Here is a 250,434-nt window from a genome sequence, read left to right on the forward strand (position 1 = left end):
CTATAGAGGTTTATGGTGTTAGTTTAGTAATGCGAGGAACCTTCAACTGTTATTGCACGACTATAGAGGTTTATGGTGTTAGTTTAGTAATGCGAGGAACCTTCAACTGTTATTGCACGACTATAGAGGTTTATGGTGTTAGTTTAGTAATGCGAGGAACCTTCAACTGTCATTGCACGACTATAGAGGTTTATGGTGTTAGTTTAGTAGTGAGAGGAACCTTCAACTGTCATTGCACGACTATAGAGGTTTATGGTGTTAGTTTAGTAATGCGAGGAACCTTCAACTGTCATTGCACGACTATAGAGGTTTATGGTGTTAGTTTAGTAATGCGAGGAACCTTCAACTGTCATTGCACGACTATAGAGGTTTATGGTGTTAGTTTAGTAATGCGAGGAACCTTCAACTGTTATTGCACGACTATAGAGGTTTATGGTGTTAGTTTAGTAGTGAGAGGAACCTTCAACTGTCATTGCACGACTATAGAGGTTTATGGTGTTAGTTTAGTAATGCGAGGAACCTTCAACTGTTATTGCACGACTATAGAGGTTTATGGTGTTAGTTTAGTAATGCGAGGAACCTTCAACTGTTATTGCACGACTATAGAGGTTTATGGTGTTAGTTTAGTAATGCGAGGAACCTTCAACTGTTATTGCACGACTATAGAGGTTTATGGTGTTAGTTTAGTAATGCGAGGAACCTTCAACTGTTATTGCACGACTATAGAGGTTTATGGTGTTAGTTTAGTAATGCGAGGAACCTTCAACTGTCATTGCACGACTATAGAGGTTTATGGTGTTAGTTTAGTAATGCGAGGAACCTTCAACTGTTATTGCACGACTATAGAGGTTTATGGTGTTAGTTTAGTAATGCGAGGAACCTTCAACTGTTATTGCACGACTATAGAGGTTTATGGTGTTAGTTTAGTAATGCGAGGAACCTTCAACTGTTATTGCACGACTATAGAGGTTTATGGTGTTAGTTTAGTAATGCGAGGAACCTTCAACTGTTATTGCACGACTATAGAGTTTTATGGTGCTAGTTTAGTAATGCGAGGAACCTTCAACTGTTATTGCACGACTATAGAGGTTTATGGTGTTAGTTTAGTAATGCGAGGAACCTTCAACTGTTATTGCACGACTATAGAGGTTTATGGTGTTAGTTTAGTAATGCGAGGAACCTTCAACTGTCATTGCACGACTATAGAGGTTTATGGTGTTAGTTTAGTAATGCGAGGAACCTTCAACTGTCATTGCACGACTATAGAGGTTTATGGTGTTAGTTTAGTAATGCGAGGAACCTTCAACTGTTATTGCACGACTATAGAGGTTTATGGTGTTAGTTTAGTAATGCGAGGAACCTTCAACTGTCATTGCTGCACGACTATAGAGGTTTATGGTGTTAGTTTAGTAAACCTGCGAGGAACCTTCAACTGTCATTGCACGACTATAGAGGTTTATGGTGTTAGTTTAGTAATGCGAGGAAGCTTCAACTGTCATTGCACGACTATAGAGGTTTATGGTGTTAGTTTAGTAATGCGAGGAACCTTCAACTGTTATTGCACGACTATAGAGGTTTATGGTGTTAGTTTAGTAATGCGAGGAACCTTCAACTGTTATTGCACGACTATAGAGTTTTATGGTGCTAGTTTAGTAATGCGAGGAACCTTCAACTGTTATTGCACGACTATAGAGGTTTATGGTGTTAGTTTAGTTTATGCGAGGAACCTTCAACTGTTACTGCACGACTATAGAGGTTTATGGTGTTAGTTTAGTAATGCGAGGAACCTTCAACTGTTATTGCACGACTATAGAGGTTTATGGTGTTAGTTTAGTAATGCGAGGAACCTTCAACTGTTATTGCACGACTATAGAGGTTTATGGTGTTAGTTTAGTAATGCGAGGAACCTTCAACTGTTATTGCACGACTATAGAGGTTTATGGTGTTAGTTTAGTAATGCGAGGAACCTTCAACTGTTATTGCACGACTATAGAGGTTTATGGTGTTAGTTTAGTAATGCGAGGAACCTTCAACTGTTATTGCACGACTATAGAGGTTTATGGTGCTAGTTTAGTAATGCGAGGAACCTTCAACTGTTATTGCACGACTATAGAGGTTTATGGTGTTAGTTTAGTAATGCGAGGAACCTTCAACTGTTATTGCACGACTATAGAGGTTTATGGTGTTAGTTTAGTAGTGCGAGGAACCTTCAACTGTTACTGCACGACTATAGAGGTTTATGGTGTTAGTTTAGTAATGCGAGGAACCTTCAACTGTTATTGCACGACTATAGAGGTTTATGGTGTTAGTTTAGTAATGCGAGGAACCTTCAACTGTTATTGCACGACTATAGAGGTTTATGGTGTTAGTTTAGTAATGCGAGGAACCTTCAACTGTTACTGCACGACTATAGAGGTTTATGGTGTTAGTTTAGTAATGCGAGGAACCTTCAACTGTTATTGCACGACTATAGAGGTTTATGGTGTTAGTTTAGTAATGCGAGGAACCTTCAACTGTCATTGCGCGACTATAGTTATTGCACGACTATAGAGTTTTATGGTGTTAGTTTAGTAATGCGAGGAACCTTCAACTGTTATTGCACGACTATAGAGGTTTATGGTGTTAGTTTAGTAATGCGAGGAACCTTCAACTGTTATTGCACGACTATAGAGGTTTATGGTGTTAGTTTAGTAATGCGAGGAACCTTCAACTGTTATTGCACGACTATAGAGGTTTATGGTGTTAGTTTAGTAATGCGAGGAACCTTCAACTGTTATTGCACGACTATAGAGGTTTATGGTGTTAGTTTAGTAATGCTAGGAACCTTCAACTGTTACTGCACGACTATAGAGGTTTATGGTGTTAGTTTAGTAATGCGAGGAACCTTCAACTGTTATTGCACGACTATAGAGGTTTAGTCATGCGAGGAACGGAAAACGGGACAGTTCGAAAATACGATGTGGGTGAGTGAGTGTGCTTTCCTAGTAACGGTGGGACGGTCAACCGTTACCCAGGCATCTACAAACAGTAATATCATAGTCCGTTCTGATGAACCGATTCCCGAAAACATGTGCCGATCGCAAAACCGTTGTGGAGTAGAAGTACCATGCCACAGCCATAGGGGCGGTGGGGTAAAATAGAGGCTAAAGCGTTCTCTCGTCACGCCTAAGACCTGGGTTCGATTCCCCACATGGGTACAATATGTGATGCCCATTTCCGGTGTCCCTGCTGAGATAATGCTGGTATACTTGCTAAAAGCGGCGTAAAACTCAAGCCACGCTGAACGGGTCGTTGTCGGCACGGGTACTCAGATGTGTACCCCAGATGGAAATGTACCATAGCCACAATCAGAATACAGAAACGTACCCTAGGACGCATTCGCATTGTGCCGTTTTCTTGATCGGAACTGTCATAATGTTGTATTATATACATTTTATTGCATTATGTAAGAAACCAGCATACACTGTAACTAAGATTTGGTGATACTAAATACCACAAGAAATCAGCTGGACGGGAACCACATACGGTTTCGGTTTGGGGGTTGCGGAACATGGACTTGTCCCCTCGTTTAGGATACCGGGTACGTTTCTGCACTTTGACTTTGTTTAGGGGACATTTCTGAAAACAGAAACGTACCTGAGGTACATATCTGTAGTACGACCCCTTCAGCCCAAGTCACTCTCTCGAATAGGTGAGTGAATGAGTGAGTTTAGTTTTACGCCGCACTCAGAAATATTCAAGCTATATGGCGGCGGTCTGTAAATAATCGAGTCTGGACCAGACACCCCAGTGATCAACAGCATGATCATCGATCTGCGCAAATGGGAACCGATGACATGTGTTAACCAAGCCAGCGAGCCTGACCACCCGATCCCGTTAGTCGCCTCTTACGACAAGCATGGGTTACTGAAGATCAATTCTAACCCGGATCTTCACGGGTCCCCTCGTGATGACGGGAAACTAGTGGTAGAATGCGGATTCCTATAAAAATTATTAATATAGCCATTTCGGATGTATCAAAACATAACAAGATAGGGCTGTTTGAGAATGATATTTTTCTATTTGTTTCTTTCGTAGGTTTTACAGGCGCTTAGACCGCCTCCGTGGTATAGTGGTTAGAGCGTCCGCCCGGAGAGCGGAAGGTCGCGGGTTCGATCCCCGACCGCGTCATACCAAAAGACGTTAAAATATGGTACTTGTTGGTCCCTGCCTGGCGCTCGGCATTAATGGGTACAACAAGGACTGGTCGGCTCGGAGTCAGTATATGTGTCTGAGTGGGGTATTCATGCTTCACTGCGACATGGTATCTCAGTGGGCTAGCACTATAAAACCAGCTTCAGTCTGGGCTAGTACAAGCAGCCGCACATACACATACACACACGCATGCACGTCGTCATATGAGTGAAATATTCTCAAGCACGACGTTAAACCCATTTTCACCTCACCTTACAGGCACTTAGAAATCTCGTAGCTATACGACCACCAGAGGTTGCGGGGATCCATTTAAGAAAGAAATGACACACCTTTTGCCCTTAAACTATACGCAGAGACAAAGTGTGCCATGGAGTCCTGACATGTGTTTGATTGACGAGACCCGGAAGTACTTCAAACCCACGACTACACCTGGGCATGTTGTATCGTTCAGAACTTGTCAGGACAGCTGTTGTCTCTTCGATTTGACGCTCAAAGAATATTCGTTACAGTGTATGCTCGTTTATAACGTAACGCCATCAGATGTATCTTTGATTAACACCCAACAGTAGTTGGCGTACGTCAGTTGTATACCAGCTGTATGACCTGTACATTATTGAGTTCTGGGCAGAAAACATGCTCATAGTGCGCGATGACTTGATATCAGCCAAATCACAGCTCATGACAATCTGATCTCTTTTATACTGGTTTCGAGGTTGGCTGGCACAACAAGACTAGCGCGTGTACTCGTATAGGTCGACTCATACAGTTAAACATACCACCAGATTTGGGATTCTTGGGACATACTGCAACCCAGACTCCGCCGGTGCTTTTGATGTAGGTGGATAGATTTCGCAACATTCGAAATCTATTTTAACTGCGAACTGCTTCAGATTAATGTGTGTCAAGGTCATATGACATTGACGATAATCAAATCTATTTAAAGCCGGCAACCATGAAGGAACTGCATCAAATTTGATATAGGAAATGTGTGGTCAAGGTCATTGACAGTAACGATAAATCAAATCCCAAAGTTGCATTTTGTGCCTCGTGCCTGTTTGGGCTGCAAGGGTCAATGACCTTCACCTCCCTTACTTAAATCATAAGACCCGCTCAACATCTGCCACCCCGAGACATCCTGGAACATTCTGGAGTGTGAGATATGTGCATCCTTTGTCGAAGCTCGACTCTAGTTAGGCCTCGCGGAGTAGCACCATCACGAAGCTGAAGTGGATATGGATAAATTACGTCCAGAACCGAGGACTACCATTGTTGATTCACACTGACAATCCCGCCTACTTCAGCGTCAACTTAACTACGGTGGAGCCTCTATCCTCACAGGCTTTGCTCTGCTTAGGAAGAGATCTCTCGCGGCTCAAGATCTCTCGACGCAATTTCACGAGGCAGAGGACGATCTGCAGCTATCACACACTCAGCGCGTGATCACTGCATGATGACCTTCACCCTTGTTTGATATTCAATGAGAGCGGCGCGTCCTTTACCTTCTGCAGCGCGTGATCAGCGCATGGTGTTACATTTCCGCGCCATGTGGCCTTGTAGCCTAGAACAGCTGTGCGTGTTCGATATTCAGCTGAGTCACAACGGGCGGAAAGTGTGGGAAGATTGAGTGCTAAGTGAGAGTTCAGTATGACTCATTCGCCATCTGTCTAAGGCTAAATGGCTAGTGCCAGACAAGGCTAGCAAACTGATAACTGAAAAATAGCACACAAGGCCAGAGGTACTTCCTAAAACTCAAGGATTACAAAAGTGAATATCTTTCACTTGTTACGGCTTATACATGTGTTGTGGAAGGTTATTGTTTTGGGGCGACGTCGTTACCGAGTGTCTGGGAATGTGACACATTGCTGTGCACGTCAAGTAAGCGCATACTTGAGATGCAGCAATTGTTTTCAGCTTAATGCTTACCTTAAATATTTCTGACACTTGATCTTCACCATACTCTCACTGACAGGAAGACATATGCACAAACATAGTGTAGTGTACGCGCGTACGTCCCTGCATACACCAACACAAACATAGTGTAGTGTACGCACGTACGTCCTTGCATGCACCAACACAAACATAGTGTAGTTTACGCACGTACGTCCCTCCATACACCAACACAAACATAGTGTAGTGTACGCACGTACGTCCCTGCATACACCAACACTAACGGCAACACTGTGGTGTACGCACGTACGTCCCTGCATGCACCAACACAAACAAAGTGTAGTGTACGCACGTACGTCCCTGCATACACCAAACACTAACGACAACACTGTGGTGTACGCACTTACGTCCCTGCATACACCAACACTAACGGCAACACTGTGGTGTACGCACGTACGTCCCTGCATACACCAACACAAACAAAGTGTAGTGTACGCACGTACGTCCCTGCATACATGAACACTAACGACAACACTGTGGTGTACGCACTTACGTCCCTGCATACACCAACACTAACGGCAACACTGTGGTGTACGCACGTACGTCCCTGCATACACCAACACTAACGGCAACACTGTAGTGTACGCGCTTACGTCCCTGCTAACAGCAACATTAAGGACAACACTGTAGTGTACGCACGTACGTCCCTGCTTACACCAACATTAACAGCAACACTGTAGTGTACGCACTTACGTCCCTGCTAACATCAACACTAGCAGCAACACTATAGTGTACGCACTTACGTCCCTGCTTATATCAACACTAACGGCAACACTGTAGTGTACGCACTTACGTCCCTGCTTACACCAACACTAATGGCAACACTGTAGTGTACGCATTTCCGTCCCTGCTTACATGAACACTAAGAGCAACACTCTAGTGTACGCACTCACGTCCCTGCTTACATCAACACTAACGGTAACACTGTAGTGTACACAATTACGTCCTTGCTTACATGAACACTAACAGAAACACTGTAGTGTACGCACTTACGTCCCTCCTTACACCAACACTAACGGCAACACTGTAGTGTACGCAATTACCTCCCTTCTTACTCCAACACAAACGGCAACACTGTAGTGTACGCACTTACGTCCCTACTTACACCAACACTAATGGCAACACTGTAGTGTACGCACTTACGTCCCTTGTTCCTCCAACACAAACGGCAACACTGTAGTGTACGCACTTACGTCCCTGCTAACATCAACATTAACGACAACACTGTAGTGTACGCATTTCCGTCCCTGCTTACATGAACACTAACAGCAACACTCTAGTGTACGCACTCACGTCCCTGCTTACATCAACACTAACGGTACCACTGTAGTGTACACAATTACGTCCTTGCTTACATCAACACTAACAGCAACACTGTAGTGTACGCACTTACGTCCCTCCTTACATCAACACTAACGGCAACACTGTAGAGTACGCACTTACCTCCCTTCTTACTCCAACACAAACGGCAACACTGTAGTGTGCGCACTTACGTCCCTTCTTACTCCAACACAAACGGCAACACTGTAGTGTGCGCACTTACGTCCCTGCTAACATCAACATTAACGACAACACTGTAGTGTACACACTTACGTCCCTTCTTACACTAACACTAACAGCAACACTGTAGTGTACGCACTTACGTCCCTGCTCACACCAACACTAACGACAACACTGTAGTGTATGCACTTACGTCCCTGCTTACACCAACACTAACAGCAACACTGTAGTGTACGCACTTACGCCCCTTCTTACTCCAACACAAACGACAACACTGTAGTGTACGCGCTTACGTCCCTGCTAACATCAACATTAACGACAACACTGTAGTGCACTCGCTTACGTCCCTGCTTACTCCAACACTAACAGCAACACTGTAGTGCACGCACTTACGTCCCTGCTTACACCAACACTAACGGGAACACTGTATTGCACTCGCTTACGTCCCTGCTTACACCAACACTAACAGCAACACTGTAGTGTACGCACTTACGTCCCTGCTTACACCAACACTAACAGCAACACTGTAGTGTACGCACTTACGTCCCTGCTTACACCAACACTAACGGGAACACTGTATTGCACTCGCTTACATCCCTGCTTACACCAACACTAACAGCAACACTGTAGTGTACGCACTTACGTCCCTGCTTACACAAACACTAACGGGAACACTGTAGTGTACGCACTTACGTCCCTGCTCACACCAACACTAACGACAACACTGTAGTGTATGCACTTACGTCCCTGCTTACACCAACACTAACAGCAACACTGTAGTGTACGCACTAACGTCCCTGCTAGCATCAACATTAACGACAACACTGTAGTGTATTCGCTTACGTCCCTGCTTACACCAACATTAACAGCAACACTGTAGTGTACGCACTTACGTCCCTGCTCACACCAACACTAACGGGAACACTGTAGTGTATGCACTTACGTCCCTGCTTACACCAACACTAACGGCAACACTGTAGAGTACGCACTTACCTCCCTTCTTACTCCAACACAAACGGCAACACTGTAGTGTGCGCACTTACGTCCCTTCTTACTCCAACACAAACGGCAACACTGTAGTGTGCGCACTTACGTCCCTGCTAACATCAACATTAACGACAACACTGTAGTGTACACACTTACGTCCCTTCTTACACTAACACTAACAGCAACACTGTAGTGTACGCACTTACGTCCCTGCTCACACCAACACTAACGACAACACTGTAGTGTATGCACTTACGTCCCTGCTTACACCAACACTAACAGCAACACTGTAGTGTACGCACTTACGCCCCTTCTTACTCCAACACAAACGACAACACTGTAGTGTACGCGCTTACGTCCCTGCTAACATCAACATTAACGACAACACTGTAGTGCACTCGCTTACGTCCCTGCTTACTCCAACACTAACAGCAACACTGTAGTGCACGCACTTACGTCCCTGCTTACACCAACACTAACGGGAACACTGTATTGCACTCGCTTACGTCCCTGCTTACACCAACACTAACAGCAACACTGTAGTGCACGCACTTACGTCCCTGCTTACACCAACACTAACGGGAACACTGTATTGCACTCGCTTACGTCCCTGCTTACACCAACACTAACAGCAACACTGTAGTGTACGCACTTACGTCCCTGCTTACACCAACACTAACGGGAACACTGTAGTGTACGCAGTTACGTCCCTGCTTACACCAACACTAACGGGAACACTGTAGTGTACGCAGTTACGTCCCTGCTTACACCAACACTAACAGCAACACTGTAGTGTACGCACTTACGTCCCTGCTCACGCCTACATCAACAGGAATATTTGTGACAACACACAAGCGCCTTCACTGACATCAAATATTGTGTGACACACACGCAGGCACGCAGGCACGCACACACGCACACACTTACGCAAACGCACCCCGCACCGCAATACTACCGGCACTCTCATGCACACATATAAAGATTATCACACAAAAAACACTGGTACTAATACAGAGTATTAGATACTCATACAAACAACACCAATGGTACTCAAACACAAACATAGATAATCACACAAACTATACTACCTGCACTCGTATACGTAGATACTCAAACACAGCAATTTCACTGGCACTTATACACAAACATTCATGTTCACACAAGTAACACATACACATATAGAAACATATATTGGATTATGGTCAGTAACACAAACAATGTCACTGACATACCACTGGCGGTCCCGTACACACATATACAAATACGGACACAGAAATTACACTATGTAAATGTCAAAACGACAGTTGTCATTTATAACTCATTTGGTCCAGAAAACAGTAAAACAGTTAACAGAGTCGCTTGCTTTGTGTGACGATATTTTACGACCCTTCGTTCACTTCGTCAGCTTGTGTTGGTTTGATGTTTAACGCCGCACTCTGCAATATTCCAGCAATAGCGGCGCTCTGTAAATAATCGTGTGTGGATCAGACAATGCAGTGATCAACAGCATGAGCATTGATCTACGCAACTGGGATACGATGACGCGTGTCAACCAAGTCAGCGAGTCTGACCACCCGATCCCGTTAGTCGCGTCTTACGACAAGCATGGGTTACTGTAGACCAATTCTAACCCGCGTCTTCACGGGTAGCATTGAGTGCTTTATACAATGATAACACAGCCCGATTTGACAGCAAGATGTAGAGCATACAATAAGCCAATAACACTCTAAGACCAAAAGACACCAAGGTTAGATTGTAAATAACTGTAAATTTAAAACCAAAACACAGCAAGATCTCAGAACGAAATACAGCAAGATGACAATACAAACTAATGCAATACCACAGCTACATCAGCAAGATTAGGGCCCGAAATAAACGGATTTCGTCAGCTTGTAAGATCATCTCTCGAGGGTGGATTGTAAATTTGTGACGAATTCTTGATATTTCATGGCTTTTTATTAGTCGTCAAAGTACAAGTGCTAGTACTAATTCTAGTACTATTACATAGACAATTCGTAGATCGCCCAGTTTGCAACATATGTTTGGTTAATACACCATTATGAACAACCACTGTGGTACGTAGGTGACCGTGTGGCTTTTCACAAACTTCTTTGTTTCGCATATCTGACGGTCCTTGCTGTTCCACTCACGCCAGACAGTGAAGATCCTAATGTGTCATTCATGACCGCTGATTTGGAAGCGAGTGTCCCGTGCCATTGACACATATAATACCCATCAAAGGTTTAGACTCACTAGTGTAAATGTAACCACGTGCACTTACTTCTGTCAACTGTTCTAAACTAGATTTGCAAAATATTCCATACTAGTCAAGGTACTGTTTACACATGAACTGATGTATTGTAACACAAATTCGTAACGTTGAAAAGATTATTGTCATTAGTTCAATAAAGGATGAAACTCAGTGAAAATTTGCGAATTCTTAACAAAACTTTACACCAAAATGCAGCTGTTCACATGCGCGATATTTTTGCACATGCTTTTCAGCAATTTGATACATAAACCTTGTGCAATCCATCTGCATAGCACCACACCCAAATGAAGATAACATGGGCTACCTCCCATGATTGTCTACTCAGTATTTATCGATTTGGATGGACATTGTCTCTTCAACCGATATATGTGGAGAAAAGAGTTATTTTTGTGAAAAAAGAGAAGTTCAAACTCACACGATAGATCCAACTGGTTGCCACAGTTCTAATGAAAGGCAACCAAGAAAAGGGAAATAACGATTGAAGCGTTCATAAATTATCCCGAGCTTCCGCGATCATGAGCTATAGAAGCAAATAGAAAATAAACTTATGACCACGAAAAGCGAGTGAGTGAGTATAGTTTTACGCCGCTCTAAGCAATATTCCAGCAATATCACGGCGGGGCACACCAGCAATGGGCTTCACACATTGTACCCATGTGGGGAATCGAAAAGGGGTCTGCAGCGTAACGAGCGGGCGCTTAAACCACTAGGCCTCACCACCACCCCCATCATGAAAAGGACAGTCGTAGATCTGGATGAATTATTTCACAAACACCATGAATAACTTTTTTAAATGTCGATACGAATTGTGAGTCGGGATAGTTTCTATACAGTAAACTAGGTTCAATGAACTAAAGAATAAAACCTGCCAAGCAAACGGAAGTGTCGTCTGCCTCACAATCCCTGAAGCACATTATTATCCCTTCTGCCTTGCCTTCCCTGCAATGCTCAAGCCCTAAATGAAGCAAGTCGAGATTTTCCTGAATCTCCCAACTTACTGGGGCTCTTTTTCAATTGAAATGTGTTTGTTTGTTACTGTCAAAATCATAGAAATTCAGGGACTAACGAAAGTGGAGTTCACCCATTTTTTTATGGTAGTTGAAAATGACACAAACAAAAGGTTATTCGATGGTGACTTACTTGATACGGGTATCAGAGTTTTGTTTTTATCCCCCGCCGCGCGTTTAGCGCGGAGCGGGGCATATAGTATAAGGCTCCGTCCGTACGTACGTACGTACGAATTGGAATATCAAAAGAACCGTTGACTGGATTCTTTTCATATTTGTACCTAGGTTCATCACAGTAAAAGAAAGGTCCCAGTCAGGTTTGGTGACCTTGACCTTCATTTCAAGGTCACAAGGGGACTTGTTAACATTTTACCCTTGTCAGCAAGATATCTCACTGGACTTTCTCCATATTCAACGCCATGCTTTATTTAGGGAAGGCGCAGGGCTCAGTCGATTTTGGTGACCTTCACTTAATTTTCAAGTTTACGGCGACACTTTTTAAGACTTCAGCATGTCAAACTGCATGTTAAGATTGTCAACGAGATATCTCAAGAACAGTTCACTGGATTTTCTTCATAGACTTTTAAGACTTCCCTTGAATGTTTTTCAATAAGCAATTTCTTTATTACTATTTTTGCATATTTCATACACTAAGACATTCATGTCAAGGTCAAAGTGAGTCTTATATATTTGTGTGTTTGAACAACTACAGTGCAAGATATCAAGAGATTTAACTCCATCTTAAATTGCGACCCTCGCTTTCATTACTTTTTAAGTTTGATTTGATAATTTGCGGCGGGGGATTATGTCACCTTAGTGACAATGCTTGTTGACCATTAGTTTGCAGTGTTTAGGCGACTGTTCCAGCCTTGTAACGCTTTGGTAAGTCAAGGTTTCAAGTGTACATGCATTTTTTATGTCCGTCAGTTTACACCCAACTCATACTTCTGAAGAACAGCAGATGACAGCATCGGACCGGGGTTCTCATTTTTCGTAGACGTACCGTGTCAGTTGTATGTTACACTTTTAAACAACGTAGTAGCGATTGGGACTTAACATAGTCGTAGCGCAAAGATGAAAACGCTTTGTGAAAGAGGGCTCAGATTTTGAAGTCGTGTTTTACCTGAAAAACACAACTGGTGTGGAATCAACAGTGTATTAAATACAGATATTGTATGTTATTTAGCAGGGTTTTTTTCTGCCTTTTTAGAATTGAAATAAAGGAGATAACTCTGGTCAATTCAGATATCCAGAAACTCGTATCTGAAAGCTGCATGCCATGATAACATGGTCAAAGGTTGTTGTTTTTCATATGATGAGTACAAAGGCATTTACACCCTTTTGAAGAATTCATTTCAAACCTGACACGTGATATTTGTTGAGTGAGTGAGTACATTAGACTTGATCTTCAGTGAGTGAGTGAGTGAGTGAGTAGCTTTACGCCGCAGTCAGCAATATTCCAGCTATATGGCGGCGGTCTGTTAATAATCGAGTCTGGACCAGACAATCCAGTGATCAACAGCATGAGCATCGATCTGCGCAATTTGGAACCGTTGATCTTCAGTAACCCATGCTTGTCGTAAGAGGCGACTTACGGGATCGGGTGGTCAGGCTCGCTGACTTAGTTGACACATGTCATCGTATCCCAATTGCGCAGATCAATGCTCATGCTGTTGATCACTATATTGTCTGGTCCAGACTCGACTATTTACAGAGCGCCGCCATATAGCTGGGCTATTCAAAGTCAATTTATTCACGTCAATTATGTTTATGTAAATCAGTATCATGTATAAAACTATACTGGGAGGAGAAGCCGACGGCCGGAGTGGTCGAGACGCACGGGGCTCTGGACGCCGGACACTGTCCGCAAATACAGGTTCCACTTATATTGAATGTCATGTCTTATATTCGATCTCAAACAACCTATAAGTAGCAATACCCCAGTGGTATATATAGTGAGCAACATCCACGTCGCTGGTGCGATCACCCGCAACCGCGTCACGGGGGCGGCTATTTAGTCGCCTCTTACGACAACCGGGGCGTGGGGTAGCCTAGTGGTTAAAGCGTTGGCTTGTCACGACGAAGACCCGGGTTCGAATCTCCACATAGGTACGATGTGTGAAGCCCATTTCTGGTGTCCCCGGCCGTGATGTTGCTGGAATATTGCTAAAAGCGGCGTAAAACCAAACTCAGTCAGTCAGTCAGTCCTAACCAACTATCCATAGAGGGTCTGACCAGAGTAGCTGGTGAAGACTGACCTAGTTTAACCGGGTCAGTGCCACTGGCATAATAGAACGTCATCTGTGTTATAAGTATTTTTATCATAATCTAACTACGGTTTCCCCCTAAAATTCCCCTGATATTTGCCGAAGTTGAAAACAAGATTTCCATTTGTTTCATTTTTTTATGCGACAGTGTAATTCGTGTCAAATATATACTATTACCCACAAAATCTATATATTTTCTTCCTGTATCTGAGAACACTTTTGCTGAAGGTATCTATTAATCCAGATTAATCTATTAATAACATAAAGGTATTTCGTTTATGCGGTAGGGTAGCCTAGTGGTTAAAGCGTTCGTTCGTCACGACAAAGACTTCTGGGTACAATGTGTGAAGCCCATTTCAGGTGTCCCCTGTCGTGATATTACTGGAATATTGCTCAAAGCAGCGTAAAACTAAACTCACTCACTCAATCACTCACTCATGACCAACCAAGGGCGCTTTTGGGCTAGGCTGCTAGGTATACGTTGCTGTACACTGACAACTAAACTTACTCACTAACCTGCCCAAGTCGACATGGAAACTGAAAAAATTTAGAACTTCCATAAAATCACTCAAACAGCGCCAAACCCATAGTCGAAGGGGGGTAACTCTAATTCAAACTCGTCCCGTGAAAAGTAAAATGGCCTCCGCAGTGTATAGAATTCGAGCCGAGTGACGCCAGGCAACAGTGAACAGAACGTGCATTTAACCGTATTCACGTCATTATGTCTCCGTGAACTCGGTATAACACGAGCATTCTATCCAGGATTGACAGAAGCGTGTTGTGATTGCAACAGGAGAACGGCCCATGAAAATGTCCACATGCAATAACTTACGGATGAAATATTAATTTGTTTTGCCGATTGTGCATTGTGCATGAGCAAAGGGAAGCAAGTTGGGATGACCAGAGCAGCAGACGACACTCTGACAACGCACCACAGAGCTGTGCATATAGTGAAGTACACGGATTCATTCTCACTACTGATCGATCTCCACACTGTCTAGAAGCGCTCTCGTACACCTGATTGTAGTGGGAAGTGGGATGATGATTTTAATATGATTCCCACCGCTAAACGCCTGGAGCAGGCCAGTGTTTCACTCTAACCGATGTCCAGTATGGGTCAAGTGAAGAAGATGCATCGACTTGTGTTGAGGTCAGTACACAGTAATGAGATACTTATTTATCGGCCAGGCTTGTCATGATTGTTGATGTCCGGCACAATCGGGACATTGGGTGTCCCGCTAGACGAGGCCAGGGTGCTGTTGTACAAAGCGATCTTAGCACAAAGGTGATCGTAATTTCGATACCTTAACATAGACTTACGATAGCCTCAGCACTAAAGTTGTTTTGTACAACGGCACCCATGTGCTCAGACTTGTTCTGTTTTAAACCTGTCTGAAAATACAGTTATGCTTTTTTTTTAAATGTTGCTTTAATTTCAATTGCTGTCAGTAATTTTTTTATGTTACTGTTATTCTGCAATACATGGGACCGCAGACGCAGGAATATGAGAGAAGGTTTTTGTTGCCAGAAAAGAGTCTCCTGCCACGTGCCCATTGAGATTTTTGTTTTTGTGTGTTTTACATTTATATTTTATTGTTATGCATTTTGTTATATTTCTGTTGTTGTTGCTGTGTAGGATCTTATTAATATGACATAATGTCAGAGTTCGCGCTAATAGTTTTCACATGGCCGTCATTCCATCTGCATCCCTTGGCCAACGTAAATAGGTAGAGGTCTAACCTCTAAGTAAATTCCTAAGTCGAAATCTACATACGTCTTATATATACGTCTTCTATGCATTTTGACAATCCCATTAAAAAAATTCCAATCTTGATCAGGGCTCAAGATAATTTTTCAACATCAGGAGAACATACTCCTTCTTGTTTCAATATAGGAGTACTGGAAAAACTTAGAGTACATTTAGAGTACTGAATGGAATTTAATGGCGGATCAGTAATCTTGTGCTTCGTTTCATATATGCACCACAACATTGCTACTCTTGTGTAAACAGATCTATAAACAATAAAACAATACTTTTTTCAGATAAAAACGTCTGAAAATAACTCTAAGACCGTACAGCACTGATGTGGTGCGTATGTGCTACGTTTTCTAAATTATTTCCTACCGTATCATGCATATTTTCTATCAGTACATACGCCGATACGGCCCTTATCTGGAGCCCTGTTAATGAAAAAATGAATAGTAATCATTGTAATAGTTCTCGTTTCAGCATGTATATCAGTAATATTACATATAGGTATTTACCTGGTCAGGATTGTGATGCAGTTGCAATCTTAACAAAAGTCATCATAAGATGACAAATCCAGGCCAGTAAAAATTTGAAAGAACTGTCAAAATCGTTTCCATGGAAATCATGAAAAATATAAATGCCAAAAATCCGCAAATATGTCTGCTAAGTTTTGTTTAAAGACATTGAACGGTTTTCGAGTTGGGGTCCGGAAACGAAGCCGACCCCTCCCTTTTGAGGAAATCGAGAAACAAAATTACGACATAAATCTGTAAATAGCATAAGGCACCACTTCTGGGTATATTTGATATATTTGCTAAGTTTTGTTCAAAGATACTGAACGGTTTTGGAGGTATACTCCGGATATAAAATGATAACGGATATAGAGAATACTACACGAGGTCTCATTACATACGAATTATATGAAACGAATGTCCTTCCTATGGTATCTGACTGAGCGAAAGCGAGGTCAGAAACCATAGGAAGGTCACGAGGTCATGCGCCGAGAGTCTAGCTGTATAGGGCCCGTAAGTAGGTCACTACCCGTGACAAACAACGTTTCATACCTTGTCGAATGTTCTCATGGTTGTCAGTTGACAGTAAGAAACCATTAATCTTTGCAGGAATAACATATTTCCGATCTAACCATCCCGAAATTAGCCGACCCCGCCTCCGTGGTGTAGTGGTTAGAGCGTCCGCCCGGAGAGCGGAAGGTCGCGGGATCGATCCCCGACCGCGTCATACCAAAAGACGTTAAAATATGGTACTTGTTGGTCTCTGCCTGGCTCTCGGCATTAATGGGTACAACAAGGACTGGTCGGCTCGGAGTCAGTATAATGTGTCTGAGTGGGGTATTCATGCTTCACTGCGGCATGATATCTCAGTGGGCTAGCACTATAAAACCAGCTTAAGTCTGGGTTAGTACAAGCAGCCGCACATACACATACACCCGCATACACGTCGTCATATGAGCGAAATATTCTCAAGCACGACGTTAAACCCAATTTCACCTCACCTCACCCCAAATTAGCCAACTCTTCAGACTGTCAACAGCTGTGACAGCCAGGCATGGTTGTACACTTGGTCCGGTCTAGTAAAGTCATATTTGGCGGTCGCGTGTTTTTGGAACCAGAACTGGCTCATAAGTATACACTTGTCACCGGAAATGGGGTACTGGAAGTAGCGCCTTGCGTGACTTACAGGTCCTATTATATAATGGAAACGAGAACACTGTGATGACTCCCTGTGTGATGCAGCTCCCATCACCCTCATCGGGGATTAGCTTCAGCATTCATTAGAGTGTGACAGTCATGGCGAGTGACACAACACAAAGTGGCGCTTGGTAACACAATGCAACATGGGCGACGCGGGACTGAGTTTTAAATACGTGGTACATTCTCTGTAGTGACACCTAGCTTTAAAACATCCGCGGGCCTGTTGGATAGCCTAGTGGTAAATCGTCCGCTCGTCACACCGAAGGCCCGGGTTTGATTCCCACGTGTCCCCGACCATGATATTGCTGGAATATTGCTACATCCACTCACCCAAACACCCGGTGTTCAACAGAACAATGTTTTGTCTGGTCATTGGCAGCATGGCTAGTGAGCCTTGACGGGTGCTACAGATATGTACCTAAAAGGAAGTCAAAATACAACAGAAACGTACACGTTGAAACGGCGGACGATTCCACATTCCTCAACCCAAAACCGTATGAAGTTGTTCCCGTTCGCCTGATTGTGAGTAGTATTGTGCCTATTCGAAAATATTTGTCTCTGCCTATGCTCGTGTGTTGTTGAGTTTTTGTTGTTATATAAAATGCCTCGCAACAACAGTATGGCAGTTCCGATCAAAATACAGCAACACGCCGAATGGACTCATCCTTGGGTACGTTTCTGTATTCAGATTTTGGTTGGGTATGTATTTGTACACGGAAAGTGGCAGTGTTCCTTGGACTGAACACTGAAGGTACCTGGGTTATATACCTGCAGAACCCGTGCCGACAACGACCCCCTCAGCGCCAGTGAAACTGTAATAGGCTCTCATTGGGTGCGGAGGGTGGGGTAGCCTAGTGGTTAAAGCTTTGGCTCGTCACGCCGAAGACCCGGGTTCGATCCCCCACATGGGTACAATGTGTGAAGCCCATTTCTGGTGTCCCCCGCTGTGATATTGCTGGAAAATTGCTAAATCCACTAAAATCCACTCACTCACTCTCATTGAGTGCGAGAGACATACCCAGTGTCCGAAATAGTTTCCAAATTTTGGTAGCCAGTCGGGCTAACTATGCCTGAAAGTTAAATATGCCTGAAAGGTAGCTAAAGCCCACAAAATAATTCACTAGTCCGAAATATGAATGTAGACACGGGTTTCATCATTAAGCTGCTAATATGATGAACATTTTTCTCAGGCCAGAATCTTGCATGATTTAGAAGTGTATTGTAACTTAACAAGTCGGAGAGATTGATATATTTACAAAATAACCCCGTGAAAGTTCACTAGCCACTCGGGCCCCACTGGATTTTTACTAGCCACGGGCTAGCGGGCCAATGGCTATTTCGCCTGCACATACCTCTGCCTACAGGCACTAGTTGTCGTCAAAGTAACGTAACGCCATGTAAAGAATGACCGATTTTATCGAGATCATTTTTATGATTGAAGAAAGAATACATGATGAAGGCATGTTTGGTTGATTGTTTCAGTTCTGTGAATTTAGGTACAAGACTGGCAGTTACATGTGACCAGTCATGTAGGAAACGGCCCAGATAGTTTATTCAGACCACGGATAGTGACAAAAAAAATACAGAACTCAAGTAACGCGTCTTGTACGATTACGTATTTTTTTGGTCACAACTTAAATGTATGGGTCATAAAAATGGGGATTTCACCCATCATTCAACATTTATATTGTTCCTGGAATGGACCAAATATCGTTCCTGGAATGGAAATGGGTCGTTATTCCTTGAGTGAGTGAGTTTAATTTTACGCCGCACTCAGCAATATTCCTGATATATGGCGGCGGTTTGTAAAAGATCGAGTCTGGAACAGACAACCCAGTGATCAGCAGCATGAGCATCGATCTACGCAATTGGGATACAATGACATGTGCCAACCAAGTCAGCGAACCTGACCTCCCGATCCCGTTAGTCGCCTGTTACGACAAGCGTGGGTTACTGAAGGTTCATTCTAACCCGGACCTTCACGGGTTCAAGCAGCGACTGAGTAGGGTGCGGTGGTCAACCCTTGTGAACCCCGTTGGTACTGGGATCGGAACATTGATTGGAATATTCGGTACAGGAATACTGGTTGCGTCATGGTGTTTAGAGTACATGGAGTGTTGTGATATCAAAGGTTGTTTGTCTCGTCCAGAGTTTTATGGATAGCTGATATACGGGAATGTTGATGAATGCGGCGTTAAACAGTATTCACTCAGTCGGTCATCAGGTCAGCGACTCCACCAGGATTCAGGTCAGCTATGTGAACGACCCTGTTCCAATACGTTCGCCTGACATTTGGTTCAATCTCACTGAAATCAGATCCCCGTGGTCGCTTACACCACATCAAAGACAGAAGGACATCTTTTTAAAAGGTCACGTCTGATCGACCTTCTGCGGACACTGGCCAACCAATGAAATGACAGACAGGAAGCTCAGAAGAACCTTGTCTGAAAGCAGCTTTGTTGGTTTTACGGCATAAATTTCAAATATTTTGATGAAGCTGTTCAAACTGGAAAACTAAACAGAAGGTTGGTTGGTTAAGTTGTTGTTTTACGCCACACTCAGCAATATTATTCCAGCTATATGGCGGAGGTCTATAAATAATCGATTATGGACCAGACAATCCAGTGATGAACAGCGTGAGCATCGATCTTCACAATTTAAACAGAAAGACATTCTCCATTGTCTAATACATTGCTCGGGAATGTATGACAGAACTTTTCCTTGTTCATCCCAACGAATCAAAAGATAGACGATGTCCAGCATACTGAATCAGTCGTACAACCCATAACTATCGTTCGGAATACCCAGTGTTGACCTTTTCGAGGTTGCGTGAATTGAAAAACATATTCCTACTGTCACTTTCTCGAACTTGCAAACGACACACTGTCTGTTAGATAGTTGGCCTATCTGTAAGAGAAGCTATAGGCACAATGCAGGATGGCGAAAGATCTGTGATGCTTTTGTCGGCAACATACCCAGACCATGTCAGACGGATGGAACCCGCATCACGTCTGCGCTCACTCCCAAACCAAACGGGCTCACCATGATTCCAGTAGTGTACTGTTCAGGTGGGCGTTAAACCCAACTCAATCACCAAGCCAGTTTCATGCCTTGATTTGGTCTTCAGTAACATGTGCTTGTCGTAAGAGGCGACTAACGGGGTCGGGTGGTCTGGGTTGCTGCAGACCAATTCCTGACCGGATTTTCACGTCTAGTCTCATTAAGGTGTGCCCATGATTTTGATGAAGCGTTCACCTCATATTTGAAATTTTGGTGTGAGAAATACACCCGTTTCCAATCCTTCCGATGAAATTCATATGCTACCCTGATATCTGAATAAGAACGTTTGGAATAGAATATTTCTTTCTTCAAGAAATATTCGTTTTCAAGATACAACATTCAGAGGTGGGACGCATCTGCTTTTCTGCTTCAACAGTGCTTGAGTTGTGCATATTTGCTTCAACAGTGCTTAAGGGATACTTGCTTGATTCGAAAGTGCTTGAGTGGTGCTTGTCATTTTTAGTAGTGCATGAGTGGTGTTATATCGATCTCATGGAGTGTAATTGCTGATCTGTCTGTGAATTCATTAATTGACCAGTGACGACTGACCGTCTGAAACGCTAAAGCTAAGACCATGGCCACGGCACGCATCTCAGTTTCCCAGCAAGATCGTTTTACGTACTTGATGGAATCCAGCCGAATAGCAGCGTTAATGCTGATACGCCTATATATTTACTTACTTTGGGGAATCCTGGGATACGGGCTTGCCAAGTTGAAGAGAACTGGTCAGCAAAGGTGGAGATGCGTCGTTTAATGAGCTGTATCTTTTTTTAAAATACTTTGATTGAAATCTGTCGGCTGATCATCTTCTGTATGAGGGCAATTATGATCCGTCCGGATGTGAGGTAGGAAACGTGTGTCTAGTTAGTGAACATCTTCGAGACAGAGGTCCCTGAAACGTGCAAGATCGCTGTATACCTTCTACACCACACTCAGCAATATTCCATAGGTGCCAATAAATACTTCTTGACCTGGGTGAAAGGAAGCCCTTTTCATTCAATGAAAGGCAGCCTAAATTTACTACGAATCATCACCAACCAGGGGCGGTGAGGTAGCCTAATGGTTAAATCGTCCGCAAGTCACGCTGAAGACCCGGGTTCGATTCCCAACATGGGTACAATGTGTGAAGCCCATTTCTGGTGTCCCCTCGCCGTGATATTGCTGGAACTTTGCCAACAGTGGCGTAAAACCATACTCACTCAAACACTCACACTCACTCTGCTAGGCTGCTAGGGATACATTGGTGTACACTGATAAACCATGTGAATCCTGTATATTTTGGCAGGGAATTTTGATATTCCAAAAACAAATATGAAATTTTAATGCCTTCCGTCCACATAAATAAACAGTTGGGTTATCAATCAAACAAAATGATATTTTGAAATTTGTACTGTTTCAAATTTAGCGGTAGTAAAACACAATTAGATCTACAGAATCTGCAAACCGTTCTGTTTAGCCCAACATATTTTTTTCTAAATGTATAATATCGTTGAAAAGTTATTTAGCTTAGTCATGATCCCTCTTATCCATTACACTGCTTGATCTAATGTAGTCTATTAAAGTATAATTAATTACCTTACCGTGTTTATGCCAGAGGCACACCCTCGTGTCCTGATCCATCCTTTCGAAATATCACCACAAATCTGGCTCTTTGTCAACAGACTCGCGAACATGCCAGCGATTCCGATTCAATTTGAATTCACTACACTTTGAAGCCACTAGGTCACAAAACACTTTCCAAAATGTAGAAAATAATATCCGTAGAATCGAATTTGAGCACAAAGTACACACATGAGTGTGTAAGAGTCACCAAAAATGTACATTTCCAATGGCATAATGTGAGAATTGCTTTGAAAATTGGAAATACAATGGTGTCTGAGACTCTCTTCAGTGTGCTTTAACGGCGATTGTTAAAGGCCAATGACGGCAATTGTGAATCCCTTTGAAGGTGATTGTACGGTCCCACGACGGTGAGTGTAAAGGCCATTGACGGCTCTTGTGAAGGCCTATGAAGGGGCTTGTGAAGGCTCAAGGCGATGTTAGTGATGGCAAATGACGGCGTTTGTGGAGGCCGATGACGTTGCATGTGACGGCGATGACAATGCTTGTCAAGACCGATGAAAGGCCGATGACGATGACAGTACTTGTGAAGGTCAATGGCGATGACATTGCGTGTGAAGGTCAATGGCGTGTGAAGGACTTGTGAAGGCCGATGGTGACGCTGGTGGTTGTGAAGAACGATGACAGTGCCGATCGTGACGCTGGTGGTTGTGAAGAACGATGGCAGTGCTTGTAAAGGCCGATGACAGTACATGTGAAGGCTGATGGTGACGCTGGTGGTTGTGAAGAACGATGGCAGTGCTTGTAAAGGCCGATGACAGTACTTGTGAAGGACGATGGTGACGCCGGTGGTTGTGAAGAACGATGACGGTGCTTGGGAAGGTTGATGACGATGACATTACATGTGAAGAACGTTGACAGTACCTGTGAAGGACGATGACGGTGCTCGTGAAGTCCTGTGACGGCCAATAACTTTATTTGGGGTAGTTGAGTAAAGGTGTAGTGGAGTAAAGTCGTGGTTTTAGAGAAAACTTTATGATTATGGTACTATGAGACAGTCTAAAGCGATAACGAAGTGTGTTGTATAAAAAGCAAAGATACATATTTCGACTTCGCATTTAACATCAAAACAACACACTCACACAAACACGCGCGCGCGCACACACACACACACAAACACACTCCTACACACCTCCCCAACGGAGGAAATTATATCGAAAATCTGTATTCGAAAATAATATTAAATTTATATTTAACAGAAAAAACGGTTCTTAGATTGTGTTCATAAAATATAAAAGAAAGGAGCCCAGAGACGTTATTAATATCAGACTTGCATGGGCTATATTGGGTGTATTTGTTTCAGGGTCTGTATGACAGATACCCTGTGCATGGTCCTCGTTGTGATAGGGTGTCCTGTATTCCCATTATAGCATGCATCTGACTAGACTGTACTGCAGCAGTAAAACAAATACGCCCCGGCTACACACATCATTCTAGCACGACATATTGCTGCCTTCAATACCGTTTCCAATCACTAAAAGGCGGGTCTTAACACATTGCCACGATTACGACTCCGCAACAAAGACATGTATCCTGTCCAAATTCACCGCCCATGTCAGTTCACAATCCATCACTTGTAAGAAAACCCAGTCTTCTTTTGATTTCTATAAGGCCAAGACCCAGGTGCGATTTCCAGCTTGGAAACGTTAATTTTACTTAGCGCGTTGAGACGTGCCCGACCTAGTTGTGAACGACTGGGCTCGTTGTTTCCCGTCAATAGCAAACGCCATTGGAGACAAATTACGCAAGCTACGTTCAATCGGATGTGATTTATATGATACATCGGACATATGCTTTGCGGTCTTTTTGCTTTACAGCCTAAACCAGACAGTCCTATTGATTACTCGAGATTGCTATCTGTTGTGGTGCTGTTTTGACAGGTAAACGGTTTATTATTACAACTTTTTTCACGTTTATCGATCATGTGGGATGTAGTAGTGAAGTGATGTGTAACGGTTTAACATTACACCTTTGTTCCTAGTTACCGTACATGTTGTGGGGTGAAGCCTTGAAGTGCTGTGTAACGGTTTAATATTACAGCGTTGTTAAAAGTTATCGTTCTTGTGGTATGACTAACTGACTGACTGAGTTTGGTTTTACGCCGCTTTTAGCAATATTCCAGCAACATTACGGCGGGGGACACCAGAAATGGGCTTCACACATTGTACCCATGTGGGGATTCGAACCCGGGTCTTCGTCGTGACGAGCCAACGCTTTAACCATTAGGCTACCCCACCGCCCCCTTGTGGGAAGAAGTACAGAGTAACAGTTTAACATTACACTGTTGTTCACAGTTATCGTTCATGTTTTAGAGCGAAGCATTGAAGTACTGCATAACGGTTTAACATTACGGCATTGTTCAGTTATTGTTCATGGTTTTTGGGTGAAGCATTGAAGTGTTGTTAACGGTTGAATATTACAGCATTGTTCACAGTCATCGTTCATATTTTGGGGTGAAGCATTGAAGTGTTGTTAATGGTTTAACATTACACCTATATTCACAGTTATCGTTCATGTTTTGGGGCGAAGCATTGAAGTGTTGTTAACGGTTTAACATTACGCCGTTGTTCACAGTTTTCGTTCATGTTTGTTTTGGGGTGAATTATTGAAGTACTGTATATCGGTGTAATGTTTGGCGCTGAAAACATTGGAGGAGATAGTTTTGTCTTGTGTTAAGTTCCTTATTATCACGACAGCACTACAGTAGGGAGTGACAGGGTATAGTTGGATATTTCATAAAAAGTTGGCGGGTATTCTGTCACAATTGATAATGACTACCTTACCACAATTTGTGGGTAACGATTAATCTACATTTAGCCCCTCTTTGACGTTAAACTTCATGAACGGTTGAGGCGCTCGTGAAGTGTGAAAGAAATGCAAGATATCAATATCCTTCAGTAAACTTTAGGTTTGATGAAAAAGTATGAGTCATTATACACGGAACGTTAAGAAAAACGCAAATATTTTCACGAGAGCGTGTATAATCACATTTTCTCCAAATACATCTGCATGATAACCCTTATCAACGCCGCGGAACGTGATATCAATTACTTCTTCAAACTGACCATGCATCACAAACATGGGACTCTCCTGGCCATTAACAGATTCAATGTTGAACCAATTTCCACCTCATTACAAGCAGTCAGAGCGTTGTCACAATCATTTTTGTGGAATAAAAACTCCTCTATTGAATCTATGACATAAAATCCATTTCCTATTACCGTGAATCGATTCAGGCTATTTTAAGGTAATTGTTTTATTTGCCCAGTAGCGAGTCGGTTTCTTTCATCTTCAGCCTAACAAAATAACGCTTTCGGTGCTTTTTGCGCCGAAATGAAACTGTAAATGTTATGATATAAACTGTTAGCAAGCACTTCATATCTCTTGGTTCATAGGATACAAGCGCCTGGATTCTGTTTCTATGATCAAACACTCTGGAAGTTGAAACATGTACTTTCTAAGACGAGCAAATCAAACAGCCAAAATCTTCCATGGACTATGGATTTCAGCTACCACTGTATGTCAAAGGAGAAACTCGTAATGGAAAGTACTTTTGGGAAAAGTAAATGGAAAACGTCTCCCAGTCTTGATCGTGTGGATGTGATTTGGAGGGGGAGAACATCGGGTAACTGTAATTGAATAAGTGAAATATGACGTACGAGCATGAGTGAGTGAGTTTAGTTTAATGCCGCACTCAGCAATAATGGCGGCGGTCTGTAAGTCATCGATCCTGGACCAGACTATCCAGTGATCAACAGCATGAGCATCGATCTACACAATTGGGATTCGATGACGTGTCAACCAAGTCAGCGAGCCTGGCCACCCAATCCGGGTAGTCGCTTCTTACGATAAGCATGGGTTACTGAAGATCAATTCTCACCCGGATCTTCACTGGTCTCGTACGAGAATGACAACGGTGAGCTTTTGCAATATACTAAGGTAGACTGCCCTTTAAAAGTTGGTATTGAACTGTATGAAAGAAACTGATTGCCAAAGAAGAGAGGGGAATTGTTTAAAAAGGATAACTACCACAGAAGGAAATATAGATACGGCTCTGCCAAATTAGAAATACGATGTTTGATTTGAAACAGCTTTGAATTTTTCAGTATAATCTGTTTATGAAACTTTTAAAATAGCTGGAGCTTTTAGACGGAACTGGATGCTGCTTTCAAACATAATCGGAAAGACATGCTCTTACGATTGTTGTACAGAGCAAACAGGAGTATCTTCTCTGAAGCTAGTCTACACTGGGAAGGAAATTGAATTGCGTATCGACAACCATTGTGTACAAATGCCTTGATCTTGACGGAGAACAAGTAGGCTTTATAAATACAAACATGCGCTACTTTCATATTAACCCATTCAACACCGCAGGCCGAATAATCGGCCACAACGTTATGAGTCCCCAGACACTAGACGCCGATTAATCGGCCAGGCAGTAATCACGTCAAAGCGAGACATAATTTTAGGAGCCTACCTGATTTATGATTCTTATAGTAAATCTATCACATTTCACAATGTCTGAAAACACTTATTAAATTTCAATTGATCATAGATTTTCGGCAGAATTAAAATTATAAACTATTTTTCGCAATGTTATTGAAAACAACGATTCTCGGACACATCAGAGGTACAGATAAGCTGCGTATCTGCGTAAATTACGCAAATATTTATGTGAAAACTCAATTCCTATTACGTCTGTTGCGTACAAGGACGCTTGTATTTTTGTAAATACTCAATATATTTGATTGTAGATGCGTACACAGAAAACTGTCAAATCTTAGCTTGCGTACCAGTGGATAGATAAAGCAACTGAGGTATATTGAGAGGTTCTATTTTGGCACATGAACACTCAACTAGCAGTCTTTCATATCGTTTCTCATATTACAGATCAAATATAAATAACAAACACTAACATTTAAACTTTATTATATTTTAACAATTAATGGAAAAAGGCAAAATACCCAATTGATTTTGAGTGAGGTGAGTACAATTTGTTTGGTTACTCAGAGGAAAATTGGGATACCCAATTGAGATGAAGAGAAGCGGGTACATAACTCAATGACCCAAAAAGTTATCTGTAGCTCTGGACACATGCTTCGCTAGCGGTCCACAACAAAATTGCCAAAGAGCACAATAACGATGTTTCGAGGAAATCATTAAATAAATTGAATAAACTAATGAATAAAATCAACAATAGTATTCATAAAAGTTGTCAAACGTACACATAAAATTACTATTTCCATCTTTTTGTACGATCATGTAATGCAAGTCAAGTCATTGACATCTCGGCTTTCGCCGCCTCAATCTTCACGCTCGGACACGATGTTTAATGCGAAAATATATGCATTAATCATTTTTGTCACAGGTCATAACCTAGCACGATACGTCCAATAAGTTCCATAATTTACGTATAGGTAGCGATTTCTCGCTTAATATGTTCAGAATAGCATTATTTTACCCAAAACTTTCGTCTAAATCTAAAAAATTTCGTTTACGAGGACGGTATCCATTGCTGTAATATGTTTGGCTGCCTTAGGTCACGTGTCTGATTTTGACCAATCACGACCCTTATAGCAGACTGTGGCGAAAGAGCGTCACTAGAAACCAGTCTTTATCCAATAAAATCGCTTCTTACAACTGTGAAAATACTCTCGGCAAGGGTACAGTGATATTTATGATGTTCAGAGCTTTCGAACGATACCCGACATCAAACGATTGGCCTGGCATGTTACTCATACGAAGCTTCGAAAACGGAGGTATTTTCCGTTGTTGTGTCATGTTACCGAGCGGAAAGCCACTGATATCGGGAAATAGGCAACCATACATATTATGTAAGAAATCTTTTTATAATAATTTTCTAATTACGTAAAAATGAAAATATAAAAGAAAAACGCACGGGGATGTTATGACAATTTATTTAAGTTGTAGTTGAATTATTTGAATAACATGATAAAAATAAATTTCATATTTATCAACAGTAGGATTAGATCTTTTTGGTGTATGAGATGTAGTAGCAATAACGTTTTACAAGCTCATATTTTCCTTTATAAACATAGGCTTCATCTATGACCTTAGAGCCTCTGGGAACTCGGTGTCATGGCAGTAAAAGCTTCTGGTTGACTGGTGTTGAAAGAGTTGAGGTTCCTGAGATGAAACCGAATGGAAGCTACCTGTTCCAAGGAGAAACTATGTTTTTGTTTGGGCAAATTAAGAACATCTAAGTAAATAAGTGGTCCTGTTGTGTTCAAGTCATGAAGTCATGACATATTGAGAAGCCTATTGTATGATGTGTTAAGAATCTCGGTATTACTCATCGAATGAGGTATGGCAACGTGGACTTATTTAAACGCCAATTTACCTTCAGTCGTAATATTTTTTTATGAGCCTTAATAAAAAAAAGGTCACTTTCTCTGAAATGAAAAGCTCAGTGTCTCTGTCTTGACGCTGTGGTTTTTAGTCCTAGGCTAAGAAAAGTCCCTATCTTTTAGGATCTTTCCGCAGCATCAAAAGTGTTATCCAGTAATTAGTATGACATCCCCCACCCTCCAGAAATTCTTGTTGATATTGAACTAGCCACATAATGTATCAGGTTACTAAAGACAAACAAGGTTGAAATAGTGTCCACGTGTTCATAGACCAATTGCATGAGTATTAAGCACTGGTGTTCAACATGGCAAGATATGCAGTATAAGGCCGGGTGTATCATATTACCTGATTTTGATACTATCTCTACATTTTGCCTAGGAGTATTTTCTGATGTCCGTGATCTAGTCTTGCTGTAATCAATGCTGGGATGTGTATTTCGTGCTCTAATCTTGTTTTTGTAGCGGTGATATGGCTCTACTTCGTACTCTAATAATGCTGTATATCATACTGTAATGTTGCTGTCGTTTGTATTCGAAATGTGCTGTTTTCATCATCTAAGCTTGCTGTACATTGGAATGTGATTTGTCGCATATTATGTTCTACTTTTACTGTATTTCGCACTTCAACCGTGGTGTATTTCGTGCTCTAATCTTGCTGTATTTCGTTCTCTAACCTTGCTGTGATGTTGCTGTATCTAGTGCTCTTAGTACAAGCTGGTTGTTGCGGCAGCACTTAAGCTTTAACAAGAGGCCTAATGTTACAAGACCAAGTGTGCGCAATACATCCATATAGGCAATTAATTCATTGTAACGTTTCATTTCTACATGCTCTGCTATACCATCCAGTAGATCCGGGAGAAATGTCATCGTAAACTCTCCCATTTCAATTTTAGCATGGGGTTAAAAAGAAACATTTCTTGTGAAACATGTTGTTCACTTCTTCAGAGAATAAAACCCAAATGGTCTTCAAATTACAAGTTCGAAACGTAGAAACACGCTGGAGTGACATTGTGCATTTATAGTGCTCTGGGCTCAATACTGTATACAAGCTCACTTCAATACTAAGACCAACGTACAGTGATCGACAACCATTTGGATTACTATTTAGCCCATTCTGATGTGCCGTCAATTTAGGATTGGCAGCCAACATGGATTGGAATTAAACTCACTTCGCTGTCAGTCACGACTGATTCACCAGCACGTTTGCGTCCATAGTTGTCCTCTACTCTCGCCGTGATATTGCTGGAATATTGCTAAAAGCGGCATAAAACTAAACTCGCGCACTCACTCCAAACAAGGATGATTATGCGTTTCATTCTAATGACCTTGACTTTATGTTTCAGGCGCATGGGCGTGACCTCCACCTACAACTTCCTGGTCATGTGTATCTGCGTGTGCCTAACAGTGTATGCCGTGTGCTACTTCCGGGTAGATAAATCTAAACACCCGTCACCGGAAGTCGTCCTTAGGACAAACAGGACCTACAAAATGATTCACCTTCATTCCTTCCCGTGGTATTACGAGCTACAAATGGGAGAGAAACATTTCGAGGGATGTCCAGTCAGCAATTGTGTGTACGTGGACAAACCAGAAACAATTCCCGAAAGCGACGCGATCATGTTTTACACCGACCACCAAGCCGGGAACGCTCCGCCGGCGAAGTCCCCTGGACAAATCTGGATCTTTTTCTCTGTAGAGAGCCCAGTTCATTCCGGTAACACTGGTTTTGGTGGTCCATCGTGGGAGGGGAAGTTCAACTGGACAATGAGCTACCGCCTAGATTCGGACATTAAATTTGGCTACGGGGACGTGGTGCCTGGTGGGATCAATGGAACCAAAGATTATGTTGCCATAGCTTCGAGAAAGAAGAAACACGTAGCATGGTTCGTCAGCAACTGCAATACCCAAAGCCAAAGGATGAAATATGTGAAGTTGCTACAAAATTACATCCCAGTCGACATATACGGTCATTGTGGAAAGTTAAAATGTGAGCGTGGGAGATCTGGAGAGTGTATGAAGATGCTAGAGCAAGATTATAAGTTTTATTTATCTTTCGAAAATTCTTTATGCCAAGACTATGTCACTGAAAAATTATTAAAAACGTTGAAAACCGACATTGTGCCTGTCGCAAGAGGTCTGGCCGACTACTCTGCCTTGTTGCCTTCATCAATGATGGCCATTGTCACGGAGGACTTCGCATCGGTGAGCGATTTAGCAGAACGCCTGAATTATCTGGCTGATAATGTGGGCGAATATGTGTCCTATCTCAAGTGGAAGGATTCGTATCATATTGTCGAGCCACAACCCTTTCCCCACTGTTTGTTATGCGAACGAGTTCATCAACCATCGCAGTGGTCCAATGTCTACCAGAACGTTGCTGACTGGTGGGGAAGGGGCCGATGCAGCGAAGCTAAGGACATCAGTGCTTGATGCAGACACAAAAAAGTTTAGCCCCATCACTTCTCTCTGGGACATGTTCAATAGAAAATGTGATCAGAAGCTTCTGAGTGCTACCCATTATGATATATCTAATCCAGAAGCACCAATGTCAAAAGATAATTCTACCCGGAGGGATCTGGTAATGACACCTTTGGTTCTTTTTTAAGGGAATCGAGTCGCCACAGGTCCAAGATGATCCTTTTAGTGTCAGGTGCGTGTGGCTTTGCGTGGAGACGGGAACTTGGATAGATGTCACACAGAATCCACAATTTGTTAATGAAAGCGCTTGTAGGACTAGAAATCGGTTTATTCTCATGTATGCTGATTTGAATAATATAATCAAAGTTTGCCCTAATATAATCAAAGTTTGCCCTATTAAGCCATAAATGTCATGTGGTCATCCCAAGGGAGACTCCATGGCAATCCCAATCCTTCTTATTTTTATCTCAAATCTCAAATCCTATATTTCTTTCAGAAATGCTCCTCGTCAGTTCTGTCAGAAGTTAACACTGCCATCGAATTTCATTTTTTAAATGAAAAGTTGTGTAAGTGCACTGGACTACTTCTTTAAACTCTTGTTTTTCGTTCCCCTAAAATATTGCTTGACTCATTTGTCAGTAAAGAGATGTGTTTCTTAAAGGAATGACCAACACTTAGCTCAGTCCCGAGTCTCCCATGTTGAACACATATTGCAGTCGTTAATGTTGTAATGACAGTTGGTAAATTCATTATCAGAGTATGGAAATAAACATGGCAGACCATATTAAAGGTATCCATCAAGCACTACATCCATGCGCTGCTTAATTTCCAAACGATTCTTTCAATTATTGTGCAACTCTCAAAGTCAGTGTTTTGCTCGAGTTTGGGCTTTAACCCAGATGTATTTTACAGAAAAGGAATTTCGTAGTGGCGTGCTGAGGTTTAGGTTTTAATTCAGGTCTTCCAGAGTTTTGATATCGCTTGATTCCTCCTATAAAAGAAACAGACCATAAAGACGGAATGTGTAAAAGTTCGCAGTATATAATGCAATTTTGCCAAGCAACTTCTCCAAAGCATTTCGTGCAGCCAAAAGTGTTGAAGAAGCTTCCACGGTATATAATTATATATTATTGTAACACTTTGTCAACATGTGAATTTATGGAGATGTCACAGAAATCAAAGCTCATGTACCTACCCATAATGCACCCGATGTATAGCATTGTTTGTTTGTTGTTTTACGCCGCACACAGCAATATTCAGAATGTGTGGTTGTAGTCCATGATGTTCTAGTCGGTCTAAGCAATACAGTGATTGCAGCTTAACAACGACCAACATGGAACGCCTTCTTACGACCTTTAAAGATTGCTTGGGGCCTGTTCCAACCTGGAATCTCCCCATGGCGCACAAGGTTGTAGCCACACATATAGTCCATCAAGATTTTGTATGCCCCAATATACTTTTTGAATGTTTAAGTCAGTGATGTACACATTTGTATTACCTGTTTTATTTATATTCTTTTATGTTGCTGTTACATGGGATGATATTTTTTAAAAAGCATTTATTTTATGGTTGTCAACTCGATGTAAAAATCAAAATTGTCGTCATATTCATTAGCACTGGTCATTCCGTAACACTCCGATTCGGAGGTCAATAAAAGGGACGAGATTTAGCGAACACACCTTTGCCATTACAAGGGGAAAATTTCGTTCCAGGATAGAAAATGAAAACATGTTTGTGGACAGTTTGGTTACTGCAACTTGTTATTCACCTGTCTCTTGTAGTTGTCCATTCCCCCTATCACTTGACCACATATACGACCCACTTGATGCCAACCTCCTTCCCCTTTCTACTCGAACACACCGGACCTCCTCTTCCTGGGACGGTGGGGAAGTCAAGTGGTTAAAGCGTTCGCTCGTCACGCCGAAAACCCGGGTTCGATTTCCCACATGGGTACAATGTGTGAAGCCCGTTTCTAGTGTCCCTTGCCGTGATATTGTTGGAATATTGCTAAAAGCGGCGTAAAACTAAACTCACTGATACAACAGCCACACAAACACACCTAGAATTCGTGTAAGGGACCATTTCACCACGACCAACGGTACCACCCTAACCCCCATCCCGCTCAAAGACCAGAGTTCAGCATGGAGTTGTCTTGTATTTCTCGGGCACATATAGATAAACAGGAACCCGTTTTATGTGGGTTTTTTCATCTGTAATTATGATTTCCGATTAATCTAACGCAACACATGCGCCCTGTTATGTGGTTGTGGCTTGTATACACGAAAGAATATCAAACGTAAAGACTGGCTCCATGCTGTCTGTGCGCGTGGTAATCGTTTTAGTGACTGATTCATCTTGGAACTGATGTGATTAATGTATAATTGTGCGGGAAATGTGAGAAACAATGCCTGATCTGTTCATACAGTGTTGAAAATTATATTCATATATGTTATTTGAAACAAGGGAACAATTACCATTACCCTTATGAAGCTTGAGGTTCCGTGACCCGTGAAGATCCGGGTTAGAATTGATCTTCAGTACCCCATGCTTGTCGTAAGTGGCGACTAAGGGGATCGGATGGTCAGGCTCGCTGGCTTGGTTGACACATGTTATCGTATCCCAGTTGCGTAGATCGATGCTCTTGATGTTGATCACTGGATTGTCTGGTCTAGACCTATTTACAGACCGCTACCATATAGCTGGAATATTGCTGAGTGCGGCGTAAAACTAAAGTCACTACTACCACTAACCAATGAGGTTCCATGAATGCTGGAGACACAGAAATGCCTTGATACCGCTAGTCACCTTGTTAGCCTGTGCAATACGTTCTACATATTGTTGATGCTATGGTATCTTCCTAAATACCCTGTGTCATTCTTACAAGACATTTTCGTTTTCACAGTTCTTTCATGATCACCACGTCTGATACTATATAATGTTATTTTGTGGAAGTAGAATCACATATTCTATGCAAGAGATATTTCTGAATAAAGAGCACAATATTCATGAATCTTCAGTTTTTTTATGTTTTTGGAGTAAGAAATTGAGAGCATGGATTTAACATATTCATACAAACTTCAGTTAGAACATTTTGTGTCATTCCAATAAATGTTGGTGGAAAGCATAAAGTCACGCAAACCTCACAACCTGGTTATAACGAGTGAGTGAATGATTTTGACGCCGATTTGAACAGTGTTCCGTGTCTATAATCATAATAAGTGCATTTATAATGCGCCAAACTCCATTCACTAGGTGAATGCTCATATCGCTATCATACTGTTATTACCCCGGATAACCCAGCTTCACTTTGAGGCGCTAGACGGTTATTAGTCACTTGACTTATCCCACCGGGTACCCATTTATACTTCTGGGTGAACTGAGGCAATTTTGAACATACTTACTTTCCTAATGTGAGACCACATGTATCACATGTGCTTCGTTGTGGGGCAGGACTGAAGTTCTAAAAACTCTCAGGAGTCACGTTGCCAAACACGATCACCCCACCAAGAACTCTCCGCGCTCGACGTTGCATAACTTCAATATATTTGTGACCTGAGCTCTATGCAGAGTCGAGCCAACTTCATATGGACTGACCTTTTACAGTGTTATTGTGCAACACCTGAGCATCGTACCGGTCATAAAACATAAAATAAAATTTCCAAAATAATATTTTTGATATACCGATTTTTGAACCCGAGAACATTATCATGGCTGTGATTCTTTTAAATGCACCCTACCAGTGCGTGTGAAGGCCTATGAAGGGGCTTGTAAAGGCCCATGATGGTTCTCGTGGCGGCCGATGATGATTTTTGTGAAAACCCGTGACGATACTTGTGGAGGCAGATGATGATGCTTCTCAGGTCAGTGATAGTGATGGGCGTTGGTCTAAGCGTTCACTCGTCACGCTTCGATTCCCCACATGGGTACAATGTGTGAAACACATTTCTGGTGTCCCCCGCCGTGATATTGCTGGGGTATTGCTAAAATCGGCGTAAAACCCAACTCACTCACTCGATGATGATGCTCCTGAATACCTATGATGGGCTTATGAAGGCAGATGGCGGTGCTGTTAAAGGTCGATTGAATACTCTGCAAAACACGATTCAGAACCCGATGCTGTACAAAGTCTGGTTTGTATTTAGGTTTACAGTGGTACAGGTGCTGGACGGAAGGAACATGCCATTATTCAGGGTTTGTGAGACAGGCTAAAGCGATCACGAAATGTGTTACAGCGTCAGCAGAAATATATATTTCTATGACATTGCATTTAAAAACATCACAACCCGCCCTGATGGAGGAGACGGACATTTGCTCTTTATCTCTTTGCAGACTCGCGGAACTGTGGGATAGCCTAGTGGTTAGAGCGTTCGCTCGTCACGCCGAAAGCCCGGTTTCGATTCCCTTCATGGGTACAAGTTGTGAAGCCAATGTCTGGTGTCCCCCGAGGAATATTGCTAAAAGCGGCGTAAAACCCAACTTACTCACTCTTTGTAGACTCCTCCTGGAGGTGGCCTTGATGCCTACCTAGTGGTCGGACGAACTGTACTGCAGCACAGTAAATATTCGCGCTTCACACATCGATCTAGTGCGACACATTGCTGCCTTCAATACCAATCCCAATCACAAGCAAACAGCTAAACACATTACCACGATTATGAAACCCCACCAACGACATGTAACCTGTCTTCATTCACCGCCCATGAAGTTCAATAAATACATTCGAGCTTCACACATCGATCTAGTACGGCACATTGCTGCCTGCAATACCGTTCCAAGTCACAAACAAACAGTCTAAACACATTACCACGACTATGAAACCGCACCAATGACATGAAACCTGTCTGTATTCTCCGCCCATGTCAGTTCACAATGCATCACTTGTGCGAGAATCCAATCACTCTTCTTTTGATTTCTATAAGCTACGGAATCCAGGCCAAGACTTGTGGGATCTCCAACTCGGAACAGTAATTTGACTGAGTGCCTCTGAAAAAATTGCTCGACCTTGCTGTGTTCTACTGGGTTCGTTGTATCCCATCAATATCAAATATATATAAATAAAATGTTACACAAGCTCCGTTCAAAGAAATATGATTTATATATATTGGACATACACCATGTGTTTTTATATTTTACTGACTAATCCAGAGAGGAAAACCAAGTTCTATGGACAGTCAACTTCTTTATTGCACTGGAAGCGGCGTTTTCGGTGTAGATACTAACACCGTTATCAAGTGAGTGATGTATCTACACCGAAACGTCACATTCATTGCAATAAAGTTAGAACTTGGTTTTCCTTCATCTTTACAACTTCTAAAATGCCTCTCAAATAAGTTAAACCAGAGAGTCCTGTTCACGTGGTTGCTTATTTGTAACTGTGGTGGTGTATTGGGAGGAAAAGGTTTCAGGTTTCAAATGTTTTCATGGTCATCGATCTTCAGGGATGAAGCAGTGAAATGCTGTGCAACAGTTTAACATAAGGGCATTGTACACAGTTATCGTTTCTGTTGTGGAGTGAGGGAGTGAAGTGATGTGCAACATGTTAACATTACAGCATTGTTCATAGCTATTGCTCCTATTGTGGGTTGTGGCAACTAAGTGTTGTGTAAAACTAATATTACACCATTGTTCACAGTTATCGCTTATGTTGTGGGGTGAAGTAGTGAAGTCCTCTGTAACGGCTAAATAATTAAAACAGAGTTCAGAGTTATCGCTCATGTTGTGGGGTGAAGCAGTGAAGAGCCGTATCAGGTGACAGTTGAAAAAGGTAACTGTGCTGCCCAGCAAATCCATTGTCAATGGTTGAGAGGGTAAGTGTGAGAACATCGCTGAATTTCAATATTCTTCAGTAAGCTTGCAGTTTGATGGAACATATTAGTCTTTAAACACGCAAGGAAAAAGTAGACTAAAGGAAATATTTTCACTTCAGCACGTATGATCATATTTTCTTCAAATACATCTGCATGGTATCCTATATCAACGCCGCGAAACGAAATATCAATTACTTCTTAAAACCGACCATGCATCACCAATATTCAACTCTCCTAGCCATTAACAGAAGCAATGTTGAACCAATTTCCACCTCATTACAACCAGCCTGGACATTTCCACTATCATTTATATGGAACATAAACTGTTCAGTCATAAAATCCATTTCCTATTACCGTGAATCGATTCAGGCTATTTTAAGGTAATTGTTTTATTTGCCCAGTGGCGAGCTGGCTTCTTTCAACGTCAGCTAAGCAAAATGAATCCTCCGAAGTTTATTGCGCCGAAATGAAACTAAAAGTGTTATGATATAAGCACTTTATTTCTCTTGGGTTCATTGAATACAAGCGGCTTCATTCAGCTCCTCCTGATCAAACACTGCGCTCGTTTCTGGAAGTTGAATCGTGTACTTTCTAAGACGAGCCAATCAAACAGCCAAAATCCTCCAAAGACTATGGATTTCAGCTACCACTGTATGTGAGAGGAGAAACTCGTAAAGGAATGTCCTTAAGATTGATAAGTACAAAACACCTTCCTGATTTAGTGGATGTGAATTGTAAAGGAACACAATCGGTTAAAGACGGAATTGATAGAGTGAAATGTGACGAGCATGAAAACGGTGAGGATTTGCAATACATTAAGGTAAACCGCCTTATCAAATTTGATACTGAACTGTGTGAAAGGAAGTTATTCCTGATGAAGTGAAGGGAACGTGATTAAAACAGATAAGTACTGCAAGGGGAAATAAAGATATGTCACTGTAACAAACTGGAACTAACACTGTTTGATTTGAAATAGCTCTGAAATTTCCTGTATATTATTATTTATGAAACTTTGAGAATAACTAGAGCTTGCAGACGGAATTTGACTCAAATGGTAGTCCAAAGTACATAGTATTTTCAATTACGTTCAAGTCTGGAAGCTACTGAATGGACAATATTGAAAAGCCTTTTGCACATTGGGTGTTAAAATATGGGTATTACTCACTACCGTAGGTATGGCGACAGGGTGCTGTTGAACCACCAATATAAATTGGTTGTTTTGAAACAAAATGTTAATACCTCTGTAATGAATGGCCATAATGCAGTGCTCTAGTCTTGCTGTACAATACTTTTACCTTGCAGGGATGTTGATTTCGTGCCCTAATCTTGCTTAGGTAGATGTGGTATTGCATTATTTTGTACTATCATCTTGCTGTATTTCGTTTAATTTTCATTCATAATCTAACCTTGGTATATTTTGGTCTTACAGTGGTATTGCTTTATTTTATGCTCCACATGTTGATGTGTTGTTACTGTATTAAGCGTTTAAAGTACTTGCGACCCGTGAAGATCCGGGATAGAATTAGTCTTCAGTAACCCATGATTGTCGTAAGAGGCGACTAACGGGAACTTGTGGTCAGGCACGTTGATTTGGTTGACACATGTCATCGTATCCCAAATACATAGAACGATGTTCATGCTGTTGATCACTGGATTGTCAGGTCCAATCTCGATTATTTACAGTCCTCCGCCATATAGCTGGGATATTGCTCAGTGCGGTCAAGTCAACCAACCAAAGTACTTGCTGTGTGTTGCAAGCACATAAGCTTGGATATTTCACTAATTCTGCAGAAGATGTTCTTATGTAACAAGGCCTTGTGTGCACAAAACATCCAAATAGGCAATTCATTCCGTCTCACATTTAAAGTCTCAGCTCCGGGATACAGTCGCTCTACCACCCCGGAGATCTGGGAAATGTTTCATTGTAATTTACTGGATTTCAATTTGAGCATGCCGGTAATATTAAACTTTTTTTGCGTATTTCTTCAGAAAATGCAACCGTTATCATCTTTGAATTGCAAAGTTCAGAAAGACAAAAGGGGATTGGGCAATCAACCCAAAGATTGAAATTGGACTTCCTTCTCTTCCCCGTCCATCCATCGCTTCTGCATCCATAGGTTTCCGTCCCCAAATGATGAGTGTTCGTCAGACATGTCAGGTGACCGGGTCATATTTTTTCCATCAGACAGTCGTGATAGGTCCTGGTCACATGTTCGATAATGCCCAGGTTAAAGTGGTCAGAATCAAGTGTTTGGCGACGTTTTAGTCGTTTAACTAAAATTAATCTCCCCTACCTATTAGTGCATCGCCATTACTGAGTTGAAATATTGATTCGAGCTAACATTCTGCATTGAGAATGTCTCAATCAACAGGCTGTGTCTTCTGATAGATTTGGATGAAAACCGAAAGTGTTTGACATTCTCGGGAGCATCGTTATGGCTTCCTTGCCTGCTCTGTAATCAGTCTTGATGTTATTGTTTGTCTGGTAATTACAGGCAAATTTAAAGTCTTTGATATGAAATTCATATATTTCTTTTGGTATAATTAATATCAAAAGAAACAGCGTGAAAGCTTTGTATTGTCCAAAATCATTTTGGCATCATTCCCTGCTCTGTAACCATTCTTGATGTTATTGTTTATCTTGTGATTTGCAAACAAAAATACATTTAGAGTCATTGATATGAATCATGTTAATAAGTGCATGTTTGTTATCAAAAGACTGATTGTGAAAGATTTTCACTGTCCAATGTCATTTTGATTAAACAGTTTAGATTCGAAGTAACATTTACAGGATGAGACAATATTTGATGTACATCAAATCGAAAAAAACCTATAGAATGAGTCTATTTCATGGACAAGGGCTATTTCAAATCGATACGACTCGTTTTATACACTGTGTTTGCGTGTGGACAATCATCCAATGATCTTCCATGACAAACCGCACAATTAGGGAAGTTTACTGAGAATCATAAGTATGTGAGAAGTTCGGTGTTTTGAAGGTCATTTAAAGATGTGCGAATTAACGACATTCGCCACAAACAAGACTCCATGTATGTTTTTTTAATGTCTGCCATCACTTTCTAAATATCTGATGTGTGATTTTTTCGACAAGATAGAGACGAAGGGGTGTCCTAGTGGTGTATGCGTTTAGCTGCCACGCAAGACCAGGGTTCGAATCTCAACACTGGTAACGTTGGGAGGGTAAGTTCAAGTACATAGGATTACAGCTTTTGCCTATTTTTTTGATATTCGCCACAGGCACATTTTTAACAACATTGAACACCGACATTGTGATTGTTGCAAGAAGTGGGAGCCATCTACTCTGCCTTGTTGATGTCAAAGATAGCCATCGTCACGGATACGACGGGAGAGTACTGTCAATTATGATTTATCTAACCACGAAGCACCCATGTCAATCGGTAATTGGGCCCACAGAGATATGATGATTGCACCCTTTGGTCATTTATGAAGAGATTTGAGGCGTAAATGGAAAATTGAGCCAAATTGGTTGCCACAGATCCAAGATGATACTTTGAGGGTCAGGCAAGACGAGGAGGTTTATGGATATCACTCAGACTCCAGTAAGTGATAATGAAGAAGCTTGTAGGGCCAGAGGATGGGTTCATTGTCAAGTGTACTGACTGGAATAATACAATCAACACTTGCCCTGTATGACAAGCTATATAAACCTAGCATGTGTGACGGACAGTGGATGGTGTTCAGTGGTACTATACATGATGCTTACAGCTATGAGTCAGAGTAATAAGAGTTTGAAATATAAATACTATTTTACTGATCACTTTCAATAAATATTGATTAAAATTCAAAAGCGTATCAGCTATCTATGACTAATACACTTTTTGAAGTGTAATTATTTCGATGTTTATGTTGTTTATGCTTTTGTTGATTAAGCCATTGTATGAACTGTAATTAATTCGATGTTTATGTTGTTTATGCTTTTGTTGATTAAGCCATTGTATGAATTGTAATTATTTCGATGTTTATGTTGTTTATGCTTCTGCTGATTAAGCCATTGTATGAACTGTAATTATTTCGATGTTTATGTTGTTTATGCTTTGTAAGGGTTAAGTCATTGTAAGGGTTGGAAATTAATGACAGTGGTTCGAATTTCCAGCGTCGTCCTGTCAATGCTGGTTTCGACAAAGTGGTAAACATCTAGCATGACTACGGACTCCGCCCACGTCAAGCTGACACTGCTGGGTATAACTGAAGTACTGAAAAAAAGGCAGTTCAACCCATCCCACTCTTTCAAGGGTTCGATTCTTACCCATCGCTTCACGCTCCTCTCCAACATTGCCGTGGAATAGTATTGAAAGTGGCTTCAACCCCTATCATTTTGGCTTGATTGTGTGTCGAACAGCATCTTTGTAGCCTGTTTCTCAGGTTCAAAGGATGCAAGCATATCAGTTCAGTTCTAGTGATCAAACACTACATTCCTCTCTGAAAGCTGAATAATGTACTTTCTTAGACAAGCAAATCAAACCAATGCCATTATCTTCTAGGACTACGGATTTTCAGTTACCACTGTGTATCAAAGGACAAAAAGTATAATGGAAAATACTTTAGGGACTGGTAAATAAAAAGTGTCTCCAAATCTTGACTGAGGGATCTGAAATGAAAAAGGCAAAACAATCCGGTAAAGCCGTAATTGATAGAGTGAAACATGGCGAGGATAACAACGGCGAGTTTTTCTAATACTTATGGCTGGTCTGTCCTTTAAAAGTTGATATTGAACTGCACGGGAGTTATTGATTTCCAAAGAAGAGAAGGGAACGTATTTAAAGAGGAGAACTAATGGGAGAAATAAAATAAAGAAACAGCGCTGTCACATATTGGAAATATCAATGTTTGATTTGAAACAGCTTTGAACTTCCCTGCATATTCTGTTTATAAAACTTTGAGAATAGATGGAGAGAACAGACGGAATTGGATGCCGCTTTCAAACATAATCGGACACAAATGGTAGTCCAGAGTAAACACGATTACCTTCTCTGAAGCTAGTCTTCATTTGAAAGGAAATTGAATTGAGTATCGATATCCATTGGGTACATGTATATATACTTTTATCTTGAAGGAGAGCAAATGGGCTTCATGAATACAAACAGACGTTACTTTCACATTTGTGTTCTGAGTACTCTCTCAGGAGACCCCGCTCTTTTGTTGAGGTAAATTAATTCTGTTTTACCAAAACCAACATTCCCTCAGCATAACATCATGACCAATTATTGTGTTTTGTGCGTAACCCGAGGCAAACTATTTAACTTCAGTTTCAGTTTTTACATTGATACACATTTGCAGAATCATGTCTTTCACTTTTTTCACAGAATAACACCAAAATCTCTGAAAATAATCATTAACTCAAACAAAGGATGACACGCAGAAAGATGTTTAGTTGACATTGTGTCTGTTCCATGCATTAAAACTACATTTTGTTGGATTCTCCATACAAGCCAATACCCAGACTAGTATTACGTGATCAACAACCTAGAGGTTTACTATTTAGCCGGTTTGGATGTGCCGTCAATGTGGGATTGGGCAATCAATCTTGATTGGAATTTAACTCCCCTCCCTATCAGTCTGCATCGCTTCTGCATGCGTAATTTTCTTTTACTGTCCCCAAATGATCAGTGTTCACCAGACATCTCAGGTCACCAGGTCATTGTCTCCATCAGACGGTCGTGACAGGTCCTGGACACGATCAGAGGAACATGTTTGATGAGGCAATGACCAGGTTAAATTGGTGGCTACTGTCAGGATCAAGTGTTTGACGACGTTTTAGTAGTTTAACTTCCCTTACTTTTCAGCTCGTGTCATTGCTGAGTTGACTTATTGATTCGGGTGAACTTTCTGCATTCAGATGCCTCAATCATTGGAACTTGACTCCCGCTCGACTTTGATCAAAATTGAAAGTGTTTGACATTACCGACAGCATCGTTATGGCTTCATTGCCTGCTCTGTAATCAGTCTTGAATATGTGTTTGTCTGGGGATTACAGGCAAAGTTACAGTCTTTGATATGAAATTTTGTATATTTCGTTTGGTATAATTAATATTAAAATACTCAGTGTGAAAGCTATGTATTGTCCAAAATCTGTTGGACTGTTAACATTGGGAGAAACAGTTAGCAGGTAAGGCATCTATGGTGTAAAAGTGCATCAATTCCCAAGAAAACCTATCTATTTCATGTATAGGAACTATTTGAAATCACGCACATACATTGTATTCTGCATGGTCAGTCAATCAATACTTTCCCTGTATAAAACAGAAATTAGGTAAGAGTTAATGAGAAGTATTTATAATTGAGCTATTCGGTGTTCTCAAGGTTATTTCAAAATGTCCATATCAGAAAATATGTCACAAATAAGACTCTGTTTCATATATGATTTCTCGATGTGTCAGCTGTATATAATGCTGGATAACACCTAAAACTTTGTTAAAATATTATCGCTGACCAACGTATCTGATACTATTTTACCGGGGTATTACGAGCTACAAAATATCCAGAGCTACAAAATATCCACACAAGACTGTTCATGACCATAAAAGACCGTTTTTACGTTGCTGGGCCTCATTTAGAGCTATTCCAATACAGGCTGCACAAAAGGGAACGTGTTAAGTAGTTCTTCTACTGTGAAACTGTAAGGTGTAGAGTATAAGCAGATATATATATATATATATATATATATATATATATATATATATATATATATATATATATATATATATAGACGTCCTACCCATATATATATTGTGACACAAACCACCTCAATTGATGAGAAAATCAGAATCGAAAATTAGGAAAAACACTGCAGCTCCATAATATGTACATCCGAGCTACACACATCATCTGGTGTGACACATTGATGCCTTGAATACCGTTCCCAATCACGAAAAGCACACATTAACGATGACATCGGAACAAAGACAAGTAACCTGACCAAACTGACCACTCATGTAACTTGACAATGCGTTACTTGTAAGAAAGCCAGTCACTCTCCTTTTATTTTCTATAAGCTGTGGGTTCCAGGTGAGGAATCAGGTGGTATTTCCAAATAGAAACACATTGATCAGATTAACTGCCGTTGAAAATGTGCGCAACTGGGCTCGTTCTATTACATCAATAGCACACGCCATTGGAAACAAATTACGCCAGCTCCGTTCAAACGAACGTGATATTTATGATAGATTAGACATAGGCCGGGCGTTATAAAACTTTATAGCCTATCCCAGACAGTCCTGTAGATTACTCGTTTATATTGTGGTGCTGTATTGATAGGTACACGGTTTAACATTACATGTACACTGTTGTTTTCAGTCATCCTTACAAAAGCTTCATGTTGTGACAAGCAGTGAAGAGCTGTGTCAGATAAACGTTAGTGGAAATGATCATTAAATGTTCTGTCTGGAATGTCCAAGTTTAATGGCTACAATCAGTAGCTTGTGAATATTGTAGAGAGATGGGCTTTTAGGACATTTCCACGAATAGTACTAATGTGATTGCAGTATAGTCATTTAACACGCTAGGCAACATGTGAAGCCCATGAAATGCAGCTAAGGCCCGTTGACCTGTGGTTCCTGTATATCCTTAGAAACCAAATATTTGATATTCGTGAGGTAATATTGGCTGGATGTATTTCGAAAACTACTTTATCTCAAATCAGAGAAACCATAGTAGTGTAGTTCAAAAGCATATTATATTGTTTGTCAAAACAGGTAGGTAGGGGCGGCCCTGTCTCAGCGTCAAAGGAACTCTGTCTGTTGTACTACAAGATTATGTTGCAACTGATACACTGAGCAACATTTATGATGTACACTTCACAATATGAAATTTACCATTTCACAAAACTCGTCTGTAAATTGCTGTTCATGATAACTCTTATGTTTTACACGTTACCTCTTAAATATTTTGTATATGCTTTCACATCCCATGGGGGATTTACGCGGTGTACAAATGAAATTCTCCTGGAAAAGAAATGAAGAAAGCGAAAGGTTAACATAAACAATGGTGACGAGAACGGTTACGATAGCAAGGCGTTGGCGGATGGTAGGGCTGAAAATATATTTTGTCAATATTCATCATTTGTCTGATGTTTTTTTTAAAAATTCCCCCAAACCCCACCCTATTGAAATAATGTATTTATCCTCAAAGACAAGTACCTTTTACCCATAATTATTCCCCCCTTCCCCCGGGATATCAAAGGTTCGATCTGCATCACATGCAAGGTTGAGTGGGTAAGTGTGAGAGGGAGGCTAAATTTCAATACCCTTCGGTAAGCATTCAGTTTGATGAAAATATAACTGTTTTTATTTCACGCAACGTTAGGAAAAGAGGATCATCTCGCCGCAGGAGCATGTCTAATCACATTTTCCCCAAATACATCTGCATTATAACCCTTATTAATGTCATGAAATGTGATATCAATTACTTCTTCAAATAGACCATGCATCATAATGATGGGACTCTCCTGGCCAGTAACAGATTCAGTGTTGAACGCATTTCCACCTCATTACAACCAGGCAAAACTTTCCTACAATGAGATATGTATATTGGAATCTACACTTCCCGATTCAAGCTATGAAAGAAAGTTCATTTAGTATTAGCGAGATTCAATTTGGACTATTTTGAGATAATTGGGCTATTTGTCCAGAAGTGGGTCGGTTTATTTCATCTTCAGCTAAACAAAATAATCCTTTCAAGGGTTTTTGCTCCGAAATGAAAATAAAATGTTTTTTTCTGTTTCAAATGATACAATTCGACTCGATTCATTTCCAATGACCAAACACTGCCCTCTTTGCTGAAAGTTGAAACATGTACTTTCTTAGAAGAGTAAATCAAATACATTTTCAAGGACTACGGATTTTCAGTTACTGCTAAAATACTATGTCAAGGAAAAAACAACGATAATTGAAAATACTTTAGGGACTTGTAAATAAAACGTGTCCCCAAGTCTTGACTGAGTGGATCTGAATTCGAAAGGCAAACAATCTGGTGATGCCAAGGATATCAGAGAAGACCATGTCCGATAGGTTGCCCAAAAAGGCGAGGGAAAAGTCAACTTGACCGACCATTTGACATCCTGTGGTGGTCATATAGTAGGGGTGAGAATTTGTACGGAGAACAGAGATTTCGTCAATATCAACTTCTTTTAAAAAGACCCTACCTATTGCCACAATCTATTTTCATGATGCCGATATCTTTTTAACAAAAGGTGTGAAACATGGTTAATCCCCCTTTTCCCTGCCCGAATATCAAATGAAGTAATATCACATGCAAGGGTGAGTTCCGAGAAACGCTCAAGTTCAATATCCTTCTGCTAGCATTTAGTTTGATAAGAAACGTAACGGTCTTCATATCACACGACGTCAAGAAAAACGCAAACATCTCTGCTAGAGCGTGTATTATTCTATTTTCGCCGGATACATCAGCAAGACAACCCTAATCAATGCCACGAATTGTGATATCAATTACTTCCTCAACTGACCAAGCATCATAAATTGGAATTCCCCTGACCATTAACAGATTCAATGTTGAAACAAATTCCACCTCATTACTACCAGTCACAGAGTTTGTCACAATTATGTATGTAGAATCAAACTTCCCGATTCATGCTATGACATAAAATCCATTTCCTGTTACATGAATCAATTTAGGCTATTTTGAGATAATTGTTTTATTTGTCCAATAGGGGTCGGCTTCTTTCATCTTCGGCTACACAAAATTATCCTTTTGATTTCTTTTCACATCGAAATGAAAGAAAAATGCTGTGTAATATACTGAGCTATTTCTCAGGATACAAGCGACTCGACTTAGTTCCTTGCTGAAAGTTGAATCATGTTAGTTTTTAGACCAGCAGTATTATCTTCTACGGATTTCAGTTATCACTGTATATCAGTGGCCAAACGCTATTAGATTGGGGATTGGTAAATAAAAAACGCCCCCAAGTCTTGAAGAGGCAAAACATCCAGTGAAACTGTAACTGAGAATTCCAAATTACGAGCATAAAAAACAATGTGTTCTTTCCAATACATTGGGCGGACTGCTTTCTAAAAGTCCATACCGAACTGCATGAAAGTTATTGATTCCTAAAGAAGTGGAAAGTTAGAAAGGATAACTACTGCAGAGACAAATAAAGATATGGTGCAGTCACAAATTGGAAATATCAATGTTTCATTCGAAACAGCTTTGAAAATTCCTGTATAATCCGTTAATAAAACTTTGGCATAGTTGGAGCTTTCAGACGAAATTGGAAGCCGCTTTCAAATATAATTGGACATAAATGGTTGTACAGAGTAAACACGAGAACCTTCTCTGATGCTGGTCAGAACTGGAAAGGAAATCGAATTGCTTATCAGCATCCATTGTGCAGAAATACCTTGCTCTTAAATGAGAGCAAAAGGGCTTCATGAATACAAACAGACGCTACTTTATCATCATCCATTTTTTAAAAATGCCTCGCTCTTAAAGGAGAGCAAAAGGGCTTCATGAATACAAACAGAAGCTACTTTATCAGCATCCATTGTGTACAAATACCTTGCTTTTACAAGAGAGTAAAAGGGCTTCATGAATACAAACAGACGCTACTTTATCAGCATCCATCGTGAAGAAATACCTTGCTCTTAAAGGAGAGCAAAAGGGCTTCACGAATACAAACAGACGCTACTTTATCATCATCCATTTTTAAAAAATGCCTTGCTCTTAAAGGAGAGCAAAAGGGCTTCATGAATAGAAACAGAAGCTACTTATCAGCATCCATTGTGTAGAGATACCTTGATCTTAAAGGAGAGCAAAAGGGCTTCATGAATACAAACAGACGCTACTTTATCATCATCCATTTTGTAAAAATGCCTTGATATTAAAGGAGAGCAAAAGGGCTTCATGAATACAAACAGACGCTACTTTATCAGCATCCATTTTGTAAAAATGCCTTGATATTAAAGGAGAGCAAAAGGGCTTCATGAATACAAACAGACGCTACTTTATCATCATCCGTTTTGTAAAAATGCCTTGATATTAAAGGAGAGCAAAAGGGCTTCATGAATACAAACAGACGCTACTTATCAGCATCCATTGTGTAGAGATACCTTGCTTTTATAAGAGAGCAAAAGGGCTTCATGAATACAAACAGACGCTACTGTCCTATTTTGGTTCGTAAACAGAAACTGTACACAAACTTGTTCTCAGGGAAAACTTGTTTAGGCAAATTAGGAACATGTAAGTAAATGAGTGATGTAAAAAGAATGATAATTCGTCTCGTGCGGATTTGTTGTGATTGGAGTTCGGTCTTGGGGCATTTTGGTTTTAATTTTGCTTTAATAATGTTCCAATCTCGTTGTATTGCGTTCTGTGATCTGACTATATTTTGGATGTTTAATCATGCTGTAATTCATTTTCATTTGTTGTAATGTATGTTGAGATATTGCAGCATTTCGTGCTCCTGCTGTAATCATGCACTTATCATGCTGCTGTGAATATCTTATTCCAGTCTTGCTGTAATGTTGATAATTGTGTGCTCTTATCTTTAAATTTATTCCATTTAATATTTCAAGTCTTCTAAGCTCTGCGATACATTTGCCTTGCCTCTGCGAAACATTTGGTTCTTAAAGAGAAACTGTACACAAACTTCTCTGGGAAAACTTGTTTAGGCAAATTAGGAAGATCTAAGTGTGTGAGCGATGTCCAAATAATGATTACAAGTCTCTTGCAAAGTTGCTGTGATTGCAGTTTGTTCTCTGGTCTTACTGTATTCGGCTCTAATTTTCCTTTACTAATGTTCTAATCTCATATTTCATTCTGTGATTAGACTATAGATTAGACTGGTTCAATCTTGCTGTAATTCATTTGCATGTGTTGTAGTTTGTGCTGTAATGTTACTGGGATGTTGCAGTATTCTGCGCTGTTGCTGTAATCATGCACTTGGTATCCTGCTGCGATAAATATCATTCCTATACAGGTCTTGCTGTAATGTTAAAAATGATGCGTTGTGCTTTGTGTTCTAATCCTGCTAAATTAATTCAATGTAATATTTCAAGCTGGTCACCTGTGCGATACAATCACCATACAAATAGAACCGGTAATAGTAATTTACTCGACTTCAGTTTCATTAAGTTTTGGACAAACATGTCTTCACATTTTTCACTTTGATTACATCCGAAATCATTAAAAATTAAAGAGTATTTACATTATAGGATGTACGAAACGCTGCTAGACACGGGAATGACAATGTTTCTCTCTAATGTATTTATAGTGTGGGAATACTGTGTAAAGCACACTTCAATAACCAATATTTGGGACCAATCTTATTACAGCATTTTCATTTGTAACAGCACCGCTGTTTATAGTGAAAGAGTGAGTTCAGTTTTATGCCGCTTCAGCAAAATTTCAGCAATGTCACGGCGGGGGACACCAGAAATGGGCTTCACCCATGGGAATGGAGAGGGGCAAGTGAAGGGTCGGCGTACGCAGTGGAGGGCAGTGGGGTGAAGGATGTATGTTTACTCAGCTCAAATTCGCTGAGTGAGGAGGAGGAGTGAGTGAGTGAGGTGGTTTAGTTTTACTCCGCTTTTTTGCAATATTCCAGTAATATCACGGCGGGGGTCACCAGAAATGGGCTTCACACGTTGTACCCATGTGGGGAATCGAACCCAGGTCTTCAGCGTGACAAGCGAACGCTTTAACCACTAGGCTAACCCTGCGCCCTCACTGTTTATAATGTAAGTGGTGTTTGTCATAAAGTTTCTGTCTATAGAGGAGTATATATAGAAAATACCTAAACGAGGGTCCGAAAGGCAGCCAAAAACGAGAGATGGCTTAAGCGATCAACCATTTTATATTCTTGGATGGGCGGATAGTGGGGCTGAGGATTTGTATGGAGAACACATAATTTGATATAAAAAACTATTGCAGCTGCTATTTCTCGTGAAAGACAATTACTTTGTACTCAACAGTAACCTATAATTATCCCATAATCACTACGAAAGCATGTATAATAGCATTTTCTCCAAATACCCCCTCTATGATTACCCTTATTAATATCATGAAAAATAACATCAGTTACATCTTCAAATTGATCTTGCATGCTTAAGATGGGTCTCCTCTGGCCAGAAACAGATTTAATGTTGAACCAATTTCCACCTCGTTACAATAAGCTAGGATTTTCTCATCTATGACCTGAAATCCATTTCTTACCCCGTCAATCGAGTTTGGGCTATTTTCAGGTTATTATTCTATTTGTCCAGTAAGGTCGGCTTCTTTTATCTTCAGATATATAAACTCTTACTTTCAAATTTTTTTGCTCCAAAATGAGCATGCTGTGATATAAACTGGTAGCCTGTAGACTGTTTCCCAGGTTCATAGGATACTGTAAGCGTCTCAATTCAGTTTCAGTGATCAAACACTACATTCCCCTCTGAAAGCTGAATCATGTACTTTCTTAGATAAGCAAATCAAACTGCCAATATCTTCTAGGACTACGGATTCTAACTTACCACTGCATATCAAAGGACAAGAAGTATAATGGAAAATACTTTAGGGACTGGTAAATATAAAGCTTTTCCAAGTCTTGACTCAGGGATCTGAAATGAAAAAGGAAAAAAAATCCGGTAAAGCCGTAATTGATAGAGTGAAACATGACAAGCATAACAACGCGAGTTTTCCCAATACTTAAGGCTAGTCTGTCCTTTAAAAGTTGATATTGAACTGCATGGGAGTTATTGATTTCCAAAGAAGAGAAGGGAACTTGTTCAAAAAGGAGAACTACTGGAAGAAATAAAGACACGGTGTTGTTACAAATTGGAAATGTCATGTTTCAGTTGAAACAGATTTTAAATTTCTTGCATATTCTGTTTATGAAACTTTGAGAATAGCTGGAGATTGCACACGGAATTGGCTGCCGCCTTCAAACATAATCGGACACAAATGGTAGTCCAGAGTAAACATGATTATCTTTTCTTCTCTGAAGCTAGTCTTCATTTGAAAGGAAACTGAATCGATATCCACTGTGTACATGTATACATACTTTGATCAAGCAAATGGTTTTCATGAATATAAACAGACGTTATTTTCATATCTGTGTTCTGAAAAGGAAACAGTACACAAAGTACTCTTTTAGGAGTAACCGCTATTTTGTTGAGGTAAATTAAGATATAGATTAAATCAGTTATTCCAAAACCAACATCCCCTCATCATAACATCATGACCAATGATTGTGTTTTGTGCATAGCCCAAGGCAAACTATTTAACTTAAGTTTCAGTTTATAAAATGATACAAATTTTAGTTTAGAATCATGCCTTTCACTTCTTCAGAGAATACCATCTAAATCATTAAAAATAATCTTGAACTCACACAAGGTGTGACACGGAGAACGATGCTTGGTTGATATTGTGTCTGTTCCTTGCATTAAAACTTACTCTGGTTGGATTCTCTATACAAGCCAATACTGAAACCAGTATGTGATTAACAACCTGGAGGTTTACTATTAGCCCATTTGGATGTGTCGTCAATGTGGGACTGAGCAATCAACCTGGATTGGAATTTAACTCCCCTTCCTGTCAGTGACGATTTATTCTGCATCACTTCTGCATGCGTAATTTTCTTTTTACTGTCCCCAAATGATCAGTGTTCGCCAGACATCTCAGGTCACTAGGTCATTGTCTTCATTAGACGGCCGTGACAGGTCCTGGACACGATCAGAGGAACATGTTTGATGAGGCAATGACCAGGTTAAATTGGTGGCTACTGTCAGGATCAAGTGTTTGACGACGTTTTAGTAGTTTAACTTCCCTTACTTTTCAGCGAGTTGTCATTGCTGGGTTGACTTATTGATTTGGGTGAGCATTCTGCATTGGGAATGCCTCAATCAACGGGACTTGTCTACCACTAGACTTTGATCAAAATTGAAAGTGTTTGACATTACCGACAGCATCGTTATGGCTTCATTGCCTGCTCTGTAATCAGTCTTGATGTTATTGTTTGTCTGGTAATTACAGGCAAAGTTTGATATGAATCTTTTATATTTCTTTGGCTATAATTTATATCAAAATACACAGTGTGAAAGCTACATCCAAAATCTTTTTTGAATTATGATAACTGTTAACACTGGGAAAAACAGTTAGCAGGTGGGACATCTTTGATGTAAAAGTGCATCAATTGCAAAGATAGCCTATCTATTTCAAGGACAGGGACTGTCTGAACTCGCTAATATACATTGTATTCTACGTGGTCAGTCAGTCAGTCAGTCAGTACTTTCCCTGTATAAAACGGAAATTAGGCAAGTGTTACTGGAATTATTTATAACTGAGCAATTCGGTGTTTTCCAGGTAATTTACAGAATGTCCCAATGAGGAAAATAAGTCACAAATAAGACTTACGTTCCATATATGATTTCTTGATTTGTCAGCTGTTCAGGCACAATACTGGATTATAGCCAACACAAATGTGACAAGAGTGGCGAGGCGGTCTTCGATTTCAACATAGGTACCGTTGGAAGAGCCAATTGTTGTTGTCTTTCGACGTGATATGGATAGAATGTTCGCAAAACAAGCATGAAGCCATGCTCAGTTAATGCTGAATGTACTTCATTATTCGTCGATACCATATATCAGTTGGAACCAAGGATGTTTACCCATTTCTTTCAAATGACGAAGTGTTTTTACAATACATCAGTTCATGTGTGAACAGCACCTTTAAACAGTATTGAATATTTTGCAAAATCTAGTTTAGATCAGTTGACTGAAGTCAAGGCTACATTTACACTAGTGAGTCTAAACTTTTGGTGGGTAGAATATGTACGCTTTGTGCTGCTTTCAGGTCGACATACCCAAACCGGGGTATTACGAGCTACAAATTGTCCATACAAGACCTTTACTGATTATTATGTTTTTCGTTGCTTGGCTTCATTTAGAGCTATAGCAATACAGCAAGGGCTGCACAAAGGGAACATGTTATGTGGTTCTTGTACTGTAAAACTTACGAAAGCGATTACGAAAACTGTATAAACAGAAATATATATTTCTGACATAATATTGACACAAACCACTTCTCAACTGAGGAGACTGAATCGAAAATCAGGAAACCACTCCAGCTCGATAATATGTACATCCGAGCTACACACATCATTCTGTTGTGACAGATTGATGCCTTAAATACCGTTCCCAGTCACGAAAAGCACACATTAACGATGACATCGGAACAAAGACATGTGACCTGACCAAACTGACCACTCATGTCACCTGACAAAGCATCACTTGTAAGAAAGCCAGTCACTCTCCTTTTACTTTCAATAAGTTGTTGGTTCCAGGTGACAAATCAGGTGCGATTTCCAGATAGAAACACATTGATCAAATTAACTGCCGTTGAAACATGTGCCAGACTGAGCTCGTTCTATTACATCAATAGCACACGCCATTGGAAACAAATTACGCAAGCTCCGTTCAAACGGACGTGATATTTATGATAGAATAGACATACGCTGGGCGTTATAAAACTTTATAGCCTATCCCAGACAGACCTATTGATTGCTCGTTTATATTGTGGTGCTGTATTGATAGGTAAACGGTTTAACATTACATGTGCAATGTTGTTTGCGGTCATCCTTCATTTTGTGACACAAAGCAGTGAAGAGCTGTGTCAGATAAAAGTTAGTGGAAATGACCATTAAATGTTCTGTCTGGAATGTCCAAGTTTAATGGCTACAATCAGTAGCTTGTGAATATTGTAGAGAGATGGGCTTTTAGGATATGTCCACGAATGGTACTAATGTGATTGCAGTATAGTCATTCAACACGCTGGACAATGTGTGAAGCCCATAATTATCCCCCCTTCCGCCAGGATATCAAATGTTCGATCTGCATCACATGCAAGGTTGAGTGGGTAAAAGCGTGAGAGGGAGGGTAAATTTCAATATCCTTCGGTAAGCTTTCAGTTTGATGAAAATATAACTGTTTTTATTTCACGCAACGTTAGGAAAAGAGGAACATCTCGCCGCAAGAGCATCTATAATCACATATTCTCCAAATACATCTGATAACCGTTATTAACGTCATGAAATGTGATATCAATTACTTCTTCAAATAGACCATGCATCATAAACATGGGACTCCCATGGCCAATGACAGATTCAATGTTGAACCCATTTCCACCTCATTACAGCCAGCCAAAACTTCATGACAATGAGATATTTATATTGGAATCTACATTTCCCGATTCAAGCTATGAAAGAAAATTCATTTAGTATTAGCGAGATTCTATTTTGACTATTTTGAGATAATTGGGCTATTTGTCCAGAAGTGGGTCGGCTTATTTTATCTTAAGCTAAACCAAATAATCCTTTCAAGGCTTTTTGCTCCGACATGAAAATATAGTGCAATGATATAAACCTATAGCCACCATTGTGTTTTTGTTTTTCGTACGATACAGTTCGACTCATTCATTTCCAATGACCAAACAGGACTACGGATTTTCAAAGGAAAAAACAACTATAATTGAAAATACTTTGCTGGTAAAGATGAATCATGAAAAGGCCTGGCGATGCCATAATAAAAGATAACAACGTTATCCTTAGAGGACCTCGTTTCAAAAGTTTGCCAAGGAAAGCTATATATAAAAATAGGGCTCATGTCTGATTGCCAAAAACGCGAGAGAAAAGTCAAGGACCGCCATTTGATATCGATGGGCAGATGTAGGGCTATGTACAGCTCGAGATGATATGTCAATGACAACTTCTTTTAAAAGGACATTAGGTATTGCAGCAATGTATTTTCATGACACAAATACGTTTGACCTAAAGGCCTGCAGCATAGTTATTTTCTCTTTTCCCTGCACGAATATCAAATGAAGTTTTATCACATAGAAGGGTGAGTGTCCGATGATCGCTGACGTTTAATATCCTTCCATTGGTATTTAGATGGATAAGAAACGTAACGGTCTTCATAACATGGGACGTCAGGAAAAACGCAAATGTCTCTGTGAGAGCGCGTATAATCGTATTTTCGCCAAATACATCTGCATGACAACCCTAATCAAAGCCACAAAAACTGATAGCAATTACTTTTCAACTGACCAAGCATCATAAATATGGAATTCCCCTGACCATTAACAGATTCAATGTTGAAACAAATTCCACAATCATTTATGTAAAATCAAAACTTCCCGATTCACGCTATGACATAAAATCCACGTCTATATACGTCAATCGATTTGGGCTATTTTGAGATAATTGGGTTTTTTTGTCAAATAGGGGTTGGCTTCTTCCATCTTTAGCTAACACAAAATGATCCTTTCGAATTCTTTTCACACCGAAATGAAACTAAAATTTTGTGTTATAAACTGGTACCGAGCAAGTTATTTCTCAGGATACAAGCAACTCAACTTAGTTCCTATGACCAAACACTGTCATCTTTGCTGAAAGGTAAATCATGGAAGTTTTTAGACCCGCAGATCAGCTGAAGTTTGGGGATTGGTAGGTGAAAAAACGACCCCAAATCTTGACTTGCTTGTTTGTAAACATTTACCACGTGACACCAAAACGCAAATTTGATTGGCCGTGCCTAATCACAACTTGCCGATTAAATAGAACAAAATGACGAGCATGAAAACTGTGGGTTCTTTCTAATACATTTGGGTAGACTGCTGTCTAAAGGACGATACTGGGCTGCATGAATGTTATTGATTCCTAAAGAAGTGGAAAGTTAGAAAGGAGAACTACTGCAGAGACAAATATAGATATGGTGTAGTCACAAATTGGAAATATCTATGTTTCATTCGAAACAGCTTTGAAAAATCCTGTATAATCTGTTAATGAAACTTTGTGAATAGCTGCAGCTGTCAGACGAAATTAGAAGCCGCTTTCAAATATAATTGGACATAAATGGTTGTACAGAGTAAACACGAGAACCTTCTCTGAAGCTGCTCAGAACTGGAAAGGAAATCGAATTGCTTATCAGCATCCATTGTGCAGAAATACCTTGCTCTTAAAGGAGAGCAAAAGGGCTTCATGAATACAAACAGACGCTATTTTATCAGCATCCATTGTGCAGAAATACCTTGATCTTAAAGGAGAGCAAAAGGGCTTCATGAATACAAACAGACGCTACTGTCCTATTTTGGTTCGTAAACAGAAACTGTACGCAAACTTAATCTCAGGGAAAACTTGTTTAGGCATATCAGGGACATATAAGTAAATGAGTGATGTAAAAAGAATGATAATTCGTCTCTTACGAATTGCTGTGATCGCGGCTGGTTCTCCTGCCTTCCTGCGTTTCGGCTCTAATTTGATTTTAATTAATGTTCTAATCTCGTACAGACATATCTTTCACTTTTTTTCACTTTGATTAAAACCCAAATCGTTGTTTTTATATTATACGATGTACAAAACGCAGATAGACACGCATTTATAGTGCTTTTGGCTGAATACTGCGTACAAGCCCACTTCAATACTTAGACCAACGTAATGTGATCGACAGTCATGGGGATTAGTGTTTAGCCCATTCTGATGTGTCGTCAACTGGGGACAGGGTAGTCAACATGGACTGCAGCTGAACTCCCCTTGATGTCAGTCACGATTGTTTAACCTTCGCTTCTGCGCCCAAAGTTGACTTTTACTCTCCCTCAGTGATCACCGTTGATCGGACAGCATTTTGCCAGCAGGTCACCAGGTCATTGCTTCCATCCGACAGCCGTGAAGTGCTCTGCCACTATCAGGTTCAATTAAGCAAAGGCTGGAGTGAGTGTGCTGCATTGAGAGTGCCTTAATCGACGGACCTTGTCTTCTAATAGACTTGGATGAACATGTTTGACATTAACGAGAGCACCGTTATGTCTTCATTGCCGCTCGTTAATGCGTCTCAGTGTTATTGTTTGTCTGGTGCTTACAAACAAAACTACATGTCGGGTTATTCACATAACTATTTTGTGTTACTTTCCGTATAATTGATGCCAAAAGATACGAATTTGAAAAATTATTGTTCAATTATTATTTTGAATTATGATAACATTTTAGATTTGGGATACAGTTGGCATATAAGACATCCTTTAAATGTCAAGACGCATCTAATCTTGTAATCAGTATGTTCTAAATTTAAACATTCTAAGCTAACACTGTACGAAGTGTGTAAATTTGTCAAGATTTATTTAGAATTACTGACAGTAGAAAGGTGTTGACATGTCTGTGTTTGGCGATACGATGTTGCTATGACGTCACATAAATGCACAAACTTCAATGTTAAGAAGCTAACTATTTTGAAGGTTGTGTTTCAGAATGTCAGAAATGACAGTATCGTAACATATTCTTGGGTTCGATTAATGAATTCATGGTGTTTCTTTGTCAATTATTTATGTTCCCAGGTCAAATACGTTCTGGAGGAAAGAATATTTATGTGAGAAAATATTTCAAGAATTTCTTGGGAAAATAGTATCCTTGAAAAACGCTACCCAACTACCTCTACGGCATATTTCTGGATTATTACTAAGTGAGTGAGTGAGTGAGTTATTATTTAACGTCACATCGGCAATATTTCAGCCATATCGTGACGAGAACATTTGACATTGAAATAGAATATATATAGATATTATAAAAACCTGCCGACGAAGGACAGTAAAACAACTAGAATATCACAGATATACATGTAAAACTAGTAATTGAATCTAAAACATTTTAACTATAGGGGACAACACAATATAAAAATAGGCAATAGATCACCAACAACTGAACAACAAGATCACCATACTAGGGTCCATGGGGACTTACAGTACCTTTGCTACCTGCATGGACCCTAGCTGGATTTTCATCATCCCTTCAGCTGCTGGGGATTGTAGGAAATGTTAGCCAAGGTTAAAATTACAAGAATACTACGTTAAAAAATCCTGGTAAGTTTAAATTGACAATTGAAAATTTTGGGACTTACATACCCTCTCAGGAGGACAATAATTTTACAGTACTTTAACCCCCGTTGAGGGTACAGCCACTAACAATCTCAGGTACTAATCTAAACTACCAATAATAAAATATGTATCTATTTACAAATCATTTAACAAATTTAATTCTTTTAAAAATGCAATAATTAAATGAGAACTGACATTATTAAAAAGATCCTTCATAGTTTTTACTTTGAAATAGTTATCCCTTGTGATGGAATATTCAATGCAGTCAAGCAAGACATGCTTGACTGTGATCCTTTCATCACAAGGGATACAAAACGGAGGATCTTCGCCTTTCAATAAATATTCATGAGTATATCTTGTATGGCCAATGCGACATCGTCGCATAATGACCTCTTCAAATCTGGACTGACAACCCAAGTAGGTGTAACCAATATAAGGTTTTATTGCATGTAATTTATTGATACCTACCTGGGAAAGGGCAAGTGTACACGAAAATTAACCTTTTTGTCTTGCACGTTTTCTTCATAAAAAGTGTTTATCAAGTCGTTTTATATCCAAACCCGTACATAAATCAGAAGTAACTAATTTATTATTTGCGTTATATCAATTCATATTTTCAACATTTACCAAGAGTTCTATGTCCACAATAAACACACCATGGCTTATGTCCCTTGGAAATGACGTCATTGGTGCCCAAACGATAAACGAATGACGTCGTCAGACCTTATTAGACCCATTTCACGTGGTGCAGGTATAGGTGTGGTTCTTGTGTCTCGATGCGCAGGCTACTGTTTTAATCCACCTGTTGCTTGGCCGTCAGCTGGCTATGTGGTCAGTTCTACACTGTAATGACGTTGCAGTTTGAAAAAACGTATACATTGTACTAAGAGTGTTACCACGTAACCAAATTGTATAACATATACAACCTGAGTCGGTCGTCTTTCCAACAGTACCTTTTTTCATGAAACCTATAAAACGTATATGCACTACATCTTGCTTGCCATCGGTGAATGTGCCGGCATTCTACGTTTGTTACTAAAGTTCTTACATAAATCGTACGATATGTCACTCCTCTTCCACCTAATTCACTTTTATATCGATAGTACTCTACATCACGCAGATAAATGCAATTTGCAGTTTTGAACACTGTTTGAAATTCGTTTTTCTATGATAGCATCCGCTGATTGTAGATAAAATTTACTGAAAATTACATGCATCGTAAATCTCGCCAGTTTTGACACATTACTAAATCACCATTCACTGCGTTTTGCGTAATTTATGGTAAAATGTCAAATTTTACTGGGAGAATTGAATTTAAAAGAAAAAGATGTATCATTGTGATCAGCAGTAGTTTTGTTGTTGTATGATCGAATCACCAATGCTCGTTCTGAAACATTATCAATGAACCGAGAATCGCTGAGAATGTTTTGGAAAATACGCAAACGTCAAAGTGAAGTTTCAGCCATATTACATAGTGTTTATAAAATCACGTCACATGTATGTCGGTTATGTTTCGTCCATAAAATTCAACACCATCTTCCTTACATGAATCCCTGAATTCCTCATACAGTTCAAAATAAACTGACAAATGGACTTTGTCACCAATACGAAGTGTTTCAGTGAAATCTAACGAAATATATCGAAGATATGAGTTGCCGCGCTGTGAAAGAATACTTGTTTGAAATGTATACAAAGCCAATCTCAGATTTTACACTGTGTATCCGTTCGCCTACTTGTTGCATACAATTGCTCATTAGTTTTAGAACATGCATGGGAAAGGTATCGTAGCAAGCGATAGTTAAATAAAACAGGTGTATGCCAATGATTTTCTAGATTCATCACAACATATTATAGTTTTTGAAAGCATGACGCCATAACTGACGCAAACTCACGCACAACGATGACGGTACTTCTCTTAATTTCTGACTATTTCCCTTGGTCACAATGAAAACAAAAAAGAAAATAACAACCAGCAGACTGTCAGAAGTTTCGGACTACTTACATGTCACATTTATGCATATACGTTGCTTGAAACAACGAAAATGTCCTTCGAAAACTCGTGTCAGTGAACACGCCATTTTGAAAAAGTCGCTTCCCGATAGTGATGTCATACGGACGTCAACATTGTTATACATATTTGGTATTTTCATTGAGGCGAGGTTATGAATGAAAATACACACGACCAATCCGTCCTGCTGCTTACATTTTCTGTTCTTATGCTTCTTCGTATTTTCACGAACTTTTTTTTCACGTGATTAATATCAGTATTATTATCTTTTGATTTGGGACTAGACAGGAGACCAGTTTAAATTCAAGTGGCACCAATTACGTCATAATCAAAGGGCGGTAACTCTGGCCTGTTTAGCTCGGCAAAAAATACCTCATATTGGCATAACATTTCAGCACTTATTTTGAGGGTTATACTTACGTTGTAAGAAAAATGAGTGTATATTTTCAAACATTGGTATTAACTAATTAAAACAGTTCACTTTGATTCACATAAGAATAAATGTGATTTATTCGTGTACACTTGCCCTTTAACCTGCCTTGAGGGACACCCTGATCCTGATTGTAATGGTCAGACAGGGTTGAACCCACTCGTACTTGAAATTGCCTGTTTCTTAAAAACTGTGATATAAAAAGAGGTAAATGACCCCTCAAACCAATGTCATGTAAATCCTTCAAAATGCCATGCTTCCAGGTCGTGTCATAAGCTTTCTCGAGATCAAAGAAAATTGATACAACATATTGTTTATTTACTATAGCATTTTGGACAAAGGATTCTAAACCTACCAAATGATCAATGGTACTGCGATTTTTCCTGAAACCACATTGAATATTTGTAATAAGATTATTGGTTTCAAGATACCATATTAATCTATTGTTTACCATTCGTTCCATGGTTTTACAAACACAACTCGTTAAAGAGATTGGTCTGTAGTTGGATGGATCATTATGATCCCGACCAGGCTTTGGAATAGGTACAACAATGGCATTACGCCACGAAGTTGGGAAATTCCCTGAAGTCCATATTTGATCAGAAAATTCCTAAAAGGATTTCTAAACATGATTCAGGCAAATGTTTCAAGACCTGATAGTGGATATTATCAGCTCCTATTACTGTATCATGAGCTTGCTCAAGGGCAGTGTGGAGCTCATGTAATGAAAATAATTCATTGTGGTCTTCGCCATTGTCTGAGTTAAAAATATTCCTTCTTCTCTTGTTGTTTCTTCTCTTGTTGTTTCACCAAGCTTATTTTCAATGTCAGACTTACCAGTTAATAAATTGTCACCATCCTTCAAATGGTTAACAGTAGATTTGGAACCTTTGCCCTTTATTCTTTGAATCATGTTCCACACCTTTGAAATAGGTGTGCGTGAAGTAATTTTGGAAACATAGTTCCTCCAAGACTGACGCTTAGTCTGTTTAAAGGTGCGTCGAGCCTTGGCATTTAAAATTTTAACTTTATCTAAGTTATGGACTGTAGGATGTTTGAGAAAAAAATTAAAAGTGTCTGTAGATTTTATGTAAGTCTCCTGAAGACATAAAGCTGATGGTCGAAAATCCTGTATCAGTAATTGTATTTCATTGAAATTATTTTTCAGACCTCTGCAATTCCTCTGAAGTATGGTACTTGAGCTCATGGAGGCTCAATCCGAGTTCTAGATTGGGATTGGGATCGACTCCCGTGGTTTTGGAGAGGAGGACCGACCTCCATCACCAAAGATTCAAACTGATTGTGAACCTTTACAGGGACTGACTGAGAAGAAGGTACCTCAACGTGTTGGAGGGCCCTGGTCTTTTTCATTTTCTTCTTTTCGCTGTTGGATAAGCGTTTTACAATTTTGGATTCATCCTTATCTTTTTGTAATTCTGGCTCAGATTGGACGACATTGAATTGTGACAATTCCTGCGTCTGAGAGGAAGACACAGATGTTGTCACCTGTTCTTGGGACATCTTGGTAACTTCGTTAAGCATCAGTTGATCTCTAACCCAAGAAATTGATGTTTGGCACATGATAGAGGTTTTGGCAACTTTAGCTACTGGAGTTGGTGCAGAAACCACAGTTGAGTATGTTATGGCAGAAGTTTCAGATGGAGTAGGAACGAGTTTTTTGGCCTCAAAAAAAGAAATATTTTGTGTATAGTAGATTTTAAGAATCTGGGATTCTCGTTCAAACCATGGACATTTTTTCGATGAAGCCAAATGTTCTCCCGTGCAGTTAGCGCACTTGATGACATTTGTGCACTCAGTGTTTTCATGATCACCACTGCAACGGGAGCAGACAGTTTTATTTCGGCAAGTTTTAGTGCCATGTCCAAACTTCTGGCATTTAAAGCACCGAAGTGGAGTTGGAACATAGACAGTAACACCAATATTGAAATATCCAGATTTGATAGAGGTTGGTAGGACTGCAAGACTAAAGGTTAAGAGGTAGGTGTTTGTGTTGACAATTTCATTATTTTCTTTATGGGTAAAACGTTTGACTGCCGTGACTCCTTGACATTTTAGTTCCGCTGTGATGTCATCTTCGCTCATATCTGACAGACAACGAGCTCGATCTCTGATGATTCCTCGACATGAATTCAGTGTCTTGTGCACCGAGACAACAACTTGTGTGTTAACAAAATGTTTCAAAGACAGTAGGTTAACGGATTGTTGCCTCCGTGCACATTCCACAAGGATAGAGCCATTTCGGAGACTTGTGACATTTTTAACATCACCACAGACACCTTTGATGCCCTTAGCAATGACAAATGGATTAAGCTTTAAAGGTCTTTCATCTTCAGAAGCAATGCCGATAAATCTCGGCCAAGAATCAGAGACAGTTGTAGGGATTTCTTCGTCAGATGATGAACCATCAATATGACGACGTTTGTTCTTGGATGAACCAGAAGAAGTATTGAGAGCCATGGTGGAAGTAATATCCTTCAACACCTCTGATCCCCACCCACCATGGAGTGTCAACATGGACGATGTTGTAGCGGGAACCAATCAACAACACCAGGGCTACAGGGGTGTTATACTCCAGATATAAAAACATGAAAAGCTGTAATGACTAAAAGAATAAATGCCAGGCTGGTTCGGCCCATGACACTTTTCCCAAGTAATACAGAATTCAGAGGTCCGTATATCCAGATTGGCCCATGAGCCACCGCCTTCTGGCATAGGACTCTAGGCAATATAATATCATGAATAAGTTGAAAATGGAATAGCCAAGACCAAAATATTTTATCAAATATGTGCAATAATACTCACTATGCACAGGGCCTGGCGTGACCAGCCGATTGATAGAACCGGGCCAGTTCTACCACCCGTCTAAGTGAAGTAAGGGTCGAAGTGGTGTGTTGGGCAAAGGAACGCTATTCCTGGAACCAGTGCCCTCAACCACCAGCATCCCGTCCTCCACCGACACAGGGGCGCAACCCACGGCCAACAGGTTGGTGGACCAAATATACCCCCGGGTCAACAACGGGGGGTCGAAGAGCGCTTAGCGTTACCCAGCACCCACCACGAGGAGGTGGCTCTTCACGGCTGCCGGATTATTACTAAGAAGCCACAGGGTGCCAAAGTAGTTAAAGCGTTCCCTTGTCAAGTCCAACACCTGGGTTCGATTCTCCACAATGGTGCACTTGGAAGAGACCATTCTTAGTGACCCTGTAGGTAATATCATTAGAACAATGCTAAAAGTAGCTTTAGGTAATATTCATTGAATTTACTTCTCATTACTCGTGTGCACCATATATCAGTTTCATTCAAATGACCTTATCTTGATGTTTCAGGCGCATGTGCATCCTCCAACTGCAATTTCCTGGTCATGTGATCTGCATGTGCAACCACATATACCTTTGTTGCCTTCAAAGATGGCTTTCGTCAGTGGAGACTACACAACGAAGACGTATTCAGCAAAACACCTTCAATATCTGGATATCAATGTGAACGAATATGTATCCTATCTCAAGAGGAAGGATTCTTATCATATTGTCGGACCACAACCCTAATTCCCTACTGTTTGTTATGCGAAAGAGTTCATCAACCATTGCAGTGGTCCAGTGTCTACCAGAACGTTGCTGACTGGTAAGGAAGGAGTCGATGCAGTGAAGCTAAGGACATCAGTGCTTGATGCAGACACAAAAACGTTTAGCCTCAGTCACTCCTCTCTGGGACATGTTCAATAGAAAATGTGATCAGAAGCTTCTGAGTACTATCCATTATGATATATCTAATCCAGAAGCCCAATATAATTGCGCCCAGAGAGATCTGTTAATTGCACACTTTGGTCATTTCTGAAGGGATTTCAGTAGTAAATGGAAAATTGAGTCAAATTGGGTCCAAGACCCAGGTCCAAGATCATACTCTGAGGGTCAAGTGCGTGTGATGTAAGGATGATAAGAAATGAAGGTGCTTGTTGGACTAGAAAGTGAACTTATTATCAAGAGTGACAACTGGGTGAAAAGCCGTAAGTGTCTAGCGTGTGGTCATCCCAGGGGAGACTCAACGACACTTGATGGTCAGAGAATGATGCCTTGTGGTCTCGTATCCCTTCTCTACCGTTATGTGCCTATACGAAGCATTATTTTAGTGATGTTTATTTTTATTTATTTTTACTTAGTTATTATTTATTTCATATTTTTTAAAACATACTATGGAGGGGGTTGCTTTGTTTTTTCAACATTTATGGACATTACAAAAGTATTTTATTTGTTTTGTAACAGATTTAATATTGAACTCATTTCATTACAACCAGCTAGGACTTTCTCACAATCATTTATGTGGATTAAATAATATCTATGACATGAAATCCATTTCTTACCACCGTCAATCAAGTTGGGCTATCTTGAGGTAATTATTTGACTTGCCCAGTAGCTTGTCGACTTCTTGGATCATCAACAGTCATAAACAAACTATTCCTTTCAAAGTTTTTTGGCTCCCAAGTTAACATAATAAAACATTATGCTATGATGTAAACTGGTAGCCTGTGGACTGTTTCCCAGGTTCATAGGAAACAAGCGTCTCAATTCAATTCCAGTGATCAAACAGTACATTCCTCTCTGAAAGCTGAATCGTGTACTTTCTTAGACAAGCAAATAAAACTGCCAATTACTTCTAGGACTAAGGATTTCCAGTTACCACTGTGTATCAAAGGACAAAAAGTGTAACGGAAAATACTTTTGAGTTCCCAAGTCTTGACTGAGGGATCTGAAATGAAAATGTCAAAAAAATCCGGTAAAGACGTAACTGAAAGAGTGAAACTTGACGAACATAAGAACGGACAGTTTTTCCAGTACATCAGGCAAGTCTGTCCTTTCAAAGTTGGTATTGATTTCAAAAAAAGAGAAGGGAACGGTTAACTTGTTTAAAAAGGAGAACTACTGGGAGAAATAAAGAAACAGCGCTGTCACAAATTGGAATATCAATGTAAAACTTTGACATTTCCTGCATATTCTGTTTATGAAACTTTGAGAATAGATGGAATTGGGTGCTGCTTTCAAACATAACTGGACACAAATGGTAGTCCAGAGTAAACACGATTATCTTCTCTGAAGCTAGTTTTCATTTGAAAGGAAATTGAATTGCCTATCGATACTCATTGTGTACATGTATATATGCTTGGATCTTGAAAGAGAGCAAAAAGACTTTATGAATACAAACAGACGTTACTTTCATATTTGGTTCTGAAAAAGAAACAGTACACAAAATACTCCCTTACGAGTAACCGCTCTTTTGTTGAAGTGAATTAAGAAATAAATTACAGCACCCTTGTTATAATGCCATCGTTTGTCCAGGAGAAAATATGGCATTATATCCAGGGTGGCATTATAACCAGGCAGGACAGTTAGAGGCCCTGTGCCATAAACAAGGTGATTGATCTGATGTCTCCTGTAATGAACCTTGAATGAAAAGATAATCCCAGCGTTTCGGGGCTGCAGGTGACTTCTTGTTGTAGGTGGCAGGAAGTGTATTGTCACATGTGTTATCCTATCTCGGATTACATGACTACCTTAAGCATTAATGAGTTTAGTCAATTAATTTGAGTCATGTCAATTAACCAATATAGGTATGAATAATGCATGCAGCCAGTGTAATTGGCATTATAACCAGATAGGGAAATGACGTTTTGTTAAAAAATGGCATTATACCCAGTTTGACATTATAACCAGGGTATTATATAGGCAGGAAATCCGTTCTGGCAAAAACACGGCCTTATATCCAGGGCGGCATTATAACCAGGGGCAGTATAACCAGGGTGCACTGTAAATCAGTTCTGCCAAAACCAACATTCCCTCAACATATAATGTCATGACCAATGATTGTTTTTTGTGCGTAACCTGAGGCTAACTATTCACCTTCAGTTTTAGTATTTAAAGTGATACACATTTTCAGAATCATGTCTTTCATTTCTTTAGAGAATACCACCTAAATCGTTAAAAATAATCACGCAGAAAGATACTTGATTGACATGTCTGTTCCATGCATTCTAACTGCCTCTGGTTGGATTCTCTATACAAACCAGTTACGTGTTCAACAACCTGGAGGTTTACTATTTATCCCATTCCGATGTGCCATCCATTTGGGCAATCAACCTGGATTGGAATTGAACTCCCCTCCCTGTCAGTGACGATTGTTTCTGCATCGCTTCTGCATGCGTAATTTTCTTTTACTGTCCCCAAATGATCAGTGTTCGCCAGACATCTCAGGTCACCAGGTCATTGTCTTCATTAGACGGTCGTGACAGGTCCTGGACACGATCAGAGGAACATGTTTGATGAGGCAATGACCAGGTTAAATTGGTGGCTACTTGAGGATCAAGTGTTTTAGTTGTTTAACTTCCCTTAGTTTTCAGCGCGTTGTCATTGCTGAGTTGACTTATTGATTTGGGTGAGCATTCTGCATTGGGAATGCCTCAATCAACGGGACCTGTCTCCCGCTAGACTTTGATGAAAATCGAAAGTGTTTGACATTACTGACAGCATCGTTAAGTCTTTATTGTCTGCTCTATAATCAGTTTGGATGTTATTGTTTGATGGTGATTACATGCAAAGTTACAGTCTTTGATATGAATCGTTTTTATTTCGTTTGGTATAATTAATATTAAATGACTGATTGTCAAAGCTATGTACTTGTCCATAATACTTTTGAATTATGATACCAGTTAACATTATGAGAAACAGTTAACAGGTAAGACATCTTTGATGTAAAAGTGCATTAATTCCAAAGAAAACCTATCTATTTCATGGACAGGGACTGTTTGAAATAATAATAATAATAATGTGTCCATTTTTATAGCGCCAAACTCCACACTAGGTAATCATTAATATACATTGTATTCTGTGTGGTCAGTCGATCAATACTTTGCCTGTATAGAACAGAAATTACGCTCGAGTTACTGGGAATTAGTTACCACTGAGCAGTGCGGTGTTTTCAAGGTTACATCAGAATGTCCCATAAATACGACTCGCATTCCATATATGTTTTCTTGACGTGTCAGCTGTTACGGTACAATACTAGATTATAGCCAACCCCTTCTTAAAATACCGTTGCTAACTCACGTGTCTGTAATGATCTTGACAAGAGTGACGAGGGGTGTCCTAATGGTTGAAACTTTCGCCTGGCACATGCAAGACCAGTGTCCGATTCTCGTCGTAGGTACCGTTAGAAGAACCCAATCTGGTTATCTTTCGACATGATATGGATAAAATGTTTGCAAAATTAGTACTAAGCCTTGTACAATTAATGCTGAATGTACTTCATCATTCGTCGGTACCAGTTGGAACCAAGGATGTTTACCCATTTCTTTCAAATGAACGTGATTTAATGTTTCTGGACATCTGGGTAAATATGCATGCCGTGTGCTGCTTCCAGGTGAACAAAACCAAACGCGCTTCACCAGAAGTCTTCTGAATACAAACATGACCCACAGAGTGATTCACCTCCATACTTTTCCGGGATATTACGAGCTACAGATTGTCCATACAAGACCTTAAATAACCATACAAGATCGTTAATGACCATACAAGACCGGGTTTTTTCTTTGCTTGGCCTCAACTAGAGCTATGGCAAAACAATAAGGGCTGTACAAAATGGAACAGATTGTGTGGTTCTTGTACTGTGAAAATACAAAAGCGAATACGAAAGGTGTATAGTATAAGCGGAAATGTATATTTCTGACACAATTGTGACACAAACCACCTCAATTGGGGAGACTGACTCGAAAATCAGGAAAAACACTGCAGCTCGATAATATTTATGTACATCCGAGGTACACACATCATTCTGGTATGATACGTTGATGCCTTGAATACAGTTCCCAGTCACGAAAAGCACACATTAACGATGACATCGGAACAAAAACATGTAACCTGACCAAACTGTCACTTGACAATGCACCACTTGTAAGAAAGCCAGTCACTTTCATTTTGATTTCTGTAAGCTGTTGGTTCCAGGTGACGAATCAGGTGCGATTTCAAGATGAAAAACATTTATCAAATTTATCAAAAATGTTCTCGACTGAGCTCGTCCTATTACATCAATAGCACGCGCCATTGGAAACAAATTACGCAAGCTCCGTTCAAACGGACGTGATATTAATTATATATTAGACATACGCTGGGGGTTATAAAACTTTATAGCCTATCCCAGACAGTCCTATTGATTGCTCGTATATATTGTGGTGCTGTATTGATAGGTAAACGGTTTAACATTACATGTACAATGTTGTTTTCAGTCATCCTTCATGTTGTGACACGAAGCAGTGAAGAGCTGTGTCAGGTAACAGTCAATAGCCATTAAATGTTCTGCCTGGAATATCCAATATTAATCAGTAGCTTGTGAATATTGTAGAGAGATGGGCTTTTAGGATATGTCCACGAATGGTACTAATGTGATTGCAGTATAGTCATTCAACACGCTAGGCAACATGTGAAGCCCATGAAATGCAGCTAAGGCCCTTTGACCTGTGGTTCCTGTATATCCTTAGAAACCAAAAGTATATTATATTGTTTGTCAGAACAAGTAGCTAGAGGCGGCTCTGTCTCAGCGTAAAACGAACTCTGTATGTTGTACTACAGGTTTATGTTGCAACTGATACACAGAGCAACAGTTTCAGGATTCTAATGACGCCATTTATGATGTACACTTCACAATATGAAATTTACCATTTCACAAAATTCGTCTTTAACTTGCTGTTCCTGATTTTACATGTTACCTCTTATATATTTTGTATATGCTTTCACATCTTATGGGGGATTTACGCGATGTACAAATGACATCCTCCTGGAAAAGAAATAAAGAAAGCAAAAGCTTAACAAAAACATTGGGGACGAGAACGGTTACGATAGCAAGGCGTGGGCGGATGGTAGGGCTGAAAATATATTTTATATATTTTCATCGTTTTTCTGATCTCTTTTCTTTGAAAGATCCCCCAAACTCCACCCTATTGCAATAATGTATTTATCCTCAACAATTACCTTTAACCTATAATTATTCCCCCTTCACCAAGCAGAATGTCAAATATTCGATCTGCATCACATGTAAGTTTGAGCGGGTAAGTGTGAGAGGGAGGCTACAGTTCAATATTCTTCAGTAAACATTTAGTTTGATGAAAATATTACAGTCTGTATTTCACACAGCGTTAGGAAAAGAGGACGTGGTGTAGTGGTTAGAGCGTCCGCCCGGAGAGCGGAAGGTCACAGGTTCGATCCCCGGCCGCGTCATACCAAAAGACGTTAAAATATGGTACTTGTTGGTCTCTGCCTGGCGCTGGGTATTAATGGGTACAACAAGGATTGGTCGGTTCGGATTCAGTATAATGTGTCTGATTGGGGTATTCATACTAACTGGGACATAGCGGCCACACATACGCACACATGCACGTCGTGGTGTGAGCGAAATATGTTAAGCCCCATTTCACCTCACCTCACCTAGGAAAAGAGGCAAATCTCGCCGCGAGAACTTGTATAATCACATATTCTCCAAATACATCTGCATCATAATCTTTATTGTCACAAAATGTGATATCAATTACTTCTTCAAATAGACCATGCATCATAAAGATGGGACTCCCCTGGCCAGTAACAGATTCAGTGTTGAACCCATTTCCACCTCATTACAACCAGCCAAAATTTTGTTACAATCAGACATATATATTGGAATATATATTTCCCGATTCAAGCTTTAACATGAAATTCATTTAGTATTAGCGAGATTCGATTTGGACTATTTTGAGATAATGGGGCTATTTGTCCAGATGTGGGTTGTCTTCCTTCACCTTCAGCTTAACTAAATAATCCTTTCAAGGTGTGTTTTTATCCGAAATGAAACTAGAATGCTATGATATATAGACTGGTTCATTGGATATAATTCGACTCGATTTAGTTACAATGATGAAACACTGCCCTCTTCGCTGAAACTGGAACAAAATCTGAGACGAGCAAATCAAACTGCCATTTTCTTGGGCTACGGATGTTTAGTTACCATTGTATGTCAAAGGGAAAGAGTTAAAATGGAAAATACTACATGGACTCGTAAATAAAAGCGTCCCCAAGTCTTGATTATCTCGATCTGAATTGAAAAGGGCAAAAAATCCGGTGATGCCATAATTGAAAGAGTGAAATATGACGTGCAAAACAACCGTCAGTTTTTGCAATACATTTTGAAAGTTTGCCAAGGAAAGCTATATGTGCGTACACATAGAAATTAACGACGACCATAACTGATAGACTGCCAAAACACGTCAGAGAAAAGTCAAGTGACCGACCATTTCATATCCTCGGTTGGGCAGATAGTAGGGCTCAGTATTTGTAAGGAGAACGGATATATTAGGCCAATATCAACTTCTTTAAAAATAACCTACATATGTATTTTCATGACACAAATAGGTTTTACTTAAATGTCTGAAACATAGTTGTTCCCCTTTTTCCCTGCTCGAATATCAAATGAAGTTTGATAATGGAATAACGGAAAATACTTCCGTGACTGGTAAATAAGAAGCGTCTTGACAGACTGACTTTCAGACAGACCTCCTTTCGAAACCAAAAATGTCTAGAGATCGACCATTTGATATCCTTGACTGGGCAGATAGTGTGTCTGAGAATTTGTACGGAGAACAGAGATTTTGAAAAAGACCCTACGTATGGCAAAAATGTATTTTCATGACACAAATACGTTTTACCTAAAGGTCTGCAATACAGTTATTCCCATTTCCCCTGCCCGAATATCAGATGAAGTTTTATCACATGCAACGGTGACTGTCAGAGAAACGCTTAAGTTCAATATCCTTCCGTTGGTATTTAGCTTGATAAAAAACTTCAAGACGCCAAGAAAAACGCAATGATCTCTGTGAGAGCGTGTATAATCGTATTTTCGCCAAATACATCTGCATGACAACCCTAATCAATGCCACAAAATGTGATATCAGTTACTTCTTCAACTGACCAAGCATCATGAAAATGGAATTCCCCTGACAGATTCAATGTTGAAACAAATTCCACCTCATTACAACCAGTCACAGAGTTTGTCACAATCATTTATGTAGAATCAGAACTTCCCGATTCATGCTATGACATATAGTATGACCAGAAATTATTGAGAATTTTAGGAATATGTTTAATTGGATTTCTAGTATAAACAACCTTGACCAGCTATCAAGTGCTTGGTTTTATTCATGAGAGACAACTCCGTTAATCCTTTTTCATTAGTTTGTGAAGAGTTATCCCCCTTTGTTTACTTGCTAGCAGACGACATTTTCAGTGATCCTCAGTATGGATGATTTAGAGAAGGGGAAGTTGATTTTAGAGTATTATAACAAGGACATCAGATCAGCTAAAGTGATTTCAAGTAAAACAGGCATTCCTTTGTCCACTGTTTATCGTGTTTTGAAAAATATTGCAAATGGATATGGCATTGAGCACCAGGGAGGCGCAGGTAGGCCTAGAAAATTAACTGTCGGTGACAGGAGGCGCCTTGGTATTCTTGTTTTCTAAAAACAAACGAAAGAGTTTAGAAAACGTAACGCTGGATATGATTGATAGAGGAACTGTGGTTGTCTGTAAGGAGACAATTAGAACTGATCTGTATGCAATGGGTTGGCAGAAAAGTCGAGGAATTCCATTACCGATCATGAAACCTGAACAAAAAGGAGCGAAGGTTGAACTGGTGCTTACAGCATAGAAATTTTAACTGGGACAATGTGATTTTCTCAGATGAAAGTTCTGTGTGGCTGTTTCCTAATACACTGAAATTCTGGACCAAACAAACTGAAAAACTATTGTATCAGCACCCAAAGTACAGTCCGAAATTTAACGTGTGGGGTGGAATATCTGTGTTAGGGGCAACGTCCCTCTGTGTATTTGAAGGGAATATGAACAGTGAGCGGTACACAGATATTCTCGGGGGACATTTACTTCCATCTGCTCACGTTTTTTATGGAAATGTTTGGATTTTCCAGCTGGACAACGACCCAAAACAGCGTTCAAAGCATTCACAGGCCTGGTTTCGGACCCAAAAAATGACATTATTAGATTGGCCAAGCTATAGCTCTGACCTAAATCCAATAGAAAATGTTTGGGGACTTATGAAGGAAAGTTTCAATAAGAAAAATCTGACAAATATTGCTGAAATGAAAGAAGAGGTGGTCCGATATTGGGACAGCATGGACCACGACTTTCTAACTTCTTTGATCAGTAGTATGCCCCGCCACATTGAAGCCTGCATTGCTGCCCATGGTGCCTTGACAAAATACTAACTGTTCACCTGTCTTTGAATCTGGAGTTATGTTCTACTAATATTCATGTTTAATACGTGAGTAATGAGTGAAATGTTTTTTAAAAATTACAATCTTAAATTCTCGTTAATTTCTGGTTGTACCGTAAAATCCATTTCCTGTTACGTGAATCGACTTAGGCTATTTTGAAATAATTGTTTTATTTGTCCAATAGGGGATCATCTTCTTTCATCTTTAGCTAAACAAAACGATCCTTTCAAATTCTTTTCACTCTGAAATATAAAGTGCTGTGTTATAAACTGGTACCGAGCAAGATATTTCTCAGGATACAAGCGACTCGATTAGTTCCTATTATCAGTCACTGCCCTCCTTGCTGAAAGTTGAATCATGTAGGTTTTTAGACAAGCAGTAATATCTTCTAAGAATTACGGATTTCAGTTATCACGGTATGTCAGTGGCCAAGAATTATTTTAGAAAGTAGTTTGGGCATTGGTAAAATAATCGCCCCCAAGTCTTGACTGAGTAGCTGTGAAATGCCAAAAAGAGGCAAAACATCCAGTGAAGCCGCAACCACAGAATTCGAAATTTTGAGCGTGAAAACAGTGGGTTCTTTCTGATACATTGGGTAGACTGCTATCTCAAAGTCGATACTGGACTGCATGAATGTTATTGATTCATAAAAGACTGGAAAGTTAGAAAGGATAACTACTGCAGAGACAAATAAAGATGTGGTGCAGTCACAAATTGAAAATATCAAGGTTTCATTCCAAACAGCTTTGAAAAGTCCTGTATAATCTGTTAATGAAAATTTGAGAATAGCTGGAGCTTTCAGACGAAATTGGAAGCCGCTTTCAAATATAATTGGACATAAATGGTTGTACAGAGTAAACACGAGAACCTTCTCTGAAGCTGGTCAGAACTGGAAAGGAAATCGAACTGCTTATCAGCATCCATTGTGCAGAAATACGTTGATCTTAAAGGAGAGCAAATGGGCTTCTTGAATACAAACAGACGCTGCTGTCCTATTTTTGTTCTTAAACAGAAACTGTACGCAATCTTGTTCTCAGGGAAAACGTGTTTAGGCAAATTAGGAAGATGTAAGTAAATGAGTGATGTAAAAAGAATGATAATTCGTCTCTTACGAATTGTTGTGATCGCGGTTGGTTCTCTTGTCTTCCTGCGTTTCGGCTCTAATTTGATTTTAATTAATGTTCTAATCTCGTATTTCGTTCTGTGATCTGACCAAATCTTTGGGTTTAATGATATTGTAATTCATCTGCATTTGTTGTAATTTATGTTGTAATCTTGCTGATACATTGCAGTATTTCGTGCTCTTGCTGTAATCATGCGCTTATCATGCTGCTGTGAATATTCCTCAATCTTATCCCAGTCTTGCTGTAATTGTGTGTTCGTATCCTTATCAATTTATTGCATGTCAAGTCTTCTAAACTCTGCGATACATTCACCATGCTATCCAGTAGATCCGGGGGAATAGCAATTAATTCGACTTCGATTTCAGTTTGTCATTAAATCTTTGCCAGACAAATGTTTCACTTTTTTTCACTTTGATTACAGCCCAAATCGTTAAGGATTACAGAGTTTTTATATAATACGATGTACAAAACGCAGATAGACACGAGAATTGCATTGTTTCTATTCCATGCATTTATAGTGTTTCTGGTTGAATACTGCGTACAAGCCCACTTCAAAACTTAGACCAACGTAATGTGATCGACAATCATGGGGATTAGTGTTTAGCCCATTCTGATGTGTCGTCAACTGGGGACAGGGTAGTCAACATGGATTGCAGCTGAACTCCCCTTGATGTCAGTCACGATTGTTTAACCATCGCTTCTGCGCCCATAGTTGACTTTTACTCTCCCCTCAGTGATCACCGTTGTTCAGACACCATTGTGCCAGCAGGTCACCAGGTCATTGCTTCCATCTGACAGCCGTGAAATGCCCTTCCACTATCAGAGGAACAGGTTCAATTAAGCAAAGGCTGGAGTGAGTGTGCTGCATTGAGAATGCCTTAATCGACGGACCTTGTCTTCTAATAGACTTGGATGAACATGTTTGACATTAACGAGAGCATCGTTATGTCTTCATTGCCGCTCGTTAATCAGTCTCCATGTTATTGTTTGTCTGGTGCTTACAAACAAAACAACATGCCGGTTTTCAAAGATGGCTTTTGTCGATGAAGACTATGTACACATCGATGAGGTATTCAGCGAAACTGCTTCAATATCTGGATATCAATGTGGACGAATATGTGTCCTATCGCAAGTGGAACGATTCTTATCATATTATCGAACCACAACCCTTTCCCCCACTGTTTGTTATGCGAACGAGTTCATCAACCATTGCAGTGGTCCAGTGTCTACCAGAACGTTGCTGACTGGTGGGAAAGGGGTCGATGCAACGAAGCTAAGGACATCAATGCTTGATGCAGACACAAAAACGTTTAGCCTCAGTCACTCCTCTCTGGGACATGTTCAATAGAAAATGTGATCAGAAGCTTCTGTGTACTATCCATTATGATATATCTAATCCAGAAGCACCAATGTCAATTGGTAATTGCTCCCAGAGGGATCTGGTAATTGCACACTTTGGTCATTTCTGAAGGGATTTCAGTAGTAAATGGAAAATTGAGCCAAATTGCTTGCCACAGGTCCAAGACGATACATTGAGGGTCAAGTGTAAGACGAGAAAGTTAGTGGATATCACTCAGAATTCACGATGTGATAATGAAGGTGCCTGTTAGACTACAAAGTGAACTTATTATCAAAGGTTACGACTGGAATAGCCTACGTTAATCGAGACTTTCCTGTATGAAAAGCCGTAAAAAGTCTAGCGTGTGGTGATCCCAGGGGAGACTCCACGACACTTGATGGTCAGAGAATGATGCTTTGTGATCTTGTATCCCTTCTCTACCGTTATATGAATATAGAACATTATTTTAGAGATGTTTCTAAATATATATTTATTTATTTAGTTGTGTATTGTTAAAAAAATTATTATTTTAATAATAGACCCGGGTTCGATTCCCAAATTGGAACATTGTGTGAAGCCAATTTCTGGTAAAACTACACTCACTCATTCACTCACTCACTCACTCATCACCATCATTGCAATCATCATCACAAATATCATCATCTATGACCTTATCACCTTGTATATACCGCTGGATGTGTCGTGATCCACATGTACCATTCTTCCCCCATAAGTAATATCTACATTTCCGGGGTCTCGGCTTGTCCAGATGTCAAAGACGTCACATTTCACAATGCAGGGTTAGGTTGTTTGGGCTTGCTAGAAACCAAAACCGCGGGTTTAATTCCAGTGTCATCCTGTTGCTGTTTCCTGGTGTGTCAGTCCAACCCACGGGTGTCAACATAGTGGTAAACGTCAAAGACCAACTAACTCACTCACTCACTCACTCTTAAGGAACGATTATTAACATGCTTAAAACATCAGCACTTTGTTTTATAACAATCCTTCATTATTTAAACTCCGAACCTCAGATGTTTTTGTGGTTTACAGAGTTTTAACTTTAGCTTAACAAATGCTCATCTTCAGTCACGTCATCAACAGAGTAAATGGCAACTTTTAATTAAATTGTCATGGAAGTTTTGCAAAAGTCGCAAAAAGGTATTTGTTTCGACGCTTTCACTTGTCTGTTTCGTGTTAATTTTGTTTATGACCAGGTGCCTTTGTCAACTTTGTTTTTTACAGTTGTATGTTTTTCTGTACACATACGCATATATCTTACACGCAAAGTCAGACATGCAGTAAGTCGATGTGTAACGTGTAAGGAATGAATAGATTTTAGGAGAAAACAACTAGTCCGTTTACATTGTAACATGCCTAGGACTAACAGACCAGTTGTGTCGAATCCTGATAAATTAGCGTCTAGTCCCTCATCTCTGCGCCCAAATCTAAAATAATTTTTATCAAATAAACGTGAAAAATGGTTTATGCTAAGTGGGAATGAATAAAATGACGTTTCTGATTTATTACGATACCATCACATCTTCATTGACAGTAAACTTGGATCATGTCGCTCGAAAGATACAGCTCAGCGGAATCGTCATGAATATTCATATTGTATGATCATTTGTTTTGTTACTTTGTTTGTAGTTTAATTCAGCTGTATGGCGATGGTCTGTAAATAATAGAGACTGGACCAGACAGTCCAGTGATTGACTTGAGTATCGATCTACACTGTTGGTCAATGGTCTTCTCCATACCAGGTGCTCATGTCCTTTAATCTTTTGACCAATTCTAGGGAGCAATCAAATAGGAGCAACGGTTTTTAAAAGTAATCAAGAATATATTTTCGAAATAGTTTTGCCTCCCGTTTTATAATAGTAATAATTGTGCATTATACGTACTGTATATCTTGAAACTGTGTTAAGTTGCCCTCCAAATCATTAGATACTTTCCCTGTAGACAGAGTCATTTCTTTAAGCGATTACCGGAAACTAACATGTCACCCACTCCATAATCTTCCTCGTACATACTGTAGTTTTGTTAATGATGCAGACCCGTGAAGGTCGGGGTTAGACTTGATCTTCAGTAACCCAATGCTTGTCGTAAGAGGCGACTAACGGGGTCGGTGGTCAGGCTCGATGACTTGGTTGACGCATGTCATCGGTTCCCAATTGCGCAGATTGATGCTCATGCTGTTGATCACTGGATTGTCTGATTCAGACTCTATTATTTACAGACCGCCGCCATATAGCTGGAATATTGCTGAGTGCGGCGTAAAACTAAACTCACTCATCGTTAATGATGCAATGAAGGGTGGTAACTTGATCATCAGGATGTAGTAGCTTCACATGGCAGACGGAATCAAGGGTGACACTAATTCTTCGCTCTTCTTAATCTTGAAATGATGCTTGCATAATGATGCTCATGCTGTTCGTCACTGGATTGTCTGGTCCAAACTCCATTATTTTGAGACCGCTTGAATACTGCTGATTGCGGGTTAAACAACAAACAAACTGAAAAAAGCATTATTTGTCCATTTTTAGCGTCACTGACATCTCTACAATAAGTACAAGGACAGATCACCCCTCTCTCCCGAAAAAGATTTCCCTGAGGATCATTTCCCCCTAGCCTTTGGACTTCATGATTGATGTGCACACACCCTTCTCCAAAATCCTGGATGCGCCCTGAAGTACCTTGTGTACTTAACCCTAACATATCGTGCTGAAAGGCTATACGCACGCACAGACATACAACAAATTCCGGTCACCGATTCATCGATGATTGGTTTGAATTTCCTAACACGGCAGTCGAATGATGTTCCAACGTATTTTCCAAAGCTCTAATCTTCGACTGCTACAAATGAAACACCCAGGTGCATCCAGCGATAACGACTGCTCCCAGTTATCTTCCCATAGTAATACCTTCCTACTGTGATAGCATAGATACCAGTCACTCAGCAGAATATTGATCGGCCATTGATTAAGTGCCATTGCCGCTTTAGAACAAGTCCCAGGAAGCTCTTTGGTCAAGGGCTTTAACCCTGCACTCAGTAGAACATTCCGCTGACGGAGAATATGAATATTCCATACTTGTTTGATGAATGGTAAGATGGAAAGTCATTCATCTAAATTGCAAAACGTTTGTTTCTAAAATATTCTGTATGCTTATGTACATTCTATTTGCCATTTTGAAATTCACGAGGCTACAATACAGATATACGAGTCCCAAATTTACCCTAATAGTAATTCATACGGAGTAAGGTAAAACCGAGAAATAATCGAGTCACCAACCGATGAAGGGTAACTGTTCATGGCATAATCAGCTACGTGAAAAGAAAGGGCGTGTTTTGGAAGTTAAGAACCAAGAAAGAAAAGTATCGATATTAGCTCGGTTGAGTTCGGTAACTCAATTTGTGAATGGCGAAAACATCGAAGTACAAAAATGAAGATTGGAGTAATCAAATTGATATCTATTGGTAGGGGAAAAGAAGCTGAGGAGACCGATTGATCGGAGGGTTCCAGAACATCGTTTGTTGGGGTCAGAGTTTATTGAGTAAAATGTGGGTACCGGTACGTTTGTTGCGTTGATTTTCTGGCGTATATGAGACTGAAGATGCAGTAATAACGGGCAAAATTTGCTCTATGCCCCAGCTCTTGAAGGCCAGTTGAATGTTTTGAACCACATTCACACCAAACCACACAAGGATCAACCAGAGCCAATGGATATGTATATAGATATTTTCCATATGGTTGGTGTGAAGAATGGGGCTGAGGTCCTATGTTGTAGGCAACCGATCCTCAGCCTCTTCTGTCCATAATCCCCCAGTTTCAGGATACCAGGAATCTTTTCTTTCCAGGGATACCAACATAACAAGAGGCATCGGGTACAGGAGTTCATTCATGACCAGGGATACCAAATGAAAATAATCATAAGGTACCAGAGTTTTGTCCTGTCTTGGGATACCCTCATAGAGAGAGGCATCGGATATCAGGCTTCTCTTATGCACAGGGATACCAAATGAAAATAATCATAAGGTACCAGGGTTTTGTCCTGTCTTGGGATACCCTCATAGAGAGAGGCATCGGATATCAGGCTTCTCTTATGCACAGGGATACCAAATGAAAATAATCATAAGGTACCAGGGTTTTGTCCTGTCTTGGGATACCCTCATAGAGAGAGGCATCGGATATCAGGCTTCTCTTATGCACAGGGATACCAAATGAAAATAATCATAAGGTACCAGGGTTTTGTCCTGTCTTGGGATACCCTCATAGAGAGGCATCGGATATCAGGCTTCTCTTATGCACAGGGATACCAAATGAAAATAATCATAAGGTACCAGGGTTTTGTCCTGTCTTGGGATACCCTCATAGAGAGAGGCATCGGATATCAGGCTTCTCTTATGCACAGGGATACCAAATGAAAATAATCATAAGGTACCAGGGTTTTGTCCTGTCTTGGGATACCCTCATAGAGAGAGGCATCGGATATCAGGCTTCTCTTATGCACAGGGATACCAAATGAAAATAATCATAAGGTACCAGGGTTTTGTCCTGTCTTGGGATACCCTCATAGAGAGAGGCATCGGATATCAGGCTTCTCTTATGCACAGGGATACCAAATGAAAATAATCATAAGGTACCAGGGTTTTGTCCTGTCTTGGGATACCCTCATAGAGAGAGGCATCGGATATCAGGCTTCTCCCTATGCACAGGGATACCAAATGAAAATAATCATAAGGTACCAGGGTTTTGTCCTGTCTTGGGATACCCTCATAGAGAGAGGCATCGGATATCAGGCTTCTCTTATGCACAGGGATACCAAATGAAAATAATCATAAGGTACCAGGGTTTTGTCCTGTCTTGGGATACCCTCATAGAGAGAGGCATCGGATATCAGGGATCTCTTATGCACAGGGATACCAAATGAAAATAATCATAAGGTACCAGGGTTTTGTCCTGTCTTGGGATACCCTCATAGAGAGAGGCATCGGATATCAGGGATCTCTTATGCCTAGGGATAGCACATGTAAAGAATCATAAGGTAAAAAGGATACCCAATGGAGAGAGGTATCGGATACCATGGTTCTGTACCGGATTCCTTCACAAAGAGAGAATTATAGAGAACCAATGGAGGCAAACACTGGGTACTGAGAATCTGTAATGCCCCAGGGCCCCCACGGGGACAAGATCATTTGGTACTGGCTACCTTCAACGCTCTGGGAAACGTCTATAGCAAGTATCACGCCAGTTTCCTGCAGCATCAGGCAGATACTCCACGACATGACGGAGTTACCGTTCAAAGTAGCACTGAATCTCTCACTCCCATACAGAGACAGTTTCAAGGCAATATATGGGGACTTTTACACTTGTGAAGAAAGTATTAATCCGTCTGAAGCGTCCATGACATAAAAAAATTGTCTGTTGACATGGCTTCAAAGCCTACAAATTGACAAGGATAAAAGCGCCAATATGGCGAACATAAGCTCCTGGGCTGATCATAGGCTGAAGGCATTACTGCTAATCTTTGTTCTTTTTATTGAAAACTTCAGTGGCAAGTGGAGCTCGGTGATCACTGAATGTCTCTTTTGAAAGCCATTTGCTGAGCCTTCCTCACTTGACACGGTTTAAGATGAATGAGTGAGTAAATAGTGTTTTGACCGAGCTTGGAGAATGAACCAGTGCCTGCTATCGGTAAATACCATGAGATGAAGCGCAAATCCATAATTATAAGAACCTTATCAGATATGTCCACTGACCAATAGTGACTGCATCATGAGCAGTTCAATTAATGGTGATAATAGGTGTTCACGAAAACATGTCAGTTACACTATCCTGATCCAGTGGGCATGGTGATGCTTATGGAAATGCCACGATCATCACTTTGTTCAGAGGGCATCAAATCTAAATTCTCCTCCCCATGTCTTTCCTGACAATATGTAAAATATGAATTCTTGTATCCTTGATACTGTACCGAGTCCGGACGATGTTACCAAAGACGAGTGAGTGAGTGAGTGAGTGAGTGAGTGAGTGAGTGAGTGAGTGAGTGAGTGAGTGAGTGAGTGAGTGAGTGAGTGAGTGAGTGAGTGAGTGAGTGAGTGAGTGAGTGAGTGAGTGAGTGAGTGAGTGAGTGAGTGAGTGAGTGAGTGAGTGAGTGAGTGAGTGAGTACACTGTCGCATAAAAAAATGAAACAAATGGAAATCTTGTTTTCAACTTCGGCAAATATCAGGGGAATTTTAGGGGGAAATCGTAGTTAGATTATGATACAAATACCTATGACACAGATGACGTTCTATTATGCCAGTGGCACTGACCCGGTTAAACTAGGTCAGTCTTCACCAGCTACTCTGGTCAGACCCTCTATGGATAGCTGGTTAGAACTGACTGACTGACTGAGTTTGGTTTTACGCCGCTTTTAGCAATATTCCAGCAATATCACTGCGGGAGACACCAGAAATGGGCTTCACATATTGTACCCATATTGGGGATGGAACCCGGATGCTGGGTTAGACGAGCGAATGCTTTAACCACCAAATGAACACGATATGTTAAGGGCCCTTCTTAGAAAAAACATAAAAAGAATTTAAAGGAAATTAAACGAAATATAAAGCAACATTAAAATAGGTATCTTGAAGAAAACAATATAATAGCAAAGAAAACAAACAGAACTCATCCAGTGTGTTCAAATAATCGAGACTGAGAACTCTTGCATGTTCTTTACACTTACATCACCAAATGGAAATACAACAAAGGTGTCAGAGCTGCTGGTTTGAAGGCTTTAGTGAAGCACCTGCTCAATATTGTAACATGAGCAAGTTTTACATCCAACTTGAATCTTTTCCGGGGATATAGGTAAAAACCAACCCAAGCATGTGGCAAAAGCATGTATCTTCAACAACCCGTTCTGCTCGTAGATTTCGACTTATGGGATTGGGTGGACAGGTTCGCTATCCTTTTGGATCAATGTCATAGTATCATAATTGCCGAGGTCGATGTGCATGATGTCAATCACTGGATCTTCTGGTCCATACTTCTCTATTTGACAGTCGTCATATGGGTTTAAAGTTGCTGAGTGTGGCATTAAACAACTATGTATAACGTTGAGCCTGGTGTCGACGGTGATCACAGATGTCCGGATACTCTGTGGTATAAAATGGGCGCCAGCAACATGTAATCTTTTAATTTCTTTATTAAGCAATCTTTTTTTCCAGTGCTGGTGTCATATTATAGAATAGCCAGTTTTATAATCAGGTTTATCAAATTAACTACAGATATTGCACAGTGTTGATGCAAGCATGCAAGGGAAGTCACCAAGAGTTTTATCAGGCGACATCTGAGAGCCACGTGTAAGGGAGCGTGAATCTAAACATAATGACCATGGTAAAATTTTCCAACTTGATGGCTTTTCTATTCCCAAGTCTTGTCTTTATTTCAGTAATTAAGTGTTCAGCCAAAACATGCTTTCAATATTCCATAAAATCCGCGGTGGATCTGGTGCTTTTAGCACATTACGTTTGATTACCCAGTAAAACATTGCATTCTCCATCAAATTAACCAACATCGGCATCAATCATAGAAGACAAACCTTCTGGTAATTGCACTGTTACGAACAATTAATTTAGTATGGTAATAAATAAAGACAAAGACAACATACACGTGACATAAATGGCTTGATTCATTGATAACTCGACCACAGCTGTGTATGCAACTAAAGCCCTGAGAAGAGGTGGGCTCGGAGTAGACTGCAGCAAATAGAAGCGACAAAACCCTTTCCACATCCATAAGTGAGTGAATGAGTTTAGTTTTACGCCGCTTTTAGCAATATTCCAGCAATATCACGGCGAGGGACACCAGAAATGGGCTTCACATATAGTACCTATGTGGGGAACCGAACCCGGGTCTTCCGTGTAACGGGCGAACGCTTTAACCACAAGGCTACCCAACTGCCCCTCCACATCCATAAGAAATCTATCCTAAAAGCAGAGTCGATTGTACAATTGTGATTATATCATGAGTACATATTTGTTTCAGCAGTATTACAGCTTTATGATGTTGTTTGTAAACAAATCGAATCTGGACCAGACAATCCAGTGATTGTCGAACTCCTCCGTGTTGTAGTGGTTAGAGCGTCCGCCCGGAGAGCGGAAGGTCGCGGGTTCGATCCCCGACTGCGTCATACCAAAAGACGTGAAAATATGGTACTTGTTGGTCCCTGCCTGGCGCTCAGCATTAATGGGTACAACAAGGACTGGTCGGCTCGGAGTCAGTATAATGTGTCTGAGTGGGGTATTCATGCTTCACTGCGGCATGGTATCTCAGTGGGCTAGCACTATAAAACCAGCTTAAGTCTGGGCTAGTACAAGCAGCGGCACATACACATATACACCCACATGCACGTCGTCATATGAGCGAAATATTCTCAAGCACGACGTTAAACCCAATTTCACCTCACCTCACTTCAGTGATTGTCACCATACGATACGATGACAGAGCATGTGTTTATGAATCACTATCAAATAGTGATGATACCAGGTGTTCGCGAAAAGGTGAGCGTATCCTGCCCAACGAGTGGCACCCGTCATAAACATATGCTACGTACAGTCAATTGTTCACCTGAAATAATTCGGGAACGTATGGTATAAGTCAAAATAAGGAATTGCAACTAGTGGCGAGACGATTCTTCGATACGCATCGATGCATCGATTCATGAGCCGCCGATACAGTGAATCGATACAAAGTTTTACATTGTCGTATATCCCGATACGATACTACTAATGGGCCACAATACATCAATGTTTAACTTTGAAGATTGCCGAATCGCGATATCAGTCAAGAAAAAAGGCTTACTTTTGTTTGACGATTAAAATATATGCTTACTTATTTTCCCTTCGTAGGTAAACGTTTTCTCAGAAATTCTTGTGTCAAAAACTGTGTCATACATAGCGCTCGCACGATATCAACATTCACAAAGTCCGTGTATAAACTTAATTATCTCGCTTCCGAATGAACATTGAAACAACGCGGAATTTGACGAAATACTTTAAACTTGGTTTTGTGTTAATCTTAAGGTATTGTATAGTTGGTGTTAGAATTAAAGATTTTAGTATCGTGATACGTATCGTATCGCTACCCTTATATCGGGATTTGTATCGTATCGCAGCTTCAGTGCACAATACTTTGGCAATATATCGTCGTGACTAAAGTTTTAGTATCGTAATGTATCGTATCGCATGTTGTATACCAATACCGGCACTAATTGCAACCCATGCTTGTTGTAAGAGGCGACTAACGGGATCGGGTGGTCAGGCTCGCTGAGTTGGTTGACACATGTCATCGGTTCCCAATTGCGCAGATCGATTCTCATGATATAGGACGATGCTTACGATATCTATCACTGGACTGACTCGATTTTATCCACACGCAATTTTATTCGCCGTCGTGTAGCTGGAATATTGCTAAGTGCGGCAAACAAAACACCAAAAGCATTTCACACTTCTCGTTAAGGCAGACCAGGGTAGCTGGTAGCCATTCTTATGATGCAACAGCATCCTACACTTAACCTTTCATTCCGATGTTCATATCTATTAAAAAGTCTTGGAATTAAAGCAATGCGCCATAGCACAGAAATCTATTGCCATAATTCGAATTAATTTGAACCTATTCACTGGTCAAATTTAAGGACTGCTAACGACACACCATACATTAACGATTAACGCTAACTCCCCTACGGGGTTTAAGTTGATAAAGCTATAAGTTTCCATGGAGCCTTTGGTCATCGTCTTCAACCCACCAACAACACGGGGTATTTTACATCTTATAATGAAAGGATAGTAATCTTGGTTGTTTCTAGAATGATCACATAACCGGTGTGGCATCTTCAGTGAATTCCCTGTGCTGTATATACCTGGGAAATAATTAAATATTACGTATTAATATACATGTCTGTATAAAATAACCATTTCTTAAAAAAAGCGTAACCTGTATGTATTTTCTGAGGAAACACATTCACAGTGTTTGTCATGTTGAGATACTAAAACCAGTTTACCATGGTTTATGACTAATCCATGGCGCTCGTTATTTAGGCAGCATCATTGTCCTTCTTTTCTTGGTTTTCTCGCAAATATGAGATAACCCATCCGCCCGTCATATAACCCATGGGACATTCTAAAACATTACCTGATACTATTTTTCCGTGTATGGAGTTATAAACGTGAAAATCGGTATGCGTATCGGATTGACGTAAAACTTACGCATCGATTTTTGCGTTTATGATTCTATAAACGCCCAAAACGCTGAAGTCAATTCTCATAAATAAATACCCCTACGACAATAACTTCAAAGACCGCTTATTTAATAATCATAAACAGCTATACGAAACATCGCCCAGAGCAATAATACTAGTACACAGAAAACAGTCCATTCTTATATTAACCAATCAAGTAACACTAGAGGTCGTGACCTAGTTATTTTTTGGTTTAAGGAAACAAAACGCAAAATAAGTTGCTTGGTAATCCAAACAAATGTTGCAACTAATTTTTCTGGCAGACAATGATTTTATTACAGTCTCACTTGTGTACATACATTTGAATGATACATATATAAAAAATAATACACAAAGGGTAAAAGTACACAACCAATCACTTAGTGACTTATGAGAGACTAAAAACTAGTAAATACATAGATATATATAGAAATATGAATATATGTACATATGTAAACAGGCTGCTAACAGGCATAAAAGTAAAACAGTATAATTAGGGATATAAAAGGTGAATAAAAGATAAGATTGCAGGTTCTGGCAGTGTGTAAGACAAGATTACAATCACTAAAAAGTACATAAAACTTTAAATCATCATTAAGGTCTGACGGTGACTTGTCAATAACCAAGCCTTGCCTAGACAGGTCAGTGATATATTAAGTGTGCAAAGACCCTCCCCATGTATTTTTGAAAAATCATATAAAATTACATGTTATGATATTTATATGTCAATAAACAGTTCATCGTGCACCTATTATCTCTTGTACTTTTATTCAACTTGATCTTAAGCCTAATTAAGCCTAACTAGTCGGACTAGTCCATCCAGTGCACTTGAGGTACGGCAAAGGGGATTAGCTGTGCACTGGACCATGTATTTTGTTGCTTTAGTCTGTAGAAGTTTTGGAATGTAGAAGTTTTGGCAGGACACCATGACATCCATTCAACCAAGCGGCAAGGTCGACCACCCTAACCAATTCTAACTCGGTATCTTCTACGGAGAGTTTTGAAAAATGGTATGCTGTCATTTAGACAGCGTTCTGGACGGTACCTTAGAGTACAGCAACTCTGTGGACCTTAATACAATATTAGGAGTTGGAGAATCTTTTGGAGTCTTTTTTATGTATGTAAAGGGAGCTAATTCTTGCCTAGCACCTCACATTACATCTCAAGTTACAGGAAGACCAGTTGTTGTGGGGAGATCATTCTTACCCAGGACACTCATCCCAGGTCTGTCTTCCTTGTTATGATCACTGCTTTTGTATTATCCTCTGCCGCTCTACTTTGTACTTGAAGATGCCACACCGTTTAGATGATAATTTCAGAAACGGCCGAGACTACTGTCCTTTGCTTTAAAGATGTAATACCTTTGTAGTGATTTGTATTAATTTGTAAACTAGGTTAATCTTAGGATACAATTATTAATTATATCACATTGTTTTGTTATTTGTTGACTTCACACCGACTATTTAAGAAATACAGTTCGCTCTACCACCATGTATAGTGTAATAAAACACACTTTCGCCCTGAACTATTATAGTTAAAGTACGAGGACGCTTGGCGGGATGCAACGGAGTAGTTTACTGTAGGAGGCCGTACGAGGCGTGACGTCGCTTACATTGTGACGTAATGTAAAATGGTTCGATTACGAGGGGGCACACTAGAATGGCGCAGTGACGGGATAACGTCATTCAATTGTTACGTCATCAATAAACCATACCTTTATTGTCTGATAATGTTTGGGTTTTGATCTAAGCGCTAGGCATCTTAGAAATTCGGTTAACTACCGCATTAGTTTCAACTTTGGAATCAACACGTAACAATATGTATACAGATAGTTTAGTAACAGACCCGTAAACCATATCCACCGAACAATAGCACGTGACCCTCAGTACCCAGATCTGTTGTATTTCATGTTATCGAAGCAAGTGCACGTACACAGGCATGGTCCTGACATACCAATGATCATAATCCAAGGGGATCTTGAATACGAACCACGATAAGCGGATCGCAGCACGAGAAAGGGAGGTAACTCAACATCACACTCCAAATGTCATGAGGTCATCCGCGCGTATTTAACGAACTATACACCTCAGTACTTGTGTTTGTTTATCACAGAGATAACAACAGTGACATCTACGTTATCCGTGATATCTCCTGGCTGTGTGATATCACCACGTTGTATCTGGTTATCAGTCGGGTCACAGAGACAGTACAGTAAGATACACTGTACACAGTCAGTTTGTTCCTATCGGTACCAGACCTCACACAGACTGACCGACACGAGGAACGCTCCTACGTCCCAGGCAAAAACACGCCAGTGACGCCAGCCCGAAAAAGTCCTCGATTCGTCTGCACAGTGAAACGCAACATCCGTTTATCTTCGGTCGGTGACAGTTGTGATTGTTAAATCACGTGAGTGGTGAGTCATTGCACAGGGTATCAGTTACATACTGTCTTGGTAACATTTCAAAGCCAACTTCCTACCCGACGCAACAGTCAACTGACGATGAAGCTTTTGATATTGTGTATCAGTTTGGCCGTTCTGAGGTCCTCCCTCGGTATTAACCCAGCCACCGAAGAGGAAGAATGGCAGGAGTGGAAGGCTAGGTATGGGAAGGGCTACCCCACGGATGAGGAGGATGAAGACAGGCGGAATGTGTGGCTGGAGAACTACGACTACGTGGCCGCTCACAACGCCCTCAACGACGTTACCTACAAGCTGGAACTCAACAAGTTCGCGGACGAGGTGAGGTGGTTGTGGTGTTACCTCTAGTTGATATCAACAGTCATTGTTAACGTACAATTTAGGAAGAAGTTAATTGGAGCAATTGAATGTTTCCACCATACCTATATTAAAAGCCCGGATAGGGAAAGTTTTGCAAGACTTATGTCATGTAAGGATGAAAATGTTTTGACAAGTATTGCTAAGTTTCTGATGAAGGCTCGTAAAATTAGAAATGCATAAATTTCAGTCAATATTCTACACATTAAGATCTATATGTTATTTCTTAGATATGTTATGCCTATACACTGTGCAAATATGTCAGACACTTTATAAACCAAAATACAACATACTGTCACTTTATGACACTTGTGCAAATTGAAAGATATATTTCCTTAGATATATTCTACAGTATTATAAACATGTTTTAAGCTAGTCCAGATATAATAGCTTCCAACCTCCAACTGTAACAGGGGGGCATAATACACTGTACTGTAATAGACTCTGTTTATATTGCTATACCAGTAGTTGAAGAGGAATACCATTTAAATTGTCAATGTTTAAAAAATGCATAAGATAGAATGTTTTCCACCTTACCTATATATTGGTAACCCGTGTAAAGATAGTCTTGTTAGACTTGTGTCATCTAAGGATGATGTTTTGATAAGTATTGCTACTTTTTCTTTAGAAGGGTATATTATGCCTGTACATTGTGCAAAAATTGTTTCCATAGCTTTCAGAGGCAATAATGTATGACTATTACTGGTTTTACCAGCATCAAACCAAATGTAAAATTATTCTGTAATGTGGGCCATGGCCTTGTATACTGAAATAAAACTGTCTGTCTGTCTGTCTGCATCTCAATCATACAACAAAATACTGATACTGATAAATTCGAGTACAAGGCGACTAACGGAATACGGTGGTCAAGCTCGCTGACTTGGTTGACACATGTCATCTTATCCCAAGATCGATGTTCTTGCTGTTGATCACTTGGTTGTCTGGTCCATATTCGATTATTAACAGACCGCTGTCATATAGCTGGAATATTGCTGAGTGCGGCGTTAAACAACAAACAAACTGATAAGATCGAGATAGTGGGTAGCATAGGATATAGGATTCAGCTCCTGGTTACCCAGGACCAATGTTAATGACTGGCCTCCATGGTAAAGTTGAAAGTTGTCCGGAATAAATAAGCCACTCATTTACCTCAGACGGTAGTCTACATTAATACCTGTATCTTATACTCATTAACCCCGCCCATGCTACAGGCGTATTCACACGCCCACGTCTCTATCTGCAGCTGTCGCCAGCGATCTCATACCCAGACCACGAGAAGGTCCATGAGGAGATTCTGGTGAAGGATAAGTCCGCCCCCAAACAATTCGACTGGAGGAAGAAGGGCGTGGTCGGCGCTGTCAAAAAACCAGGGTCAGATGGGATATGTGGAGGCCTTTGTTGCTGCAGGCAAGTGCTCACACCCTATCTCCAGGGTCTTTCCGAAGTTCTGTGTTTGACGTCCAGTAACGTTGTACTTGATATTGTGTATGAGTTTGGCCGTTCTGAGGTCCTCCCTTGGTATTAACCCAGCCACCGAAGAGGAAGAATGGCAGGAGTGGAAGGCTAGGTATAGGAAATGATTGTTTTCGAGTTTTGTTTCAAACAGTAAGGGCTCAAGCAGCCAATAAGAGCTGCAATTAGTTGTGCACAGTTCCTGCAAACCTGGAACCTATGATTTGGAGTCCAATCGCCCGGCATTGTGTTTCTAGGTTTCCCCTTACCCGTGGTCATGAGTTCCACCTGAGTGGACAGTGCCTGAGACGTGCATCATTTCGGGTTTTCAAATAATCTTTATCATCTCAGAGTTACAGCTTTCGTTCGCGACTGGATTGTCTGGTCCGGTTTCATCATATATTTTTTTCATCGTTCCTTCCTTTATTTACTCCTTCATTCGCTTATTTATTCATCGGGTTATTCCATCACCCCATCCATCTATCCACCCATCCATGTTACCAACCAGCAAGACCAGCCAAACAGGTCACCAACCAAACTGCTAATACCCAACGCCCAACGCCAATCAACCAGCCAACCAAACAATCAGCCAGTCAGCCAACCAACCAGCAAACCAGCCAACAACAAACCAGCAAACCAGCTCACCAACCAACCTGCAAACACCAAACACCCCAACACCCCAACACCCCAACACCAATCAACCATCTATCAATCTATCCACTCATGTATCATGTACCCTTTCCAACACAAGCGATATACACTATGTAAATGTCTGGGGTTATAGGGGTAGCCTAGTGGTTAAAGCGTTCGCTGCTCACGCCGAAGACCCGGGTTCGATTCCCTAACCATATTTACGTGTCATGCTTTGCAGAGTGTGTGGAGAGTCTCCACGCTATCCAGACAGGTCGGCTGTATGACCTCAGCGCACAGGAAGTTGAAGCTTGCTGCAGGGAATTTCTGCAGCTGCCCATCGAGAATGATGTGTTTGGCTGCATCCACAAAATTGGGGGCCTCTGCACAGCGGCTACATACAAACCATCATCCCAATGTTCCAATACGTCATGCGAACCCGTGGCACAAGTAAGTACTTTAATCCACATCCACACTCTCCGTCACGTTTGATTAGACAGACAGTTTTGGTCCCAAGTTAAACAAACTTGTCCCAACAGACCACCCAAATGGAGAACCGGTGTCAACGGGAACGTTAAGTCCACAACGGGAAATCATCTTCTCACTTGGCCGATTTCCTTTCTCATCGTTTCCCGATAGCGTAGAATGATGGGTTCATTATCGAACAAAATCCTGATGGCCGAGCTCCGTCGTGTAATATCGGTTTCGATCTTGTAAAGTAAACGTATTTGTTTCATGACATAACATGACTTGCTAGTTGTCATGACTCGCTACAGTAAAGACCGTTTATAACAAACTGAAGGATAGACGATCTCTTGTTATACTTTAGTCGCAATGCGCATAAAAGACTACGGTCACAACGAACTAAAAGTGGTCCCTTTGAGTTCGTTATAACCGTAGTAAGCTGTATATGTCTATGGTCTGGGGCGATGGGGTAGCCTAGTGGTTAAAGCGTTCGCTACTCACGCCGAAGACCTGGGTTTGATTCCCCACATTGGTACAATGTGTGAAGGCCATTTCTAGTGTCCCCCGCCGTGGTATTGCTGGAATATTGCTGAAAGTGGCGTATCACAACACTCTGCTATACGAATGTGGAACAATGTTCCCATAGAAATAAGAAACATAGACTCGTTAGCAGGTTTTAAATTGAAAATTCAAAGAAAAATATATGCAGCCCCGTCTTTCTTTCGGTCTGGTACAAGAAAACTTAATATGTTTCACACAAAACTGAGGTACATTTCAAGTCCGCTTAATTACGATTTATTTAGAATTAATTTAAGATCAGATGCTTCTTGTAAATTACTTGTGGTTGTCCCCTGTGAAAATTCATGGCATTATGTTTTAGAATGTCGTTAAGCATCGCATACCTACTAATCTAGATTTATTGTTATTTGGTCATGTTACACTATCACTATATGAAAATGAATAATTAATTAAACATGTACATACATATAATAAGCTCACTGAAAGATTTTTGTAGTTTATTCTTGTATATTATGCTATAATTCTTGTAATGTGGGCCATGGCCTTGTATACTGAAATAAAACTGTCTGTCTGTCTGTCTGCATCTCAATCATACAACAAAATACTGATACTGATAAATTCGAGTACAAGGCGACTAACGGAATACGGTGGTCAAGCTCGCTGACTTGGTTGACACATGTCATCTTATCCCAAGATCGATGTTCTTGCTGTTGATCACTTGGTTGTCTGGTCCATATTCGATTATTAACAGACCGCTGTCATATAGCTGGAATATTGCTGAGTGCGGCGTTAAACAACAAACAAACTGATAAGATCGAGATAGTGGGTAGCATAGGATATAGGATTCAGCTCCTGGTTACCCAGGACCAATGTTAATGACTGGCCTCCATGGTAAAGTTGAAAGTTGTCCGGAATAAATAAGCCACTCATTTACCTCAGACGGTAGTCTACATTAATACCTGTATCTTATACTCATTAACCCCGCCCATGCTACAGGCGTATTCACACGCCCACGTCTCTATCTGCAGCTGTCGCCAGCGATCTCATACCCAGACCACGAGAAGGTCCATGAGGAGATTCTGGTGAAGGATAAGTCCGCCCCCAAACAATTCGACTGGAGGAAGAAGGGCGTGGTCGGCGCTGTCAAAAACCAGGGTCAGATGGGATATGTGGAGGCCTTTGTTGCTGCAGGCAAGTGCTCACACCCTATCTCCAGGGTCTTTCCGAAGTTCTGTGTTTGACGTCCAGTAACGTTGTACTTGATATTGTGTATGAGTTTGGCCGTTCTGAGAGTCCTCCCTTGGTATTAACCCAGCCACCGAAGAGGAAGAATGGCAGGAGGGAAGGCTAGGTATAGGAAATGATTGTTTTCGAGTTTTGTTTCAAACAGTAAGGGCTCAAGCAGCCAATAAGAGCTGCAATTAGTTGTGCACAGTTCCTGCAAACCTGGAACCTATGATTTGGAGTCCAATCGCCCGGCATTGTGTTTCTAGGTTTCCCTTACCCGTGGTCATGAGTTCCACTGGAGTGGACAGTGCCTGAGACGTGCATCATTTCGGGTTTTCAAATAATCTTTATCATCTCAGAGTTACAGCTTTCGTTCGCGACTGGATTGTCTGGTCCGGTTTCATCATATATTTTTCATCGTTCCTTCCTTTATTTACTCCTTCATTCGCTTATTTATTCATCGGGTTATTCCATCACCCCATCCATCTATCCACCCATCCATGTTACCAACCAGCAAGACCAGCCAAACAGGTCACCAACCAAACTGCTAATACCCAACGCCCAACGCCAATCAACCAGCCAACCAAACAATCAGCCAGTCAGCCAACCAACCAGCAAACCAGCCAACAACAAACCAGCAAACCAGCTCACCAACCAACCTGCAAACACCAAACACCCCGCAACACCCCAACACCCCAACACCAATCAACCATCTATCAATCTATCCACTCATGTATCATGTACCCTTATACAAGCGATATACACTATGTAAATGTCTGGGGTTATAGGGGTAGCCTAGTGGTTAAAGCGTTCGCTGCTCACGCCGAAGACCCGGGTTCGATTCCCTAACCATATTTACGTGTCATGCTTTGCAGAGTGTGTGGAGAGTCTCCACGCTATCCAGACAGGTCGGCTGTATGACCTCAGCGCACAGGAAGTTGAAGCTTGTTGCAGGGAATTCCTGCAGCTGCCCATCGAGAATGATGTGTTTGGCTGCATCCACAAAATTGGGGGCCTCTGCACAGCGGCTACATACAAACCATCATCCCAATGTTCCAATACGTCATGCGAACCCGTGGCACAAGTAAGTACTTTAATCCACATCCACACTCTCCGTCACGTTTGATTAGACAGACAGTTTTGGTCCCAAGTTAAACAAACTTGTCCCAACAGACCACCCAAATGGAGAACCGGTGTCAACGGGAACGTTAAGTCCACAACGGAAATCATCTTCTCACTTGGCTGATTTCCTTTCTCATCGTTTCCCGATAGCGTAGAATGATGGGTTCATTATCGAACAAAATCCTGATGGCCGAGCTCCGTCGTGTAATATCGGTTTCGATCTTGTAAAGTAAACGTATTTGTTTCATGACATAACATGACTTGCTAGTTGTCATGACTCGCTACAGTAAAGACCGTTTATAACAAACTGAAGGATAGACGATCTCTTGTTATACTTTTAGTCGCAATGCGCATAAAGACTATTGGTCACAACGAACTAAAAGTGGTCCCTTTGAGTTCGTTATAACCGTAGTAAGCTGTATATGTCTATGGTCTGGGGCGATGGGGTAGCCTAGTGGTTAAAGCGTTCGCTACTCACGCCGAAGACCTGGGTTTGATTCCCCACATTGGTACAATGTGTGAAGGCCATTTCTAGTGTCCCCCGCCGTGGTATTGCTGGAATATTGCTGAAAGTGGCGTATCACAACACTCTGCTATACGAATGTGGAACAATGTTCCCATAGAAATAAGAAACATAGACTCGTTAGCAGGTTTTAAATTGAAAATTCAAAGAAAAATATATGCAGCCCCGTCTTCTCTTTCGGTCTGGTACAAGAAAACTTAATATGTTTCACACAAAACTGAGGTACATTTCAAGTCCGCTTAATTACGATTTATTTAGAATTAATTTAAGATCAGATGCTTCTTGTAAATTACTTGTGGTTGTCCCCTGTGAAAATTCATGGCATTATGTTTTAGAATGTCGTTAAGCATCGCATACCTACTAATCTAGATTTATTGTTATTTGGTCATGTTACACTATCACTATATGAAAATGAATAATTAATTAAACATGTACATACATATAATAAGCTCACTGAAAGATTTTTGTAGTTTATTCTTGTATATTATGCTATAAACATCATCTTTAAAGATCTTGTAAATTCATTCAACAAATCCCTGTTTTCAATGTTTTTATACTTTAAATATGAAATATGTAACTTCTGGGAGAGGGCGTTCCTAAGTTGGATAACTTGTGCCGATTCTATTTCATTTTTGAATAAATTATGTACAAACAAAAAACAAAACAATTAATCAATCGTCATGTCTTCAGTCACTGGTTTGTGCGGCCCATTCTGTAAAATAGGAATACTGCGTCGTTGAACAAATTAATTCAAATGTACCAGCTCCGGTTAGAAATGTTCTTCAGTAACCTGTAAGGTAGGCCCCTGTTTGTCGTAAGAGGCTGCGAATGGGATAGGAGGTCAGAATCGTTGATTTGGTTTGTGCATGTCACTGTATCCCGTCTGCATAGATAGATGCTCTTGATGTGAACCACTGGATTGTCTGTGTCAGACTCGATTATTTATACACCGTCTTATCGCTGAAACACTGTTATGTGTGCCTCTTACGACAAACAAAAATCCCAATATTTACATTTTTAACTTTCAGGTTACTATCGGATGCTTAAGACTGTTGCGATGATAACTATAACTATATCGAGGCATTGTATTGATTGCTAGTATTTTACTATGCTACTGACTGTTGGGTGTGACGCAGGGGTCCCTTGGATCTGACACAGTCTCATTTTATGGCAACTAAAATCAAACCTTCTGCGTCACATATTACGAAAACACATTTTGTTATCGATTATTTTGGTGCCCTTTCATTAATATAGTGTGTGCATAGCCATGTACTGTGGAATCCTAGAAGGGACATTGTCGCATTCTCGCCGTTATTCAAACAAACTAAAATGTCAAAATTAATCAAAGCGCGACAATGTCATTTCTCGGATTCGGTAATGCATGAGCATAGCGACTAAACACCATCCATGTGGACCTCGGACTCCGTTGCCTTGTTGACAGTGCGATTTCCCCTGTCGGCGGTTCCGTCCCTGGCTGCTCATTCCAAATGACGTTAACAGTTAAACTTCAGCATTGTATTGCAGGGCGGGGACTATAAAACTGATATCAATACAAGTAGAATTGTACAAGCTGCCCCACACCCGCAGACGTACACACACGCATATGCATGCACGTCAATATCGAATGGCAATACTTTCGAACGCAACAATTTATACCACGTTCACCCATTATAGGTAAACAAGATCACATATCTCTCATCTTCGTCTTCAAATACCTGGACCTATTGTTCAGCGAATTCCTAGCATCATCCCAGTGATATTCGAGGGTTAAAATGTTTTGAGCGGTAAAAAACAATATGACTCTTTTTCTTCAGACACAGGGTACCAAGTATGTCCCGGCTAACAACGAGGGGGCTCTTCTCGAAGCCCTCCTGACCGTCCCGGTGTTTGTAACGGTCAACGCCAGTCCACAGTCCTTTCTAATGTACAAGTCTGGAGTATACTCGGACCCACAATGCACCGGTGGCAACCTGGACCACGTACTGCAGCTTGTTGGGTACGGCACTGACGAGGAGGGTAACGCCTACTGGATCTGCAAGAACAGCTGGGGTGAGTTGGATGCATACTGTTTTTTTCAGTATTGTTTTTACGTTAAAGAGGGACGCATGTCCCCACTACGGAGATGTGACGTACTTTGTATTGAAGGTGATTCACAGTGTATGTACGGTGGCGCGGTGGGCGAGCTGGCTAAGATGCCACGCTAATGATCCAGCGAGGTTGAGGTTTCGGGATCGAGCCCACCTGTGACCGGGTGTAAAACCTTGGAGTCAACTTTGTGTGCAGACTCGTTCAGTGTTGTCACAACCCTAGTGTACAGTACACAACCCTGTGCACTTAAAAGAACCCTCGAATCCGTTGGTAAATGACCAGATGGTGGCCACATGGATACGTGCAAACTCCTAGTTGTGGGTACAGCAACATTCAGTGAACTTGGACAAAGTGCTGTGACTATGTGTCCCAGTCCATCCAGCTGTGAATGGGTGCATCCTTAGGATGAGAAAGCCACAATAACTCGATGCGCCTAGTGTCTGCAAGAGTTGGATACTCCCCAGGGAGTTGATAATACGATGTGCCGTTTAGATTAACATCCAATGATCGAGACTAGTTGCCTGGATTTGTGCACTTTATAAATGTCCTATAAAAAAAAAGTATTTAGTGTATATGTATTTAAAATGTGATACAAAATCCTTATCAAGGAGACTGATCGTGTAATATTTTGAGCAGCTTTGGCCAAGAAGAAGTTGGCCCTTTGGTTTAAAAATGGGTAAAATGTTCGGGGGGACTGATACTTTGAAATAATGATATGTTGGTCAATAAAAGAAAGCTCAAACAAAAATTGCCGATCACCTACTGTTTTATGATGCGTTTCGTGACATACGAGGCTGTTAACAGAGTTACCTCCCTTCATATTTAATCCTCATCTGCAATACCGATGATCGCTTTCGGCTATTTTCATTAATCCGGAAAATTGGGAAACATACATCCTGGCTGAATAAATGCTAGTTATAAAACTTTAAATTCTTTAAACGGATGGTAATTCAGGACCAATGAGGGGTGAGAAACACGGAAGGCACTGACTGATTTGTTTTGTTGCAGGGGAGGACTGGGGGATGGAAGGTTACGTCTACATCCAGCGAGGGGTCAACAGATGTGGCATTGCGGAAGATGCCAAGTACCCTTACTGAAATTAAAGTTACTTCATATCATTTACACAGACGTTGCTGTTGTTGTTTGATGTGTGTCCGAATCTGACCACAAGATACAATCTTAGAGACATACATCATTGTGGACTACAGAATTCTCGTGATTCTGCGAATCATTTTTAAACATTTAGTTCGGACGATGTAAAGTAACGTAGACTGTATACAGGATACAATTACAATTTAATGTGAGATCCTTGAAGACATTATTGTCCGGATTTTAACGACGGGGTTTTCGTTCCTGGTCTAAGCTCTGGTGTTGGTAACTGCTTTTCAAAGACCGCCATATAGCTGCAATATTGCTGAGTGCGGCGTAAAACTAAACTCACTCACTTCAAAGACTTTGTGCCAAATGAGAGAATACGAGATGATGAAAAAGCGTTTTGAGCATTGGACGTTTCGGAAATATACTTCTGGTGTGAAACATTTATGGCATTTGAACGTTTCACATGTAAGTCATTAGTACTAACTAACAAAGTCACAAACACTGCGCGTGGAGTTTCTATTTGCTTTGTTCTTCCGATCTAAGGATATTTCTTTCCACAATTTAAGTACTACCAACTCCATTTTGACCAACCGATCTTCATCTTATCGGATGTTCAAATTCAAATTGAAATTCAAATGTTTATTTTTTTACATGGTATAGTAGGATCAATTAAACAAAAGATTCACATTTAATTTCTACTTTTGAAGGCATATTTGAAGCATAACATTACAGATTTTAAATTTGTATAGCGCAGCCAAGGTCTGGGGAAACAAGTTTCCGATCTGTTGAAAAAAACTAACGCCAGAAAAGATGCATTTTCTATGTAAACTTTTAGTATGATATGGCTGAACGCGGAACCGCCAGTGATCTCCAATTCTAGGCTCCTGGACGCTGTGAGAGAACACTCATCACTCAAGACTGGCGATATGATCCCGGGAGATGGGTTTATACGGCTGGGTTATGATGCGACCACTTGATGTAGTGCCCGCCTCGGGGCAAATGTCTTGAGCCAGACAAATATATGGAGTTTGGAATTCTGTGAAATGTTAATTCGGTATACTTCAGTGCTTATACGACCCTGCAGACGCATTTGGCAGAATGTGATATTTCTCGCGCTCTTGAAGGCATGGTGTTTAGGAGACAGGGTAATATCACCAGGGGCTGGTTGAATATTGATACTTCTGACGAGGATGGCAGGAGGCAGAGGTGGAGCATATTTCGGCCTTCTTCTCCAGAGGTCTCTACATAATGTCCTCGCAATAAATCAGAAGATGGGGATTAATCAGCGTTTTATTTGTTGCTGATGTCGTTAGGTGGGGATTTCTGACTACGAACTTCATGCTGTATAGCTATTAAATAGGTACATCGCCCACGACAGACCTATACATGGTGGTTCGCTCACTGAAGATCTATAAGTGGTGGCCCTCGCACTGCAGTACTATACAGGTGGCCTTCTCGCTGCGGATCTATACATAGTGCCCCCCTCAGTGCAGATCTATACAGGTGGCCCTCTCACTGCAGATCTATACAGGTGGCCCTCTCACTGCAGATCTATACAGGTGGCCTTCTCACTGCAGATCTATACAGGTGGCCCTCTCAATGCAGATCTATACATAGTGCCCTCCTCGGTGCAGATCTATACAGGTGGCCCTCTCACTGCAGATCTGTACAGGTGGCCCTCTCAATGCAGATCTATACAGGTGGCCCTCTCACTCTCACAGGTGCAGATCTATACAGGTGGCCCTCTCACTGCAGATCTATACAGGTGGCCCTCTCACTGCAGATCTATACAGGTGGCCCTCTCACTGCAGATCTATACAGGTGGCCCTCTCACTGCAGATCTATACAGGTGGCCCTCTCACTGCAGATCTATACATGGTGGCCCTGGCCCCTCACTGCAGATGCAGATCTATAGACATGGTGGCCCCTCTCACTGCAGATCTATACAGGTGGCCCTCTCACTGCAGATCTATACATGGTGGCCCTCTCACTGCAGATCTATACAGGTGGCCCTCTCACTGCAGATCTATACAGGTGGCCCTCTCACTGCAGATCTATACAGGTGGCCCTCTCAATGCCATCCTCTCACTGAACTGCAGGTGGCCTCTCACTGCAGATCTATACAGGTGGCCATCTCACTGCAGATCTATACATGGTGGCCCTCTCACTGCAGATCTATACAGGTGGCCCTCTCACTGCAGATTTATACATGGTGGCCCTCTCGCTGCAGATCTATACATGGTGGCCCTCTCACTGCAGATCTATACATGTGGCCCTCTTAATTCAGATCTGTATATGGTGGCCCACTCAATGCAGATCTGTACATGGTGGCCCTCTCACTGCAGATCTATACATGTGGCCCTCTCAATGCAGATCTATACATGTGGCCCTCTCAATGCAGATCTATACATGTGACCCTCTTACTGCAGATCTGTACATGGTGGCCCACTCAATGCAGACCCATACATGGTGGCCCTCTTACTGCAGATCTATACATGGTGGCCCTCTCACTGCAGATCTATACATGGTGGCCCTCTCAATGCAGATCTGTACATGGTGTCCCTCTTACTGCATATCTGTACAATGTGGCCCACTCAATGCAGATCTATACATGGTGGCCCACTCAATGCAGATCTATACATGGTGGCCCACTCAATGCAGATCTATACATGGTGGCCCACTGAATGCAGATCTATACATGGTGGCCCACTCAATGCAGATCTATACAGGTGGCCCTCTCACTGCAGACCTATACATGGTAGCCCTCTTACTGCAGATCTGTACATGGTGGCCCACTCAATGCAGATCTATACATGGTGGCCCTCTTACTGCAGATCTGTACATGGTGGCCCACTCAATGCAGATCTATACATGGTGGCCCACTCAATGCAGATCTATACATGGTGGCCCTCTTACTGCAGATCTGTACATGGTGGCCCTCTCAATGCAGATCTATACATGGTGGCCCTCTCACTGCAGATCCATACATGTGGCCCTTTCACTGCAGATCTATACATGGTGGCCCTCTCGCTGCAGATCTATACATGGTGGCCCTCTCAATGCAGATCTGTTCATGGTGGCCCTCTCAATGCAGATCTGTACATGGTGACCCTCTCACTGCAGATCTACACATGTGGCCCTCTCACTGCAGATCTATACAAGTGGCCCGCTTGCTGCATATCTATATAGGTGGCCCGCTTGCTGCAGATCTATACAGGTGGCCCTCTCACTGCAGATCTATACAGGTGGCCCGCTCTTGCTGCAGATCTATACATGGTGGACTCAACACCACAGATCTCCACAAGGTGAACATTTCACAACACCGATCTGTACAAGGCGAACTTCACACCACACGTATTCATTCTGTTGACGTCAAGATCATTATTTTGATGTCTAAGTAAGGATTTACCATCTAAACATGTCTATGACCTAAATATGCCTAAAATCATTACGAGACGATTAAGTCTACTGCTTAGTGAACCTTAACACACAAAACTCTGATGCATTCTATTGAGGGAAAAATATCCTCTCCCTAAGGTCCTAAATCCTCCATAACCTCCCATGAAGAACACAGACACTGTGACATAGATATGTCGGGTTATAGATATCAATATAATGTGCGCCAAACTCAACAGAAGCGTAAGATTTCGCGAACCCAACAGGATCTGATTCAGACAGTGTTCTGTTGCTAAAGTTACAGTACTTTTAATTGGATATATTCATGAAAAACGAGAATGCTCGTACAGTATCTGACACCATACTTGGCACTCATAGAATAACTATCGAGCTACGACGAAATGTGGTTTATTTTTCCCAGGGGAATTAAAGTCATAGATTCTGAGTGAGAAACAGAAAAAAAACGAAAAGTAATTCCGAGTTTCGACGTATTTTCTTTCTTATCTATAATCAAATTTGCTGCAAATGTCTCTAGATCCGATCCCCTACAACCGTCGAAACGTTCAACGGTTCTGACCCAAGCCATCTTTTCATGACACATCTGATATCATAAAATAGCTGGCTGGTACCATCAAAAGTCAATATTTTTGCATCATTCATACTTTTACAAAAACAACACTTTTGCTGAAGTACAGAACTTCCAATAATTATATATCACCTGAAACAGACAAATACCATCAACTGAAAATGAGTGAGTGAGTGAGTTAAGTTTTACGCCGCTTTAAGCAATATTCCATCGATATCACGGCGGGGGCACCAGAAATGGGCTTCATACATTGTACCCATGCGGGTCTTTGGCGTGAAGAGAGGACGCTTTAACCACTTGGCTACCCCACCGCCCCCATTAACTGAAAGAAATTTCCAACTTTGTCAGTTATGTGATACTGGTGAATCAGATGAATTTCACCATCTGCTGTAGTGCCCATCACTTGTAACAGGAAACAACTCACTCATAACTATTATAACATTAACCCAGACATGTATAAAAATAAATATAATTTTTGTAACCACGGTTTAGGAACATTAAAAATTAAAGTTATGTAAATTAATCATGATAAAGTTATTATGATAAAGAATATTTCAGTGTCCTGTGCCTGACCCGACTACTCGGAAAGGATCCCAACAATTCTGTAATGCATGATGGGGGAAGCGAAGGTGCTCTACAGTGAGCGATAACAAGGCTCTACAGTGAGCGATAACAAGGCTCTACAGTGAGCGATAACAAGGCTCTACAGTGAGCGATAACAAGGCTCTACAAGGCTGAGCGATAACAAGGCTCTACAGTGAGCGATAACAAGGCTCTACAGTGAGCGATAACAAGGCTCTACAGTGAGCGATAACAAGGCTCTACAGTGAGCGATAACAAGGCTCTACAGTGAGCGATAACAAGGCTCTGCAGTGAGCGATAACAAGGCTCTACAGTGAGCGATAACAAAGGCTCTACAGTGAGCGATAACAAGGCTCTACAGTGAGCGATAACAAGGCTCTACAGGCTGAGCGATAACAAGGCTCTACAGTGTGAGCGATAACAAGGCTCTACAGTGAGCGATAACAAGGCTCTACAGTGAGCGATAACAAGGCTCTACAGTGAGCGATAACAAGGCTCTACAGTGAGCGATAACAAGGCTCTACAGTGAGCGATAACAAGGCTCTACAAGGCTCTACAGTGAGCGATAACAAGGCTCTACAGTGAGCGATAACAAGGCTCTACAGTGAGCGATAACAAGGCTCTACAGTGAGCGATAACAAGGCTCTACAGTGAGCGATAACAAGGCTCTACAGTGAGCGATAACAAGGCTCTACAGTGAGCGATAACAAGGCTCTACAGTGAGCGATAACAAGGCTCTACAGTGAGCGATAACAAGGCTCTACAGTGAGCGATAACAAGGCTCTACAGTGAGCGATAACAAGGCTCTACAGTGAGCGATAACAAGGCACTACAAGGCTCTACAGTGAGCGATAACAAGGCTCTACAGTGAGCGATAACAAGGCTCTACAGTGAGCGATAACAAGGCTCTACAGTGAGCGATAACAAGGCTCTACAGTGAGCGATAACAAGGCTCTACAGTGAACGATAACGAGGCTCTACAGTGGATGATAACAAAGCTCTACAGGGGGCGATAACAAAGCTCTACAGCGGACGATAACAAGGCTCTACAGTGGGCGATAACAAGAATGTACAGTTAGCAATAACAAGGCTCTACAGTGGATGATAACAAAGCTCTACAGCGGACGATAACAAGGCTCTACATTGAACGATAACAAGGCTGTACAGTGGACGATAACAAGGGTCCACAGAGAACGATAACATGGCTACACAATGGTACTGATACGAAGTCCACCTCTTGCAGAGACAACTAATTGAACGAATATATCCGTGCTCATTTGTTTCTCTTTACAGACAAAGTTCTTCAGCCTTCAAAGAGATATAAATAATTAATGAGTGCGTGCTTCGTATCTCTTTAGCCTTAGTCATGTGTTAGCCTCGCTTCCGTTGATGCTTTCTTTCCACCAAAGACGAAGGTGAATATGCCATATGCAATTAGTGAGTTCAAAGCTGAGTCTACGGTAGAATGATCACCTGCCCACCTCACGACACTGACTTGTAGACTAGGTTATAGTTGTCTATGAATGGTGAGGCGTGCTCTCATTTCATGAAGTGAGTGAGGCTGTCCTTTAAAACCGCTTTGGACAATATTTCAAATACATCACGGCTTGCTAGCTTAATGTCGTACTCAGCAGATCACAGATTCCGGTCTTGGACGTCCATTGAGATGAAACACGCAAACACTGGAAATGTGAATACTGTATTTGAACTAGCGATATACGGATCATGTCTCAGCAAAGGGGCACAGCTCTGGGCCTAGATTTTCGAAGCTCTCTTAGCGCTAAGATAGTCGTAAGTTAATGTTAATGTATGGCACTTACGACTATCTTAGCGCTAAGAGAGCTTCGAAAATCTAGGCCCTAAACACCATGCAACAGCAATACAATTGTCAAAGGAAACGACAGAACAATATATTCTGTATTCACATTTGATTTTGCTATAATAGTGATAGAGAATCATAGTAAATAGTAACAGGTTGTGCAGTTAATGTACAGTTAATGTATATTATTTACAAAGTAGTAGATGTTCAATAAAAATGTGTCACAACAACTGATACCGTACCTCTTTAATGAGATAACTAATTTAACAGAGTAACGGGGACATCTGACTGAGATTTGCATTAGTCATGGAATGTCAGATGACCATAGATTTTGTTAGATGATTGGACAAAGCGCCATACTGTTCATCACGTCATTTTCCATGAAATGTCAAACTCATTAATATCGCGTGAATCTGCCTCTATTCTCAAGAAAATTCCGAATTCGACGAGGTGATCAAACATCCTATGTTAACTGTTCATTCCATCCAACTCTTCCTGCAGAGTAGCGCCAAGTTCGAAGTGAGTGGCCAGTGCCTGCTGACGCCGTCCAAGAATATCCCAGATGTTTTCAATGGGTGACATATCTGGACTGAGTGCAAGCCATGGGGAAGGTGGCAACTTTCTTCTATTACTAGGTACTCGGTAACAAAACCACCCCTGTGTTGTCATCCTGAAACACAAAATGACGTCCATGCCGGCGTCACCCTCGCCGATAGTACTACCCATTCTGCCAGTCACAGTGAGTTCATTCCTGGGCCATCCCTAAAATGACCGTCCTGTCTGATGTTAACGGCATGAAAACGCTCATTTCGTCTACTCCAAGTCACCACACTGAAACGTTTCACTGACAATTTCGAAAGTTACCCCGATCATATTTGATGAGTGGTTTGTGTTTGTCTCTGCTTGTCTCGACCTACGAATAGCTTGATATATACTGAGGGAAACAAATAAAGGAACACCACTTCATGGCATTGTTCCTATATTTATCCTCAGATTTCCTCCCACAGCGCTTTTCAAGCTTCTGAAGGAAACTGGAAAATATTAAGGGAACACTTGAATTTTCCTGTTTCCTTAATTGTTACCCTCAGTATATTTCCGATGATTCCATGGGTTTCAGTTTTACGAGGTTTTATTGTATTCCTTTGCTTGTCAGCAATATTCCAGCTACATGTGTATGTGTTATGCGAATAACCGCTTCTGGGCCAGTCAGTTCGATGATTGGCATCACGAAAACGTCAATCTACCAACTGCGAAACGATGACGTCCATCGACCAAGTTAGCCAGTCTGACCACACAGATCCCGTCAGCCGTTTTTTACAATAAGCATGGGTTGCTGCAGACCAATTCCAACCCGTGCGTGAGACAGATACCCCAAGAAATAGCCGAATAGCAAAATACAACCCATAGTAAACGACCTAAATCATTTCAGCTCATGAAGTAATTGCTTCCATACTTCCCGAGGGCTTAGTATCGCGACTGGGTCGAAAATTACGGAAATTTGACTGAAATACTATAAGCCTACGGTCGACCCTGTATTAACCAATATAATTATTAAATTCAAAGCAAAGTATTATATTACGTTTATAAAACTAAGTACGTGGTGCTCAAGAGACATGCGAGAGGGATCAATCCCAAAACTACTTAGAATCCAAATGGAACAACAATATATCGACCATGGTTTTCCGTCTCTATTGATTATCATATTTCATGAGTGATATGATTATTACGTCTGTCGGAATGGTTGTGTGAGATAAAATACAGTTCCATTCAAAAGTAATTATGGAATTGAAAGAGCACATCAGTCTCATATTGCCGGCGCCCGTTGTAACATGCCCGTTTGAGATTTATGTTAACTGCATGGGAAGAAAAACACTTCTTTCTAGATTCTGTAGAAATCAAAGGGCTGCGATTGTATCTGGGTGAAATATTTCTTTGGTTAAGTAACTACAAAGGGCTACACACAGAGAAGTCTGTACTTAGAAACACAGCGAGTCGGTTGATTGAGTTTGACACAGTCGTAAGTTTTCCTTCTACACAACCTTGAGTGTTGGTTGGTTGGTTGGTTGTTTAACGCCGCACTCGGCAACATTCCAGGCGGACCTTGAGTGAGTGAGTGAATAACTTTGGTTTAAGGTAGCTGAATAGAATTCACTTTTATTTCGATCTGGGAGGACATCCCGAAGTGAGGCAAGACATAGGCGTTTAACATTGTAATGAAAGCCCAGTTTGTATGTCCATGTTTGTTTTGGGGTTGTTCTTGTTTGTTTATTTGGTTTGGTTGTTTGTTTGGTTGTTTGTTTGTTTTTGTTTGTCACGCCTTCATGAGCGGACGCTTTAACCATTAGGCGAGCCAACCACCCACACAAAGATCACGGACGATTGTTATGTCAACAGATAGTATATTGCAAATAAATCGGGTATTTATACATGTGTATTGTACTTAGTATTACATTAGCCACTTCTTCGATAAATCCAGAATCAAAGATTTAGTCTGATATATGACGAGATATTTTACATATGCATGTCTAGAAAGTATACATAACTCGAAGTGAATCATTGCATACCTACAAATTCGAGACGTCCAGAATCCTCTTTTCGCTAGCAATCTGTTGATTCAAAAGTGCATCTGATATTTCGAATGGGCCTCAATCTCGAACTATTACAACAAAGCCCTACCACATCCCATTTAACTTATATTGGTTGTTTCCTTTTTAGACGCATGTGTCAACGGTAGCTAATATTTCGAATGCACCAATATCTCGAAATAGTAAAATGAACCCATCTAAATTCGAGACATGGAGATTCGACGGATAACAAAATGGACTGCTTCATATGATTACAGATTTTTAAATATTTGACATATCTCGAACGTGCTTCAACTCGAGTTGTTGAAATGTGATAACATACTTCGAGATAATCATGTGTACGCTTTTTCAGTGTGACTGAGCATTCATTGTCTGCATACATCGAGATATAAACGTTATTGATAATATAAATCACATTGAAATGACGCTACATTTCCTGTTGGGATCAACAGGCTCAACCCTGTGAGGAGCACGTGCTTTACCCCACGCCAAGCGGCCCTCAGACCGATACGTTATTTGATAATGCCTTCCACAACAGATAATTATTCTCAATACAATAGTTGATGTCCCCCCAGCGCGGCGGTATATCGAGGTCAGTGGTTTGTTTACAGCGCGCTATGGCAATGTAACCGAGCGTTCGTACCGGGTGTATATCCTCCAATGATTACCGTCATTCTATCGTGTGCCCTGGGATAGACTGGTCAGTCGGACAGACTCGTGGATTATCTCACCCCCAAAGTCGTCAAGTCAAACCAATTACCCGGACTGCCGTTATGTCATTGCTCAGGTAAGATATATCGCCCTGTCGTGTAGATAACTGTCAGCGATGTCAGTCAGTCATGTTTTCATATTACAATGGTATCATGTATCGAACACCTGTTGGTCGAAGTCAAACAGCGGAATGCACAGCTAATACTTATTTGAGCTTTGGGTAATGCTTCTTTGGTTGCATAGTGTATATTACACAAATAAAGTTAAGCATAACCGATTGTTTCATGTCACATCGGTGTATAATGGTCTGACAGATTCTCTGGTGCAATGTAAAACAATCGGGTGGTCTACGCTCCTTTCGATAAGCATGACTAGTTGTATGCCTGCCAGCTTGTGTCTAAAATGTCAGTCATGTCTGTCATTTCTCTGCGACTCTGCACATCAACCTATTTTTACATTCGTTCTGCTGTCTACTCTGGGTATATATATGCGTCCATTCTTAGATGTATTTACCATGTACCATTGTCTGGCTGTCCTCTCACAATCATATCTGGTTATCTGTCTGTGCTGTGATCTCCCTGTCTATACACTGATCACTCTGTTTGAGTATCTGCCCGACTGGCTTCAAATCTGCCTGTCTATCTGTCTATCTGTTTTGCCATTATTGTATACTCTCTCTCCATGTCTAACTTCCTGCCCTGTCTCTCTCCCTTTCTGTCTCTCGCCCCTCTCTGCCTCCCTGTCTCTACTTTTCACTCCCTTTCTCTCCCCTATTTCTCTCTTCCTCTTTCCTTTTCTCTTTATCTTCTTTTCTCTCTAACCCTGTCTCTCTTTTACCTCTATCTCTCCCTGTCTCTCTCCAACACCGGAATCTCTCTCCTCTCTCTCTCATTTTCTGTCCCCTCTCTCTCCCTCTCCCTTTATGTCTCTCTCTCACTCCATCTCTCGCCTTCTCTCTCTCCGTCCGTCTGCCTGTCAGTCCGTCTGCCCGTCTGTCTGTCGGTGTGCTGGTCAATCTACACGATCAACACGCATTCCAAGCTACCGGTCACCCAGACCATTATTGACAACAAGCCATTACATCTCCACCAGACGTATTCATGCGCACGGCTTTACATGGCAGCCCGGCTAACTACGAGTCCAGCTCACACACCGCCGGCGTAAGACGATAACTCCGCAATGAGACACGTATGTTTTATAGAACAAGCAAAGTCGATCGCCCGATGTGTTGACCGAACATATTACGGAACTAGCAATGGCCGGTCTCCTACACATTAGAAAACCTCAATGATAAAACGATTTCTGTGCTAAGTAAATACTATAATGCACAGTATGGCAGGCTGATTATTATTCGGGTGTTTACATAAGCCAGGTTCACGGTGACACGACATGCACGAGGACAGGTTCCGGAATATTCCTGGAACTATCCTGGAAACAATGTTTGTACTTAAGGGGCGCCTGGCTTGGGGATAGCCTAGTGGATAAAACGTCCGCTCGTCGCGCCGATTACTGAGGTTCGATCCCCAAAATGGGTACAATTCTTGGTTTTTTCCCCCTTCCCCGTGACATGAAATATTCCTGGAACAGTTCTGGAAACTTCAACAATGTTTGTATATAAGGGGTGCCGGCTAGAGGTTGCTTAGTGGTTAAAGCGCTCGTTCGTCGCACCGAAGACTGAGGTTCGATTCCCACATGGGTAGTATTGGGCACAGTTCTTGTGCCCCTTCCCCCAAGGGACCAAGGACGTTGTCCATCTGACCGTGAAATCTTTACATGAAGTCCTTGTTCTTCCTGTAGACTCGTAAAGGACGTTGTCCATCTGACGGGGGAACTCTTTACATGAGGTCCTTGTTCTTCCTGTAGACTCTTAAAGGACGTTGTCCATCTGACGGGGAACTCTTTACATGAGGTCCATGTTCTTCCTGTAGACTCGTAAAGGACGTTGTCCATCTGACCGGGAATTCTTTACAGGAGGTCCTTGTTCTTCTTGTTGACTCGTAAAGGACGTTGTCCATCTGACGGGAAACGCTTTACAGGAGGTTCAGCTATTCCAGTGATACAATATAACTCAAATTTAACCAAAAACATAAGAGAGTTGGTTCAAGTATAATGAGTTGAATGTTGCATATTAAAATTTGTGAAGTGCTTCAATACACAAGGTCGATATACTTAGCGACCCATTAAGCCATAGGGTTCGCGGTCAGGTAAACAATGACACCGTACACCGTACAAGTACACCGAATTCAATACAAGTGTATTGAAGCACATATCTTCATGGGTCGTATAGGCTATATATATAAAAGACTAAAGAGTTCCCGGTCAGATGGACAACGTCCTTTAAGAGGTCTACAGGAAGAACATGGACCTCCTGTAAAGAGTTCCCCGTCAGATAGACAACGTCCTTTAAGAGGTCTACAGGAAGAACATGGACCTCCTGTAAAGTGTTTAGGATCAGATAGACACGGTCTACGTGTAGGAGAGCTCGGCGATAGCTGAATATGTTTATTTTAATTGTCCCTTTATGATGACATTACGCACGCAAGCATGTCTCGGTATCTGTTTCTTATAAAGTACCTCCATTCAGTAGAAGGGGTGTAGACGTGTTAGCGATAAGGGTAGAATTAGCCGAAAGAGTAGACATGATACTTATGTGGTAGCAACATTAGTAGTAGTAGTAGTAGTAGTAGTAGTAGTAGTAGTAGTAGTAGTAGTAGTTGTTGTGCTTTACAAGGTTTTGTACAGTCTGACGTGGTGTCGACACCACATGGCTCAGTATAGCTTCACCACTCGGTTCCATAGAGCTTCACCATTTGGTTCCATAGAGCGTCACCACATGGTTCCACAGAGCTTCACCTCTTGGTTCCATAGAGCGTCACCACATAGTTCCATATAGCTTCACCTCTCGGTTCCATAGAGCTTCACCTCTTGGTTCCATAGAGCTTCACCACATGGTTAGAGCTTCACCACATGGTTCCATAGAGCTTCACCACATGGTTCCATAGAACTTCATCTCTTGGTTCCATAGAGCTTCACCACATGGTTCCATAGAGCTTCACCACATGGTTCCATAGAGCTTCACCTCATTGTTCCATAGAGCTTCACCTCTTGGTTCCATAGAGCTTCACCTCTCGGTTCCATAGAGCTTCACCTCTTGGTTCAATAGAGCTTCACCTCTCGGTTCCATAGAGCTTCACCACATGGTTCCATAGAGCTTCACCTCTCGGTTCTATAGAGCTTCACCTCTTGGTTCTATAGAGCTTCACCCCCTGGCTCCATACAGATTCATCAAATGTTTTCGTACAGCTTCGCCACATGGCGTCATAATCTCTCCAAGCGGCTCCGTACAGCCTCATATGGCTCCATACAGCTTCACCACACGGCTCCGCACAGCCTCATATGGCTCCATACAGCTTCACATGGCACCACACATCTGCAACATTGACCTTCACGTACACCTCTGCCCTTGTCACTTCAACAAAATATGCCATGTCTCAGTTTCATTACGAGAATGAAAACCAACACCCACTTGAATAAGCACGCAAACTTAATAAAACAAAAATCAATACCTCGAATATTAAGAAAACACAAGTTACTCAAAATCTTTATAGTAACACTCAATGACCCCGACAGCTTAGCCACTGATGGATAGTCCATGATTTAAGGTGACACTTAGAGTTTATCTCGCCAGGCCTTCAAGAACCATTTCTTCACATTTATGGAGCCAAGGAAGCGTGCGCGACCAAGGACCTACAGTGTTAATGGACCAAGTAGATGCTTTATTTCCTATGATGAATGGTCCAAATGTTTTCAGCGCCATCGACCATAATGTAGTTTCCCGTTTCTGATATTCATGACTGAGCCTGAAAAAAAATCTCATTTTCGCAAAAATAATTTTCTCGCCAAAGCGTAATCTCCGGTCTGATATTTGAGAGGTCTGTGATCAGACAGGATTGCCCCGCGCCAACTGACATCACCATCCAGCTTAGAGCGTGCCCCCTCTTCAGACAAACGAGTTAAAAATTCAAATAACGAAATCGATTTTTGGTGGACCCCACTCCTAATGAAGACATCATGCAATCTAACCTGTTTTAAATGAGTTTTGGAAACCGATTCTTGAAACTAAGCACCTTGTGTTTCACTTGACCCATTAGTCATATTTCAAGATAATTTGCTACCTCGGAATGAAGTTAATAAGAACCGTGGAATATTAAGACTACAGATGGCCTGATTTATAAGCCGGTGATTTACAGTATGATCCCTTAAAGCGAAACCCCAGTTATCTGGACTTTAACACTGGAAGCAGGGCGCCTCGGTCATATTGTTTTTTGGGTAGACCTGTCCGCAGTGGTGGAATTCGGATAGTCTGGAGGTTAAAGCTCGTCACGCTTAAAGCCCGGGTTCGATTCCCTACACTGGTGTTCCCCGCCGTGATGTTGCTTGAATATACATTTTGCTAAAAGATACATAAAAGTGTCATCACTCACTGTCCGGATTAAGAAGGTTAAACAATATAAAGGATACAAATGCTGTGACTGTGTTGAGACAAGCAGGCAGATGCTATGTCAGACATGGTGGCTCGGTGCTATGTTTGTGTGTTGTTTTATGCCGCATTACTCCAGCTGTATATTAACCTACGGCGGTCTATATGTAACTGAATCTGGACCGGACAATCCAGTGATTGATACGCTGTTACTCTGACACACAATAAACAAAGTAACCCAACTTGGCCACAAGATTATCTGAGTGGCTTCGTAGGCCAGGTGTAGGCGGCTTGGCATCAGTTCACAACCGGGAACCGAAGAGGTGTTGCTATGGCTGAGAAGAGCTTCTGGTACAAGAATAGCATTAAGGACTGGCAAAATAACACCGTCCTCAACAGATAATTACCAGAAACCGGGCAAAAGATGTTCACTTGAAAGCTGAATTTGATCAAACAATTACAATCGTTACCAAAACGATGCTTGGCAGAAGATTGTCGCGGATACACTGGAAGCTTGAGGTGCAGAACACAACCATGATAGTTACCAATACATGGCCTTCGATTAACTACCTTTTGTTTGTTTTATTTCCATCCATCATCAAAACTGGTCTACTCTTTGTTTTAATTAGTACAACAAGGACTGGTCGGCTCGGAGTCAGTATTATGTGTCTGAGTGGGGTATTCATGCTTAAATGTGGCATGATATCTCAGTGAGCTAGCACTATAAAACCAGCTTAAGTCTGGGCTGGTACAAGGCAGCCACACAAGCACACGCATGCACGTTGTCATATGAGCGAAATATTCTTAAGTACGACGTTAAACCCAATTTCACCTCACCTTGTCTTATCAAGCAGTTTATTTTCTGGTAAAGAGAGATTTATGTTGAGAAGAAACATTTGCTAAAATTGGTCATTGCTATGATCATGAAGCTTTGCTTCTACTATACAATCTGTCTAGATTCACTCAGGTAATGTGCAAAGGACCTAAAGCCCATGGTGTGTTGATTTGCTATATGTACAATCCGAAGAGTTTGGGCTGAAAAGTGTTTGCTGTACTCAATATATAATAATTGTCATGGCAACGTTTAGACCTACTTTAACTTGGGGTGAGTGAGTGAGTGAGTTTAGTTATACGCCGCTGTTAGCAATACTCCAGCAATATCACGAAGGAGGACACCAGAATTGGGCTTCACACAATGTACCCTTGTGAGGAATCGAACCCGGAAATTTCAAAGTTAAATGTTGGCAGCGGTTATCAGATAAAATGTCATGGCATCCAGAGCACTGCACTGAGGCGTCCATGAAACCACTTACACTGCATGGCATTGGCGTAACATAAGGGAGTTCATTATTGCTCACTATGGCTTTAGCTATGTGTCGCTCACTGCTCTTAAAAAACAACGCCTCCAAAACATAACTACCTCAGCAAGGCACCTTCTCTGAACATAGCCTTTTTATGACCTTTACAAGTTTACAAGCCAGTGATGAATTGGTAAATTCTTTTGGATGTTTTTTTTGTTTGGTGCGAGCTTAACGACGCTAACTACCGGCTGAAGTTTACATCAGTTTTCGACCGGATTCCCGGTGGAGGGTGAAAAACGCAAACAGTTTGCATGTCACCACATTTCTTATGGAAGAACAAACCACTTTGTCAGGAATGACATTCTTGTGTTATTGATTTCCATGGCCCAACAAGACTCGATAATGGAAAGTGGGTTCTACAGGGTCCATTACGAGATAATGAATTCATGGCCTTTTTCATGACATTTCATCATGAATGTCAGAGAGAATCCACTTTTCCTGCAGCTCTGTCTTTCTTGATGCCTTTTGTCATAACTTCACATGCCAGACGTGTTCGAAGTTTTGAAAAACTAGGATGGGTTTTTTTTCTTTAGCTTTTTTAAACAAAAGTTAACAAAACTTTATTTCGCTCAGGCCACGATCCTCGGTCTATTAACTGGTGCGTTTGTTTGCTTGTTGTTTAATACTGCACTAGCGATATTTTTACGATATTTCGGAACAGACAATCCAGGGGGTGACATCATGAACATCGATCCACGCAAGTAAGATACGGTAAATGCATCAACCAAGTCAGCGAGACTGAGCACCATTTACAACGTTGTTAAATATCAGATCTTCCGGGATCTTTATATGTTCTGTCTGTAAAGTACAACTGACAATTGATATGTGCATGACTAACAAAAACTGGTTCTTTGGAAGATTTTAATGTTTCCATAATACTTGAACAGAACTGAAGTAGGTTCTGATATAACATGTTCCGGGAACATAGATCCGATTTATACGAACGTATGTTGCTTGGCAAATAACGTAGAGCAATGACAGTTTGTATGTATCTGGGTCTCTCGATACTAAATCAAAGCAGAAAAGATTTATAGGAACAAATGCCACTTATCAAATAACAGTAAACAAATAAAGCTTACAATCGGTATCTAACGGTAGTCAGGGCTAGGTCTGTCGTGACAATGGATGTTTTACGACCCTGTTAATAATGCATCCATTCAAGTGGTGTCGAATTAGCCCGACACGATGACCTTCCGTTTGACTGCTATTACCATATATGTGTCAGGTCTAACGGGTCACAAAGCCGTTATTTATTATTCATAGAGAAGTGTAGGGGATTTGCAATAAAGGGGGGTCTAGGCGAGTCACCCTGACGTACCCCCAAAATCTGTTACTGGACAATCTCAAACGTGTCATTTCGTTGTGCAATAAAGATCTCGAAATATCCTTTTTTATTATTCAAAACAAAGTGTTGAGGATTTGCATTAAAGGGGAGGTCTAGGCGAGATACCCTGACGTACCCCCCAATACCTGTTACTGGACAATCTCATACTTGATATTTCGTTGGGTGACAAATATCTTGAAAACTTTTAATTACGTATATTTAAGAAATTATTATACTTCCTTTTATAACTGATTAAGTAGGGGGATTACATTTTTCTTATTTCTAAAGCAGGTTACAAATGTGTTCAAAAACATAATTTAGCTGCACCAAATGTGTCAGGAAAAAGGATAAAAACAATTTTGATATACAATTGTACCAACAACATTAAAACGTGCACTTATGAGTTTGTATGCGTATCAAATGCAATCATATTATTTTGAATCCATGGGCGGTTGGGTAGCCTTGTGGTTAAAGCGTTCGCTCGTCACGCCGAAGGCCCCGGTTCGATTCCCCACATGGGTACAATGTGTGAAGCCTATTTCTGGTGTCCTTCGCCGTGATATTGCTGGAATATTGCTAAAAGCGGCGTAAAACCATACTCACTCACTATTCTAAATCCATGAAATCATGGACACATGTGGACACGAATGTCTGACGTAACATATCCTTATAACCATTGTAAAGGTCCAAAACTGAACAGAGTTTATGAAATATAAATAAGGTATTATACACGTACGTACGTACGTCCATCATGAATTGAATAAATCATAGACCGTATTTGCATTTCTACTTATGTCCTGGAACAAGTCTTATGCAAGTGCTAATTTTCCAGCTCCTTTTTGAGTTAGGTTATTTTCTTTTGATATAAAGTACATTGAAGATAGCATATGCCCGACAGCTTGCACATAATACGTATGATCCATGTATAATTATGTCAGCCCGACGTGCTCAGCTCTGTGTGAGCTCATTGTAATCCCCTCCTGTCCTCTCCTTATTTCTATAGGAGCGAGACTATGTCGTGAGTTGTAAACATTGATTAAAACCATTTGAATTATCGATTTATGCCCTTCAACAAGAGCAGTGTGTATTTGGTAGTTAGATTACGTAGCGCCCAGACAGATACGGTGTGTGGACATTGAATAGTAATGTCCCTTCCATTTGTCGTGTTTCCTATAACACAGTGTTGATGTGTAAACTTTGGATTAAAAACCTACTGGTGTATTGATTTCAACAGTATATCAAACCGAATGGTTAAATCTGGGTTAATACTTTATTCATAGAGAGATTGCCCGTTCAATACAGTCAGATTCACGTGCGGCGAATACCGAAGTAGATAGGTGAGGTTTCTTTTAGGGGAAGCCAACCCTAAGTTCTTATATTTCGAGACGGCCGGTGCGAAGGATATTTGATCCGGTGTGAAGTAATAATACTGGGAAATTTGAAATATGTCCGATTAAGGCTACGTTTGTCTACCTTGTCAAGGACGTGAGGGTGGTGTTTTAGTGAAAGTGTTTGCTCGTCACAACACAGTCATGGGTTCGAATCTTTACATTGGTACATGTACAGTCAAGTCCGTTTCTCTTGTTCCAGTCGTGGTGGTTGTTTACCCGTGAAGATCCGGGTTAGAATTGATCTTCAGTAACCCATGCTTGTCGTAAGACCGCATGGCAATGTCGTTTCCAAAATGGTTAGACTGCTGCTCATTATGTGACTCACTGGATTGTCAATACGGGATCGGGTGACACATGCAACATCCGTGAAGATCCGGGTTAGAATTGGTCTTCAGCAATCCATGCTTGTCGTAAGAGGTGACTAACGGGATTGGGTAATCAAGCTCGCTGACTTGGGTGACACATGTCATCGTATCCCAATTGCGTAGATCGATGTTCATGTTGATCACTGGATTGTCTGGTCCAGTCTCGATTATTTACAGACCTCCGCGATATAGCTGAAATAGTGCGGTGTAAAAATGAACTCACTCAGTCACGTAATGGTTGGGTTGTGATTCTATCATGTTCAATTGTCAATACTACATCGTCGCGATTGAGTATCATGGGTGTAGGTGTTGATGAAGGCAGCAGTCAGGATAGGTCACTTTGTCTTTGGAATTTTCAAGGGCCATGGATAGAATGAATAAATGCATGATGAGATCGCAAGTTGTAGTTTAAGTGTTGTAGGGTCACCTTGATGCATGACCTCAGGAGAGAAATTCCCGGCCTAGTATGACCTTGGATAAATGACAGGTCCCTAATTCTTGACTCAAAATGGAAATCGGCTCCAGACCGTCAACCCCAATAACTGTCGATCCAGACGCATTGTTCTCCGCCGTTGACATTTTGAATTTAAGGCCGGGTTGTTCTGATATCGCTGTTAAGGCTTTCTTTGGGCATTTCTTTAGGTGACCACCACTTTTAATCATCATATGTATCCTGTTGCTGTTGAAATTAACAAGTAACTTTGTAAATTGCAAAGGTTTTCTCTTGCGAACGAAAATCAATTATGAGGTTAGATTGTTAGCTTGATGCGCACCAACTTTAAAGAAACGCCAATGTATTCGTGAAGGGGCTTTAACCAAACAACGTATGTTTAAGCTGATTGATGAAACTAAGAGTTAACCTTGCTGAGTTGAAATTTCGATCCAGAACTCTCTTTAAAACTGGTAGTCCAGAGGCGGAATCCATGGATGGAACAGTGCATCTCTCCCCAGGAAAGAACGAAGCCTGTGTTCCAGTTGTTATTTCACCTGGTCATTAAGGTGGTGTGAACTCGAGGTATTATCATTATTTTGTTACCTTTAATATAGTAGATACGGTGGCAATTTATTCTCAGAAATAGACTAGCTGCAAATTTGAGATTTTAGGGGTTCCGGGATAAGGGGCCAAGAAGAGACGAAGAAAGACAACTCATTAGGGGAACACTTCATATTGAAACCAAAGACATTTAACTTGCCAAAGTATTGTAGAGTCGCATGGATTTTTGTATGTTTCAGGATCTGTATCAGTTGTGGATATAATTCTAAAAAAATATTTTTCTCCAATATATTTTGAATAGAGCAGTGATCGGAGGGGGGAATAGTATTGTGTGACGTCATCCTATTTGGTCAGGATCTGTTTATCCAGGGTACTGCATCTCGGTTTGGAGTGGCCTTTACACGTTAAAATAATCCTTATTTCGTCTCAAAGGATTTTGTTCCGACTTTCTAAGCGCAATGAAACATTCCCAAACAATAAATGAATGTATGCGTTACATATCGTTGCAGCAAATACATGCTGAACCCTTGGGGGCGGTGGGGTAGCCTAGTGGTTAAAGCGTTCGCCCGACACGCCGAAGGCCAGGGTTCGACTCCCAACATGGGTACTATGTGTGAAGATCATTTCTGGTGTCCCCCGCTGTAATATTGCTGGAATATTGCTAAAGGCGGCGTAAAACCATACTCACTCACCCCTTGCGTGTTGACCTTTGTCTTCAAAAGCGGCATCGAGCAACTCTCCCAAATATAATCTTTACATCAAATCCAAGTACTTGATGCCAAGTGAAAAGATATGCATTTAAGTATTTATACGAAATCTTTACGACAAAGTATCAAGGATTTCATTTCACCCCTGTGACCGAAGTGTCTAATACAGGTTTCAATGTGTGCTAAAAATACCGAACCGCTTGTCAACCTTCGCACCTTGTTGAACCATTGGCATTTCTCATACCGTTAGCGTCTAAAGCTTTCGGACTGATTGGAGATTTCAAAGTGAGGCTATTCTGAAGGGCTTGACGTGTCCTGCATATGGAATCCATTAATGAACACCTTAGTTTCTGCGGAGAAGGGTGATGGTCCTGGTTGTATCAGAATGAGGAACATTATCTGAGAGTACATGTGAAACAACAGTGATAAGATAACAATGCGGACAGGCACTTAACAAGGGAAGGGAATTAATTGACGCTGATTTGGTGATGGGAATGAACAAATATGAAGCTAGGAATGAATCGAGACGTAAACGGTCCTGTTAGGTTTTCAGGCACTGAAGGTAATGAGGGATAACAGCACTGAATGGAACTAGCGATTGCTCGTTTAGTTGTTGTTTTACGCCGCATTCAGCAATATTCCCGCTATATGGCGGCGATCTGTAAATAGTCTAGTCTAAACCAGAAATTCGAGTGATCAACAGCATGAGCATCGATCTGTGCAGTTGGGATAAGATGACATGTGTCAACCAAGTCAGCGAGCCTGACCACCCGATCCCGTTAGTCGCCTCTTACGACAAGCATGGATTGCTGGAGACCAATTCTAACCCGGATCTTCACGGATAGGAGCTAGTGAAGACATGGAATCCAGACAGATAACTAAATTAATAAGTTCCAAGCGCTGGGCAGGTTTGTTCCCTTGTCGCGGTTGGTGGCTGGGTGGAATCTCATGATATATATGGCCTCTTGTAGCTATGTTTGACGCCAGCGTCTTGTGGTGGACAGGAATATACACCGAAACGTCTTGTTCTTCAGAATGAAGTTGACATCCATAAAGTTCCACCGGTGGAATGTGTGTATCACTTCTAAATGCCATTCAAAGACATTATCTTAAAGGCACTTTCGGTTAGAAGAAACAAATCTTCCTTCAGAATTGACGATATGAATTAAATATATATAATACATTTTGGGAAAAGATCGGAAAGAAGTAAACTGAAAAGTTTGCATGTGTGTTTTGTCAAAAGAAAAAATATTGTTCAGTTTCGTTTACATTAACACTGTTTTACTTTCAATAAAATCGCGAAATCGGTTATCGTGCCAAGGGAAGACTGGATTGTTTACAGGGCATCAAAGTACAATCGATACTGTGGCATTTGATAGGCTAGTCAAGAATTATTTTTAGTGTTTATGTCTCCAGGCATAAACAAAAAAAAACATAAGCTAATCACTGTTGCAATATTGTTAGAATCCTCCGAATTCCGACATTTACTTGAAAAGGCGTGGCTTTTGGTGCTTGAACAATCTCATTGGTTTTGTATGGTTGTCAGCAATGTGTCTGTTATTGATTAAGTAAGCAGTAAAAATGAAGACATTATTACTGTTGACCCCGTGAAGATCCGGTTTAGAATTTGTCTTCAGCAACCCATGCCTGTAATGGCGACTAACGGGTGGTCAGGCTCCTTGACTTCGTTGACACATATATTATCCCAATTGCGTAGATCGATGCTCATGTTGTTGACCACTGGGTTGTCTGGTCCAGACTCAATTATTAACAAACAGCAGCCAAATGGTTGGGATATTTCTGAGATCAGCGTTGAACAACAATTATTGTTGGCCTACGTTCCATAAGAACTTACTTCAATATGCTGTTTCTTTTATGGAGTTACAAACGTACAACCGTTGTCCACACTTTGCCTAAAGCCGGTACGGTGGGCTAAATCAGTGCCTACACAACCATCAGACGTTAATCCTCGTTATCCGCTATAAGAGGGAGATCAGCCGGGTATAAGTCACACTCTGTGTGACCCCAAGATGTCGGTTACGGAACGTTTATGTTTGTGCATTAAGGTCATTAGAAAGAGTTGGGTGAACTCACGACATCGACTTGACACTCAGGAGATCCGCTTTACGAAGGGTTCGTACCTCTAAGTCTGTATGTATGTCAGATCAGCTTATAGGATAGGGAGTACGGCACTCGAGCTCTATGATCACTTTATGAAAAAAGAGTCATCAGAAAATGACAAATCCCCCAGGCCCCCACAAATTTGAAAGACCAAATCATCTAACAGTTCCTTAAAGTCCATGATCTTTTTAGACTGTCCAAATCATTTACATGGAAATCATGAAAATAGAAATGCCCAAAATCTGCAAATAGCAAAAGGCACCACTTCAAGATCCGTCTCATATAAAATCTGCTAAAGTCTTGCTGAAAGATATTGAAGGTTTTCAAGTTGTGTGCCGGAAAGGAAGGCCACCCCTCCCTTTTGAGACTACGTCCAAATCGTTTCCACAGAAACCGAAAAAACTAAACATGTCAATAATCTGCATATAGCAAAAGGCACCACTTCAATATCCGGCTCATATAAAATCTGTTAAGGTTTTGTTGAAACATATTGAAATGTTTTCAAGTTGTGCACCGGAAAGGAAGGCCACCCCTCCCTTTTGACACTAAGTCCAAATCGTTTCCATGGAAACTGAGAAAAATAAAAATGCCCAAAATCTGCATATAGCAAAAGGCACCACTTCAAGATCTGTCTCATATAAAATCTGCTAAAGTCTTATTGCAAGATATTGAAAGGTTTTCAAGATGTGTTCTGGAAACGAAGCCCACCCCTACCTCTTGAGACAAAGTCCAAATCGTTTCCATGGAAACCGAGCAAAATAAAAATGCCAAAAATCTGCATATAGCAAAAAGCACCACTTCAATATCTGTCTCATATATCTGCTAAGTTTTGTTGAAAGATATTGAAATGTTTACGAGTTGTGCTCCGGAAATGAATGGCTGTCTAACATTGCTCCCATGTTGGGAATCAGACCCGGACGATGGATGTTCTCTACCAACGAGGTTATTTAGCTCACTGAGACTTCCATGCTGCAGTGTAACAAGGACACCCAATTCACGCTTGTTTTTCTCTCATCTTTATATCTAGCTCCAAGAAGAGAAACACCAACTGATATATTACTCACGGTTTTGGGTATAACACGAACTATGATTCAGCTATTGACCTTCCACTCTCCGGGCAGACGTTCCATCTAGTAAACAATGGTGTGGCGGTCGGGTAGCCAAGTGGTTAAAGCGTTTGCTCGTCACACCGAAGACACAGGTTCGATTCCCACATGGGTACAATGTATGAAGCCCATTTCTCGTGTCCCCCGGCGTGATATTTGCTGAAATTTTGCTAAAAGCGGCGTAAAACCTAAACTCACTCACTCACTCACTAAACCATGGATGCCGCCTTGAAATTACAATGCAGTGACGTGCCTCTGCTTGTTTACCATCCTTTGTTCAAATGTTTATTTACCATCTACAGTTACCGTTAGAAAGACATATAGATATATAGACCCTACCCTAGTACTATCCTTGTATATAGTACTAGGGTAGGGTCTATATACCTATATGTCTTTCTAACGTTGTTTCTAAGCGTGACACGCCCCTGTGTTCCGGACAGCAAAAGCGCGATAAAACTGTGTTCCGGATTCAGAAGGTTTCGTCTAACGGGTTATCTTTTTAGGAAACTCTGAATAACGATCGACACAAACAATATATTATAAACACAACGCACCATTCTATCCGACATTCCCTCATCTGACTCCGAACTCCCCAAAGTCTGCGAAATCTATCTCCAAAATTCCATTCCGAACAACAGACCCTTATGCAAGGCTTAACCTGTAAGATATCTTGGATTGAGGTCCTATCATTCAATTGAATTTAAATGCACAAATTACTGCCAAGAGAGACCCTCGCCGTCCATCGTCATCAAAACCAATTTGCTCAGTGCGCCAGGATAGTATCCAATCATGGTTTATGATATAGTATATGAAAACCATTTATTTGATCCATCAGATTACTTTGTAAGTGTCTGATGGAATGTAACCAATAGGTTTTCAACGCGCAAGAACAATGTCCGATGTGCGTGTCTACGGTGGTCAGAGCTATGGAATGAAGCGTTCTGTAGATCGATGAATACATTTGGGGAAGGAACAAAACGTTCATTGTTAACGTGGAATCTCGATAAGATCTCTCATGTCACGTCTGAATCTCGTTCCAGAAGACCGGTCAAAGGTTAGTCTAAGTCGTACACCAGAACATGGGGCGTAATAGATTTCCGCACGATGTAGGGTTGAAGATCGATCGTGTGAGAAATGATTTGTTTTTCAAAAGACGAAATGTTGTTTTTTTATCGGCTGGAGGAGGGAAGGGGGAGAGGTATCGAGTGCATATCTCGAATGTTATAAACTACATCTGAAGAACAATATCTTAAAAGACAAACTGGGTCAGAGCTGTTCTTCAAAAAACATTGCGTGTCGTAAGAGGCCACTAACGGGATCGGGTGGTCAGGCTCGCTGACTTGGTTGATGCCGGGTGACCTACATCCAGTGACTGAGACTGTGTTGATGTCTTAATGTTCTACATGCAATTAAGTGACTAAAATTGTATTGACGTCGATTTGGCCTAGATGCGGGGAAAATACATATTCCCTTATGTCAGTCCCTGGATTTGCTTGGTCCAGTCTCCATTACTAACAGACCGCCGTTGTATAGCTTTAATATTGCTCAATGCGGAGCAAGAAACAAACAAGAATGTAAAATTTAAAATACACATACCAAGCAGACAGTTCACAGAATGAGCAGGTGCGTATAACTTGCTTCGTGCATATTCCCGGAGAATTCTACCTTACAAGACAAGAGAGATGACTTCGCCTTTCCGGTAGTCACATTCCATTTATGTGCAGCAATATCCCAACAGCTCCAGTTTTCTACTGTTAACATTTCACAACTCATGTGGCACAATCGATCATGCTATTTCTACGAAGATTTGAGGAAGCGTCATGAGACCCTTGCTCAAACGTCTTTTGATCAGGGTTTCGTCTTGCAAGGCCTCGGTAAAGTTTCAAAACGTTTCATGGTAGTCATGTGCAGGATATTTCACGTTTGACGCACCAGTGACAAAGATGGTGTCCGATAAATTTCCGCATGTTACCGGGGCGGTGGGGTAGCCTAGTGGTTAAAGCGTTGGCTCGTCACGCCAAAGACCCGGGTTCGAATCCCCACATGGGTACAATATGTGAAGCCCATTTCAGGTGTCCCCCGCAGTGATGTTGCTGGAATATTGCGGCGTAAAACCAAACTCAGTCAGTCAGTCGAATCCCCACATAGGTACAATATGTGAAGCCCATTTCAGGTGTCCCCCGCTGTGATGTTGCTGGAATATTGCTAAAAGCGGCGTAAAACCTAACTCAGTCAGTCAGTCAGTCCGCATGTTACAATATATACCTGTTTTGTTCACTCTACCCTTCTCGTGCCGTTGCATATGTTCGTGCCATGTGCCTCCCGTGGGGTAGGATCGGTTCTCCTTTGCACGAACACCTGGTGTTATGACACACAGACAGTGATTTACAAACACATAGATGATTCTCTTCAGCTGATACTTCTCATGATTATGGAAATGGTTTTGCTGATGCAGGACGAAGTGAGACTTAACATAATAATATTGAAAAATCTTATGTGAGCACAAATTATATATTTCGGAAGCCTGAAATACGTTTTCTACTGGATAAAGCTTTGTCTGCTAAAAGAGTTAGTCTCCTTAAGTTTTCACGCGGATAAAGTGTGGCCTGTTGGTTAAAGCGTTGCTCGTCACGCCGAAGACCCCGGTTCGATTCCCCACATGGGTACAATGTATGAAACCCATTTCTGGTGTCCCCCGCCGTGATACTGCTGGAATATTGCTAAAAGAGACGTAAAACTTCACTCACTCACTCACTTCACCCAGAAAGGTGTCCTGGTAGAGTGAAAGATCTGATTTCAGACTGGATTCAAACACACGATCAGAGGATTATGGTACACGCAGGGGACGTAACTCTGCATGGTAGCTACCTGTGCCCTCTCTACAGTAAACTCTAGCCGGTTCAGTATAGTGATATATGACAATCTCGTCAGTCATTGTTCAAACATATATACAACCAATCGTGTTATTGATACAAGCTAAAAGGGTACACGTTTATAACACTGTTTAGTTCCCCGATTGTTGTTGCTCATGGAAGCCTAATAGTGAAAGGCGGTGCAATAAATGCGTTATCGGGAATGGCACTCGTGTCTTACAACATTCAACACTATTTTTTACCATATCCAACAACAAGGCAATATGAACGTTAATACCCTGTGCAATGAAATGACACACCGCTCCTTTGATTCGGCTGTTCAAAGAGCCCGGATATAGTTTATCTAGAGGTACAGCTATGAGTTTAATAACAGCAAGCTTAACGTTGTCTCTGACTGGTAATCACTGCTCGTCACCAGTGATTGAGTGATAGTCAATACCAGTCGATAACCCGGCATTGATTCTTATTTCAAGTATGTCAATGAAAGCCTAATTTGGTGTGAACCCTCACACATGCCAGATAGTGTGGGGTCTTTAATCTCATTTTCTGCTTCCCCGGGCTGTTAGCTTCGCTACGCATGTCACTAGCAATAACCTCATGGCTCTCGCCTGTGATTTGAATGTCAGGCTTAATCAAATCACCTATTTTGTTACACCTCGCGATCACGGGTCCTTGCCAATAGCGTTCACGTTGGAGATCAATCACAGGTATTGAAATACGCACCCCGGCGACACTGCTGTGTTGATGTCATATATGTGTTTATTGTCCTCGGTCGTGAATTGGAAACAATCGTTGCAGTGTTAATTACAGGTAGGAGACTTTCTGATATTGTATTCATTGATGTCATCGATCTGCGTATATCTCCCCTGACGTGTCGATTTCTAAACTGAAACAATAAAACAATGTTATACAATTTACTGTTCTAATATAAATTGAACTAGGTTCATAAGACATCAATACAAATTAAGGGAAATACAATGATAGTATAGTATCGGTATAAAGTCCAATGACAATACAATTACAATGTCTGTATAAAAAATAACAATAGCAATAAAGTCATGAATAATATCAACAATGAAAATTAACGGAAGAAACAGCAATAAAGTCAGTGATGATAATATTCACAGTGCAAAAATAACAATAGAAATAGCAATAATGCCAGTGATGATAATGTTCATAATCCAAAAAAACAGTGGAAATAGCAATAAAGTTAGTGATGATAATATTCATGATCCAAAAAAACAGTGGAAATAGAAAAAGTAGCAATAAAGTCAGTGCAAAAATAATATTCACAGCAAAACACAATAGCAATAAAGTCAGTGATGATAATATTCATAATGAAAAATAACAGTGATAGCAATCATATTGATAATCAGTGATGATAATATTCAAATAAAAGATAGTGTGGAAATAGCAAAAATGTCGGTGATGATATTATTCACAGTGCAAAAAACACAGTGGAAATAGCAATACTGTCAGTAATGATAATATTCATAATCCAAAAATAACAGTGGAAATAGCAATAAAGTCAGTGATGATCATATTGATAATCCAAAAATAACAGTGGAAATAGCAATACTGTCAGTGATAATGTTCACAATGCAAAAATAACAGTGGAAATAGCAATAAAGTCAGTGATGATAATGTTCACAATGCAAAAAATAACAGTGGAAATAGCAATAAGGTCAGTAATGATAATATTCATAATGAAAAAATAACAGTGGAAATAGCAATAAGGTCAGTAATGATAATATTCATAATGAAAAAATAACAGTGGAAATAGCAATAAAGTCAGTAATGATAATATTCACAGTGCAAAAATAACAGTGGAAATAGCAATAATGTCAGTAATGATAATATTCATTATCCAAAAATAACAGTGGAAATAGCAATACTGTCAGTGATGATAATGTTCACAATGCAAAAATAACAGTGAAACTAGCAATGAAGTCATGCAATATTTCCAATAAAGGCCCAGGCTAGATACCTATGATGAAAATAATTATCTATACAGAACCACTGGGCTAGACCTAGTGTGAGATGAAAGAGGTATGCGCTTGCCCGCTCATATTGTCTAAACACCTTCCAGAAGATTTTGGGGCGGTGGGGTAGCGTAGTGGTTAAAGCGTTCACTCGTTAGGCCAAAGACCCAGGTTCGATTCCCCACTTGGGTTCAATGTGTGAAGCCCATTTCTGGTGTCCCCCGCCGTGATATTGCTGGAATATTGCTGAAACCATGTTTACTCACTACTACTCCAGAAGGTTCCATACTGTTCTGGAATATTCCCGATTACACTTCTCCCCACTGCTTACATTAGATAGAAATAGTTTCCTAGCAACTAATAATTGTTGAAACACTATGTTATCAAACTCTACTGAAACCTAACGGAAACAATGTTATACTATTACACGAGAGTTCTTGCAGCAAATTACGCTGTCACATAGCACCAGAAATGGGCTTCACGCAATGTAGGCATGTTGGGAATCGAACCAGGTCTTGAGCGTGACGAACAAACACTTTAACCACAGACCTACCAGATCGCCCCAAACCGTCATGGGGTATGCTGCGACTACAACCTAAGCATGTATCCACGTCTCAATAATCTAGAACACGACGTTAAACCCCATCTAACCTCACCTCGCTACTTCTGGCTTAAGGTAGTGCAGTACCACATCAATCGTGACAACTAGCAACCTCTCAACTACTTGTAACAAGGGATCGCAGTAATCTATCAGCACAGCCGATAAAGCTGTTAAGCTTTCCACTTGTCAAGCTCCTCAAGATGTTTCCGGGTCGCTCAGTTCAATCACTGTTCGTCAAGAAACAGTCACGTCTCCCGAGACCAGTCCCGTCAACTCCTGTTGTCGTTGAATGGACCTCTGTCGACCTGATCTAGTAAACGGCTAAACTTGCTGTGCCTGCTGCGCGAACCAACTGTGGAACCAGTCTACTGTTGAGAGTAAAGTGGTTCGCGGCCCTATTCCTGCACGTTCTCACCTTCACATTGTGACTCGAAGAGACTGAGCCCGGTTTATTGCGTTCACGTCCTCGTTGATCGCCGCTAGTCTAGCGGACTGAGTGCACACTTCTAACTTTCCAATGCACTCTGTCCTGTCTCTGGAATCGGCTTGACGAGGGGGCACGTGGTTGTTTTGCGACATCGTAAAACTGTTAACTGTTTAGTCAACACACCTGCTGTAGGCGAGCATAGAGTACAGTTTCTAAGAGACTGTCGATCGTTGCTTGGTCATTAGTCGATTATTAGACACGGTTATTTCATCGGTTGCTGTTGTCGGGTAAAGATATTCTTCACCAGGGCTCATAATGCACATTTCGAAAAGGAATCGTTCTGTAATATACTCAGCAAACATTCCATGCTGCATGACAGCGGCCTGTATGAAATCCAGTAGGGACCAGATGATCCAGTGATTGATGTTATGAGCAGCGAACAACGCCGATGGGATTCGCTGACAAGCTATCAACCAAGACACCGGGTCTCACCCGCATGGCAATGTCGTATCCACAACGGCTAGATCGCTTATCATAATGTGAGTCACTGGATTGTCATGTCCAGATTCGTAAGAGGCGACTAACGGGATCGGGTGGTCAGGCTCGCTGACATGTTGACACATGTCATCGTATCCCAATTGCATAGATCGATGCTCATGCTGTTGATCACTGGATTGTCTCGTCCAGACTCGATTATGTACAGACCGCCGCCATATAGCTGGAATATTGCTGAGTGTGGCGTAAAACTGAATTCACTCACTCACTCACTCTGGTCCAGATTCCATGATTTTAAGACCGACATCAATTAGCGGGAATAATGCTCTGCGTGGCGTTAAAAACACAATCAAAACAAGACGCTATCTTCAAGTCTAGGCTGCTCATAAACCGAACAATTTCTTATCAAGTATTGCACATAATGCACCTGAACCCGTTAGAAATTACATGAAAGGTTGTAGCTGCGCAACAAAGTGGTGTATGGGTAACTTGAATCAATATCGCTGAAAGTGAGCATTGCCTGAGGGAGGTCTGGTTTACAAGACGACTCCAGTCGAATATATGCGTGTTGAAGAGGCATTTGGTTCCAGCAAAAATGGAGCCTAGCAAATTTTATATAATTTCTTAACACAATTTGTCTGGTAAAATAGATATTATTACATTAAATGTGCGTTTTAGTCAGACATCAGATATTGATGATGCAAACAAGCCAATAGGTCTATCTCTTCTTCTGTACATTGACAACGTAATGGTGACTATGGGCGATGGGGTAGCCCAATCGTTAAAACATTCGATCGTCATGCCAATGACCCGGGTTCGATTCCCCACATGGGTACATCGAGTGGAGCCCATTTTGTTTTGGTATTTTGGAATATTGCTAAAAGCTTACTAACAAGGAATCTGTCTTTATCACTTTCCTCGGGTCATCCAGCATGTCAAGCGACCAGTTAATCAGGTTCAGTCAAACCTGAGGACAACTGTTTTTTGTCGTGTTTCGGGAACAAAATATTCTGAAAAGAGTGAGTTTACTTTTACGCCGCTTTTAGCAATATTCCAAGAAGGGGCACCAGAAATCAGCTTCACACATTGTACTCATGTGGGGAATCGAACCCGGATCTTCAGCGTGACGAGCGAACGCTTTTAACTGCTAGGCTACCCCTCCGCCGCTTTCTGAAAAGAAACCACCCCTACCCCTATCCTAATCCCTTCAAAAAATGTCCAAATGCCTGTCCCTGATGACAACATCTCCGGATGGTGCCATGCGTTCAAGCGCCCATTTAAATCGACCTTTACTCACTCACTCATGACACATTGCTGTATTTATAGCAGACCACCTCTGTGGTATTGTGAACAGAGAGAGAGAGGATGGTTTGTGGCCAGGACGTTAAATACGCAGGTGCTCTGTATTGAGGGAATAAGACAAGGACTGGAAACCTTTGGAATCATGATCGTTGTGGGGTATTCAATATATACTGTGGGGCGATGGGTCAATCCAATTATATTGGGATTAGTCTCAGTTACAAACAATCATGTCGCCGTAAATTTGCAACTTTGACCACGGCGTTAAACCCTATTTTACTCCCACCTTCACAGGTAAAGGTCAAGCCTGGAGGAGCGTACAGATCTATGTGCCATTGCCATTGCTGTGGGCGTCCTTGGCGACTACGTCAACACTCAGTATGGACAACAACATAGACAGCACTGCCAAAACTGACAGAGGGGCACCCTCTCAACATGAAACTAAACAGGATGCTGTAAGTGTCACCATCATCATCATCATCATCATCATCAACATAATTAGCGCCGGGGCAGTAATGTAGTCTAGTATTGTTACTGTCTTGCCAACATATCCTGGACAGATACAGGGATAAACAAACTCAAACTTACATAATCGTCGACAGCAAGTTAATAAAGATAATCATCACGAAAATGACAGTAAGGTCACAGAAAATTAATTATTCTTATTTTCAACTACATTTACCGAAGCATACTTAATGAGCATGCAATGTTTCATTTGAAACTGTATTCAGTGAGTGTGATATTTTTCACGGTGAATATTAACAGTGTACCAACCGTTGGAATATCACTGATTAAATATTATCGATTTCAGACATTTCTTCAGAGAATTCTGAGCAGAACTTTGATTTGGTGCAACTACCATTTTTAAACACAGCAAGCGTGGCAGTGGAGTCGTGTTTTCAATTCATAACATTTTCAAAATATTTTTTTCAAGCAAATTATAAATTATTTGTTGTAAAAGTTGAATAACTGAAACTAGACAGCTCAGGGAATTCCACGAAGATGACTAATATATACTTGGTGAAGGCCGGTGAAATTTCAGCATGGGGCTGTTGAGATGATTGTAACTAAGGACCTATTCGATTATGCTAAACCGGTTTTGGTTTCTGGAAAACCATGAACTCGATTATGTCGAAACCTAAACTGGGTTCGGAAACTTCGAAACCATCTCCGAGGCAGGTTTCGCAGTTTTGGTTTCGCGTTCTCTCATAACAAGCGTGGCGGAACCGAAGTTCAGCTGATCTTGGTGGCAAAATAGAGCAGCAGTTTCTGTAACCAAAATAATGATAAAAATCAACTGAGAACTAGGAAAATATTATTTAAAACCCCAGTCTACTGAACATGACTATTTTATGTAACTTGTATATATATAATTACTTGTAACAGTATAATTACATATACGCAAATATTTACCTCCAAAAGCATCTCATCTCTTTATTATTTGTTAATTCACTGATAAAGTGACAAAAAATATTTCATTCGGCAATGCTGTCATCCAATCCGTTCCACATATATAGTGGCTGAGACATTTTTTGGTATCCATTTTGAAACCGGATGGTGAAACCATCCACTCGTTTATAAAACTAGAAACTAGTTTCACTTTGAAACCATGTACCCGAAACTAGACACTCGTTTATAACAGGAGCAACCAGTTTCAGAAACCAAAACCAGTTTCGCAATAATCGAACAGGCCCTAAGTGTATAGTAAAAACTGGACACTGAGATTTTGCAGTTAATATTTATCATGACACTGATTTGGCAGTAATCCAGTCATATAATTTTCACAGCTATTTTTCACTTGACACTAAGCGGAATTTGTTTCTGAGGAAGTCCTATTCATATAAAGATTGTGTTAGCCTATGTTTGACTAAGAGTGACTGACATGAAGACAAAGTGCAATATCCATTATATTCTATTATATAGTCTATATTTGTGAACCTAACACTATTCATGTACAGTTGTTCAAAGAGTTGTTATGTAATACATAATACCTAACACATTTTGACTTCAATTTACAGTTTTCACTTCAGATACAAAGCAAGACCTTTGGTTGTTGAATAAGTTCTGCTGTAGATTAATTTCTCATGAGAATGGTGTTCATAACATTGTTGTACAAAGTATTTCTACTTTGCTTTTAAAAACAAAATGGTGAGTGAGTGAGGATGGTTTTACGCCGCTTTTAGCAATATTCCAGTAATATCACGGCGAGGGACACCAGAAATGGGCTTCACACATTGTACCCATGTAGGGAATCGAACCCGGGTCTTCAGTATGACGAGCGAACGCTTTAACCACTAGACAACCTCACCGCAAGGCCTTGACATGACCAAAGAATCGAACTACGACCAATCCGTTGTTCGGACAAACCCCCTACCCTCTACACCACATAAACTGATTCGATAGCCTTTAAGTAAATTAGGTAAATTAATCAAGTTTGATTATAGTTTTAACTTACCTTGCATGTAGACAAAAATAGGATCAAAAGCTGGATCAACGATTGAGGTAAAGTTAAGTTTCAAAGAGGAGCCGGCTGGTACGGTGACCCCCACCGGCCGAAACACAGCTGAGCTACTGATCAAATCTGAAACACATGATGTGAAACACATCTGTGCATATAACTGTGTGTTGTAGTAAAGGCGGGAACTACAGTGGTTGCTTAACTTTGCTTTAGGGGGCGGTGGGGGTAGCCTAGTGGTTACGGCATTCGCTCGTCACGGCGAAGAACCAGGTTCGATTCCCCACATGGGTACAATGTGCGAAACCCATTTCTGGTGTCCCTGGTGCCGTTATATTGGTGGAATATTGCACTAAAAGCGGCGTGAAACAATACTCACTGAGTTACTTTGCTTCAGTATGACTCACTGCAAGTTAACAGAAATGAAAATCTTCCTATTCCATTCCGATGTAGAACTATCGACAGTTGTGAAAGGTTTTCATGTCACTGAGTGAGTGAGTTTAGGTTTACGCCGCACTCAGCAATATTCCACCTATATGGCGGGGGTCTGTAAACAATCGAGTCTGGACCAGACAATCTAGTGATCGACAGCATGAGCATCGATCTACGCAATTGAGATACGCTGACATTTGTCAACCACATCAGCGAGCCTGACCACCAGATCCCATTAGTCGCCTCATACGACAAGCATGGTTACTAAGGATCAATTCTAAAACGGATCTTCACGGGTTTTCATGTCCTTGAAGATTCCTTGTAGATCATTTATTGCGAAGTTATGAGGTTTCTGTCGTTTTCAATACCCGTGTTTTACATTTCAGTCACCGGAAGTGATCCCCGTACAGCGACGTAGTGGAGCTGAGCATGCGCGGAGACTACTTCAGAAGCTTGGGCCCAGGTTCTTTTACAAGGTTCGTTTTCGTAACAGGGAAGATGTGATGTACACCTTAAAAACGCCTCTCGATTGTATAACCCGATTCCAAAATTGCGTAGATCGATGCTGATGCTGTTGATCACTGGATTGTCTGGTCCAGACTCGATTATTTACAGACCACCGTTATATAGCTGTAATATTGCTGAGTGTGGCGTAAAACTAAACTCACTCAATCACTCAATCACTCACTCACTTTCAAATTATTCCAACTCTTAATTCACAAATTTAAATTTTATCCTCACCGGGATGGAATAATTTGAAAATGTATGAACTTCTGGCTTGGCTGACACTATTTCCGAAATACAACCATACCATTTCGGTAGTTTATGAATTGCAATGATAGTACATGTATATTCGTATATAGGCAAGATTACTAACGAAAACGATGCAATATTTCATGCTCGTAACGGTGACTCCTATGACACAGGATGCACTCACATTGTCATCAGTGTTTGGTCGTGATCGTAAACACATGGTTATTATATCGGAATCGTGTATTGGGGTCTTCTTTGAGTAGAGATTCCTTATTATCACGGAAATGGTTTTTGTAGCCAGGGTGATACATCAAGATATACCGGACATTAGTGTGGTTTGGCAGCTGTCTGTGGACGCAGAAGGTTAATGTTACGATAAGTAATGAACATTAATGCATAAATTCTTCACAAAATCTTTTTAGTTGATTTATGTGGACAATATATCCATTGGAGCTTAGTCCGTGTAATGGCCAGTGAACTTAATGAATACTGAATGGTGGTATGGTTTGGCTACGGCATATTTGGTATCTAGCCATAACAACCGAGTACGTGAATGCGTGTACGTTCATATGAATACGTGTGTATAACGTCCAGTTAAGATGAAATGGTAGTGAGTGAGTGAGTGAGTTGAGTTTTACGCCAAATTTTAGCAATATTCCAGCAACATCACGACGGGGGTCATCAGAAATGGGCTCCATACAGTGTACCCATGTGGGGAATCGAACCCGGGTCTTCGGCGTGATGAACGAACGCTTTAACCACTAGGCTACCCTGTCGCCCCTTTGGTGCACTACAAATATGTCCTTTATTGTTATAATTATTCATCCTAAGTGCTATACATTTTAATGATTTAATGTCATATGTATAAGTTCCATGAAGTTATATATTGTATTCATATTGGATTGTACTATCGGCCCGTGGCCTTGTGAGTACTGGAATAAAGATTTTGATTTTTGATTTGCTATACATTTTCTTTAAAAATGATATATTATTAATTTAAACTTGCTTGTTTTGTCTCTGACAACAGAATGGAGCCACTCTTCTCCACCACTGTTTAAGCCGACCAGTCGTATACGTCTACGTGTTGGTTCAGGGCGGTGTTCCTGTCAACGTCCAGAATAGTGTAAGTAAACACGGGTATCATCCTCGGCACACAGGACTATTTGTTTTACGCAGGCCCTCGCGCACTTGCAATCGGTAATCCGCTCATAATGACGGATTCTGTTTGATCATGGCTTAAAACATGAAGCTATTAGCTAGTTTAAAGCATTACCATCTCGTTATAAAACCATCGATTGCAAAAGGGCATTTTGTTGGAGCTGACTGCGTCTCTTTTAGTCAGTATGCATGTTTTTCATTTTAACGAGACATTTATTCGATATTTTACTTAATGATTTTCTTCAAGAGGTACAGACCAGTATTATGTTTCATATTACAAAAGAGACATCTAAAATTTCGCTTGTCTAAGCTTAAGACTTTCAGGCGTTTTTCACCTAGGTTTTATCGAAACGGTTAATTGGTTCCGAGAACCACAGCAACGTCTAGCATTTTGTTTTTTAGTACTAATTTCTTCTGGCTGCATCTATTTTGGTTTCAACCGAAACGATATGATTGGATATATCTCTAGTTCACCTAAGGTGGAATTTTTAAGAGAAATCCATAAATCACCAACAGACGGTTGGACAAACTTAGACATAACGTTTTTGCGTGGTATTTTAGAAATTGGGATGTACAATATTGAACAAAGATTATGGATAGCTCACGAAAATAAAGAAATTTTATCCATAACCTTTTTTTCAATATAATTAGACATAGGTGGCCAATGTATGTCAGACAATAGTGGGGCGGTGCGGTAGCCTAGTGGTTAAGGCTGAAGACCCGGGTTCGATTCCCCAGATGAGCACAATGTGTGAAGCACATTTCTGGTGCCCCCAGCCGTGATATTGCTGGAATATTGCTAAAAGCGGCGTAAAACTAAAACTCACTCACTCACTCAGACAATAGTGACAAATAGTAAGACGTCACACAAACAACTGACAATTGAGGACACAGATTTCAACAACCACAGTGAGTGAGTATGGTTTTACGCCGCTTTTAGCAATATTCCAGCAATATCACGGCGGGGGACACCAGAAATGGGCTTCACACATTGTACCCATGTAGGGAATCTGTCTTTGGCGTGACGAGAGAACGATTTAACCAATAGGCTACCCACGGCCCCTCAACAACCAGAACCACGTTTTCTACAATATATTAACACCTCTTGCCACCAGACCATTTTATTGTTGTGCTGGCTTTCTCAGAGGACCTGGTATCTACACTGGTTACCAGTAATCCATCCATATAACTCTCACTCCTTTCAATTAGTATTATCACTTTCCACAGATACTCGAAAAGGATTATTCTCTGGCTTTGATTTTTTTACTTACTTCATGAAAGCCCGAAAACGCCATTTCATTTTTGTAACTGCACTGCGCATGCCCCAACCAATAAACGTGATCCCGCCTCATCCATAAACCAGCAGTGCTGTGAGATCTTCAAATCCATTATTGCCAAACGGAGCTTCAAGGACCGTCAACACGCGGAAGCCGTTCTCGTTTCAGTGTCAAATACTCTGGCACAGAGATTAGACCATATCGTGACATTGACTGCTCGATGTGTTGAAATCTTAGGATGAATCTTAAATGATTGAACGACCTTTCAGAATTTAAAGTGCTTGAAAGATTTTATCGCCCGCGTCATAAAAAGGTACCCATTTGGGCGAATGTTTAGTTGCTCTCAAATGAACGGTTTGGTCTCAGGTAAAGTTGAGTGCTATGAAATCCACTCGCGTTGACGAAAGCAGCATTGGTTGATGTGCGTCTTCCGTAGCATGTTAAGTGTTCTGCGTGAAATGTTCGTAACACGTTGTACAAGCACATGGGATGGCGTAATAACAGATTCTAATGTTTCGGTTGGGTATAAAAGTAGGAGTAATATTGACATATGGCGACCAAATCGAGTTTTTGTTCGCGTAACTTTGACTTTAATTGACGCACTGTACACCAAAGTTCGTGATTCAATCCGTACGAAACATGGTTGTTTTTGCATAGAACCTTGCTCTTGAGTTAATGGGTGTATTGACGAATGATATTGTGTGCTGCGAATAACAAAATAACATCCTAATTGACAAATTGAATCAAGCAATACTTGATCAGTCAAACATGAGGTTTACAGCGACTCAACCTGGAATTCAATCAACCCGGTCGTGCACTTTCACCACAAGATTCCCAATGGGCCTATTTCGGTCATAATAGATAAACCCGTGAAGATCCTGGTTAAAATTGATCTTCAGCAACTATTGCTTGTCGTAAGAGGCAACAAACGGGATCAGGTGGTCAGGCTCGCTTACTTGGTTGACACATGTCATCATATCCAGACTACGTAGATCGATGCTCATGATGTTGATCACTGGGTTGTCTGGTCCAGATTATCTACAGACCGCCGCCATATACCCTCTCACCCAAGAGGATTGGGTGGGTCACCACGCATGTTATGGTAACCATTTAGCGTGGATATATCGTCGCTAATACTATCAACTATATATGTTCAAACTGACAAGCCTGAAATGCTATTGCTGAATCATTCTCTCACTCACTGTACTATATTGGAAAGGTCACCCCATAAGGGAGACAGTTTTTACACGTAGACTTACTGTAAGCATCATCTACTGCAATTTTCAGGATGGAGATAGTGCATTACACATATCCGTAAGGGCAGGTAACTACGCCATGACCCAAGCCTTGTTACAGTGCAGCGCTGATCTGGGAAGCAGAAATAAGGTGAGCTACAATATGATGTCACTACTATTCGTTTTGTCATAATACTGAAGAATGTTTGTAATATTAATCATTTAGAATGATATAAACATCCTAGGTAAATTTTTGCTTCTTCCCTTGTGCATTCCGAATGTCTGACTTTGCGTCACTCTTTGTTACCATGGCATCACTTAACCCTGTCAGAGTAAACGAACACGAAATATAATATTTATGGTATACATTTGTTCAATGTTTATGTTTGGTTGAAGTTCACATGACACTTGAATTAAGTATAAAACAAACGGAACTGTTCTTAGTGTTTAAGCACGCATTTACCCTGAGCAAATGTTATTTTTATAATTTTAAACCTGTAATAAATATCCCAATTTCCTAGTTCACATAAGGTTTCAGCGTCTTAGGCATACTGTACATACTCTGATGTTTGACTGACATGACACTACGTTTTACATCGTCCTTGTAGCTGGGTCAAACACCGCTGGACATTGCAGAAGGCGCCATCAGAGATCTGTTGCTAAGATACCAGGTAGGAGCTTCAACGGTGACCTATATATGTCATTATCCCACGGTTTTGTGTCATTTTGACCTGATTTGACGAGGCAGGTGACATTACAAAAGATGACAGATCTGACAATATGTCCGAACGTTGTGTTCTAACGTTCTGGAATCTCGAGGATGCGACTTCGGAAAAAGACGATGTTTTGGACAATTATATCGCGTTCTTGCTTCCGCGTGTTCTCGCATTTTTTAAACATTTTGCTGTCAGACAAAGGTAAAGACCGCGAGTATGCGAGGCAGTATTCCAATGTTTAGTGAGTGAATGAATATACGCCTCTTTTTCCAATAGTCCAGTAATATCACGGCGGAGGACTCCAGGAATGGGCTTCACGCATTTTATCCATGTCAGGAATCGAACCCGGACTTTCCCTGTGATAAGCGAACGCTATCACCACTAGGCCGTTCAGCCATCGTTATGAACTACTTGATTGTATTAAGGAGTCTTGCTTATGAGAGATGTATGCACAAGTCTGATCCAGTCTGAACTCTAAGTTACTTGAGTTGCTCTGGGCCTAGATTTTCGAAACTCTCTTAGCGCTAAGATAGTCGTAAGTTAATGTTAATGTATGGCACTTACGACTATCTAAGAGAGCTTCGAAAATCTAGGCCCTGGACTCCATTGGCTTTATCCACACAGTTTTCAACTATTGCAGTCTGCCCTTACTGTAAACTATTATTCAAAATGCAATGTATCCACTTTAATTTGATATAAACATGATGCTGGAGTGAGTGAGTGAGTATGGTTTAACGCCGCTTTTAGCAATATTCCAGCAATATCACGGCGGGGGACGCCAGAAATGGGCTTCACACTCTGTACTCATGTAAGGAATCGAACCGGATCTTCAGCGTGACGAGCGAACGCTTTAACCACTGCCCCACTGCCCACGTGATGCTATATAAAAGCAGAGAGAGTATATGAACAAAACCGACAATGGCAACTAGTGATTCCGAAGGCCAACAACTGTGACGGGAGAGGGCGCTACCATAAAGCAATCGTAATGCTGGCTACGACTGTCGTAAATCTCTGTTTCTGAATTATGTAGCCCCGGTATATTTACTTCATAGAGCTGCATGAACAACTCTTACATTTTCTTTGCTGAGATTTCATTATAAATTGCTTTCTGGATTTAACATTGTGAACCCCAATTCATGCACATCTGGAAACCACACACTCAAATACTTGTGTGCTTTGGCCGTGTGTATAGGGCATCGAACGTCTTGCTTTAAAGTTCGACAGACGTGAGGAAAACGGCGAGTTGTCACGAACATGGCAAAATGGGGGCGAACGATGGTGTTCCATAATCTGGAGGGACTATAATGGATCGACATTTTGCAGATTTCAAAAAAAAATATGGTTGTCATCAGCTTCCATGTGTTTCAGTGGTTTTCACTGAAAATGCGAAGTTGGCCAGTAGCGTTCATTATTTTGAATATTTCTTGGAAAACTTACACAATTATTTCTCCGAAAGTTAAAGGCCATGCTGAAACCTATTGTCGACCAATCTCATTAAAGTCGGATCTAAGTTCTTGCTACCGCAAAACAGATATCCGTTGACATCCCATTACCGTTCACGTCAGAACGATCAGACCAATAACAGCCTTGGTTAACGGATTGAAGAATTGACAGTCCAAATGCGTTTCTAATGGTGCAGCCTGGAAAAAGATAACACGGTGTATTCTGAACGACAGTTGCGAGCGGTGCGAATTATGCCGTCACAAGCATCGTGCATCTCTCGCTTCAATAAAGTAAACATTTGAAACGGAGGAGACAGCACATGGTAATTACTGTATTGCGGTCTCAGCCATCTGACATTCCAGAACGTCCTGTAGTTTACGTTAAAAATTTGAATCGATATTCCTCAACGTCTAGTCTGGAATGGAAGTCGGCAGTTTGAAAGTAGTACCGAGAAGCTCGACAAAGCTGCTTTCTGATTGGGTTATTCTTCCACAGTTCGCCAAAGATCGTTCTGACGTGACCTGTAATTGGATGTCCTCAGATCTGTGTTTACAGGGGCGGTGGGGTAGCCTAGTGGTTAGGCGTTCGCTCGTCACGCCGAAGACCCGGGTTCGATTCATCATATGGGTACAATGTGTGAAGCCCATTTCTGATGTCCCCCGTAGTGATATTGCTGTAATATTGCTAAAAGCGGCGTAAAATTAAACTCACTCATTCACTCACTTTGTTTACAAGTAGCTAGAACTTGATCTGAGTTTTGCAGAGGCGATTTTTGTTGAGAATGTCGGTCGAGGAGATGTGGTGGTGGTGTGTGTGTGTATCTGTGTGTTCTGCTCCTTCTGATTTCTGTCATCGCACAAAATACGTGTTTCTCATTTAATCCAAATGTAGTTTTATGAGAGATCAAGAAGAAAATTGTAGTGGTCATGTTTCATCGACAGTCGTAGAGCATTATGGAACGTACCATTCGAATAAATAATAATAAAACAGCCTTAATTCGAAGTTTCTGGAACCATCTAATATATATGTAATTCAAGACATCCTGTCTGTGATTGTTACTGAACAGATAGATAGATAGATAGTACTTTGAAATATATATATATATATATATATAATTGAAAGAAAGCGTTTCATTAACCTGTGTTTCGTTTCTACTATGTTTGAGTATACCATGAATATGAAAATTGTAATGATCATTACTGGTGTTCAGGGAGGTGTTGTCCAGGCAGTGATGCAGGGGAAATCACAGACTCTAGATCGCCTCTGCAAACACACGTGGTGCAGCGTTGGAGCCGTCGTCAAGGTAACGTGATCAGTTGTCAAGGTAACCTAACACGTCCTGACACGTCAAGGTAACATAAATCCTACTGATACTACACAAAAGACAAGCGACATTGTCGATAGATTCTAACGTTGGCATTCCCTCCAGCAGTCTGTGAGTAATCGAATCTTAAATATCCAAACCAGTGGCAGATATCATGAACATCTAGCCATAGAATCAACAAGTTACAAGTCGAAACCCGCACTTGCCTGTTTGTTTCATGTTAGCATATTCTTCAAGTAATGCCCATTTCTAACACTGTTGTATTTTATACTTTACCGTGCATAAAAGTTTGGAATAGATGAAATATACTGAGTCAAAAAAGAAACTTTACAAAATGTAATTTGAAAAATAATAAACAATTTTTCTCTGATGATACATCTATGTATCCGAAATGGGTTCCCTATCTTTCGACTCTAGAAAAACGTTAGCAAAACCCACGCAAACCCATCCATTCGTCGTGCAAATGACGTTAGTGCCAAATCAGGTTTTGCACGTGCAGTCGATCACGAGGTCGACTGTCCTCACAGAACATTCGAAATCGGTTTCGGGCTGCCAATCTCCATTCTTGACGTCCATATCGTGGGCCAAAATTGACGCCGTTTCATTAACGTCAACGTCTGCTGTGGGCCCAACGTCACCTCCGATGGACCCAGAGAGACTGGAATCGAGTCGTCTTTAGCGATGAATCCAGGTTTACCCTCAGATTCGCGGACGGCAGGCATAGAGTCTGGAGTCGACGTCGTGAACGGTATGCCCAATGTTGTGTACAGGAAGTCGACAGATTCGGGGGCGGAAGTTACATGGTGTGGGGTGCTTTCTGTGGGAACAACCGTTCCCGACTTCTGGTCATCCGTGGAAACCTCACAGCTGCTGCTTAAAGCGACCAGGTGCTTACCCCTGAACTCGTTCCTTTCATGGCGGCTCATGGCCCAGGTCTACAATTCAAGCATGATAATGCTCGGCCGCATACCGCGATGTTGACACGAAATTTCCTTCAAAACGCTGGAATCAACGTCATGGACTGGCCATCGAGGTCCCCTGACTTTAATCCAATAGAGCACGTTTGGGATGCACTTGGGAGAAGGCTTCGTGGTCTTAGGAACCAACCTCAGAATTTGCAGGAACTTGGCGCTGCCTTGCAAGTGCAATGGCGCAGAATCCCCAACCACGTGTTCACAAGCATCAGGCAGTCGATGAGGTGACGGTGTTTGGCAGTGGTGAATGCGCGGGGCGGCCATACACGATATTGAACTGAGAAATTTCGCATTTTTATTCTTGTGACTTGACATTCTGTATACCCATGTTTTGGAACGGCGGTGTAGACTAATGGAACTGATTATCGCACTGTCAGTGTATCGAGTACATCACACAGATCTCAGCAATGAAATAATAACAATTTAACCATCTTACCATCTCTTGTTCTTTTATAGTGCCCTGAAGAAAGAATGTGAAGTTTCTGTTTTGACTCAGTATACATTTCAAAAAGTAATATTTGCACATACACGTCCAATTATAAAGAAATTTGACATTCTGAAATGCATTTCCCGCAAAAACCGCCATCCGCAGATCGTAGCAACCGAGCTTTAAAAAAGTACACACTTGAAAATGTAATTTGACCAAACAGTTACAAACGGAATCAAAGCGTTGCTAAGCTGAAGACTCTCCAAAACACTGCAAATTAAAGGTCTGAAATACAACTGTGACACTCGTATCAAATACATCAAAATCGAATAACCATTTCTCCTTTGTTTCTATATCAACCGTCATACAGGGGGGTGTTCTTTAATTTTACCCGGCAGTTTCTTTATAATACCTGGGACACAGAATTCAATCGTAAAAAACTCGGCCAAGTGTTTTTCCTATTCCATGATTGAACTGGTTGGGTTCTTTTTTTAAAATATGGCGATTGAGCTGAAATCAGGTAATTTTGTAAACAGGATTTAACCAAGATGTATGTGTACCTTACCAAATAAGGTTCCTATTTTGGGTGAGTCTAAGTGAGTTCTTTGGTCGATCGTGAATAGCTTGGCGGGTGAAACAGGGCCTACAGAAACGGCACCCAGTGAAATTAGAGTACTCACACGTTCCATTAGGGCGAGAAAATTCCTGACACGTGCCAATTAGATTTTCTACAATACCGTATTTACCCGAATGTCTGCGTCTTGTTTATCTAACGCGTTCCCTGGGATAATTGTATGGTCGCTGTATGTTTCACATGGATGTTTGTGTGTTTAAATTGCAGTATCTTGACTGATTCGTCTAGATATATTTGCGAAAACACCAATAATTGGCATCTGTGAGTGAGTGTATGTGTGTTTAGTTTAGCCCTGCTCGGAACAGTATTTCATTCTCATCAGAACTGGTGGAAACTGGAAGACACGAGGATTCGAACCCAGGACAAGCGAATCCGGCAAACTAATTTACACAGTTCGAGTGTACTTGTGTTGGGCTACGATTTACTGTAATGCATTCTGTCTATTGCTGGAGCAAGTGTTTCTTCGGACCCCCAAAGAGAGTTCAGTGAATGTCACCTCAATCTAGGAATGTACACATCAGATGCTGCCGTTGGCAACTACGAAAATCAGAAAAGTATAGCGTGAAAAACGAAAATGAAGAGGTTTTATGGTCTGTAACTTTAAAACTTGATATCCTTCTCTCGCGAACACATTCACAGACATTGAGCGACCCTCACCCCCACCCACTAATTCGTTGGTTCAGTCTTCTACTAGCACTCAGGGTGCCTATGACCAACACAGATCAAACACATCACTTTCTGCAAGCCTCTCAATACCTCTCACTCGTGTACAGCACCACAGAGCACCTTCCAGATGGATTCTGTAAAGTTAATTATTATTAGTAGAGTCTGTGGAGGATGGAGATTCGTTAATCTCTATCGTTGATTTGTTATATTTATATATCTACTGGTAACATCGATAAGTATATTGTTTTATATAAACACGAGTAGCCTGTCTTGCTTATAGAGAGGCTGTTAAAAGGCCATGTTGTTTATGACCTCCTAGATTGCTACTATAAAAGGCTCAAGTCGTCACCAGGAAGGCAAGACTCTGCTGCAGCTGGCGATGTCGCGAGCCGAGATCGATCCCAAGGTCACCAACTGTTGTAGAATCCTGCACGAGTACAAGCCAACCAGTGTAAGTCAGTAAGTGGTGTGTGTGCGCGTGCATGCGTGTGTAAGAGTGAATGAGTGGCATAGGCGGATCCAGAAGGGTGTGTGCACCAGTGAATGAAATAAGGCCCGTCCGACCGCCCGAGACGGTCTAGATTTCTGACGGACGGTCTAAATTTACAGCTAGCCAGCCCGATGGTCTGGTAAAATGTTTAGATGATCCATACATCTGAGTAAATTCACCATATTTGGTCTGGTTAAATCCATTTTGGGCTGGTAACATTTTGAAGTTACCAGCCCTGATGTTCGGCTGGGGTTTTGGCTTATTTCATACATTGTGTGCGCACACCCCCACACCCCACCCCTTTGTCCTGAAAGTTTATTAAATGATCATTGAAACTCTCGTGTAAACGGGTGAAAATACACTGTGCACCCACGCTTTCTCAAAAACCTGTATCCGCCCTGTGTTTTTCAACGTAATCTGCCATAGAATTACACTTTCATCACGGCTATCAAAATACAGTTTAGTAGTGCTACTCTGTGTACATGTACGCTTGACAAGAATGTTTGGAATATATTTTAAGCCAATGCACAAAATCATAAACGTTCTATTTTGAACCAAATGAATGTGATCGTCCTTCTAGTAACACAACACTAGTGAACTCAAGAAACTGTCATTTTGACACACTCGAAAGAATTGCAAGTCCCATTCGCTTTATCAAAAATTTCTCAAAGGGATTTTCTATTGTCAGCATAGGCGGATCCAGGAATTTTCAGGGTTTCGAACCCCTGAACCAACACCCACACCCACCCCTCCTGGATCCTCCAATGGTTACAATACCTTTTAAGGGGTCGTCACAAATGTTCAGAAATTTGCGTTTTAATCTTTCATTTTACTTATGATCTGCCCCTATGAACCTTACTGAAAGGCAGCCATATATGTCAGATAGCATGTTATCCATCACATGTCCTCCAGACAGCTCCATGCACGTAACTGGATGTCTGGCAGGTGGTGAACAATCGTACGGCAAAGAATAGCTGCAGACGACACAAAATACCACCTGTGGATACAGTCAAACCAAACGCCCAGGTCGAGGAGATTTAAAATAACTTATCACTTGAGAACTGATAGTCAAGAAAACGATAAAATTTTGTACAGTTTACCATTAAATATATGCATTTGTTGAATTCCTGCATATTTGAAAAACGAACACTTTTGTACTTCTTTATCATTTCTTTAAAGCATTAGAAGCAGGTCGAGGCAGTACAAGGTGTCGGTGTTCATACAGGAAGTGACATCATTTAACCGGAAATGCTTTTCACTTTCTTCATGAGTCGGGGACGGGGAGAGGAGGATGTCTGTAATAAAATCGTACTGCTTTGTGCTTGGGTGTTCTTCGGTCATAAACTCGTAGAATATTTCGGTTCCGTATTAGGACAGCCGGAACATGGCATATTCTTGCATTTTGTTATGTCATGTTTCCTTGCTGTACCTCACATAGGATCTGATCCACGCAGTGCTGAGCGAGGATGTTGACCTCCTGAAGGAGATGCTATCGACGGGGAAAGGATGTTCCGTCAACATACGATGGAGGGTACGTGGACGAGGGGCGGAAAATTCTGCTTGGATTATAGTACGTCATGGGAGAGGGGCGGGGCAATTCTACTGGGATTATAGTACGTCATGGGTGAGGGACGGGACAATTCTACTGGGATTATAGTAAGTCATGCGTGAGGGACGGGTCAATTCTACTGTGATTACAGTACGTAATGTATGAGGGACGGGACAATTCTGCTGGGATTGTAGAACGTTATGGGTGAGGGCCGGGACAATTCTGCAATGGTTATAGTACGTCATAGGTGAGCATTTAAGGATATTGCACATCACATCTGATAATATTGTAAGTCAAATTCGAGAATACACCTAAGATGTTCACTTTCTTCCACTGAAAAGCAGACAATGTGATGAAGTAACACTGATACCAAACGCTCAGTCATCATTGGCAATGGTATGTATGACCAATGTTAATCTTTCTCGACAGGATCACCTCGGACCAACCCTTCTGTCTCACGCTATAGAGAGTAATAATCTCGATATAGCGCGGCTGCTAGTAGAAGCGGGTAGCAGAGTCAACCGAGTCCGACTCCGAGAACATGACACGGTGAGTTGCTGAAGTCTTTCGTTTGTTTGTTTGTTTGTTTGTTTGTTTGTTTGTACGCCGCACTCAGCAATATTCCAGCTATGTGACTGCGGTCTGTAAATAATCGAGTCTGGACCAGACAATCCAGTAATCAACATCATGAGCTTCGAGCAGGGCACACGCGACGTGATATAAAACCTGGGTTTCGTGCAACATGTGGCTTAAAAGGTTCTGAATTAGTAAGGCTGAAGAACCACCTATGACGTCCTCCTGCCATGTCCACGCTTAGTTACGATGCCAAGCTATTGAGTTTCTCAAATTGATGCATCAAACTTTTTAAGACGTCCCATGTTAGTGCGGGAGAAAGAACGGACCTCCTCGCTCCGCCAGGTCGTTCTCCGACTCATGGATTTCATACCGACTATACCCACAACAGAGAGACTGGTATATTTCTCAGTAACGCCGAAAGCCTATTTTTCTCAAACGCACGTTCATGATTATTTTTTTCGATAACCTTTCTCATCTATTTGTTTATTTACTTATTCATTCATTCATCCATCCATCCATCCATCCATCCATCCATTCATCATCGATCTATCTATCTATCTATCTATCTATCTATCTATCTATCTATCTATCTATCTATCTTTATTTATTTATTTATTTATTTATTTATTTATTTATTTAAATTTCAGTCTAACATTAAATCTAATTACTCTGATAAATATTAACTTGTTAACAATACTTGTGCATCATCCTCAATGTTGAGCTGTTAATCCAAAAGTACTTATTCATCATTCCAACTTTTAAGCGCCATTCAAAGACATTATTGTTTTGTTATTATGCCGTCTTCCAGGTGTCTACAACGGTGCCATTGTTCCATAAAGCTCTGGAGAATGGTGTCAGTCAGGAAATGGCCAAGTACATCTTTGCTGTGCAAGATTACACGGAAAGGACGGAGAAGGATAGTGTGAGTGAACGGTTATATTTAACACACTGAGTGCTCATTTTCAGCCATTGGGTTGTTACTCACTTGTTATTCGCATTAGGTATTGGTCGGTTGGATATTTTTATGATTTTAAGAGGACTGAAAACTAATTGTGCGTTAAAGAATGTGACTGTAATTTGAGGTTTCTACGTGCTGCCCAAAGTGAGTCTTATGTCGCAAAAAGCTTTCAACAACATATACACGACTAAAGATGCTATGCAAGGATATTTACTGACTCACTACCATCACAGACTGTTTGATTTCATTTGAGACCGATGAATAGCTCACTAACAGAAAATCTAATAATTGCAACAAACGGTCAAATAGTCAAACGGACTATAACTGATAGATATATTGTTCCGGATCTTGTTCAACAGCCTTAGCCCTGCCGAGCCTGATTGATGCTATGTAGTAGTAATGTAAATCACGCGTGAAAATTGATAAGTAAACTACGTTTAAAACGAACATGCATATAACGAAATGACGGATATAACGAACTGTTAAAAACTACGGTTGTACCGAACTACAATTAGTGGTCTCTTTGAGTTCGTTATAACCGTTGTTTATTGTATTAAAAATGTTCGGTTCTGTTTTCCAGCGTGGCAACACTGCTATACTCCAGGCAATAGAGAAGGGGTTATCGGAGAGCCTGATACACTGGCTGATAGTGGCACATGGGGGAACGTGTCTCACACATAGGAACCAGGTGAGCTATGCTCCTGTCACAGTGCTTATGTTGAAAGGGCACAGCAAGGACGATGACACAGATGTCTGAGTGAGTATGGTTTTACCCCGCTTTTTGCAATATTCCAGCAATATCACATTGGGGGACACCAGAAATGGGTTTCACACATTGCACTTATGTTGGGAATCGAACCGGGTTTTGCGTGAGGAGCGAACGTTTTAACCACTTGGCTACCCCCACCGCCCCGTGGACACAGAGGAACCCAGGACAGCGTTTGCCCTTAACCCTGAAAAAATGCATTCTGTAAGGACCTATAACCATAAAATGTTGTTGGGCCTGATTAGAATGTCTAGGCCCTATATCTTAATATGGAAATAATACTCTTAGATATTGGGGATGAAAAAGCCATAACGACTTGCAGAAAACAAAAGCTGTGGGGCCGAATGGTTTTCAGACGGCTTCAGGACCAAAGGACCAACGTTAATTTCGAATGCTGCTGGGACCCAGGACCAACTGCCATGTTGTAACCACAATCCAACAGATTTATTGTACCAAACCTGCATGTATCTGACTGTATCATAAGTGTCTGTTTATGAATCACTACCAAAGGATGATGACACCAGGTGTTCGAGGTATTCTGTCACAAACACATGCAAAGGCAAGCCAGCTATTCAGCTGAACAAATACGGGAATATATGCTTGTAGTCAATTGATATTTATAGCTTAACCAGGATAAGAATGATGTAATCATACAAAGCGAGAGTCGTTTGGGGTTCTATTTAAAGTGAGTTGGATTTTATGCAGCTTTTTGCAATATTATAGCAATATCACATCGGGGGACACCAGAAATGTGCTTCATACATTGTACCCATGTAGGGAATCGAACTTGGGTCTTCAGCGTGACGAGCGAACGCTTTAACTACTAGGATACCCAATTAGACGACCATGCTTAAATTATTAATAAGTCTGGAGTTGCTGGAATATTGATCCACATGGAGGGAACGTTAATTATTGCGAAGGTGAAGTCATATTTCTTCATTAGTTTAAACTTCATGGCCAGGTTCGTGTTTTGATTTTGCCATTCCACGCAGAAAGTCCGATTCAAATGCGTGATGAAACCGATTAGCTTTGAAGGGAGAACAATTAATACCCTTGGGGAAACCTGCTTATGTAACATTTACTCCACAAATTCCACTAAGATGAATGTGAATGTGTGCGTGTGTGCGTGCGTGCGTGTGCGTGTGTGCATGTGTTTGTGTTTGTGAACATGTTTGGACTTGCGTGTGTCTATATGTGGGTGTGATTTTATCGCCAATGTTTTTATACAACTGTGATATCTGTGTCTCATAGGCGATACGGCCGGATGCTGTTTTTAAATCCTGGTAATAATATAATGTCTTTTTAATGAATTGCAGCATGTGACACGTTAACAAACTATATTTCTTCTTCTTCTTCTTCACTAAGATGTTATCGAGGAATCCTCTAATCGATAATCATTTGTGTAAATACTACAAGAGATAGTTGAAATGCTGGTTACGTATAGATACAATATATCATAGAAATAGCCATCGTCCCAGATAGCCTATACAATGCTACGGTTGCCATGCCTGTTAAAGACAGTGTGCGAAATATCCACTGGCCCAATAGCCCGTGGCTAGTAAAAATCCAGTCAGGCCAGTAAATCTACACAGTCACTGGCCTGACTGGCTAGTGAATTTTCATGGAATCATATTTATCTATCCGACTTGTTAAGTTATAATGCACTTTAAAATCATGCAAGCTTATGGTCTGATAAATGATGGTATTTTACCTTTTTTGTAAGCTTTTGCTTATGTTATACATTAAATTTCGGGCTAGTGAATTATTTTGTGGGCTTGTATCTTTCAGGCATAGCTAGCCCGACCGGCTGGCAAAAGTTTGAAACTATTTCGAACACAGGTTATAGAGTCACATTGTTGCCTCGGAAAAACCACGGTACCAGTCAGAAGGCTATATAGTAGGCTTGAAATAGCAACGGTACCAGTAACAAGACATATTACCTTTTAAATAGCCACTGTAACACTAAACTGTTACCGGTCCTGTGAATGGGTGTATAAATGGCCTTTGAATAGCCTATAAATAGCTATGGTACTAGTCTCAAGGCTACACAATAACCAAAAATAACCACGGTACCAGTCTCAAGGCTACACATTAGCCTATAAATAACCACGGTACCAGACTCAAGGCTACGCAATAACCAAAAATATCAACGGTACCATTCACAAGGATATGTAATAACCTTGAAATAGCCATGGGTACAAGGCACGAGGGTACACAATAGCGGACATAACCACGGTACCAGTCACATGGCTACGTAATAACCGTGGATTAGCCATAGATACTGGTCACGATGCTACACAATAGGTATTCAGTAACTAGTGTACCTGCTGTACAATATGGACGTGTGTTAATTGCAGCACGGAGTGACGCCCCGGGAGCTGGCCACACAGAAGGGGAGGACCGATGTCGTGTATACGATAGACAAGGTAAGTCCACTCAGAATGTTCCATCCTTACAGCGCGGAGCTGGGTTAGATTAGGCCTTCCTGAGACCGACTGCTCAAAGTTAGAATCGAGTAATTGATACGATTGCTAGTCTCTAACTTTTCTGATTGCATCTCAATGTACGCCGTGTTCATGATATCTGTCACTGGTTTGTCCGGGCAAGAGTCGAATACAGTGCATCCTGGTTATAATGCCACCCTGGATATAATGCCATGCTTTGCCAAAACGGAATTCCTGCCCTTATATGACCCTGGTTATAATGCCAAACTGGATATAATGCCATTTACCAATGGTTTTTGGAACAAAGGTTATTTTTCCCTGTTTATAATGCCAATTACATTGGCTGCATGTAGTATACATACTTTAATTTGTTAATTGACATGACTCAGATTAATTGACCAAACTCATTAATGCTTTAAGTAGTCATGTTCACCCCCAGTTTACCATGAAAGAATCTTAGACATTGAAAATAGTAAGTGACAATAGTGAGTGAAACGCCACACTCGGTGGTCTTTAAATAATCGAGTCTGGGCCAGACAATCAAATGGTCAACAGCATGAGCATCGGTCTACTCAATTGGGAACCGATGATATGTGTCAACCAAGCCAGCGAGCCTCACCACCCGATCCCGTTAGTCGCCACTTACGACAAGCATGGGTTACTGAAGATCAGTTCTAACCCGGATCTTCACGGGTACATTGAACAGAAGAGAGATATCATCCACTACCCGGCATCCAATCCCGCTGCATCTCATCAGAAAATAGCCGAAGCCTCTGTATTTAAAAACCGGGCGAGTCATTCGTCCAAATCGTTTTGTATAGTTGAGTCCCCGAGGCAAACCAGAAACCTTTGATCGTGAGTTCGAATCTCGGCCAGGCCCGATTATGTTTCACCATACCCGTGGGTTTCATCAACGTTTTAAACGTCTAAGATTCGCATCACTTCTATATTTCCTCCACATAAGGCTGACGCCCAGTGATAGACTCACTCACTCACTCACTCACTCACTCACCCAGGCCTACTGTAGACGCTGCAGTGGACCATCTTTTCAACTGAAGCTAATTTTGTGCCACCGTACCCATATATCACCAATCGTTTCTCGTGATATCAACCACTGGTTGGATTGGTAAAATGTCAGTTTTAACTTCGTTTGTGGAATAAATGGACTATTCCTCATAGTGTCATAAAACAATATTCGCTCACTGATTCTGTTTCTGTTTCAGTTCGTGGAGCAGCAGAGCATGAGGTTCTCCCTCCTGTACCTGCCCGTGCATTTCTATAGCGAGGACAGCCTCAATATAACGCAACTGGTAGGTCAATCATAGAAACATAACAACAACTGTCCCTCGCATTGCACCCGCCTCGTTTGGGTATAAAGGCGGATATGGATCGGTCATTTCACAAACGGTTTGGGTCTGGGCGTTTTGTAACAAAACCAAATGGCACTATACTAAGTTTATTAAACTTTTGCAAGGTGCGTGCAAGCTAGCAAGACGCTTCACTATGTCTCAGTAAAGCCCACGGGGCGGTGGGGGTAGCCCAGTGGTTAAAGCGTTCTCTCGTCACACCCACATGGGTACAATATGTGAAGCCCATTTCAGGTGTCCCCCCGCCGTGATATTGCTGGAATATTGCTAAAAGCGGCGTAAAATCTCACTCACTCACAGTCAGTAGAGGCTGACATACGTCCTGAGTAATACAAGCACACACACGCGCGCACACACACACACACACACACACACACAAAACTAATTGATGTATAAGTGCAATATTTATCTTGAAGATGTCAATAACCCCACTTCTTTATGCTCAGTCGTCGCAGTATTATCAGGAATATTTTTGTGACGCTTCATTGAATTATCGCTTACATATGTTTGCAAGTTGAGTGTCTCTCCATAACGTCATACATCAGAGTTGCCTTGATGGCATTCAACATGAAGTAAAACTCTTGAAGACCGAGGTTACAATTAGCCTTCAGTAACCCATGCTTGTCGTAATGGGCGACTGAATCAGTTGAGCAGATCGATGCCCGCGATGTTAATCACTGGTTTGTGTGGTCCAAATTGGATTATTTACTGACCAGCGTCATACAGTGGAGTTAACAACAAACAAAACGTGAATTCACCTGGGGAGAGTGAACTTGGTTTAACGCCGCTTTGATCAGTATTTCGGTTATAGCTTTCAGCCTGTTTGACATGGGAGGAAAGCCCGAAGTAAACTATTTCTTAGACTGTTGCCACTTTGGTGAAATCTACACGCACGGGCAAGATGACATAGCCAGGACGAGTCCGGGATTCGAACACAGGTTTCTGGGACACGAAAGGGGCGCATACACGAACAGTGAATTCAGAACCTCGGCCGATGAATCAACCCATTCACGGCTTAAGTGGACCAAGGCGAAGGGAGACTGGGATGTTTTTTGTAAATGTTTTACCTTGTCACCTCTTGTGTTTGTAGTGAACTGGGTGTCGTCTTTATTTGCAGGGCAGCAAGTTCGCAAGTGAAGCTGGAGAGAACGGAATCAGAAACACCATTCAAAGTGTGGAGGTGACTACATCGACGGCTTGAACTAGAGTCTAGATGTTGTGTGACATACCACATATTCGTGGATGTGATGATTATCTCCTTTGATCTTAACTCTGCGGTGCGTCAGAATCAAAAGAGGTCCCCAGTATCTCAAGCTTGGCGTAAGAGTCGACTGGAATTGTGATCTGAGGTTTGCTTTGTGAGCTGATGGCGTGGACCGATACGCATGCTCTCTGTCACTGTACATGTCAGATTATTTACAGACCAAAATGGGGATCTGATGGTCGTTCTGTAAGCTGACTGCGGGTCATGGTACCCGATTGCGATGGTCTTCGTTCTGTCACTGTTTTGCCTGGTTCAGACCCAATGGGAAACAGACGGACTGGAATGGGGGTCAGGTGGTCCGCGTTGTTTTAACATAATGTAAAGGGTACCTTCGCTGATGCTAACTTGTTAACCAATCTGTTGACAGGCCCGCGGGTTAGCAATGTTCGAGGCTGTTGCCAGGGGCGACCTCGCACAAGTTCAGAAACTTAATGAAGCTAATTATCAAGATAAGGTAAGAGTTAATGCCTTCACTGAGGCTTTCTCATTTTTCTTGCAGGTTCTATGTATCATTTCAATGAAATCCCTTTAACTGATAGACACCAGATATCAGTATATCCTTCCGTACCTTGTTTTCACCTATGTGGGAATCGAAAGTAATGTTCTCATTTCGCAAAAGTATACTATTCGGGTTGAACACTGCCTGTCTCAAAATATTTAGGCCTCATACAAGTCAGTCTATTGATGCCATCTGTGAGTGATTAAGTACAGTTTACGTCGATTTTAGCAATACATGTATTCCAGCAATATCGTTGAGTGGAATACCTGGCTCCACACAATGCACCCATGTGGGTTTGGAACAGCAGGGGCGGATTCGGGGGGATCTCTATTCTCACCCCCCCCCCCTTTCAGAAGAGGATTTCCGCTTCCCTTTGGACTTCGTGAAATAATGTGCAAACCACACCCACACCACCACACCCACACCCATCCCCACTCCGCACACACACACAGCGAACAGTTACCTACTAGCCTACACCGCCCCCTCTAAAATAATGGCATTAGTTTCTTACTACGTAATGATATTTTGTCCAACAAATGGACGCCTTTAATATCTGGGATAAAGACTCATTTTCTACTACCATAATCAGGAAGAACTATTAATACTTAGCAGTAAGGCTGTAACGATTCACTCGCATATTCGGTGAATCGAACCGTAGCCCTTCATGAATTCAATTCGTTATTCGTGGTCACCAGAATCGAATATAATTAACGAATATTTACGATTTTGTTAAGGGAGCATATTTTACTTGAACCCTTATGTCCTTTCCAAAGTGAGATATGCAAGAATGGAACATGTACTAGCATTGCAGTAGTGCAAGTCATGTTAGTTTGCCAAGACTGCACATGGTACTGTCGATTATAACTATTACATACCAAATTTGAGTGTCATGAGATCACTGGTTATTGCCGTGACAAATCAAAACTGTCAACATGGGCATCCCATATTGTACATCAATCACTTAACTACAATGTTGAATTTGTGAATAATTATTCGTATCCGTTACCCAATCTTCATGATACGTATCATATTCGCCACATACACTCTGGGGCAAAAGAAACGATATTAAACTTTTTAACATGATAATTTGAGTATTTATGGCTAGAAACATTCGACCGAATGCAGCAAAGCTGACTCAATGAAAACAGTGATGCACGTGCAAAGCAAGAACCCAGAAAAGTGAACTTATTCACGATAGTTTCGTGCACGTGCACACATGACACACGTGACAAATATTCGGTATTAAAGCACGTAAAAATGTTTATGGACATCCACATTTTACGATTACATTTGCGACCATGCCGAGATTATCGCAAGAAGAGAGAGAAAGGGCAATAGGCATGATCCAGCTTTGCGCTACCCACAATCACGTCGCCAGCATCTTCGGTTGTAGCCGACTGACAATAACCAGGCTGATGACCCGTTACAGACAGACAGGCAGGACACAGAGGAGTGGCAGACCTCGGGTCACGACCCTACAGTCCGTTTGAGTCAGAAACGGACCGATGAATTGCAAATTTTATCATTGTACAAAATTGCCACATAAATATAAATAGTACACATGTTTATCATTTACTAAGACCCAACAGCTTTCTTATATTTGAAAATTTTCCGGACTCCACCAAAAAAGTTGTTTAAGAAACTATCATCATTGAAAACGCAAAAGTTGTTATCTGTCGCGGCGGGGTGAAACCGCAGAAACGGAACAGCCAGTCATGGCGAGGGACATCTCAAAATCTATTCCGGGAGACCTGCCGGTTCCTCGTCCGTCGTAGTGTCATAGTCACGACTTAAAGGGATGACAAGTGGTGCCACAGTTGCCTGTTGTAAGCCATCCCGAGACCAGTAACCTTGTTCAATGATGTTAGCTACCTTGTTGACACAGTTTTGCCAAGTTTCAGTCGTGATTTTGTTAAGGGACTCCTTAACCAAAACCTCTACGTCACGTAATCTAAAAGTTGTGTTTGATCTGGCAACATCTCCTTTGACAATACCCCATATTATTTCAATGGGGTTAAGGTCACAGTGATAGGGTGGAAGTCGCAGAATATCGTGACCCTTACTTTTTATGTAACTGTCAACTTTGTAGAAAGGTTCACCTTTGTGGGTTGTTATGATCTCATATAGCTGAGGCTTCGTTGCCTTTGAAGGCCGTGCGATCTGAAATTTGTCGAGCCATGATATCATATCACCTTTTCGACTGTTCGATGTCGGGGCTTTACTGTCGGGGTCCTACACGCTGTGGTATGGGGCATTGTCCATTACGATAAAAGACTTCTCTGGTAGAGCTGGTACACCAACTTGTTTTTAACCCAATCGAGGAAAACCGCATCATTCATCTCGGAATGGTAGTCTCTGTTATCTGTGGACTTTGCCCTGAATACCAAGTCGCATCCTGGGAGAAAGCCTTTGCTGGAGCAACCAGCATGGAGAATGATTAGTCTCTCTCCTTTCCCTAGAGGCAGCTTTCTACGTGACCCCTTATCACCCCCATCGGGTACCCACTGACTGCTGGCAGTGTGCGCGGCATTGACCCAGGTCTCGTCCAAGTACACTGGCTCGAACCCTTCCTCGCGCTTCTTCTTTATAACCCTGAGAAAATTATTGCTCAAGCGAACGATATCAGGGCGTTCACAGAGTACTGACCTATTCTCCCCCGAAATTTTCTTATAACGATACCCGAAAGAGTGTAAGAGTCGCCAGAGTGTGTACTTTGATACTCTGAGGTTGTGTTCTTGCTTCAAATGCTTTTTTAAAATTTTCAGCGACATGTATTTGTTTTCAGAATAGAGCTTGTTGATAGACTGCCTTACAAAGTTCTTTTGAAAGTTGTCCAAATGTTTTAATTTGTGTGGTTTTGACACGACCCTACCTGCTTCGCATCACCCTCACAATGTTTGTGTTCCAGAACATTTGTCAGTACCCTTGCTGATACTCCTAAAGCTTTTGCTGCCCGCTTACGGAATTTATTAATGGCATAAAATGGTTTGCCCCTTTCGGCTTCAGCACGGCAAAAATCGTACACTTTAATCAACTGTTTCACGTCAGCATTCAACTTCATTTTTCATCAGGCATGTGTATCCCGTGCACGACGAGATAGTGACCACATAAAGAAACTGTGCACACAGAAGATATAAATATAGGCACCCAGCGTATTTATACATAAATACTTTTGTGAACATAGCAAGTATTGGAGACAATCAAACGCTCATGCACGTGCCAGGCGACGTGACGTCATTGACGGTGGCGTATGGCCTTGCAATGTGTTACTGCACGTGCAGCCCGTACAGCTGCACACAACATGTGAAACTCTGAAATTGCTGTCACTGTCGAAAGCTTGATCTTTGGTCATTTAAACGTTCACAAATCCACATGAGAAGTCACATGCACATCATGCCAAGATTAACATCTGCTCAACGTCATGAAGCCATTGGAATGGTTCGAGCAGGAATGAGCCAACAACAGGTGGCAGCACATTTCCAATGCCATCGTAAGACGATATCTGCATGGGTCAGGCGTTATCGAAACAGTAATGACGCCGCCGACCACCCACGTTCTGGGCGTCCCCGAGTAACGACGCCAAGACAGGACAGATGGATTCGGGTTACTCATCTCAGACACAGGTTCCAGACAGCAGTGACCACGTCCCAAACCATTCCACAGGCCTTCAATGATCATTTGCTAGCCTCTATGCGTCGTCGATGCACTGCTGTGCTTCACGCGCATGATGGTCATACCCGTTATTGACTTTGTGACTTCGTCGTGTGACCCCCTACTCGAATTTGAACTTCTGACGTCATCGTTACGGATATTGTTCATGTTCTTTTGACAATTTCTTGTGGTCCGATACTTCAGCTTATAAAGTGTCTACATCATTTCGTCTTTGCTGTGTTGTATTCCAATTATGAAGGCATTTTCTGTGTGCAGTTTCTTTATGTGGCTAGTATATAAGAAAGCTGTTGGGTATTAAAAAATGATAAACATGTGTACTATTTATATTTATGTGGCAATTTTGTACAATGATCAAATTTGCCATTCATCAGTCCGTTTCTGACTCAAACGGACTGTAGCTGACGACCGGTACTTGCGTAGCCTGCATTTGCGCAACCGATTCCTCACTGTGACATCATCAGCATCGACTACGCTGGGTCATCGTATCAGCCGAAGGACGGTGTCCAGGAGACCCTACCGTGGTGTAGCACTGAGGCGCCTACATCGACGTCGACGTGTGAGATGGGCACGTATCGTTCAAGGTTGGCAGCGCAGACAATGGGAGAGAGTCTTGTTTACTGATGAGAGCAGATACCTCCTGAACAAACCTGGAGGCAGTGCAGTGCATCGACGCAGAGGAAAGCGGACGTCACGTTGCTGCGTGCAGGAGGTTGAGCTATATGGTGGTGGTGGCGGCGTTATGGTGTGGGAAGGGATATGTGGTGGCAGAAAGACGGATCTGGTTGTTGTCGATGGGAATTTGGATGGGCAGCGTTATATCGATTTCTTCGGCCAGTTGTTCTACCCTTCCTGCAACAGAATCCAAGAACCGTATTTCAACAGGACAAAGCCCCATGTCACACAGCTCAACGTGTTCAAGGCTTTCTCAACGCCAACAACATTGTTGTCCTGCCATGGCCATCACGCTCTCCGGATCTTTCATCCATTGAACATTTGTGGGACCATCTTAGGAAACAATTTCGTGCCAGACAGGTCGCCCCAGTGAACAGACAAACCCTTATCCAAGCTTTGAGGGAGGAATGGAACATGATACCTCCTCACGTGATCAGACGTCTGACCTCATCTGTTCGACGTCGTGTTAGAGCCTGCATCGATACCGGTGATGACCACACTCGATATTGACTCGCATGAGTGTCTGTGTCACAGACATTCGCGTATCTCATCTTACTGGAGTGATCGAATACAGGACATATGAATATTATGTGTTTGTTTGCAATTATCACAAACAATTATTGGCCTAGATTAATGAATTGGATTTTCCATGCTCCTCACCTATTTGTCTTCTAATTACAACATTGATTTTCTGTTTATCTTTTGTCATCTTCTATTAATTAGCCTCAATAATATGGTATCGTTTCTTTTGCCCCTGAGTGTAGTGTATTCGTTGCAGCCCTACTTAGCAGCACATAAACTATTACACTACCTCTCCGGACTAAATAAGAGAAGAACCTTTGATAGGTGACTTTCATTAAAGCTTGCAGACAATCAGACCAACTCGAAGCTCTCATGCAATTCTCAGCATTTGTTCCAGTAGCGCGTTGCCATAACGGTATCCGCAGACATGAAATAAAAATAAATGGGGTAATGAACAGACAAGACACGGATACGGACGCCCCTTTTAAATGAATATCTTTCTTCATTTGTTTTCAGAATGGCTTCACGGCATTAACAAGAGCAATAGTGTTCGCCCAACCGGAAGTGACGAAGTATCTCTGTACATCCAGACCTGAACTGAAGTCTATTGCAGACAACGTGAGTCGCTCTATACCAGCATTTTTCAGCTACTGCAGTACATTTCAAGGAAATAGACTCTTCCAGTGTAACTAAGTGCCCTTTACGCGAGGTAAAACCGTCTCCTATATGTTCTGCTATCCAGTTTAGAGCTGTGATTAAAGAGAGAATGGTCTCGGGCCTATTTGCAATCCTTGCATTCCAGTGCCAGTTAATCTGTCTGCTGACTCAGGTTTTATTATGCTAACACACGATTACATTAATTACACTGTCTCAATGTCGTACCAGAAATAGCAAATACCAATTACAAGTCTCGACCTAGACTGGACACGACCCCTAACGATCGAGTATCAGCGCCTGGATTGTGGTACTCTTGACCAAATAAAAAATAAATGACCATCCGTTCCATGCAATGGTCACGGCGCAACTATTTCAGACTACTGACTCCTTATCTTTACAGACAATGGCCCAGTTGAAAAAAGTTGTTGTTTTTCATATTAGTGAGATCCTCTATTTTTCTTGAAGTGAGTGAGTAGGAGTTTACGCTGCTTTTAGCAATATTCCATGAATATCACGGCGAGGAACGCAAAAATTGAGCTTCACAAATTAAATTATTCCCCAAAACGTAAATTGTCGGTTGAAAAGTTATAGTACAGTTTTTACTTAAGTTGCAAACATTATATTAGTGTTGCAAAAAGAACCAGTCTATGTGGAAAATGTTCCATGCAAGGCATTGACTGAAGTAATAGAAACATTGCTAGAAGGGACAAGACATCATTGTAAGGCTACAACCTTCAAGTCTGACGTCGCACATGTATCACAAATAGCATTTCACTGACGGTTGATTAGAGATGACTAAGATAAACGGCTGTTTTATACCAATTCAGTATAACACGATGTGGAAACCAGCTTAGTTTCAGACATCGGAATTACCTGTGTAGGTCAAGACGTAGTGAAAAGTAGTCTACGTGTAGACATGGTAATAACCAGTTTAGACCTACTCGGTGTGAAGACCAGTGTGGATCTTCACGTTGTCTTTAAGTGTTATAAGTTTGTTCGTTGTTTAACGCCGCACTGAGCAATATGTAAGCTGTAATGCGGCGGTCTGTAAATAATCCAGTCTGGACCAGACAACCCAGTAATCAATAGCATGAGCATCGATCTACGCAACTGGGATACAATGGCATGTGTCAACCAAGTCAGCGAGCCATACCACCCGATCTGTTAGTCGCCTCTTACGACCAGAATGGGTTGCTGAAGATCGGATCTTCACGGGTTCTTTGAGGTTAATCTGGTATTTAAAGGAATCAAATCAAGGACCTCTTTCTGGGTAATGAAGATAAAACAGTGGTTGCTGGGTGTACATGGACACACGCGAGATTGTATTTACAATTTGACACTGTTTACAGTCTAACCGGTATCCACTCCACTACGCATGCGCACTGCCAGATGACCAGCTGATGGCCTTCGCACGGATTTTGTTGGAGAGGAATCCTGAAGAAATTGAATCTCGGGTTGACAAGGTAAGTCAGATAAATAATGAGTCCGGTGCCTGCCCTTGAATACTTATTTAAAAACTGGTTCATATATAACACTCAATATTTGCTAAGAGTTGAATGTTGAGTCGACGCGTTGAACCATCATTACATCTATTATCGGGGCGACATATATACTAGGCACATAAAGAAACTGTGCATACAAAAATTTAAAATCTAAATTTATCAAACCTGTGTAGACACATAAGGATGTAAACTCAGAGATTAGTGACATGTATCAACATGCATGCACGTGCCACGTTCCGTGACGTCAGTGGGTTCGTTCTTGAGACGTGCAATACGTTGTTGCACGTGCATTCCGAGAAAGAGAAAGAGAGCAAATGAATGCCACAATACTGTCACTTTGGAAAGCTCAACCCCTGCCCTTGCGATCGTTCAAAAATTAAACGGCTATTGAAACGCATAGCATGCCAAGGCTCACGTCTGCACAACGTCATGAGGCCATTGGGATGGTCCGTGGGGAATGTCTCAACGACAAGTGGCTGCACATTTCCACTGCCACCGGAACACCATTTCTGCACTGGTGAGACGCTACCAGAACACAAATGACGTCATCGATCGGTCACGTTGTGGACGTCCACGTGTAACAACGCCAAGACAGGACAGATGGATAAGGGTGACCCATCTTCGCCACAGGTTTCAGACTGCAGTGATGACTGCCCGAACCATCCCAGGACTTCGCCGTATCCACCCCAACACAGTTCGACAACGTTTACGTCATCACGGGATCAGACCACGACGTCCCGCCATACGGCCTATCCTGACACAACGTCATCGACAAGCTCGCCGAATGTGGTGCCGAAATCATGTCCGCAGACCCTTGTTTTGGTGGAGAAATGTTGTTTTTACAGATGAGTCCAGGTTTAACATTTCCCATAGTGATGGACGTCAACGTGCCTATAGACGCGTGGGAGAACGTTATGCACAGGCCTGTGTCTTGGAGAGGAATAGCTTTGGTGGTGGTTCCGTGATGATTTGGGGTGGAATAACAGCACGCCAAAGAACTTCTTTGGTGATTGTTCAGGGCAACTTAACTAACTGGTGTGGGCTACAGGGATCAGATTCTTCGACCTGTGGCAATTCCTTTTCTGCAACGTCATGGCCCTGGGTTAAATTCCAACGGGACAATGCCCGCCCTCATACGGCAAGGGTTGCTATGGATTTCTTGCAACACCACAACGTTGACTTACTGCCTTGGCCTGCAAATTCACCGGATCTCTCCCCGATAGAGCATGTTTGGGACGAGATGGATCGACGTCTACGCCGTCTTCCTCATCCGCCAGATAACGTTCTTGACCTTGCAACAGAACTTGAGAGAATCTGGCGTGACATCGCACAAGCCTTCCTTGCACGTTTCATAGGCTCTATGCGTCGTCGATGCACTGCTGTTCTCAATGCCGATGTCAAACATACCCGTTATTGAGCTTGTGACATGGTCGTTTGACCCCTGTCCCGCTTGTGGACTCGTGACGTCATTGTGATTGACTTTTCAATTGAAATTCTCCCAACTTGTTATGGTCTCATGATCCCTCCATTAAAGTTTATCTGTACGTTTGACATTGTTATCGTACTTATCAACTGGGATAATATTTTGACAATGCACAGTTTCTTAATGTGGCTAGTATATATGGTTTGGGCGAGGCAAAACAAGTATCGGATAGCAAGAGACTGTTAACCTTCTCTCGTATCATTGGCACTTTACCTTGTCACGAAACTCCCCAGGGAGTTGAGAATGAAAACCTCATGCACACTCATAATAGTCATATTAGTATTGTCGTCGGGGTACACGGTACAAACTGAGCCACTGAGTCTGGCTAACCAATCCAATTTAGGAACCTCTTACGACACGCTTTTGGGTGTCGCGGGTCTATTCTAATTTATATCACCAGTAAACAGGGTGAAAAGTCAAAAGACATAGTCTGGCTTTCCGGAAACACAATTCTGGGACCGAGAGACATTTTCGTGACCCTCTAAGGGTGGCTCCGTAAAGAGGAAGTTACGGAAAGGGCCGAGTAGTGGCGAAAGTAACAGTTATTCCCCGAGTGTTGTTACTAACTTGAGTGACGTGTGTTCCAGGACGGGAGGTTCCCTGTAGACTACAAGAACCTGCGAGGAACTGAGGAAATCCGGTGGATGCTCTACGATGCCAGGACCCTGGACGCTTACGGACAGGTCAGTTGCAAGATGGACTTAGGGGCACCAATCATATACTCCAAGGTCTGGAGTCCATTGACATTGTTAGTCTGGTCAAGACCTTTTAACAAATGCCACGGCTGCATTTATAACTTAGTGTCAATGTGGACCCATCACTATCTTCAAATACTCACGAACGTCACTTGTCGGGTCCACTCAGCTTAATCCGCTATGTTCTCAACGCATCGGGCAGCAATGGCGTAGTAATATTTCATCATTTTACAACAAACCATGTAAGGCCATATTCCACCTCCTATAGCTCGTATAACATAACGACCGTTTCTTTCTTTTTCACAGAAATTATGAGTCCACTTTAATTTGAAAATGATAATAATTCAGATAATTACGTAAAGTTAAGGACTATTACAAGTGCGTGCAGTGTCTTACGATAGTCAAGTGGACGAAACAACTACCGATATGGATTACTTGGCTTGAGGGACAGATTATTGTATTTGCAAATTGGGCTGATTTTGAAAAGATAACGAAGTTGATGAATAACTCAGGTTGTGAGTCCAAGAAAATGCATTTCTAATCAAACAGCGAGAGGTGTCAGAGAGATATGAACCAACATTGACAGGACTGCCAATTATCACGAGCTTACTGTCCCTTTAACCAGTTCAGCTGCTCTTGACTTCGAATAAACAATACTATATTCACAGGAAGTATGGACATTTGTATATGTTTAATTACAGAGCTCCAGATAAGATTTAGCTCATGTGGGTACTGTACCCACGGTATTTTTTTGGAGTGGGTATTATGAATGTTGAGTGGGTATTTCATTTTCCGTTACCCACTGCTTTCAAATATGTGCGTATTTCAGTCATTTTACTCACCTAAGTATTATGTCATTGAGTAAGCTTACTAAGCTGGTATGTTCTGCCTTATGTCATACCTAATCAAAACCAACTTAAATATAATGGAAATGATTTCTTAAAAAATCACTCATTCTATACTGAGAGTACAACACTTGTCCTATACTAACAGTACGACTTGATAGCAATCGATGTCTTTTTCATTACACAAGCGATTTTTATAAATATTTGTACGCATTTGTTTTAAACTTTTTGCGTATTTATCATTTTAAATGCGTAATTGGTACAAAACAATTATTTTTCAATGCGTAATTGGAAAGTTTTTATGCGTATTTTACCCGGATACGCAGCTTATCTGGGCCTCTGTTAATTATTGTCAGTTCTAAATAATTACATGCGGCGTTAAGCAATACTCACTCACTCACTCTAATTACAGTGTTTCTTCGTGTATACAGTTAAGCTGTTTCTATACAACAAATATTTGATTTGATTTGATTTTTTATTGGTTGTGCAACAAATATTCTTTCTGTTACAGAGAGGACCTCCTCTAGGAGAATGGCCTCCCGGGTCCGAAGCGTCAGCCCCTTTGCAAGAAGAGTAGGGACACATCGTTCTCAACGTCTCATGATCGGCAAATATGGTGCGGCAACGTAACAGCCAAGCTCACGTGCTTCTCGGCCTGTACATTATCACTGACAGGCTTGTTTGTTATTTGTCTTACGGTAAAAAATGCTTTTGAATGCTGAATTAAAGAAAAAGGCTTTTTTTTAACAAAATAGGGTCGGTAGGATGAGTAAATTAATTCCCAATTCTCATTTGGCATTATTGCGAGAACTGACAGATAACTTACATGGTTCACATAAAAACAAGGGTGCGCTGTTTTGAGCACCTATGACCGTTGCTTGTACATCGTCTATCCGTTACGGATCAGAGACCCTAAATAACCTGTCTCAAAAGTCTACAAAATAATTTGTGATTCATTTTCCAAATGCATTATTTAGGTTCAATAGCATTAACAATAGCTCAAAACTGGAATAATTTCCTCCAACCTGCCTTTGAGGTTCAGTGGATCTGAAAACCAAGAAATATACAATAAAACAGCAAAGGTTAAGATTTGGTCTCTCTTTTGATACTGAGGCAGAGTCTCCACATGCCATAAGAAAAGTGTTTCATATTTATGGCCAGGGATCCAATAAGACTCTTTCCACTGTTACAGTGTAATGTATCAATAGCATAATTAATGTGTATTATGCTTGTTTTCTAATCTCATCTGTCTCGTAGCCACATCTTCATTATGTGACCAGTCCGTGTTTATCGCCGCTGTGTGTGTGATTTTACGACTCTTCAGTCAGTCGTTTTCCTTCATAGCAATGTGTATCGTGTATGCGTCCTACTGCAATGTTAGACTGTGATATTTGTCCACTATGTATAAATATTTATTTTTTGTACACATTTTCATACAAACATATTTCAAATATATACATTTCTTACAGAAGATAAAATAAAAAAATATGACATTAATTTGTGTAATTCGATTAATGGTTAAATTTGGAGCTAGTCAGCAGTAAAACAACTGCATCACAACGACCCGAATAGCATCAGGTTTGAACTAGAAAACAGATGGTTGAAGGTGTGAGCACCACACTAAATCAACTTAGCGTACTCCTTGCAGTACACTTTTACAACCCTAACAAGAGCTTGCAACTGAAGGACAGCAAGCGCAGAACCGGCATATCACCTTGGCAACTGACAAGAGCTAGGTGAGATTGTCAAGTTTGTGAATGAATACTGTAATACATTATCAGAGCATCCTGTGACTTATTGAATCTGGACCATACAATGAGTGAGTGCATTTTATGTCCCTGTTTCTGCCAGAAGTTATTGTGGCTGGTAATTCATCATGTCTTTTTTCAGACATGCCAGTGGTTGATGTCGGACTGTGTAATTCGATCACAAAATGGAGAAAAAAAATCAAATAAATCAGCAAAAATAACTAGTCAAATCTAATCTAATCACTGCTCACCATAAATATCGTGATTAAACCTGTTAGCAACAGGTTTTGTTCTGACAAGAAAATCTAGCGACTGACTTCATGAGTATCACCCTGTGGAGTTAAGATTTAACAAGCTTCAACAAACTCAGTGAGGCTGACATGACAATCTAGTGATTGACATCATGAGCATCGACCTGTGCAGTTGAGATTTGACAAGCTTCAACAACCACTGGGAATCTGACGAGAAAAACCAGTGACTGACATAATGAGCATCGAATTGTCATGTTGAGCTATGACATGCATCAACAAACTCAGGTCTGAACTGAGTCTGTTAGCAACCCCATACAACAAGCAAGTGGTGCCCTATTGTCCCTCAGTCTTCCAAGTCACGGGGCGGTGGGGTAGCCTAGTGGTTAAAGCGTTGGCTCGTCCCGCCGAAGACCCGGGTTCGAATCCCCACATGGGTACAATGTATAAAGCCTATTTCTGGTGTCCCCCGCCGTGATGTTGCTGGAATATTGCTAAAAGCGGCATAAAACCAAACTCAGCCAGTCAGTCTTCCAAGTCACACATTATAAACACCCAATTCTCATTTAAATCCAGGGAGGTAGGGTAGCCTAATGGTTAAAGCATTTGCTTGTCACACTTGAAATCCAGGTTCAATTCCCATCATGGGTAAAATGTATGAATCCCCCCATTTTAGCTGCACCCAGCGGCAATATTGCAGGATTATTGCCAAACACAGCATAAAACCATACTCACTCACTTTAATCCACTCTTGTAAACCCGGGACCAATTCCGTCGGTTAATCTTCATGGGAAATCACAAACAACAACAACAATTAAACCACAAAATATACTTCATTAAATAAATAACATTTGTAGATCACAGAATATCAGACCAACTGCAGCTGAGTACAGTCACCAGCCATTCATCACAGACACTATACACACACACCTCACAGAGGTATTAAGACGTGGTACCTCATACCACCACACAAGGCAAAGATACAGCTGTCATCTGCCAAATTATTGTTTTTTGCATGTTTACAAATATCTTTCTGGATTTGGAAAACACTAGAAAATAGTAAAATAACATATTCTGTTACATGCAATTTCTAAAGTAACTTTGAACTATTATTTCAAGAGTTTTATCTAAACAGAAACAAATAACTGAAAAAGAAACATTTCAAAAACATGGATATTGACTTTGAGATCAAATAAAAACATCATCTTTTCAGCCACATAGCCATGAGGTGACTGATAACATGATCCTTCTAGAGAAACAAACTTTTTTCTAGAGAAACAAACTTTTTTCCCCAACTTGTCTAGTATGGACATTTAATTTAAATCTTTTTATATATCCCTAGAAACTGCTAGATCTGATTACGTTGACAGTTAAAAACAGCAGGGACCCTGAATCGTTGATGTCTTGATATCTTTCTTATTCAGCATCCCCTTATTAACACAAAAGATAAACTGATACGCCAGTTGACAAGACAGATAAAACTAACACAACAGATAAACAAATACCTGGATGTCTTAAAACATGCACTAAACACACATAGCTCTGTGTAAGTCAATGCTGTTCTGTTCACCAGTATTTATTTAGTATATGCAGAGATATGTTTCCTTGACAACTAGTCACAGACATGATAAAATATTTAGGAAGCAACCAAAGTGCTGGGATAGAAGAAATCACAAGCACATGTTTTCTTGCCTGTTAAAACACCCATGTAGTCCAGGCAGGTAAGATAGTCATACTAGAGTCTCATTACTCATGTATTGTACTATTGTATTGTACTATTGTATTACACTGTACTGTTGTATTATACTTCTTCATGTTGAACATACAACCAGTTCTGTATAACACATCAGCTTCCAACAGAGCATATATCAGACATCATTAGAATAACTCATTTACATAAACAAATGAAATCTCTGCCGAAGTAAACATGGCACTGGATTTTGTGGATTTCAGAACAATGGATACATAGGTTTCATACATTTGTTTGTATTGACAGACTGCTGACCTGTTTTATCTGTCAGTTATTTGTAACATCTTTCCATTTTGAACATTACAATCATTCAACAGAAATATTTGCACAGTAAATTGAGTAATATAATACCATACTGAACACATATATGAAATCAAATCACATCTTAAAACGCATCTTTTCACTGCACTATTAACTCTACTCAAACATTACTTTGTAGCACTTTGAGCAGACACTTAGTGGTTGGACATGGAATTGGTTAAAATCTCATAATTGATAACTGGTTCATTACAACCGATCAATCATCGAACATAATTGGTTACCGCCATGCATCAAATTTTCCTGGTTATGTTTGTTAATGCACAAAAAATAAAGAAAAAACATGTAGTTCTTTCGGCTTTTTGAGCAAATTTCAATACATGCATTTGCAAATTTCACATCTTTAAAGGATGACTAGTATGTTAGGGAGATAAATTTCCAGGAGTCTTTAAGATGAATTCACTCATGACTTGGAACAAGCTTGTAGTACTTATGAAATGTAACAGACAAAGCCAACCTTGTAAATTTATTGTTAATGCAAACAAGTGACCCCAAATTGTTTGTGTTAGATTATGTGAAATCATGATCGATTGCTTGGTCGTTTAGTCACTGCGACCAAGCTTCATCATATTTCCATGAATCGGACCACCACTACTTAGCACTATACAAGTTTTTAGTATTATTATTATATACCATCTTACAGTCACAATAGGCCCTGTTCCCAAGCATAAGGCTCTGAGTTCATTCACCAATATTCTGCGAGATACTGTCATTCATGAAACTAATGCAACGTATGTGAATGTAACTTGCTTGAATTAATATAGCGACATATTTGTATCTATTGTGTCTATGTTGTTTAGTGCCTAACTGAGCTATTTTCCAGCCATATGACGGCAGTTTGTAAACAATCCAGTCTGGACCAGACAATCCAGTGATCAACAGCATGAGCATCGGTATACAGAACTGGGATACAATGACATGCATCAACCTAGTCAAAGATCCTGACCACCCAATCCTGTTAGCCGTGTCTTACGATAAACCTGGGTTGCTGAAGGCCAATTCTAATCCAGATCTTCATGGGCACATTTGCATCTGGACATAGTGGAGTGTATTATTATTTTAGGGTCACATCACATGGATGGCAACAATACTCACGATAAACAATGTAATTAAGCTGTCTTAATATTTAAGTTATCATAGTCATATCACAACCTGTTAGAAAGAAACAAGAGAATTATCCACAAATGTTATACAGATGTCGGCTGTGCAACATTTCTGTCACATAAGCAGTGCATTGGAGCCCACAAACCAAAGATCAAAAGCAAGTAGAGTTTTAATTCAAACCTACTATCACTGGATCCTTGCACATCTAAGGGAAGCAACTCAGCACAGGGAATTCTGACTGATGAAGAGCAATGGACTGATAATGTGTGAAACATACCCTATAAGAATTTTACCTTAGAAATTCAAAAACGTAAACATGGCCTTTTAGTAACTTAAAATTAATTATGAAAGGAAGCAGAGTAACATTCACACTACACATTGCTCACATAATTCATTCCAAATACCACATACCCAGCGAACAATATTTCAAGAAATTATAATTATTATAATCCTAAGCCCAAATGTCTATGTTATATTTACCCTTTACCTTATATTTATGCACACATTTGTTAACCTTGTCCCCACATCCTATGTAACAGATCTATGCTCCAAGAACACGAAGGTGATACATCACTTAACTTCAACATCACATTCTTCATGCACAAAGTAAATAATCCTTTGCAGGGATGTGAAACTAAAACAGCAAATCAGTTTGGCAAAAATACACATCATGTACTCAAAAACCTTGGGCACAACAAAACATAAGTCATGTTTTCCGAGGTTGGTTATAACAACTGATACTGGTACAGTGACACATTCTACCACTACTAGAATTAAACAGCTGTGCCATCAGACATGTCAGATACACAAGTATTCATGTATTTTGATTATTATGATTATAAATATGGCAAGACTAATTGATTTTCTTTGGCATGTTTAGATTTTTCACTGGCATCAAGAACAAAATATTTTTTTAAAAACATTTAATTCTTCTAGAAGCTTATTGACAGCCAGCAAGTTCTGGGGCAGACACGAGCATGAACCTCGATTTGTTGCAGTCTGTGTGACTTACTGTGTTGTGTTATAAATATACCAGGTTCCTATCATTTCTAGGGTGGCGGGGTGGCCTAGTGGTTACAACGTTCACCAGTCACGCTGAAGACCTGGGTTCGATTCCCCACATGTGTGAAGCCCATTTCTGGTGTCCCCCACAGTGATATTGCTGGAATATTGCTAAAAGCCGACAAAACTAAACTCACTCACTATCATTTCCAAATGAGGATCGTGTCATGTTTGCCATGTGAGTGGGTATTTCTAATTCAAGTGTGTTCACCAGGGCTGCAATGATTCCACTATGAGGTGAATATGATTCATATCATGAATATTGGAAAACAAGTATGAATATTGGGCAATGAATACAATAACAAAAAAGCTGGTGATGTATTTGCAAATATAGAGAGTGAAACAATGACAAAATAATTATTTGAAATGTTTTGACTATGTTGATAGTGTGAGTTTTTAACAATGAACACTGATCACATTACTGACAGACAGACTGACAGATTGACTGTTGACTAATAATAGTATATTATCTGACCTGGCTTGGATACATTCCCTTTTGCAAACTCAAGTAAACAACTCTGGAAATGTTCAGGAATATTCAATTTGCGAATAAAGAATCGAAATCAGGGATACAAACTAATTCACCAAATAAATAAGTGAATCACATCAGCCCTAGTGTACACATTTGGTTTTCATCAGTATGCCTATTACAGGAAGCCCTCGTTCAAAAGGACTCACTTTTCCCCGGACTGGGCCAGGCATTGCTTATTTTACTGAAGACATGCGTGCATCACATCAACTTTACAAAGCTCCACCACATATTCATCATGATCCTAACCTTTCCACAGCTCAGTGGTGGACATGAAACACACATGTACAAAAGCACTTGTTGAAGACAAATAAATACATAAATAGTGTCAACATCATTACTTCAGATATATATCACAAAAACAACAAAATGTATCATGCTAAGTTTTCAACAAAACATTTACCCAATATTGTTAAAACTAGTGTGGAGACTATCATGTTTCCAAACTACTGAACAAAACAGGCAGAAGACTGATGATAAGGTACACTAAATATTTTAGTTTGTGACAACCATGGTACCATTTTGATCAGATAAGTATGCCAAACCTTATATTTTTAATATAAGCATAAGTTTTTTTGATGAGAGACAAATGAGAGAAGAGCATCACGTCTGTATGTGAGATGACTGATAAGTCAATTCATGTTAATCTGTGTTGACCTCTATAGAATTGTGCCAAGTTAATTTTCAACATGGTACTTTCAGACAAATATACCAAGTCTTCAACTCAGTGATACAATATGATGGCATACACTCAGTCTTCAGATACTTAATCTTCTACAGTACAGGAATTGAACACAAGGACCTCTTTGTCTTTTGATTTTAATATTAGGATTTTGACAAATACCCCTTCAAGCTTTAACCCGATCACTAAAATGCTAAAGTATGATCATACAGAACAAGCTAACATTAGAGTAAATATATTTAATAAACTGAAAATATTCCAGTCATCGTCATGAAAAAGGTTAACCTGACTATGGTCACTCAAATTTGCAGCAATGTGCAAATTATATGAATGATTTGTATAACACCTAGTGAAATCCCAAATATCTCACATCCCTGATGTTGACTCATAATATCATGTTAATATATTTGAAAGAAACAGGTAACTAAAATTATTTTGATGAATTGAACCATAATCACAATAATTACATCAAAACTTAAAACAATCACTCTATTTTCACTATTCTCCTGTTATACACAAGTATCACTTTTGGTGCAGATTCTTTATATCTATTGATTCTAATATAGCATCTTCCAAACAATATTAATAATCATCATCTGATCATAATGTAATAAATATCTTGGTGATCTTCCTTTCAATCATCACTTTCCTCCTCCATGTCCTGCCCATCACTTCCATTATCTTCATCATCATCATAGTCATCATCTTCGTCATCATCTTCATCCATGTCGATAACACGTCCTTTATTGCTGGTCTGATTTATTTGATGAGAATGATATACAGGATTCTCTATTGCAGATAATATAAACTCATCCAAAGTTCTCTCAGTACTTTCAGCCATAAAACGAATAAAAGGATGAATATCACCCTCGTTCCCCATCTGAATTGTCTCATAATATGTCAGACGGTCCTCCACCTTCACTGTCACAGGTGGAAATCCTGCCTGCATCAGAATCAGATTCATCAACAACCTTGAAGTCCTCCCATTGCCATCATAAAATGGGTGAATTATTACAAGTTTGTAATGTGCAAGAGCAGCAAATTCTATTGGATGGAGCTCTAATGAATCCTCTGAATTCAACCAATCTACAAATTGGTTCATTAACATTGGCACATCTTGGGGTGAAGGGGGTTGAAAATCTCCTACAAACACCTGAGTTTTTCGGATTCTCCCTGCTTCCGTAGGATCAACATATCCGAGGACACGACGATGAATGTCTAATAAATCCTCTAAACACAACTGCCCTACACGACCAAGTAGAGTACTGTTTATGAAACTTAGAGCAGCATCGAGACCCAAGACCTCGTTCTGCTCTGCCAAACTCTTCCCTCCCACAGCTATACGGGTCTCTACAATTGACCTAGTCTGTGCTAATGTGAGAGTATTTCCTTCTATAGCATTAGAATGATATATATGATAGAAATAGGACTCTTTTTTAGCTCGTCGTAACCCGGGATGATTTGGAGGCACACGATACAGTTTATCCCGTTTCTGATCGATTCTGTTGAAAGTTCTTTGGTCAATTTCTTCTACAACTGGTTGTGTTCTGCGTCGGTTGTCCAGTGCCTTTTCATGTTCTGGATGAGCATGGAGAGCTTTTCTGTACAGATGGTCAGCTTTGACTACGTCATTTTCATGCTGTTCCACGAATTCCCCATAGGCTGTTAGGATGTCAGCATGTAATGGGTCAAGAGCCAGAGCGTGTTGGAAGACTTTTATGGCTTTGTCAGTTTTCCCTTGAGACTGAAGATCCAGGGCCACTGTCAGTGCTGCCACAGCCTCCTTTTGGACCTCTGGAAAAAGACATATCAGTGTAAGTCATAATATTAGTGGTGTGGCGATTCATCGATACGCATCGATGCATCAATCCATGGACCACCAATACACTGAATCGATACAAAGTTTTACACAGTCGTATATCCCGATATGATACTTCAAATGGGTCATGATACATCGATGTTTTACTTTGAACATTGCCGAATCGCGATATCTGTAAAGAAAGATTTACTTTTGTTTGATGATTAAAATATATGCATACTTATTTTCCCTTCATAAGTTTCTCGGAAATTCTTGCATCAGGAACTGTGTCAAACATAGCTCTCGCATTTTATTAACATTCACAAAGTCTGTGTATAAACTTAATTATCTCATTTCCAATGAACATTGAAAAACTCTGGTGGAATTTGACAAAATACTTTGAAATAGTTTTGTTTTTATCTTAAGGTGTTTTATAGTTGGTGTTAGAATTTAAGACTTTAGTATCGTGATACATATCTTATCGCCACCCTTGTATCGGGATTCGTATCGTATCGGAATTTAAGTGCACAAAATATAATACACTTATAACTGAGACATAGTCCAACAGACAATAAATATATCCAAAAAATATGAACAAAACCAATATCGTCATGACTAAAATTTTAGCATCGTGATGTATCGTATCGCATGTTGTATGCCAATAACAGCACCACATAATACACTTATAACTGAGACATAGTCCAACAGACAATAAATATATCCAAAAAATATGAACAAAACCAAAACATATTTCAAGCCTGTGAGCACCTGGATCTCACTGTTTTACAATCCTAAACATAGGGCTAGTTGTTATGTTGTGAATAAGGGTGATCATGTCTATTGGCAAATGTTTCCTATGGTTATCAAAAGTAATCAAACGAAACCAAACTATAAATAATGTTGATTAACAGACAATGGCAGGCATGTTTGAAAGATATGAAGAGCAACTTGCACGGATGCAGCACTGTTCATACATGTGATTGTGGACATTTGCTGAAGCATCTTTATACAGGTGTTGATCAAATGGTGAAGAGTTCAAATCATATGATTGCATTATAGAAGTTGGTGAGTAAATATTGAAGCATAAGACTATGCAATAAACAAAAAGTTGATGATCAGAATCATCATACTGTTGTATTAGATACATTTGATTTGAATTATCATCATACTGCAGAATCATCATACTGTTGTATTAGATACATTTGATTTGCATTATGTAAGATATGAGCATTTACAGTAACAAATAGTTGCACAATACCACTTGCAGTGTTCTTGATTGGGAACAACTACATACTAGGGGTGACTATTGAGGGGGGAACAACTATTGCAATAGTGATAGTCTATTGCAACATACTATTGCCATAGTGATAATCCATTGCAACCAACTACTGCAATAGTTTTTTTCTCCTTGAATTGTCTCATTTGAGGTCATTTCCCAAATTAATGTATAGTTTATATGAAATAAAGACAAGTTGAAGTAGTTTCAGCCTCTTTTAATAACTGACAACAAACTTGAAATCCAGATCAAGTAAACAGTTAAACCATAAACATGATAAACTGAATGAAGCTGCAAGTCTGCAGGGGCAGATAACTCTTGTACTTCCTCTTATTTTGCGCTGCACATTTATCAACGGAAGTCAAGTACTAAACTATCGACAGTCACACATCGATGCATCGACAGTTTTTCATTTCTCCCATCAATTAATTGCTATCGGAGACTCAACAACCGCAAACCATCGATAGTTCAATGCATCGTTACAGCCTTACTACATACGGTGGAAAGAGTTCCTTACGTACTCCCACCTATTTTATAATGCACTTTTCATTACTTGTATATCTTTGTATTTTTTAAATAAATTAGGTGGGGGGTACGTAAGGAAATCTTATCTTTGTTTTGTTTAGGGTACACATCTGTATTCAGAAACAAACCTGGGGTAACACATCTGCAGTACCTGTACCGACACCTACCCATTGAGCGCTATATTCGGTAAGTGTGATAACATTTCCCTTGTAAACATAGCCAAGTGTTGGCAGTCTACTGTCTAGCCATAGTTACCTCATTTGCCACCTATCCCCTTGTTTCAAGCCAACCATTGGTACAGACGTTGGAATCTGTTGTTTTACTTTCACTCTCTTCTTAAATGTGACTAAGAATATTTTACTTTCCAAAACTCAACCATGTCAACAGAAAAAATTACTGTGAGAAACTGGACCTATTGTCAAAACACGTGTAACTTACCTGGGCTAATCGTCAGTTTGTTTTTCGGTCGTAGAACTAGCGATGTTTCCGGTGGCATGAAGGAGATAGAAGGTGATCGCAGCTGTGTCTGAGAAGTTGACAGCTGCTTTTTAATGAGAACGAAGATGGTCATCAGACGGGGTATATTAGTCACAAAGTAAGCGACACCAACTCCGGACAGCAGAAGAAATATAATAAAAGTTTTTGACATTAGTCCAGATGAATACATCTTCTTTAGATGTTTACAATGGGTGGAAAATTGTTTCTCGGCGCAACTTGACAGCCATTCTGCCATGTTGAAACCGGAAGTGATTCAATACGTCAAGAAGCTACGAAAAGATTCAATCGCGCAAAGCCACGGAAATGGAATATACTTTATGTTTATTAGTATCAGTGAATGCATATCATGATTTTCAACTTTCATATCATCTTAAGGTACCCATGTCTATTATAATTATAATAAGTAATTAGATCTGTTCTTTTAAGAATTAAGTGAAAAGGAAATATGCTTAGTATTCCAAATACGTCTTTTAGTTTTAGATCTTCCCAAGAAATTTGTCGAAATATGATTGGACGACAATTTCCCACAATTCGTCATGCAAAATGTCTGCGCCCATGAGGGCATGCGGAATTTTTGGAAACACACGAAGTGCCGAGGACAACTAGCCACATTACAACCTGGTTTTTTAGTTTTAATTAAATTTTTGTATTCAGACAAGAATCCACGCCATGTCTCTCTTCGCTGTCAATCGGTAAGATTACAGAGCTCATTTTGCTGTTTTGATTTCGCTGAATGGGTCGTTGTCAGCACGGGTACCCTAGGGGTACAAAACCCCCAGGGTGCCGTTGCACCAACCGATCTTAGCCCTACGCCAATCGTAAAACACTAAAATCCCAATCTTAGCGTGACGTTACGATCGGCTTACCGTTCCACTAACCAATCTTACCCAAGTCAATAGTAAAGTTAAGATCCAAAGTCTAAGTTGCTCATGGCCAACTTAGGATAGCTAAAATTAATCGTAGAGAAACCAAAGTGGTGGCTTTCATAGTCTATATGAAGAAGAAGAAGAGCGTCCCCTAATTCTTTACCAACCATGAAATGAATTTGTTAATTCTGTGATGTAAACAAACACTGCACGGAAGCCTTACAAATGTGAGGCCAGTCTGACCACTGTCGCAACACAGCCGACATGGTTAAGAACAGGGACGCGTCGTGAAGTGAACAATGTTCTGAAACAAAAAGATACAAATATGTTTGATTTCATGTGCGCTTATTTGGTAGAGGATTCTAAATTTTAAGGCAGGCTGCGTGTTTTTCAAGACCACTGACTAGACTATATTCTAGATACGTTATCAGATCAGATGATGTGCTTGTGGCGAGGTAGAAGCATTCACACCCACTTAATTGCCCCTGAAACCATGGTGGTCACAACCATAATATTTTCCTCGAGGTTTTTTTCTCCACGTTTACACTTGGTTCCAATATCCTACTTCCTCGCTTTTCTCTATCTCTCGCACGAAAGAGTCTCGATCTAAGGTTGAATGGGATCGTAAAATTGAGATCGGCCTAAGTTCGGTTAGTGGAACGGTGTAACTTTTAGCTAAGACGATTGTAAAATTGGTGTAACTTGCTAAGATTGATCTTAGATAAGATCGGTTAGTGGAACGGCACCCAGGTACATTTCTGTATACACATGATACAGAAACATACCCTAGCCAAAATCAGAATCCATGCCATTTCTATGTTTACTTTGCCATGGCACACAAATTAAGCACTATTTCAATCACTGCACTCATGAGATTCACTGTGAGCATCCTTTCCTCCAACTCCTATACCTTATTTTCCATTAATTAAAATGATTAAAAGAAATCACAACAGCTTTACACTCGTCATTTCTGTCATTTACCTTTGCTGAATGTTTCAGGTTTATGGGAGATGAAGATGATGAAGAAGAACGCCAGGAAACAGCAGGCAAGGCCCAGGACATTCTAGCTCGACTCCAGGCTCAGGCCGAAGCAAGACGAAGGAGTAAAACCTTTCAGAATGAAGATGTTAGTGCTAAGGGAAAGCGGAAACACAGAGTCAGTGAAACACAAGTAGAAGACGATGTGGTAAAGAAAAAGAAGAAGAAAAAGGACAAAGACAGGAAAAATTCTGGGAGTGATATTGTGGATGAAACAGACTCAGTTACAAAACATAAAAAGAAAAAGAAGAAAGTTAAAGTGAAAGAATTGTCAGAAGAGGAAGATGGTAATGAAGTTACGAAAACAAAGAAACACAAGAAGAAGAAAAGATTGAGTAAGGAAGAGAATGATAGTGATTCTGATGTGTCAGCGAGTAAAGTAGAGACTGTAACAAAGAAGCACGAGACGATGGACCAGGATGAGGATACAGATGGAGAAGAGGAAGAGCAGGAGAAAAAGGAAGCTGATCCTGTTACCATGGTGCCATTGGGGGAAGGAGGACAGGAAATCGGAGGATTCACTGTACTTGGAGATTTCAAGAAGAAACAGAAAGAACAAGTAAGTTCATTTTGGGTGAGGTGGGTTGGTTGGTCTGACATCCTGGTCTAAGTCTGACTAAGTCCCTAAGCACTATGACCATATATTGAATATCAACATCAACACAACTGATCAAGTTGAAAACTCATTATACAGTGTGCTTGTATGATCTGTTCTCTGTCTTCAACTCTAGTCTCTGGTCTGGCCAATTGCCGCCGTACAGATGGCCGAAGATCATGAAAGTAGCACTCCACTGGTTCTGTCACACATAACATATCTGTTATAACGGTTGCAGGTACTGAGAGTATTGCCTGACTGGCTCTCTAGTCCTGATGTTATCAGTGCAGACTTGCGACACAAGCGTCTTCCAATCAACGAGATGGTCGGCCTAGATCCACACCTGGTTGAAAGGCTAGCTGAGAACAAGATATCGCATTTCTTCCCAGGTAACAAAAAAATAACTACACTTTCTATTTTTCTGCATTCATAGATCTTTTCCAACAGGTGGTGCACTCTCTCAAATTGTTCCAAAAATACATTTAAGTTTGAAGCACACATCTTTGGTTCTGACAAACCTAAAATGTCATTCTCTCAACTTGTTCAAAAATTTATTTTAAGTTTCAAGCACATATATACCGGTATATGCTTGAAGAAATTTGGAACAATTTGAGAGTGAGCAGTTGCTTTTGGGAAAACCTTTCTATCATTTTTAAGTCCAGCAGGAATACATTTGTATTTCATTTTCTTGTTTGTTTTCGACACACAAGGGTGAAAGGAATTAGTATCCATTATCTGATTATATTAAACAGTGACAAACTCCCAGTTTTACTGTGCAGTCAATTTATAGTAGTAGGGGCGGTGGGGTAGCCTAGTGGTTAAAGTGTTCACTCGTCACACCGAGGGCCCATGTTCGATTCCCCACATGGGTGCAATGTGCGAAGCCTATTTATGGTGTCCCCTGCCATGATATTGCTGGTATTTAGTACCGAATTGGATGAATTATGTCTTATGTACTGCCGTCGCTATACAGCTGGAATATTGTGGAGTGCTGCATAAAACTAAACTCACTCACTCTTATGTACACATAACCATTGATAACAGTGATTCAGATTCTAAAGGGGGATGGGGGGCAGAGTTTTCTGGTCATAATTCGTTTGCATCACTTGGGAACACCAGAAATCTATACTACCCATCAAAGGTTTAGACTCACTAGTGTAAACAATGGTAAATGTCGCCACTTACTTCAGTCAACTGTTCTAAACTTGATTTTGCAAATATTCCATTCAGTTTAAAGGTACTCTTTTCTTATGAACTAATGTATTGAAAAAATAATTTGTAACGTTTAAAAGATTATTGTCGTGAGTTCAGTAAATGATGAAAATCAGTGAAAATTGACGAATTATTAACAAAACTTTACACCAAAACGCAGCTGTTCACATGAACAATATTTGCACATGCTTTTCAGCAATTTGATGCATGATCCTCGTACATTTCATCTGCATAAGGTTTGCAGTTGGTTCCCCCAAGTTAGAGAAGAAATTCATTTTTGATGTAACCATATATATATACATAACATATAGTGAGTGCTTTAGGTGAGTCTAAACTTTTGATGGGGAGTATATGATGGGTTTGAATTCGAATTATGCTTTAAGGTTTGTCTGCACCATGCCTATGCTTCTGGATCTCATCAAGGTGGTGAACAGTCACAGAACACATACAGGCCTGCATCCCTCCTGACGTTTCTCCCACGCTACAGTGTTGAACTTAACTCACACTCATCTCCTATATTTCTTAATACACCTGTATACTGATTAAATCTCTAAATGAACGGAGAAGGTCTTCAGCAACCCGTGCTTGTTGTAAAAGGTGACTAACAGGATCGGGTGGTCAGGCTTGCTTCGTATCCCAATCATAGATCAATAATGCTCATGCTGTTGATCACTGGATTGTCTGGTCCAGACTCGCTTATTTACTGACCGCTGGAATATTGCTGAGAGCAGCATTAAGCAACAAACCAACCATCCAACCAAAAATCTCTGAATGTCCTTTAACCAACTACAGACTTGCTCTGTTCTATCAGTGCAGATGCAAGTCATTCCGCAAGTCCTCAAGGTCATCAAACATGGCTGGCTAGTAGGGTCAGGTGGATACCGACCCAATGATATTTGTGTGTCTGCACCAACAGGTAGTGGGAAGACGCTGGCCTTTGTACTCCCCATTGTTCAGGTAGGTGTGGCGTTGTACTTCAGCAACCAATAAATGCTGTGGACTGTTTATCAGTTGTCTTTGAGGGTATATATGCTTATGTAGGAAAGAAAAAACTGACTGCAGTCAATATTTTCATGCCTGTTATGGGGGCAGTAATATTTCTTCAGACCAACAGATTTTTAGGACTTCTATATTGTCCATGTTTCAAAGGCAAGAGGGTTAGCTGACTTTGACCGTCAAAATGTCAGTCATTGTCAATAGTGTATCAATAAATTAATTAATATTGATACAAATTTAATTATTCATCACCACAGCAAGAAAAAAAAACCTTTCAAAATTTCCCACTAGACCATAGGACCAGTAAGTGGACAATAATTAGTGGTCCTGTCTGTACTTCACTGTTCACTGGTCCAAAATAACATTCATAGATTTACTATCAATACAAAATTCACTGGCCACCAGGACCACTGCAAACTTAGTATTTAGTGGACCTGATGAATTTTTACTAGCCAGGGACCACAGGACCAGCGTAAATTTCGCACACTGCCACAGACACATTTTAACTTGTTAACATTGTTATGATTCAAATTAAAAATAATCAGAAGATGTAGTGTCAGCTTTTAAGAGATCGTCCTAGTTCATATTTAGCAAAAAGTTGATTAATGCCTGGTCAAGACATGAAACTATTGTGTATAAACATATAGGACAACTAATTTTGTTACTGATTGTTATGGCATGGTGCTTTTGAGTCAATGAACTTCCAATCAATAAATCCTTTATTAAGGCCCTGAAACCAAGAGTGGTGCGTAGAGTACGGGCTGTGGTGGTGCTTCCGGTCAAGGATCTGGCTGTCCAAGTCTACAAGGTGTTCCAGTCCTATGTCCAAGGCACAGATCTCAAGGTAAGGGGATGTAGGCTGTAGTGACAGGGTGTTGGCCATGATTGACCAGTCAGCAGGAAGCATTGAAGAATATGCCTAAAATGCTGAATGATTGTTAGTGGGTTGTAAAATGGGTCAGTGGGGAAGCCCAGTAGTTAAGGCGTTGGCTCGTCATGCCGAATGCCCGGGTTCGATTCCCCACATGGCTACAATGAGTGAAGCCCATTTCTGGTGTCCCCACCGTGGATATTGCTGGGATATTGCTAAAAGCGACGTAAAATCATACTCACTCACTCACTCACTCACTCACTAAGACATAAGAAGGGTGTCAATGAATCCATTAGTAATTGCTCAGATTTACACTCCATATATTCTTACGTCCTTCACCATCTAAAAATATAGCTTCTGAGTAGCCAGGATCCAATTGTTCTAGTGCTGTAAGAACAGACTTGTTGTTTGTGACAGGTGGGGCTTGCTGTTGGTCAGAAGACTCTCGTCAGTGAACAGCAGACTCTTGTCATGAAGAAGTAAGTTCAGTGAGGCAATGGATGATACACTAGTAAGCTCTCCACCTCTTGTGTCATATATGGAACATGCCAACATGTAACCATGGTGATGTATTGTCCTGCCTATTCATCTTTTGTAAAGTATTATTTGTTTGACTTATTGAAGGACTGGTGTGTTCACTGATCTTCAGTAACCCATGCTTGTCGTAACAGGCGATTAACGGGTGGTCAGGCTCGCTGACTTGGTTAACATCCCCTATTGTTTAGATCATGATGTCAATCACTGAATTGTCTGGTCCAGACTAAGAAATTTACAGACTGAAAAGTTGAGGTTCCATTCTTATCATATTGTTCAAGTCATGTCACAACAAGAGAAACTAGTACTAGGCATCACACAATGAAAACCATCCTCGATAATCTCCAGCGTATACGTTACGATCACTCTCCACTATACCTTGGATGCATCCACGGCTTGGCCCGATGATTTTATTACCTCCCTTGGCTGCCTCCGCATTCTGACAGTAGCCAATCAGATAAGCCGCAGTTACATCCGAGCTTGCCAGTGTCAACAAACATAGCAGTCGCAGTCACGAAGGTTTGTTCGCAGTGCCACTCAGATTTCTGAAGAAATAATACAGACAAATTGACAGATCTGAAACTTTCAAAAAATATATAAAAGAACTCCTTCTACCTCTTTCAGAATACCTCTGCATCAATTGTGTTGCTAAGTTTAAACGGTTAGATAATTTAAGAAGTGAAAGTGAGTTGTGATTGGTTCGCTCAACTTCCCAGCATAGACACCTGATTGGATAAAAAGCCAGCCAAGGGAGGTAATAAAATCATCGGGCCAAGCCATAGATGCATCCAGGGTATAGTGGAGAGTGATCATAACGTATACCCTGGAGATTATAGAGGATGGTTTTCATTGTGTGATGCCTAGTACTAGTTTCTCTTGTTGTGACATGACTTGAATAACCACTCACTTCAGATGTAAATCTATATTTGATATTCAAACTAACATTTCTTACCAAACTTTGGTAACAATCTGTTTGCCAGATTGAATAAATTCAACATATGTTCAAAGGCGTTATGAAGGTCTTTAAAAAGCAAAGTTGTTGCAGTGGTGAAATTAGGTGGATGATTATTCAATGAAATCTCATTCTGTGTATTGTGCCTTGAAATATCATTCAGTTTTATCATCCACTAAATGTCTGTGCAGATTGCGTGGTCACATCAGCTTAGTGGATATCGTCGTGGCAACACCAGGACGACTTGTGGACCACATCACAAACACTGAAGGCTTTGATCTTTCTCAGCTGAGATTTTTGGTAAGTTGGAATTGTAAATACTGATCCAATCTTTGTCTGCACAATGTGTTGCTGAAGGCCTTAAACTTGATGTCACTGGATGTCAGAATTACCTGATTAGTAATATCAAAATACAGATGTGTTGTTTAGGGTAAGGAGCATGTTTAACAGAGATTAAGATATGTATTTCAAGCACTAAGTTTCAGGTATTTAGGGACCATTCATAATTTATGGCTGGGGTGTGTGGTGGTGTGATGATGATTTTTATGGAGAATCATGTACAATGTGAATGACCCCCTAAAATTTAAAAGTGACCCCCCTGCATGTCAACAATTTTCCCCCCCTCTCATACCCATAATTTCTAAGCATAATTTCAAACATATTTATCTGTACAAAATTGATGGAACCCCCCTAGTACGTGTGTACAAAATTGATGACCCCCATAGCTCGCCAGAACTAAATGGGTGACCCCCCCTTAAAATCATCATCACCCCTACCCCCACCCCAGCCATAAATTATGAACGGTCCCTTAGAGGGAATGGGGTTTATTGTGATGGCAGAACAGACTGAAGAATTGATACCTGAATGGAGTGTATTTGCCAACCTGATTTTATAAATTTAGATCAGTGTAGTGGAGACTACAAGTAAAAGCCAAGTGATAATTGCACAGACACATTGTCCCAGTTTAAGACATAGCACAATATACTGGATAATTTGAACAATATCGTCTTTGATTAGGCAGAAAAATAGATCTGATCTTGCTTATGAATAAACATGAATAGTTGTTTGTTTCATGTCATGTGATTGATTATTGAATGGCAGATAAGACCATATTCAGATTGATGTCTCTTTTGGAAAGGGGCGGTGGGATAGCCTAGTAGTTAAAGCGTTGGCTCGTCAAGCCGAAGACCCGGGTTCGATTGCCCACATGGGTACAACGTGTGAAGCCCATTTCTGGTGTCCCCCGCCGTGATATTGCTCGAATATTGCTAAAAGCGGCGTAAAACCATACTCACTCACTCACTCTTTTGAAAACTTGTCCCATGTACAGGTGATCGATGAGGCTGATCGAATGATGGATGAAATAAAGCAGGACTGGTTAAGTATACTAGAGGGCACTGTCTACAACCAAGATGGCCGCCAACAAGGGTCCATCTCTAGGGAAGTCCCAGGACCACTGACAGTTGCAAAGTACGATTTCAAGATGATTATCACAACAGTTCATACAAGGGATGTTATTGGGTGAAGGTTTTAGTTGACGTTTGATCTTGAAATGAATTTGAGGAAATTGTAAATTCACACAGCAGTCGTTTGAACAAAACACACATTTCACTGGTGGTCTCTGTTCATTCCTTCATACCCGTGAAGGCCCGGGTTAGAATATTGATCTTCAGTAACCCATGCTTGTCGTAAGAGGCGACTAACGGGATCGGGTGGTCAGGCTCGCCGACTGGGTTGACACATGTCATTGGTTCCCAATTACGTAGATAGATGCTCATGCAGTTGATTGTCTGGTCCAGACTCGATTATTTACAGACTGCCTCCATATAGCTGGAATATTGCTGAGTGCAGAGTAGAACTAAACTCACTCACTCACTCATTCCCTCATATCAGTTTGATCAGTATATTATACTGTTAGTGTTGTCATCAGGACGCACTCACTCACTCATTCCCTCATATCAGTTTGATCAGTATATTATACTGTTAGTGTTGTCATCAGCAATCAGGACATTGTTCCTCAAAATATATGAGTGTTATATGCCTGTGCTAAACCAAAATTTGGGAGTTATGACAGTTGTGGCAACATTGCATTATCGAACACAGGGCAAGGGCCCTGAGACCACTGGCACAAACCAATGTTAGTGCTACAATTATTATGACTCCCATCTCTCACATAGACTGAAGAGAGTTATACGATCGCTTTGTGCAAGTGGTCCCTGTTCCAGAAAGCAGTCATAGTGGTGCAGGGATGAACAGCCTGTGAAACTGTATCTAACAGTGTTTAAAACTCCCCAAATTCCAAGCCAGACAGCTGGACTGGTAACTTTAAAAAATTACCAGCCCGGAAACAAACTTGCCTGTCCGGTTTTCAACAATAAAAAACTGTGACTGCCATTTCCAACTCGCGCAAGCTTCATTCACTGTTTGTAGGCATGGCAATGAACTACATAGCACTAACAGGCAATGCGCCGAGTTTGGGTAAACTGAAAGTACATGTGTTATGATTGGTTATCGTAACATGAACTGTACAATCGTATGTAGTTTAACATAATTTTCATAATACCTTTAACACCTCAAACTGACGACATGAAAACCTGTCTGATATTATGAAATATTTACTCTCAGGGCTAAAATATCTACCAGACCACCGGACAGGATACTTTTGAAATTTGACCATCCGAGATGAAAATAGACCGTCCAAAAAGTCGGGCAGGCGGGAATTTTAAACGCTGCATCTAAGTTTGGTATGTTTGTGACCTGACGTTAACAATGGCATAAATATGTTGTAGTCTTCCAGCAGTGTATAATCTGTTCAATCACTTCCAGTTAGCATTAATCAGTTGAAAAAGTTATTTCATTTTGATTTCTCTTCAGTTGTTCAAGACTGCAGATTCCAGTAAGTACATTGCAGCATCCCTAGTTCAACATTTTGTCAGAATCCTTTGATATTTTTACATTCATGTATTCAATTTTTATTGTGTGTTACAACTTATTGTCTGTTTGCAGTGAAAACGTACCGATGAATTTCATTTTAAACAAACAAGTAAATCAAATAAAGTAAAATTAAGATTGCAAATCCTCATAATTTTACCTTGCCAATTGAACATTAAAATCTCAGAATTTTATTCAACTTAGGATAAAAGTTGTTTAACAAACGATCATAGTTTCAAATCACTAGTATTGGTTTGTATTACAAGGGGGTACGTGCAGTAGTTGGAACAGTGAAACAAATGCATGAGCGTTACCTTAGACTACTGAGGAAAAAAACAACCCTTCTTGTTCTCGGGGTTTCATTTAATGTTACAAAGGGTAATAAAATAATGAAATATGTTAATGAAAATTCAAAAATAGAACTTACATTTTTCATGTTGCATATTGGTATAAAAGCAGCTGTGCTTACCATATAGGTGGTGCAACACACATTTTTTATATTGCATATTAGTATAAGTATAGTTAAAGCCACAATAAAAACACAAAGTTTGACTAGGTTAACCGATTCCTTTTCCGAGTACAGGAAGTTGAACACACCAACCCAAGTTCCACACCAAATGTCACCTACTTGAAAATATCTCTGCACACATTCAGCTTATAATTTTCCTTATCCTGACTCATGTATTGGATTGCTTGTCTCCTTCCTTTCCCGAGCGTTAGTGGAACACTTGTATCTCCTTTTGAAGCTCCTTCCTTTCCCGAGCAGGCGTAAAATCACTACTCACCACGCGAGTTGTCTCCCTCTCCAGTTTTGGCGGAAAAGCGGCCACCCGTCTTCCCACTCTTCACTCTCTCCTTCTTAGCCTAGTGGGCCGGTTGGGAGAGCACCTGTGTCTCCAACACGGCACTATATCCTTTGATAACTTAGTTATTTCCCTATAAGTTACCTTTATAAGGTTTCAGGGAGTATCCTTCTACAATATGGTTTGAAATTTATTAGTAATTTGACTGTTTATTCCGGGTTTTACGTGATTGTTCAGTTGTTTACATTTCATGAAAACCTGTTTTCGTTGTAGGTTTAGGTTATCTGCTGCAGACCCGCATTTATTGTGCCCAGTTGCACAACAATATGTACTTCCAGCTCTCGCTGTAAATTATGTCAGCAATTAACACAAATTGAATTTAATAATTATTATTTCTCTGTACTTAGGCGTGCTAAGGATAAATCCAGACGACTTTTGCAAGTCATAGCTAACCGGCTGAGTCCCTAAAGAGCTGTCTATCGTTGTCAGACGACATACTTCCATCCAGTGACCTGCCGGAGGCGTCCTCAGAAGATGGCGTGGGATGAGGTCCGCCATTACGTCGAAGAAAAGGTCTTCTACGTCGGACAACTCCTCAACTCATATGAAGAAAAAGAGGCCATCTTCAACGCAGAAGAAGCCTTACAACCCGAAGGCTTCAACCAGCTCTACGGGGTGTTCTTCACAGACTACGAGGACTTTTCAGCCGAAATCGTCCCGATGGAAGAGAGAGGCTTATATGATGAGCCGTTGTTGATCATCCCAGAGATACAGCATAAGAAAAGGAAGCAGGCCTCAGCAACGGTAACGTCAGCAGCCATCTCTACGCAGTCCGAGTTACCTTCTACACTGACAGCAGAGATCCATGAGGCACAGCGATCCCTGGACCATATCGCTACCATCTCAGATACGACATCTCTACAGTCGTCGCAGACATTCAACCCTGGGGCCTTTATGCAGCAATTCTCTCAACAAATGATGGAGATGATGGAGAAGCGCTTCGCACAAGAAAGAACCTCGCATGATGGACAGCCAGGCTGCTCTCATGCTCAAGTCATCAACCTCAGAGAGGATCCAGTGCTGCACGAAGGACCCCACACTGATGATACATCTGAGAGGCCTACCAGAGAATCTAGCTCTAGGACTAAGAGCAGATCTACGCTACATGACGTCAGCAAACCTGCGCGCAGGACGGCACGCTCTTCAGAACCAAATAGATCGTCATCAGATGATGAGGCTAATGAAGAACCTTCACGCAGGCTACCCACTTCACAAAGGAAGAAACCGCCTAGAAGGTTTAGAGAGACGTCTCGGGATTCAGACCCTCAACAAAACCTCTCACCTGCGCGAAGGTCATCTGAATTATCTTCAAGGGCATCAACAACACCTCGCAGGTCGTCACGGGATTCACCACTTAGGAATACATTGCCAGGAAGGCAATCCCGGCCTAGAAGACGCTCACCTCCACGCAGGTCGCCATACAGATCGCCTCTTAGAACTACACGTAGTTCAACATACTCATCCCCACACAGATTGCCACGTAGATCGCCACATAGATCGCCACGCAGATCCCCAACAAAGGATATTCAACGATCTTATACCAGTGGACATGATACAGAGGACGATGGCGGTATCATATTTTCGGACTCAGAGATAAAATATTGGATGGCTAATGGACTGGACCTAGCGTCACCCTCTAAGGAAGAGAATGAAGCTTTTATGTACCTAATGAAGGACGATGATGTGGACTATCCCACAGTACCTGGACAAATCTTACAAGATTGATGACAAAAAGCTGGCACAGATAGACACTATGACCAGAAGGATGTTCTTCGGACTTAACAGATCCAGGGCAAGTAATGAAACGCTCATCTCCAAGTTCAGGAACTCTACTGCAGAGGAAGACCGGATGATTTATTCTGCCCTACTAACGCAGAAAAAGGACCACCAATTGATGTCAGAGCATTTATCATCCATATCCGCAAGACTCTGTACAGAGCTCCATGGTCTACAACATCCATCTTTGCAGGGGAGATTGACAAGGTTGCCAAGGAAGTCACAAAGGAATCCAGGGAAGTCATGATGATTAAGTCCATTGATACACTAGCCAGTGTCATCAGGCAGACGTCCCAACGCTGCTCTGGAGAGCGTACAGATCTTCAGGAATTTACATTGGCGGGGTTCAGCACAGCCTTGCTAAGGCTATGAAGTTACAAAGTCAACATATTCCCAAAGTCCAAACTTGGGAATTCCCGCTACTTTACATGGGACCCTGCATAAAGACTCCAGAGATTGAGGTAAACTACAAAATCAGCAACGACTCCCTTTGTAGAACTTACAACAAAGTTGACCATCAACTCTACAAGCACCTGTGTGTTTCAACACAAAAAGGGTATTTACGACACTTCATTGAGATCGATGAATGCAGTCTACAAGTGGCAGCACTGAGGAGGTGTAGACGTCAGCTGATCATCTGTATATAAGGGCGACTGCATTATCTTCAGGACTGAAGTAACAGTCACACAGTCACAGCAACCAGCCTACCTACATCGGTATTTCAAGTCACTTTTCGCTATAACCCTCTATACACTATGGACAAGACAGAGTGTTGATAAGATATCAACGACTGCACAAGATTCTACAAGGACCTTTTTTCAGCTACACCGGTGACGTCACATCACGGGAAGCTAAAGGAATCAAAATGCTGCATTTTGATTGGTCCATGAGAGACAACGCCCTGCGCAGAAGTCGGACGTAGTTCACATGTCAGGGAATTGTTTACAAGTGACAACAACCTTTCAACGTGGGAGGAAGGCCTCAATTACAGTCCAGTTAGACGGGAACTACGTGATGCGGCTGTCTTCACAGGGTTAGAGACCTTCCCTGTCAGCATTAAAGACGGTTCATCAGGCGAATTGCAGCAACATACGTTTGACGGACTTTTGGTTACGGCAGCCAGTCTACTTTATATAGACTTCTCAACGATGGCAGTCACAGAGTCGGACATTGCTTCGTTTCCCTTACGGACATGGCAAGGGTTTCACGATCGTTGGATCTAGATACAAGCCATTGTATCTCAAGCACTACGCTCTCCGTTATTACTACGAAGTTGGCAGAGCCTACTCAGTCCTCAAGTCGGAACTAGAGCCTACACAGGACCGGCAGCTCCTAGCAATTCAGCTCATCACAACAGAAAACCACATAACAGTACCAGAGGACCGTTGGCTAAAGATACAACAGATGGTATCGCAAGCTCTACTCTCTCCGTGGCCACTTCGACAGTGGCAGAGTCTGTTGGGTCTCCTCATGTGAGTACAAGATATGACGCGCAGAGGGAGATTACAACTACACCCACTACAGGTCTTCGTAATTGCACATCTGGACGATCCGGTACCCCTTCGGACTCCTGGACAGACTAAAACCATATCTACTATGGTGGACTCAGAGATCGAATGTTTGTGGAGGCACCTACTTAGCAGAGCCGGAGTGCAAAACGCATCTCTATGTGGACGCATCTCTCCAAGGATGGGGAGCACACCTTGACAACGAAGTGTCAGCTGGGAAATGGACGTTACAAGAGAAAGATCTGCATATCAACATGCTAGAAATGAAAGCAGGGATAAACGCCATACTCCACTGGACCAGCATGCTATAAAATGCTCATCTAACGGTACACACGGACAACTCCACAGTGGCGTTCTACATAAGCAAACAAGGGTCAACAAGGTCGGCGAACCTTCTGAACCTGTGCTTTCATCGGTTCAGCATAACAGACAATCTGAACATCCACATAAAGCATGCCACATTCCAGGAGCCAAGAATGTGATAGCAGACGCACTATCTCGTCTAACTCAGCCATCCCCAACAGAATGGATGCTACATCCAGAAATCTTCAAACAGATCATACAAGAGATAGGAGCGCCACCAATAGATTTGTTTGCCGCAAGATTCAACAATCAACTGGTAACATTCGTCTCTCCAATACCAGATCCACGAGCATGGGCAACAGATGCTCTAAGCATCTCTTGGGAAGGACTAAACACTTACGCGTTCCCGCCACCAGCTCTAATACCGAAAGTGTTGCAGAAAATCATGCAGACGAGGAACCTGCAACTGATTTTGATCGCTCCTTATTGGCCAGCGAGAATATGGTTCCCCATTCTCATACAAGAACTAGGACCACCTCAACTGCAACTACCAGAGTGGACGAACTTGCTAGTACATCCACACACAAAGCAAGCACACGGCAACTCCAAAGTGTTCCGCCTACACACATGGACCGTATCAAGGCATGCTTGAATAAGAGAGGATATTCCGCCAGGGCAGCTAAAGCGGTCACGCTAGCTTTACGCAAGTCAACACGCAACTTGTACGACGACAAGTGGTGAAGCTTTGAGACCTACGCTTTGAAAACAGGCTTCACAGCCATGAAAGCGACACACCCTCAAGTGGCGGACTATCTTTGTCACCTAGACAAACGAAGCGGTTAAAAGGGTCAACACTCTCAACATACCTAGCGGCATTGAGCTCAGTTATCACTATGAGGACGAGTGTAAAACTGACTTAGGTACCAGAGTTACTGGCCTTACTAACGCTCTTTTAAACTGGAGGACCAACAACAGAGATTTAAAGCTCCGGCTTGGGACCTCAACATTGTTCTACGGCATCTCACCAGTGACGCTTATGAACCATTAGATAGGACATCTTTTGAGTTCTTGACACAGAAAACTCTGTTCCTGATTGCCTTAGCAACAGCAGCAAGGAGGTCGGAAATACATGCTCTAGACTTTGAAAGGACACGATTTGATGAAAATCGAAACATCGTACATATGGGACTGAGATGGGACTTTATAGCAAAGAATCATCAGTCCTTGGGCCACAGGATACACAAGACCTATCCTTGTGCCCAGTAAGAGCATTGAATATCTACCTACAAAGGTCTAGGACCAGGAGACGAAAATTCAAGCGTCTTTTCATCCCTATATCGGCAGAGACACAGACTGAGATCTCTCGCACTACGATATCAATAAGGATGAGAACTGTCATTCTACAGGCCTACAAAGCAGCAGGACTTGATCCTCCAAGAGCCTCTAATCCACATGAAATTAGAGCTCTGGCGTCAACACTCGCTCTACATGGAAACTGCTCTATCACGACGATAATGGAGGGCTGCTTCTGGAAATCGGACATGGTGTTTGCCAACCACTACCTGAGAGACATCGCCACTGAGGACGTCTCTGGCATTCACCATTTCGGCCCACTTTTTTGTAGCCCAACAATTGACAGTTCCACAGAGGCTGAGACAGAGTCTCGCCTTTTATCACATGACTTGCAAAAGCCTACACTCAGGAGAGTTACAGCTTTAGAGTCCATATGCACGCCTAAGACAGACTAGCATAAGTGATAAGACCCAGTACTTGTAAGGACGTACTTCGTTACATAAGAAGGGTCGCTTCTCCACTTGATGCTTGCATCAAGAGATGGAGTTGCAAAAATCCACATAAAAATGTTAACAGAAGCAAGGACCAAAAGTTAACAATTGTGGTCCCCCCATCAGAGAAAGCTGGAAGTAAAGACTTACAGCAGCAGCAGAGCCTAGCAGTAAATTGAAGTGCTACCAGGAAGTTCCCATAGGGGGGTATGCAAGACGTAAATCACCAATTGGAATCCAGAAGTGGCTTGACCCACCACCAAATCCGTCGGATTCTACAAGCAATAATACATGAGTCAGGATAAGGAAAAATATGTAATTTTCTGAGTAAAATTGATATTTTATACTTATCCTGACTCATGAGGTAAGCCCTCCCAACCTCCCCGCTAGGCACTTTGGATTTCCCTGTAAATCGAAGTGTCGGACTAGCAATTCGGAGAGAGTGAAGAGTTGGAAGACGGGTGGCGCCGTTTTCCCGCCAAAACCGAGAGGGAGACAACTCGTGGTGAGTAGTGATTTTACGTCTGCTTTTTTGAAGGGAGCTTCAAAAGGAGATACAAGTGTTCCACTAACGTTCGGGAAAGGAAGGAGACAAGCAATAATACATGAGTCAGGATAAGTATAAAATATCAATTTTACTCAGAAAATTACATGCTTACATTTGGGTGGTGTAACACACATTTTTCATATTGCATATTGATATAAATGTACCAATGACATAGTCCCTCTTGTTGAGGTGCCCTCTGTTGTTATCCCCCGCAACACGTTTTGCGGCGGGCATTAATATGCACTCCATGCGTCCATGCACATTTGTCTTTTCCGGAGCAGAACGTTTAAACCGTTCAATATTTCTTCACTAAACTTGGCACATAGATATGTCTGGTGATGAACTGGTGCCTTTTGGTAGTTTTGGATTCTGATTATTATATTTTTCGCATTTCCATGGCAACAAGTTTGACTTTGACTGAAATTGGTGTTGGTGCTCATTTCTGGAGCAGAACTTTAAAACCATTCAATATTTCCTTACCAAACTTCTTACATAGATTGATCTGGTGATGAACTGGTGCCTTTTGGTAGTTTTGGATTTCTGAATAAAATATTTTTTTTGTGTTTCCATGCCAACAAGTTTGGCTTCAACTGATTTTGGTGGCAGTGCTCCTTTCTGGAGCAGAACTTCAAAACCTTTCAATACTCTCCTTCCACTTTACCATATACACACCAAAATATTTGACATAACCATAACTAGAGGACATATTCATGAAGAGTATTTTGCCATTGCAGGGGATATTGATGACTTTGTCTTCTTGTTGATCTTCCAGCTGCAGAAGTTGTTGTTTTCGGGCAACGCTGTCTCAGAACCCAGAGAAGCTGCAGCACTTAAAACTGTTCCAGCCTCGATTGTTTACCTCTGTTGTCAAGGTAACATTGGATGAGGAAAAGAGGATTGGCCGAGCTCTCACAGGTGTTGAAGAACAGGACAGAGGTAGGTGTGAGTGACAGACAGACACAGGATCAGGAAGGACTTGGTCTGAGGGTTTAATAGATACATATACTGTAAAAGGTACATATGTACAAGGTATGTAAAAGTAAACTGCCCATGAATGTTTTTAAACAAAATTGTCCTTTCTGTCAAAATTTTGTTTTATGTGATTAATATATTGTCATGAAGCATTCAGCATCTGAACCGAGTTACAGTGATGAAGTACTCAATATGTCGGATACAGAATCTCCAATATTTGTGTTTCAACAGATGAGAAAAAGACCTCAGACATGGCAGACACTAGAGGAGAGTTTATTGGGAAGTTCACCACACCCACGGGATTGACAGTAAGATTGTTACACACATTAATGTCTAAAGATATAAATAAAAGCCAATGCTTATTCCACAGTCATCACATTACTAGTCCTGTGTGTGTTGCACTGATGCGATGCTATGGGTGATGAGTTAGTCCGAGGGCTGTGTTAGTTGTGGGTTAGTCCTGGGTTGATCAGTTAGCCTTAGGTTCATAGGTTTCTCTGGGTGATGGTTTATGGTAGTCCCTGATGATTGATTACCCTGGGTTGATGGTTGGCCCAGAGTTGATAGCCGAGTCCTTGGTTGATGGGCGAGTCATGGGTGATTAGTTAGTCTGGTGTTGATTAGTTAGTCTGGTGTTGATCATTTAGTCTGGGGTTGATCATTTAGTCTGGTGTTGATTAGTTAGTCTGGTGTTGATTAGTTAGTCTGGTGTTGATCATTTAGTCTGGTGTTGATCATTTAGTCCGGTGTTGATCATTTAGTCTGGTGTTGATCATTTAGTCCGGTGTTGATCAATTAGTCGAGTGTTGATCATTTAGTCTGGTGTTGATCATTTAGTCTGGTGTTTATCATTTAGTCCGGTGTTGATCATTTAGTCTGGTGTTGATCATTTAGTCTGGTGTTGATCAATTAGTCCGGTGTTGATCATTTAGTCCGGTGTTGATCATTTAGTCCAGTGTTGATCATTTAGTCTGGTGTTGATCATTTAGTCCGGTGTTGATCATTTAGTCCAGTGTTGATCATTTAGTCTGGTGTTGATCATTTAGTCCGGTGTTGATCATTTAGTCCAGTGTTGATCATTTAGTCCGGTGTTGATCATTTAGTCTGGTGTTGGTGTTGATCATTTAGTCTGGTGTTGATCATTTAGTCCGGTGTTGATCATTTAGTCTGGTGTTGATCATTTAGTCTGGTGTTGGTGTTGATCATTTAGTCTGGTGTTGATCATTTAGTCTGGTGTTGATCATTTATTCTGGTGTTGATCATTTAGTCTGGTGTTGATCATTTATTCTGGTGTTGATCATTTAGTCCAGTGTTGATTACTTAGTTGATGGGTTAGTCCTGTGTGGAAAGGTTATCCCTGACTGGTCCATTGTTCTATGTGATGTGTTCATCCTAGTTTAATACATTCCCTGGAGCTGATGTGTTACCCTCAGCTGATAGGTTAGTCCTGGAGTCCTAGTTCCACAGACCAATAAAAGCATGACAATTGTAACTCACAAACTTTAAACATACAGTAACAACTGCCTTAATGCTATCATCATAGCCAAATACTAGCCCATCAACAGGGCTCTGGCCGATGGGTTGTCTAGATGAATGGGTTGTGCCATTAACTGATTGGAGAGTCCTATTGTGGTGGGGTAGTCATATGGTTCTGTTGACCATTTTCTTTTCTCAGCCTGGAAATGTTTTAGTCACAATGTTTTCATCATTTCTTAAAATTGGTTGGGGTCTCTTTTTTCTCCTTCCTGACAATAAAAGATCTACAGCCTCACTTTCTGCTGACCTTGACCTTGTGTTACAGGAGTACTACCTGCGTGTATCTGGGGCAGAGAAGCCTCTTGTCATCCTCCACTTCTTGCACCAGCTGAAGTTCCGCCACGTGCTCTGTTTCACCAACTCACGTGAAGCCACACACAGGTCAGCCTTGTAAGAACTTCACAGCCCCAGTAATTTGGGGGGCAGTGGGGTGCCTATGGTTAAAGCGTCCGCTTGTCAGGCTGAAGATCCGGGTCAGAATCCCCACCTGGGTACAATGTGTGAAGCCCATTTCTAGTGTCCACCGCCATGATATCACATAAGTAATTTGGTGGAGTTATTTACTGTATGCATCAGGCAACACATTATTTACAGACCGCCGACATATAGTTGGAATATTGCTGAGTCCGGCGTTAAACTAAACTCACTCCCTACTGACCACACTGACATCCAAAGCCCCAGTCACAAAATAAATTAAGTACAAATATATCTTAGTGTGCATGATTGCTTAGACTTAAATGTATTGGAAAATACCCAACTGCATATATCCAAAGGTATGAGGTTCCAAATACTGGTCATTGTCCTAAACCTCGTTACATCATGTCTATCAGGTTGTACCTGCTGGTGAAGGAGTTCGGTGGTGTGCGTGTACAAGAATACTCCTCCAGCCTCTCAGCTAACAAGAGGAACAAGATCATCAATGACTTCTCGGCCAACAAGGTGGACTTGTAAGTCATTATGTGGACTGGTTATGTTCCCCAATTGCAGAAGTAGATGTCCATTTAAAGGCTGGGGTTCAAACCTATACACAGATGGGGTGTGGCCTCCTGCCTTGCCAAAGCTGTCTTTCAATGCAAAGCAATGCAGTATTCAAGTACATTCCATGAAATATCACAAAATTGATTTACCGGTTCTTGATGAAATTAAGCAATAGTGTAAACAAGTATGTTTTGAAGACACTGCAAAAAGTGTTGATGCAGACAGTGTACAAAACCTGCATTTTAAAAATATATAATCTCTTTTTGAAATCCAGATTTGAATTTGCCACTGTATCAGTCAGGAGGCCAGAGGAGGTGCGTCTCCATAGAAACAGATCTCTGAGTGGAAGTTAAAGCTTCATTCAGGGTTTCATATTTCACTTTCTTCCCAGGCAGTTTCTTCCCTGACCCCCCTGCTGTGCGGGTTGTACACTGATTTGACTCTTGACACTGAGTCTGTGAGTGGAACACTTGATTCCCCACAGAGGGGTGATATTGGCTTGGTATCCTTGTTATTATTATCAACACATTAAGTAGGCAAATTGAATTATCTTCTATAGTAAACCTTTGATGTCCTGAATTCTTTAAAATAACATAAGATTCTCTAAAATGCAGTTATAACATAACATTCTGTACTTTTCAAAACCCAAACCCCTAAAGCCTCAAATGAACCTTGCTTAGTTTTAGTATGCTAACTTGTGGGTCGGATCACACTTCATTGCCTCCTACTATCGGAATAAACTTGACATATCTCATTATCTGGCTGACCATATTGATTTCCTCACAAGATGGATCCAAGTAAGCGAAGTGCTCGTTTTACAATCGAAATACCTGGTGACCAAGAAGTCAAGCAAGGTATTCTCCCAAAACTGAAACAAGTGAAAGCACACCTAAAAGCAGAGACAAGCAAGCCTGCTAATAATGCATGAGTCTTGTCATGTTTGTCTTCATGAAATGAAGGGAAGGGTTGTTGGACATTTACTATCAGGCACATGTTTGTTCTAGTAGTAAATTCCAAGCTTAACCTTTGACATCCCCAGACTCCCATCAGGCTATTGCCAGGCACCCATAGCCCTTACAGTCCTGTCACTCATGGGCAGATAACATCTACACTGCTGAGGAGAAGCCAATTGTGGGGGGGGGACCATTTGGGAACCCACGGGGGATTTGGAGGTTTGCACCCCGGCCTTTAAGCACTATCTTTTAAAGTGATAGATATGATGAAACAGCTTTCCATCAATAGATCAAGTTTCAAAAGTACTGTTGTATTTTGTACGGCTGGGACGATGCACCGATACGTCACGATACATTTAAGTTTCAAACAGTTATCGTATTGTCGACTGGTGTATCGATACAAAACGATACACAACTTTTTTCAAAACAGTATTATCTTAAACATGTTAAAGTACTTATTTAGAGAAAAATACACAAGTATGATAGAGTTACTTATTTGTTTATTACAAAAGTGTAATTGTTATACACAAATACCTTGAAATAAATCATTTTAAATCTTAATACCCCGTCGTTCATTCAAGGTGTATGTATCGTGATACGTATCGTGTCGCAGGTAAAATATCGCGATACATATCATATCGTGACATAGTGTAACATACCAGCCCTAGTATTTTGACTTATCAATACAATATTTGTTACATATCCTTTGCTTTGTTAAGAAACCCAAGTTGTGTCTGTGCTCTGAATTTTAAGGCACTGGGTCTTTACTATTTTAAAATCTGCCAGTAAGGAAACAGTAGTATATTAGCAGTATATTATTATATGGCCTCATTTTCCTGTTTTGGGAAACAAATGTAAAAGAACTAACTCAGTTGGCCAATCCTGAGAATAACTTGTGGTCTGTTAATTGCAGGGATGAGAATGTCTACAAATGAAAACGAGAAAACTGAGCTGGGGGGTTTGTGAATTCCACAGTTCTGCAGAAAATTTTCATCCCTGTAATTGTGTCATGTTTTTATGAATTACATGTTCCCAAGCCAGGGACACTGGTGACCCTCATGTCCATATCACAAGGAATCTGTTTTAGAAGTGTGCTTGTGACAATATTGATACAACCAGCATTTGATGTTTCATCTGTTTACCTATCTGATACTTTCTTCATTTTGATGTGTTGGATGGATGTAACATTACTTCTGTCGAGACTGCCTCCAATATGAGAATGCTTGTGTCCTATAGGCTGATCTGCTCCGATGCCATGGCTCGGGGTATGGATGTTGAGAATGTCAAGTACGTCATCTCGTATGACACAACCACGCACATCAAGACATACATACATCGCGTTGGTCGCACTGCTCGGGCCGGCAAAGTTGGAACAGCCATGACCTTCCTGGAGAACAAGGAGGTAAGGGGTCAGAACTGCTTAACAGGGATGCAAGGGTAGATTTGGTCCTTAGTAATCTATGCTTCTCATAAGTGTCAACCAACTGACTCTGGTAAGACTCTGTTGTATGACTCATGGTATGTCCCAGTGTGGATTGTGGTTCTTGCTGTTAATCACTGGTTTGACAGGTCCAGACTCAGTTGCAGCTCATTCATTCTGAATTCTGATAATTCTTAGTCCAAAAAGATTGTTTCTTTCCAAATTTCATACTTTGAGTTAAAGATCTAAATATAAACAGGAAGAAACTTTTGGCAACATATTTTTGGTATGATCTGACGAAATCCTGATGTGTGTCTGCAGGTGTATCACTTCAAGAAGATGGTGCAGGAAGCAGGGAAGACCAACGTCAAGGAAATGGAGATAGACAAGGTGGCATTATCACCCATGGTGGAACAATTCCAGGTGGCACTGAAGAAACTGCCACAACTTCTTATGGTAAGAATGATGCTTTTGACTGCCTTTAAAACTCATGTGAAGGAATTTAATGATTTCACTGATGTGAAGGAATTACTAGTGGATGATTTCACTGATGTGAAGGAATTCAATGATTTCACTGATGTGAAAAATGAATTGTTTTTCACTGATGGGATTCAGTGTTTTCACTGAAGTGAAAGAATTCACTGTTGTAATTTTAACTTGGACTGATACTTTGATATAATTGAAGACAATCTTTGTAAATCATTAGAAATAGCATCAATTATTGTTCAAAACCTGGAGTTCCTCGTTTTAGTTGCAGAATGGTATGGTTAGTGAAAAAATGCACATTTACCTTTTGGAATTTGTTACTGATGAAAATACTCCTTTTCAACATAGATGACACAATCACTTTACGACTTGCATCCTTACTTCTATGTATATGATGTAGCATCATGATCATATACACCCTCATCTTAATTTTAGGAAGAGAAAAGGAAGAAGAAACAGAAGGGTTGAGTGAGAAGAGATGTTAATCAGTGGTGACAAGTTTCCAGTGCTACAGTCATGAAAGTGTTCATCACACTGAAGACCCGGGTTCTTTTTCCCCACATGGGTACAATGTGTGAAGCACATTTCTGGTGTCCCCCTGCCATGATATTGCTGGAATATTGCTAAAAGCAGCGTAAAACTCAACTCATGACAGTCATGACCATACAAGGTACAACCACACGACCACATGTGGAACACCCCAAACTCTACACAGATGCAAGGGCAGAGAGTTTAGCAATAGTATGTACTAAAGGGATTGTCTACACAAACATCAGGACAAAATCATTTACATGTACCTTAGAATACTATCAATTAGCTTGTATGCATTTACCTTGTCTGATTTAGAGTGATTTGGGAGTAGTAGACTAGTAGGAGTACTATTTCAGAAACATGTCAAACAAAGCACACAACCACAATCGTTTCAAGTCTTTATGATCATACAAACATTGGTTCATCTCTGCATTTCATCTCATCATCTATTGTTGCTTATGCAAAGTACAAAATTGTTTTCTACATTTGATGTAAATATCTTGTTTTGTTTGTACATCAACAATATATATGTAAATAAAAATGGTATGTCTTGTAATAGCATGTATTTGTTGGGTTTTCAACTTACCTCATTAGATTTGAAATATTTTAGTGTTTTTATTTCCTGTTATTTTGTGGTTCGGTCTTTCATATCAGACAAATACACTGTCCAATGAGAAGAATGTTTACAAGTTTGTTGAAACCCATAGGCACAGAGATATAATTAGGGCGAACCAAGACTCGAACCTACCATCAGGGACTTCTGGCATGCCTCGGAACTCTATGCTCCAAAGTGCATTGTCTTAGAGGCCAGGCCCAATTGTGCCACCCAAACAACCAACCATCACATTGATCATAATTCTAGGTGGTCAAAAATTGATGAGCACATGGATGAATATACACACAAAAGGACTGACATGTAATGCAGATGGCTGAAAACAAAGTGTTGGCTCCAGATTGTCTGTTTCAGCCATTATAATGTTCACCAAAGCAGCTGGGATGCATGCCTCCAATATTTTATCACACATTTTTAGGGGCATTTTCTTCACCTATAAACACTTAACAGCAGCATTTGCCCCAAACAGGAAAAGAGATGAAAATGTCCTAAACATTCAAGGCCTTCAATTCGAAATTTCATCAGATTAAAAGAATTTGGTGAACCATCCTCCAATCTTCCCTTGGCCTTGCCAATTAAGTCACTGAATCTAGAATCTGTGACCCAGCCTCTATTATCACATCTTGACACTGAGACATTGTGCAAGATCACCGCCGTCTCTTCTTAGGAAATTTGACAGGACGGAGGTATGGATTATCTATAGTGTCAGAGTCAACTGAATCTTGTGAGAGTAGCTGTGAGAAGGACGTGGAATCTACAGGCGTGTCTGTCTGTGTGTCAGGCCCAGACTGACCATCCCTAGCCTCTCTCTGGCGTTTAGATACAGCTTGTTGTGTCTCCACCGGCTCCTGAGCATCCAAATCCTGATCCTTCGGGAGGAGAGCATTCAAATATGCCCTGGGGGATGGTTTCACTGCAATCACTGGAATACAGGCACAGGAATCAGGAATCATTTAATAAACCCAAGTGACAATTAACGTAACATTATTCTTTGTATACAGGTGTTCATTACTGATCTACAAAATACAGGAGCGGTGGGGTAGCCAAGTGGTTAAAGCGTTCGCTCATGATAAGACCAATTCTAACCCAGATCTTCACTGGTCGAGGTGAAATGGGTTTAACATCTGAGACTGCGACACTTACACAGCCACATCACGTGAGCTGGGGTAGTCTAGTGGTTAAAGAGTTCGCACATCATGCTAAGACCAATTCTAACCCAGATCTTCACGGGTCGAGGTAAAATGGGTTTAACATCTGACACTATTACACTTACACAGCCACATCACGTGAGCTGGGGTAGTCTAGTGGTTAAAGCGTTTGCTCGTCATGCTAAGACCCATTCTCTTCCCACAGAGGTTACTCCTGTCATATCTTCCTACATAACCTCTGTTCTAATACGACCCTTTCTTGGTGTCAGCGTTCAAGGCTAGTGATTGGAGACAAGCCGATTTAGTTGTGCAATCAGCGACGTTGTTTCAAAAGTGATCATCTGAGACTACGACACTTAAGGCCTCGGTAATTTCCGCGTTTGCTGGGTAGACAGACTAGAACCTGTTCCGGGTCGATGGTGAAGCGTTTCTTCTAGACAGAACTCAGTCATGTAATGGCGTATCAATGGTAGTCTAGTCCATAAAGCCCTCGTTGACAACGGACCAGCTAGCTATTAAATGTCTTGTGTGGGTAACATCAACACAATTCCCGGCAGATGGGGGATATTTGTGGCCCGCATTTGCTTGTGTTAGTCAAATTGAATCTAAGTCGATGTAACACGGGTTCTGATTGGATAGAAAGAAGGAGATAATTAGTCTAGTGTTTAAATCTTTTGCCGCTAGGACCAATTTTAACGAGGACTTCGGAAATATGGCCGTATTAGAACAGAGGTTATGTAGGAAGATATGACAGGAGTAACCTCTGTGGGAAGAGAATGGCTAAGACCAATTCTAACCCAGATCTTCACGGGTCGAGGTGAAATGGGTTTAACATCTGAGACTACGACACTTACACAGCCACATCAAGTGAGCTGGGGTAGTCTAGTGGTTAAAGCGTTTGCTCGTCATGCTAAGACCAATTCTAACCCAGATCTTCACGGGTCGAGGTGAAATGGGTTTAACATCTGAGACTATGACACTTACACAGCCACATCACGTGAGCTGGGGTAGTCTAGTGGTTAAAGCGTTTGCTCGTCATGCTAAGACCAATTCTAACCCAGATCTTCACGGGTCGAGGTGAAATGGGTTTAACATCTGAGACTACGACACTTACACAGCCACATCATGTGAGCTGGGGTAGTCAAGTGGTTAAAGCGTTTGCTCGTCATGCTAAGACCAATTCTAACCCAGATCTTCACGGGTCAAGGTGAAATGGGTTTAACATCTGAGACTATGACACTTACACAGCCACATCATGAGCTGGGGTAGTCCTAGTGGTTTAAAGCCGTTTGCCATCTCGTCATGCTAAGACCAATTCTAACCCAGATCTTCACGGGTCAAGGTGAAATGGGTTTAACATCTGAGACTATGACACTTACACAGCCACATCCGTGAGCTGGGGTAGTCCTAGTGGTTAAAGCGTTTGCTTTCGTCATGCTAAGACCAATTCTAACCCAGATCTTCACGGGTCGAGGTGAAATGGGTTTAACATCTGAGACTATTACACTTACACCCATCACGTGAGCTGGGGTAGTCTAGTGGTTAAAGCGTTTGCGGGTCCAATTCTAACCCAGATCTTCAGGTGAAATGGGGTGAACATCTGAGACTATTACATCTTACACACAGCCACATCACGCGAGCTGGGGTAGTCTAGTGGTTAAAGCTGCTCTTTACACAGCCACACATCATGCTAAGACCAATTCTAACCCAGATCTTCACGGGTCGAGGTGAAATGGGTTTAACATCTGAGACTATTACACTTACACAGCCACATCAATGAGAGCTGGGGTAGTCTAGTGGTTAAAGCGTTTTCGCTCGTCATGCTAAGACCAATTCTAACCCAGATCTTCACGGGGTCGAGGTGAAATGGGTTTAACATCTGAGACTCACGACTTACACTTACACAGCCACATCAATGCGAGCTGGGGTAGTCTAGTGGTTAAAGCGCTTGCCACACCAATTCTAACCCAGATCTTCACGGGTCAAGGTGAAATGGGTTTAACATCTGAGACACTTACACAGCCACATCACGTGAGCTGGGGTAGTCTAGTGGTTAAAGCGTTCGCTCGTCATGCTAAGACCAATTCTAACCCAGATCTTCACGGGTCAAGGTGAAATGGGGTGAACATCTGAGACTATTACACTTACACAGCCACATCACTTGAGCTGTGGGGTGGGGTAGCCTAGTGGTTAAAGCGTCCGCTCGTCATGCTAAGACCAATTCTAACCCAGATCTTCACGGGTCGAGGTGAAATGGGTTTAACATCTGAGACTATGACACTTACACAGCCACATCACGTGAGCTGGGGTAGTCTAGTGGTTAAAGCGTTCGCACATCATGCTAAGACCAATTCTAACCCAGATCTTCACGGGTCGAGGTGAAATGGGTTTAACATCTGAGACTATTACACTTACACAGCCACATCACGTGAGCTGGGGTAGTCTAGTGGTTAAAGCGTTCGCTCATCACGAAGAACTGGGGTCGATTCCCCACATGGGTACATTGTGAGAAGCCCATTTCTGGTGTCTGGATTATTGCTAATAGTGGCGTGAAACTAAACTCACTCACTACAAAATACAAAACTGAACCAGCTAACTTAGAAAACAGTCTTGAAGTATTAAACAATCCACAGAGTACAAAAATCAAAAGATCAACATAATCGCAGTATTGGAAACTAAGCATAAAAGTGAAGGGATCTTTCTCATAACCCTTATCATAAAAGATACAAATTAAGACATGTCTTGATTAATATAACAAAGCAGCATTCTCTCCATGCAATACTAAGGCAAGGACTCCATATTAATTAATGTCTCAGGCAAACTGGCTTTGAAACTGACTTACACGGGTAGGCTGCCATATCATCTGAAAATAAACTCTGTGTCTCTCCTGTCTTAGCAATAAAGCGAGTGAGTGCTCTCTCCACGTCCCTCTTCTGTGATGCGGCTTTCTCTCTGATCAACTGGTATTCATTGCTTGGCTGTTTGTGTGTCTGGAAATTACATTTTGAGCTGTGTTTATCATGTTTATGATCATCCTCAAATATGGAACAGGACATACTTTACAGGAGCCATGTAAATTGGAAATTAACATCTTGCCATTTTACTAATTCTACACATCCTACCAATAAGTAAGAAAAGTGGAGAAAAAATCAGAAAATCATCATTTATTTAAGTTTTGATGTGATTGATGCTGATCAAGATTTCACATAAAATTTGAACACAAAAAGTACAAAACACCACGGTCTTTACCAAAGTTCTGATGTATGTGTGTGGATCAGGAAATGGAGGCAGAAAGTCTGGAATGTGAGATGGATGTGCCTTCTTATCTCCTGTCTGCAGAGTGGGTAATGTTGGACTTGGGGTACTTGGTGTAGCTGGAAAGACAAAACAGAAATCAAATGTAAATGAGTTATTCATTAGTTAAATGGCAAAATTGAAAAATGTATCTGAAAAAACAAGAAAATTATCTAGGAATCTGTATTTGTTTCCAAATTATGAATCTATTTGGATAATATGTGGAGAGGATATGGATAAACCTCTTTATAGAAGATAGATTACGTTTCATACTCTCTCGTACTTGAAGATGTACAAACCTTGAGTGAGGGAGTGAGTGAGTTAAGTGTTACGCCGCACTCAGGAATATTCTGGCGATATGATTGCGGTCTGTAAATAATTGAGTCTGGACCAGACAATCCAGGGATCAACAGCATGAACATCGATCAACACAGTTGGGACACAATGACATGTCAACCCAGTCAGCGAGTCTGGTCACCCGATCCCATTAGTCACCTCTTACAACAAGCATGGATTACTGAAGATCAATTCTATCCCGGATCATAATGGATCACAAACTTTGAGTGTTAAAACTGCAATGGTGTATACATCGTCAAAATGGGTTTTAAATTGGGCTCATGCATGACATTGTTGTCATGGTGTCCGACACACACTGACTTAAAGTGAGTGAGTTTAGTTTTACGACGCACTCTACGACGCACTCAGCAATATTCCAACTATATGGCGGCAGTCTGTAAATAATCGAGTTTGAACCAGACAATCCAGTGATCAACAGCATGAGCATCAATCTGCGCAATTGGGAACCGATGACATGTGTCAACCAAGCCTGCAAGCCTGACACAGTCACCCATGGCAGTTCGATATGTTTTCTCTGTAACCTGACCCCCGAAGTGAGTTAGTTTTCTTGCAAATGACACTGAACCTGACGAAAATCTGGAATTGCTTCATTTGGGGCTTTTGCATTACAGAAATGACTGGGTGGAAGGGAAATAATGAGGCTTAAGGACTGTGAGACAAACTGCTTGGTCACCTGGACCCCTGCTAGCAACTTAGGAATTTGATTTTAAAAATTACTTACATGAAATAGATTATAGAAATTACTTACGTGGAATAAAGATGGATTTGTTGAACCTCTTGGCATGGGCAGGAATTGCATCTACTTTTACACCTGAACACAGCAAAGAAAATAAAAAAGTTTATTATGATCAATAAAAATAATTTATTCACACAGATAATAGTAGTACATAATGGTAATCACTGTGATATTGTATACTTCAGAATCAGATTTCACAATTAATGGACAGACTTTAAAAAACCATCAAAGTAGAAAGAATTACCCATGTCAACCAAGGCCATGACAACATCACTGAGCATCGACTCAGTTCTCCCAGCCAGTTCTGTGTATCCTCGTGTGCACTGCGCCCAAGCTCTGTCAAAACTTTAAAAAAATTAGAAAGGTGTTTATTAATTGTATCTTGACAATCAGGAAAATGCATGACACTGACTTTCTAACTAATCCATGCACAGAAAGTTTCTGTTAGTCCCCATCTTAACTTAATGGATACAAGGCAAAGGGTGTCAAATTAAAAAGTGACTCGACAAAATAGTAACAAACACTAGTCATCTGATCCATTTAGTCGACCTTTCAGGTATAGCATATGTTGATGGGGACCTATTTTAACCTGAAATGAACCCTAACTCACAACTCAATACTGATAATCCAAATGGCATTAGGTTTGGTAATGGGAGCTTGACCCTTATGTTGGTAAAATGGTGGTACTAAAAGTGCAGTTTTCTGTGTGCAGCTTATTGGGCTGATTCTCACATCACTGATCCTGTATGCCTTTCCATTTCTTTGGATCATATTTTGGGGATTTTGGGGTATGTTACCCCCAACACCTTAGTCTTTGGATTGTCTTTCCAATTAAACAAATCTCCATGATCTTTGAAGTAAGGCAACATTTGCCAATCAAAGGGTTAAACATCATGTGAGTTACACATCTCTTTCAACAAATCAATCAAAACATTATTTGAGGAAAATCTGAAAAATAACATGATAAAGATTAAAGTCCTGTAGGGATGGTTTTTGTTAGAAATGGAAATGGTTTATGAGTTTCCTCATAAAAGTAGCAATCCCATGCTGATTTCTTGTAAATGCGCACTATATATTTGTGACAACACCAGCAGTCTTGTGGTAAAGTGTGGACTAATGAGATTAATTCACTGCAAGTTCAGTACTCTGCACGTTGCTGATTAAAACCCGAAAACGAACGCCGATTAAAGTGTAGTTATCCTTGGCTTGTGCGCCTCACGATAGAAAAGCCAAAAGTGGTGTTTGCTCGGCAACCTACTCTATTCGTTAAACATGTCAGTGGTATCACCGATAACTGCTAAAGATCGAGGACTTCAAGAGGCACACGGGATCAGTGAAGCAAGAGCCATAGCTATTTAAATGTACTCCGTAAATAACAAGCCTGACGTAAACAAGAATACATACAACTCTGTAACATCTCTCGTAGAGTTTCTACAGCCATGTCTTCAGCTTCTCCAAATCCAACTTCGTAACAAAGCGCTGCCACAGCAACCTTTACTGCCTTCCGCCGCGAACTGGCCTGAGTGTCAGCCTCCAATGACATCTTAAAATTAACTATTATATCTGTTGTCCGAGCGAAAGAGAAAAATTAAGATTGTTTAATCCTGAGATCAAACCCAAAGGCCGCCATTACAGTTCACAACGCCATCTAGAATTTAGTACTTCAAAGGGATGTAACTCTAAATCTCTAAAGCTATAATATCTTCACTTTGGCTGTCTTTCCTGTCGAACCCGTCAGCCTGGAAGTTTGGCCCACGTGCGAACTAGTTGTTTCTATCATCACAAAAAAAACTTTACTATACATTTGAATGTTCAAGAACTAGTTCACATATCACGATATAGCTTATCAATGAAACGATAAATAGTTGTATATCCTGTCTTCTCGAAGTGAGTAGTAAATACATACTGCCAGCCGCACGTTCTTCTGTGCGTGGAGCACAAGCAATATTGTTGCAGGGTTGAGTCAAAAAGAACGACAAGCTGCGGGTGTGTTTTGGGTGTGACATTTATTCCATAGTATCAATCAATCAACGGAAAGATTCCCGCCCGTAACCCCCGTAATTGTTAAATCATTATATGACTAAGAATATATTCACCTATGTTTGTTTATAAACAGCCTATACCTAACCCTAAACCCTAAACCTAACCCTAAAATCTAGCCCCAAACCTAACCCTAAACCCTTGAAATAATCCTACATTTCAAGCGGGGGTTACGAACTCTTACCCACATATCAAGTTCTTCATTAAGTTATCGTTATTATTCCTAATACATAAAATACTACATACACTCTCTCAAAAAAGAAACGCAACCCCTATCTAAATATCTGATCCATCCTGTATGCCTTTCCATTTCTTTGGATCATATTTTGGGGATTTTGGGGTATGTTACCCCCAACACCTTAGTCTTTGGATTGTCTTTCCAATTAAACAAATCTCCATGATCTTTGAAGTAAGGCAACATTTGCCAATCAAAAAGGTTAAACATCATGTGAGTTACACATCTCTTTCAACAAATCAATCAAAACATTATTTGAGGAAAATCTGAAAATAACATGATAAAGATTAAAGTCCTGTAGGGATGGTTTTGTTAGAAATGGAAATGGTTTATGAGTTTCCTCATAAAAGTAGCAATCCCATGCTGATTTCTTGTAAATGCGCACTATATATTTTGTGACAACACCAGCAGTCTTGTGGTAAAGTGTGGACTAATGAGATTAATTCACTGCAAGTTCAGTACTCTCTGCACGTTGCTGATTAAAACCCGAAAACGAACGCCGATTAAAGTGTAGTTATCCTTGGCTTGTGCGCCTCACGATAGAAAAGCCAAAAGTGGTGTTTTTGCTCGGCAACCTACTCTATTCGTTAAACATGTCAGTGGTATCACCGATAACTGCTAAAGATCGAGGACTTCAAGAGGCACACGGGATCAGTGAAGCAAGAGCCATAGCTATTTAAATGTACTCCGTAAATAACAAGCCTGACGTAAACAAGAATACATACAACTCTGTAACATCTCTCGTAGAGTTTCTACAGCCATGTCTTCAGCTTCTCCAAATCCAACTTCGTAACAAAGCGCTGCCACAGCAACCTTTACTGCCTTCCGCCGCGAACTGGCCTGAGTGTCAGCCTCCAATGACATCTTAAAATTAACTATTATATCTGTTGTCCGAGCGAAAGAGAAAAATTAAGATTGTTTAATCCTGAGATCAAACCCAAAGGCCGCCATTACAGTTCACAACGCCATCTAGAATTTAGTACTTCAAAGGGATGTAACTCTAAATCTCTAAAGCTATAATATCTTCACTTTGGCTGTCTTTCCTGTCGAACCCGTCAGCCTGGAAGCTTGGCCCACGTGTTAACTAGTTGTTTCTATCATCACAAAAAAAAACTTTACTATACATTTGAATGTTCAAGAACTAGTTCACATATCACGATATAGCTTATCAATGAAACGATAAATAGTTGTATATCCTGTCTTCTCGAAGTGAGTAGTAAATACATACTGCCAGCCGCACGTTCTTCTGTGCGTGGAGCACAAGCAATATTGTTGCAGGGTTGGGTCAAAAAGAACGACAAGCTGCGGGTGTGTTTTGGGTGTGACATTTATTCCATAGTATCAATCAATCAACGGAAAGATTCCCGCCCGTAACCCCCGTAATTGTTAAATCATTATATGACTAAGAATATATTCGCCTATGTTTGTTTATAAACAGCCTATACCTAACCCTAAACCCTAAACCTAACCCTAAAATCTAGCCCCAAACCTAACCCTAAACCCTTGAAATAATCCTACATTTCAAGCGGGGGGTTACGAACTCTTACCCACATATCAAGTTCTTCATTAAGTTATCGTTATTATTCCTAATACATAAAATACTACATAGTTGTTATAATTTAATATATAAATAATCATAGTGATGCTTAAATCACAAGTAGATAATTAAATACATGATAGAAAACAATGTTTACATACCGGGGGGGTGTCTATATACCCACACTAAGTACGGGAGTATCACATTCCTAAAACAAATAATAAAGACAATATCTTATTATGGCGATATTACTTTATCAAAAGCCAACTTCCTACTCAACATTACATCGAACTACCAATCAAATCATGCTCTCACACATACATTTAGACATTTCATACTAATAAATTTAAAGGTATATTGGCTACTTCATAGCAAATATTAATATTTACAATGCTTTATATTATTTATAGCATATTTAATGGATAGGTAAGAATTCTATTTAGGTAAGTAAACAGTAAATACCTAACCTGAGCTAGTTTGAGAAGCTTGTCCAGTGCAGAGTTGTAAACAGTGGGACTAAGAAAAGAGTGCAAAATGCCATGGAGAAAGCTGTAGTTATATAATATTAATCAAATAGGAAGCCGAGGGGTGTTGTGTTAAAAGCTAGATTGTTGAGGCTGGAATGAAATAACCTGTCCACCCCAAATAGACCAACTGCTTTGATCATTAATCCAAGCTCATACAACTATGTAACAACTAACGAACATAAAACAACTATAAATGATAAATCTAAAACTTTATTCCGAAAAGCTATAAACACAACATCCTGTTACAACATCGCATGCAATATGCATCCTGTTTAAAAATGTATATGCTTTTAATATTTCACAACACTGTACTGTCTGGATCTCTCTGCACCGACGTCTATAACCTTAACTGCTGTTATGGAATTTGAAGAGATACCTACTCTGCGATATTCCATCGACCCATGTGGACATAGGTTTGTGGACATACTGAGATATATCAGGTAATCTAAACACCTCAGAGGTCATAAATGAGTGAGTTTAGTTTTACGCCGCTTTTAGCAATATTCCAGCAATGTCACGGTGGAGGACACCAGAAATGGGCTTCACACATTGTACCCATGTGGGGATTGTTCATGACGCTTTAACCGCTGGCTGGGCTACCCCACCGCCCATTTAGGTTCCAATGAACCCGATATCACGACCATTGAGTTATGTCCCTTAGTACGACTGCAACAGTCCTACAATTGTCATCGTTAGAACAGTAAATCACAGTCAAATATATCCCAGCAATGTTGTTTCTAATGGCACTTAATTTGAAGTCAACAGACTTCATGAAAGCCATTGAAATATTCACCCGAAGCTATCTATGAAAGTGGTCTGTCTTCAAGCAGTACGAGTCAGAGGCTGACCAGCTTTCTTTATCAAGGTCCCCGCCACATTCGCACGCTTCTTCATGCAACAGAAAGCGCCCGTAATATCACATACTTGTAAACAAATGCGTTATACTTCCGCGAGTGATATTAGTGAAGAGTGAGTGAGTGAGGTTTTACGCCGCTTTTAACAATATTCCAGCAATATCATGGCGGGCGACACTAGAAATGGGCTTCACACATTGTACCCATGTGGGGAATAGAACCCGGGTATTTGGCGTGACGAGCGAACGCTTTAACCACTAGGCTACCCCACCGCCCTTGGGTGACGTAAACATCTCTGTGACACGTTGGTATACGTTCGACAGTATCATCATCTATGATCCTCCATTGATCACCAAACACCGAGCTTCATTGGTTCGCCTACCTTTTAACAATAGATGCGCGCATTCCGAAAGGAAAACCCTGCCTAATCGTGCGCCACAATGGACTGTGCAGAGTCTTGTCGCCTGAGCATGCAGATACTTGCGATTGAAGGTTCGAATCCCCCTTTGTCCCAATTATTTTGTATACGTTTGTCACCACCCCCATGGTCGCGGTGTTCACCGAAGTAGTAAACGACTGAGACCGGCATCACTTCGGAATTTCCTCCCACAATAACCTGGAATACTGTTGAAAGCGGGTTGAAATACAACCCATCTAAGGGTTGTGCGTAGAAAAGGCTTAAATGTGTCACATGGGCTTCTTTGTGAGGTTTTCACGGAGCGTTTTTCTGATATTTGAAAATGTGCACGTCTTTGATCTACACTGATTTCCAGAAAGTGGATAAAGATATATTTATTGTAAAAATCATTTCGCGTCTCAGACTCCGATAAAGATAATCAGATATCCTCTTTCGTAAATCAGTTTCAGTAGTGATACTTCAGTAATTCATTCTGCTAGAAGTGGCAAGTGTAACAAAGGAAGATGGTCCGCCATTTATGCAAACATTTTCGTCTGAGAGTTTTCAGTATTTCAAAATGTTAGATTTCCAGCTGGCCAACAAATAGCCGAATATTATCTCGTTGTTTGGTGCTCACCATTACGCTATCAGCAGCTAATTGTTTCTGTCTATGGGAACCTTAAATGTACTTAATTTGTACAGTGTTGAAATAGTGTCAGTTTTCAAGCTAAAATATTGGTAGGATAGACTGGTTCCAAAAGCTATAAAGGCTTGGAGGAACCTGGTTGTTTATAAATGTTACAACGCTGAAAATATACAGCTATTATTGTTGCAAAGTATTTGCCAATTTGTTTTTTATTATATTTGCCAAGACTACTTTGTTCATGACAGTCATATTGCCAAGTGACAAAGTAGTGTAGAGGTGATCATCCCTAATCGTGGGACAGCATGAGGGCGTGAACTGCTATTTTGTTAAAACATTCAGTTATTTTAATAGTTAAAACAGCTATATTTTTCAAATTGAGATTTAGTGTTGACAAATATATTTTCTTTCCAATTAAGTGGCAAGGCATTTTTTAAATATCACTTGTTCCTGAAAATCACGATCGCCTCCTTAGTCTAGTGGACAGAGTGTCTGCCCGAATCGGTAGGTCGGTGGTTAGATCCCATTGTCACGTCAAACAAAAGCCCCTTTAGAGGTAGTACTTGTTAACCTGTCTGATCCACTGCATTTCGGGTATAAACTGGGACTGGTTGTCTCGGAGTCAGTATATTGGGTCGGACTAGTTTATTCATGTTATACCTACGGTGTATTATCACCATAGCTTGGCGAGATAGCTCCATAAAAAACCTGCAAATTCCGGACTAGTACAAACATCTTAGTATCCGGGTTAGAATATTGGTCTTCAGTAACCCATGCTTGTCATAAGAGGCGACTAACGGGATCGGGTGGTCAGGCTCGCTGACTTGGTTGGCACATCGTATCCCAATTGTGTTGATCGGCTCATCATGTTGATCACTGGATTGTCTGGTCCAGATTCGAATATTTACAGACCGTCGCCATATAGCTGGAATATTGCTGAGTGCGGCGTAAAACAAACAAACAAACAGGCATCCTGGCATACAAATATATAAGTGATATTTTCACCTCCATAAAAGTCCCAGATTATATACATTTGATTATGAAAACAATAGCAACTAAATCCTTACAATATTCATAAGACATGCTGGCTACGAATCAGACGGGATTTATTTATTTGTAAGGTCGGTAAATAAGTGGAAGGAAATTGACTATTTGACACATTATTGAACGATATCAGATCAACCTGAAGCCTAAGTAAAACTTCTTGGCCGAATTTCCTTGGTTCGTTTCCGACAGAAATTTCAATCCGAGTGCATAAAGAAACGGTTCAGCAACTTTAAAGCATAATTGGCTCCGTGGGATGCCTACTTCTTTCCTAAATGTTCTTTTTTTCTTATACTCTATAGGTGTTTTCCATGAGTGAGTGAGTTTAGTTTTACGCCGATTTTAGCAATATTCCAGCAATATTACGGCGGGGGACACCAGGAATGGGCTTCACACATTGTGCCCATGTGGGGAATCGAACCCGGTCTTCGACGTGACGAGTGAACGCTTTAACACTGGGCGACCTCACCGCTCATGTTCTCTATGAGGAAGAACAGCATCTCACATGATATTTTCAAAGATGACCTTCTACGTTTGTCACATTGTCCTCATCCTTTAGAGACAGCTGCAACCATACCTATGGTCACAGTATTTAGTTAAAACAAAATGACATAGTTTGACATCAATGTGTTTTATAAAATCGCAAACTTTGTGATCTCTTGAGAATCGACGTAGTATAAATTCCACGTGCCTACAAATACATGTACCTTAATTTGAGCATCAAGAAAGACGTTTATTTGCTTGTGTTAAAGATGATAGTTAATCCTTCAGATAATTATTTGGTGGTACGTTGGACCCAGCAATTGACCTTTCGCTGTAAGGAATTTTATTAAGACTTTTTAACTACCAATACTCATTTGGAAATGTCACTAACATGAGTAGAATCGTTTAGAATATTTGTAACAATTACGCAGACGAATGATAGCGTTTCTCGCATTACATATTTTTCACGATACACATTCCTCAGAATTGTTCATACATTTCAGCATTAAATGACAAATTGTTTTTAACAAAAATACTGTTAAAGCAAGAGGAATTTAACAAGTGTAAAAGCAAAAAGCTGTTATCGGTAAACCGTACTTATTTCAAATGTAAACATAACGAAATTCAAATTTTACAATGTGAATTATTATCTCCTGTTGTTAGAGATCAGCTGGTGGAATCGTGGTGAACAATTGCACATATTCTTAGAATACTGATGGGGACTAAAAAAATACAATTCAAGGATTTAATAAATTCAACAATAACGCCAACAGTGAGTGAGTGAGTTTAGTTTTACGCCGCATTCAGCAATCTTCCAACTATATGGCGGCGGTCTGTAAATAATCGAGTCTGGACCAGACAATCCGGTGATCAACAGCATGAGCATCGATCTGCGCAATTGGGAACCGATGACATGTGTCAACCAAGTCGGCGAGCCTGACCACCCGATCCCGTTAGTCGCCTCTTACGACAAGCATGGGTTACTGAAGGCTCATTCTAACCTGGACCTTCACGGGTCAGTGCCAACAGTGCTACAAATTCACTGCAAATCTTTGTTACAACGGAAAAGTTATAATATTGTCAGATCGTTACTGATTACGCCCATGACAAATCTATCTGTCTACAGTCCCTGAATCAAGGAAAGTCCTCTGAACATCAACATATACGCAGTTTGTGATGTAAAGGTGACGTTTGTATACACGCACAGATTATCGGTTTGTCCTGATGCACACACTTGTGTATTATGCATATACTTCCACACAATGAATATGACTATGGACATTTATATATGTTAAATATCATATCGTATTGGCTACACGATATATGAACCCTTTGATAAGCTCATGCATGTTTGAACATTAAAAGCATAGGATCTATTTATTTGGGGAGGTTTCGTGTCGTATACAAAACCTCTTCTTTTAATAGATAATGTAGTACTTTAACAAAATGGATCACATTTTTATAGAAAATATCTGTACACAAATAATATATATAAATTACCCCACCCCCAACCCCCACAAGAAATAAGACAGGACAATCAACCTAATATTAATGAATACTATGTGCCCAATATTTGAAATAGATATTTTGTAATATTCTTTTGAGCTTTTGATTTATAAAACATCGACGCCAGACAGGTGTACGACCAACCTATCTATAACAATCTGTTCAAGCCATTATGTACATGAAAAACTCTGTCATAGTAGGTTGTGTCTGAAAAGTTTATATATTGAATCAATATAGCAATGTTTTTTTTCTCTGATGACGCCAAAGACTAAAACCAAACTATGACGTCAAGCAAACAGATGTCGACATTTCAGTAATTCATTACATTTTAATGTAAGGATAGTAGTCCTTAATAATATTGCAACATTAGTCAAATTACAGTCATGGTGAATCTAATGAGTCAGTTACGTATTAGCTGTAGTCATCCATTTCGCTATTGTTTCCTTTTTAACTGTAGAACAATTGCCATTATTTCCTTATCCCCTAAACGTTTACAGTTTCAATATCAATATTTTGTTATAACAGGCTTGTTTTTCGAGAACAAACAATGCAAAAATATACTGCAAAGCAGGCAGTGCCCCATTTTCTATAAGTACTTATCGACATCTTTAATGTCACATAGTGGTGGGAATCGGTTGAAATTTCATAATCGATTATCGGTTGCTATCGGATTGTCCCATCCGATCAATGATTGATTGTATAATAGGTTACACTGATTAAGAATTAAATATTTTTTACAACTTGTGCAATTCCCAGGTAAACATTTGAACTCTGCTACAATACTGCAAAGCGGTATATTTGTCATTCTTTTTAATTATGTGATAGTGTGAGCATTAAATGAAATATATCAGCTTTTGTGGTTGATTTCTGTGAAAAACGTGACTTGAGGGTGCATCTACAAGAACCTAAAAACTCCTGAATATAATATTTTTCATAAGTTTTAATTGTCATTTGAGGCACGATTGTACAAAATCACAAACAACCCAAGTCTACATTGATCAACAAACAATGTATGCAAAAATAGATATTGACAGGCTACCAAGATATATACTACCCATCAAAAGTTTAGACTCACTTAAAACACTCACTATATGCTATATATATATGGTTACATCGAAGATGAATTTCTCCCCTAACTTGGGCGAAGCAACTGCAAACCTTATGCAGATATATTGCATGAGAATCATGCATCAAATTGCTGAAAGGCATCTGCAAATATCATGCATGTGAACAGCTGCGTTTCGGTGTAAAGTTTTGTTAAGAATTCACCAATTTTCACTGAGGTTCATCATTTATTGAACTCATGACAATAATCTTTTCAATGTTACGAATTTGTTTTACAATACATCATTTAGAGGTGTAAACAGCACCTCTAAACAGTATGGAATATTTTACAAAATCTAGTTTAGAACAGTTGACTGAAGTAAAGTGGCTACAGTTACACTAGTGAGTCTAAACCTTTGATGGGTAGTATAGAAAAGATGACTGTTCAATTCACTCTTTTACAGATTCTCCACAATCACAACAAATCCTCACAATTTTTTCAAATATTTGACCCACTTTTTACACTAATGTACCGTATATTACCGTAGATAAGCCGAATTTTGAGGACCAAAAATAGCAGTCTGTAGAAGGGGATCGTCAAATGTTGTTCAGGGGGTAAGAAAACGACATCGCATCACTTTGCATGAACAAACAGACAAGAGAAGATGACTTTGCCAGTAAAGACGTCAAATTTGCAATTAAACATCACTAGACAATATTATTTACCTTTTCAGTTCTAATTTGTTTTGCTAGGCATTGTATTGTATGCAGGGATTAAGATTACCGTGTGTACTTGTCTCGTATGTAAAGCCGGAAATTAGCAATAAGCTGTGCACACACTTCCTGGCGATCTAGTTAAAACAGACCCAATGATATAACAGGATGAATTCAGACGCAGTGAACATCTAAACTGAATATCTATCTATCTAAAGTGAATATCTCTCTATCTAAAACTATTACTTTACCAAGAGAAATATGTCCTAGCATTGTGTAATTTTACTTACAGGTTTTGCTCTATAAATGTAAAATATGTATAATCAAAATACTAAGGTTACATGGACCCTCACGAACATGGTAAGCTGAAGTTGTACGCGCATGGAATGAGGTGAAATACACGATTATAGGGAAAAAAGTCCTCGGTCAAAAAGTACCGGAAAAAAAGTCCTATTATTGTGAAAACAAATTAAATGGATGTTGACATCAAAGTTATTGTAGAGAAAACATAAAGTGATTGTGTATAAAAGACCTGGATTAAATACTGAGTTAACCAAGAATAATGATATTTTAACTGGGCAGATCTAATCCAGGATTTAGCTTGAATTTTTTGCTTGAATCAGAGAATAATGAGTGTTAACAACAACATCAATCCCAGAGTTTCTCCATGGTGTGGCCACCAATATTAGACTGCATAAAACTCAGTAAATGTCAGGAAAGTCTTGAGAATTGTCAATTGTCAATTTACAGTGCAATGTGAAAGTGCCCATGTGAATAAAGTATTAGAAAATTAAAAAGTCCTGCAAATGTATCAGTGCAGATGCAATTATTTATCAATTTACATTGTTGTTTGTGAAAGTGCAAATGTATCAGTGCAGATGCATTTTTTTATCAATTTACATTATTGTTTGTGAAAGTGCTTATGTGAATAAAATATTAAAACATTAAAAAGTTCTGCAAATGTATATTTGTCAATTTACATTGTTGTATGTGAATAAAGTATTAAAAACCCCGAATATCTATTTTTTTTTCTTAACATTTGTTAAATAGGACTTTTTTCCGGAGGGCTTTTTTTCCTAGGCAAATTTAGTACTTTTTTACTGGTACTTTTTTTCCAAGGACTTTTTTCCGAACACCAAATACACATGCCAGTTTGTTGTGATCTCCAGCTGCAATAAATATGTCATTTTGCAAAACAAAATATATATGCGCATCCATTTTCTGTCAACTACACTTCATTTTGGGGCGTGAGTAGACACAATATGATTGTGATTTCTGTGAATATAGCGGATAGAAGTTATGATTATCGGTAACTGCCAGTTGTCTTGTGGTCTGAGTTGGGTATTCAGTACTGTTTTCGTAAGAATTATTAGCGACAATCGATTATGAATTTTGCAATCGATTATCATATCGGAAATGGGTAACCGATCGATTATAATCGATCATCGGAACACCACTAATGTCACAACATCTATTCTTCATGTGTGGCAAACCTTTTTTGATATGGAACTGATAAAGTTATACATTAGTATACAGATCCCTTTAAAATTATATTTGTGTGGTTAGTTTTGCGTTAGTCAGTCAGTACTTCACACTGTACTTTTACCAAAGTACCACAAAACGTGGCAAATGTGCTGTTTAAACAGGAGAACAAAGACAAAATTTAGCTTTGTTATTTTTGCAAACATGTTTAATACTCAAAGTGTATTTTCATCGTCAAAAAGACAATTTAATGTTATACACCTCTGTGTAATTCAATTCTCAGAGGTCTACATTGTGAATGACGCAGTTCTCTATCTCGTGCAGATGGTGGAGTGTCTCCGATGTAAAGCGAGTCCTACAGTCATTTTCGTAAGATACTATATGTTTACGAATCGAACATACTTTTAACGGCTAACACGCGACTAACACTAACACGCTGATCGAAGAAGATAAACTGTTGATGGTACAAAATGTATTGTTGTTTGGTAGATGATATCATCTTGATAACAGAAGATAAACTGTTGATGGTACAAACTGTATTGTTGTTTGGTAGATGATATTATCTTGATAACAGAAGATAAACTGTTGATGGTACAAACTGTATTGTAGTTGGTAGATGATATTATCTTGATAACAGAAGATAAACTGTTGATAGAAGATGGTGTATTGTATTGGTAGATGATACTATCTTGATAAAAGAAGATAAACTGTTGATGGAAGATGGTGTATGGTAGCTGGTAGATGGTATTATCTTGATAAAAGAAGATAAACTGTTGATAGAAGATGGTGTATTGTAGCTGGTAGATGGTATTATCGTGATAAAAGAAGATAAACTGTTGATGGAAGATGGTGTATTGTAGCTGGTAGATGGTATTATCTTGATCAAAATAAGATAAACTTTTGATAGAAGACGATGGATTGTATTTGGTAGATGATATATTCTTGATAAAAGAAGATAAACTGTTGATGGAAGATGGTGTATTGTAGCTGGTAGGTGATATTATCTTGATAAAAGAAGATAAACTGTTGATGGAAGATGGTGTTTTGATGATATATTCTTGTAAAACGAAGACTGTTGATGGAAGACGATGGTAGGTGGTATTATCTTGATCAAAAGAAGATAAACTGTTGATGGGAGATGGTGTAGATGGATGATATTCTTGTAGATAGATGGAAGACTGGTAGATGATATTATCTTGATAAAAGAAGATAAACTGTTGATGGGAGATGGTGTATAAGACTATTATTTGATGAAGATAAACTGATGGAAGATGTGTATTGTAGCTGGTACATGATTTTATCTTGATAAAAGAAGATAAACTGTTGATGGAAGATGGTGTATGGTAGCTTGGATAAACTGTTGATGGAAGATGGTGTATGGTAGCTGGTACATGCCTTTATCTTGATAAAAGAAGATAAACTGTTGATGGGAGATGGTGTATTGTAGCTGGTACATGATTTTATCTTGATAAAAGAAGATAAACTGTTGATGGAAGATGGTGTATTGTAGTTGGTACATTATTTTATCTTGATAAAAGAAGATAAATTGTTGATGGAAGACGATGTGTTGTAGTCGGTAGATTATATTATCTTGATAAAAGAAGATAAACCGTTGATGGAAGATGGTGTATTGTAGACGGTAGATGATATTATTTTGATAACAGAAGATAAACAGTTGATGGAAGATGGTGTATTGTAGTTGGTAGATGATATTATCTTGATAAAAGAAGATAAACTGTTGATGGAAGATGGTGTATGGTAGTTGGTAGATGATATTATCTTGATAAAAGTAGATAAACCGCTGATGGGAGACGATGTATTGTAGTCAGTAGATGATACATGCATTTTCTAGATAAAAGAAGATACACTCTATCTCATACAGAGGGTGGAGAGTGTTCGATGCAAAGAGAGTACTACAGTCAATTTCAAAGACACTTTTTTTAAGAATCGAGCGGAAACAAAGCCCTTAGTGTTGGTCGAACGCTACTAACACGCTAATGGATATTCTGTTGATGGAAGAAGATGTATTGTTGTTCATGACAACATGTTTATGGAAGATGAAGAAGTGAAGTTCGTAGATGATATTTTGTTATGGAAAATGATGTATTGATGTTGGCAGATGGCATTATTTCGATAAGAAGTGATATAATGTTTAAGGAAAGAGACGTATTGTCGTTGGAAGTGGATGCTATGCTGAAGAAGAAGAAGAAGAGAACAGTTATTGTTGGTAGGTGATAAATGTTGATGGACAATGATAGTTCCTACATAGTAGAAGATGAGGTGTTGTTAGATTAGATGTTGTAGATTGAAGCAGATACTTCTGTTAGAAAATGTGTTCGAATACGTGTTCCATTTAAGGCTCATGGAAGCAATAGTTTCTTTGTTGGTCGACAACCATTTCCATCTTAACGTCTACCAAATAACCATAATTTAAATTCTAGGTTTCAGGTACAACAAATTTTAAGTGACTCAAAAAACGACAAACCTATGCATTGGCACTATCATACCACTATTGAAACAAATTACACTCCCTTATCAAGAATCATTCCAATGATTTTGCGTACATGATTTAATGGAAATGATTACGCTATAATGGCTTGTGTCGCAATTCAGTAGTCGAGAAGGTATCAGATCCACTTCCGCCGGGTTGGTGTATGATGTGAACACCCCATGCCAACACACCACTGAAAAGTCATTGATGTACTGAATGAGTCAAGAATTATATTTCTTCTCTTTGCCATGAAAGTGAACAGGGCAGTTTATTCCATTATAGTCAATTCGAGATATATACTCTTCAAAGATAAGAAACCCAAAACTGGTGTTCAGATGTTTATTTTATCTATTATACAGATAATAAACAAATTGTTCAATTGTTCAAATTTGACTCATTTTGGTCATTGTACTGACCGAGGTTCAGTATGGTACACATGAAACGTTCGAATGTCAATGTCATCAATACCTTATGGCCCAAGGTTCAGAACTGCGACATCACCACCCTTTGAAACCATTCATATTACGAATTGTGGCATTGGGAATGTTCACCATTCTTCCTGCAGTGCTTTACCAGCTGTTGGAGGTTCCGCGACTGCTGCTGATGTTATCGCGGGCGTTGAGCAAGAGAATCCCATAATGTTCAATGGGTTTCAGATCTGGAGACCTTGATAGCCATGGCAGTATTTGGATGTTCTAGTTCTTCAAAAGGCCCAGTCTTGCCGCGTGCGATCGGGCGTTGTTGCTTATTGCATAATGGGAAGGGCGTGTGGCCGAAGAATTTCATCGGTGAGATGTTGTGCCGTTGACTCACCCTGGACGTGTACTAAGTCTGTTCTACCGGTATGGGAGATGGCGACCCACATCATTACACTCTCTTACCAAACCTGTCCATATTCTGTATGCAGTTTCGAGCATAACGTTCCCCACGGAGTTTGTAAACGCGACACCTACCGTCTGTGCGGAGAAGCAAAATACGTGCTTCCTCACAAAACCAAACACGTCTTTATCGCTGCTGTTGCCATTCTCTGTGTCCTTGACACCACTGACGTCGCTGATTCTGATCTGTCAGAATGACGCCTCAAACTGTTCGTCTCGTGCGAATACCTCCGGCGCGTAGACGGTTCTTCACTGTCTGGTCTGCAATCCTACGCAATCCTGGTATCGTTGCAGCTGTAGAGGTGGCCGTGGTTTCCATCACAGAAGTGACGAACCCGTATGAACCTGTCCTGCGTTGCAGTGGTGGCTTGAGGTCGACCGGATATGGGTAGGTCACGTGTTGACCCCTGGACTCAGACTCAATTATTTACCTGTTATATACAATTACATGTCAGTCCGCCATAATTAATATCGGTCATAGGCTGTTCTCCTGTTGCATGCTGACCAACCTGCCACCTGCCACTTATTGCTATAGTACGTTGAATATGTATAAAATTCTGACGTGTGGGTTGACGTGTTACTTGAGTGTTTTGGCGTTTAAGATGCGTTGTTGTAGAACGGAAGAATTGTCATAGAGCATTGGATGTAATGTAGTTGCCATCTGGTCTGAAAGTATTGTGGCCAAAAGATATATCGTGGATTGTATTGTTGTAGTCCATCCAATGTTTTCTAGTAGCATGGAAAATGTATTGTGGCCAGATGACTGTACTGCTTGTATTGAGTGTCTGTGCTGGATATAGGGAATATATAGGATATCTGTGTCTGATGTACAGGTTATATCGGATGTCAGTATGAAATGCAATGGTCTGAACCGAATGTCAAGGATGTCTTGTATACCGGATGGGTGTATGTCTTGGAAGTATATGATGTCTGTACCGGATGTATATGATGTCTGTACCGGATTATATAATGAGCTGTATCTCCCCATCTTAAACCGGTTTTTCATCATGATTCTCTCTCATCGATGATTTATCGGACAAAATCGGTATGTTCATGAGTGAAGATATCCATTGTGCCAGTGAATCAGACTGTTTTGCCTGGAAGTGCCATTTTTCTCGACTGGAAAATGCATTTCGAAATTCAGGTTACCAGGGTTTATCTGGCCTTTCTTTTCTGGCATAAAGTTATTTCACTGCAGTGAGATATCGACTGTATGTTCTCCCAGAGATTACAGTATTTCATTGTTAATTACGTTATAAATACATGTATAGCATATTTTGTAGATGTAGATGTAGATGATTATTCTTGTCAGAATTAAAACATCAGTGACGTAGGCACGAGTGAAATATGGACATGTCTCATCTTTATTTGTCACTACTTATATTGTTTGAACGCCACACAATGGCGGATCCAGAGAGGGGGGGGCTCAGAGGGTTCGAAAGCACACACACACACACACACACACACCACCACCCTTTTTGAAGATGACTTAAGACCACATTGAGGCTAATGTTTTGCATTGGCGGAGCCGAGGTGGGGTTCAGTGGTTCGATACCCCTGAACCCCGCCTTTGAAAATTCCTGGATCCGCCTCTGCCACAGATCCGTGAAGATCCGGGTTAGAGTTGATCTTCAGTAACCCATGCTTGTCGTAAGACGCGACGAACGGGATCTGGTGGTCAGGCTCGCTGACTTGGTTTACACATCGTATTCCATTTGCGTAGATCGATGCTCATGCTGTTGATCACTGGATTGTCTGGCCCAGACTCGATTATTTACAAACCGCCGCCATATAGCTGAGTGCGGCCCAAACCTAAACTCACTCACTAGAATTAAATAGCTTGTAATTTCAGTCATTTTCATAATTTACTTATATAGTGAAATACCGCTGTATCTACCTTTGATGAGTCGAGCTCACGGTTGTCTCGAGCTAAAAGCTTGGCTTGTATTCCTTCTTTAGTCATCATCTTGCGGTTGTGCCGAACCTCGGATAACTCGAAGCATTTACGCAGGTCCCTTCAACTTCGACACAACGCTGTTTGATTGTATAGCAAATGATATCTAAATACATAACAAAAAGCATTTCACCCCAAAAAATTTGACGCTCGTAAATCTCGTAATCAAGGGAAGGGTATGGTTTTACGCCGCTTTTAGCAATATTCCAGCAGTATGACGGCGGGGAACACCAGAAATGGGCTTGACACATTGTACCCATGTGAGGAATCAAACCAGGGTCTTCGGCGTGGCGAGCCAACGCTTTAACCACGGGGCTACCCAACCGGCCCTCTCGTAATCCGAAAGAAAAATCCAAATGTTTACATCATAACAAAACCGCACAAATGGCAATAACAAGGCTATTTATTCACATCTGACAAGCCAAACAAAACGAACACCGCCGATATATACAGCAGTATGTTACAAAATAGCAATAGAAAAGTAAAATATCTCCGTATGTACAACCACTTGTGAACTAGTGAGATAAGTACTTGTGATACATATTGCTTTGTTCTAATATTAAGATTCTGTGCGTAGAAGCGACCTCAAGACAATGTACACGTATAGGCGAAAATACATTACACTTATATATACACTTCGGTACATGTCAGTGAGCAGCATGTACCACCTATATATACATATACATGGAATAGCTTACACACGTTAATTATACGGTTTGACAATATTCAGAGGCGGGCTGTCGTTATTGGACCGAAAAATTGCCCTGCTCGTTACGCTGTAAACTCTCTCACTCGCTCAATCGGTCAAAGCCTCTAACAGTACTCAAAGCAATTTTGACCCTGTTACCCATACATGAGTGAGTGAGTGACTTAAATTAGACGCCTCGGTATAGCAGTTAAAGCAAGATGTGGCAGCTTAATGTGGGAGGACAAGTTTACCATTTCAGTAGAACGGATACGGAGCTGAAAACATAAAACATAATTGAACCTGAATCCCACGGTCATAGGTTCCTGGAGTGCCAGGGGAAACAACTCTGTATAGCGAATTGCGGGGCCTAACACGACTTGGCCATCTTTGTCCATTCCTTCGTTCATTAATTAAATACTGTATATTATGAATTATACAGACAATTATGGGATATATGAGCATGCAGGAATCAGATACATGGCAGATTGCTTAGCTACCATAAACCGACTCGAATCGTTACAGAACAATTCCACGTCATATACACGTACGTGACGTCACTTCCGTTATTGTATCAGGACACGACAAACAAATATCATGTCTGGTTTCCTTATTTATTAGTTAATCCTTATCCTGTTACGTAACATCAACATCAGTATCTTATGTTTATTTTAGAATTATGTAATAATGATGTAAAAAACATTGTCCTTATTTACTATTTCAATACCAGTATCTGATAACGACCTCAGTATCATATATGTATTTTAGAATAATAATGATGTAAATAATAATGTTTGCTTATTTACTACTTGAACCCTTAACACCCTGTTCTACTTAAGAGTTGTATGTCACATGTTAAAGCTAATGATAATTTTACGTATGGAAAAAAAACTACATTTTTATTCACGTTGACGTGAATGAACATACCACAGTAAGATCCACCAGAACACGGAAATGTGTCCAATATTGGACCAAGTACCAGAAAAGGGTCCAATATGGACCTTAACAATGTCACTCTTTGATAACGGTCTGAGAGTCTGAAAGAAGCTAGAAATATGCAACAACAATTTCCGTTCCTGATAATGCTACCGGAAAGTTTATATTGATGTTATTGCCTAATATCATTGCCTGACATCAAATTTATATATTCTACAATTATGTGAAAACAGTTATATTATTTTTGTTATTACGAATTCAGTTTTTGACAATGGTAACAGAACTGTTACCTCATTACGACCTCACAGTTTGGTAATGATGTCATTATCTGATAATTAGGCTAGAATCTGATGAAGGTGTTTTGAACAAACATCGACGTCAGTATCTGATAACGTTACTCTGTCAACTACAATACTATTGCTACCCGATCATGGTAGCTATCCATCTCTACATAACGATATACGCAGGAGAGCTGACCAAACATATGTAACCAACACAGTACCAAACATATGTAACCAACACACAACAAACAACTGCTTTGGTGAAATAATTTGAAAAATATGTTTATCATTTAAAATTTGAGGTGCCAAATATTCTACAATAAAGAACTGCTGTTGCGAAATCATTTGAAAAATATGTTTTTCGTTTACAATTTGAGGTGCCAAGACGAAGGCTACAATAAACAATTGCTGAGGTGAAATCATTTGAAAAATATGTTTATCAATTAAGATTTGAAGTGCAAAGAAGAAGACCATTGTTGTTTTAAAAGCACAAACTAAGTGTTATTATAAGGACCCACACGATATGAATAGATTGTTGATTACTGTATCGGTAACTGAAAATATATTTATATATACAATTCTTCTGCTGTCATTATTCTTGAAAACATGTGTATTGTAAATTCCTATAGCTGCCTCATGACACGTCATTCTCGATTGATGGATAACATGTTTTTATAACGGTTGTCTTATGTTTCATCTATTTCAGTTTTCAACAAAATCAATGAATACGTGTTTTACCGCGAAAGATTTAAAACTAGAAATTCCCTTTTAAGAGAGAGTGATGAGTGTGATTGTTTATATTATTTATTTAGAGAAATACAATACCTATAATATACTCATGCCAATAATGGTTGTCACCCCTTCCCCACCCCAACCCCACACACACCTCACAGCCCCTCTCCAATTAAAAAAATTGAAGGGGGTGACAACCATTATTGGCATGAGTATATAATAAGATAATAAATACTATTTGGGGTGAATTGACGGCTGTAATGAATATCGTTTATATTTTTATTAATGAAGACGCTTCATTCAACATCACCTTTTTTTAATATACTAATGAGTGAGTTTAGTAGTACGACGCTTTTAGCAACATACCTGCAATAACACGGCGGGGGACACCAGAAATGGGCTTCACACATTGTACCCACGTAGAGAATCGAACCCAGGTCTTCGGCGTGACGAATGAATGCATTAACCACTAGGCTACCCCACCTCCCCCTAACATATTAAGGGATCACAACAAACGGGGATGGGGTCAGGGAAGGTGCTCATCTACTCAAGGGCCCGTCATTGTTAGTTAGTTTCTAAATTAATTTGAAGTGAATACCGACCGTGCAGCATACACGTCGACAACAACGCTGGAAGGGGACGTAAAAAAACGACAAAGAAACTGTTCCACCATTCGATCTAAAATAATAACTCAAGCGCTTGTATGAAAAATAGGGACAATCGTTTCTCTACTCTGTAAGGCATATACAAAAATACACCAATATAATAGTGGATTAACTTAATAAACTTTCTTTAATTCGTACAACACACCATACCATGTACCTTTTAAGTCTAATTCCGTTTTTGTATCAGATTCCAACTTTTAGCAGACGCTACGCCATACCTTGGGCTTCCGATGCCGCAAGAAAACTAGCCGTATTTGACGGCTGTAAGGGACTTTTGCTTTAATAGACTTCTATCTAACCAAACAGTTTGGAAACAAACAAGAAACAAGAATTGTTAGCCTACCCCTTGACCTAACGTCATTGCCCTAGTTCTGTTCTGTACTGATGTTTAGCAAAGGATAGAAAAAGAAGTAGAGTTGGACTCCTGACTATGCGACATGTGGACTACACGCTTCTGAACAAGAAAGCAAGGCTTCTTCACTAAAAGGACAGACTAAACTAAACCAGTGAGGCAGATCTGTCTTTGGTCAGCACCGGACCAGAATCAGGTGTCGGCCATGCATGTGTGAGTGTCTGGTCTGTGAGGATGATTACGGTCAGTGGTTTCAACGGATGGTGAGCTGGTGTCCGAGATTTGGAGGAAGCTGACTCTTATTTTTGATGGAGGTCAACTGAGATCTGTGGAAGCATGACCTTTGGTCTTGGGCAAGGTCAAACAGAAACTGTAGATGGGACGACATGAGCTCTTTGAAAGTCCTGAGTTCCTTAACCCCTCATTGGATGAATGTATGTTCTTGATTTCGGTTTCAGTTAAAACGCATGTTTGCTGCATGTCATTTCAGGCCAGTCGGTGCAAAGCCAACGGTTTCAGAAAGAGTTACCAGAACTAAACTTTGATCTGAAGCGACAATCGTTGATGCCCATAGTGATACTTCTTTGAACTACGGCAGGGATTACCCCCGGTGACGTCATGGTTCAAGGTCATCGTCACAGGAAGCGTCAGCAATGATGGCCTTTTCATGATTTCTGTAAAAGAATAAAATAACGTTTAGATTAATTCTGCAGTATCTTTGGTTTCTCTGATGAAATAGATTTAACCATATTGTTAGAAAATGAAGGGCGTGTAACACCAGTCAAGTACCAAAAGCGTTTATGGCAGGCAGCAAAATATGGCTGAGACCTTCAAGATATCACCAACATGCAAGTTACACAGTAAGGTCTTGATATCATTGTGAAGTGATTGAGTGAAATGGAACTAAAGCCAGTTTAAATCCGGTTTTCGATGGGAAATATCCGGTCTGTTATTTCTTTCTTTCTTATATATAAATTCATTTATATCACTGTTTCAACAGACATTCCAGTAGCTGAAGACATACATTGTCATCTTAGAGGTCATTGCTAACTGGACACCTTCTGACACATTATGAACAAACCTTTATAGAGGACAGGGTCATGTCCAGCCCACAATAGGCATCAATTATACAATGAATGAGAATTATGTTGATCAATTCGACAATAAATAAAAGCAGGAAAGCCCTTCCCTCACCCATAAGGAGCAAGGGATTTGTGGTACTAACAGCACTAAATGTTTACGTATGACTAATTGTGGAGGCTTCCAGGAATCAGGTTTTTTGACCCAAGTTGATTGTCCTGATGTAAGAACAGACACAAGGTATAACATTTGTCTTGGGTCTCTATGTTGCTCATACATCGAAGTTTCACTCATTTCACCCGTTTTCATTACAGCTATGTGTACTACCCATCACTAGTGTAAATTTAGCCACTTACTTCAGTCAACTGTTCTAAACTAGATTTTGCAAAATATTCCATACTGTTTAAAGGAACTGTTTACACGTGAACTGATGTATTGTAAAACAAAGTCGTAACGTTGAAAAGATTATTGTCATGAGTTCAATAAATGATGAAACTCAGTGAAAATTGGAGAATTCTTAACAAAACTTTACACCAAACCGCAGCTGTTGACATGCACGATATTTGCACATGCTTTTCAGCAATTTGATATATGATCCTCGTGCAATTCATCTGCATACAGTTTGCAGTTGATTCGCTCAAATTAGTGGAGAAATTCAACTTCGATGTAATCATATATATATACATAACATATAGTGAGTGCTTTAGGTGAGTCTAAACTTTTGATGGGTAGTATATCTAGAACACGCTTACAACGAAATATTTTACAACTTCACGATTACAACTGCGGTTATATCGAGGTATGATATTAGTGGTCATTTGAATGGGTTATATTACTGTATTGATCATGTATGTGGTCCAAATAAGTGAGACCGCCTCCGTGGTGTAGTGGTTAGAGCGTCCGCCCGGAGAGCGGAAGGTCGCGGGTTCGATCCCCGACCGCATCATACCAAAAGAAGTTAACATATGTTACTTGTTGGTCCCTGCCTGGCGCTCGGCATAAATGGGTACAACAAGGACTGGTCGGCTCGGAGTCAGTATAATGTGTCTGAGTGGGGTATTCATGCTTCACTGCGGCATGGTATCTCAGTGGGCTAGCACTATAAAACCAGCTTCAGTCTGGGCTAGTACAAGCAGCTACACATACACACGCATGCACGTCGTCATATGAGCGAAATATTCTCAAGCACGACGTTAAACCCAATTTCACCTCACCCCAAATAAGCGAGTTAAAATCTTACGTCGCGTGGGTGTGATTTCAGAGCTGCATAGCGACAATAAATCCAAAATGTATGTAAGTGTAAGAAAGCAAGAAAATATACCTTTCCGATCATTTGACCATGTCTGATATTTCTACAAACCTATATTCCAGTGGTTCCAAACATCATTATTTCTAGTGGTAGGAACATACATGTTCCTCAACCTACCTCCCCTCTCTTCCTACAGACAAACATAATGTACATTTATTTCACAGTCTAGACGATATTAATACTGTGTTTGTGTCGTCGTGTGTGTCTAGCCTGCTTCCGGGATTATTGTGTCTGATTGCCATGGACAACGGGTACACTACCCAACCACTGATTATAGATCTATTTTGCTTTTGTTAGGTAATCGTATCAATACATTGTAGTTGTTGTATCGCGGTATTTTTATCTCAGATGATATTAACACCCAAAATCAACTTCTGTCAATCTCAAAAAGAATATGTTATTTATAGTTATCACCTTTTACATAATTAATGAATGTATATGTATAGATATCTATATATACCTGTCCTGAAAATGGTCCTTGTTACGTAGATGGAAGCATGGGTCAATGGATATAATGACTATGAATAGCTCATTCATGCAGTTAGTACATCCTCAGTCTGCTTATAATGTCGTCGTAGAAACCGACGTTGCTGATAGCAGTGGAGCTGATGTCGTCGTGGTGTTGGGGGAGAGAAAATAATAATGTGGTCTTATTTAAAGCTGACAGTCTCCTGAACATAAATGTCAAATTCATTAAGGGCAAATTACCTATGTTACATATGTAACCCAGGAGGGATTCCAGGTTGGTTGGACTTGGTCTCCAGAACTTATAAGGATCTAGTGGTTTGATGGTTGGTTGTTTAACGCTGCACTCAGCAGTATTCCAGCTATATGGCAGCGGTCTGTAAATAATCAAATCTGGACCAGACAATCCAGTGATCAACAGCATGAGCATCGATCTACGCAATTGGGATAATATGACATATGTCAACCAAGTCAGCGAGCCCGACCACCCGATCCCGTTAGTCGCCTCTTACGACAAGCATGGGTTGCTGAATTGTAACCCGGCTCTTCACGGGTAGATCTAGTAGTCTGGCTTAGCGAATGGGTGCTGTCTTCAAAGGAGGGTGTGGGTCTTTGTCCACAGTATAAATCATTGTATTGTCTTGTCACACTCAATTATCCACCGGCAGCGTCCAACAGCTATAATGTGGTGTTAAACTACTTACATCATATTAAAATATGTGGACAATTATTTCATTCTTGTTTCAGTTCGCAATGTCTTAAGATTAGACATACACTATATATATATACACCTCTGGACTGGAAGCCTTTGATATTGAATAAAGAATCTTGAATCTTGAATCTTGAAAAACGTAAAGATTACAAACGAGTAAGATTTCATTTTTGATATATTGTTAACACAATAACTAATTTATTTCCTTGTTTCTAGGTCCTGCACAAGTGTGTGAGTCGTGTGTGCGTGTGTGAGTGTTTCAGTTCGCAAGGTCTCAAAACGTAAAGGTGTGTATTCATGATATATTCGTAACGAGATGTAATGGCGTTTACAACAAATATTGTGGGGTACTTTGCCGTGTCTAGATCCTGGATACAATCTAGGTTCTATAAGGGGTGAGGTGAATGCGGTTTCTCAAGATTAGTTCACTAGTACTCAGGTGTGCGTGTGTGCGCATCTAGCTGTCCGAAATATTCCGGACTTTCAGAGTTTTAACATTGATACCTACTCAAAGCAACTAAAATGTTTCGACTGGCATTTTAGAAGTTGGGAAGTACAATACTGATAAAATAAAGTGATAACAACGTCTTTTATTCAAAGCTCCTCAGTCACCCAGTTGTTTTATTTTTATTTTTTATTATTTTTGGTTTTTTTGGGGGGGTCCTTTTAATACTGACCTCCAGTCATGGCAACAACAAGTACCATCATTTAACGTCATATAGTGTGACACGACTGGGAATAGATCTCCCACTCTCCCGAGAGACACACTATCCGTTAATCCACGGTGAAGGTCATACTCGGAATGAAGTACCCAAGTTGACGTCATCGTCATGCATAATCTCGTTCGGTAATGTCGATATTTATTCAGGGTACTGGAATGATGTTGTAGAATGAAGTCGAGACGTCCCATTATGACGAAATCTGTCACATTTCACTTGATTTCCAAGAACCTTCCCCATAAAGTGACGTCATATAAATGCAGAGGCTCACAAGCATTTGGTCTACTCTAGATCAGACCTCCCAAAGAAAACCAGGAAAGGGCTCCGGTCTATGGAATATATACACGGACGGATTCCACCTTGGTTGATGCATTGTACCTAATTGTTTCTAATTTGTCAATTTGTAGTTATTTCTGTTTAACGATTACATTTTCCATAATTTGGGAAAATTATCCAAGTTTTTTGGGGGCACGCCTGGCGCAGGGGATGTGAAAATATTTTCCAAAAAGTACAAAATACAATACTGATTCGTTTAATGGTGTGTGTTGGCAAAATGTCGATGTTTTGCGCCATTCCTCGGTATAGACGTCATACATAGCAGCTGGTAACACCTTGATATTTTATTGTTTGTTGTAAATATAATCATTTTTCTGTTTATTGAAATCTACCTGCCTGGTCATTCAAAACAACGCCTTCATAACGTGTTATTATAAACATATTTACATGTTAAAGATACGTATTGATGTTTTCAACACAAAGTCCATCTGTTTGTCCGCTTGTGTATATATTTAACTCTGCTTTTGAGTTTAAAATGATAAATATTTTCCATAGCACCACCGAAACAACAGCACCTCAGAATGGTATATTTTAGATTCAAGGACAAAATACCACCATTATGCGGCTGAAAAAAATGCATAAATTAATCAGAAATGTCTCATTTATGGTCACTTCTAATATACAGTTACCAAATTTCACCCATAATTGTCAGCACGGTCGGCGCAATTACACCGCTATGACGTTAAGCGAGAACCACACACACACACAGCGCCCGGCTCTTCCAGGGTCACGTGACTGTCAATACCTCTACTTGCTCATTGAAGTCGAGGCCTACGCCAGAGGTCTATTTTTAGACAGATCGATATTGATGATAGTACTGCTGCATCCCCTGCTATTTCCATCACGACAACGAATTCTGTGTATCGATCCGGCTATGTTTGTTCAAGTTAAAGGGACACGGATAATATTTTTAGTAAATGTATATAACAGAGTGCTATTTTGCTTGCTGCTTTAGAGCACAGAATAAAACACGTATTTCTGTCCAAAGGAGCGTGTGAATGTTGTTTAACGCCGCAATCAGCAGTGTTCCAGCAATATTACGACAGCATGCAGATAGAGTAAACTGTTTATAGCGAACAAGTTGATAACGAACAGATGGATATAACGAACTGGGTGCCGTTGTAAAGAGCATCCCTAGCGCTACGCCAGTCTAAAGTCTATGTTAGTGTATGGTAGTTACGATCGCCTTAGCGCTACGATTGATTTGTACAACGGCACCCTGGATTTCTTGTCCCGCGATTTGTTACATAATGTGGTTGAAATGTCTGTAACAAACTACGGTTATACCGAACTAAAATTAGTGAGTTCGATATAACAGTTGTATACCTTTGGGTACGAACTCCCAACAGGGTGTTTTAAAGCCTTCATTTGTTGTACGAAAGATTGGGTTCAAATAGGGACATGGCAACAGTGTATGGAGCCCGTTCGTGGTATTACCCGCCATGATGTTGCGGGAATAGTGATACCGGGGTGGAAAAAGCTCTGAATATGTTTGTTTGTCATGTTGCGTAGCACTCAGGAATATGCCAGAAGTCTGGATCAGTCAACCCAGCCATGACCCTATGAATCCGTTCGTGGTATTACCCGCCATGATGTTCCTGGAATAGTGTTACCGGGATGGAAAAAGCTCTGAATATGTTTGTTTGTCATGTAACGTAACACTGATCGGCCAATCTAACCATGACCCCATGCGAATCGACCTTAATTGGGACACGATGACCTGGAATAGGGGAATGTTGATGAAGTCATTTATCAGACCAAGGAGACGAAAGGCCCGTGTTGAAAGGCCCTTTAGGCTGTTCACATACACATTTTATTTATACCCATTTGCCATTTTTGGGTACAAAGCATTCTGAAGCAATTTCATAGCTTGATTTAATGTAAGCAAAAAGGTCCGTTTTGTATGACACATAGGTATTGTTGTCATGGTAACCAAAGAACATCAGACCCAAACTTTCTGTATTCATTCGTATCGCGAGATTTCCCTTGGGAACCGGGTATAAAGTCCCTAAAGTGACGTTTCTGGATCATCAAAGATGACGAGACTTGAATATGTATTGGTAAGGACCGATATAACTTGAATATTGTTTAACAACATTTACTCCTCTTCTCTTTCATTCAAAGGAAGGGGCAGAGGAGCCTGAAGTTCAAGATATAGTCATATTGGCTTCATCCTCCTGGAAGAGCATTTGTTCCATGTGTTCAGAACTGCAGCTATGGTTCAGATGGCTGTTCAGGAGCTATCAGCTTATGTCAACTGAACATTCCTTTCGGCTGTTTGACACAAGGTTCGTTCATGAGTGAGTGAGTGAGTGAGTGAGTTTAGTTTTACGCCGCTTTTAGCATTATTCCAGCAATATCACGGCGAGGGACGCCAGAAATGAGCTTCACGCGGTTCGTTCATGAAAGCATATGAAGTTGTATAATCAATCAATATGATTATCTTGTCAGCCAGTTCGGACAAAAATGACAAAGGGTGATCTACTTGAGTGACTGACTGAATTTTACGCCGCTTTTAGCAATACCAAAGCAGGGACCACAAGAAATTGGCTTCACACATTGTGCCCGGTCTTCGGCGAGACGAGCGAACGCTTTAACCACTAGGCTACCTCAACGTTCCCTGCTCAGCTGGAAACATCCCAACACTACATAGCAAATGAACCACTGAATGTTAGAATTCAACTTCTGGCACAGGACAGAATTCGAGAAATAATTGCGTCAAACCTAACGGCACCAACTATTTATCTTCTCAGCCAATGACGACAGTTTCATTGTCTACAGTGGCAAAAGTTGTTAACTGCCTTACTTCATTAAACAGATCAGATCAAATTCCAAACCCAGGAAATGACACAATGACAGAGGCCTTCTGACGATTTACGATTTGGTGTTAATACGGAAGATTTGGACGATCTCTCCTGATTCCTCCGAAATTAATGTAAACAATGTTAAATGAAATTTTGAAAAGAATTCATAAAAATAGACTACAAACATAAGGCCAGGAATACGATGAACACGTTTCTAATACCACAAGTAGATTAACACTGAGATTAGATGTTTTCCGAGCCTTTGATGTTCTATGTTGGGTGATGAAGTGCAAAGAAAACATCGTCAAGCGTGGTTCTTGTCCAGGAAGTAGGGCACAGCGTTGTGTATTTTGCTCAGTTTGGTAACATCACTGTATGGATCTGGAACCAGGATTTCCGGATAAATCAAGTATTTTATTTACTAGTATATATTTCGTTTCACGTAAATGAAGCCTTTGAAAGACTTTTCGAGAGACACAGTCCCTTTGATTTCATAATGAAAAAATTAATCTACATTTAACTTACAGGATGACAGTCTAAATTGATCTTGACGCTGGCAGAAGTTGAACATCCCTCGTTTCCTCTGGACGTATGGTTATTCTTATCGAGAACCGGTATTTCGAGACCCTCGGCATCCTTGAAACAAACCCTCCCGTGTGTGTGTGTGTGTGTGTGTGTGTGTGTGTGTGTGTGTGTGTGTGTGTGTGTGTGTGTGTGTGTGTGTGTGTGTGTGTGTGTGTGTGTGTGTTCACAAGGTTGGTTTTGTCCGTTACATTTCATAAGCACTACAAGCTCATGATTGAATTTATTTTAAAGACACCAAGAAATTTATGTTCCTAACATACTAGTCATCCTTTAAAGATGTGCAATTTTGCCCAATAACCCAAAAATAACTACATGTTTTTTCCTTATTTCTTTGTGCATTAACAAATTTCATAAATGACGCTAAGCCAATTATTTTCGATGAATGATCGGTGGTAATGAACCAATCATGAGATCTTAACCAGTTCCAACACTAGTGTGTGCGGAATCCGGAGACCATGATCACCAACTACCATTGGATTAAACTAAACATGGACGTCTGCAGGATACAGAGATAAACTAAGTGAGTGACTGAGTTTAGTTTAACGGCGTACTCTGCAATATTCCAGCCATATGGCGGCGGTATGTAAATAATCGAGTCTGGACCAGACAATCCAGTGATCAACAACATGAGCATCGATCTATGCAATTGGGATACGCTGAAACGTGTCAATAAAGTCAGCGAGCCTGATCACCCGATCCCGTTAGTCGCCTCTTACGACAAGCATGGGTTACTGAAGATCAATTCTAGCCCTGATCTTCACGGGTCCGATCTGTTTGGACCCGCTTGGTGGTTTGGACAATACAACAATGGTATGTTGGTGATGCCAATGCTACGCCAGAACAAAGGTCTTTTGGTGGTATTCACAGTTACCCGTGGTACAATCGGCAGTCAAAAACAGAATGCTAGTACTTTACATGACCTGTGTCTTCTGGAAATGTAGATGTAGCCTTTGGCAGAGTTAAACCAAAAGATGAGCATCATCATCACCACAGAGTAGCAGCGGCATAACAGGATGACAAGGTGATCACCATGACGAGGACTGACAGAGGAACTTCACTACCATTGAACCAGTACAGGAATTAGAGAATAAATCAAGCAAATGGCAGATCAACTTTTACCCAAACCTTGTTGTCAAAACCTTGAGATCTGGAAGCTGACGACCTGGTGTCATCACTGATTTTCAGTGATCCATTCATACTAAAGCTATTTCTCCCTTTATACCAAACGGAATTTGATTTTGAGGTTATTCAAGGCTGGGTACTGTTTTGAACTGACGTTCTGTATTTAAACAAAAGTTTGCAATTAATACAGTTTGCACTTTTTGCCCCTATATCCAAAATGCCTTTCGAAGACACCGACTCTGAACGTGTCATGAACATCTGCTGCCTAAACTACGTCATCCAGGCGGGGTCCAACTGAGCACATGAGGGACCTATGACTGTAGGTTCAAATCCCAGTTCGTCCGATTATGCTTCTACGTTTTTCAGCACAGTAAGATCTTCGATCTTCATCAGTTAAGACTTTTATCTGACAGTGGAATACTTTTAAAAGCTGACCAATAACCAATAAGCTCCAGAAACACCAACATATCATGACATGGTGACTTTTTCTGCTCCATTTACTCCATCCTGGCAAACCTCAGACGTGCCATTGACAAGGTCTAAACAAATGCGGATCCCAAGGCAAATCTACTTCATCTGGAGATGTGTCAGCCTGAGGTATGTAAGGGTGGCGTTCTCAACGGTAATGTGTGGAACATGTATGTAAGGCTGTATGACAAGAGAAAGAATGTCTATATCTGTGTTCTCCTGCAGCAACCGTTGAAGATCAGGAGAGGCAGACTGAAATAGGACATAAAACCCGCAGAGAAACCCTCAGACACACATTATTCAAACTTATTGTCCTTATCTTATGACTATCAATTGGGTCTACAGTATATTTTCCAAAGTTGTGTCCCACGCTGTAACATCCCTGTTCCACCAACTGATTCATTGTCCGACTGGACAACAAGAATCCAAGGACATGTTTACCTAGAAACTACACTGATACTCTTCTCGCTCAACAACACATTGCTTCACCCACTCCCCAATCAGCAATTCACACACTCATCTCTTATCAAACATGAATTCTGATAAACCAAATACAATAACATTTAATCCCGTTTTTCTTCCAAAAATTACCATCTATATTCATCCTAATACTACGCTATTTTTTCGCATTTCCTCTTCGAGCATTAAGGGTGATTTCTTCAACAGATTGCGTGTGTAAACGCATGCTGATACTATGCAGGGCTACCGCTTAAGGTGCTGTTCGCATTTTCTCGAATCACGTAGATGACTGCAGAATGTATTCTTAGCTGTTGATTCTATTCTTGGAAAGAAATCTCATTTTCTTTACAAGAAATAACCATTTATAAATTTTCTTAAACTGTATTATATTTTCTTGAAATGTTCAACCTGACGTAGAACCCTGGTTACAAGCTATGTCTCATCCTTTCTCGCCCAATAAACCTTTTTCTCGAGCTCAATGATCAGCAAGCTAAAAATATGATGGCCTGCTTCAATATCTCTCTTGCCGGGAAAGCCACAGCGATAGCCGACGGCGGCCGTTCAATATGCCAAACAGTGAGCGAGGCATAGGCAAGAGCGTTCTATCATTGATTTCGGGTTGGTTTCTGCGCTAAATATAGATCATGGACAGCTATTCCTGAGCGGAGAAACGTACAAATAGATAGGCGCTGGTTATGGCTGGAACCGCGGCAAGCTCTTGTTTCTAAACTCACGCAATGATGATAGCGCTGTAACTGTCCACGTTATTTTGTAGGATCAATGCTTTTGGGTAGCTACATCTCTTCCAGATTTCTTTCCGGATGAGTTCATAATAATGTAATAATACGACAACGTTCTTGTATTTTTTTAAAATAGTCGCTTGAAGACGTATTTAACTCGTATAAAATTTTTACTGTTATATTCAGTGCATGCTCAAGGGTGAGATTTTTTAGTTGTCCGAAAAGAAACGTTCAACCTCATTTTCTGGAAGCGTGGTTTTAATAGCTGTATTCTTTTCTTACTGGTACGATTTTCTTCCAATAAATCCGTAGCCATTTTGCAGGGTTAATATTTGTAAAATATGATTGACGTTAAGCGATGTCAATTGCCAATGACGCGATGAACGAGCTTGGTATGTTGTCTGACGTCACTAAGGGATGCACGCGCTCTCTCGCGCGCAAATGAAAAGATAGAGTGTTAGGGAGTGTGACGTAAGCAAGCGAGAGATCGATAAGGGAAGGGGAAGGGGGAGGAGGCGAGGGGTGGTGACGGTAGGGGGTGGTGGTCAAATGGAACGGAGTTTAAAGAAAAGTTTATGTAGAAAAAATAATAAAACACTAAAATACTGAAGAATAGAGATATAGTACACATAACTTCGAAGCACTACATACATACAAGAAAACACCAGATCACTTTAACAGCAATGATATGAACTACGGCTAGAAATGAAAACTGTCTACATGTGGTGTTATCTGTATATTAGACTAATGTTTAGTCCCTGAAAATATACAATTTTGATGGAAACAAACAATTTCTTTTTAAACTGAAAAGGCGCCCCAGTTAGATAGGAAATTCAGAACATGAATCTGACGAAATCTAGACTTGCTTCATTTAGGGCTTTAAATTGCAGAAAGGCCGGGTAGAAGGAAAAATAATGTTGTTCGGGAACTGTGAGACAGACTATCTGTTTTTGTTTTCAGATTGGATTTAAATAGAAGCGACAAAACCCTTCCCCCATTCATAAGAAGGGTTAAAAGCAGAGTCGATTGTATAATTGTGACTATATGCTGAGTATATATTTGTTTCAGCAGTATTACAGCTGTACGATGTTGTTTGTAAACAAATCGAGTCTGGACCAGACAATCCAGTGATTGTCACTATGCGACATTGGACATACAATACTCAACTGGAAATCACAGAAACTGAGTCAACCAAGCATGAGATTAATACTGCATTAACACAAAATTAACAGTTATTCGGAACATCAAATCCTTGAGTTATGGATGTGAGGGATGACATAAACATCACTGACTAATCGGGACCAACGAAAGAGAAAAACTGAAAATACGATCTGAAACGAACAAGTATTCTGTTCCAAAGAATTACGTTCTTTCCATGAACATATGTTAAAACAAAAATTGAAATGGATTTTGAAACATACCGTTAATTTTTCAGAAATCATAAAGATAAGTTAAATCCCTGTCATTTGATCAGATTAAATGAATAACAATATTTTTAAAAAGGAGGAAAATTGTGAAATACAATCCACTCGCTGTTTTCGTGTAGGAAATACTCTTGTCTGGTTAGAAAACAACCAACTAAAAGCAGCTGTTTTTGAGGGGGTGGGGATGTTATTTTATATTAAGACCCGCGACCCTATTGTCGTTTACAGCCAAATAACAGCATCAATGAAATAGCTGTCTCCTTTGTAGCCGATACACGATACACTGCTTCAGGCGTATTTTTCTGTGGTGTGTGTCTATTGCATGATTTGGTTAACTGATATTCTTTAAATGTTATACCCGACAAAGATAACAGATAGTTAAGGTTTTACCTATAAATATATAGAATATGTATATGCTAGTTTTAAGTCTTAGAATACAGGCAACTCTTCCGCTTAACCCATTTTGAAACGTAACTGTAAAAGGCGCGAGTTCCGTTATAATTAAGTCAATATTATCTGTTTGATCATAAACATCAACAGGTTTGCAAAATGTGCCTAAAGTCCTTATGATAAACTATGCCAGTCCTGAAACTGTGTGGTTAAAAAACGGTCAAGCATCCAAACAAAACACTTATAAATATTTTTATTAGACGATAGGTTCATATGACGACATTGAATAAATCGCTTCAGAACGGAAAAGCCGTGTCTATGTCTGAAGCCTTGTCGCGCTGTTTGGAGCTTGAGCGTCAAGAGATTTGTTATGAAGGGAAAAGGAAGGAGGGGAGAAGGAGGGGAAGGGGAGGGGCAGAGGGAGGCTGGCGCTCTGACGTGGATCACTAATACCAATATTGCCCCTCACAGCAAGCCAGACCCTAAGACCGTTTGTTTGGTATAGTGAAAGCTCCACGTCACTGCATGCGACAGTCGACAAGAACACACTCGTCACATAAAGTTAGGTTTTTACGCAATTGACGCCGAAAGACAATTGCCTTCGTAAACAATCTTCCATGAAAGCTTTACGGGGTCACCTGGGAGATCATATTGCGTTTGGTGGATCGTAAAAATGACTATCGATGCATTGAGGCTTGAAGTATAACACCACTAGCATACTTCAATTGAATGAAGGGTTATTGCCATCATTTCAGAGTGCTGTCACCGACCTGACGTGAGAGTGAAATACTGAGGTGACGGCTTCAAGAAGCATTCATAAAGCTGCAAACGTAACATGGAACACATCTCACTCTTCTGATCTGGGATTTTATCATAACAATTCATGATCCTGGTGACGTCATTGTTTTATGATCTGAATTTAGTCAAATGAACGGACAAATCAACAATGATTATGCTGATGTCTAAAGTTGCTTGGTCTATGAGTAAAACTGATTAGACACTCATTTATCATCCAAAACTGTGTTCCACAGGAGATATCGCTTGTGTGAGATCAAACGATATCTCCTACGAGATATCGTTTTGACAGTAGATTTTGTACAATGCCCTGACAATGCTATGACATCATGTACTTGATGACGTCACAATGCTATGACATCGCTGCACTGCAAGTCTAATGGCAGTACCATGTTCAGAGATGTTCATTTTTCATTGAAAATTAATGAAGAGTGATTTTGGATGATAAATAGAATCTCACCCTCGTGTCTTCTGATATCAAATATATCAACACTCGTTGATAAAGTAAAAATATCCTCGGCAAGCCTCGGATATTTGTAACTTTATCAACTCGTGTTGATATAATTCATATCAGAAGACACCTGGGTGAGATTCTCTATGTACTTATTAAATATTTATATGAAAAATGCATTGCAGTCAGTTATCTGGAAGTCCGCCCCAAAACCCAACGGTTTTAAGTCGCTATCAACTCTTTCAATGTTTTATTACCTAGAATCTAGAATTGCACACAAGGTTCCCTTGCAAACCCATCCTGGTACTTGATGATCTCAAAGCCCACAAAAAGTTACAAGTCCAACCGAATTCCTGTCACCGGGTATCGCAAAGTCTGCAAAGTTACAACTCGAAACCCTTCTCGGTCATCAAAATTCCTTATTTGTTAAATGCCCATCCCTTTAACTACAGAATAAAGGAAGAATTCTATGCAACTGTTCTTCGTAAGGACAGAATCCTTTAATTCTTTAACCGCCTTTAAAGAACTTAAAAGGCATCGACATTAATGCTCTTAACGTTGGTTGACAACACCATGTCGAGAATCCGACCTTTTTAATTTTCGACTGGAAGCCATATGGATACAACATGAGATGACGAAGGAGAAAAAGAGACAGGGGTGTGGAGAAGGACAAGGGAGGGAGGGGTGAGGTTTAGTCTCAGGGGACATGAGATGTGATGTTCAACGTTTATGTTCCGTTGTCCCGGGACTTGGTGCACCGAGACGCCATGTTTGTTCTTTAAGCCACCAGCGCCAGAAAATGAGGTCTTCACCGTGCAGCGAGACAGACGGCGGGGCCATGATGGACATAACTGGACATTACTGGACACAAGCTAAAACTGAAGCAAGGACCCACAAAGAAGGATTTATGCAATTGTGCAATAATGCAATTGAATGTTTTCTATCATCTATTTATGCTCGTGTCGTTTTTTTTGCAACACAGAACCTCAACTTTAGGTCAGTCAGACCTCTGAGAGTGATGCATGTTACAGAAGATACACCAGATCGGCGCCTCGCGCCGCATCCCGCAACAAACTCCGTTGACATGGAGACCACGGACCTATGACGTCATTAAACGAAATCAATGTATCCATGGCGACCGTTCCTTGCCAACGTCAGACCTACGTGAATGCAACGTGCATTCCTAATGTACTGAACCTGTCTGTCTCTCGCGTCACGTGCCTGTTTATAGAGAACCAACACCACCTTGTGGAGCTATACAAACCGATATCTACGTAAATATGACTATTTGAATAATAACATGTATACGAACGACTTTGTGACGTATGTGACGAACAGGGCGTATTTTGGGGATATTTGTCAATACTTGTCTCACGTGCAGCACTTGCATAAAATATCTTTGCTAATGGCGTTAAATATGAAACATGAGCTACATTACAGTTCTCCTTGACGATCAATAGTAAGCATTTCAAAATATAGAATTCCCTGTAAGACAATTCTAAATGCATCTTCCCAAAATATCCCGTCCCGCCTCCAGTTTTAGCTTGCACTGGAAGCTTACCACTGTTAGCATGAATAAGGCTAGGAGAAATCAATGGCGCTTAACGCTGTGTGGTTTGGAGAGACGAGATCTCAACGAACACCAGCCTCATTGATGATGGAAGCATTCTCTTCTAGAACTATGGTTTACTTTTTACAGGAATGGTGATACCGCTCGATGGTTTCTCCACGATACGATCTTCACACGCGGGATGATAGACCCCGCACTGTATAGTGGTGAGGCACCGCTGTACAATGTTTTCAATGAGTGAAGATATTCAATATATACCCAATGTGTACATATGTGTGTCTGTGAGCTTGTTGATATATTGTTGGGAGGGTATTGATGTTATACGTGCTGATATTCATCGGAATGTTCAGTGCACATACGGCTCTCTCGACGTTTCGTTATATTATATAACCTGATGTTTGTATATGTATTTGTTGTCTTTTTGGGAGGGTTGGGGGGAGAGGAAGATACTGTATACTCGAATGGCAAGTACTTTCAAAACCACACACACACACACACACACACACACACACACACACACACACACACACCCACACCCACCCCCAACAGTTTTGCACCCTCTTCAGCAAATTTAGTAGTAACCAAAACCCTATCCCACTACTTAATATTCAAGGGAAAAACACATGTGGGTTATATATATAAACACAAATTCTTTACTTACGACATATATCGTATATTTTAATGTTGCCACTCCAGATGGACATTATGTAATTAAGAGTCTGGAAGACTAAGTGAGAACAGCACTGGTTCGCCCTACTAAACATCCGACTGCCTGGTACAGTGTGTGAAGCCAAGTCGTGCTTGCCTTATCTTTATATTATCTCGATTATTGACATATGAGTTGAAAATGTCAATACTTAACATTCAAAACGGTGTTACGGGTATGATTATACCTTCATTGTGTATATTTTTTATAAAAATGGATGCGGGTACACCCAGACATTCAAGATGTAGAATAATGGTAACAAAATAGAAACGGGTAGATTTGAACATTCAAGGCGTAGAGTAATGTAAAGGAGTAGATGCCAGATGTTTCAGATACTTAAAGCGTAGAGTAATGATAAAAATGGACACGGGTAGATAAAGACATTCTTGGCGTAGAGAAATGGTAAAAAAATGGACATGGGTAGATTTGAACATTCAAGGCGTAGAGCAATGTAACGAAATGGATACAGGTAGATTTGAACATTCAAGGAGTAGAGCAATGTAACGAAATGGATACGGGTAGACCCAGACATTCAAGGATTAGATTACTGGTAACAAATGGATACAGGTAGATTTGAACATTCAAGGTGAAGAGTAATGAAACGAAATTGATACGGGTAGACCCAGACATTTAAGGCCTAGAGTAATTGTGGCAAAAGCATACTGATAGTCCCAGGCACTCAGTGCAACGGTGCCAGAAGGATACGGGTAGACCCAGTCATTCAAGAATTATGGTAACAAACTGGATATGGGTTGGTTCCTATACTCACGAGGTAAAGTAATGGTGACAAAATGGATAAGTGTAGTCACCAAACGCAGCTTTGTTCTCCACAACGGAAAACTCCTCTATGCTCTACTCAGCCCCTATCTCCGAAAGCTTAACCCCAGTCTATGCTCTACCCAGCCCCTATCTCCGAAAGCGCAACCCCAGACTATGCTAAAGACCCATTAACCCCATTAAACCCCCTTTCCCTACACCGCATCTCGTTTGTCTTGCCTCATCCACTCTTTATACTGAGTTTGCGACGTAAAACATCAAAAGTACGATGGAGCGACAGTGAGTGAGTTTGGCTTTACGCCGCTTTTAGCAATATTCCAGCAATATCACGGCGGGGAACACCAGAAATGGGCTTAGCTAGCGACAGAAACATCAGTAGTACGATGGGTTACCTGACTGTACGACAGAAGTATTGGCAATGTCAAGTGAGTGTAGTCACCTGTCTGTCCCACAGAAGTATCTGCAAAGCCATGGGAATGTACGTCAACTGTCTGTCCGACAGAAGTATCTGCAAAGACATGGGAATGTTCGTCAACTGTCTGTCCCACAGAAGTATCTGCAAAGCCATGGGAATGTTCGTCAACTGTCTGTCCCACAGAAGTATCAGCAAAGCCATGGGAATGTACGTCAACTGTCTGTCCCACAGAAGTATCAGCAAAGCCATGGGAATGTACGTCAACTGTCTGTCCCACAGAAGTATCTACAAAGCCATGGGAATGTATCAACTGTCTGTCCCACAGAGTATCTGCAAAGCCATGGGAATGTACGTCAACTGTCTGTCCACAGAAGTATCTGCAATGGAATGTACGTCAACTGTCTGTCCGACAGAAGTATCTGCAAAGCCCTGGGAATGTTCTCAACTGTCTGTCCCACAGAAGTATCTCAAAGCCATGGGAATGTACGTCAACTGTCTGTCCCACAGAAGTATCAGCAAAGCCATGGGAATGTACGTCAACTGTCTGTCCTACAGAAGTATCTGCAAAGCCATGGGAATGGTCAACTGTCTGTCCCACAGAAGTATCTGCAAAGCCATGGGAATGTACGTCAACTGTCTGTCCCACAGAAGTATCAAAGATGGGAATGTATCTGTCTGTCCGACAGAAGTATCTGCAAAGCCCTGGGAATGTTCGTCAACTGTCTGTCCCACAGAAGTATCTCCAAAGCCATGGGAATGTACGTCAACTGTCTGTCCCACAGAAGTATCAGCAAAGCCATGGGAATGTACGTCAACTGTCTGTCCTACAGAAGTATCTGCAAAGCCATGGGAATGTACGTCAACTGTCTGTCCCACAGAAGTATCTGCAAAGCCATGGGAATGTACGTCAACTGTCTGTCCCACAGAAGTATCAGCAAAGCCATGGGAATGTACGTCAACTGTCTGTCCGACAGAAGTATCTGCAAAGCCATGGGAATGTACGTCAACTGTCTGTCCCACAGAAGTATCTCCAAAGCCATGGGAATGTACGTCAACTGTCTGTCCCACAGAAGTATCAGCAAAGCATGGGAATGTACGTCAACTGTCGGTCCTACAGAAGTATCTGCAAAGCCATGGGAATGTACGTCAACTGTCTGTCCCACAGAAATATCTGCAAAGTCATGGGTGTGTCCGTTACCTGTCTATCCGACAGAAGTATCTACAAAGATATAGGAATGTGCGTCACCTGTCTGTCAGACAGAAGTATCTGCAAAGCCGCGGGAGTGTACGTCACCTGTCTGTCCCACAGAAATATCTGCAAAGCCATGGGAATGTACGTCACCTTATTGTATGACAGAAGTATCTACAAAGACATGGAAATGTGCGTCACCTGTCTGTCCGACAGAAGTATCTGCAAAGCCGCGGGAGTGTACGTCAACTGTCTATCCGACAGAAATATCTGCAAAGCCATGGGAATGTACGTCACCTTATTGTATGACAGAAGTATCTACAAAGACATGGACATGTGCGTCACCTGTCTGTCCGACACAAGTATCTGCAAAGCCGCGGGAGTGTACGTTACCTGTCTGTCCCACAGAAATATCTGCAAAGCCATGGGAATGTACGTCACCCATATTGTATGACAGAAGTATCTACAAAGACATGGAAATGTGTGTCACCTGTCTGTCCGACACAAGTATCTGCAAAGCCGCGGGAGTGTACGTCACCTGTCTGTCCGACAGAAGTATCTGCAAAGACATGGGAATGTACCTCACGTTACTGCATGAGAGAAGTATCTGCAAAGTCATGGGACTGTACGTCACCTGTCTGTCCCACAGAAGTATCTACAAAGACATGGGAATGTACCTCACGTTACTGCATGACAGAAGTATCTGCAAAGCCATGGGACTGTACGTCACCCGTCTGTCCCACAGAGGTATCTGCAAAGCCATGGGAATGTACGTCAACTGTCTGTCCGACAGTAGTATTTGCAAAGTCATGGGAGAGTCCGTTACCTGTCTGATCTACAGAAAGTATCTGCAAAGCCATGGGAGCGTACGTCACCTTACTGTATGACAGAAGTATCTGTAAAGCCATGGGAGTGTACGTCACCTTATTGTATGACAGAAGTATCTGCAAAGCCACGGGAATGTACGTCACCTGTCTGTCCCACAGAAGTATCTGCAAAGCCATGGGAGTGTACGTCATCCTATTGCATGACAGAGGTATCTGCAAAGCCATGGGAGTGTACGTCATCTTATTGATTGACAGAAGTATCTGCAAAGCCATGGGAATGTACCTCACCTTATTGTATGACAGAAGTATCAGCAAGCCACGGGAGTGTAGTCACCTGTCTGTTCCTCAGAAGTATCTGCAAAGCCATGGGAGTATACGTCAACTGTCTGTCCCACAGAAGTATCTGCAAAGCCATAGGAATGTACGTCACCTTATTGCATGACAGAAGTATCTGCAAAGCCATGGGAGCGTACGTCACCTGTCTGTCCAACAGAAGTATCTGCAAAGCCATGGGAATGTATGTCACCGGTCTGTCCGACAGAAGTGTCTGCAGAGCATTGGGATCTGTTGAGAACTTTCTGGAAGAACACTGAAGTACATGTGGGGAAACTCTGCTAACATCAGGCAAATATCATTGGCAAAAGTTTATCAGTTTTGAAGGCATTATATTTAGTAGTACATCATGATTTTAGGATCAGAACGTATGTCTTATCGCCGACACCCATGTGAAACACGTGGTCAGATATTCTAGGAAAAGGAAGATCATAATTCTTTAGGAAGACAGCATATCCTGGATTAAAACAAGACGAGGATACGATCACTTGACTCTATAACGACTAGATCACAATTCAGAGGGACGATCTCTTGAACGTAGTAATCGCAAAATAGTGTCCCTTTGATGCCCGACAAGATATGACCCTGTGGGGTTCGACAGTCAAGACATGACCCTGTGGGTCCCGACAGTCAAGACATGACTCTGTGGGGCCCGACAGTCAAGACATGACCCTGTGGGTCCCGACAGTCAAGACATGACCCTGTGGGGCCCGACAGTCAAGACATGACTCTGTGGGGCCCGACAGTCAAGACATGACTCTGTGGGGCCCGACAGTCAAGACATGACTCTGTGGGGCCCGACAGTCAAGACGTGACCCTGTGGGTGCCGACAGTCAAGATATGGCCCAATATCATTTTATTGGGTCAAGCAGTCAAGACCCTATTGTTCACGTTTTGTCTGCCGGGGCTAATCGCAGCTCTCGGCTATCCATGACCCAGAATGAATATAGGATCTATACCAATGTACACAGGTGGCCGTGAAGTAGCTGACATGTGTAGGTGTATAAACCGCATCACCTACACGCCTTCGTCAATGTGACGTTTTTATCTTTAGTAGCAGAACAGCTGTCAAATGTATAAACGTCCTAATACAGCTGTTGTTCTGACGTTATACTATGTGCATGGCGATCAATATATTTGACATGCTAAATCATGAATGACAATCTGAACTAAATCTATCCTATCCACCTTTCAATTTACAGGGGCGGTGGGGTAGCCTAGTGGTTAAAGTGTTCGCTCGTCACGCCGAAGACCCGGGTTAAATGTGTGAAGAACCATTTCTGGTGTTCTCCGTCGTGATATTGCTGGAATATTGCTATAAGCGATGTAAAACCATACTCACTCACTCATTTAAATTTACACATGCTGTCCATGTAAAATATACAAACTTTGTCGGAGAATGCAACAGTCCTTTAACACTTTCAATGTCAAACAAGGGCAAGAAAACAGGTTTCAGGGTGAGTGAGTGAAAAGGGTCTCATAATGTTATCCATGTGGAAATTCGAACCCGGATCTTCGCTATGATGAGCGAACACTTCAATAACCTTACCGCCTCATTAGGTTCAGAACATAAATATATCCCTGTTTCATTGGCATGTTCGTGTGACTTATAGTTGATAATTATCACATCCAGACCACAAATTATTCGTTGTTACATATTGTCCCTTTATGGGACGGCAAGACTGGATGGGGTTGTAGGTTTTCCTTTCAATGTAACTGTAAACAAGATCCGAAGAAACGGGTCAACTGAGTGCTGTTATAAAAGACGTTATTCCGTGGCCATGTACACAGAGAAACTGTTTTCGTGACGTCAATAACACGTGCTGGCTGTTTCGACCAATCAGCGATACGCTAACCGCTTCCATGGTGTAACTTCCTGCTATGATCTGATTGTAAACAAGTGTTTCTTCTGAATGTGACGTTGATGACTTCGAACTCCTATATAATATTGGATGTTACCAATGTAGCTAACAATTCAATTCACGTTAGCACCAGCCTTTCTGTAATGAGAGAACTGATGTACCTAGATGTGTTTCGAAAGAAGGAAGACCATCATCTCTACGAACGTCGAAAACATGCAGTCACCATGGCAGTGCCCCTTGCTTTCACTCAAGTGTCAAGTTGTAAGGATTGTGTCAACTGTGGCATTTTTCGACAGGGTAAAGTTTTGATGACAAAACACCAACGGTTTTCTGGTGCTTCCGACTCGACAGAGCAACGTTTTGTGGGTGGTTTTGACAAGACACCAACGGTTTCTGGTGTTTTCGATTTGACACGATTTGACAACACATCGTTCCGTTGGTAGTATTTTTTCGACAGCAACGTTTTGTTGGTGGTTGTGACAAGACACCAACGGTTTCTGGTGCTTTCGATTCGACAGAGCATCGTTTTGTTGGTAGTTTTGTTTCGACAGGGCAACGTTTTGTTCGTGGTTTTGACAAGACACCAACGGTTTTCTGGTGCTTCCGACTCTACAGAGCAACGTTTTGTTGCTGGTTTTGACAAGACACCAACGGTTTCTGGTGCTTTCGATTCGACAGAGCATCGTTCTGTTGGTAGTTTTGTTTCGACAGGGCAACGTTTTGGTGGTGGTTTTGACAAGACACCAACACTTTGCTGGTGTTTTCGATTTGACACGATTTGACAACACATCGTTCCGTTGGTAGTATTGTTTCGACAGGGCAACGTTTTGTTGGTGGTTGTGACAAGACACCAACGGTTTCTGGTGCTTTCGATTCGACAGAGCATCGTTTTGTTGGTAGTTTTGTTTCGACAGGGCAACGTTTTGGTGGTGGTTTTGACAAGACACCAACACTTTGCTGGTGTTTTCGATTTGACACGATTTGACAACACATCGTTCCGTTGGTAATATTGTTTCGACAGGGCAACGTTTTGTTGGTGCTTGTGACAAGACACCAACGGTTTGCTGGTGCTTTCGATTCGACAGAACACCGTTTTGCTTGTGGTTTTGATAAAACAACAACGTGTTAGTAGTTTGGTTTCGACAGGGCAACGTTTTGTGTGTTGGTTTTGATGACACACTAATGTCTTGTTGGTGTTCTTGACAAGACGGCACGATCTGTTGATGACTGAGTGAGTGATTTTATTTTTATCCCAGCCATATGGCGGTGGTCTGTAAATAATCGAGTCTGGGCCAGACAATCCAGTGATCAACTGAATGAGCATCGATCTACGCAATTGGGATACGATGACACGGGTCAACCAAGTCAGCGAGCCTGACCACCCGATCCCGTTAGTCGCCTCTTACGATAAGCATGGGTTGCTGAAGACCAATTCTAATTCTGCCCGATACCCTCTCCGTTGCACACCTTGTACCATCGCTATCCCAAACTGGTTCGAAGACTTACAATTGCCTCTGCCCTTGACAGAGATTTCTAATGAACATGGAAAAGAGTCGCCAAGCATATCACTAGCATTCAACGTATGCTAATAAATTGAAAAACGTCAAGTGTATCTTAACGACTGCGCAAATACGATCTATGTGGCTTCCAATTATTTAGCAGCCCCCATACGTTTATCGACACAAATTTCAGTATTGTCATGTAGGTGCAGACGTAGATACATAACCGATTTATCATATTACCTAAACCAAAGTCCATTTAACAAGTATAGTGCTACCCAAACGATCACTTCACAGGGTGTTTTGGTTTTTAATGCTGTTGTTTGTTTGTTTGTTTAACTTCACTCAACAATATGGTGGCAACCTTTAAATCTGGAACAGACAATCTAATGATGGACATTGTGAAGAGCCACCCACGGCGTTGGGCTACGATCACATGCAACCAATCCAGTAACCAAACCAGATCCCCCAATCCACTTGGACCCCTCTTATGACCAACCACTTGGACCCCTCTTATGACCAACCACTTGGACCCCTCTTATGACTGACTGACTGACTGAGTTTGGTTTTACGCCGCTTTTAGCAATATTCCAGCAACATCACGGCGGGGGACACCAGAAATGGGCTTCACACATTGTACCCATGTGGGGATTCGAACCCGGGTCTTCGGCGTGACGAGCGAACGCTTTAACCATTAGGCTACTCCACCGCCCTCCCCCCCCTCTTATGACCAACCACTTGGACCCCTCTTATGACCAACCACTTGGACCCCTCTTATGACCAACCACTTGGACCCCTCTTATGACCAACCACTTGGACCCCTCTTATGACCAACCACTTGGACCCCTCTTATGACCAACCACTTGGACCCCTCTTATGACCAACCACTTGGACCCCTCTTATGGCCAACATTAGTTGTTAGGACCAAATCCCATTCATGAAACGCTACTGATAAAAATGACGTTCCTGAAGACAAACACCATTCCGGCATGGGGTCTTTGAATGGTATTTAGAAGTGATACACATAAGGAAGAGAGTGTTTATGGATGTCAGCTTCTTTATAATGAGGAACACAACGTTTCGGCGTATATCCTTACTCCTTCATCAGGTGAACGCCAGCATGGCATGTTTGGCAATGGCGCCTTCCTCATAAATATGGTTTACAACATTTTGTATGCCAGAAGTATAACGCATTTATCACTTCAGTGTTGTAGGAAAATGTTCAACCGAAATATTTAACGGGTGACCCAAACGAACGTAGGAACGGTGGTCAAACACACGTAGGTTCAATAGGTAACATCGAAATGTGTCTACGAAGTTCAAACGTACAAGGTATAGGTCATAGAAGCAGAGACGAATCACCCTTGTTTGTCCCGTGGGTTGACGTGGGTATCTCTGGAAATATCGTTTGGATATTACACACGAACAATATACGAACTATCCCCAGTGACTAAAATAACACAGGTATAGGTATACTTCAGGTATTCTAGGTATAAATCTTTACAGACAATCTTAATCAGAAGATGGTAAAACTGTAATATCAGGTTTGGATACGTTTACAGCATATTTGTGTATCATTCAGCAATAAGTAAACATCTTTCTGTGTCCATCCTACGCATTTCTAGATATTTTAACCAGAATTGAGTTTATTATTTTAAAATGTTGACTTCAAGATGCTGATCCTAGTGCGCCCCTTGACTAAACATCTTCAAAGGACATCCATCAGTACGTAGTCTTAATTTAAAAGAAGGAAGACTTTCTTAAAATCAATCCAAGAAAAATAGTTTTAATATTATTCTGAAACATGAGCCTTTCGGACCATTTATAAAATATTGTGAAAGGTGCTTACGTCGTCACACAATATCATTGAAGGTTTGAACATATGTGGGTTGATAGTTATTATCATACAACCAGGTGTTGAAGAAGCTGGTTTCAACAATCGGATGCAAGATTTTCCTCCCTGGCATGAATCCAGCATCAATGGGATATGTTTTCTGGGGACGATCGCGACCAGAAGGAGGCGTAACACGCCGCCTATTGTCCCCGCCTACCACCGTCATAAACACGACATCCGAGTACACATAGAGCTATGACGTCATCAAATTGATGTGCAGTGAACCTTTTGCTAACCGTGTCCGCTTCACTGAATGTCATTTTCGAAAAACCCGTTACAGAATTTTATTTCGTCATGCAAAAAATAATAATTCATATTCTGTACTTGCACATATGTTCAAAATTAATGATATTCCCTCCATTTATCTCCTTGACGCTTACAAAATCTGTATAAACAAAGACCATTCGGTCTAATATAACCGCCACAGCTGTCGTGTTACCTTGCAAGCGTAAGCGTGTATTTTTATCCGTTCACAGTCGGTATAGCCACAGCTTTGTTCCATTGATAAATCTCCAGTTATCCTTTGTCAATGAGACATATTTATATACACTGAAATTAATGCTTATCCCGCGGGGGTGTACGTATCAATGAAATCTTCAGAATCATCAAGCATTTTAACCTGCGAATGCACGTTTGTCAAGCACTGGAACCATGTCTAGAAAACCTTCAACATAAAATGCAACTTACCTGTAATTGCACGTTCCACGTCCAAACATCCACCCGTCAACCGGCGACGAGAAGGGGGTGTATCGAGGCTGTTCTACACCTACACCTCACCCCCTAAATCATGGGAAAGTATTTCTTTCTCGCCAATTTCATGATTTTGGCACCTGCACGCG

The 250,434-nt window shown here is 40.8% G+C and overlaps 6 protein-coding genes and 2 long non-coding RNA genes across 8 annotated transcripts; 4 read left to right on the plus strand and 4 right to left on the minus strand.

The window, feature by feature from the left end:
• Positions 1–14,805: 14,805 nt before the first annotated feature.
• On the plus strand, positions 14,806–33,383 carry LOC124256162 (alpha-(1,3)-fucosyltransferase C-like). The gene is made up of 2 exons (XM_046690117.1): positions 14,806–15,324; positions 30,028–33,383. The coding sequence occupies exons 1-2, from the start codon at positions 15,278–15,280 to the stop codon at positions 31,112–31,114; spliced, it is 1,134 nt and encodes a 377-aa protein (XP_046546073.1). The 5' UTR covers positions 14,806–15,277; the 3' UTR covers positions 31,115–33,383.
• Positions 33,384–72,524: 39,141 nt separating this feature from the next.
• Positions 72,525–84,454, minus strand: LOC124256180. The gene is made up of 3 exons (XR_006892844.1): positions 84,443–84,454; positions 76,195–76,201; positions 72,525–72,687 (listed from the first exon to the last, which is right to left on the minus strand). It is a non-coding gene; the product is annotated as an uncharacterized LOC124256180 (long non-coding RNA).
• Positions 84,455–87,471: 3,017 nt separating this feature from the next.
• On the plus strand, positions 87,472–97,210 carry LOC124256151 (procathepsin L-like). The gene is made up of 6 exons (XM_046690108.1): positions 87,472–88,026; positions 89,306–89,525; positions 92,125–92,319; positions 93,231–93,439; positions 95,815–96,049; positions 97,097–97,210. Exons 1-6 carry the CDS (start codon positions 87,787–87,789, stop codon positions 97,183–97,185), a joined length of 1,188 nt encoding a protein of 395 aa, XP_046546064.1. The 5' UTR covers positions 87,472–87,786; the 3' UTR covers positions 97,186–97,210.
• A 9,520-nt stretch (positions 97,211–106,730) lies between these two features.
• On the plus strand, positions 106,731–163,343 carry LOC124256206 (putative ankyrin repeat protein RF_0381). The gene is made up of 20 exons (XM_046690183.1): positions 106,731–106,941; positions 128,686–128,846; positions 131,665–131,754; positions 133,059–133,154; positions 135,754–135,852; positions 136,310–136,372; positions 139,071–139,163; positions 142,205–142,336; positions 143,814–143,906; positions 144,354–144,473; positions 145,309–145,422; positions 146,039–146,146; positions 148,582–148,650; positions 149,892–149,978; positions 151,153–151,215; positions 151,667–151,753; positions 157,181–157,282; positions 158,671–158,784; positions 160,894–160,989; positions 162,358–163,343. Exons 2-20 carry the CDS (start codon positions 128,772–128,774, stop codon positions 162,421–162,423), a joined length of 1,767 nt encoding a protein of 588 aa, XP_046546139.1. The 5' UTR covers positions 106,731–106,941; positions 128,686–128,771; the 3' UTR covers positions 162,424–163,343.
• A 4,593-nt stretch (positions 163,344–167,936) lies between these two features.
• Positions 167,937–173,636, minus strand: LOC124256126 (protein adenylyltransferase FICD-like). The gene is made up of 2 exons (XM_046690082.1): positions 173,325–173,636; positions 167,937–171,081 (listed from the first exon to the last, which is right to left on the minus strand). Exons 1-2 carry the CDS (start codon positions 173,617–173,619, stop codon positions 169,922–169,924), a joined length of 1,455 nt encoding a protein of 484 aa, XP_046546038.1. The 5' UTR covers positions 173,620–173,636; the 3' UTR covers positions 167,937–169,921.
• A 272-nt stretch (positions 173,637–173,908) lies between these two features.
• On the plus strand, positions 173,909–197,592 carry LOC124256128 (ATP-dependent RNA helicase DDX51-like). The gene is given in 17 exon segments (XM_046690084.1): positions 173,909–174,076; positions 175,250–175,847; positions 176,122–176,272; positions 177,907–178,052; positions 178,819–178,935; positions 179,380–179,441; positions 180,640–180,748; positions 181,779–181,918; positions 183,323–183,344; positions 190,933–191,041; positions 191,043–191,096; positions 191,364–191,440; positions 192,934–193,049; positions 193,499–193,615; positions 195,836–196,001; positions 196,341–196,475; positions 196,941–197,592. Coding segments are annotated over 17 exon segments (2,175 nt in total). The 5' UTR covers positions 173,909–174,053; the 3' UTR covers positions 196,974–197,592.
• Positions 197,422–204,843, minus strand: LOC124256127 (transcription initiation factor TFIID subunit 8-like). The gene is given in 7 exon segments (XM_046690083.1): positions 197,422–198,571; positions 201,640–201,787; positions 202,047–202,171; positions 203,197–203,259; positions 203,429–203,501; positions 203,504–203,529; positions 204,589–204,843. Coding segments are annotated over 7 exon segments (849 nt in total). The 5' UTR covers positions 204,728–204,843; the 3' UTR covers positions 197,422–198,296.
• Positions 204,844–214,104: 9,261 nt separating this feature from the next.
• LOC124256168 lies at positions 214,105–224,154 on the minus strand. The gene is made up of 3 exons (XR_006892841.1): positions 224,142–224,154; positions 223,953–223,957; positions 214,105–214,230 (listed from the first exon to the last, which is right to left on the minus strand). It is a non-coding gene; the product is annotated as an uncharacterized LOC124256168 (long non-coding RNA).
• Positions 224,155–250,434: the final 26,280 nt, after the last annotated feature.

The sequence above is a fragment of the Haliotis rubra genome, unplaced genomic scaffold (genome assembly GCF_003918875.1).
Source record: "Haliotis rubra isolate DU_JTF1 unplaced genomic scaffold, ASM391887v1 Scf62, whole genome shotgun sequence".
NCBI lineage: Eukaryota > Metazoa > Mollusca > Gastropoda > Lepetellida > Haliotidae > Haliotis > Haliotis rubra.

Excerpts from the sequence above, each read along its gene's own strand:
- LOC124256151 (XM_046690108.1), top strand. The coding sequence starts at position 87,787 with ATGAAGCTTTTGATATTGTGTATCAGTTTGGCCGTTCTGAGGTCCTCC. Across the intron at positions 93,440-95,814 it reads CATGCGAACCCGTGGCACAA|ACACAGGGTACCAAGTATGT; the intron begins GTAAGTACTTTA and ends CTTTTTCTTCAG. Across the intron at positions 96,050-97,096 it reads GATCTGCAAGAACAGCTGGG|GGGAGGACTGGGGGATGGAA; the intron begins GTGAGTTGGATG and ends GTTTTGTTGCAG.
- LOC124256206 (XM_046690183.1), top strand. The coding sequence starts at position 128,772 with ATGGACAACAACATAGACAGCACTGCCAAAACTGACAGAGGGGCACCC. Across the intron at positions 148,651-149,891 it reads TCGTGTATACGATAGACAAG|TTCGTGGAGCAGCAGAGCAT; the intron begins GTAAGTCCACTC and ends TTTCTGTTTCAG. Across the intron at positions 151,216-151,666 it reads ACACCATTCAAAGTGTGGAG|GCCCGCGGGTTAGCAATGTT; the intron begins GTGACTACATCG and ends ATCTGTTGACAG.
- LOC124256126 (XM_046690082.1), bottom strand. The coding sequence starts at position 173,619 with ATGGCAGAATGGCTGTCAAGTTGCGCCGAGAAACAATTTTCCACCCAT. Across the intron at positions 171,082-173,324 it reads CAAACTGACGATTAGCCCAG|AGGTCCAAAAGGAGGCTGTG; the intron begins GTAAGTTACACG and ends GTCTTTTTCCAG.
- LOC124256162 (XM_046690117.1), top strand. The coding sequence starts at position 15,278 with ATGTCCAGTATGGGTCAAGTGAAGAAGATGCATCGACTTGTGTTGAG. Across the intron at positions 15,325-30,027 it reads ATGCATCGACTTGTGTTGAG|GCGCATGGGCGTGACCTCCA; the intron begins GTCAGTACACAG and ends TTTATGTTTCAG.